Source organism: Elgaria multicarinata, chromosome 3 (assembly GCF_023053635.1).
Source record: "Elgaria multicarinata webbii isolate HBS135686 ecotype San Diego chromosome 3, rElgMul1.1.pri, whole genome shotgun sequence".
Lineage (NCBI taxonomy): Eukaryota > Metazoa > Chordata > Lepidosauria > Squamata > Anguidae > Elgaria > Elgaria multicarinata.
In genome coordinates, this window is record NC_086173.1 from 31791493 (window position 1) to 32079850 (window position 288358).

General features: G+C 40.7%; 3 protein-coding genes across 13 annotated transcripts; all 3 read left to right on the forward strand.

The window, feature by feature from the left end:
• The first annotated feature begins 3711 nt into the window (after positions 1–3711).
• On the forward strand, positions 3712–48129 carry LARP4 (La ribonucleoprotein 4). The gene is made up of 17 exons (XM_063119867.1): positions 3712–3901; positions 12989–13094; positions 14796–14943; positions 22825–22980; positions 26798–26873; positions 27803–27939; positions 28966–29069; positions 30009–30119; positions 30879–30932; positions 31685–31894; positions 34526–34629; positions 37827–38060; positions 38505–38553; positions 39215–39373; positions 42642–42760; positions 44000–44168; positions 44452–48129. The coding sequence occupies exons 2-17, from the start codon at positions 13014–13016 to the stop codon at positions 44791–44793; spliced, it is 2253 nt and encodes a 750-aa protein (XP_062975937.1). The 5' UTR covers positions 3712–3901; positions 12989–13013; the 3' UTR covers positions 44794–48129.
• Positions 48130–54855: 6726 nt separating this feature from the next.
• DIP2B (disco interacting protein 2 homolog B) lies at positions 54856–241844 on the forward strand. 3 transcript variants are annotated; one of them, XM_063119863.1, is made up of 38 exons: positions 54856–55176; positions 133223–133294; positions 166102–166230; positions 169493–169618; positions 184720–184932; positions 188377–188526; positions 191341–191460; positions 193627–193824; positions 197867–197958; positions 198237–198329; positions 201463–201586; positions 202704–202813; positions 204294–204396; positions 205686–205750; positions 207271–207364; positions 207893–208012; positions 209812–209926; positions 211178–211317; positions 213203–213339; positions 215166–215246; positions 216180–216307; positions 217924–218038; positions 219232–219433; positions 220350–220459; positions 220731–220811; positions 222863–222986; positions 224002–224123; positions 225878–225989; positions 226677–226786; positions 227584–227714; positions 228917–229085; positions 231636–231806; positions 232847–232908; positions 235059–235116; positions 235667–235741; positions 236076–236253; positions 236654–236777; positions 237881–241844. In XM_063119863.1, the coding sequence occupies exons 1-38, from the start codon at positions 55074–55076 to the stop codon at positions 238131–238133; spliced, it is 4710 nt and encodes a 1569-aa protein (XP_062975933.1). In that variant the 5' UTR covers positions 54856–55073; the 3' UTR covers positions 238134–241844. The 3 variants fall into 3 exon arrangements, with proteins under 3 accessions (XP_062975933.1, XP_062975932.1, XP_062975934.1); XM_063119862.1 differs by having other exon boundaries at positions 54857–55176; positions 198237–198347; XM_063119864.1 differs by lacking the exon at positions 184720–184932 and having other exon boundaries at positions 54857–55176; positions 198237–198347.
• Positions 241845–254702: 12858 nt separating this feature from the next.
• On the forward strand, positions 254703–281778 carry ATF1 (activating transcription factor 1). Of its 9 annotated transcripts, none has more exons than XM_063119874.1 (8): positions 254703–254856; positions 266232–266349; positions 267526–267648; positions 271234–271331; positions 276515–276642; positions 277023–277187; positions 278320–278479; positions 279915–281778. In XM_063119874.1, exons 2-8 carry the CDS (start codon positions 266239–266241, stop codon positions 280057–280059), a joined length of 930 nt encoding a protein of 309 aa, XP_062975944.1. In that variant the 5' UTR covers positions 254703–254856; positions 266232–266238; the 3' UTR covers positions 280060–281778. The 9 variants fall into 9 exon arrangements, with proteins under 9 accessions (XP_062975944.1, XP_062975950.1, XP_062975946.1 ...); XM_063119880.1 differs by lacking the exon at positions 254703–254856 and adding an exon at positions 266577–266627 and having other exon boundaries at positions 266230–266305; XM_063119876.1 differs by lacking the exon at positions 254703–254856 and adding an exon at positions 266577–266621 and having other exon boundaries at positions 266230–266305; positions 267525–267648.
• The last annotated feature ends 6580 nt before the right edge of the window (positions 281779–288358 follow it).

Genomic DNA, 288358 nt, shown 5'->3' on the forward strand with positions numbered 1-288358 from the left:
GTGACCAACTAGCTCCCTCTGAAAATTCCACAAGTAGCGTATGAGTGCAAAAGCACTCTCCTGCTTGTGTTCCCTGATACTGAAAGTGATATAGTTATCACATCTAGTAACCACTGATAGCATTATCCTTCATACATTTGTGTTATCCCCTTTTAAAATTGCCCAAGTTGGTGGCTATCATTTCATTTTGTAGTAGCAAATTACATAGTTCAAGTGAGGAAGTACTTCGAATGGGCCTTAAGAAGCATTGCTAATAACAAGGCAGCAGGAGACGACGGTATCCCAGCTGAACTGTTTAAAATATTGCAAGATGATGCTGTCAAGGTGATGCATGCCATATGCCAGCAAATCTGGAAAACACAAGAATGGCCATCAGACTGGAAAAAAACAACTTATATCCCCATACCAAAAAAGGGAAACACTAAAGAATGTTCCAACTATCGTACAGTGGCACTTATTTCATATGCCAGCAAGGTAATGCTCAAGATCCTGCAAGGTAGACTCCAGCAATTCATGGAGCGAGAATTGCCAGATGTACAAGCTGGGTTTAGAAAAGGCAGAGGAACTAGAGACCAAATTGCCAATATCCGCTGGATAATGGAGAAAGCCAGGGAGTTCCAGAAAAACATCTATTTCTGTTTTATCGACTATTCTAAAGCCTTTGACTGTGTGGATCATAACAAACTGTGGCAAGTTCTTGGTGGTATGGGGATACCAAGTCATCTTGTCTGCCTCCTGAGGAATCTGTATAACGAACAAGTAGCAACGGTAAGAACAGACCACGGAACAACGGACTGGTTTAAGATTGGGAAAGGAGTACGGCAGGGTTGTATACTCTCACCTTATCTATTTAACTTGTATGCAGAACACATCATGCGACGTGCTGGGCTTGACGAATCCAAGGCTGGAGTTAAAATTGCAGGAAGAAACATTAACAACCTCAGATATGCAGATGACACCACTTTGATGTCTGAAAGCGAGGAGGAGCTGAGGACCCTTATGACAAAGGTGAAAGAAGAAAGTGCAAAAGCCGGGTTGCAGTTAAACCTCAAAAAAACCAAGATTATAGCAACTAGCTTGATTGATAACTGGCAAATAGAGGGAGAAAACGTGGAAGCAGTGACAGACTTTGTATTTCTGGGCGCAAAGAGTACTGCAGACGCTGACTGCAGCCAGGAAATCAGAAGACGTTTACTTCTTGGGAGGAGAGCAATGACAAATCTTGATAAAATAGTTAAGAGCAGAGACACCACACTGACAACAAAGGTCCGCATAGTTAAAGCAATGGTATTCCCCGTAGTAACCTATGGCTGCGAGAGCTGGACCATAAGGAAGGCTGAGCGAAGGAAGATAGATACTTTTGAACTGTGGTGTTGGAGGAAAATTCTGAGAGTGCCGTGGACTGCAAGAAGATCAAACCAGTCCATACTCCAGGAAATAAAGCCAGACTGCTCACTTGAGGGAATGGTATTAAAGGCAAAACTGAAGTACTTTGGCCACATAATGAGAAGACAGGATACCCTGGAGAAAAGGCTGATGCTAGGGAAAGTGGAAGGCAAAAGGAAGAGGGGCCGACCAAGGGCAAGATGGATGGATGATATTCTGGAGGTGACAGACTTGACCTTGGGGAAGCTGGCGACAGCCGACAGAAAGCTCTGGCGTGGGCTGGTCCATGAAGTCACGAAGAGTCGGAAACGACTGAACGAATAAACAACAAAAAAACAACACTTCTTTTTTATCTGTCCAGAAACTCCAACCATTCAACTTCATGGTATGATCCTGAGTTCTAGTATCATGAGATGGGGAGATAAATGCCTCCCTATCTACTTTCTCCACACCATGTATAATTTTGTACCTCTCTATCATGTTTCTGTATACTTGCCTTTTTCCTAAGCTAAACAGTCCCAGATGCTGTAACCTTTCCTCATAGGGGAGTTGTTCGAGCATCTTTATAATTCTGGTTGGTCTTTTCTATACATTTTCCAATTCTAATATCCTTTATGAGGTGCAGTGGGCACAACTGTACACATTATTATTATTATTATTATTATTATTACTATTATTAATTTTGTTTCTAGCACACCCCATAGCTGGATCTGTCTGAGTCATAGATTTACATAAAAGCAGTATGATATTAGTAGATTTATTTTCAATTCCTTTTCTAATAATGCTCAAAATGAAATTTGCTTTTTTCACAGCAGCCACACATAGGGCTGACATTTTAATCGAGTTATCCCCACAACCACAACCCTAAAATCTCCTCCTGGATTAGCCACTGTCAGCTTGGATCCCATCAGCGTATGTATGAAGGTGGGGTTTCTTGCCGTAATGGACATTACTTTATCCTTGGGAATTACTCCCAGGCAAGTGTATATCAACCAAGGTATCCTTCAGGGGTGATTGTCTGAGCTGGGAGTGCATTCTATTAACCATTTTGTGGTTAAGCAGCATGGTTTAGCATGTTGTCTGAACAGGGCCAGTATCTGACAGGTGCCTCTCCTGGTATGAACCTACCCATACACTACAGCCAACATATGAGGCCCTCCCAACAATGTTATTTTTCCTCTGAGGGAAGTTCATAGGATGGCAACAAGGGACGGAGCCTTTTTTGTGATGGCCTCCCTACCCAGTGCTTGTTTGCATTCTCTTCCCCTCCTTATTGCTTTACTATGATTTTATTAGATTGTAAGCCTATGCGGCAGGGTCTTGCGATTTACTGTTTTACTCTGTACAGCACCATGTACATTGATGGTGTTATATAAATAAATAAATAATAATAATAATAATAATAACAGTGCCCACATTGTCATCTTTCTTTTTGGCGCCAAGTTTAAGACTTTCCCTTACTCCTAGGCATTTGAGAGTGTATGATGAGGCTTTTTGTTAGTTTTTTGCGGGGCAGATTACCAGATTCTGGTAGCATTATTGTTTATTTTTTAAAAAGTTTGAAACTGTTTAAATATTTTTCTCAGTTAAAAATGTTATATTGTGTTTTATCTTCTGAACCACCCATTCCTTTGGCTTTTGGATAATATGGAAATGTAATCATAAATGAATGGATGGATGCCTCAGCATTGTTTTAATTTAGTTTTTATTATTTTATGTGGGTTTTTTTAATGTTGTATGCTGTGGCTATATATACGTACATATAGGGCTATCCCTTCGGTACGCATTAAAACACAACCCGTGTCCCTTCCAAGGCCACATTGCTGGAAACACAGCGGGTCTTTATGGCCAAATAAACGTACGAAGGCTCCGGCTGGGAAAAACAAAACAAAAACGTACACCAAACCGTGCGAGAAGGTGGCGAAGCCAATGAATAAAACGCGCACGGCCCAGCACTGCGAACGGGCCGCCACTGCCACGACCGATCCCTGTACTGACACACACTCCCCCACCGTACAAGGAATGGGCCTTGCCAAGAGCAGCAAGGAAACCCCCTCTCCTTTAACGGATGGTACGCTCCGCGAGCGGGCGGGCGGGCGCGCGCACGCAACTGCTGCCACAGCCGCCGCCGCCATTACTGCCGGCATCTCTGGGGTTTGCCAGTGTGCTCGCTCGTGGTCCGGAAGCGCTTCTAGGGGTTGCCCCGGAAGGGGAGGAGAAGGGCTGCGTGGTGGCGCTGGGGGCTCGGCCCTGGTGGCGAACGGAGTAATAGCGGCGGCAGGCGAGAGAGGCAGAGAGTGTGAGAGGCCGGAGGAAGAGGAGGAGGTGGTGGTGTGGCGGCGGCGACGACGGGAGGCGGAGCTCGCGTCTTTTCGCGCGGAGTCGGGCTTCCGTTGCCAGCGGTGGGGGGAAAAGAAGAAGTTCCCGGGGGCCCGCCGGGCTTGGGTCGGGGTCGGGAGGGTCAAAGACTGGCGGGTGGGGAGGCTGGAGAAAGAAGATGCTGCTCTTCGTGGAGGTGAGTGGGGGTTGAGCCACGTGACTCAGGCGGCGCGCGCCCGGTGGGGGGATGGGACTGACACAGCAAATCCCCCCCCGGCCTTCCCCCCCCCCGGGCGTGCGCGAAAGAAGTCTTTCATCTGGGTATCCCTCGAGGAGGGGGGGGAGTATTTGGGGGAAGGGGAGAGGAGGCGCCCGCGCTCACACACGCACAGCCTGGCGTCCCATGAGGGCGAGGAAGATCACGCGGCCGTCGAGCGGGTAATGTGGGGAAAGGGATTTCCTTCGGTGGCTTAAGGGGTGGTTCGGGCGGCGTGGTGTGGGTGGGTGGGTGAGCGAGTCTGGGGAAGCGGCGGGTGCGTGGGGGGCAGTCCGTGGAGAACCGTAGAAGGGAGGGCGGGGAGCGGGCGGCTGGCTGGCTGGCTGGGTGGGTGGGTGGGTGTGCCTCCAAGGGCAAGCGTCGCAAGTGGCAGAGAGGAAGGCCTGTAATGCGGCCGGGACTCGTGCCGGTGCGTGTGGGTGACTCTGAGACTTCAGGAGATAGAAGCGTGGCTTGGGTTGTAAAGGCGAAGTAGGCCTGGGCAATGCGATTGAGGGGGCGGGGTGCGTTCAGGAGGGGTTTTCTGTGTGCGTGGAGAATGCCTGTAAGCTGTGCGTGGCCAGTTACTTTACTGGAGGAGGAAAGAGAGCCAGGGTTGAAGGGAGGCCTTGAAAGACACTGCAATGACCTTTTGTAAAAGTTGTTCTGGTGGCTGCTGTGTGGAACATGGCCGGGCACGTGTGAAGGTTACATACTATCTGACGCCCTTGCTGGGGAGGAAGGAAACCACCGGAACCATTTTTTCACTAACTTGCTCCCTCTAGTACGTTTTAAAAATAAAAACTGGGAGATTTCCTCCTTTTCTTTTTCTTTCGATTTTTAACTGCAAATACATGGCATCCATGTAAGAAAGTCAGCTGACTGCCTGGTTTTCTCTTTCCTTTGCATGGCTAATACTTTGAGTAGATTCCAGATTGTATTGTTCTTACTGTAGAAATGTCAAAGCTGCAACTTAGCAACTTGGCAGTGACTTAGCTGTGCCCATAAACAGAGCATGCTGGAGAAGAGGTGTAGCTTCTAGATACTAAGGTGACTTGTGGTACTGCATGACTTTATTCATTTTCCTTATTTGAAGAGCTTAGTGCAGGAAGATAATTGCAATAATAATGTTGTTTATTTTAGCTGAACAACATAGTTGTTGATGTAGTATTGTGTAAACATCTTTTGACTAAGAAGACTGTGGCAGTGAAGTTGTACTGTAACATATGGAAAAGTTTTCATTCTGTGCAAAGTCAAAATGGAGAATGCCTTTTTAATGACATGTGATCTAATTTTTTCTGGTAGTAAGAAGCTGTTAGATACTTAGATTAAGAAAAAAATCATTGCATTTTTGTGTCAACGTACTGTTTTCTTGGAGTTTCTTATTGGTAGATATTTTTTCTGCATTTTTATTTTAAGGTAAGTTCCATTAGGTTCAGTCTGACTTCCAAGTAAGTGTGCACAAGGCTACTGCTACAGGAATCCATTAAAATAGTGTATAGAGAAGGGATAGATGCTTTCTTAAATGTTTACTCAGCAAAACCATTTACTTCTGGCAATAAGTGGTTAAGAACCTACTTGTATGCCATGTGTTGCTAAAAACAACAACATCAGGCCTTTTTTATTAGTAGTAGTACTTAATGGGCAGACTAATATGGCTGAGTAGTATATAGATATGGAGTTTTTAGGTGAAATGCTTTTATCAATCTTACTGTATACACCATAACCAAAATGTCAGAAAGCTAGTGGAATTCATTGCTCAACCCTATATGTCTGTTCAAATACAATTTCCGTTGAATTTAATGGGGCTTATTCCCAGGTAAATGTATATAGGATTGCACCCTTAATTTAGTGATATTCTGGATACTATGTCTACATATATGTAAAAATGATTTGAAGACTAGCATCTAATTTAGAAAGCTATAGTCAGAAATGAATCAGCGGATGTAGTAGTAGCCATTAGCAGTAAAGTAATTTAATTGCATTTGGTGCGATAAGTCTATACTATCATAAAAACTGGAATGAGAGTAGGGGGAGGAATTTGTTCATGCCATTTACATTTCTCCTATTGGAAAAATGGTATTCCTGTTTGCCATGACTCATCGTTTATTACTACTGAAATTATTTTCCAAGACTGTAAGACTTACGTTTTATAAAATAACTGAAAATAAATGTTTGAGACACCCGAAGATCAAAACACATACCTAGGTTGATAACCATTTCTAATCTGCAATTTAGAGTGGAGTTGCTGGAAATGAGTTCAGTTCCAAAGGCATGTTATCAACAGATTATGTGTGATACCTATTTGGTTTGTACCTCGTGAAAGATAGCTTAGTTGAATACAAAAGTGTCCATAAGTCAATTAAAAAACATAGGAGACTGGCAGTGCAATCCTGAACATACTTGTTTGCAAGTAAGCCTTCTTTGCAGCAGACCATCTAAGAATGCAAGCTTAACAAGCTATTTCTGATGCATATTACTCAACTAATCTTGATTTCTCTTTTCATCAATACCTCAGTCTGTAATGACCTCCCAAGTTCAGTGAATGTTCCAGAATGGTATGTGTTGGTGGTCGTTTGCCAGAGTCTAGTAGAAAGTGAATTGGCCCTTTTATGTAGAATCTTGTTATAATGAACTAGAGAGTTGATGGCCATGTTCAGACATAACACTAAGCAAGGATTGTTAAGAATCCTGACATATTGCTCATGAGCAGTGCGTTGTGGATGTTGTTTGATGACCACCATGTTGTTCCTCCCACTAGTGGAAGCAGCTAAACTAGCAAAGCAAAAGCTTGTTGTTAACATCTGAATGTGGACACTGGCTTATTGTTCCCCTAATAATCTGGATTGGGAAATCAAATTCAAACCCTGACTTCCTATTCTGATTTGTTAGGAGAGTAATGAACCAGATGTCTGGGTTCATAATGGGAAGCTTTTGTTTTTTTGTTCATTTCTGGCAAGTTTAGCTCAGCGGTGGGCAATGCAACAGCCACATGTGGCTCTCAGTGTGGTCTGTGCCGTGGTCTCCACAATAGCAGTAGGATTTTTTTAAGCACTATGGAGTACTAAAAGGGTCAAATTTAGATTGCAAACAAACAATGAAACCATCTTAGTATGACGTAGCACATAGAGTGGCTTGCCACTGAATTTCAGTGGCAAATTGACATGTCTTCCTTGGGGCATGCTGCACAGTGCCCCAAGGAGTGCAGGCAGTGGGGCTGGGGTTGTGAGGCAAAAATGGTCCCTGTACCTCCTGCAATTGCCCGCCCAGGTTTAGCTGCTCCAACTGATGGGAGGAACTAAGTGAGGATAATTAGGCAGTATGTATGAGCATGCCACTTGTAAGCAATAGTCCAGAATTCTCTGCGATTTTGACATATTACATCTGAATGTAGCCAGTCTAATGCTGAACAGGCCATCGCATCCTTTTCGCTCCTGCTCTTGGCAACTGCAATTGAAAGGGAGGGAGAAAGGGAATTGTATGTGGTTTTTTGGAAACTATATAAGCACTCTTTAATGCTTCTTCTTAACCTGGAAGCAATGGGTAATGGTTGCCTAGTAATAGCATATGTATTACTCTGTAGTATTCCCAGTATATGGCTTTCTAGCCAAGTTGGCCTGAATCTGTTGCCATCATTCATAGGCTTAAAGCAGGCGTTTGTAACCTCTTTCAGCCTGAGAACTGAATTCCATTTCAGGGAAGCTCTTGGGGGCTGAATACCAGTGGGGGGCAGGGCCAAAGGCGAAAGGAATGGGAGCAAAAAGCCACCATATTGTTGCTTAAACCTCTTATTCCCAGCCTTTGGAGAGACATTTCAACCTTTTAGAGTAGGGAACAAATGGCAAAAAAACCGAGAAACCATCAAATGATCGGTGGTTGGGTGGGAGGGAAGGGGGCTTGCCCATTTGGGGAACTCCAGAGGACCTGAATAGGACGCCAGGCAGGCTGGATTTGACTCCTGGGCCTAATGTTCAGCACCCCTGATTTAAAGTCATAGCAAAGGTTGGAAAGGCATTCTCAGCATCTTCACTGTGCCAGTGGTGCATCCCTTGGTCTGATTCAGTAAAGCTCTTATATTGGTTGCTTCTTAGCTAGATAAATAATAGACGCTGAACAAATGTAAAAACAAACAAATTACTTTTGTCTTACTTTATCGTAACTATAAAGCAAAAAAGCATATGACACACGAGTGATAGCTTTAATTCTTATAGTTGAAACTGGATAACATACACGTACAGGTTGTGACAGGTTATTGTAAGTGAGGCATGATACATTAGACCTAGTAGCTGTAGTGGAAGAAAGGCACAGCATGCAGTCTTGCCTATAATACTTTGGTATTGATTTTAATATGGTGTTCTTTTACATATTAACTGCATTGCAAAGTTAAAAGTCAACCACATGCTGACAGTGATGCAACCATTTTGTTTGTTGGAGAAACTTTCATGCAGTTACCTATCAACTGTTTCATGTCAGCTGTACATTATTAAGGGAGCAATCCTATGGCTCCTAGACAGAGTCTAGGGGACATAGAATAATTCAAATTATTGGATCCAAGATCTGAGATCTAGGAATCCATGCTCTTCTCCCCTTCCCCTTGCAGCCAGGCAGAGAGGACTGTGCTGACTCCCCCTGCAACCTCGGGGTGTGTGTGTGAAGGGGGCATTGCAATGGGAGTGGAGGGGTTTGGGGAAGCCGGGATGCAATAACCCAAGGTCCTTACCTCCTGTTCTTCAGGACCCCAGCTAGTCAGCTAAAATGCAGAGCAGGAGAAGTATGGAGGAGAAAATTGTCTCTGCTGCTCCTCATAGCTCTGTATGGGATACCTGTAAGCCTCTAAGCTCAGAGGCTTATGGGCATTGCCATAGAATTGTGCCCTAAATTTATTAAGGGGAAAAGTCTGAACTTAAGTATTTAGGGCTTTTTATTAGCTGCCCTAGAAGCTCTTTGAAAGGTGGAGTTTACATATTTTAAATAAATGAATAAATAAATAAATATGTATTTAATTTATATCCTAGTGTTCTTCCAAGAAGCTTGAACTTTCAAATGGTTCCTGGGAGCATCATTTAGGACTAGACCAGAAGGGCTGTGGCTCAATGGTAGAGCACATGCTTTGCATGCAGAAGGTCCCATGTACAATCCCCAGCATTACCAGGTAGGGCTGGAAAAAAATCATGCTTGAAACTCTGGAGAGCCATTGCTTCTGGTCAGTGCTGACAACAGTGGACTGGATGGATCAAAGGTTTGACTCTGTATAAAACAACTTCCTAAGCTCAGATACCCGTAGTTTCAACTGCAGAACCTTATGCACTGTAATTAATCCAATACTGAATAGAATTGAACCTGACAAGTGCAAACAGTGTTAAATGTTAGGTTTTAAAATTACTTACCACTTTTTCTTCTCGTTCATCTTCCAAGGAGCCCAGGAAATACGTGGTGTTATTGTTGTAAAAGCCATGACTTTAAAGTTGTTAAACTAGGGAGTATGTTAAATTAAGCTGGGAGACAATGGGTTGGATATGGATGTATTCATACTTAGAGTAGATTCATTGAAGTCTGCAGGGGGTCAAGTTAGTTGTGACTAAAAGTCCCATTGATGTCCGAGCATCTACTCTAAGCATGACCAAGTGGATGCAACTCAGTGACTTTCCCATTGATTTTTCAGAGAACTTCATTACTAAGAGGGGACTTGAAATGTAATTGGTCCAAGCTCAGCACTGTTAATTTTTTAACATCACGTTCATACATGGGATAGCGCACGGCTGGGCAACTTCAGCGGGTTTGGGGGACAATTTCTCACCCCTGGAACACACTGTGGGCCACACACCCTGCTGTCAGAATCACAGCTGACAGCAAAACCTCAGGGTTTTCATTTTAAAAAGCAGAGGTGGAGAGCGCACCTTGTTTTAAAGTGAAAATGTGGGGTTTTTTTTGCTATTGCTGTGCTGCTGAAATTTGGCGGCAGTTGAGGCTGAGGGGGCACAAAAAAGGGTCCATATTTGTTGCCCAGCCCTGTTTAGAGTTTATCCAGGAGGCTACTTTGGAATGCTTGATAGCCACAGGTTTTGGCAAATGCATTCAGATGGCTGCTTGCTCTGTAGCAATAGTATTATTATTATTATTATTTATTTATTTATATAGCACCATCAATGTACATGGTGCTGTACAGAGTAAGTACAGAGTACTGATATGGATGTAACAATAGTGGTGAGATGGTGGTGGATGGTAACTTTTGCAGGGGGCATTAACTAGTGCAGGAGTTTCAGTTTGCCAGTGTTTTAGTGCCATCCGTTTTGATCTTGCTTGTTTAGACCAGTAGTGATCAGCTCAGGGTTGGCTAAAGTCCCCTTGTAGATGTCGGACACACTGATTCAGTGTGGCTGTTACTTAAGCCTCTCCCTGTATTTTTATATGCATTAATGATCCATAATAGTTGCATTGACAAGTAAATGATAATCAGTGGAGCGGGCAAGCAGTTAGTAGGCATATTAAAGCTGCAGTCATATGCCCACTTAATCTGGGAGTGAGAACTCAATGAGAATTACTTCTAAGTAGACTTGGTTAGAATTGCGCTGTGTCAGTATAATCTTTTGCATGTTTAATTTTAACTTTGCATTTTAAATTTGTATTTCTGCACTGCTGCTGATTTTATCCTGGTTGTGCTTTTATATTATTATTATTATTTATTTATTTATTTATATAGCACCATCAATGTACATGGTGCTGTACAGAGTAAAACATCATGTTTTATACTGTCTGTTTTATACTTTGAATGGTTTTCATTTTTGTGAACTGCCCAGGGAGCTTCAGCTATTGGGTGGTGCATAAATGAAATAAATAAATAAACTATTCAACTGTGTCCAGTAGGTCTCACTGTCTAGTAAGTGTGTCTAGGATTGTAGCCTAAATCAGATGTAAATCTTCTTAAGTGTTGCCAGATGCATCTCCTGGAGGTGACCCTGTTTATATATAAAGTATAACTTCTGCAGGCTGCTTCTGCATCGAAGGGGTCTGATTCATGTCCTGTACTTGGTGTGACATTCAAGTCATTCTCATGTGAATGCTTTGCTTTGGCTATCTTCTTGGTAAACTGTCTCAAGGCCAGATTTGATCACTTAACAGAACAAGAATATTGCTATTCATGTTCTGTTGTAATATCAGAATATATGTGAATGAAAGGGCTGGAAAGCATAGCATTTGTATCCAGTAAGGCTTTATTTTTGTAACCGAAAGGAGGAGGAAAATATAGAAATTTGTTACACCCTGTAGAATGAAACTCTCTGTTGCAAAAGGGTTTGTCATTCAGTAAAAAGTTAAAAAAAATCTTGTGTAACAAGTTTTGTTACTTAACAAGAGCCGTTGGACACTGTAGGTCTCTGCTGTTTGCTTTTTCTGTTTGTTGCTCAATCACGCTTGGGCAACAGAGCAGTAAAAGTAAGCAGTAACATACTGGCGTTCAGGCTTGGGCAGAATCCTCATGTATGGAAATTTAGACTTGCCAGTAGAAGAAGGATGTTTGTGCAGAGAGACTTGGTTCCTTCAAACTATGGTTTCGATTTGGTCTCTGAAAATTATTCATACTTAGAAACAGCTTAGGTGGCTTAAAATTGCTTTGATTCAAGCCCTCAAAATATCAGAATTGTTACAATGTTGCCAGTCGTAAGAACTCTGGCAAACAAAACACTTGTTTTGTTGAATGAGAAGGATTGCTCGAAAAACTTTTCAGTTGTGTAAAAAAGATGACTAGCCATAAATATATGTGTAGCCTGTCTGCTTCCTTGCCTCACTTGGAAGCTTGTGCATTGGGTTTGTATATTTTAAAAAGAATGTACTTATCCCAGAATAAAACACCACCACCACCCTGCGTCATGTTTCTCTTCTTGCCAAAAGATAGATTGTGCTACTTGTCATAGGAATTTAAGTTTTGTTATGTTATTTACTCTTAAAAACACAAGATTCAAGGGTTTAACTTTACAAGCTTATCATGTTTTCGCTAGAGTGGGAGCATGTGTGTGATTATCAACCAGAGTCCCTGCAGGAGCTGAATCTTTCCACCTCTGGTGTCTTTATATGTTCCTCTCCCTCCCCCAAATCTCCTGGCTATTCACAGAGAACCTCTTGCACAATATATTCGTAGGAAGTGCTTCAAAGAGTGTATAAAACATATTATGATCTTCATCCTGTTCTCATTCTTCCCTTTGAGCAAAATTGGTTCTTGGGTAAAATGTAATGTTTATTGGAGCTACAAGTATAAGAGTAGGAGAGAGAAAAATGTCATATCCCTGGAAGCTCGGGGCAGGTGAAAAAAAAGTGTTAAGAAAAACAAAATTATAAAATTCTGGTTTTAGGAGGGCATTTTTGTATATTCTATTGTAAACTGCTGAAGCTTGTGCAAGAGTGATTTTTCCTTGCCCTCTTTCGTGTGAAAGTAAACTTTTTCTGGTAATGAAAGCAATGCATGTTTGTGAAGAGGTGGACATCTTAAAATGGATGAGGGGGAGAGTCTGAGGTTGTCATCTCTGATAAGTTATATAAATGAACATACCCCAATTATGAGGCTACTCTTTTGGCTATAAAGTAAACACTGTGGGAACCTCTCATCTGCATAAAGAAGGCAATCTGGTTGTCATTCTGCAATTATAGGACAGCTTTTGGCAGGCTCAATATCCTGTGAAGATTTCTCTCATTGAATCACTTCTACCTATTTCTCAGGGTGGAACTAGATAAACTCTGCAAAAAAGCAACCCTCAGTTCTATTCCTCTTTCTTTCGCCAGATTGAACATTGTCGGTTTGGAATAATCCCCTGTAACCACTATCACTGTTTCCTCTATAACTTAAGTTTTAAGACTTTTGAATATGAACCATGACAAAACCATTTTATATTTTAGGAGAATTTATACAGTTAGCTACTTTAGCATACAAAACTGTATTGTGCTAAGAAGTGGTGTGATATTGGTGTGGGGAAAAAGGTGTCTATGTGGCCAGCCAGACTGCTTCTTATGTCCTATTTTTTTCTGTTCTGTGGACAGGGTATGGTACTAAAGCTACTCCTTGATGCTAGAGAGACTCCAGAAGGCTAGACTCTGGAAATTCAACTTCCTTATTCTCTGGCCTGTGCTTCTCTGTGGCAAGATGGTCAGTGCTTCTTCAGTATCATACTGTCTTAATAAAGAGGCTTCTGTTCCTGAGTTTTGCTGCAGCGTCTAAGTCCTTATTTCAGGTTTTCATTTCCTGCTGCCTGCCCCCATGTCAGAAAAGCAAAAAAATTGGGAGCAGCATTGGGACAAGTTTAATTTCCTAGGAGCCAGAGTTTTATTATGTGCAGCAGCAGAACTTTAGATGTGCAGAAAATTGGTGCCTGTGACCACATCATAATATTTTTAGGCTGCTAACTTGAGTGTTCTTGGACTGTGGAATAATTTAGAGCTTAAATTAACTGACATGTAGTGATGTCCTACTGGAAAACTGCAAGGGAAAGTTTTGGCTTCCCGTATAATGTTCCTCAATCTGGCTGCAGTTTATACTAGGTTGGTTCGCATGATCAAAATAAGCTATTATGGGCTATTGTAGGGTTATTGGAAGGCTGTTTTCCCCTCCAACAAGCCATGCTGCCTTGGTTCAGATAACACAACAAGCTGTGCCCAGGTGGTGATTATGGAAATCATTCCTGGCATACGCTGTGATTTAAATATTTCACGGTGGCTTTTTTTGGTTGTGCGAACCAGATTACTGATGTTGACATGTTAAACATGGTGTCTAAGTACAGCATGCTGAATTGTGTTTCCTTAATATTTTCTGGACATTGGTGCTTGTGATGAGATACTATTAAAGCATTTAACAGTATTTATCCACAACATGAAATGACTTCATTGGGCGAGTCATTGGTTCTTCATATCACAGTTGGCACTGAAGTGATGATTCATGTTCAGTGGGTGTTATTAGACTTTCTATGAGCACTGTTGTGCTCATGGGGAAGGAAGGAGATGACTTTTGCCAAGTGCCCCCTGTAGCCGGCTGTGCCTCACTCCAGAAACCCTTTTAATGTGTATTAAAGTTCAGTTTTGTTTGCTCTTTCATGGGTGATGCCTGTGTAAAATAAACTTCCAGATTGCCCCCAAACACTTCACTTGGCTATTGTACTTTGAGCGAGAGGGTCCCACTTTAAATATTTTTTGTCCCAGAGAATATTTTAAATTGCTTGGAAACTTGTCAGAGGAAGTTTTTAAAAATCATCTTTGCATAAGTATTAGCTTGTTACAAATGCTGATTAGATTGCTGTTTCTGAAATCAAGAATGGTGTTCAAGATGCTGCTGAATTCCACATATGAGAACATTCAATATGTGCTGTGGATCTTGGGCTTACTCTCTGAATTTCCTCCATAGATTCTACTCAATTCAGGTGCTTTGCATGGCAAGCTAACAGAACAAACTGCAGGGTAGACTGCTGTGGAGAGTCATTATGCAGGTAGGGGATACAATTTTTTCTGCCACAATTGCTAAGGAGTTTGGATGAGAGTGGAGAAGAAAAAATGATGGCTTTTGCATTGTGTTTGATACAGATTTATCAAAACTTGTGAGAGTCAATAGTGCTCTCCCCTCATTCACCACAATGTCTTAGTCACTGTGGAAGAAACATGTTTTATCCCTTACGACCCAAAGTAACTACAATGAGCTCCCATACAAGTCTTACTGCAGTTTGTAGTAAGGATATTGGAATGTATGCAACCAGCTTCTGTCTGAAGAAGAAATAGTCTCCATAGCTCAATGGAAGAAATTTTTGGAACTTTTTTCCTTAAGGCTTAGTTATTTGCTAATACACATCTTCTGTTTCCTCAGCAGGTAACATCGAAAGGTGCCAGCTTAAATCCTAATGCAAAAGTATGGCAGGAAAGCATGCAGGGAAATTCAGAAACTGCACCAGCAACTAATGGCAGTGAGCAATCATGGCAAGAGACAGCAGCTGTGCCGGGAACTTGTACAGAGGGTGAGACATCAAGACTATACTTCTAAATACTAACAATGACTTAATCCCTTGCTTAGTTAAGATTGTGGATATAGCGTGTGTGTGTGTATTGAAATCCAGCAGTAAGAAGCAAACAATGCTCTTGTCCTAGAAAGTACAGTTGCAGCTTCTGCATGCTGGTGGTATGCAACTTGAGTTCAAATAACCAGTAAAGAGACTCAGTTATATGCAATTAGTACTTATATTGTACTAGTATAAAATATTGAGCATGCATACAAATTCCGGGAACGTAAATACTATAAGGGCGCATGCCTGTGCATATTTAGACAGAAAAACATCCTACAGGTTGAATGTTGGGAGCTGTAGAACTTGTTTCTGACTAAACATGCGTAGGATTGCACCCTAAACCGTCAAGTGGATCACCACTAAGAAGTATGTTTGAATTATGAGTATTTATCACTTTAATAGAGCTGATTGATGACTTCTAATTCCTCAAGAAAAAGGTTTTTGTTTTGTTGAGATGTCAGCTTGAATCATTAGTGAGCCCCAGTCTGCCCAACATAACCTTTTTCTTGTATTTATTTATTCATTCGTTTATTCATTTAGATAGGCTTATTGCCTGTTCTGGATTGGGTTGCACTCCCTCTGAAAGATCATGTTCGTAGTTTGGGGGTACTCTTAGATCCATCTCTGTCGCTGGAGGCTCAAGTGACCATGGTGGCTTGTTCACCAACTACAGCCTCTCCTGGACAGAGATAGCTTGGCCACGGCGGTACAAACATTGATAACCTCAAGATTGGATTACTGCAATGCGCTCTATGTGGGGCTGCCCTTAAAGCTGCTCCAGAAGCTGGAGCTAGTGCAGCTAATGCTGCAGCTTGGCTGTTGTCTGGAGCTGCCCCTTTCCAGCATGTAACTCCTCTTCTGAGGGAATGGTACTGGCTGCCTATTCGCTACCAGGCCAGATTTAAGGTTCTTGTACTTGTGTACAAAGTCCTAAACAACTTGGGACCAGGATACCTGAGAGAGCGCCTTCTCCCCCACCAACCTGCCCAGTCACTGAGGTCATGCTCCTGGTGGTTCCACATGGACCCATCCTCTGATTGGAGTCCACCAGGCGAAGAGCCTTCAGCATGGTAGCCCCCTCCTATGGAATTCCCTGTTCTGGAGGTCAGGCAGGCACCAACTTTGCATTCCTTTCGGCAGCGCCTAAAAACGTCATTGTTCCAGGAAGTCTTTCCTTAATGACCAGCCATGGTTCACGGTTCACTTTTCATTTTGCTTCTTTTAAAAATCTATTTTAAGATATTTTATTCTGTTTTTATTTTATCTTGTACACTGCTCCAAAATTTTGAATGAGAAGCGTTATATAAATATTGTAAGTAAGTAAATAAATAAATATTTCTATACTGTCCAGAGTGAAAGCTCTCTGGACAGTTTACAGAGATTAAAAGCCTTAAAAATACAATATTGCACAAAATCTAAAAACAGTTTACATACAAATATATAAACAGACAGACATGCAGGCACACGCATATATAATTGGTGGTTTATAGTATTCATTTTATTTATTGCATTTCTATACCACCCAATAGCCGAAGCTCTCTGGGCGGTTTACAAAATTAAGACGATTCAAAGTATAAAACAACGGTATAAAACCATAATATAAAATACAATATAAAAGCACAATCAAGATAAAAACAGCAGCAATGCAAAAATACAAATTTAAAACAGCAAAGTTAAAATTAATTTATAGACTGTTAAAATACTGTTGAGCATATGTATGTTCAGCATCTTAATACAATATAAGTACTAATTACATGAAATTGTGTGTCTTTATTGATCATGTGGACTATTGTGAGACTCCTACGGAATGTATTTCTTTATCTTTGGTGTATTAGATGAGGTATTAAGCAGCTGCATAAGAGGCAGCTGCTTAACTAGAAAGGGGTAGTTGTCATAAACCCACAATCTTTTAGGATGAGTTCAGGTTGTTAAGGATCCTGAATGGGAACTGTTCAAAAGTTACAAAGGCCCAATGATGACCAAGTATCGCGCTAAGAGGGAAGCAAGTTGCTAAATGTACAGAAATGAACCTTTTTTCGCTCTACCTTTTTCCTGTCCTCTTTGTTTTCTTTTCTCACTCTTGTCTTCAGCTTTTTCTCATCATTTCTGAACTTTAGTGGACACTTGACCCTATGAACAAAAAGATTATGAGATCTGAGGGCCACGTACAACCCAATAAGTTGAATTATTCCTAAAATCATGATAATTTTGATAAATTACCCATTGCCAATGTGTCAGTAGTATGCAGGCAAAGGAGAGTTGAAAAATTGTGCTCCTAATGGGGTTCAGGGTTGCAAATCAGTTGAATTGGTTGGGTTTTGGGTAAGCTGTCACTGTATGTGCCTTGTAGGCTGCTGATTATATTAAGCTCAAGACATTAGTGACTTTGGTATAAAACCTTAGACTTGATGTGACATGGACAATAATGATTATTTTCTAGTGCAAGTGACAGTTTCTGGAGCTTTAATTCCTGTCATCCACAGTAACAACAATTAAGGGAGCAATCCTTTGGCCCTTGACATTTCTTAAGGGCCATAGGATAGTGGGTATTCCACACATACCCTCTGAAGTTGGAGACTGGATTCCAACCTCAGAAGGGGGAATCCAGCCCCCCTCCCCCGATCCCTCGCTGGTAGCGCAGAAAGAAATGCACTGGCTGGCCTCTGATGGGCAGGGACAGGAGAAGGCCAGATAGGCCAGGATGTGAACTGTCCTCTGCTTCTTCCAGTCTCCTTTCCTCCCCCTCTGAAGCACCCTCGCTAGATGGGCTAAAAAGTCCATCTAGCAAAAGCCCCACCAAGTGGAGGATGGGGAGGCAATTAGATACCCAGAGGTCTCTGAGTTCAGAGGCTTCTGTCTTGTGAGGACACAACCCATAGGATTGCAACCTAACTGGACTGGAGCTAGACCGTTTCACGAATAGAAGGACTCTTTCTGGCCATGAGAAGTGTTTAAACCAGTGGAGAGGTCTCCCTAATGCAAAATCTGGATCTAACCCTTAGGCAGTGCTGTTAGCTGTGTTTAAGTCCAATCCGGGTTCTTGCTTAACAAAATATGAAACCAGAGTTCCCAGCTGGTTTCCACTCCTGTTTAAGCGGGAGTTAAGTTTAACTTTACCCATGGTTAAGTGTGCATGTGTGTGTCTGTGTATGTATTTATTCATACTCCAGAATGGGTGGAGGTGGGAGTGATTGTGTTCAAATCATATTGCCAGTTTAAAAATGTTGCATAGATAGTTAACTAAACATGAATCAACATATAATTTAAATGACCAGTCTCATTCCCCCAAGTCTGCCAGTTAGCTTGTACAATCAATAGTAATAACATTAGGCCAGGATTAGAAATCATCCTTTCAGAATTATGCAGGGTTTGGAAATGGTTGTTTTTGAAAGCTCTAAAAAGCAAAATTGACTCATTTGGTTTCTGAATTCTTAAGACACCAGCTGGTCTTAGTGTTTTTCTACTAGTGTGCAATAGAAAGTGTTTTGGTTTTTTACACAGTAAGCAGAAGTTCTCAGGATTCTAAGCATGTGCAGGCTGGGTAAAATGCCATAAGGGAGACCTTTAGTCATGGGGAAGAGGGGTGGCGTTGTCCCTTGTGTATATAAAAAGTTTAGGTGAACATACAACTGCTGGAGTAAATCAGGGTGGATTGATTTAAATCAGTGATTTAAATGGAGAAGAAAAAGAAGGCTGATTTGAATCAAATTCCCCATTGGTATTACTACATACATTTCCTAAATAGTGTAAATCTGACCATTAAATCATGTTAATTTACAACTAATTAGAGTATTATTTATAACTACTGTGGTTTCATGTTTACAACCAGACCTTGTATCTTTGGTACACTATACGTGTTTTATACACTTTTTTTTTATCTGTAGAGGGAATGTCTTTAAAATATTCCCTTATAAAGCCTATCTTGTGATCAGCAGCCATGAGATTAAGGGCCTGTCCAGATGACACTTCAGGCTCTGTGGTTAGTGAAACTGGTTCTCTGAGGTTAGCACTAACCACAAGCCGTGCTGTCGCACACAACACTTTAAGCCACGGTTAGAGCCGCTAACCCTGCTGCAGATGGTCCGACTGGTTAGTGAGTGAGCAGAGTTTAGCAACACACATCACAGAAGACACCTTAAACCAGTGGTTCTTAACCTTTTTGGTGTCACACCTCCCTTGTGAAAAATCTTATGACCCATGCCTCCCATGTGTTAACGGCCCAAAATTTAGGCTTAGGCAGGACGAGTTTGCATTTTTTAGTTCTGTCTCTGGACTAAAAAAATGCATATTCAGTGCACACAAACACAAGCAATAAACAGTTTTGAGGAAATAAAACCTGTATTTAAAGAAAATATTTCTAATAGCTACACACATAAAAGGATAATTTCAAAATAACTTCGTGATCGCTGTTGCTGTTTGTGCTCAGTAAGAGTAGTTATTCGAGGGACAATGTTAGGCGCATATCTCTGGCATCCAAACGATTTCTAGCTTTGGTTTTTTTGGTGACAAGTTGAAAAGCATTTAAGAGTTAACAGCATTTAACAACGCTAAGTTTGTTTTCTAACGGCCCCCAGAACTGTTGTTTTTAAATGGATACTGATGTTTTTATACTGTTGTTTTTTATGTCTCTGATGGTTTTTAAATTTTGTATACTTTTTAATGTTTACTGTTTTAACTTTTGTGAACCGCCCAGAGAGCTTCGGCTGTGGGGCAGTATATAAATGCAATAAATAAATAAATATCCAGATTCACACAGATAGGCGGTTGGAAATGGAATTAATGATGAAATAGCTTTCTTTGCCAGAACAGGATATGCAGCCATTTGAGAGCACCAAAATTCATCAAGATTTTGATTGAAGAAATCAAATCAAGTTTAGGGAGAAAAGGCCTATGCTGGGAGTTGTAGGCCTTTTCTCCTGTGCTCCTAGGCCAGCAGTTAGAGACCATGTGACCTCACCCTCTCCAAACAGCATTCAGATAGAACTCTTGGGCTGCTGCATTTTCAAGGGGTGCTTTTAAAAATATTTTAAAAATTGAAAGAAGAAAGGAACAACTGCCTAAACTTCAAAAGGTGGAAACCCTGTCCCTTTCCCCAAGGAGAAATTCTCCAAAAATTTCTCCTTTCCCCAGCCTTTTTCTCCAGAGTTTTCGTTTTCCTCCCACCCCCCACGAAATGCCAAAAAATGGAACAATAGAAACTTTTGGCCTGGCTCTACTTTTTGCAATAAACCGGAAAAAAGTGACTTATAACAAAGCAGTTGTTTACCTTGAAAGATTTATTGTTCTTCACGAACACTAACGCATGTGTAGCAGGTAATGATAAGTACGATAATGCACGTGGTGTACAAATGAGCTACATCGTAGCTCCCAAGATTAGTAGAAAGAAATAAGGTTGGGCCAAGCTGTGCTGCTATGTACTTGTAAAATAAACAATTTATAGTTGAGAGGCTACTCACTCCTCCCCTGGAGTCGGTCCAAACGTCCCCTGGGGAGGCGTACCCCACTGGTTAAGAACCCCTGCCTTAAACCCTGCTGCTTAACCAAAACCCTTAACTAGCAGGGTTTAAAGTGTCTTCTGAACATAAGAACTTGCACACTAGACAATTTTGTCTTTTTTCTAGGGTTGTTTCTGTTTCACTCTGCCTTGGCCCATCCACATCCTCACAAAAACAAGTGTGTTTATGTTCAGATTATTTAATATTAACTATATCAAGAGAAACTCAATGTTGCATGAGGAGACTTTTGCTTGTGAAATGGAGCTTTCCTTTCCTCCTCTCTCCCTTGCAATTCCCCACCTGGTCTGGAGGGTCTCCCAGTCCTGTGGAGCAGATGTGGGGGGTGGGGATGCGTGATTGTTTGGAGGGATGAAGGGAAATAATTATTTTCTTCTAATGGCAATCTTCTGTTGGTAGAGCTAAACTAGTTGGACTTCAGCCTTAGTATTTATATTTAAAAAAAGATTAAGCATTTTTAAAATTCCAATTTAAATTAAAAAAAAGCACACACACCTTGGTTTTATCTATGTCAAAACATAAGCAAGCTACCTATGGAAAGAGATGATTTGCTTCAAGTAGGATCTTTACTTTCAAGCAAGAAGCAAGGTTGGCCTTAACCCTGGTTTACTTGATTCTTTTATTAGTTGTCCATAAAGCATATATCTTAATGAACAACTGTTTTAGATTTCAATTTCCTGTTGTTATAGAATAGTTTTGAGCAGCCAAACTCTGGTACCAATTCTTTTAGAGAAACTGTTCAGACAGCTTAGAGAAGAGAGGAAAAAATGTGGCAGCTTCGTGGAGTTTTTGAACACTAGCTGGTGGCTAGAATTTGCTTTTGTACTGTCAAAACCTTCATTTGCCTGATCTCAAATTTTTTGCATTCTTCAATTGCTGCATTCTTTTTCAAAAATCTTTGTTGCACTATGCTACAGTTGAGAGAGGTACACATGCATACAACCCCAAAAGGTTTTTTTTTAAGATTCACTTGCATACATTTTGCTTCCCCCCCTCCTGCCCCTTGCCCCCTTTCCTGAATCTAGTGTTGCTCTTTGAATTCCTCAGAGTTCATAAACAGCTTGGGCGTTTAGTATGAAAGGCATTTAAAGGAAAGCTGCAGCTGTTGCTTGTGTGATAATTTCCCTTAGGTTCCTTTTTAAATAAGTCCTGTGATAAAGCAGCTTTTTTTACTCTGGCAAATTGAAACAGCATTTGTACACCTGCTAAAAGAATGTATGTATTTGTGGCTTCTGCTTAAGCACCATTCCAGTTTGAGATCTTGGTGTTCCTTACTGTATGTTGTTCATTTGCTATGAGTATTGAACTTTGGTTTCCTCATTTTGCAGCAGACGTTTTTCAGCTGGATTTGTAGGATACCAAATGGCACTTGGCTGTCAGAATAACAAAAAAGGCTTCCAGGGCACACAAGTGGTACCAAGTAAACATGATTGAATCTGAGGTTGTATAATCATTGCACAGTATCCCTTTAGCAGTATCTCTCATTTTGGCAGTGCATCCACATATGAAAACCTGGAAATGTGCTAAGTCTGTGAGTTTAAAAGTAGGATCGAGCTGTTTCTCAAGGACATGCATAGTGAATAATCACACAGCTCACATACATTAAAAGTACCCTTTGTTATATGTGTGGTGCTGGTTTGCTCTAGAATAATAATGGGTTGAATGGCTGCAGGCACAAAAAGCAGCTCTCAACAGACCATGATTTTAAAGTTTAATTTCAAATGAAGGAGTTAGGGTTAGATCATTTTGTTACATGTCAATTCCTCTATATTTCAGTCAGACATGTTGCAAGTACTTAATAGAAATAAAATGAGCTATCTCTGGAAAACAGCCCACTTGTCTTAATTGTTCAAGTAGAAGTGAGAGAATAGAGACTTAGTTTCATACACAATTTTCTCCTTTCCCAGAAACACACCGAGTAATAAAACTGCATTTATTTTTTGTTGGCAGTTGATAATGATTGCTAGGAAGTCAGGGCTCTTACTAGACTGAGGGGGGTTGCCAGTTACTTAGTAACCTCAATAGGAGTGCAAAGCTGTCCCTTATATAAAAGAAACTTGTATTACTTAATGAATAACATACTTTGAATCAACTGTAGGGAAAGCAATCAAAATGTGTGGATGCAACCTTTAGTATAAATTCAAATCAATTTGACTGATGGGGAATGGTGAGCACAAATTATATACAAAGAGCTCTGTCATAGTCAGGTGTGTATTTTTAAAATGCATCATTAGCAATGACACAATATTTATAAGAATAGAAGGAAATGCATTTTCAGTGCTTGCAACCTGATTCTGTTTATTTGCTTTTGTACTTGTGCCAGGTAATGCTGAGGTTGCAGATGATGGTGCTAAGCAGTATGAAGCAATGTATTCATCTTGTGAGCTGTCAAGAAACAGTTCAGGTGTTGAGGAATCAGCTGCTAATGGCATGGTCTTGGCACATGAGGAACTTGGATACCAACTCTATGACGTTTCTGGTAAGCATGCAGTGTACAGTATGAGATTGTAGGTACCTCTCACCTTTGTGCTGGATATTCAAATTGTATGTGTTACCTTTAGATCATGTTGCGTGTGTGTGTTATTGTCCCTGCCCCACATTCCGATCAGGTATACTACATGGGGGTTATTACCAGAATTTCTCAGAGTTAGAATAGTGGCAATATACATCTTTTTATTTTCACGTAGTATAACGTGCTTGTCTTTAAAAATGCAGGGTGTTATTGTCTTTTGAGTCTTTGCAACTCTCAGGATGTGGATGGCTTTAAAAACTAATTTTCAGTTGAATTATAAAAGAGCTGCTTGGAGGACATGTAGAGGTAACACAGAGGGGCACATTTTGATAGTGTGTTGAAAGGACTTCTGACAGTAGGATTTAAGAAGAAACTTCAGAGAACCTGGAAGCAACAGAATATTCAAACAGACATAACACACTGTTAATCTTACTTGCAATATCATGTGTCCTTGCTAGTGACATTGCAGACTTCCTGTATGTCTTCAAAAAGTATTGACCCCTCTTTTTGGAATATTTTGAAATGTGTGTTTTGAGTCATATACATCTGACACATATTTTTTCTGTTACTTTACCATCTTTCGACAAGTAAAATATTCTTGTCAAGACTGCCTGCATTGGAATTCTCTAATGTAGATGAGTGCATTTTGAATGAGGTACATATAAACCAGTTACTGCATTCAGATGTGGTCATGATCTTGGTTTTCTGTACCTGCCAGTGTTTTATAATTAAAATGAGAGTTGGTGGAGATGCTAGGAGATCTTTCTCTAAATGGAAATGGATGGCCACTCTCTGTATGCTCCTCTTCCCTAGGAGCTGTGTGCGCTATTTATTTCTCATAGTGTGGATTAGGCATTTGGTCTGTGTGTTCAGAGTGCTGGTTCATTCCACAGGCTTAGCTGGGGTGAGGGTGGTGCGGAGAGTGTTGCAATTTTAAAACTACACTACACGGGGGAAATGACTTGTCAAATCTTTTGTCTTTGTGATTCTTAGGCTCAGTTCACACAACACTTTCCTCTACACAGTGGGAAACTCCACTCAACAGTGGAATTTGTAGGGGGTACTCACCACACAACGTGTTCCAACATCACAATTGTGTGGGTGTGGCCTCCTGTGGAGTAAATGTCAATGCTGTGTTTGATTGACAGTTCCTCCACCCTCCCTCTTTCCCCAGTCCTCCTAATGGTATCCCATCAGCCGTTGCTGCAAAAAAACAACCCTAGCAGCTCTCCTAGAGCGGCACTCCCTACTTTCGCCGCTCTTGCCAGAGAACTCTATGGCTGTTGGGAAACTCCACTCAACTGGAAACTCCACAGAGCCCTCCAGACAACATGGAACACATTGTTTGTGCAGGAACTCTCCTCTGCACAGCGTGGATATTCAAGGTGGATTGTGTGTGTGTGTTTTTAAAAAACTTCCACCATGAGGTGGAGTTTTTCCTCCAGACAACACTTTTCCCAGTGGTGGTGTAACAACTCCACAGTGGAGTTGTTACACCACCGTTGAGAAAAGTGCTATGTGAACTGAGCCTTAAAGTGTTAAAACCCAAATAAAGTAGTTTTCACACTTTTAGTGAATAGTTTATTCTGAAGTTACTACTTTAGACTAATAACATGCCAGAAATGATTGCATGTTACAGAGTAGCTTCCCTTGCACCACAGAGGCCTTAAATTGTTCCTATTCCATCTCCCTTCTTTTAAATGCCTTCTCAAAGCCTTTGCAAAGCTTTACCAGGACCGTTATAGCCTGTCCCTCTTCTATGTTATCTGTTTACTGGTTAACCCTTACTGATTTTTACTGTTCCTTTGGTTGATAGCATGAACTATGAGCTGGGTGTCCCAGGTTCAGATGTCAGTGCACTGTTGACTGTAGATAACCCATAGTGTATCATTCTTAGCTCCCTACCCCATATGGGAATAAGAATAGTGAGCATTTCTCAGTTATATTTATGTTGATATGAAATGAAAAGAAGTGGTTTAATTTTATGCCATGATTGTAAATGGTGAGTAAGAATAACCTTCCAGGTGACTAAGAAGTGAAGTTTCTGTAAACTGAAAGAGAGTGTCCTGGTTCGCATGTAAAGGCAACCCATAAGTTGTTGGTGCTGAGTATGTGAAAGTGCGCTGTCTCTCACATGTTAACCTTTCCTGCTTTGCATCTAATTTCTGAAACAATCCAGGAACAGTTGTGAGTTGTGAAAGTCATGGTTTGTTGTTGGATTAAAACTTTGGGTTGTTTAATTCTCAACAACCCAGAATATCGGGTTCAGACATCAAAACTAACAACCCAGGAACAGGGCCTTCCTGGGTTGTTTCAAAAAGTGGATGCAAAGCGGAAGTGGCAAGTGGTCGCTGGGCTGCTCACTTACTCCTGTGTGGCCCCAGCACATCATAAATCGTTTAACCCATGAATTGACATTACGTGTGAACCAAGTCAATTATTTTATTCTCCCTTTCCTGCTTTTGATGTCCCACAAACGACTCAGACAGATATTTTAGGGCAGATAGATTTCCATGATTTAGGGGCATGCAAGCATACAGGTGCGAGCACACATGCAAATTCCCAACCACTTGCCTGGCTTTCATCTGTGTTCTCTGTGATGTGTGAACCCAGAATTCTGAGTTGTAGAGGGAGAAATAACTCAGAACCCAAGAACAAATCATGGGGCTGTTCACACCACCTGAAAGCCTACCATGGGTTCTTTAACCCACAACAAGGCTGCAGGGCATGTGTAGTTGCCATTTTGAATATGCAACACTTCCTTGGCAGTTGCCATCTTGTGTGAGCATGGGTTATATGAGGGTTAAACAATGCCCACATAGCCCATAGTCTGTTTTAGGGTTATGTGAGGGTTGTTTAACCCTCCCATAATCCATGCTTGCTGGATTTGCACGACCCGAAAATTCCTGAGTGGGGATTAGATATGCATCTTGGTGCCTTGGAAGCACCACAGCTCATTGTGGATTAAATAACTTACAATGAGCCATGATGTGTCACCAAAACCAAGTCCATGACCTCTAACACTGGACTGTTCCTCTCTCAACAAACCAGAATTCCAGGCTCACATGTCGTGGACCCCTGGGCATAGGAAGTGGGAGAACAGTCAGAAGCCAACACGCTTGCTTGCTCCCCTGTGCTTTCAAACAACTCATGGTTAACGAACCGTCGGTTGTTTAATTGTGCTAGCTGGAACACAGTGCGAAGAGTTCTAAGCTGATAGCAAATCATGACATTAACGCAATCGAGGGGTCCATATTCAGAACAAAATTACTAGGAAAGATTTATCAACATACTCAATAAGCATGTTTATTAAAAGTACCCAAAGTAGTGTACAACGTAATCTTTAAAAATAATCAATAAAAAGTACAAATACAAGGAGCAATTTCTAGAAGCAATAACAAAGAAGAAAATGCAACCAACGGGATGACAGTATGTTAAATCTGGTCTTCTGCCTCCATCCTCTTTGCCATGTCCATTGGGTTGGACCCCAGTTTAGCTTTCTGCCAATGGTTCCTTCTGTCCGCAGAATGTTTTTGATCCAGCAGAGGATCCTGCTGATGGTACGGAGGAGGAGGTAATTTTTCCTCACCCTGCAGCCGCCTTCCTTCCTAGAAGGTCTTGAACCCTCCAGAGCAGATTTTTTGAGGGTGCCAGGGGCTGCAGGTGGAAGAAGGAATCAGCAAAAGTTGCCTGGCTCTTTTTTTCCCTGGTGGTGGGAACGAAGTCTACATCCAAAACTCTGGTTTTTAAAAATGTGTTGGTAATATACTTTTGAATATCTTAGGTGAAGGCAGCCCTGTAATTTCTACAGAAGACCTGAAAGAATGTTTGAAGAAACAACTAGAGTTCTGTTTCTCACGGTATTGTATTTTTTGCTCACATGTTTTGATAAATATTTTATATTAGATGTAGGCTCCTGACATTTATTAAGGGCTCTGTGTAAGGGGTTAATAGAAAACATCCCCTGGCAAGTGGTTCCCACTGATTCCTCATGCTAATAGTTAGCACAATGACATTGGGGCAAAAGCAGATTGGAACTATGCTTCCAAGCCCAGTCAAGACTTTCTGAAAGAAAACGGGAAAAATGTACTATATATTTATTTCTTTTTATTATTACAGTTATAGCCCACCTTTTTTCTCTTGCAAAGGATTCAAGGTGGCTTACATAGTCCTCCTTGTCTCCATCCCTTTGAGGCCGGTTAGGCTAAGAGTTAGTGATTGCTCCAAAGTCATCCATTGAACTTCATGGCTGAGAGGGGACTAGGACCTTTGTAAACTGCCCAGAGAGCTTCGGCTATGGGGTGGTACATAAATGTAATAAATAAATAAATAGATCTCCCCAGTCCAAGCCCAAGGCTTTAATCACTACACCTATAGTAAGTAACTGTTCATGCTTCCTTAGGGAGATTATATATTTAAGAACTCTTACTCTAAAAACTATTGCAAAAGATGCTCCAGCCAAAACAATAAGGCAGGTGGTTCTTTGAGTTAAAAATTTAGGTCATATTGGTAAATGTTTTGTGTTACTGCTATTTCAGATAGTAATATTAGGCAGTTTAGCCATATGTATGATTTTATCCAGTGATTTTGCTGTATCATTGTTAGAATGTTGTTGTATAGGACTGTATACTGTAGAAATAGCTGTGCTAGGTTTTGTTGTTGCTACCTATTTTTATGTATTTATTTGATTTAACTATTTCTATGGTAAGCTGCTTTGATTTCTTAAGAAAAAAAGCAGGTATACTTCTTTTTCAATTGTTTACTATGTTGTTTCTTTATTTACCCCTAGTGAGAATCTATCCAAGGATCTTTACTTAATGTCTCAAATGGACAGTGATCAATTTATTCCAATATGGACAATCGCCAACATGGAAGGAATTAAGAAACTGACAACCAATATGGATCTTATTGTTGAAGTACTGAGATGTATGTCTAATTTTTTTAATAGCCTTGTGTTGGGTGGATTTAAATCAGGATTGGGCAGAATTCAGGCTTACAGGATCTACTTTATTGATGAACCCAAAGATCCATCGACTAGATTCCAGTGCAAAAGAACTACACTTAGAATTAAATAACTGCGCCCGGGAATTTGTTCTGAGTACCAGAACTGAACGGAGTGCAGTGTACTTCCTCATAAAAATCCACTCTAAATTACCCCAAACTTCCTTAATCTCAGCAGTTTAACTTGAAAGTAGGGAACAAGGAGAGTCATTTTGTGGCTGGTAATGTTAAATAATTCAGTCAGAAATCTTTGCTGATCTATAAATCATGTAGTGATCTACCAGTACACTCAGACCTATCTTCTGCTCATCCCTGATTTATATGTGTCACTTCTGTGTGAATCAACTCTTTGTACTGTTTACTTTTGTAAACTCATTGAAACTGGTGTATAGCTCAGTCAAGAAGATGTACTATCGAAAGCACAACTTGATAGATTTATGTACATATCTGAAAAATGTGATAAGAAAAGACAGCCTAGAACTCTTTTAAAAATGTGCCTCTCACTTCCCGAAGTGAAATTGACTTCTCTATCTGATTTGGGACTACTTTGGTGCATTTCTGAGCAAAGATTTAGCAATTTTGACGTGGATCTTCTTGAAGGGAAACCTTTACCCACCACACCAATACCATAAATTTGCTTAAAAGGCAAGATGTACCAGTGGGAACAGTGTGTTGGGAACAGTGTCTGCTTTGGTTTCAGTTGCCAACTATTGAAACAGTTGTACCAAAAAGAGAAAGGTTAACATGGAAATGAGCAGAGCTATGTGCATCGAGTGCTGATTAGGATCAAGTGGCCTAAGCATTTCAGAAGTTAAACTGAAAGTTGGGGAAAAGGAGGTGGCCATAACTCTTAATATGTGTGTCACTCTTTGGGTCATGCAGTGTTACATCTCTTTCTACCATTTAAAAATAATCCTGTTATTTAGATTTTTGTTCTGTTTTTAAATTTAGCTTCTCCTATAGTCCAAGTGGATGAACGAGGAGAAAAGGTTAGGCCAAACCACAAGCGATGTATTATTATTCTTCGTGAGATCCCTGAAACTACACCTGTAGAAGTAAGCAACATATTGTCATGTTTACAATGAATGTGATAAGTTGAAAACAATTGTTATGCTGGAGGGAAATGCACCTAGATATAAATTGGCCGACTACCTGTTTAATAAGGATTTATTAAAATTGGATATACTGTGAAATCAGTTTTGAATCAATTTCTAATGTAAATCTAAGCTTTTGGAAAGCTTTCATTTTTCTACTGAGAAATTATAGCTATGTGCATTGTAGTTTGGTAATGCTCTGAACAATACCCCTATCTGAGGTAAATTTGAGGGAATTTTCTGTTTTTATTATTTATAACACATTTATACTGCTCGACACCCAAGGCTCTCTGGGCAGTTTACAATTAAAGCCATAATATAGAAAGAATGGGAATGTTTGATAGTGGTTGCCACCAGATTCCTTTGCAAAGTGTACTCATATAATGGCCTTTTAAAAAGAATTTTGTCTTATTTGAATTTTGCTAGTTGTAAAGATAGTGATACTCCCTTAGCTGTGGATATTGAGTATGCTTGTAACAAGCTCACTCCATTTTGCAGGAAGATTAATTGACTTAGGATATCACATGATGGCTTTACAAATTTGCTGTTAAGCTTGTTCAAAAGTTTAAGTGAAGTATATGTCTTGACAGGGTTGTCATGCATTTTCACGTAAGGGGTGTTGTTGCACATTTGCTGTTAATGTAGATAATAGAATTTCGCTCAGTTTAAACATAGTTGCAAAAAGCTTAAAATTAAGATTATAAATTGAGCAGCTGGTAACTGAGTATTTGTAAATTCACTCTGGCTTTTGACACAAATGTTTAAATGGAAAATGGTCTCTGCTGATACGTAAAATGTCACAGTAGCCGAGAATATCCTTTAATGTGGATTGAAGTCCTTTTTTTTTATATAACATAGTAATTATATTTCACTGAAATAACCTTCATATTTTTGCTCCAGGAGGTAAAGGCACTATTTAAAAATGAAAGCTGCCCCAAAGTGATAAGTTGTGAGTTTGCTCACAATAACAACTGGTACGTTACATTCCAGTCAGATACTGATGCACAGCAGGTAAGGATGCCAGGTGTTCTTCAGCATCTCTCTCTGTGTGTGTGTGTGTGTGTGTGTGTGTGTGTTTGTTTATATATATTGTCCTATTGCAAAAGTTCAGGACAGCCAACAGCAGTTCTGAATCTCTGGCCCGTAAAAGAATCAGAAAATTAAAAATAGACCACATAAATGGAACCACAAATTGAGAAGGGGGAGGCAACTTAAAGATCTTGTGTGCATGTGCACATGCATGCACACACATTCATTCTCTCTCTCTCTCTCTCACGCACGCACACATACAATGTCTACCTCTCTTTGTCTCTCTTGGAATATTGGTGTATGGCAGGGTGGCATAGCAGAAGGGGCACTCCAGCTGATCTAGTAGCAGGTAGAAGTATCTTTGCTGCTTCCCTCTCCAAGCATACTGTCACAGGGCTGTTGATGTTACGTGGTCACTATGGTATAGGATATCTGCTGATACAGGATTCTATAATTTTTTGTACAACAGTCTAGAGTGGTCAGAATTTAAAGCTGCACATCTGACATTTCTGTGTTGGACTTTTAAGAAAATATGGGAAAGCAGAAGTGTTTTAGGCATGCTTTTATTTAACACTTTTAAGTGACAAAGCTCGGTAATTATTCCTAAAATAATAGAAGGGCTGAGATTCTTCTTTATAATTTTTTGTGTAGCTTGAATTTAGGAAAATAGTTCTGGAACCTCTTTAATAAGTATAGTTCTGTCAAATGAATTTCTCAGTGAATGTTTTTATACCTATACAGGCTTTTAAATACTTACGGGAAGAAGTTAAAACCTTTCAGGGCAAGCCAATAATGGTAAGTCTGAAGTATTCCCAAACCATAAGTCATATTTTCAAGTTGGATGCAGAGTTAGTTTTACCTAGAGTAGATTCACTGAAATCAATGGGACTTGAGTTATGCATGCTTTCCAATGCTCTATAACCAATGCAGGACCAAACTTTGGCATTTGACTAATAGTCTCAGTGCTGTAATGATAATACTGGGTTACTGTATATGTTATATTCACGACCTTCTTATTGGTTATTTTAAAACCTGGTTTAAAGCATAATTAACAGCATTGGACTATCTGTGGTTAAGATTCACAAGGACTGCCTCAAAGACATGGTTTTGAAGCAACGTAGTGTCATTCCAGACATTAAATCATAATCGAAGCAAACCATTGGAGAGGGGCAAGACAGGGGAATCTCCAATTGATGGCTAAAAACTATATTCTGTGCCAGACCACAGGTGTTTCCAGTAAGGTTGGGATTTAGAACTTTACTTCTCTAGGTTGCTACCACAGATATAATTGCATAATTCTGTCAAATGAGTCAGTGCAGAATCTAGCCTTGGTTGTAAAAAAAAAATGGTCAAGAAAAGTATTAGATTGAATTGTCCTTTTTAATTGTTGATCTTAACTAACCTGGTGGGCAAAGGATGCAATACAAATTGATGTGGCTTCCCATTTTCTTTTATTCTACTTCAAACTTTTTTTTTTATGATCCCACTACCATGTATGATGAATGTAGCATAGTTTGATCTTGCATAGTGTGATCTTTCTTTTACAGGCCAGGATAAAAGCCATCAACACATTTTTTGCAAAGAATGGTTACCGGGTAGTGGATTCAAGTGTGTATGTTCAGCCTGTTCAAACACAAGCACAGTTTGCCTCACCACTGTTTATGCAGCCTGTATATAGTCCTCAGCAGTACTCCATCTACAGTATTGTGCCTCAGACATGGTCTCCAAACCCTGCACCTTATTTTGAAACACCACTGGTAAGCAGTTATTGCTTGTGTCTCCAGTGTGAATAATTTGAGATTGTTTTGTTTCAAAGTCTGAAGAATGTGTGTCATTAAATATTACTGAGTGGCTTTTAAGGGGATACTTGAAAAAATCTTGAGACAATCTCCTGACCTATAATGGAATAACAATGTTAATATCAAATTTGAGCCGCATCCAGCTATGTACTACAAGTAATGGATGTACTGATTTGAGTATTTGATGACGACTGGCTTGGGAAATAGGACACCAACATTTCTAGGAGTTTACACACAGTCCTTCTAATTCCAAACAGAGTTATCTCTACAGAAATTCATACCTACAGAGGCTTGGATAGGGGTTTGGAAAAGTATGTGGGAGCCCTGCTAGACAGGGGTACTCTCAACAGAGCAAAGCTTCAGATAATGAACTCAGGGCATGGGAAGGAATATATGGGAGGAGATGGTCCTTCAACTACTGTGCCCCAAGCTGTGAAGGGCTTTGAAGGTTAATACCGCCGTTTTGAATTGTGCCCAAAAACTAACTGGTAGCCAGTAAAGTTAATATAATACTGGCATAATATGGTAATACCCTGTTCCAGTCAGTATCCCAGTCACATTATTTTGTACTATCTGAAGTTTCTGGATTTTCTTCATACAATGCATTAATCTAATGGGAGAGTTCTGTCAGATCTTCCCCTGGGACAGAACTCAAAAGCCCTGAGCCACTCTGAAAAGCTCTGCTATACAGCATTGAGAGGACCCAATCATGAAGGAGAAAAAAAATCTTCTTTACCTTGGTTGTCACAGAGTAAACTTGATAATGGGGCTGTTCACAAATCACGCTAATTCACACTCAGTAGTTGAATGTGGGTTGCTTTGAACCATGGGTTATCGTGTTGTCTGAATGCACAAAGGGTGGCTTATTAACCATGCAATGTAACTTATTTTCATCAATCAAGCTTGTCGATTTTGAGAACCTATCGTTCATTGTTGGGTTGTTCAGGATGGTTAACAAACCACACTGGTTGTGTTCAGACAACACAATAAACCAACCTGTGGAAAATTGCATTTAGACAAGACGCTAAATCATGGTTCAAAACAAAACAAACTCAAATGCTGAGTGTGGGTTAGTGTGTGGTGCGCATAGCCCCAATGAGTTCTTGCTTGTGTTCAGTTGTACTCAAGGGGTGATCATGGGAAGTAAGCAATCATCATGGCTGCTCCCCCTGCCTGTGTTGTGTGTGACCATAATTTGCATTATTCCCCATGCTGGCATATTGTCTGACCTGGGTATTAGTTTTACTCTACCCTGTGCCTGTTTGGTGCATTCTCTTCCCCTTCTTATTGTTTTATTATGATTTTATTAGAATGTAAGCCTATGCGGCAGGGTCTTGTTATTTTATTGTTTTACTCTGTACAGCACCATGTACATTGATGGCGCTATATAAATAAATCATCATCATCATCATCATCATCATCATCATCCACCCTACAACCTCTACTGCATATCATAGGTTGTAGAGTGGGTACAACCCCCCTCCCCCACACCGCATGCCAGGTTTGGACGACACACCAACCCATGTGCAATGTGGGGAATAAGGCAAATGGCAGTTATGGGGGTGAGGGAAGCAGCCACAATGATGCTTCCCTCGCTGCAATTGTCTGAATCCACTCATTATGAGTTTTCTTCCAACCATGTTCCAGTTGCTTCCCAGCTTGCTTCACTGCCTTCAGTGCAGATGGATGCTGAATAGATTCTGCAAAGCAGGAGAGAGTACTCAGGAGCAATCATATCAACTTGGGTTATCTTCATATTCCTCAGAATGACCAGGGCTTTGACAGGGGTGCCTACCCTACTAGCCAGGAAATCACCCAGAGCCCTTTAAAATCCATTTGCCTCTAGGGATGGAGCATTCTAATAGTTCTTCCATCATTGCAGAGAGACGGTCAGACTATGATAAGGAAAAGATGTAAGAGTCCTCACCTTCAGGTAGCCATCATCCTGTTGAGTTGGAAAAAACAAATCCCGATTGTAACCAGCTTTATGCGTTGGGGTAACCCCATATCGCCCGCTCCGAAAAATTAACTTATGATCGTGGAGTTCTGTCGGGCCAACTCGGCAACAACCCCTTTGTAAATATATGGTCTCCTTTTATCAATTTTACTAATGGTACAGCAGGATTACTTAACTCTCGTTTATTCAGTCTCCCTCTGACTGTAGATACTTGATAGAAATTTGTTCCAGTTTTGCATTTTTGTGAAATCGGATAGACAAATATTCTCTTTCTTTGTAATGCAAAATGGTATTTTTGTAGTTTGTCAAATTTAATAAAATTATTTTTTAAAAAAACCTTCTCCCAGTCACACTACCTTAAAAGTCTGTGAATAATACAGAGAAAAACAGCAGGTGCTAACGCTTACCATGGCAGCAGTAGAGAAGTATAAGGTGAGACTTGCTCGCCTTCTTGCTGATAAATAGGAAAAAATATGCAATTGGTGGAAGTAGAGGCAGGAAACCACATTTCCTTGGTTTTGAGTATGAAAATGTGTTACTATTGCAGTCTCCCGTGTACATGTTCAAGAAACTTGTTTTCAGCGGCGTGGATTGTCTATACAACCTCCTGATATACTTTGTGTCTCTTGCAGGCTCCATTTCCCAATGGTGGATTTGTGAATGGCTTCAGTTCGCCAGGATCATACAAGACAAATACTGCTGCATTAAGTATAGGTCGTCCATTCCATAGAAACCGGTAAGAAAATTGGCAATACACTTTTGACAAGGCACTTTTGGGGACGGTGCCAAAAAAAAGTACTATAACTGCATTTATCTTGTTAGTCATTAATTTGACGAATGTAACTTTCCCCCTTTTGTCAATTAGCCGAGAGAGAGAGAGAGAGAGAGTCAGGACTAGGGGACCCTGAACTCCAAGCAATAATTCATTTCTACATTTCTACAGTTCATTTCTTCATTTCTACAGTTACTAGGGTCCTCTAGGAAGTACCTTTATAATTTTGTGTTATAGTGTAGCACTCTTTTCAAGCATAATTTCACTTGGGCTGGGATGCAGTTCCTCCGAATTCTCACTACTGGATCTTAGGCTAGCTGTGCAATGGCAGGGGTGGGCTGGATTTTCTGCTACACTTCTGACATTATGGCTGTGGGTTACATTGCATCCATGCTCCTAAGCTACAAGCAAATCCTTTCCCAACACAGAGGACAGCAGTGACCATTCTATAGTACTGTTGTGCCATGGTTGAATAAAAGCCACTAGATCACAGGTGGGCAACGTGGGGCCTGCATGCAGCCCCCACTGTGCCCCAATTTCAAACATTTTTCTTAACTACACAGTGCTGTTCTGTATTGGCTACAGAGTACTTAAAGGGACAAATTTAGTTTGCAAGCAAGCTAAATACACCCGGAGTGGTGATTTTTAGATTTTTTAAATTATTATTTATTTATATACCCAGTGCAGACTGGCAGGGGTGAAGGTCCAGATGGCCAAACTAGCCTCCAGACCTCCTGCAGTTGCCCAGCCCTACACTAGGTGATGCTGCAGTTCCATGCAAGGCACTTCTGGAAATGGCTCTCATGGTCAGTGCCTTCTTCTAACAATTTCCCAATAAAGGGGACTAGAAGTTGTGATGATTAGAGAGAGATGGCACTGCTCCTCTTGACATGTGCATTATGCTATACTAGAGGGTGGCACCACAAACATTTCTGGCAGTTGTGGTTCCATAATGTAGGTGAAGGTTTGAATATTTTGTGAAGAAAGGATGTGAATGATTGCATCTTAGGATATTTGTTGTATTGCAGTAATGTTGAAATCCACGTGAAATGGATTGATTTACCTGTTGCTGAAATCTCTCAGTAACTCCTACTTTTAAACTAGTGCGTTTCAAACTAGTACTACTGATGGACATGGACATCCACCTCTGTAATTCATTAACCAATTTTCTCTGTTCTGATACAACTGTAAAGATTTGAGGGTAGATATACTCATTCATGAAAGAAAACATCCAGTAAGTGGGAGTAACTCATAATTACTGAAAATTATAACTTCCTAAGTTAGCACAGTTATTGCTTTCTGTGAGATTTCATTTGCCAACTGCTTCTGTACACATCTGGTGAGGCTAAAGTCCATGGCCACCAGCCACGTAACTAACAGAAGATAGACTATGGAACTGTAGCCTTAGCAATAAATAGGCACCTGTAGGTCAGTCATTAATTTATTTCAGCAGAATCTGAATGGTAAGACTTGCCTCGTGATGGCATTTTGCTTACCAGAATCTCTAAGAAAGCTGGACCAAACATGCAGAGGTGGACTGTTTTTTAATTGCTTGTACTGATTCTGAAAAGCTGGTGCATGTGTATTTGAGCACACATACAGGTGATAATTTCCACTTTGTAATTTTCTTGGGCAGAAACAGCGTAATGAGAACTTCCCACAAACTGTTGTTCCATTTCGTCACACATTTTATTGGTTTTGAATTGTGAAATTTCAGAGACAAGTATGCTGCTTGTAGTGTGTGTTTACCAAAGCATGAATTAAAAGGGGGGACTTTTCTGTAGTAGTGTTTAAATAATGGTGACATTACAGCTTTACACCAAATGGTTAGCCCAGCCAAATCACATATTATAGTAAGTGTCTCTAGGGAGCTACAGTGGGCAGATGATAGATTTTTGGGATTTACTTTTTTTAAAAAACTAGAATCTCAGGATTCAGCAATATGAGTCATGTGCAAAAGACTTAAGATTTAAAAACAAAGTCAGATTTTGCTTCATCAAATAGTTGCTTATTATGTCCGAACCTGTTCATGGTTTCTTTTTCAGCATCAAACATTTAAAAGCCATGATTTCTTAATTGGCTTATGAACTTCAGCTTGTTTTAACCATGGCTTCGTGTTACATCTGAATTCAGAATTCTGGCTTGTCCCTAGTTTGTTTCCATGCCCTGCCCAAGCTACCGACCAGGAAACAGACGCAACAGGCAAGAACAGCTAGAAAATGGATCTCTGAAGCCTTACTAGGTCATGCTTGTGCTTTTCCTGAACTAGCCTTCCCAGTGCAATCTGCCTGGCAACAGGAGTCTGTCCTGCACACCTCCTCCCCGAACAGATCTCCCTTCTCTGACAAGATAGTGGCTAGTTTTGCAGCAGCTGCTGCTGGATCCAAGAAAGAATTAAAGGGTCAACAGCTGATCTAAGTTCCTCTCAGCAGGTATTCCAAGCACCAGTTTACTCTCTGCAGGGATACCCTGGCTATTACAACCCCAGAGATGCAGGTGAATGCTTTGCAACATGAGGAAATGTTGCCTTCTGTTTACCTTCCTGTTCAGGCTGGAATGTCTTCCAGGAGACGTTTCTGGGGAAACTCCAAGTCATGACTGCAACACACCTCATGCCTCATTGACCATATGCTGAACCTGGAGTTAGATCTCCCTGTTGCTATGTACTCGTTAGAGTGATTATTGGGGATGCGTATTTGTACAGTTAGCCTTTTCTGTTGATGAATGTGTGCTTCATATAAGCAATAACTGTTCTTAACATCCACATCTGAGCACCTGCACCTAAATGCTACCTTGTTCTAGTTATTGAAGAGTTGCGTGCAACTTGAAAAAGTGTGCAGTCTGACACCCAACAGACATTGAATGAAAAATAACCTTATTTTGAACCAATTGATTTGGAAATTTACATTCTGTCAATTTTTGTAAACCGCCCAAAGAGCTTCGGCTATGGGGCGGTATATAAATTTAATAAAGAAATAAATGTAATGCTGCTGGCCCACATAGATCGATATGGTCATAATCAGCAGAGAATACTAATAAGCTTCCTTGGTCTTCAATGTATTGACTACTTCAGTGGATCGGACTGATTTAGTTTGCAGACAGGAGCATGTGTTTGTGCTGTGGAGGAATTTATATGTCTACACATTTTATATATCCTCCAGTGTGAAGCCTCATTTCCGGTTGTCAAGTAGCTCTGAACACTCAACAGACGTAACATCCACAGTTAGTGCTGTGTCAGTAGGAGATGGACAATTGCACAGAGCCAGCTCAAGAAACTTCCAAACAGAACGGCAAGCGAATACGTTATCAGGACATCAAGATCAAAGTTATTCACCGAAGGATTCTCCCATCACTCAGATAGAACAAAATGGTGATTACGGCATGGGCAGGGGCAGGTAAGAAACAGAGCCTTCAAAGATGTATTTTACTATTTCTATCAGTCACATGAAACTTCCTTATACACAGCCAGATTATTGCTCTATCTAGCCTAGTGTCTACGCTGGCTTCCAGTCTTTTCAGACACAGGTCTCTCTCAAACCCTCTGAGTGCTTTTGAACTGGAATTTAAATCTGACATACTCTGCATGCAACACCTGATCTGTGACCGAGGTAGGGCCTTCTGTTAAACTGGGCAAATCTGAGTAAAACTTTTGGAAGAAAAGATGAGTAGGAATTATTTATTTATTTATTTAGAATATTTTTATCCCGCACCTCAGCCAAAAGGCTCTCGGAGCGGCTTACAATGTATCAATAAAGAAGACAGTCTTTTAATCACATCAATGACTATTTAGAATATAGTAAGTAGAATTTTAATGGAAGCTACTCTTGGATAATTTGCAGGAGGAACATTTTCAGAGGTCGGAGGAGACGAGAAGATGACAGACTTTCAGTGAGTATTTTTCGGTTTTACTGCCAGTTAGATTGTTAAACAGCCCTTACCATGGCACTTAATGTGACAAAAGGGGTTCTGTTTTTCCCCAAGATGGATGGAGGCTAGGACATTGCCCCCTTTATGGCTGGCCATTGGCTTTTTCATAACTATCTGTATTACATGTAATATTTAGATACATGTTTCTCTCAGTTTTTCAGTGAATATATCAATCATAGTTCTCCAGAATTTTATTGTATGTATGTGTATCTCTGAGAATTTCACTTCGTTATTTTCTCATTGTATTGCATGGATGTGGCTTCCCAGGGTAGATGGAGGGAGAAAAGAAGTATGAGTTACAGATTCTTCTCTAGTTTACGGATTTATAGGAGAATAATAGGAGAGCCAGTGTGGTGTAGTGGCTAAGGTGATGGACTGGGAGTCGAGAGATCCAGGTTCTAGGCCCCACTTGGCCATGGAAACGCATTGGGTGACTTTGGGCCAGTCACAAACTCTCAGCCCAACCTACCTGACAGGGTTATTGTTGTGAGGATAACTTGGAGAGGAGGAAGATTACGTACGCTGCCTTGGGTTCCTTGGAGGGAAAAAGGAGGGATATAAATGCAATAATAATAATATGCTATTTTTGTAAAATATATTAACATGTTAACTACTCTTGTAGCGACCTCAGCCTTCAGTTGAAACCAAGACTTTGACACCAAAGTTTGACTTGCTAGCCTCGAATTTCCCGCCCTTGCCTGGTAGCATGATAAAAACACCAGGAGACCCTGTCCTGGAGAGTAAGATGTCAGACATTGTTAAAGGCATAAGCAAAGAAAAGGTACTTCATGTCAATATTTTGTTAAGTTTTATTCTTTTCTTTACTAGAGTAACCTGTCATTTTAAAAAAACAGTACTGTGTAGGATTAAAATTATTTGTATGTTGCTTGAAGATTTTTGCACATACTTAAACCTTATTCCATTCAAAATGGTTGGACCAATTGACTGGCTCCTGTCTTTTATTACTATTCTTGGGCATACTGATTATGAGGATATGACGGCTGAAAGCACCACTGTGAACTAGCCAGAGCAGAAGGGAGGTTGGTGAGATGCCTTTTGAGAAAGTTTGAAGTGAGTTTTGCTGTACTTTATCTACAATTATGTGCCATAAAAATACCAGTACAGCCTGTGATGACAAAGGTGCATCTGAGACAGAGGCTGCATTCCTGTAAAAATAATAAAGAATCACTGTGACTTTGACTTATTGTTCACGGCTAGCATGCTGATACATGCTGTCTGATCACTCTCACTTGGCTTCTCCCACCAGCAGCAACATTCCTAGAAACAAAAGCTGAGCCTCAGATTTGAATTGGGGTCCCAACAAGTCAAAATTGTAAGCCACAGTTGTTCATGGTTTATGATTCCTGGCTTGTTTAGCAATAAGCCAGGATTCTCAGTTTAAGTAATGTTCATCTTTTGCTGCCAGTAAATTCATAGTTAGGTTAGCTGCTTCTGCTGGCAGGAAGAAGCAATCGGGAAGCATGGTTCACCATGCTATTTATGAATGATAAACCAGAATTCTCAGCAATACTGTTTTATTATTTTGTGCAAACACAGAGTTGTTGTTTGTTTTGCCCTAACCAGGAGTTTTGGATTTTCCAGTCTATGCAAGGTGTTGCTGCATGCCCTTGTTCATACAACCATCATGGGTCCAAGTGGGTTTTAACCAGAGGTGTGGTGCACACACAGCAGATTTATATGCTGTGCCCTTTGGATTAGCTACTTCCAAAATGGGGAAATTAACTAAAACATTTGTTCAAAGCCAAAAGCCATAAACAATTTTTACACACCTTTGTTGTCAAAAACACATACATGCAGAAAAGAAAAAATGGCTGGGTTAATGTACCCATCCACTAGCATGTGGGCCAATATATTAATTCTAGTAGGTCTAACTTGAAAAGATAAAGACAGAGATTGGGGAAATTAGGATTTCCCAAATAAGGAGAGGAAGGTGGTGCTATAGAAATGGTAGAGCAGGGTATTGGGAGGCTATATGACCAAGGAAGTTCAGGTGCTCGTGTCAATGGTGGGCCGTGCAGGTGGAAATGGATATATTTAGGGGAAAAGGAATAGAGAAGGAGTGGCTATAAGTACCTGAATTCAGAGGAAGGGGAACCTGAAGGACTTCACTTCCTGATTGGTTGCTAACATTTAGAAAAATGTTGTGGACACAAGGCTACCTTTTAGTTTCTGTGCTTTAATTCCATTTATATATATATGGAGCAATAGACTCAAGTCACCGTGGGCTTCATGACAATGGGTTGCAGCTGATTTTCCACACGTTTAAAAAAATGCATTTGATTGAGTGATGATGGGGAGCAGCAGTAGAGGCAAAGCATTATTCGGGAACCTTGGAACCACCACAATACTTTGGTTCTAGCTAGAGATGTGAAGGCCTTGGGTGGGGGGGGAATGGAAAAATCAAGGGGAAACATTTTTTTCGAAGGACTGTTTTCCTTTTTCCTTTTTTTCTTTTTTGGAAAAATTGGAAAATATAAACCGCTTTGGATTACAAAATATTTGCTTTAAGAATTTAAGATAAAGTATTTATATATTGTTACCCAGCCTTTATTCCCCCCAAAAATTTTCTAAAAACTATATAAAGAATACTTTTATAAAAAGACTAGAGCTGTAAAATGTCTAGAAGTAATGAAGCCATGGGGGAAATGGTTTTTTAATCCTCTGTAAGGTTCCCAGCATAGTTAGTTCTTTTATTCCTTATTAAAATTTGTGATATAAAGTATGTTTACTGATAGACACTTAAGTTCAGCTTCCCAGCTTGTGATTAGAGCCACATTGTGCATTCTTGGGTTTGTTCTACAGAGCCCTGTGTTTCTGATGCTGTCACATTCATTTAATATAATTCTTATCTATTCAGATACTTAATTACGAATTTACTAAGTTTATGAACAGAAAGTCTGCTTTATGTTTCTAAAGCAGCGCTCCCCAATTTGGTGCCCTCCAGATGTTTTGGACTGCAGTGCCCAGCCTTTCCTCACTTTTGGCCATGATGCCTGAGGCTGATGGGAGCTGATGTCCAAAATATCTGGAGTGGCCCAGGTTGAGGAAGGCAGTTTTAAAGCAACAAAGTGATTTTAGATCTGTAAAAGCTGCTAAAAAAATAAGTATTGCTTATTTTTCAATTTCCCCAAAGTTTCCATTTTTTCCAAGGGAGAGGGGGGGGGGATACAGAAAAAAACGTGTTTTTTTCCATGGCCTCAAAGTTCTGGAAATTTTACGTCTCTAGTTCTGGCAACTGGATAGAAAACTCAGGGAGGTTTCCTGCCCCTTAATTTTTCACCTAGTTGGTTATATTGAGTGGCATAGCACAAGATTCAAACCAAAGGTGCCATCATGTAATGTTTGACCTGGCACAGATACTTCTGGATTGGACCACTTTTCCTACCAGGGCTTTTGATTGGCCAATTCAAAATTACCCTTGTGGGTTAGTTGGTAGCATGGCAGTCAAGCAGGCACTTGCATGTTTTCCCTGGTGGCAGGAAACACCTTTTTTAATGAGGAGATAACAAGTATATTCTATGGCTCCTCTGAAGAGCCTAAACAGCATTCCTGGAAGCTTTTCCTTTAAGAACCAAAATGGATCTTTATGCAAAAGATGCCAGTTAAATGCCAGTTAAATAAATAATGCACGATGCACATGTCAGAGAGCCTGAAGCTCCTCTGTAGCAAAGGGTTGGAAGGGAGCCAGTAGGTGGCTGGCTACCCTAAATCCAGCTGTCATTAATGAGACAAATAGACACCTGCTTCAGGATGCTTGCCATAGCCTTGGTTGGACCACAGAAGTGGTCCAAACAGAAACACTATGTGGAAAGGCTAAGACATCTGTTTGTCTAGGTGAGGAATCTGGGCCAGGGTTGTTTCATCCCTGTTATGTTTGTTAATGTAGTCAATTGACACAATTCATTCATTAGCACTTATGCTTTAAAATGTCTGGCTGCTTCTTGAGTCTGTGGTAGTGACACTCACAAGCTCTTGTTTGAGTTTGTATTATTGCGAACATACCCCCCCCTTTTTTTTGCTCCTTCTAGGAAAACAAAGAGTTGACTGTCAGTTCTCCAGCATCTGCTCAGGAAGAGCAGGGCCAAAGCACTGTTCAGCCTGTCATGAGTGCTAGTTCTCCCTGTGGGATTGATGCTCCTGGATTAAGGTATGGAGAGAGGTTTTAAGTTCATGTTGATTTGGGAATTATCTAGCTGCATTGCAAGGGAAGAATAAGTATATTGCCTTTTATTTTAGTTATGCCACTTAACTTGGACCATAACATCTTGGCTATCAGCTGGCCTAACCATCACCTTCAGATTTCTACTCAGACAGGATAGATTTGAAAGCGTGGATTGGACTGCCTGACAGCCATCCTGATCCAGGCATTCAAAGGTGAACATGTTGGCTTTCAGGTGGCCTTATCTGCATCTTCAAACGTCTCCCAGCCTCCTGGCCAAGGAGAACTTGCAGAAAACTACTTTCAAAGGTGTCTCTCATGCTAAGCCACCCTGCCCATGAAAATGATTGAAAATTGATTCCCCCCAAGCTGAAAATGCTCCCCACTTTTGCAGAGTATGAGTGGGCCTACATAAGTGGGGTGAGGGGCACTTTCAGCATAGCTCTAACTTGCCACTGGTTGGATGAAATTCTAGACAAGCAGGATTTGACCTGTGGGCTGTACATTTTCTCACTCTTGTGTTCAATGATGAAAGCCAGCAGAACATCAGCCAGTATCAATAATAGGTTGGGAAGAAAGTTCCAGCGAGTGGAACTACCCAGAAAATCCTGCCCTTTGCTCCTTGATTGAAGGAAATGTGTTGCGTACTCATTTTTGTTATTGTTAAATAGTAGTTCCATGGTGCTGTTTGTCTGCTCAGCTGTCTGATAACAACTTGGTTTATATTGTTTGAGTGAAAACTACTGTGGTACAGTTACCTGGGTTCCCAAATCTGATTGTACTGAGAAACCTGAAGGGTAGATCACACGACTTCCTGCTTAGTAGTGTTCACTTCTGAGTCTTAGAGCAAGAAGTTCAAGGGAAGGAGCAGGGATGCATGCAAACCGCCCAGAGAGCTTCGGCTATGGGGCGGTATATAAATGTAATAAATAAATAAATAAACAAACATTGTTTTAAGGTTTCTTAGACCTATGCATATCAACATTCAAAAGAAGTTGCTAATTTAATCACTACTGCTTAATAATGCAAGGGTCATGATATTACACTTAATTGTGTGCAGCATTCAACATGCACACAGGGAGAGGGTTCTGGGACAGCTGACAGTGGCTCATTTAAAAATGTCCCCATATTTTGAAAATGATGAGTTTTGATGCAAGAAACTCCTTTTAAGAAGTCCCAGCTAATTTCTGTGTAAGATGTAACATCAGATTCTTATTGTATTATCAGTGCCACTCAGCCAGATAAAAAGCTAGAAGAGGTCCATGTGCAGAAAGAAGTTGCAAGCCAGACTTCCCCACCTTCATCTGTATGCCTCCTCAGTACTGTAAAATCACCCAGGACAAACAACACGTCATCCACAACCAGTGGAAACACAATGCCTGCTGTGACGGTACAGGTAAGGGTGTCTGCTTTCAGTGGGCATTTTTTGTGGGGTGGGGCTTTTAATAAGTTGTCTTCCAGACTGTGTGATAAGAGGCCTTGGAGAATACGAGAGCTTCTCTCAAGTGCTTGTTGCAACATTTTTGGTCTGTTTTGTTTTGTTTGGAGAGGTAGAGGGGCAAAGAAAAAAAGTGAAAATATGTGTAGTTACTAAAGACAAGCTATCTGGTGCTCTCCAACATGCTGTCCTTGATCTTGTTTTCTGATGCACTAAAATCTTTGTCTTTTGGCCCCCACAGGAACCTCGGAAACTCAGTTATGCTGAAGTCTGCCAGAAACCTCCAAAAGAAATCACTCCTGTTCCTGTCCAGCCACTTAGGGAGCTGCGTACCAATGTAACTTCCCCTGCCAAAACGGAAGAAAACGGCACCCATGAGAAAGCTGGAGAGAAGGTACATGAAAAACCTGAAGGACGGGTGAAGGATTTTGCTGTCTTCAGAGGCAATGGGCCTCCTAAGGGAGCTGCTGGAAAAATCAGGGAACAGAGGCGCCAATGTGGACGTAGGTCTTCTCCTCAGGGAGCGCCTCGGCGTGTCGGCAAGGAACAGTACGTGCCACCGCGATCACCAAAGGAAAACTGATCAAACTTTTTATTTAATCATAACTATGGACTGAAGAGCAGTAGAAGAGAAACTGGCCAGCTGTGAGAAATAAAAATATGGGAAAAGTGGACACTGAATTCAAGAGCACAGGGTTTGCAACGTGAGAGAGAGCTTGAAAGGGTCCCAAAATTCATCTCAAAGTGATATAAAATGCTGGAGGAATTGAATCAATATAAATATGATAAAGATTATAATTTTTGTAACTTTTTTGTTTTTAATTTGCAGCGGGTTTCCTGCCTAAACTAGATTCTCGTGTTATAAATTAGCTTATTGAAGATGAGGAACAAATACACACACATTAGCATGTTCCTCACGTGTAAGAGGGGGCAAAAGAATATTTTTTTTGGAAAAAACATTTCTGTAAAAGTTATAAATTACTTTTTAAAATCTATTTAATGTATGGCTTGTAAGATGATGTGTATGCCATTAATGGCCTTGCATTACAAATCAGCCCCAAAACTGACATGCTTGGTCAGTATGAATGAGTGTAGCCACATACTTGTTATGTCATGATTTAGTCACTGATGATAACTGAATGTACTACTGTAGTTTTTGTGTTTTGGAAATGTAGACTTTGACCTTACTAATTTTGGTCAACTTTTAAAACTATATGATTTTACTTTGGTGTATACAAACAGCAAGGTTAGTAAACAAGAAATAGTGGGCAAGGTTTTAATTTGTTCTAGCTTTTCCTCTAATTAGGGATTGCATTGTTTTATTTTTCTTCCTGCTTTAGTATTTTCGCTAATCTTTATTACAGAATTATGCACATCCAGCTGGAAAGAGTGATCCAGTACTGATGAAGGGCTAATACAGGAAAAGTGAAATCTGAACAGTAATCATTATCTTGATACCACATTTAATCAACCTGGACTTTCAGCTCTCAATATGCTAAATTTCTGTTTGAGGTCTGAGGTTGCTCTAATACATAGCCTGGCCTTTATAGAGTGACTTGCATTGTACTGAAAAATCTTTTTCTACTCAAAGGCATGTAATACTATACGGGAAATCAAGTTCTGTTTAGTGGGAAGGCTCTTTTTTAAAAACGAGTCTGGTAACTAGGTTTCCTCAATTATTAGAACTGATGGCCATGGAAATAATTAAGTTAATTGAATATTGGAGAGACTTTAGCATATTTTTATGTTAATTAGATTAACAGCATTGTGCAGCAATCAGTCTGGTTTACAAGCTGGAACTGTAGTAAGTAAGAAAAGAAATAGGAAAATTGCAACATGTTAATCTGCCAAAATCTGCAAGCTCTAGGGTTCAAGGTTCTGTATTAAAGTGTTAGGGGGAAGTATATTGCAGCAAGAAAGTGTACCTGTTTCTTTAGTTTAATAGCAAGTATACAAATCTAAAGTCATTAGTTGTGAACACTGGAAAACTCAGTTGCGAGATACCACCATACATCTTAGTTTGTGTATGCTAGTGATAACTTTAAAATGTCAGTGGCAGATAAATAATTAACTGTGAAAATGTTCATCTTCTGATTTTCTTAGCCAGATAACCCTTGGCAATTTTTTACTCAGTAGGCATTCTCTATCAATGGCTTTGAAAACACTCATATCTATTTTTATAAATATATAATGTGTGTGTATATGTGTGTATACATACACACACACACATACACACATGTATGTCAGATTTGTCATTTCTCTAACTTATTATTCAGCTTGGCAATCACTTTTTGATTTGATTGAAAAGTATATATATATGTACTTAAGCAGTTGATATTCTTTTTCTACGCATGTTATTAATCATTACTAATTTTAAACTACTTGTGCTGGGTTTGGCGGTCTTTAAATTTACACAAATCATTTATCACGTCTGTTACCATACACAAACCCACTTTGATTTGTTCATAATGCTATTTTTTGATGGACATAACCCACAAAAGGTAAAAAAAAAATATTTAAAGTGTTAAGAAACTGCAAACATATGGAAGACTACTTCAAAAATGTTATTTTAAAAGATCATAAATCTAATTACTGCACTTAGAATGGTGAAATGTTGAACTGCTACAGTTATACTTAGGGTAGACATGCACTGTCTCATTGCAAACTAAATATGTATTTGAATTCATAATAGCTGTTGGGAGTTCTAAAAATGTGATTGTTATTCAGAAAGAATGTAGTTCTTTGAGAAGAGGCTAGTGAAACTAAGTTACTTGGCAATCTGAGTGTGAAATCTTACCCTGTGTATATGTCCATGTTTGGGTGGAAACTTGTATTCAAAAGCAGATCAACTTAAAATATAACTCTTTGCTTTAATTGATGTTGAAACAAATATAGCTCACAATCCTTTTCTTGTGAGGCAAAACAATTGACCATTGAAAGGGGTATGTAGTACATCCTGGGTGTGGGTGGGTGTGCGTGCGCGCTGTTCCCACAGTGGGTTATGGCTCTTGTGCAATGTATGTGTAAGTGTGTAAAAACAGCTTTTTCCAATGTAAAATTACTAGCCTAGGAGGGCTCACTATAACTGAAGTATTTGATAACTATCTAACATAGCATTCTCCTTATGCTTCTCCCCCCCCCCCCCGCCCCATCCTGTTACTATAGATCTCTAAGGGTGAACTCCAATGTTGTGCAAGTAGAAGTCAGTTTGCGTGATGAAATTTCCTCCCCCTTGCAGCCTCCTGTACCCCCTCCCAAACCTGTGTAGCAGATTTTGAGGGCATGTGGGGAGCCGCAGTGAGGATGGGGAATCATCCCCCTCCCTGTTCTGCTGGCAGAAGCTGTTCCATCAGTGGGATGCATTAATCGAATTCTCCCCTAAACTTCTAGGTTTAGAGGGAATAAAGAAATAAATCCAACTGCTAAAAAAGAGAACAATTTATGCAGTTAACTTTTCCTGCAGTTATTGTATGGCTAGAAACATCTGGGCTATCTATTTCTCTTGTTCATTCTCAGGCAGTGTCTTCAGTCTCCCATCAGTCATTCTTCCCATTTTACTCTGGAAACAAGAGTGAATAACATCTTGGGAACTAGATTCACTGTCAGGGCAATTCTACTGTCTTACTGTAAGAATGTGTAATGTGGTATTGCTTGTTTTCTGCATAGCTTTGCATTATAATGTTAACAGGCAAATCATCATTCTTAGGTGCTGATGGAAAGTTGAGGCATTAAACAACTTGTAATTCATTGTCATCTGTATACTAGAAACAGCACTGGATGAATGTAAAAAATATACACCAGTATATCTTGTACTGGGAAATGTAACCAAAACAAGCATTTTCATTGTAAATATTGGATCAGTAGAGGTGAAGCTGATGTGTTTCATGCATAAAACATCAGTGTCAAAAATGTTGACAAAGAGATCATTACCTTTCTTCTTAACAGGTCATCATTGGACGCACACGCCCCTTATCCTTGCAAGTTTTAGTGTGTAAAAAAAAAAGTACCCAAGATGATGTAGACCTCAATTAGCTTTCCATTCCTTGAACTCTCATTCATTGATTGGGGTCTTTATGAGAGTGTTCCTTTTAGCTGGAAATCTGAGTTTTCTTCCCCCTTCTATGTTCTTCATATTGGTGAATAACTGAGCCACATTATTGTACTTCTGCTCTAGAAGGGAAAAAGGGGGAGATTCTTTGTTTGCATGGAACTTGCATTCCTGCTTGCTTTCTCTCTTTCTTTAAAAGTTAGCTTGGCAGAGTGTTATACAGTTTTAGCAGGAGGTTAAAATAAACACATCTTATTGACCAGAAGAAAACTTAAGATGAAACTGGGGCAGATCAGTAGCAATTAAGTGACTTAAGCAATGCTTTACTGTAGTTTAAATAGCTATGGCCTTACTACGTCATCAATATCAGCTAAATGTTTGAATATATCCACTCTTTTTACTGTTACCCAAGTGAATACTCACATGGGGGAAAATACCTGCTACATGTGTACAGATTATTTTAAATTTGTAAAATGCAGCATTGTATACAGACAAAATGCAACAGAAATGCACTTCGGGGTGGGGGGTGCTTAAACTTTTGTAAATTGTTGATTACAACAAATATGCAATAGGTTTTTTCTTTTAACTTTTGATATTTCCTTCTGAAACATAAGATCGTTACCATCAATCTTTAATGGTCTATCATGCTCTTATTTCTGTGTGTGTGTGAGAGAGAGAATAGATATTACATAGTATGGGCTTCCTTTAGGATGCATCTGATTTTTTTTTCTTTTTGTTTTTTTGGGTGAAGGTTAGGTGGGTCTTCAGTCCTGGGCTCTGGAAGAGATCAGATTGAGTGTATTAATGTAAATTTAGGATTTGAATGGGAGCTAATAAGTTTTCAAACTAACCTGTAACAACTTCATCAATTTAATAGCTAGAGATTTTTTTAAAAGATTGTCATGGATCAAATTTTCCTCAAAGAAAATTTCAAATGTAAGTGGTTAGTGCACAAATGGCTTCTGTTTTAATAAGTCAAGCTACTCAGCTATGTCTCCTCCCAGAAAAGTTTGACTTCTCCGATATTCATAGTCTCACTTTTCAAAGTGTCAGGGCTCCAGTCAAAGAATATATATATAGCAACTATCTGACTTCTCTACTTTGTCAGTTTGGTTTATTCCTGTTGTCAAAGCTGTCTAAAACAACAAAAATGTGTAAAGTAGGTTCATGCTTAATTGTTAAAATTATACATGTATTTGTATTTGTTTTTGACATTGCCAAGGTGCTATGGGAAATTGAAATAACAGTTAGAAGGAAATAATAAAAGCCACCTTAAAAGACACAAAATCTTTGTCTAGATGCTAAATGACTTGGTGTGTACCAAATACATGGCAGAAGAAGAACTGTTTAACCACGAGTTGATCAAAAGAGGGGAACATGGGTAGGGAGTATATACTTCAGATTCATTGTTGAGACTCCTAAATTCCATTGAGGCCAGTTCCTTTGTCTGGATTTGGATTCCCTTCTTGGCCAGAAAACAAAGCAATTAGCTACATGTGGAGTCTAGCTGTAAATGATGTATCAGACAAGTGCCTCAACTAATCTCTCTGCTGTTTTTCTTTAATTTTCACCCTGTAACATAAAATGAATATCTGTGTGTTTAATATGGAAAGCTCCAGACCAAGTAATATTGAAACCAAGATGTGTCTTTATGTACAGTGTTTCTTTCATTCCACCGGTTGACCTTGCCTTTGAGCAGGTGCTGTCATCAAGGGCAGCTCCTAGAGGTCAGCATTCCTGGGAATCAGCATATTGGTACTGAGGTTTATTATTAAGAACAAGAAAAAAATCAGGTGAGGAAGAGCTGGACTAAGAAGCAGGCAAGGTTGGCCAGCAGCAAAAAAGGGCAAAAAATGCAGTGGTTCTGGGTCATGAGGTAGTGTGGACAGATGAGCAACAGTTTGTCAGGTTTGGAGGAAGGAATTCTTAAAGTTCTGGGGGATGGTGTGGTTCTGCCTGATCTCCAGAAACAATATGTGGTGGGACAAGAACCCCATTTGGAGTCCCAACAACCCATTAGCCTGGATAAACTAAGAGAGGTGATCTACGAGACTCAAGATTGGAGCAATTGTAATATTTCCACTTTACAGCATCAAAGTGATTTTAATGCAGGCTTTCATACTACAGGCTAAGCCACTCCCATCCCACCTCTTAAGAGCAGAGGTTGGTATATATTTTGGTATAACTGGTATTGTCTCATAAATCTAGTTGTAAAGCTCAAAAGATCTTTCCTGGCCTACTGACTTCATATTTCTCATGCTTTGTGGAAATCATTTGAATCTGGAGAGACTCAGGCTAATAGAATCTAGAAAACTAGCTTCAGGATTGTTGACACTCATTTTAGGGATACAAATCAGTCAAAGTGAGTGGGTATGCATTAAATGTTAACAGTTGCTATGGAAATCTTGTATTTTGAAGAGCAGAGGACCCAGATAAAATATATTCAGAGTTGGCAGTTTCTCTTTTATGTCAAATGAATTCACTAAACGGAGTTTTGTGATTTTGTGTCATGTTTTATACAATGCAGCCACTGAATTCTCAGTTTGAAGTGGAAGACTTCAAGGGAGAATGGGGATTCCTAATCTTTCTTTGTGCCATTTTTCTGGTGAAAAGCGCTTTTGTCTTCCCCATCAGTGGCAAAAAGAACTTGGGTGGGAGGCATGACTTTCTGTATAAAAAGCATCCAGGGAAGAGACTTAAGATTTGCCCTCCAAGTACACCTAGTGATCACCTGCTTCAAATTTCTACTTCAGTGGAGTGTGATTGTAAAAATTCAAACAGAATTACAGACCTACATGTGACATGTAGTATTGATCTCCGTGAATATTCCTCACACCTGCATGTGATCATGTGGATGTGGAGTTCTGCAAATTATTCCCTGCTAGTTTGTTGAAGAACAAACTCCATTACTTGGTAACTATCTACATAGAGCTGCTGTTGAAAGGTGTAAAAATACTGCCAAAGATGGTAGGCATAACAATTAAGAGATGAGTACTTCTGGGTGGGATGATGGTAATAATAATCCCTTGTTAAAAGCAGTTTTGTTGTGTGCTGCATATGATAGTATAGCACAGATAACATTGTTTTCTATTTCCAGCATGGAACAAGACACCGGTTTGCTAGCTTTCTTTGCTTATTGTGGTAAGAAACCTTTTCCAGAAGGGTAACTGTTATTCTTTTGCAGCAAAAACAGTCAGCCTTGTGGAACATGTGATTCACACCTGAACAAATGGATTGGAATGATCTATGGATAGAAATTACTATATATTGAACATAAGTTGTGAGGCTTCTTCCATAACAGTATAATATATAAAGTGAGCTTTAAAAAAAGTTTTCAAAATCTAGTTTCCTAAGGAAATGTCTTAATGCAATATTCCTGTACAGGTTTCCATCGTGTTTTGTATGACAAAGTATGAAAAGAGGGTTTGGGGCAAGTCGTCTTCCACATGGTCAGACTATTTTGTAGTTTAAGCTACATTTCCTCAAAAAGTAGCATTTGGTTCAGGCTAATGCTAACACTTATTTTAGGGGTACATGAAGGTATTTGGAGTGGGCACTTAGTGTAAGTCTATCTTATAATTTATCTTATGTACCAGGATATTTGTGCACAAAATGGCATAAGATTCAACCCTGTTTATTGAAGTTAAAAGTGTGTTGCTTCATATGACTCCATTGTACATGTGTACAAATCTTGTCAGTTTGAATTCCTCAAACCTTTTTGAGGTAAGCAAACAATTAGACTCTGCCCTACACTGTACACCCTATAGCATTACCTGCTGCTAGAAGGGATGTATTCTATTTTTCCAGCAATATTTCATATACGTGTGAAACTCCTATGGGTAGCATTTAGGGTAGATGAAATGCTGTCTGTGGTACCATAAAGTTAAAGAACTTCTTGCCAGCATGGAGTATCTGTATACCCCCTATTAATAAGACTTTCTCCAAAGTAAGGGATAAGCCTACATTCTGCATCAAGTCAAGGTATCACTTTACTAGGTTCTGAGAGTCTTTTTTGTTGACAGGGAAACTCTACTTATCTGTGAGTTTTGATTTTTCGCTGTTCTATACTTCATACAATATCATTTTTTTAAATAATAGAAGTTGGAATTATAATATTTTAATTTAAGCAGGATTCTGGGTGTACATACATTCACATATGTGGCCTTCCTGTGCTCAACATCGTGTTTAAACCCTCTTGCCTTGTAATGAATCCAGCATTTACACAGCCCTGCCACCTTCATATTCTGTGTGTCTGTTAGATATGCAGACTTTTCTTTTTGTCACATTTTTATACTGCCCAATAGCTGAGACTCTGAGCACTTATCTGCAGTTATGCGTATATACTGGCTTTGTTATCTCTGTATTGGCTCTAAGCTTACATCTATTTTCCAACATGTTTATTCTTTGCTGCTTCTCTTTTCATTACTGAAATTTAGATGGTATGAGACCTATCATTGCCCTTTTCTATTTATGCTATAGTACAGTAGTTCCCAATTGGTGGTCCGTGGACCCCCCACCCAGGGGGTCCGTGGCACCATTCACATATTAGCTCTGCAAGGTCCACATTTTAATAAAAGAAAATACGCTGTCTCCTGCGCTGTTTTCTTCGATGGTGACGTCATGCGCAAAAGCACCTGTGTGATTTAGCGACTAGCTTCAGAGATTACTTCCCTGCACCTAATCCTGAAAACTCATGGATAAGGAATCCTTTTGAATGTGGTGATGTACAACTAACAATTCTATCTGCAGAAGAGCAAGATGCACTTGTGATGGTTCATTGAAATCATTTTTCAAAGAATATAGACTGGACCAATTCTGGGTGAAGGTTTTTCCTGATTACAAGTTAGGTGAAAAAGCTTTGAAACATCTAGTTCCCTTTTGTTCCACATATCTTTGTGAATAAACACTTTAGACATTTTGTTATATGAAGAACCATCATAGAAATCGGCTCGATGTTGATCCAGATTTGAGATTAAAAGTAGGAAATATTGAACCGGATGTGGAAGGGATTGTTTGGGGACAAAAAGAGTCATGATTTCTCCCATCACATTTAGGTTTAGTAGCTGCTAGACATGTTATAATTTGTTCAATTGTAAACTAGACGTTAGTAAAATTAAATTCTTTATATTCCTAACTAAATCATTGCGATTTTTGCGAGGTAATATCACAAATATTCCAAATTTTATGCTTTGTTTTTTAGTATACCTAAAATTCTTTGCTTATTAGGGACTACTCCTTATTTTCTAAAAAAAAAAAAAAAAATTGCTTTGCACAGGTAACTACCATAGAGATAACAAAAATTTCAAAAGTAGGGGGTCCATAGCTTGGCATTTGAAAAACAAAGGGTCTGCATTACTTAGTTAATTGGGAACCACTGACAGTGGTTGCAAGGCTAAAGCAGCTGACCTACCCTTCAGAAAATCCCCACTTAATCTTACATTCACCACGGCTTACAAGATGGTCTTTGTAAAGCCACACTTGGGCCCTGTCCTCCCAGCTACAATATAGAGGTTGACAATATAGTTCATGATTCCCCAATCTTTTTGGGTGGAATTTTAAGAGTGTCATGGATGCTCTTATAGAATAGCTGTTCTGGGGGTTGGGTTTGTCCATTCATAAAATAGCTGCCATGGTACCTTTGGTCAATCCCAAAACACCTATTTTGCAAAAGGCAAACTGCTGAGACAAAAAGAGAAGTAACTTGCCCAAGAATCTACCTACAAAGCAATGATCAGAGCTTCAAAATGCATTACCATGGTTAAATCCATAGTTTTCTGCTCCAGCAACCATTTCACAGAAGGCAAGATGATGAGGCTCAGAGACAAGCATCTTGGCCAAGAAACTGAATATAATGTAGAGGTGGGGGGTCTGAGTGCCCAATGTCAATTTAAGTATTTGCTACCGTAGAGCACCACAAAATACCCATTTCAAAGAAGGCAAAGTAGTGATGCTCAGTGAGTCTCAAAGCAAAACACGCTAGGGGCGGGTTTGGGCAACACGCTAATCAACGGTTGACTTCCATTTTGTTCCTATAATTATACCCACCCGCACCCCTGGTAGATTAGCGTGTTGCCCGAACCTGACCAAAGTCTTACTCCCTGCCACCCCCACAATACTCGTCAGACAGCTTTCTTTTTTCTGGTTGGCTGGGCACATTTCAAAGCAAGGTGCTGAGCGACAGTCGCCCACCATTTTAATTTCCTAAGTATGTCTCTCGGGCTAATTTTGCGCCAGTTTTTGGTGGAAAGTCTGGATATAAATCTAATAATAAATAAGAGTGTGTGTGTGCGCGCGCGCAAGTGCAAGGGCTATAATGATATAGCGCACGTGAGGTGCCGTGGCCACCTGAAGGCATTTGCAAACGGGAGGCATTACTAAGCTTCGGCAGCGCGGCGAGGGACCACCGGCTTCCCTTGGCCACTGCCTAGGCTTGCCTAACTGGGAGTATAACGGGCGCGATGTGCTTGTGGGAGACGGCCAGTGGAGGGCACCCGCCGCCCAGCCCTGGCGTCTCTGAGCGTTGGGCCCTGCCCTACCCGAGGCGGCGCTTGTTTGGTTCGCACGGTAGTACAGCTGCTGGAGCTCGGGTTGGGCCTGCCCGCCTCTCTCATGTGACCTAGTCGGGCTCGCTCAACTCGGCGGCGAGGAGGCGGAGGGCGACAACGACAAGGAAACTCAAGGAGAGGGAAGGATTATGGCTATGGCGGCAGCCGCCGTTGCTGCTGCATTGCGCGGCAGGATCCGAATTCCCCGGCGCTGAGGAGGAGGAGGAGCAGCCGCCGCCGCCGCCAAAGTCGGCCACTTTCTTTCCCATCATGGCTGAGCCGCCGGGCGGTAACGGCGCCGTCTCTCCTCCGGCCGGTTTGCCCCGAGAGGTCCGCGAGCAGCTTGCAGAGCTGGAGCTGGAGCTCTCGGAAGGTGAGCCCCCTTGAGCAGGGTGGGATCCTAGAGCACGGGGGTGCTCCTGAACGCCCTCTTCTCTATACAGTGGAATCCAGACTCTTGGCAGCCTTCCATTTCTTCGAATGTGGAAGCCGGAGAGGGTATTTCTCCTTCGGCCTGCGCTGTTGAATGGATTTCATTTGAGGAGGGGGTACAGGAGAGAAGAGGCCCATTCCTCTTCTTTCCCGATCACGCGCCGTGTAACCTCTAGTTTTCCTATAATCTAGATACAGCGTTTACCTCTTTCTTCAGGGTTAACGTACATGTTTGTGTTAAGCTTGGATAAAGGATTAGGTCATTTCGTGTTTAAACAACAACAACAACAACAATCGGGGGGGTGGTGGTTTAGCTAGGCCTATCCTTTTAATTTGGTGTTACTTTTCTGTCCTCCCCCCCCCCTTCTTCCCTGTGGTGGATCCTTAATTTTCTCTGTTCTCTGTCCACTTGAGGCTACATAAATGAAATTTGCTTTTCTGCATTTCTCCCTTGGTAGTGAGTTTCAGCCTATACTGTATCACTACATTGCAAATATTATTCTTTTTTCTGTTTTGAAATCCTTTCCCTGCCATCTTAAGTACAATAGTTTATAGAAATGGGTAGGCCATAACGACATTGTCACCTTGCTCTTATTGTTATGGTTTTGGCGGTATTTGGCATAGCTTTTCTAAATCTTCCCAGTTTTGCAGGACACAGTACTGTAGGATGAGACCTGCAAATTCACTATATAAGCTTATATCTTGTCTTGAATGTTGGGCTTCCTTTTGTAGGCCAGTAGGCAGGCCAATTGTCTGTCTGTTGCTGCACTTTTTATACTCTTGTTTTGCTTATGTTTTGCTTATGTTATGTAAAGTGCCATGTATGCTGTACAATAGATGCATTGATGTTATCACAACCCACTTTACTGGTAGAATGGGCATCCTCTCAGACACCTCAATAGTGTTGCCTGTCAATGAGCATCATGGCTAGTGATTGAGCTTGTGCAGCTGGATGGTACCCTGTATTTGGGAGATCACTGTTTGATGGGCTAGCTATAGAACTTTTTATTATCCCAATTTCCCCACTCAGTTATACATCCCATCTGTCTTCCAGCCCTCTTCTGGGATGATTTGCCACTTTCTACCAAGCTTGACAGTTTGGTAGGTAAGAGAACATTATAGCCAGTTGACTTGGCATTTTCTTTCATGGTCTCCTCATTTGAAAGGTACTCCAGAAGCTGTCTTCAAGGTGGTGGTAAATCTTGCTTTGTTCATTTGCCCTTAGGTAATTTGCCTAAGGGAGCAGTAATCCCCTCTTATGCATTCTAAGGGAAGAGAGTGTCTTGCCCTTTGTATTGTAATTGTACCAATTTTGATGTGTTTCATATATTATTTCCTCTTTTTTAATTGTCATCTTGTGTATTTCAGTATGTCTTTAGACAGAAAACCACTGGCTTTTGGAGGGTAGTGGAAGATATATGTGGGTGAAAAGTCTTGGATAACAATAATGGGGGGGGATCATAATGTGTTTTCCATGTGACCCGTGCAAGCTGCTTTATTTAGCTGTAATCAGTTAACACAAAGTTCCTGTTTATGCTGAAAACAAAACCTTAAATTGTGTTGGAGCCATAAATGGCACATTTCCTCTTCTCGTTTCTGTGGGTTGTGTTTTATTTTTTAAAATCTCCATGTTCAGTTTACTGCCTGCTGGCTGTTAGGCTGTTGTCCTCAGTCCTCTTGAAAAGGACACCCATGGATGGTTTTTGTAGAACAGAAGGAACTGTGTTGAAATTAAGGTAATGAATTTCCATAGGGAAGAAAACAAAACATGTAGAACTCATTTTTACTGGGTCTCTTTGTCTGGTTTGCATCTGGGGGAATGAATATGGGGCATTCTTAAAAACTTGAATACCAATCCCATTTGTGTTTGTGTAAACCTGTAGCTTTTTCTCGTGAATACAAAGTTTTCAGAAGGGAAATGCTGTGTGAATTCTCTTACCAGGGATAAGTTGCTTGAATACACAGGCCAAATTCTTTATTAATTTATTTATTTATTACATTTCTATACCGCCCAATAGCCGGAGCTCTGAATTCTGAAAAACTACATTAAGCTAGTTCACTCACCAAGTGGAATTTGTTGACTTTGAACAGTAGACCTCAAAGATGCATCATAAATTGCTTTTGCTGCTCTTCTTAATTCTTGTTTGTCTTTTGCCATACAGTCTGTGGTAGTAGTGGTGGGACTGCTGTTCAAGAAAACATAGGCCCAAAGTGTATTTGGGTACGCAGATCAAGTTGAATGGCTATTTGGATCCTGACCACAGAAACATAAGAGATGACTGCCTGAAATATCATGGTGTATGGTAACCTTTCTTAACCTGGTGTCCTCCATATGTTTGGACTACAACTCCCAGCATTCTTGACCATTGGTTATGCTTGCTGAAGCTGATGGGAGTTGAAGTCCAAAACTTCTGGAAGGTTAGCTCCGGGAAGGCTGGTGTAATATGGTATGGCCTAGATGTTGCTCTACCATAAAATCTCTATACTACTTACCTACATAACTGAAAACTGAGCAGATAATTGCTTATACTTCCTGAGTGGTATGTAAAGAATATTCTATAAGAGCAATTTGAATTATTTTAATAGTATTAACCATCAGAAAACCGTTGTAGCTAAGTATCCAGTTTTGTTCCAGTAATATTAGCATGCAAGTTAGGTTGCAGACACCCCAGAAAATCTATATGGATTATTCAGGAATTATGCCCCATTTCTGTATAATTTATTGTTTATTAGCAGAATCTCATTCTCCACACTGAAGATAATGATCAGTGCAACCATGTCTCACAATTCTGTTCTGCCCAGCTTTGCATAGAGGGAGCAGGATTCTTTCTGATATGTAGACACACCCTTGGAAGAAATTTCTCTAGTAAAAGTTATATGAACAGACAGTTCAGACAGAGAGGCAACATATGTGTCTTTAAAAGAGGAGCTGTACTTGTTTTGTTGCTTCCTTTAATTTTTTTTCTCCATAAGAACTTAATAGGAAAGTAGTATGTTTAAAAGTCTGAATTTAGGACCTTGTTCATCAAGGTGCCTATTGCACTTGACTTTCTTAATGGTGCTCACCCTCTTGGAAGTTTCAGGCCCTTAAAGGTCACTCTGTTGATATGTCACCTTGCTTAGGGTGACCATATGGAAAGGAGGACAGGATTCCTGTAACTTTACAGTTGCGTAGAAGCGGGCATTTCAGCAGGTGACATTTGTTTGCTTGGAATTTCACTTGGTGAAATTCCCTCTTCATTGCAACAGTTAAAGCTGCAGAAGCTCTGCCCTCTTTAGCTAGAGTGACCAGATAGAACGGAGGGCAAGGTTCCAGCAGCTTTAACTGTTGCGATGAAGCGGGAATTTCACCAGGTGCTGCATACATACAAATAAGGAAAGGAAAGGAACCGCTCGTGCAATTACTGAGTCATTACTGACTCTTGGAGGGACGCCAGCTTTCGCTGACATTTTCTTGGCAGGCCTTATAGCGGGGTGGTTTGCCGTTGCCTTCCCCGGCCATTATTACCTTTCCCCCAGCTAACTGAGTACTCATTTTACCGACCTCGGGAGGATGGAAGGCTGAGTCGACCTGAGCCAGCTGCCTGAGAACCAGCTTCCGCTGGGATCGAACTCAGGCCGTGGGGAAGAGTTTCAGCTGCAGAAACTGCTGCTTTACCGCTCTGCGCCACAAATAACACCTGCTTAAATTCCCTTTTCTATGCAACTGTTAAAGATACAGGAGCCCTGTCCTCCTTTTCATATGGTCACCCTAACTTTGCTGCACACATAATTAGTTGGAAGCCTTTCAGTACCAACTTTTATTTGGTCCAGCTCTATTCATAGGGACTTCATCTAAGTATTTCACTTAGATCAGATAATCCTGTCTTGTCTTAACATTTGGTGAATGTTGACAAAATGAAGTAATGAAATAGATTGTTCTTTTATGCTCTCTTGGATGAACTGTAAATTGCTGATTTTACTGGCACATTTAACTGCTGGGAAAATATTTTTAGATATTTTTACAGCATGTGTCATCTTATTTAGCTCTTAAAAGAATATCTTTGCACATTTAACCTTCTAATATTCTGTGTTCTTAGGAAATCCCATTTGTATGTGCAGCTTCTGATCTTGAAGCTGCAACTCAAAGCACTGCAGTGCTTTTTCAGCATAGCCCAGTGAGAATACTAATTTATTATGAAAGCGTGTTTGCATAGTGATGTGTGTGTGCAAATATGGCAGCCTGCATACCTTGCATATTGGTACTTCTCTGCTGCATTGTCAGTCACATGCTGCTTGTGATTGTCACTGACCTCAATTTGTAGTAGATCCAAAATCTACCTTTCCTATTTGAGGGCACACATGGTACTCTCCTCGAGTTACATTAGAATATTTGTATTACAGATTTAAACCAATCTAGGAGAGCTAGAAATTTCTGCTAGAGAATTTCAGCACTCTTGATCAAACTACAATTCCCAGGATTCTTTTTGGGGAAGCCGTGATGGTTAAAGTAATGCAACATCACTATAGATTTGTAGTTGATACGTCCATCAAGAAAGGCCTTTGACCACACTGAGTAGTTGTGCTGGCTTTTGATGCTTGTTTGCAACTCCTTGAATGTGTCTGCACTTCACACCAGGAAATCAATTGTAGGCTTGATGTGAGTAAAATAGAACTGATTTGAAGAGGGATAATTAACCTGCTTAAATCTGTCGTGCTATAGAAATGGGTGCAGATTAAAAATCATAAATATGACATAGACTATGTCCAGTGGTAGAGGCAACTATATTCTTGTGGGCTCTCTTTATTTTGTTTTAGCATAACTGTGTTACATCTTCATTTTGGTATTCCTCCCTTGTGCAATAATTATGGAAAGGAAATGAGTGTCATGATGGCTGGGTTCTAAGGTCACACGGTCCACCTCCTCTGCTTCTTCCAGCTGTGCTGCTAGAACTAGAAGGAGCAGTTTTAAAAATCCACACGCCAGAGAAAAATGGGAAGGTGCTGGTGGTAGGTCCATGTGGCAGCCATCTCCATCTCCCAGGACTGCCTTGGGTTTGGCTTCCTCTACTGGAGTTGGGGGAGGGGGGGGAAAGGTGTGCCCTGTGCAGTATATAGGAGAAAAGTTGTGCATAGCATTCCAACTTTCCTCTGTTTGTACAGATTAAAAGGGATCTGGTTCTCTTCATCATCTTGTTTCATCAACAAATATCTCACTTTTTTCACGGTGAGGTTATTGTTTACTTTGTGGGTGTTTCCAGCAAAGACTTTGAATAGGCTGTGATAGCAGCCATGTGTTTCCATTTCATTTCTGAAGGGAGAAGAGGAGCTGGCCCAGCATGGGTGGAAATATTGCTGGGCCTCCAGAGGAGTATTGTGGGTGCTTCCAGATGAGACTTTGATCGTCCTGCCTCATTCACGGAATTTTATGGGAGGTCCAGATGATGACGTCTTCCACTTGTAACCCTCTCAGGTTTTCCCACTGCTTCTCCCATCTTTTTTCTTATCACAGAAAATCCATTACGTAGGGAAAGATAGGATATCTGCACAATATTGTTTGGTAGTGCTAAGAACTATTCATTCAGAAGCACCTTATATGGACACCATGTGGCTGGTAGTGGATCTAGTCTGAGCAAACGTCAAGATGGTGATGGCATGTTCACAGGATCTCATGATGGTTAGCATTCTGATAATCTCAGCTTCCATTGTTCACATTTGAACTAAACTTCTGGCTCTCTAGTCATAACTGTATGGATATGCTTGGCAATGTGCAGATATTGTTTGCTTAAAAAATAGGTGAGTCTTCTTGTAGGTCACGGTGTGGGGCCTACAGGTTGGAACATTTCATCCCACTATCTCTTTTCCTCAGGACTTCATTCATTCATTCCCTGCTTCTTTTCCTTCTAGCATTGTATGTCTGCCAAAATATTCTAATTCCTCATAATGTTTGCATGTAGTTATTTAAACCGTACTTTATGCTAATATCCACAATTAACTTACATTATTCATACATAATTTGGGTTTGCTTGTGCCAGAATTTGGTGGAGGGGTGTGCTTTTGTATAATTCAGGACACCTGACTTTAGGGCCTTGCTCACAATGAGTAAGTATGCTGTGGAGTCAATAGAATTGTTTTGGCTTATTGTATTTTGACTTGGCTTATTATAGCTATTAACCCTCGGAGGTTTGAAGCACCAAGTAGTGAGATATCTTGATACTTAACAGATTGAAAGCGTAAAACTTTTTTCTTACTCTTTTAGATTTCTGCCTTGTTCTTTTCCTATAGACTGTGTATTGTTGCTGTTTGGTGAATTGCTAGTGGTACTTAGCTTTAGGTCACTCCTGCTACTTGGAAGTTTTTTAACACTCATAATTCAGCCAAGAAAAATGCAGTGGAAAAAATTTATCAGCCATGGTCTGTGCTAGAGAGGTGCTGCATCAGCATGTGGGCTGCAGTAAAATCGAGAAGGATTATCTTAAATAATGGCCCAAAATAGAAAAATCATAGCTTGCAGTAATAAGGCTCTCTTTGAGAATGATCTGTGAGTTTAAAGGTGCAGTGCAAAGTATGCTTTGGTAGATGGTTTACATGTTCTTCAGCACAGAATAAAAACTGCAGAAGTCCTGTTCTTGGGTAAATCCTAGAAAGGAGAGAGGACCACTTATTCATCTTTCTTCTGAGAAAAGGTAATCCTGCAGTAATCTTCATTGCAGCAGCAAACTAGACTCCTAAAAGCTCTGCAAGGGCCCTCTTTCCCCCAATATATAGTTTCAAATGACTAGAGGAAGTAGTGTTTCTCAACCAGCTGGTTGACAATGGTGCCATAGGTCTGCTTCAGCAGACTGTACTCCCATTCCTAAAGCGAGCAAGGCTGAGCCCAACAATAAAGAGTAGAAGGAAGTCCTGAAAAAGAGGAAAGTGCTAGGCGGGAGGAGAAGATGGCTTCATTTGATTAACAAGTCAGCTACTGTTTATGTTTGTCAAGGTGAAAAGGTGAGGACTAAATTCCATTTCAGAGAAGCTTTTGGGGGCCAGTGATGGGTGGGGTCAAAGGCAAAAGGGGGCTGGGCTAGAAGTAAAATGGGTGAGGCCAGTTTGGCTTAACACTCTTACTGCCAATAACTGAGCCTTAGGAGAGACATTTCAACTTCTTAGGATTGAGGGGAGGGGGGAATTGCACAAAAGCTGGGAAACTACCAAATGATCACTGACTGGGCCATCTAGGGAATCCACGTGGGCCGGATTAGGGCCCCTGGTCTTAATTCCGGGCAGCTGGAGGGAAAGCGCTACTCTGCTTCCCAAACTCTTTCTTGCCTATTTGGGAGGAGAGAGGAAGAGAGAGAAAGAGAGAAAGAAAGAAGACCCTGGGATTATTGTCTAAGCCAGCCCTTCCAGAGTCTTCTGCCAATTGAGCTTACTCACCTGGAGAACAGCAAGAAAGTTAGGAGTGAGGAAGATCCAGAAGCCCCTCTTTTTACTATGGGTTTGTTTGTTTTTTATCATATGGAGGACTAGGCAGTGTCTGCTTGTCGCTCTGCTAGAAATAATGACGCAAAAATAACAATTGAGGCCCTTACCTATCTCCCTGCAGGTATGGAGGAAGAGCTGGTAGCAACCAATAATTCCATTTCATCTCTCCTACCTCAGTCACCCTCTTTCTCAGCCAATCTGTATATGTCCTGCATTTGTTAGGATTTCTCTTAATACATGGTATGATAGCTGCAACCTGTGGCTTTTGTAGGAAAAAATGCTGGGTCACATGGCCATAAAATCTGAAGCCTTTCAGCCTATCTAGGCATGATGCCAGTCAGCAGATGTGTCTCGCTAACCTTTTAGAATTCTTTGAGAGTATCAGCAAGCATGTGGATCAGGATGATCTGGTAGGCCAGCCTTCCCTGACCTGTTGCCTTCCAGTTGTGCTGGACTACCACTCTCAGAATCCCTCAGCCAGCGCTCTCAGGGTTCTGGGAGTTAAAGTCCAACTCATCTGGAGGGCATAGTGAAGAGCTCCAAATGATCTTTACAAACTGATGGAATGGATATTAGAATGATGAATATGAATTAAAGTAAGCAAATATAAAGTGATCCTAACTTCATCTATATGTTGGCTTGAACATGAGTAGAAGCTTCTGGCTGGGTTCACCCAATCGTGGTGGTAGAAGAAGCCATTGTGGATTTTCTGCTTGCCCCTGAACATGCTGCGAGAGTGCTTGTTGTTTACATGATTGGCGTGTCATCTGAATGCGGTGCAGCGGGGGGTGGCTTTGTACCCACCCTACAGTTCATACTGCACGTCATGGGTTGTAGGGTGGGTTTGGACAACACACCAATCTGCACTTCAGTGTCGGTAATTATGTAATCAACTGGCCTGTGTGCAGCATTCAGAGGAGCAGAAGGAGAAGCCAGGATGGCTTCTTTTACTTCTGCGATCATGTGAAACCAACCATACCTTTCCAAAACTGGTATGTTAGCCTTTCCCAATCTGGTGCCCTCCATTTATTTGCACTACAACTCCCACCATTTCTGACCAATGGCTGAGCTGACTGGGACTGATGGGAGTTGTAATCCAAAACATCTGGAGGACATCAGGTTAGGGTAGGCTGCGCTATGTGATCGGGATCTCTGCTTTATCAGAGTTCTTGATCACAAAGCCGCTTCTGCTTGCATTGAAGTGAATGTGTGTAGACTGTCAGGGACTGAGAGAGAGCAAGCCCAGCACATGAGAGAGGCCTGTGTGTGTGTGTGTGTGTAGACTCCCAAGGTGTGTTACAGTACGCTGTTCACACATAAAGCTTGAACTGGGCTCATGTTGCCCTGGAAAGAGGTGATAAGGTATGTTCTGTTAATCTAATCATGGGGGCGGGGAAGAATTGGGGTTCATGTACTGCTTTGAAGCAAGATATACACTTCCGGTGCACCTGTTGTTTCTCTGACTTTATTTGAGGGTACTTAAAGGTGTGTCAATGGTTTGTAAGAAGACGACCATAAATATTTGTATGTAAAACTGGCTGTACAGATTTTTTTATATATATTGGCTTGTATTTTATTTCTTTTCCCCTTCTGATTTGTTTGTATTTTCTCTTTATAGCTACTTTTTTCTGTCTATAACTCCAGAACTCTACAATACTAACAATGAGAAATGATACTTTGTATTTTCTGCTTCTGTTTTTAACCTGTGTGAACAGTATTGATTTTTCCTCCTTTGTTTTCCTTTCCAGTTCAGTTAAGAACAAGACAAGTTTCATGTTTCTGTTACTAATTGGAAATCTTGCTTTCATCTCAGCCATCTGAATTGGTGGCTACTCTGAGATCCCTTTCCCTAAAATGAATTTAAAAATAAATAAATGAGTACGTTCCTCCTCAAGTTTGTTATTCTTGGGTTCATTCAGAATCAAATAAGAAATAATGCTGCATGTATTGTACGCTAGTCAAATTAAAATTCTGTGTTCTGGAAGTTCACATACAATGATTGGAAAAATCTGAATTTTGCAACTTGGTGTTTAAATAAATGAGACTGGAAGGCAGTTGTGTGGGGAAAGTAATATGATCTCCCTGGAGATCATATCGTGCAATCCTGTTCATGTTACATAGAAATAAGTCCCATTGTCATCATTGGGATTTAGTCCATACAAGTGTGTCCAGGATTGAAGCCTTTGATTTAAATCCAGTGTTGTGTAGGATGACCGTATGGAAAGGAGGACAGGGCTCCTGTATTTTTAACAGTTGTATAGGAAAGGGAATTTCAGCAGATGTCATATGTATGCATGCAGCACCTGGTGAAATTCCCTCTTCATCACAACAGTTAAAGCTGCAGGATCCCTTCCTTCTTTTGTATCTGGCTATTCTAGTATAGTTCCTGCAGCTTTAACTGTTGAGATGCAGAGGGAATTTCAACAGGTGCTGCATGCATACATATGACACCTGTTGAAATTCTCTTTCCTGTACAACTGTTAAAGATACAGGAGCCCTGTCCTCCTTTCCATACTGTCCTCCTGATGTGCGAGTGGATATCCCTTCGATTTCCTCTGCATGCCCTCCACCCCCAAACTGCACTGGAAGGTCCGTCAGTCCTCTAGAAGAAATTGGAAGGCGGGGCACAGAAAAACATTTTGCTAGCAGTTTTTGTTTTGCTGGTGGATGACCAGGATTAGATGCAGCCTTTTGTTAGGCAACTCTGTCTCCTCAGATTTCAGCAGGTATTGTCCACACATTTTTCAAGGATATCTATTTGTCCAAAAGAGCTAGAATTTTTCTTATATAAATACATAAATAAATAAATGAGAGCTACGATTCTTCTGCACCCAATCCCATGATGGCTTTGTGTACTCAGAATGATGACCCAAACACAGATTAGAATATGTCCAGTTTAATTTTCTCCTGTAAGTATATTGGTCAGTGGTGTAGTAGCTAATCTAAGGAGTGGGGTGGGGATTTATAAACTTCAGTGTTGTTGACCTGTTCTGATTCTATTTGGAATCAAAAAACTTACCTTCTTACAGTGTGAAAATATTTGGTGCAGATCTGAGTAAAAATCAGCCTGTGCCCAGACCAAACCCTGTAGATTTTTTGTAACTTGCTAATGGCAAAACAAGTGAATCAGTAATACGTTCTTACAGTTTGAGTCCAAGAGCAAATGTTTCCCATCGTTGCCATGTATGAATGTAACAATAAGCCAGAATTGCTTCCCAGTTGTCCCTGCTTGGCTCCTTCTGGGAGCAGCAAATCTAACAAAAAAAAAATCATGTAGATTAGGAATGATGGGGATTGTAGTCCAAAACATCTGGAAGGCACCCAGTTGAAGAAAGTTGCTGGAAGACATGTGGTTAAGGAAACATGTGAAGTGATGTTATATCATATGTTTCCTTGGTCCTGCATCATATTATTGACTGCCACTGGTGTTGGAATATGGAAACAATGTGGTGATGTTGCTTCGTATGTTTCCTTAGCTTTACTTTATTATGGGTGGGATGAGGGTGAACTCCCATTGGATAGCTGTTTTCAGCAGCAATCCCTTGATCACCGTGACATCTTATTCCAATCTTAGTTGAGGTATGGTGATGTCATTATAAAAGGTGTGCCTGGGAACTTTGCCAAGGTAATTTGGCTAGGTCTGAAATGATTTCAAAGTCCATGCCCTTTTATAATACCTGTAGAATTCCCCATAAAGAGTGATGACTTGTTGCCACAGAGACTTTCGTAATGTGCTCTAGTTTCCCTTATAATGTTTACATAGGATTTGTGTTCTGGAGTGTCAGTTTGATTGCTTTAATTTAGGAACTAGCAGCTCTGATGTCTCCTAAATGGGACAATTCTCTAAGGTTAAAAAAAGGAAATGGGGAAAAAATCACCAGATGAATAAGATGCTTTAAATGAAGGAGAAAAGAAAGAAACAGCATCCTCTGTGTAAAACTCTATGGGTGGCTAAGCAGGGCCAGAGAGAACGCCAAAGTGATGCTGTCTCTGAAATTATACTGCATGTATGTACAATATAGTCTAAAAGGTAGTTGCCTCTATCAAAGGGGAGACCAGATTATGATTATCCCAGTACTGTGACATGATCCAGTATGTTCCTTTCCCGGATGTTTCTTTTTATACATTTAGGTCTGGAATCCTTAAATACTGATGTGTAGAAATTGGACACCTGATGCTCTGGATTTTAAACAGCACCTAATTTAGGAAAACCTTATTTCTATAAATTGGGGGTACATATTCAGCAATCTACTTGTCTGTGTAATAATAAAAGGAAGGGCAATGTGCGTACTCTGCAGTCTGAATTCTGTGCCCAGAAAAATTAATGCAAATTAAGTAAATATGCATTCACTTGGCATAATCATTCTGTCTCCAAGGTTCAAATAAATTGGATTTTTCTTGGCAAGGATTGCAGAAGAAGAGGGGGTAAAATGTGAAATAGACATGTGCAGAAGTGAGAAAGTAATCATTATAAAAGGCAATTAATAGCCTGAGGAAGGAGAAAAAAGTCATGTAGGCACTGTGCAAGCCTTTTGACAAAACCCTGAGCAATGTTCCACATGGTTTGGGACAGGACTTCACAAATTTACTTGCCATGTTGTCAGTGGAGAAATCACCCCTTCCCCAACACTATGTGAATATAGATAACTTGGAGAAAGGCAGAAGTTGGTCTCTTCCCTTTTGTTTGTTTTCCAGAAGTAATGTGAGTCGCTTTGGCTGCTTCTGCAAAAGCACAACACAAAGCAAGGTACACTACAGAGAAGTTAGTGGGAGAAGAAAGGATTTGTTTGTTTGGGCCAGTGGTGATATTTAAAAGATGCAAGTCAACGTATCTCAAATACTTTCTGTATCACAGTGAAGACCAGAAACTTGCCTCCCCCCCCCAAAAAAAAAACAAAGCTGAGATTTGCAAGGTGCCAGATTCTGAGTCTGCTGCCTGAATCCATGGACAAGTGTGGATCCTTGATTCTCAGTGCATTTTCAGATATGGGTTGTACTTCTGTTCTAGGCTGGCTTGCATTGGAGTCCTAGCCATACTTATTTGAGTTACAACAGTCTTGAGATTCCGCTGCTTGTTGGCAAAGTTTATGCGACCCAAGTTGCCTGTTAGCCTTCATAGGTGTGCCCTCGAAGCAATGGCAGGAAGACTTGTATGTACAGGCTCCTAGCATTATAACCATAATTTAGTCTGTTCAGTGTTGGGTAGGTAGTTTCTACTTGTCATGAACCTAATTGTGGATGTTGCAGCTGACAACACAGTGAGAACTAGTAAAGCACAAGTATCTAAGAGACTGTCCTGTGAAAAAGGAATACTCTGGTTCTAATCTTGCCTCTCACGTAAACTTGCTAAGTAACCTTAAAGGTAAACTAAATGTGACATTAACCATGTCTTTGAATTCTGTGCTTGGGATCCTACTTCTTTAAAAAAACTGGCAGCAGCTTCAAACTACACCCCTCTCCCCAGCAATGGATTGAAACCCTATTGCACAGTCAGTGTATTAGTGTGTTTAACCCTTTTCTCCATGTTTTTTTCTGTTGAAATCACCCCTGAAGCTGCTATTTGTATCAGCTTTCATTTTAAGCCTCCCCTGCCACTGCACGCTGTTATCTTGACTCTGTGGCTGTTTTTTTTAAAAAAGTGGCTAATGTGTACTTTAACCTTTAAGCAAACTACTATTATTCACAGCCTCAGCCCTATCTGCAATATGTTGAAAATTATATTGACCTACCTACAAGGTTGTAAGAATACTAAAGTAATTATGTGAAGTCTAAAAAGCACCATATAACTGCTAAGTATGAAAGGATTTTGCTGCTAAAGCAAGTAATCTCCCTTATGCAAACCAATGCCACTTAACTCTTTCTTGGTTGCTGTCCATCCTTAACGTTTTCTAGTTGCTACACAATCTACCAACTGCTACTCAGGTGTTTTTCTCCCCACTATTGTATAAGCAGTATTCCCCACTATAGTATATATAGCTGGAGGTAGGCAACCTCCCTAGGTAACTGGTTCCATTGTCATACTGCTCTAACAGTCAGGAAGTTTTTCCTGATGTCCAGCCGGAATCTGACTTCCTGTAACTTCAGCCCATTATTCCATGCCCTGCACTCTGGGATGATCAAGAAGAGAATAATGAGCTGAAGTTACAGGAAGTCAGATTCTGGCTGGACATCAGGAAAAACTTCCTGACTGTTAGAGCAGTACGACAATGGAACCAGTTACCTAGGGAGGTTGTCGGTTCTCCTACACTAGAGGCATTCAAGAGGCAGCTGGACAACCATCTGTCAGGGATGCTTTAGGGTGGATTCTTGCATTGAGCAGGGGGTTGGACTCGATAGCCTTATAGGCCCCTTCCAACTCTACTATTCTATGATTCTCCAGATGTGTTGGACTACAACCCCCATCAGCCCTAGCCAGCATGACCAGTGATCAGGGATTATGGGTGTTGTGGTCCAAAATATTTGTAGAGCACTGAGTTGCCTACCCTAGATAAATAGTATTCCCCACTATATTATAGAACATCTTGCTTTATCATTGCTTTCTTGTAATAATAATAATGACATTTCTAGCATAGTCTCTGGTGAAGACTGTTTTCTGCGCACTCTTATTGGAGCATTTCCTGATTCTTTTTCAAAAGATAACAGGATGTGGCTTTCTGTTTAGCAATTTTAGCAGACAAGTTTAGCAATTCATCAAGTAGTGTAAGATCCCTTCATAACCGTTCTCATGTGGGTGTGATCTTGTCTGTATATGTATATCTGTGGTCAGGTCAAGATGCAAAAGAACCATCCTTTAATGTACATGCTCCTTGAGATGAGTGCAACTAAAAAGAGGAACTTAAAAAAAAGGAGTGCAGATTATGATAGGGTATTTCCCCTTCAAATGTGTTTAATTCAAATAATCAGAAGTCCTTGGAGGAATATTGAGAAGAGAAGCAACACTTTATGCTTTTGGATGGTGTAAACCCTGCCTTGAGCAGGAATAATTTGCAATAATGTAAAGTGGAGAAAGGAGTTTTTGTGATGTTGATATAATTTAGACAAAAGAAGGGAGAAACAGGTCCTCAGGATGCAAAAGGATTTATTTATACAAAGCCCAACGCTTTTCGGCCTGTGTCCTTTCAAAGGCCTTCTTCAGGGGGCTTACTTGTTAGAAGTTGTCTGCAGATTTCCCTCTAGCAATGAACTGTCTTAAATTAATAAACACTGGCGGGATGGAAATCCTCTAGCAATGAACTGTCCCACACTAATAATCACTGGCAGGAGGGAAATCTGATACAGTTTAAAAAGATAATTTGGTCTTGCCCAGAGAAGATGATCCTTATGTTTGGAATGTTTTTTTAGAATATGCAGCAGGACTTTGATTAGGGCTGGGTCTGTTCCATTCATGGGAGGAATAGGAAAACATTGAAGTGCTTAGGTGGAAAAGGATTTCATATCACCTTGGCAGCTAGGTTTTCTGAACAATCAAGTTCTTCCTTAGCAGAAACTGCCATGTTCCTTTAGTAATACAACAGTTGTCCTAGTACTAAAACAAAAAAGTTTAATCTGCAGAGCAGGCTAATGAATTTTCTTCCACCTGCTGGCTTTACCATTTCTCCATTCCTCCATTGTGTGATTGGTGGTCTGTACGTTGTGATTCTGTTCATGGGACTAGGAAGACGTCAGGGAGTGTGTAAGATCAAAGAACAAATACCATTGCATTTCTTAAGCAGGATATACATTTATGGAGCAAACTAGGTAGCATCAATTAATTTTAACCATATTGCCATTACTTGAGGGATGTAGGGTAGGTTGCTATGACATTGAATCATTGTGTCGATAATGTTAGGAAATGAGAGTGATAACCTGATTTATGGGTCAGAGGAATGATTCAATATTTTTAGACTAGTTCACAGACTTCCTTCATACTCCACCCTTCCTTGTGAATTATTCAGTCCACAGCAGAACTCCTACTGATGTTGGGCGTGGCTTTCTATGAGAAGCAGCTACTTTGTGAGCAGTACTCATTTATTCTCTGATTGCCACGCTGATCGTCAGTCTCATGAAACATATGCTCTTCTTCTAAAGCTCTGCTGTGAAGTTCTGCTCATGCAGGGTTGGGAATCCCAAATGTTTCAAGGTAAGCTGCTTCCCTTCCCTTCTGGTGCTCCTGGCTCTTAACCCTTTAGATACTTCACTAGTTGATATATCAAGCTTGTTTCTACAGCCTTGTGATGATGACTTTATATGATAAGTGACTTTATAAAAATGAATGAAATGTAAGCTGAGAGTGGGGGAAAATCTCGATGTATGATAAAATTGTCTATCCATAGCTCTGTTTCTGGAATCATGTGCCAACTAGAAGGAGAAGACGTGGCAGTTTGATCCTTCCTTTGCTTAGCAGTATGTTCAGGGTCTTTCACTATATTTCTATATTTATCACAATGACTGTCCCTGCTTAGTTCCACTGAGCTCAGAACAGCTTTTTCACCATAAAGTTTCTGAGTTATGTTAGACTGAAGGTAGTGAACTGCCCAAGGTCACTCTGTGAGTTTCATAGCTGTGTGAGACTTGAACCAGGGCTTCAAATATCCAGACACAACTAGTTTACTACCCTAGTGCATGCTCTCACTGCTCAGAGACCTTCTCCAAGCTTAATGCTCCAGGTCATATTTCTTTGTGCTTGTTTCATCATACTGTTGTAGGTTCCTGTTTAATTTTCAGACTAAACATGAGCTAGCCTGTTTCGTTAAATGAATGTGTTTCAGTAAATGACTTCATGCCTCTTGTTCTTCCTGTGTGTCACACTAAAGAGGCTGGGTTATTGTTGCTTCCTTGCTGATTTACTTGTGTTGGGGGACCGCAGAGAAATAAGGAGCGATGGTGGAAGACAAGGTGCTGGCATGACTGTGTGAGAAACCTGATGTGGGAAGAGTGGTTCACTCTCTTAAGCAGGAGTGTAAAAACTGAGGCCCACATGAAGTATACAAATCAGGAATGTATAACACAATACTGCTCTTGGTGGGGCCTGCAAAGCTGGTGGGACCCCCACTCTTTCAACTGATTAGCTGGCATGCAGAGAAAAAATGCTCTTCCAGCGCTGCATTCTCACTGAGGATCACTGGAGGATGGGAGAGGGAAAACTCTCTCCCAATCCCTAGCAATTCCCCTTCCGAGATCACTGGTACTAGATTTCAGCAGGTTGGGAGGAGAGGGAAATCTCCATCCCTGGGTGCTGATCTCTCTCTCCCTCTCCCTCTCTCCCTGTGTGTGTGTGTGTGTGTGTGTGTCTCAAGTATGTATACATACATGCAATTTCCACATGTGTCCCTCCCTCAACTGACATCAGATTCAGCCATCTTGGCTGAAAAGGTTGTGCACCCCACTGTAAATAAAGGCAAGGAGCACTGGAAGCTCTTGTGTTAATTCCCCTCACTGGAAAATTTCACCTGCAGCCCAGGACTGTCAGAATTGTGTGCAAGCTAAATCCACATTTATTGTTGTTGTTGTTATTTGTATACTGCCGTATAGCGGAAGTTCTCTGGGTGGTTTACATTATATTAAGACATTTAAAAACAATATACAAAAATTAAAAACCACAAACATACAATATTCACATATATTTAAAACCACTCTAACAACTTTAAAAACCATGAGCCTAAAAAACAGACCCAGGCTAATTTCATATTGCTAAATGCCTGGGAGAAGAGAAAAGTCGCGCCAGGCGGCGGGCCTCATCAGGGAGATTGTTCCACAGTTGGGGGGCCACCACGGAAAAAGCCCTCTCTCTTGTTGCTGTCCTCCAAGCTTCCCTCAGAGTACGCACCCAGCGGAGAACCTTAAATGTTGAACTCAGTGTTCGGGTAGGTTCATGTTGGGAAAGGCATTCCATCAGGTATTGTGGTCCCAAGCCGTTATTTCTGCTAGATATTTAGCTTGTTTCAATAATATGAATATTTTATTGTGCTTGTGCTACAAGTGGGTAAAAAATGTTCTTAATGGGAAGCATTACTGTATTGGAATGCCTTTATAGTTTTGTCAAAGCCCCTTGTGGAAGCCCCATAGATAGTGTAATATGGCTAGGAGTGTGAACTTTGATCCTGGAAGCCCCCATTTGAAATCTCTCTTCAGCCACAAATTTGTGATTTTTGGTAAGCTACTGTTCTCTCAGACTCAACCTGTCATTTCTAGTATGTAAATAATAATACTGGCCTATGTAGAGGATTGTGCCAGGGGTTCCGAGAAATTAAGTGCTTTGAATCCTTTTGAAATTATGGTAAAATAATAATAGTAGTTTATAATAATAAAATAACATTTATAATAACATTTTTATACAGCACTTTAGAGTGTTCAAAGCACTTTACATATATTATCTCAACATGTACAGCTGCCCTGTAAGATATGTCAAGGTACCCCAGTTTTACCATGGGTTAAATAACCCATGATGGGCTGTCATCCTATGAACAGCTCCATTAGGGAGGTGGAATGATTCAGGGAGATGCCCCCCACTTCAATAGAAAGGAAGTAGCAGAAATGTGGGGAGGGGGCATGTGAAAGCCTGAGGCTTTTACTGGCTCATGACTTCAACCTAGTAACTGATGTTCTACATATTAAGGAAATTAAAATAGATGTTCTTCAGGGCCTTAATCCCTGTAACATAGATGTTATTTAATAGATGTGCTTTAATCCCAGACCCACCTGACCAACTGGTGAGTGAGTAGCTGTAGCAACCACCACGTATGGTATAAATAAATAAATAAGTAATTAAGAAGTGGGCCCCAACATGCATGTTCAGGCTTAAGTTGGGTTCTAGGCTTGAAAAGGCTAAAGACTATGACTATAACAGATTGCTGTGGGACTAGCAGATTTATAATTATTTAATGAAGGGTTATGGTTAATAATAATAATAATAATAATAATAATTTATTTCTTACCCGCTTCTCCGATTGGATCGAGGGGGGAAATAACAGCAAGCATAAAATACATAAAATACTGATTAAAAACATAGTATACACTGTTAAAAACATTCTAAAAGCATACTAAAAGTATCCTAAAATTCTACTGGGTATCTCTTAGAAGAGCACAATGCACTATTTAGTGGGGCACAAGGCAGAGGGGCAAGGGTGAAGATCAGCAGCTGTCTTTCTGGTCCTGACACTTGTACACTTCCTCTCTTGTTCCCTCCTAAAGAGAGTTTATTCTCTCACGTCAGGGGAGGATTTCCCATTCAAATAACTGTGGGATCACTTATGTAGTTGTTCACTTATTGCTGCTGAGAGGAGCAAGGGAAATTGTATGTGTAAGCCCAAGGACACCTAAGATCCTCTCCTGACCTTTGCCAGGGAACAATCCTAGGGTGGGGGTCAAAATATGTTCTGACAGGCCCACAGAATGATGGAGGAGTCTGAACTTTTCACTCGACAAGTTCTTATGCCCTAAGCCTACCACCTTTCACAGTAGGAGGTATGATGGAGGAGGTTGTTATCTACTGGTATCTAACATCCTATGACAAACTGAGTTTCCATAGTGAATGTTCACCCACAACTACTTTACGTAATATTCAATTGTTGTTGCAACATACGTTTGGGGGGCTGTTGATCTCTTCTATGGAAAAGAGGGAGCCTGAGTCAGAGACTGTGTCTTTTCAAAGGCTGTCCTGTGAGTCAGAGGTAGAATCAGGAGCAGAAGCTGCGAGTCCTCACTTCTCATGACTCTGTTTCCTAATCATTGATGCTCCAAGAGGCAATGGTAATAACACTGAGTCATGCAGACTCATCTGTCCTTTTTATTTGCTTATTTCTTGCTGCAAAGTTGGGGAGTTTAAACAACACACATCTAATGCTAATGACGTTTGCTAACAAGACAACCCCAAGGCCTGAAACTACCTTGCAATATGAGATCCAACGGGAGGAGCCTTAACTGCTCTCCTATGCATAAATGCACAAGCCAGCATTTCCTACTTTCGACTGTGCCTAGTTATTCTACTATTTGCTGACCAATGACAAGGAGGAATTGTGCCCTGAGGCCAGAAGGTATCATAGAGATAAAATAAGGCTAGAGTTGCATGTAACCTGAACCTCTGGAATTATGTTGAGACTGCCATGGTGCTCTCTGGATGTAGATAAGGAGCACTGATTTGCCCCTGCATCTCTATAGTGAAAGTTGCATATGCCTAGCTCTGACAATTACAGTGGCAAGCACTTCAACTTAATACCAATAAGTGCCAATAAGAATTGTATTGGGACTGTACTGCCTGTTATCACTGTTTCCCTTAGAGTCGTCAGAATTGTTGCTTGCTTTATAAAAAGCCTTGCAAGTTTCTTGCCCTCATGGTTACTGAGGAAGGGGACTTTTAATTATCACATTGATTGTTCCTGCTCATTTTCTGTTCCTTGAATTTTTATGCCTCTTTTCTAATTTATTCCCTCTTCCCTGCTGAGAGAAGCACACAATTCCAAATAACCCTAACAATTAACAGTTTATGAGAAAAGCAGCTGGATGTAAGGGCTAATGTAAGCTAACCAGGGCTATTAAAACTTCTAACAAAACCACTTCTTAAAGAGCCAGGGTTTTACAAACAGCTTAGAATTGTATAATAGTGCCTGTCTAATCTCTGTTGGCAGAGCATTCCATAAGGTAGCTGTAAAACAGAAGGTTCTAGATTTTGTGGCTAGCTGTCTTCAGGGAACCAGGAGAACTGAAGTAGTGCCTCAGATGGACCACAGCATGTGCAGAGGAGCAAATGGAAGAAGGCAGTCCATAAAGTATCCAGATCACAAGCCATTTAGGGCCTTAGAGGTTAACGCAAACACCTTGAATTGAGCCCAGAAACAGGTAGCCAGCCGGTGCAGCTAAATTAAAATAATTGTAACATGGTCAAAACGCCTAGCTCCCATGATCAAGCTAGTGGATGCATTTTGCACCAATTATAATTTTTAGAGGGTTTTCAAGGGCAGCCACAAGCAGAGAACATTACAGTAAACTAATCTGGAAGTAATTTGGGCATAAATGACTGGTCATAACTAGTGAGCCAGGCAGAACTGGAAAAAGGCACTCCTTGCAATTGATGCCATCTGCTGGATCAAGGAGCACTCCCAGACTATGAACCTGATCTTTCAGAGGGAGTGCAATCCCATCCAAGACAAAAGGACATGAGTGCGACAAACACCCTCTCACCCATGTTCCCCTGGAACTGGTGTTCATGGGCATACTGCCCCTGTTACTGGAGGTAGCATATAACCATCAGGACTAGTAGCCATTGATAGCCATCTCCAGGAATTTGTTCAGTCCCCTTTAAAGCGATCCAAATTGGTGGCCATCACTACATCTTGTGCTGATGAATTCCTTAGTTTAACAATGTGCTGTGTGAAGAAGTATTTTCTTTTCTGTCCTGAATCCCCTGCAAATCAACCTCATGGGATGACCCCGGTTTCTAGTATTATGAAAGAGGGAGAAAAATGTTTGCTTATCCATGTTCTCCACACCTTGCATAATTTTATTCATGTTCTCCACACCTTGCATAATTTTTACACCTTTATCATGTCTCCCCTTACTCACCCAGCCCCTCGTGGTTCAGTACTTGTACTGCCTCCTTAGGATCAGATGAAAAAGAGAGATAGCACTGGGTATCATCCACATATTGATGACTCAACAGCCCAATCGCTAGATTGACTCACTGTGTGTTTCATGTAGCTCCTGAACAGCATGGGGGACCAGGATCAATCCTGCAGAACCTCATAGGGCAGGGGGCAAGGGGAAAAGCAGTGGTCCTGGAGCACCACTTTCTGGATCCTGTCTGTCAGGAATGAATGGAACCAACTCAGTATAGCACTGCCAATCCAATCCTTTCGAGAGGGCCAAGAAGAATACCATGGTTAATGGTATCAAATGCCCTTAAGAGGTCTAGGAGAATCAATAGGGTTATACTCCCCCTCTATATCTCCTGGTACTTGTCATCCTCTAGAACAACCAAGGCAGTTTCTGTCCTAAAATAAGGCCAGAAGCCAAACTGGAAGGGATCTAGATAATTAGTTTCAACTAGAAAACCCTGAAGCTGTGTTGCCACCACTAGCAGTTCACACACTTTCTCAGAAAAGGTATATTTGAAACTGGTTATTCAAGTCTGAAGAATCCAATATGTTTTTTCAACAGATGCCCTACAACTGCCTCTTTCAATATGTCCTCCTTTAAAGGAAGCATTCATCACTTTACAGACCCAAGCATGCAAGTCTGACCATATTAGTTTCATAAGCCAAGATGGACAAGGATTAAACACACACAAGTCTGACTTCTGTCTGAGGGCCAAGCTATAATAGGTTCTTCTCTGCATGGAACAACTCTCCTCAGTGGTATTTTGCAGATGCTATTGTGGTGGAAAAGTAAGACTTCTTTTCGCCACCATGATTGCCATGGAATAGGCTCAATAAGGAGCTCTGAGCTGTGTATGGTTAGATTTGCTACATGTTTTTCTCCACCATTGCTCTAGCCATTTTAATGCATGCTTCATTGCTCCCAACTCCCTAATAAACCAGGGAGCCTTATGAGTTTTGAAAGGGAGGGGAAGGCACTTAGGAGCTATTGTATCAATCAACCGTATTCTAGAAATTTACTGGGGCATTGAATTGGCAAAATTGCCAGCCATACTGGCTAGAAAATCCCACAGAACCCTCAGGAATTCATCTGGATCCATACAGTCTGGATGCATACAGTTGCTAGAAGCTGGCCTACCTAACCAGGCAGTGGTCTGTCTATGACAAAGGGGACATTTCTACTGCCTCTGCCCCCAGATCGCTTTCTCCTTAGCCAGAACAAAATGTCAGATTGAGCATATCCCCTGCATCGTGAGTGGTTCCAGTTATTAATTGGGACAGGCCCATGATTGTAATGCTGTCTGTGTAATCTTGAGACACACCTGACAAGACGATCTCTGCATGGACATTGAAGTCAGCCGGGACAATAAACCCTGGGGACTCCAGTGCCACCCCAGAGGTTGCCTTTGCCAGCTCTGGCAGGGAGACGATTGGACAACAGGGTGGATGGTCCACCAACAGAATCACAGCCCTGTCATGGGTTCGCATGCTTAGATGCAAGCACTCAAAGTAAAGTAATGAACAGAACAGAAATGGTGGTGGTATCACAATCAACAATGGCAATTCCCTTTTCTGTCTCGTTGAGTCTGTGGTACTGTACCACTGAGTAACCTGGCAGACAAATTTGTGTCAAATAAACTCTATCATCTTCATCCATCCATGTCTCAGTAACACATGCCAGGTCATTATGTTCCAGAATTAAATCATGAATTGCAGCAGATTTCCCTTTCATTGATCTGGCATTTTTGTTTCCAAAATTGTATGCCAAAGGATACAAGTGAGGTGGATTGATAATAATGCTTTCATTTCTTCAACAGAGTTCTTCTCATCTTTACTCCTTTTCTCTTTATTCTGCGGGTGATATTAAGCTTTGCTTAATTTGGAAATGCTTCTACTTTAGATGTGTGTGACTGCATCTCAGAACTGTACTGCAGTTGAAGCATGTTAAACCTTGCAAAAGGGAAATGTTGGGTATCTGCTAGCATTTACCATATCTGATTTATATGCTCCTTGCTGTAATGCATGTAGAATGATCTGGAGTATCAAAGCACTGAGCCCTAAATATGTGGGATTGGTGGGTTGGCTAACCTTTGATTCACCTGCGCAACTGGGGCCTATTGCAAGGTTTGCTCTTTTGTGTTGACCTATATAAAACTGAGCCCGAGGACTTGAAAATACCGTGGTGGTAAAATCTGGCTTACTGAAACTTGGGAATTCCAGTGTGATGCTAGCGTTGACTCATAATGCCCTCTAACGCATTATTCACCTATATTACAGTCTTGTAGGATTGCCTCCTACACATAAGCTTACATTTCTATCATTGGCATCAGGGCCCCATTGCTAACCAGTTTTTAAAGCTGGGACACCTGACATCTAGACTCTTACATTGTGACTATCTTTTTATGGAGCTACCAATGCACTGGACACCCTGTTAACCCTGGATAACTACACGGACTGGCATGTTCAGTTTCAAAATGTGTCCAGCCTTTGTACTTTTTCAACATTCACCATGTTTTTTTTAGTAGCTTTTAGACCCATCGCCAGAATTGTTGTGGTGAGCAACCTTTGGATGCTTTTGTGGGGAGGGCATCATAAGTCAATACAGTCAAGTAAACCCCCTGATATAAATAGTATATTAAAATCAGCTTATTAAATAATAACAAAATAAGAAAACAGGTGCTTGTAAACCATTCTAATGCCTTTCTGCCTCTTAATGAGCAACTGGACAGAGTTTCTTTGTATAGCTGTAAGTACAAAGGCTAAAATACTGTTTCTAAAATTTGATACCCAGAGCAACATTGGAGTTGTACTTTAGTTTTACCATTAAAAGGATGTATAACATTTTTGGTCAATTCCCTGAACCAGTCAGATAGCCTCCTTAGAACAATTCAGCAGCTCAGATAATGTTGCCACCTGGGGTCCTGGCTTCCTATTTTTGCAGCACAGTCAGGGTTCAGGGATTGGGCTATGAATTGTGGACAGTGGTGATGTTCCAGGGATTTCCTCCATCATGGCCATGTCAGCCATCCCTGGTCTGTCCTAACTCCCTCCCTTTAGGTGATGTCACTTTTCATTTATGGAGGGAGATGGGGAGGAATCAATGATGCATGGAGTCTTCCTGCTCTGAGGAATATAGGCCTGGTTCACATGACACAACAACTCATGGGTGAAACAACCCCATGGCCTGTTGTACACTTTTGCTTTTACTCAGCAGCCTATGAGCGGCTCTGTTGTAGGTTGCTGAGCATGTCATCTGAATTTGGCCCACTGGGTTGTTTAGCCCCTGTTTTGGGACTTTTCTATTTTCGTTTTTGTTTTGGCAATTTGCTGTAATCCCACATCAATCAAGCTTTGTTGATCTATTAGAAGGGAAATATGCAAGAGATGAGTAGAAACTTGCAGGCAGCATGTATGTATGATCCAAAGAAATCCACTTCGGTTTCTGGTTCTGCTGTGTTTTGTATAATATGCAGAAGCTTGATAAGATTGATGCAGGATGAGTCATTGAGTCATTCAAATCTCCACATGTTTTGTGGGATGCTGCTTGTGCTGTCTTCTTTATTGGCACTGTAAAGGATGCTGTTTACATTAAAAGCAATAGTTTTGGAATATTGTGCTTGTAAGGAGGTTTTTTTTGTTTTTTGTTTTTTGTTTTAAAAAGGCTTCTAACTTTGGGACCATAGTAACAGATATATTGAGTAGGTTATGAACTTTTACAAGGCCACTATAAAAGTAGTCTGGCATGATAAAAATACCAGGAAATTTCCTTCTTCAGTGATCAGCATGTGGCTTTTTCTGCAGCAGTCAAACCGCCTGCTTTCCCCAGTTTATGTCCCCAGGGCATAGAAACAAAGCAAGAAATTGTATTGCATCTTGACATGAGTAGTCTCTCTGTAATCATGCTGTCGAAACAGCTGGATGGTTAAGCTGCCTTGAAAAAAACTTGTTTTAATGCAGGAATAATGTCTTCTGCTTAGGGCAGCCATAGCTGTGGGAATTGAATGATATTATGAATTATTTATTTATTTATTTTTATTTTATTACATTTATATACCGCCCCCCCAGCCGAAGCTCTCTCAGGGAATAAAAGCTCTTCTTTATTGTATGTTGGTGTGTGTGTGTGTATTAAGCGCTGAGACGGATGTAGGGGACAAAAAGCATTTTTGTTTGTGAGGTTGCATATGTGAATAGGTGCTGTTGCTTTGTCCAAACTAAAACAATTTGTTGTAGGTCTGGCTGGAAGTTATCTATTTAGCAGAGTTGAACAGAATAAGGATATGAGCACTAGCTTGGCACATATACCTACTTGCTACACACTTTATGGAGTGCATTCCCTATTCATTCTTACATCCCAACCCTCTCATCTGCCTCTGTGGAGCCATCACTTGTCTTGCACATCTATTACTCTGCATAGCTGGGAGAACCCCACACAGCTGTGCTTGGTTTCATTTATGACGTGGTTTCTGTGCAGTGTCTGCCATAAGAGGCATAGAATCAGGGTGTAGTCAGAAGAGTAGCAGCAGAAAGCTTTGGGAGAGGCAATTATACAGATACAGTAATGTGAATTAATAACTAAAGATGGTAGGCTTTTATAGGGCAACATATATGTTATAAGTATGTTCCAGCCCAGCTATCATTGGTAAGAGGGATAGAACTTAATTTAATCCATCAGAAGAGTCTCTTCTATTTATGAAAAGGATGTAAGGTTAGAAACATAGGGACCTTTGTAGTGCCAGGTTAATCTACTTATCTCTCTAGGGCAGTACGGTGTAGCTCTCCAGGAAGTAGGCTTCTGATCCTTCTCTTGGAGATGTCAGGGAGTGAATTTGAGACCTTGCACTACTACTGAACTATAGTTCCTTCAAGGAAAGCAACTTCTAACCAGTGAAATTAACTGTATACAGAGATTGTATAATGGTATCCAGTCTTGAGTACTTCTAAACATTCTAAAATGTGTGTGTGACTCTTATTTTTCTATATCCTGCCCCCCCCCACACCCAATGGCATCTTAGGGTTTTATATTAAAGCAGATGAAAACTCATTGGGCTGTGTAAATTGTACTGCAACGTTAACAATTCAGGCACATACAAACATCCCCTCTCCCATGGGCTGCTGAAATTTCTAGCATAAGTAAACATAGATGAGGTGCTCGCTTCGGCAGCACATATACTTCTTTCACCTAATCTATGCTATTCTTCTCACCTCATCTATGCTGCTGACTTTGCTGCCATCTTGAGTTGCCATTTTAAATTCAATTTCATTAAGCACTGATCCAAGACAGTCTGGCATCTCAGGAGAGAAATTCAAGTAGCATTCATTTCCCTGGAAAAAAACCCAGCAATAAATAACCAGCACATTACCCAACCTTTAACATTTCATTGGTTTGGATTCAAAGATTCTGCAGTAGAGTGGAGGTCCTTCCACTTGGGGGTAAGACTCATCGATTCTAACTCTGATGACCCCCCCTCCCCTCAAGCTGTTTTGGAGAGTTGGAGAATCCTCCAAAGTGACTCTTGAGGGAATGCAAAGGCTTCTAAGAGTGTGGGAATCAGCTACTTCCCACCCCCGAAGTGAGTGAAAATGCTTTCTGCTTGCACAGCAAGATTTATGGATCTAAGTTATTGATTAGATGTGAAATATAGGAAGCATGCCAGAAATCTTTCATTTCCTCTGCAATTTGTGGTATTTTTAGACTTCATGGCAACAATATCTTTAGGTTGTGTAGGAGGGCAGCAATATTGAGTAGGTCTCCTATTTTTGATTCTGTTTATGTAAAAATAGGTTTTTTTAAAAAAATAAAAGTGTGACTTACTAATTGGAAATGGTGGCTAGCATTGGCGATGGTTGCATTTAATACCAATCCATGGTTGATGGGGGTGGAGGGAATTTGTGCACAGGAGAGATTATACATTCTTGTAGCTGAGACCCTAAGCCATGCTTTGGCAGAACGTCTGCACATCCTTTATGAATTTCGTGGTCAGGCAAGTTCCAACAGTCATGTAAAAATACATGGAAAATTGGAAATACCATTGTTCTCTCCTATGCTTATTAGGTGCTAGAAACCTAGTTGCTTTGCAAGAAGCATATATACATTTTAGAGCCCTCACGCCAAGTAATCCAGGCTTCTCTCCTGCCTCTGAAGAGCTTTCTAATTTGGAACAGTTCCCTAATAATCATTCTGTCACTTATGGCAAGTCTACCTGGGGGTTGGGGGTACTGCATTCCAGTGGTTCCACTTCTATTTGGATGACTGATTCCAGAAGATGGCACTGGAGATTATTGCTCTGTCCCTTGGCTGTCGTGCCATGAGGTGCCACAGGTCTCTCTATCTTATGCTGTTCAGCATCACTTACCACTTTGATGCTTTAGGACAGCATTCTCCCAACTTGTTACCCTCCAGATATTTTGGACTTCAGCTTCCATCAGCTTCCGGCAGCATGGCCAATGATCAAGAATTCTGGGCATTGTAGAGCACCATTATGTTCCTAAATTATATTATGTATAACTTGGCTTGCTCATCAAACTATCATATGTAAAAACGTTTAAAAGTAAACTTAGTGAATTTGTGATTATTTTCTGAATAAACTATACCTTTAAATTTAATATACCAAACATGATAATTCTATGAGCAAACCAAGTTATATATAACATATTTTAGGTTCCTATTTTATATCTGACCAAAGGGAACTTCAGCAAGTAGTCCCTGAAACATCTGAATCAAGCCAGGAAGAACTGGAGGCAAAGTAAGACTGATGAACAGCATCTGTTCCTGTTTGTAAGGAAGTTTAGGGAAATTCCTAAACGTGTTCCTATTTGTGGGGTGGAGCTTAGGGAAATCTGATCTGAAGGAAAAGCTATTGAGATTTTATTAGTTTGGAAAGTCTCAGCTTAGGAATGGTAAACAACCATATTTTATTTAAGAACCTTTTATGCAATCTCAACCTATTGTTTGAAGAGTGAAATTTTATTCACTTTTGTAAATATTTTTTGTTAATGAACATCTTATATTCCATTCATTTTGAAAGCTTGTCTCTAGTGGTGGTGTCAGTTCCCTGCCTCCACCATAGGAACAAGGCTACTGGTTTCTTTTAAGAAGAGAGGGTTTATTCTAGTGGCAGCAGTGAAGAGGTTATATAGCTGAGGCTGCATACTCTAGTTGTGAAGTTTCCAGTTATATAAGTATGTGTGTTAGCCGAAATGCACAATGACATAATCCATCACAGTCGATGGATGAGCTGTAATCAATTGCTGCATATAAACCACCGTAAGCCTAAAGTACTTCCGCAGTCAGACTGAGTGTTTTAATAGCTCTTTATCAAAGAACAGTTGGATAACTGCAGAAGATAACTTTTGTAAAAGGTGTAAGCATTGGTGTTTTTTTTAAAAAAGTGTTTTGTGTGGAATAATAATAATTATATTCTTATGGGAATGCGAGTAGAGGATTCTTGTGGCTAATGGAGAGGTCTAATATTTAGATTTGTTTGACATGTGGGTAAATAAAATTCATTAAAGTTGTGATATTAACCAATAGAGACTGTTATGCATGGAAAGACAACATATTTTACATTTAAGGAAAAAAACTCAATTTTGTTCTTATTGTTCTTATTTTTGTTCCCTCAAGTGAACCATTACATTTCTGTTATATGCGAACTTGCAAATAGGAAAAATAAATCTATAGAATTTATGAGTGTTTGTCTCTATGTGTGTTTATCCAATTTTCAAAAAGAATTGGTGTATTTATTCTGGTTTATCTTGTTTTATTGTTAAGACTATTGAACCTGATGAAGGAGGAAATTGCACTCCAAAATGCACTGAGCATTTATATCAAAAGGTTTCTGCCTCAGATTTTAACCAGAGACACATATTCTATTTTTCTTCTTTTTGCCATTTGTGCTACTTCCCTCTCTCCAATATATAACAAATATCTAAAGTCATTGTTTTCCATTTTAGAAGAGGTTTCATAATCCAAAATTCAATTTTCCCATTTGTTTTTGGAAAAAAAACTGCTCTTGGAAAAAGGGGGGGATGGATTTCCCCCCAATTTTTCTGGGTTTTTCCTGGGCCTTCAGATCTCTAATCCAGCTAAAATGGAAGTACTGGCCACATCTGGATGATCAGCGAGGGAAACAATGCAGTATAGGCTCCTCTGTTGTTGTTGTTGTTATTATTATTATTATTATTTATTTATTTATTTATTTATATAGCACCATCAATGTACATGGTGCTGTACAGAGTAAAACAGTAAACAGCGAGACCCTGCCGCATAGGCTTACATTCTAATAAAACCATAATAAAACAATAAGGAGGGGAAGAGAAAGCAAACAGGCACAGGGTAGGGTAAACAGGCACTGGGTAGGGTAAAACTAACGTGCTGGTTTTGTGACTCACATTTTCTTAATTACCTGCACTGTGTCGTAGATTACCTGGTGTGATGGGGTGCCTTCTTACCCACCCCAGAACCACTACTGCAAGCCATAAGTTGTAGAATGGATAAGAAGCTACCGTTGCCGTGTTGCACACCAGGATCAGATGACATGTCAACTTGTGACGCAGTGTGGTTAAACAAGGGAAAAACCAGTTGTGCGACTGGCATGCATGGGAAACTCGGTCACTGTTAGTGGATGATTCTTCTGCCCAGATGAGTCATATTCAACCTATTCTGGGTTTGCAGTCCCCCTAAAATATCAGGTTTGTCGTTTGGGGATACTCTTGAAGTCTGCATTGTCATTGGAGCCATAGGTGGCATCTTTTATCATGGCAACATGGAGCCCACAGGTACCTATGCAACCATGGACACTTTTCTTGTTGCCCACTGAAGTGCCCTACCCCTCCCACTATAACGACTTCTTCTTTAATTAACAAGTTTTCTTATTGAGAGCTGGAAACATTTCAAAGCAAAGTGAGGGAGGGCCTCTAGCTGCTGCCATTGTCATTTCTCATGCATGCTTCTGTGCCACACATGGGGTCACATTTAAGCTGGAATTCTTATTTTGCTCTCAAGAGGCGAGATCAAATAACCTTGTCCATATTCAGCCAAATACAGTGGCCGTCTTATTTGCCTAGTAATTCGTGCAATCTCTCTATCGTCCTCTTTTTAAAGTTTTGGTCTCTATACTGCTTGCTTTGGGCACATTGGATATGTTGACAAAAATGTCTTTTAGCTGACCATAGCCAGCTTAAAACCACAAACCTCTTCATAGAAGGACAAGAAATGCTGAGTTTGCTATTTTCTGTCTACATGATCCATTGCAACAGCCCTGATTTCACTTCCTCATTTAAGAAAGTGAAAGTTCCTGTCAGCATGCGATTGTGCTTGAAAATCCAGTTTACAATATGCTTTGTCACCACCGTGAGTTGATCATGTAGGCGAAGTTGGGAAATTCATTGGTTGCTTGGCCGTATAGATTCTTATACTAAGTGCATGTATGTTGGAGGTCGGCAGCATGAAAGGAACTTCTCCTCCCCTCCCCCACGTTAATACAGGGAAAGGGGCTAAGGATCTGCACAGTAATGTGATCTAGTGACTTCTGCATAGGTAAATGTCTTGCTTGAATTGAATAGAACAATGGAGTTGCATTATTGAAGCAAACCAAGACTTGCTGTTTATGTTAGCTAACAGTGAAACACCTTGGTGAAATGTGCTGCTAATCTTAAGCTTCACTCAAAAACAAATAGGTTAACCTAAAAACATCTATCTATTGTTTTGCTAGATCAGACCAAACATCTATCTCTTCAGCTACTCTGTTTCGCAGAGTGATCAGCCAGAAGTCCCCAGGAAACTTACAATTTAGGCGTACATGGTGGAGGTAGTTATCCCTGTCATTTTTCTCTAGTACCTGGTAATCAAAAATATACTGAGAAGGAGTTGAGTTATTATTTAATATTGTTTTCTCTAGAGAAAGCCTTTAGCATTTTACTTATTGTTTTGTGTCTGGTTTTGAGATCACTTGAAAGTACACACTACTTATTAGGTTGCCCATAGATTATGGTTGAGGTCTCACTCATTTACATAATGGCCCTATGATACTTGGTGTTTTATTTTGTTGTATTCCTATAGATTCTTAAAACTGACTTATTCTCCACCCCCCAGCACCCCCCATAACACACTAAGCTGACATTTACAAAACGTTTTCTTCTATATCTATAAGATCTTTCTTGGGGACTAAACAGCCAATTTAGAATCATTAGATGTGTGAAATTAGTAGAGGTTTGTTTATATGTAGCTTTTCACTTCTATTGAAACTCATTATACATTCTGCTGCCTATTCAATTAGTTTGGAAATATTGTTTTGAAGTTCTTGAGATTTTGCCACCTTGAGTAATTTAGCACCATCTGAAAACATGGCTATCTACTAGTCACCGTTGCCACCTTGACTCAAGGTAACTGGCTATCGGGTGGTATAAAAATGCAATAAATAAATAAATAAATGCTTTTGAATAAATGTTAATGCTATAGATACTGATGCAGATCTTTGAAGAATCCACTATCTCCCTCCTTTATGACTTTTAGCCACCCCCACCCCCCGCCTCCACTGTGGAATCTGGGTTTCCTGGGGGAAAACAACATCATAGGTTTCCATGATAGGAGAACCTCAAGGTAAGTAGTACAAGAAAGGGTATTTAGTTTCAACGAAACTGTAGTTTTATTTCATGATAGCGCAGTCTGGGTTTCAGTCCATACTGTTCTCATGCCTCTGAACACAATTGTCTCTTATGCCTCTGGATTGCATATTCTTCCAGGTCCCTTTACAATATACATTGCTGGATTTGTTGCCACTCAGTACTCCTTTATTTATTTTATTTTATTATTTATTTATTATTGCATTTATATCCCACCTTTCTTCATCCAAGGAACCCAAGGTGGCATACGTAATCTTCCTTCTCTCCATTTTTTATCCTCACTACAGCAACCCTGTGAGGTAGGTTGGGCTGAGAGTCTGTGACTGGCCCGAAGTCACCCAGTGGGTTTCCATGGCTGAGTGGGGACTAGAACCCGGATCTCCCAACTCCCAGTACAACACTTTAGCCACTACACCACACTGGCTCCTTTGTTTCATATTGATTTCCCGGCCAGGTAGTGTTGTAACAATGGTTGTTCCCGCAACCTCTGGCTTCTTCCTTGAGCCCACCCAGCAATGGCCTCAGCATGTTGACCCAGTTGCGTCACTTTCTAGCATGCTGCCCTGTATATGTTCTTCCTCCCATTCCTCGACCTCTTGCTCTTGTTTGGCTTTGTCCTGCTCTACTCTTTCCTTCACCCCTATCTTCTCTACTTTCTTCCTTATATGCGGCACCCTCTGTTAGAATAGGTGAGTGGTTGTCAGCATATCATGCACATTTTAGGGGGTTGCCAAATTGAATGAGTGTGCCAACAGTTTTCCGTATTGCTTTTTTCTTACATTTAAAAAATGTAAGGGGAGCACATTGTATTGTCTTGACATTTTTAAAAGTATTCCAGTATATATATTTTGTTACATAATATAACATTTAAATCACATTAAATGTCTTTTAATTTCCCCCCTCAAATATTTCAGGCCAAGTACTTGTGGTGTATTGGGACAAAAAATAATAACATAGGGTACTTTTTTTAAAAAAGCTTTGCTTACTAAATACAAATACAATTCAAAATCTACCCTGTAGCAAGTATTCCTTTTTGGATGCTGACTCTGTCATGTGATTTCTCAACACAGGGAGCAATTTTCAGTTAATTTAACTTTTCAGAGAGCATCTAAGCATTTGCTCTAGGCTCACGTGTGATAAAACAATAACTGTTACTTAATCTAACTTGAAGCAGGCTTGGACAGGCTTTCTTATGGTGGTGCTCTTTAAAACATTGTACTCCGTCCTCTCTCTTCCCCCAAAGCTGGTTCTGGAGGAGACATTTTCAAGCTGGGTCCTCCTGGATTGAAACAATAAATTGTCATTGCAATGGAAACAGGCAACTGATCGCATCTAGGATTTGTCAGCATTATATTTGTTAAAAACTCAGGAACAAGAACATTATTAGCTTGCTTCTATAGAAGGTGGAATGCAAGGGCAGAGATAAATTTAAGAATCTTTTCCGTCTTGGATCTCAATGACTAAGCTGGGAATATGAAATTTAAGTAATTCTGACTCTCTTGTATCACACTCCTTGACATACATACTTGTAGTGCTGGCGCAGGATCATTTTATACTGTTATGTGCCAGCATAGGAAGTGTAAGGAACGAGCTGTTCTGCTGCATCCTGTACCCTTGATTACTAGCTAGAAACTAGGGATTGATATCTTTTTAGAAGCTTGCTAGGCCACAGAAGGTGGTATTGGGAAACAGTGTTCTAAGGAAGAAGAAAACTAGATTTATGGGGTATGGTGATACTGGTGAGATCCCAGGAAAGAATTGTTTATACATTTGATGCTACAATAAAGAGTTTGTAGTGCACAGCTTATTCTACTGTCTTAGGCAAACTTTTTGGGCCCTTGGCCACATTTGGCAATTTGAGTAACTGGTTTGGGCACCACCACAAAATGGCTGCCACATTGGAGCCATGGCTAGTTTCAAAGGACAAGTGACCTACACAGAACACTGAGTATAAGGCAGAGGTAGGGTCTGAGCCCTAACACACTAAACAACAAAACAACAGTTTTCAGTGTCAACAGGAATCTATTTCACAGATGAACTCTTTTTCTCTGCCACCCGAACCCCCTGTGAGCCAACTTATCCCCCCATCTGTGCCTTTCTCACTCTTGGCCACCACACATGGGTTCTCTCTCATCCCAGCTCATCTCCTATAGATGCTCTCTCTTTCTGTTTCTCACTTACTCACTCACTCCTCACAGCAAGCACATGAAAACCAACATTAACTATTTTTCAGTTCCAAAATCCCCCCAAACCCTTTCTCCCTCTTTCTCATACACATGTACCCCCCCATCCAGGTGGATATGTAAACACACTGCTACTCTCCTTCGCAGTGGCTTCCCTCAGTCTCTGGTTAGCTTACCACTGCCATTCCTAAACCCACCCACCCCACTGCTGCCTTCCACCTCTCCAGCTTACTTGACAGCAGCAACAAGGGGGCGTTTTTCACCTTCTTTTTCTTGGTGGCTGGGCGTGCTGCAGAGGAACACATCAGCCTGCAGTGCCTGCCATCTTCATTTCCTAAGAATGTCTCTGAGGTTCACATGTTGCTCAGAGATGTTCATGAAAAATTAAGATGGATGTAGCTTGGGGCCTTCACTTTGCTTTGAAGTGATCTCAGCTTAAAAAAAAAATTCTCTTGTTAGACCAGTTCCAAGAAAGACATCAGTTACAAGTTCTCTCCATTTCAGACTTCGTATCTGATGATAAACTGTAGTGTTATTGAAGGTGGCTCATCCAGTATGAGAAAGACATATGAATGAGTTTGTTGCACAGTGAAAAAATTGCAGATGTGGTTGTTATCAAGAATATATTTGGTGGATAACAGAAGGGATGGCTGCTTAAAATCACAAATGTTGCTCCTAGAACTAACGCAACAGAAATGAGCAGCATTTGGAAAACCAGGGATGAGTACAAGGCGTATGAGTCAGATGGAAATGATTCCATTATGTATCTTGGCTACACACCTAGAAACCTTGAACTAAAGCAGTAGGGAAATTTTTGACAGACCTCTTGAGTTTAAAAATCCTGTTTTTAAAGTCAGAATACATCATTGAAGTGCCTGGTATGCAGAATGGAATATTGCCAAACAGCTATCAGATGCAGGAGTTTCTGTAGTGCACAGCCAAGTGGCTCTATATTGAATCAGGTTAGTCATATGATTTCTGGCTTAAATATTTACCTGGGGCAGAAAAGAGAGAGAGAGAACACTCGATAGTAGAGTTAACTTCCTATTTCTTGTACAAAATAAAGTAAAAGTAACAAAATTGTTCTGGCTTAACCTTTCTTTTTGTTGCTTGCCCCGTGGAGAAAGTAATAACAGATGAAATCTGGGCTATTTTTTTAGTCTGTATCATTTCGTATTGGAAATTATTTAGTTTTCATGCCAGCAATGTACATTTCCTGATGCCGCTAACTCTGGCATGGACACGGTTACCAATTTATGCAATCTGTGATTAAATGTTGGTTAAGCAACAGTATCACACTAATAGAATAATGCCAGGCTTTTGAATCAATCTGCTAAACTTGGACACAATCATCAGAACAGGTCTTAACGTTGATTTGGCACATCTCTGCAACCCTAATGATCTTATATGTTGGTTGTGGTCACTTCCCTTCCCTTCCCCATCTTATTTCCACTAATTTTTCTTTCTATTTTTTCATTAATTTTTCACTTTCCCGTGAAGTGCTACATGCTTGTTTCCTGCCACTCAACATTTTCAGTCCCTAGTAAGAAAACCCAGGTTTACTCTAAAGAAATAATAACAGAAAAGGGGATTTTTGTTTACATTGTGCATATGAGTGACACTTGGCATTCCAATGTTTGTTTGTTTGTTTTCTACAAACGGTTATTAGTCCAGCACTTCAGTCTGCCCTGCAGTGTGCATCTTGCTGGCAGTGGTATGCTGGGCTTTGAAGATGACCTGTGATGGTGCAGTCTGCTGGCATGAAGGGAGCTGCAGAGGTTTTAGCTGCACGTGCAGCAGTCCCTTTGTACTTTGCTATTCTGATGGGGCTGATAGCTATGCAGCAGCCTACTTTGGTTAAATTCTAGGCAGAGTAGCCAATTTTATATACATGCTCCTGGGAAGCTTCCATGTTTAATCTTCTTTTGGCCTGTGCTCAGCCTGTGGCAAAAGCAGTCCTTTTGAGTGTTAACTTAGAGATGGATTCATAGGGGGGGAAAACACTATATACCATATTGCAAATATATGTAACACAGACTAAAATACACAGATACATATATTCTAAGCCTATTGTAAACATAAGTATGAAATAATAGAAAATAAAAGTTTATCACCAATTTGACACCTAAGTCTAATAATTATATTAAGCAGCACCTTCCTTTAAATTATTGAAACAGTAGCAGTTTTTAAAAGTTTAAACAGCATTAATATCACAACAGGATAAATGTTCTATCACACGTCTCCATGTTATACAGAAGTCTTTATATGTATCCTCTTATTTGGGAAGTAGTCAGTTTAACTAGTGATCACAAATCACAAATACCCAGGTTGTTTTTGGGATCTCATTTCACTTACCAAAATCATGCAAATATAATTCTAGTTTTTGTATTATTTAACTTTAAAGATTTGATTTATTATATTTATAACCATTTCCCAAAATCTTCTTGCTTATATTTGAATAAAATCCCATTTGTTTTTAGAGCAGTACTAGCTTTTATCTTCTATATGTTTTTATATATACAAATGTCTCTCTTAAATTTAAGGAAATTGCAAACAACTTTCCTTTGGAAAATACAAATAGCCATACCACTTCCTCTGTCCAATTTGAACAGATATGCCTTTTTATATATAATTTCCAATGAAACATTTCATATTTTGAGACAATCCACATGATTTGTCCATATGAATTTTGCCAGTTAGAAAAGTCCTCTCATCTTTAGTAAAAGAAGCTATTAGGAAAATTGATGGAGCTAATTTTTGAAATAAATATATACCAAACATCTAACAATGTATGTTTAGCAAAGCTGTCATTCATACAAACAGATTTTGACTGTTGCATAATCCACATTTAATCACAAAAGTATTGTGCAGAACAGTTGATCTCCAGAATATATTTTCAGGGCTTTAAGAGACTTTATACGTCATCAAGATCCAGTTTAGATTGTTGACATAATGAATTTCCCCCCAATATTTCATGCCCCAAACCTCATTTTCTTGTCAGATGACATGCAGTTAAAATATTCTAGGGCTATTTACTATTCCAAATGGATTCTGATTCCCCCCCCCCATTAATTTTAAAGATTTTTTTAAACACAGCAACATCCAGACACATCTCAAACTCTGTGGGTAGGAAAGCAGCTTGGGAAACATTTTAAACAAAACAAAACAAAACAAGGTTGGCAGTTTATGTGGTTCTCTCTTCTGAGGCTGCTGTTCACTTATAAAAAAGAAGAAGAAAGTCTGGGTTTCATTGCTTACTTAGTAGTGTACAGAAATGGGACAGAATATCCTAAGAAGTAAAGCATGGTGTAGTACTGGGACAGGCAGTTTACTTTCCACAAAGTTTATTATAGAGCAGCCTTCCACAACCCTAGTACCTTCCAGATGTTTTGGGCTACAATTCTCAACATTCCTGACCATTGGCCATCCTGACCATTCCCGTAGTTGTTCCAAAATATTTGGAGAACATCTAGTTGGGAAAGGCTGGTATAGAGCTACAAGATGTTATACTCAAGACCAATCATCCTCTGGTTCTCTGTCAGGAACATTGACATTAGCATCATGTGTATTTTTTATAATGTGCCTTTGGAATATTATACTGTGCATTAGAATACAGAAAAATGCAGAGTTAGCACTCGTTAACTGCCTTGTTTTCTGTGTGGGTGAAGAACTGTTCTTTAGGAAATATGGTTCTTTTTCCACACAAGGAATCCTGTTCCTTTCCACACAAGGAATACATTTCTGGGGGTGTCTTCACATGGGCAAATATAACATGTGAAACAAGGGGTCAGGGCTGGCTTAAATGATAGTAATTCATATCTGTTAGATGAAAGATGTTATAGTAGTGAACCTGTTTGTTTTAATAAACTTAAAGGGGGAGAAGTTTGTGTGGAAAATGAGTGGCGACTCCCATGGAAAAGTGGGAAAAGGCACTGGTGTGGTAATTAAAACTAAACTTGACTTTTCCTTGCAACTGTGATGCTAAAAAAAGAGGATCAGCTTGTGATCACTTCAAATATTTTGGCTAATAATAATAATAATAATAATAATAATAATAATAATAAGTATTTCTCCATCCTGATCAAGGCGGGGAACAACAACAAGTATAAAATACATAAAATATTATTCAAAACACAATATACATTGTTAAAACTTCCTAAAAACATACTAAAGGCATCCTAAAAGCATTTATATAATAATATAGTAGTATAACACTTATTATTAGAAATCTACTGAACTGATTTTGTTCATTTTTAAAAAACTGAACCTCGAGCAGTGTAGATATGCAGAACATTTTGAAATTTTGAAGAAGTTCAAAGCTTGAGGTTTAATAGCCAAGCAGTATGATTCCGCGCCCTGGCCAGAAGCCTGAGGCAGTTGCGGAACTACAGCTTCCGTGTAGCTCTACATCACAGAGGTAGAAAAACACAAAGGTGGGGACGGAGTAAGGGCCTTGGGCTTTGTGAGTCGAGTCTACTGTCAGAGCAACCGTATCAGCAGCAGGGATGGTGGTGTATGCGACAGCGAACGCTCTGAGGTGGTGACGCAGAGGAGGAAAAGAAGTGGCTCTCGGAAAAGCCGGGTTTTAAAACGTGGGGGAAGAGAGAAGGTGGTTGGCTTGAAGGGAAGAAACAAATGTGGTTCATTAGTCACGGATGTGAGGAAGGAAAGTAGCCTCCATACAGTTTCTGGAGGACTGACATAGTGGGAGTCAAGAAACAGTATGTTTTGCCCTCAGATTACTAGTGCTCATGGCGACATGGGCTTTACAGTAGTTACATTCAGAGATCATTTTAAACCAGGTTACTTTTTTAACACAGATTTGACATTAATTATTTTTAAAACACATCAGGGTGGAACTGCATGTACACTCAACCTGGGGCTGCTGCTGAAAATGGCAGCCCTGTGTCTAGTCCCCACCAGCAGGCACCGGTGACGTGAAATGGGAGTAGAGAGATCTCACAACACATGGGGATGTCACAGTGCAGGTAAGGGTGTGTATTGTTCTTCATAAGTTCTTTTTGGTGGCACTTGGGTAATATTAGAGAGCTCATCTGATCAAATAACCAAAAGAGGTTTTGTCTACAGCCATAGATTAACATTTGCATTTAGCCTTTCTTCATTTGGCTTTTTCCACCACCCCACGCCCCCAAATAGTACCTCTCTCCTCCTAACTCTTAATAAAACAGTTGGCATTTGAAATGCAGTTTGGAAGCCTTCACCTCTGATTAAGTGTTTGTCCTTGTTAAATAAGCAAATGAAAAGGGCTTGCTATCACTGGTGACTGTCTTCACAGGTCCCTGATAAAAATCCTGTTGGGGGAAGAGAGCACAGACTCCCAGAGCCCTGCTTAGAACGAAAGAAGCAATCCCCAGGCAACTTTTTGCAAGTGAGATAAGAAAGGTTCCTAATGAGGCACTGGCATAAACTAAAAAATATTTTTCCTAGCTTTTCATGAAAAAAGAAAAGAAACAAAGCAAAAAAAATAAACGCAATCACATGGAAACCATTGCACACTTTTTGCATGTCAGCAAAGATTAGATCCATCAGGGTTTTGCTGCTGAGTTTAAATATACAAAGGAACATGCCATATTTAGCATATTCCTCCTTTAGGGCATTTAGTTTGGCCCTTAAGCCAGCACTGAGTGCTAAAGAAGCAGCCAACTCAAAGGAAAAGTTAATTTTGCAAAATGTGCAAATTTTGGCTTGAATCCAAAGATCCTGCTGTATGAGTGGGGAGTTCTTTTTCTTGCACCTGGGGAGGGATGACACTGGTTTATTTCCTATCTATATTTATTCTCCCTGCTCAAAAACAAACAGCTCCAGAAGTTCTGGGAACTCTTCAGAGCGTAGTGAGGAATGCCACATCCCCCCACCCTCGAAAGGTCTTCTCAGCTGAACCTTTTAATTTTCATTAGCATCTTGTTGGGTAGGGTCCCTTGCAGGATATATTGTACATTTGGTAGAGGCTGAGATGCTATTAGAAAAAAGGCTTGCTAATTGACACATTGAAACTTAATTCAGCCCACAGTTCTGTTTTAACACAAACTAATGTGTACTGCAGTTGACTGCCCAGGGCATCTTGCATAATTTTGCTAACCATCATATTAAGAAACATACAGAAAAATTTGGCTAACGCAAACAAACTGCTTTTTGGATGTGCCTGTGATCCCTGCTTGGGGCATGTTAGGACTTGCGGATTATTATGCTGAAGCCTCAGCAAAGGAAATTTTTAAAAGCAAAGCAGAAGCACTCCCAACCCAGCTGTCAACTTAACCCAAACATTTTCCCTCCAGATGTGAGGAATAATTGATTTTTGAGAGATCATATTTGATTTAGTCTGAAGAATTCTGTAGGACGAGAATGAGGCATGTGGGCTAAAGTGCAATATTTCTAGTTGTTAATGCGGACAGCAGTTTAAATGTAAAGGCTTACGTTTAAAGGATGCTATTCTTTCCGTATCTAGAGGGAGCCTATTCTGTTTAGGGTCATGGCTTTGCTGTGAATGTCTTCTTGTTTGCTTTGGAAGCTTTCATTCATTCAGGCCTTGATATGACAACCTGCTTGAAGTGTAAAATAGTTGCCACGTTGGAAATTACGTGTCTGTGCTTGTGTTTGCTACCTTGAGCTTGTGTTCATTTTTTGTGGAGCCGGTTGACATTTTGATCTCCAAAAGGGAGCTCAGTGCTACTGGCTTTGGGACAAGGTTAAAAGTGGCAGTGGAACTGCTCTCATTTGTAATTTACAGTGCATCTGGCTTCAGAGAGTACCTTAAGGGTTGTTTTTCCCTGAAAGGTGGATAATAGTGCTTTAAAGAAAAATACTTTGGAAACAGAAAAGAAGGAATAATTTAAATTATTTTCATAGGAGAAATATGTAGGGCTACTTCTAATAGGATTAAAGTGTGTTTTCAGATTGAATTGAAAGCCGTTCCCATATTGTACAATGCCTGTTGTAGTAGCCATAGTTTTGCAATGTTAACACCTCATTTCAAACAAGAAGGGAAACACTAACTGGCTTGCCAACTCACCTGAGATGGGTTGTGAGAGCATTGGTGGCACCATTCCCCCCTTTAAAAATGTGTGCATGTGGGGTGCATTGGTGTGCTTTTTCTTTTCTTTTAAGTCTTCAGCAGTTGTTCATGTTGCTGGCCTTGGTGTCTAGAACAGCCATGTTAGCAGAAGCCCTGTGTTAGAGTTTGAGGGGTCAATCCTGGTCCATTAAAGTCAGGTGCAGCTTTGTCATTTACCCTGAAGTATATGCTCTGCTATTTGGTGTGTTCTGTAGCTGAGTCTTTTCCTCATTCCCTCCAGATGTCTGAGGGATTTGTCTGTGGCCTATATTTAACATATGTTAGCCAGCAAAACGAAACAAATGTGATAGAAGTGTATCAGACGCAGCCTCAATCACTCACTAGGATTGAATTTTCCCAGATTTTCAGTTTTTCCAGGTCTGATTTCTTTCTTGACAAAACTCTTTCACCTTGATTGCTGATAACACAGCACTTTTAAGGCCTCCTTAAATTTCCTAAAGTGGTCCCTAGTATTTCAAGTTGCCATAAAAAAAGGAGCCATTAGAATACGGGTGGGCAACCATTGGCTAATGGCCTAATCCAGCCTGCAATGGTTTCTCATTCAGCTTGGGTGCCCTCCATGAGCCTCACACCCTTCCCAAGCCCTGCTCTCTGGCATGAAGGCTATTGGGGGCTTTGGGAAGAAGTGGTAAGAGAGGAATCCCCTTGTTATTGCTGATCTGTGATCAGAAATTAGGTATTTCCATGAGGGAGTAGCGACTGCGCACTCGGATTGCAGTTGCAGGAGTTCTTGCAAGTGCCAGGTGAGTGGACTTCATTCATCTCTCACCACCTCTTCACAGGGAAGGTGAAGGACAAGCCAAGCCAGATTGAATGGCTTCACCTCCCATGTGTCCTTACCACAGTGGAAGACGGTATGGGGCAGGCAAAGTGGCTTTGCTGCACATGGGCCTTCTCCGATGGGAGATGCTCAGCACATAGCAAAGTCGATTTCCAGCAAACGTACTGTGAGGATCATCGTCCTGGTGTGCTGGGTGGGGACTAAATGACACCAGGGGACATCATTTCGTTCCTTTGATGCCATCCAGCCTGCGGAGAGCCGAGTGGGGAGTCATCCAGCCTGCCACCCAATTTCAGTTACCCACCCCTGCATGCGCGAAAGGTGTAGATGAAAGTAAAGATGGTAGTTATATATTTTTCTAATGGCAACATCCTTATTGATGCATTCTGGTGCCATGAAAGTGACTTTAGAAAGGAATGGTTGTCAGCACAAGTGGCTCATTGAGATAATGTTACGTTATTAATGGATAATTCCATGCAACTTTTATTGTGGGTAATACCTCATATTCCTGCAAGTGGGATTGCGTTCTGTTCAGTATTTCAGGATTAAACAAAAATAAAGAAGATGGCAAGTTCTTAGTTGAACTCTGAAATGGTGGTGTAATTCAGGAGATATTTGGGAGTCTTAAGCCACAGAACGATCAATTGTTGCACTGGCATCTCTAAAGGAGGACATGTTCCTATCTCAACTAAAATATGAGACAACGCACACTTATTTGAAGAAAATGTGAGGAATGATCACCTAGTTGAAGTCAAAGAATTTGAAAAAATGGATGAAATTGCTTCAGATATCATTAAGAAGTAGCAGAACCCTGACTGAAAGCATGGTGTTCTTGTGATGCTCATTTTTCTGGCTGTAATGCAGCACTGTGTATTCAAGAGGGGGATGTCTAGTTGTTGGCTTTGGCTGATGGAAGTGGGGATGAATTATCCATAGCTGCCAGCAGCAACATGTGTACATGGAACTCTGGATCATAGCTTTTGCTTGGAAGAGATGGGCAGCAATGGGATTTAGATGTCAGCTGTCGTGTTTGATGCTGTTCTTCCCAATATAATGCATTTTCTTAGAGTTAATGGGAGAAAATCAGGAATCACATTAACTTTTTCCCCTAAATACTTTTTTCTGCAAACCTCGGAGTTTTCCCCAGCCACCTGTTACCACCCTCTTCTGTCTGGAATAATAATAATAATAATAATAATAATAATAATAATAATAATAATAATAGTAATTCTTACCCTCCTCTCTGTTTGGATTGAGGCGGGGAACAACAATAAAACTGAATTAAAAACATAGTATACATTATTAAAACATCCTAAAAACATCCTAAGCAATGGAACTCATAGCCTGAACATTTTGAATGATAAACAATAATGAATAACAAGATAGAATTGAGGCAGTAATGCCATAGGTAGTCAACTATCTCATTGCAGTCACCTTATTTCACTGTACCTCAGTTTAAATTAATCCTCTGGATTTCAAACTTCCTTACTTTGACATCTCCTTGATTGATACTTTTTCTTCACCTTCAGTGAAGAAAACGAAGATTTCACTTACATGGAGAGCTAAGACCTTGTTTTGAGTTGAGTGACTTTTGATGACTCACTGAATAGGTTTGTGTTGGTGTAGAGTTATCTAAAGTGAAGATAACCTTAAACATTTGGAAATCCACTTGCATGCATACAATAGCCTGTTTTTCTGTTCTCCTTATCTATTCTGCTTTCTTATTAGGAGTGTGTTGGTCTTTCACAAAGCCTTTTGTTCCAGCTGCCTTCAGTTCTTTTATTAATGGTTGTTTTAAACTATACTTGTTTTCATGAGGACACAGTGGTCTAGTTAATGGGGGGAGCAGGGAAGGAATATTAGCAAAACACTTGTGACTAAGGCTTCAATCCTATATATACTTACCTGAGTAAGTCCCACTGAACTCCTTGGGATTTGACTTCTGAGTAGACATGTATATGAGCGTGCTGTAAGAGTTTCAGCTAGTGTAGGTGTTGGAACTTGCCAATAATAATACATAGATCCTCAAGATTGGTGTTAATAGATTTTACTGTTCCATTTGGATTTGGGTACACTCATTAGTATCTTGGACTTAATGACTTCTTCAATTTAGTTTTTATACTCTCTGTTACTGGTGCCCATCTTTCAGTAATGCTTTAACTTGACTGTAAACACCAAAGGTTTTAAAGTAATTCAGATCCCAGTGTTTGCTCCAATACATTGTGTTTTTGTGATAAAGTTCTCTTGAGCTGACCTAAAGTAATAAAAGAGAACAAGATGATCAGTGTTCTCAAACTTAAATGATGATAATGGTTAGTACGTTTATTAGTCCTTTATTTTTCAAATATTACTTGACTTGGGTTATAGATAAGAACTGAAGAACTTATAAGTAGAATTCTGGAAACTTTTGAATCTGAACTTTTCCTGATGCCCTTAATTATTTGAGATCTGCTTTAGCATGTTTATTTGGCTTTTTATTTAGTAAACAAAACTTGAAAAGTGCAGCTGTTAGTTTTATGTATTGTATAAACTTCTCAAGAATTCTTTCCAATACCTAGGATAAATGAACTGAAATATTAGGTTAGGAAAGAAAATATCAATAAAGAGTATTTATTTATATTCAAAAATCAGCCAAAGCTTTACTTGTTCAGTATTTTAATTAGAATACTTGTAAATATTTGAAGACATTAAGAACTCATAGAATACATTTCGCTAACCTTGTTGAAACTGTAAGGGTGCCAGGGCTGGGCAAATGCACTGAGAACTGTTAACATACTAATTTTAGCTTGTCCAAAGAGCTGTGCATTATATGCCACTGTTGCTAACCAATTAACAGTTTAACTTTCATTGAGGTGCATCTTCAGTTTCACTCTCCGTTGAAGTGCCTGCACTGCTTGCGAGTTCTAATCCAGACAGAGGCGAATCTGATTCAGAACTGTTTGAGCCACATTCTGTTTCACTGAACAACGATTCTTCTTGTGACGGGTCTAGGAGCAATCGATCATGCTTCATCCTTTTCACTAACTGGGCTTGTGAATGATTCTCCTCCAGTAATGAGAGATTTTGAGAAACAGAAACTAGCTTAGCAGTACGTTCGGTTGTTAGTCTGTTCCTCTTCTTTGCCTTGATGGTGAAAGCCTTCCAGTTCTGTTCCCAAGGTGTGGCTGTGGGTGGAATGCTTAGGATCCTTATGGCAATCCTGGACAGTTGTCGGGTGTTGCAATATCCCTTCCACCATGTTAGAGGTGAGACATTCTTTGATGCCCGCCAAATGATGTCTTGGCTCCAAAGCTTTTCTTTTGCACGATATTCGGCAATGTCTGTCATCACAGTTATTTCATCAATGTTAGGGATGTTCTTCGCTAGTTCCATAATTGTATCAAGAGCAGTGGATAATTCATATTCTGATAAGTGCTGTCCACAGTGTCTAGGATCCAGTAGATTTGCTGCCAGATGAACTGGATGAAAACAAAACTCAGATCTCTTATTAAATGCTTGCTTTACTACTGCAACTTCTTCTCTGGATAGAGGTGAAGAAGGCAAAAGCTCAGTTAGATTTTCATCCAGTTTTCTGAACACCTCTGGAATATTTGAAAGGGCTGTTGTAGTATCTCCTTCAAGTTTCTGGATAGCCTCTGAAATTGGTAGTAGCAAATTGAATGCTCCTTGAACTTGAACCCAAAACACATTGTTGTCAATTTGATTACGAATGTTCACAGGAATAATCTGGGAGATTTCGTCTCCTATTGAAGTACACCGTAAACTGTTCTTCGTATGCAGCAAACTCTCTAAACACTTTATAGCTGAGTTCCATCTAGTTTCAGATGGCAGTACAAGTGCAGTTTCCCTCCCCTGTTTCTCTTTCTGTAACCTTTTCAATGTCTGATTAGCAGCATGGTGATTTTTGAATACCTTTACAATTGCTTTGCAGTTTGCCAGTATTGTTTTCATTGTACTAACTCTTACTATGTCCTTTGCCAGAAAATTCAAGCCACAAGCGAGACAGCCAAATACTATTAAATGGGGGTATCTTGCCTTTAATATTTGCCAGGCAGTTTTCATGTTATTTGCATTGTCAGTCACCAGGGCTTGTACCCTTGATGGACCTGCACTTTCAATCTCTTCAGTCAATAAGTTTGCTATATATTCACCAGTATGATCAAAAGATTTGGTAGGAATTGCTTTGAGGAATATTGGTTCAGGTGTTGCAAACATAATGCTTAGTAAAGAATTTCCTTGTATATTAGTCCACCCGTTTGACATCAGTGTCAGTGATTCTGCTTGGCTGATTCTTTGAACAACCATTGTTTGAACTCTGTCATGCTCTCTGTCTAAAAGAGAATGTGATAAGCGATAACGTGAGGGTAACTTATAAGACGGGCGAATTAGTTTGTAATGCTCCTTCCAGTATTGATTTTCAGTTATGGAAAGAGGCATACCGCTTGCAAATATAGCTCGAGCTAATGTCTCGTCAGCCCTTTCTTGATCTTCTTTTGACATTTTGTCCACAAATTTTGCTAAAAAACTTGATTGTCTTGAACAGCTACTCATGGACTGCATATCTTGCTGCAGTGATCTTGAAAAGGAGGGCCCTGCTTTTCCTTTCCCCAAAGCTGGCAGTTCAACATTTCCAATGTTTGGCAAATTCGCTGCTTCACTTGAGTTCCCAAATTCCTGCAACAAAAGGGGAAAAAACATTTTTGCCTACACTAATCCAGAATTAGATAATGAACTTTTAAACTACAAATTGCTTTATAGTTATAGAACTATCATGTGTTAGAGATACTAGTCTGTAGAGTTAAGAATATTAGTTGATTTACTTACGATTAATTCCTGAAGTAGACTTTTCCCAGATGTTGTTCCAGCACTTAATTGCAGTAGCTTCTTATATGAAGACTGAACTCTTTCTGGACACTTTTTGCATATTGTCAAATGCCTTTTCATTCGTGTCGCATTATTTGCATATGTCTGGCCACAGTATTTACACTGGCCGATTATCTTCCTTCCTTCGGTGGTTTCGTTATAGTGATGCCACACACCTGTTTTCTGGTTAGGCATGATGACTATTTCAAAATAAACTCCAAATAGAAAGTATTTTTTCACAAACTGAGCAGGTTTTGATACAAAGACGTCCAGCCTCTGTAGCTTCTCGAAAGAAATGAGGCAGAGAGTGCTGTGTGTTTTGCAGTGATGTGGAGTGGAAAATTTTCTGTAATGGAAAATTTTCTAGTTCTATTTTTTTTTCCATAGGAAATTTTCCATTCCCAGGCCTCAGTGAAAATCACTCTGGAATAGATTAAAAGACAACAGTGGCATATCATGCACAACTCTTTTGCTAAAATTAGTATATTAACAGTTTTCAGCGCTTGGATACTTTTCTTTAAATGTAAACAATGTAGGGGAAGTGAGTGTTACTGAGTTGTCCTGCCTTAAAATATACCCGATGTTTCTAATGAAAACAATGTCCACATAAGGCTTTGGATTTTTAAAAACTTTAACTGCACTGAGAGTGCTCTCTTTCTCCCCCCCCCTCTTTTTTTCTCTTCCTCTCCTCCTCTCCCATCCTTCAAACATTTTCAGGTCAATTACTGCAGGCTCATAGAAAAACATTTGAAGTATATATGCATAGCACATACAATTGATGAACCATTTTAGTTTTATTTACTAAATATAAAATAAAAATGTTAAATCAGATACCAAACAATTTAGGTCACTGGGACATTTTCAGATTCAGTGTCTAGAAAACTCACATCACTGGGTCAGAGTCACGTTTGGTAGCAACCTGAGAGAGGTCCTGTTCAGTGGCCACTCCCAGAATGTGGACTGCTGCAGCCTCCTCTAAGTCTTTCTTTTACAGTATATCGACATTGCACATGAGTACTATGTTGGGGAGCCATTGTTTAGCCCATTCACACCTGGGCAGTTCAGTGAATGGGCTAAACAGCGGCTCCCCGACATGGTGCTCATGTGCAATGTCGATATACTGTAAAAGAAAGACATGGGGAGGCTGCAGTTGAATGTCCCATCCTTCAACCCTGCAAGGATTTCTATGTGCCACCCTCTTTTGATGTACCTGGGATTTTCCCTCCGCTGGGTGTAATTCCATGGGGTTTGGAAGGTGGATCGGGTGCCTCCCTATAGAGGGAGGCTCTCTGTGAAAGCTGTTCCCAATCCTGCAAATCCCCAAGGATCCCCTTTTGGTGCACCTTGAATTTTCTCTCCCATGGGTGTAATAGCGCAGAGTTTTGAAGAGTTTTGCTCCTTGCAGCTCCTGCTGCAATAAAATGAATGGGTGAAACAGAGCCATTGCTCGGGCGGGAGGATTGCAGCAGGACAGGGGATGGGTGGTGGTGGATCAGATTAGGCACAATAGTTTATTAGCCTGGTAGTGTGGCGAGACATCATGGATTATTTCTAAAATAAGCTACCGTGCATAGTTTATTAAGCCATCATGGACTAGGAGGAGGGCTTTCTCCACTGTAGCACCCCGGCTGTGGAATGAGCTCCCCAGAGAGGTCCGCCTGGCGCCTACACTGTACTCTTTCGTCACCAGTTGAAGACCTTTTTATTCTCTCAGTATTTTAACAATTTTAACTTAAATTTAAATTTTACTGTTCTACCTCTGTATTTTAATCTTATATCAATTTTGCTGCATGGTTTTATCCTGGTTGTGCTTTTGATACTGTATTTTGTATTTGTGTTTTTAACCTGTTGGTAGTTTTATTATGGTTTTAATTTTTGTGAACTGCCCAGAGAGCTTCGACTATTGGGCAGTATAAAAATGTAATAAATAAATAAATAAATAAATAAAGTGATGTCTGAACACAGCCTCTGTGTCCTGTTTCCTCAACCCCAATTCAGTTCAGGGTTCAAGAGAATCCAACCAGTACTTAAGTTATAGGGGTGACAGAGGTAACCTGGCTTCCTTTCCCTCTTGTTGTTACCTTCTTAGCAATTGTTTTTAAAAGCCTACAGGACAGACATGGTTTTTGGTTAAAATTGGAGAGAAATCAGAATGGGAGTGGTGGATTTCATCAAGGACCTTCCTACCTTTCCCTTTCCCTTTCCCCCCATAAAACAAATACTGAACCCAGCCTTTCCACTTGGGCTGTACTAGATCCTGGCTAATTTTTTGTTTTTGTTTTTTAGGTTTTTTTTTTGGCAAATTACTGAAATTATGATAACGATCTGTTGATCCTAATCTGTATCAGCCAAAGTTCAACATGGATTTGTGGTAGATTCCTATCAAAGTGTTTGATTTATTTAGGATGACATAAGCTTTTTATTGGGTATGGGGTTTGCACTCTATTAGGCGTGCTTGTTTTTTGTAAAACTATTCAATCATGTTTGATAGGCTTTGGTTTGCAGTAAGTGAATAACCGCTGCTAACGGCTATTTAGGGTTAGAAAACCAAGAAAACCTCCCAGCTGCTTGTAAGTGATTTTATTGGCAATGGGTGTTAGAGTTGAAATAGGGTTAAAATTGCATCCTAAACAGGCACATAAAGTTGCATTCCAGTATCTCAGAGGAGATTATTAGCTTGTAATTTTTGCTTTTTAAAAAGAGGAATGGTGGTTGCCTTGGTATTTAAACTTGAAACATACAATTCTGTCCTGAATATAGATATCAAATTTCATGCTGCTGTGTCAGTGTTCAGGAATGCCAAACACATGAGTTAAATCAAAGGCCTTCATTTGGCTGGTAATTGAGTTTTAAAGGATTAGGAAGCCATTGGGCACAATTCTTTGTTGCCATAGAGGACCATCTATATATCTGCCAATGCATATTGATTCAGTTTGCATGATCACTGTGTGCTGGTAGCCATTTTGAATATTCAACCTCTGGTGGTGGTTTTTTATTTATGGTTTGTTATGTCTGCCAAACCTGGGCAGCAGGGGGGTGTTCAGCCCCTTGAGGGTTGCTTAACCCTTAAACAACTCTCAACCCTACAACAGTTGTTTAGGATCTTGGCCTTATCTTTTGGAATCTCAGGCCATAGCTATACCTAAGGTTTATCCCTGGATTGTCCAGGGGTCAAACCTGTTCATCTAGGTGACACACAGGGGATCCAGTGCTCAGGCAGGGTTGAACCCTGGATGATTCCAGGATAAAGCTTAGGTCTAGCTGTGGCCTCAGTTTCTTATTTGTAGGTGCTCTCAGTGCTTTGATTCCAGCAAGTGGGAGATGTGTCCAAATGTGATGGCGATGCATTAGGGAAAGTGGAACAAATAGTTATTTTTGTCTGTTTGTTGATTTATTTACTTCATTTTCATCCCATCCTTCCTCCAACATATCAGCATATGGTACATCTCTGTTTTTTCCTCACAACAACCCTGTGAGATAGGTTAGATTAGGAGATGATGACTACTTTATCCAGTAGGGATTTGAACTTGGGCTTCCCAAACCCTAGTCTGACTCTAACTGCTAATAGAGACAGCGAAGAGACATACTGAAAGTGTGCTTCTGTAATACACATATGCCTATTTTTTCCATTTCAAAATGTCAAATGGCAACATATTGTGTGCGTTCTATTTCGTGGCTGCCACTCTGCCTGATTTGGTATTCACTAGCTGATGCTAACACAATTAGCCATTGTTAACTGCTTGCCAGGAATAAATGTTGCTGTTGCTTTCCAGTAGGCCTCAGCAAAATGATGGCTTCCCTTCTTCTTTCATAGTAATAGTGTCTGCTGTGTGACTGCATGTATCTGAAAATACCTCATTTTGCGGTCCCCCCACCCCCCATGGTTGAGAAGCATATACAGTTCAACATAAATAGGATTCCATTGTTCATTTAGAGTGTGATATAATAGAGTGTTATACAAGGTTCAGACAGACCTGTGTTCAAATCCTAGCTCAACCATTAAGTTCACTGGGCAGCCTTGGGCAAGTTAGTATCTCACAACATGGTTGTAAAATGGAAATAAAAATGGATAATTCCTTTGTCTATATAACTTTTACTTCATGCAGCTGCTGACAAATCAGACCCCCAATGGGATACAGCCCTCAACAGAAAAAAGTTCCCCCACCCCTGATTCTATCAATGCTGTATAGACCTCAGTGCCTCATATGGAGCACAGGAACTAAACATGTACACGTACCTAGATGTACAAGAGCAGAATCTGATCTAGAAAGCACAAGTGAGCTACATACCACAGGGTACATGAAAATGGCATTTGCTTTTATTATTTATTTTATTTATTATTACATTTGTATCCTAACCCTATTCCCTCTTGTAAGGTACCCAAGGTGGCTTCCATAGTCCTCCTTTCCATTTAATCCTCACAAGGTAGGTTAGGCAGTGTGGTAGTTCAGACTGAAAGTCATTGACTGGCCCAAAGTCATCTAGTCAGCTTCCTGGGTGGAGTCTTGAACCCAGGTCTCTACAGTCCCAGTCCAGAACTCTAACCACTATGCCACACTAGCTCACACTTCTTTATTATTAAGAAATGAAGTTTTCATATTTCCAAGAAATATGAAATAATAGAGGGAAGATGTGTGTGTGTGTGTGTGTGTGTGTGTGTGTGTCCCCTTTTTGAGTCCTGGAGGGAGAATTTGTAAAAGATAGTAAAGAAAACTATGATTCCAATAATGCCTTCAGTGTTTACAGAGGTGAACATACATAAGATGTTAGTTTGAGTCTAAAATGTGTTTGTTTATCTTTGACATGGCACGTTTCATTACTTTCCTAAAGCGCTAAAAATGTTAGGATTATATAATTGAGCTGAGGATTGCATTTATTGGAACTGCTAAGGCCAGCCCTGAGCCATTTCTGTTAGTTAACTTTTAGAAAACGGTTTAGAGGAGAGATTAACATTTCCTTGAAAGCCCAAGGATAAGAGATTCATCTGAGCAGACCCAGTAATTCAGTTTGTAATAGTGGTTTTGCAGGTTATAGTTCCAGATCATTTGATCCATATCATTTGATCCTTAAGCAAGGAATGCTTAAAACTTGCATTTTCAGTTTTGTGTTTGCCTAGTTTGACTTGATACTTCTGAATAATAATAATAATAATAATAATAATAATAATAATAATAAATGAATTGTCTTGTAAAAATGGGGATAAGGTGCTGTTTCCTTGCCCCAATTCAAGGTGGAAACAAAAGAGAAGTACAATGATTTAGACTGGATAGGAATTTGGATCTGCATTTCAGAATTGTTTAACAGTTCAGTAATACCACCAGCAGGTATGGCATACTGAAACCAAGGATTTTAAAAAAAGAAAGACTCAGGAATGCTTGTCTTGCTTAGGGCCTGCAATATCTCATGGTTTTAGATCAGGGGTGGGCAACTTGTGGCCTTCCAGATGTTTTGGCCTACAACTCCCATCAGCCCTAACCAGCATAGCCAATGATGAGAGATAATGGGAGGGCCTAAGTTGACCACCCCTGTTTTAAACATTTATAGTTGTCTCACCATGGGATCTTCCTTGGTGGTGATTGATTAAACTTCCTTCAAAAAGGTGAGAAGACTGAAGGTGGAATCTCTTACTACTGAAGTGTGTGTTGTTTGCAGAGATTACAGAAATTGTTCATCTATACAAAATTCACTAATAAGCAAATTCAAGAAACACTTTGATAATCTTTGTCCTCATTTTGTTATGGATCCTCCACATGGACACACTCCTGCCAGGAAACTGCTGAATGTACGTCCATAAATAGGATCCCCCTAGACTCTTTCCTTCTCTGGTAAATAGACACACTTAAGAAATCAGGGTGTTTAAATGAACAAAAGGTGCTACTTTTAGGAGAGACTTAATTTTCAGAGCATAACAAAAACTTTCTATATGCCACAAGAGGGAAATAATTCAAGTAGGATGTAATCCCCCTTAACTGAAGCTTGGATAGTTCAGGTCCTAGTGATGATGGTGCAGAAAATGTCTTCTGTTGCTGTTTCAGCTTTTTGACAGTGTAGATGTGTTAATGGGGAAGAGAGTGAAAACACATCCTGTTTTTAGAGATGCAGTGGGGCAAGGGACAGCTGTTTTGATGAAGAATACTGCCACGTTCAGCTTATAGCTTGCAGTGAAACCAGATGGCCCTCTTTTCAGCATATTAAAAGGGCATGTTGATTCTGTTTGTGAAGCAACAATTTATTTAGAGCAATCTATTAAAGTCTCTTTCAAGCAGCAGTTAAAACTTGTTATTGCAGCAGATACAGGATTGCCCTGTTTATGATTACTGGTACATCTTGCCTTATAGAATGGTGGATAATTTGATCTCTGCCAATGGACACGTCACGAAAAAAAGGGGGAAAAAACCTCCCACAAATGGATGGCGAGGGTTGACTTGATTTTAATTGCTTCCAACTGGCATAATTTTGCATGTTGTTTTAATGAACCGCCACATGCCAAACTGCAGTTGATAGACGGTGGTTGGTTTTATTATAAAGTTTATTTATTTATATCTCAACTTTTAAGGCTACAATTCCTTTCAAGCGAGCTTACAAGTAAAATAAAAATACAGTAATAAAATTACATTAACACAATGTCAAAACATAACAACTCAGGACAATCTTTACCATGGGTTAATTTGTGACCCTTTGCTCTGGGTGGCAGGAGGTGGGGGAACATTCTAGGTGGAGCAGGCGTTGATGTTGTCTTCACTTGCCTCCTCTGCTTTCCTCTTACTTCTTACAGGGTAGGTTGGCCTAAGGTGGAGTGTGTGGCAGACTTTCAACTCATTTTGTATAATAATCTTACTCCCCTGTCCTCAAGTGTGACAAACGTCAGTTGACCTGTGAAATACCTTTAAGTTTACAACCATGACAATGGGGAAACAATCATGTGGGTTTGCCTGTGACGTAGGCCCTATACAATAGGGACTTCGCTGTTACACTCACACAAAGCCGCAATAGATTCTGCTGCATGTGGGCAGAATCCACATAGTTTGACTGCTTAACTCAACATATGCAAATATAGGTATCAATCTACTGGGGATCAGCCCTAGTTTCATTAATTTCCAGTTACATGTACCCAAGTACAAAATACATGCACTCCCTGTTGTGTTAGTCTTTTTTCTTTTCTTGTTTAATGTGGATGTGTTTGTCATATTGTCATAAAAAGATTAGCTACCTGAAAAGGCAAAGGCAGAAAGCTCCTGCGTATAATGAATTACCCAAGGTTAGAATATGGCATGCCCATGGAATGTGTTCCTTTCCTCTCCTCTCAGCAGAGGATGATGGAAAGGAGGAAGAGATGCTCATTTACAATGGGTATGTAGGAAAGGAAATGCAGTTAAGCCAAATGCATGGAGCGCATTGCATTGTTTTTGGATTCTTTCTAACTACTGTGCAGTGTAGTAGAGGGCAATCTCCCTAGATGAAGAACTTGTGGCAAGAAAGCTGTAGCACATGCCAACCACCGTTTTGAATATGCTACTTGCGGGTGGAGGTTGCTGTGCTTTGTTGTGTTATGCGAACCTGGGCGGGGGGGGGGGGGGGAAAGTGTGAATGTTAAATAATTCTTGTATAACCCACGGTCTGTTTCATGGTTTTGTGAGGGTTGCTTAAACCTTGCACAACCCTCACTGCCCAAGTTTGCATGACACAACAAGTCATGGCAATTACCAGCAGGGCTAGGATATTCAAAATATCCTAGCCCTGAACTACAGCACCCCAGAGTTAATTAACCCATAGTGGCTTGTTTTCAGAGTTTGAGCATTTAATTTTTTTTTTAACTGGACTGCATGTACTTGTATAATACCTCCCACCCACTGTTTTGATCTTAGCCACTGTTTAAAAAGTTTCTCAAAAAATGTAATGCCTGCCACATCCTGACTTGTACCATTTAAACAGAGTGCTCCTGAAACTTCAAGAAGCTGGCTTTGGAGGGAAAAAAGGAAATGAGCAAAAAAAAGAAAGAAAAACCCTTCCTGCCATGATCCTATTTGTAATGAACATTGTAGCTGACAGTATAATGGCTTTGGCTTATTAGCCATGTTGGTTATGTGCCAGTATGGTTTCCTTAGCAATGAAATTCCTCAAGCAGCGGTTGCTGATGTAAACATAACTGAAAGCTTAGTGTTGTGTGCCTTGCATACAGGCTGTGAGTCCATATTTTTAAAAAAATGTGTGCTTGCATTTGGTGTTTATTTCAAGGCAGGCTAGTACATGTATGCTGCATTTTTCTCACTTGTGGAGGAAGGGCATAAGCTAGAAACATTAATATCATTGGGAGACTTCTTGTTAGCATCATTGTGAAGTGTATTAGCCTTCCTATCTACAATGTGACATCACAAGATTTGTACTGTAGTTGTTCACCGAGAATATTTGCATGCACTCCTGGTGTTTTCTTCGCTCTGAAAAAATGGAAGTTAACTTTTTTTCATAGACATATTTAAATACTTGAAAATGGATATATTTGTGCTTCATTAAAGATTTATTGGCATTTATGCATTTGATATTTTCTCATCCCTTTGGTCTCTTTTACTTAAGGAGTTGTTGTTGTTGTTGTTGTTATTATTATTATTATTATTATTATTATTATTATTATTATTATCTCTATACCTCCACATAGCTGAAGCTCTCTGGGTGGTTTACAAAATGAGTAGATACTTTAATTCTGGGCAGCCCCTGGGGTACAGTTCATCACTTTTGCATCATAATTGTTCTTGGAAGCTGGAAACATTGGACAGATACTGATCTCTGCAGGAGATGTGATTATCAGCACCAAAAGAAAAGAAAACTACCACCCTAAACCAGAAGGGCAAAGGAAGAGGCAAGTCTGGTGCTTGAAAGCATTAATTTATTTATTGAAGAATGTCCAACACATTTCAGCCAAACAGCATGCTTTTAGTGCTTCTGAGGAAGACATCTATGAATATCTGACTTATACATACAAGAATAAATAAATGGTATAATGCATAAACAACAGGAACGATTTATACTACTCACAAAGTTTGTCTTGTGCGCCATTGACTGGCTTTGCCAGCGAAGCCAAAAGTTGTGGTTTCCAGGCCCCCTCTCTGGACAAACCTCCCTCCCCAAGTGTCTCCTGCCACCAAAACCCTGCTGGCTTCAGCTAGCAAGAGAATGGCCAGTTGTGCAATGCTCTTTGGAGGTATTCTGAGCTCCACCAGCTAGCATTGCACAACACCTTCGTCCCCCATCCAGCTGTCTTATTTGGAAAAACCAGCAGGGCGGCAGTTAGGCCATGGCTAGACCAGGCCTATATCCCGGGATCATCTCTGTGCATCCAAATGACACTTGGAGGAAGCTTGGAGGATGGCAACAAGGGAGAGGGCCTTTTCAGTGGTGGCCCCCAATTATGGAATGATTTCCCCGATGATGCTCGCCTGGTGCCAACATTGTTATCTTTTCGGCACCCGGTCAAGACCTTTCTCTTCTCCCAGGCATTTAACAGCATTTAACAACATATGCTAAGGTTTTTTTAATGGACCCCAGAACAGTTGTCGTTATTTAAATGGATACTGTTTTATACTGTTGTTTTTATATTTTTGGTGGTTTTAAATTTTGTATACTTTTTAATGTTCACTGTTTTTAACTTTTGTAAACCGCCCAGAGAGCTTTTGCTATGGGGCGGTATATAAATTCAATAAATAAATAAATAAAATAATCACAGGGGACCCCGGGAGCAGGCAGGGACAACCCCTCCATTTGCCTGGGGTAATCCTGAGGTCTAGCTAAGACCTCAGTTGTTGCATGCTGCCTAGAGGTGTTTTGAACACCTTCAGGCAGCACTGTCTGTCCTTCCATGTGCTCTTCCTATTCTGGAGCAGAAAAGGCTGGTGTTGGATGGATTTTCCTGGTTTGGCCCTATGTGGCTGGCTGCTCACCACATTCATTAAAGGGTGGTGCCACACTCACCATGGTGAGCATGGCAAGTGGATTTATTCCTGTTTCTTATTTAAAAGAAACCAATGCATCAAGATTGCATAAAGAGAAGCTTGGGTTCCTGGCTTGTTTCCAGGCTGTTCTGTGTTGTGTCTTGAAATGTTGGCAACTGCCCAAGATGCAATCTTAATGTGTCTAACGTGTCTAATGCTGCATTGGCACAGTGATGTTTGCGACCTTAACCCGTTTAAGTAATACCTGCCTTATACTTCCAACTATATCAGTGCTACTTTAAAATGCAGTGTTGCTGTATCTCAGTTCAAAGCCCGTCTTGGAAAGCATTTAGTTTAATACTTGCACGTCGTTTCATTTAATGGGCATTGCCAACAGTTAAATATAATGGGTAGGGAATTCTTGGGTGAAAAAGAAAGGGAAATCAAAATGTTGCCCTGCCAAATTTGTGTCATTTGAGGCAGTTTTAGAAGGTTTAATTTTGGGACTAATGCATGGCTTTTTTCTGCATGATTCATATGCCATTTCCAGCATAAATTATTGTAGTCTCGGTGATCAGTTGCACTTTTGCTTTTGGCAGCTCTACCAAATGCTGGCAATTGTAGCTGCTCTCTCTCCCACCCCCACCCCACCCCACAACACTCTATAGGAGCTTGGGATGTCACTGGCTGTTCTGTTGTTAGGGTTTGATCTCATACTTTGGCACTATTTGAATACTGTTTTACTTCAGAAGGCCATTGTTAAACTCAATAATTCTTTGTTCTCAGTTAAAAGGTAAAAGACCTATAATTTATCTGATAATTAGATGGACCAAGATAATTGTAGGCTGAGTCTCCAAAATACTAATTGTACATTTCCCCACTATTTCATGTTTTTCATAGACTTGAGGAATGTGTACTTTTTAAAGTCTAACAGTTTCTAATGTTCTATCTATTTGTCACTCTCTGAGCAGTCAAGCTCAAAGAGAGGCCAGGGAAATTCCCTCTGGGGAAATGGGAGGCGGCAGGGGACAGAAAAGCCAACAAACTGAGGAAGGAATGGCGCTAGCTGCCAGGCTGCACTTCAACAGCAGCCCTGATGTAATGGGAAATCTGCTGGGGCTAGAGTGGCTCCACAATTGAAAGTCCTACATAAAGTGCCCACTGCCATTGATAACTATCATGTGGCATGTTGTTGAACTCTTTACAGATTAACCAGAGTCCCTTTGCTCCTTTCTTTTCACTTTTCGTTTGTATACTAATTGTGATAGTAACAGATGCAAGTCATCATTCACAAAGGCGAACAAAGGTAGAAATAAGGGTATAGATTAGATACATCCGTCTACCCCTTATCTGTTACAGGCAGTGCAGTTGATGGAATGCACAAAGCTTATGAGTCGTGTGTGTGTGTGCGTGTGTGTGTGTGTGTGTGTGTGTATTTTGGGAAAAATTAAGCAGAACTATACAATGTGATGTATTTTTTTTCATGGGTGAAGTCTAGTGTCTCAGCATGCAATATGTTCTCTGCTTTAACAATTGCCCAAAAGAGATATGTACAAAAGACATTTATTATCCAACATGTTTTATTAATACAAAACCACCCCAAACTAGAGACAAGACGGAATCTAGGAATTGAGTGCTATACCTGACTATGCTTATGAAGCAGTTACGTATCCTTTGTTGTATAAACATGCCTGGTTTGGGATTTGAGGAACTTTCTTGGTGCTTGACTTCTGTTAGAGACATTAAAACAACTTAATACCTGTTGTTAATATTGCAGGCCCTGAACCGGTGAGTGATAGAAATGAACAAAGGAATGACACACAGTCATGTCTTTGTTAATGTTTCTGTAGTCTGATTACAGTGCTATTAGTAAAGGGTTGGTATTTGCAGGTGGTCATGTGTAGATGAGCAGCAGTAGAGAAGGATTCAGGAACTTGATCAAATTTCTTCTTTGAAACAGGGCCAAAATAACCTCTGCCTACAATGGAGAATTTGCTTTCAATCTGAAAGTAAGCATGACAGGATGGGTGTGCACAGCACTTGCTGACAACTATGTACAGGTAGTTGTGTCAAACCTTGTTAACTGAGAGTTGAAGCAGTTTCTACCTATACTTCTGCATCGGCATTCAAGTTGACATTAGCAGTACGGCAATTTGGGGGTACGCCTAGAGGTATAAAGGCCATTGTTGTTCAGCAGGATCAGAATCCTGGAGGGCAGTCTCACTGCTGAAATACATGTTGTATTCAAAATGCATTATCTTTCAACATGTAATCACCTGTCTTTGCCACAAAAGACAAGGTATAAAAGTTACCATATGCTGGCTGAGAACTATTTCAGGAAACTTGGGGGTCTGAAAGGTTGTTGTTCACTTAGTACTATTCATTATGTACTGAGCAACCTTATATTGTGTTAGACTGCAGGACCATGTTGGCCTGTATTATTTATAAACTAGCAGTGGTCCTCTAGGATCTTAGGCATGGATCTTTTTCCACCTACAGTCAGGAGGTGCCAGGACATGAGTGGATAGTCTGAAGCTCTGTGTATGGCTGCCCTGTGTGGTGAGCCAGCTGAGTTACCTGACATGGCTTCTGTGCGTTTCTCAACCAGGAACAGATGGATGCCATACCAGGTAGCTTTGTTGGCTCACCATGCAAAACAGCTATAAAGAGATCCAAAGACTTGAGTTCTTTCAGCTCTTGACACCCAGTTACCTGAGATCCTCCTTTTACCTGGCAATGCCAAGGTATGAATGTAGGCCTTCTGCATGCAAAGCATTATTATATCACTGTGCTATGGGTTTTATCCAAGATACAGCCTCTGTTGGTACTCAGTGTGTTGCAGGGTAGGGCTGGGCACTAAAACATTTGAATTGTGGAAACAATAATTTGAATGCTAATATTGTTTCCTTCAGTTCAGAGACAAACAACTTCTTGCAGCAGATTTATTTGTCAATTAGCATACATATTCTTGCAGTAGTTATTTTTTGCTTAAGCCTAGGATGAAGTGGTTATGTATGCATTTGCTTGTAGGGTAGCATTTCAGATTTATGTGGCTAGAGCTTTGGCACATCATAACACAGTAGGCTGCCTGGAACAGATTTTAGTGAACTTGTACTGTAGACATTAGTTAGGCAGTAAGAAAATCAAGAATTTAACAGAGTTATCATAGGTGACTATGAATTCAGTGGTAGTTCTGAAAGCTTTAGTGAGCTGTGACCAAACCTTCTCAGAAGAGTTAATTGGGCAGTATCCAATACTACCGCTAGTGCGACCCACCATGGGCGCAATAGGAACTAGTGCTTAAGAACATAAGAATATAAGAAGTGCCATGCTGGATCAGACCAAGGGTCCATCTAGTCCAGCACTCCGTTCATCCAATGGCCAACCAAAGCAGGACATGGTGCAACAGCACCCTCCCACCCATTTTTCCCAGCAACTGGTGCAAACAAGCTTCCTGCCTTGAATACTGGAGATAGCATACAACCATCAGGGCTAGTAGCCATTGATAGCCTTCGCCTCCAGGAATGTATCCAACCCCCTTTTAAAGCAATCCAAATTGGTGGCCATTACTACATGTTGTGGTAGTGAGTTCCAAAATTTAACTATGTGCTGTGTGAAGAAGTACTTCCTCTTATTTGTCCTGGATCTCCCACCAATTGGATTCATGGGATGACCCCAGGTTCTAGTATTTTGAGAGAGGGAGAAAAATGTCTCCCTATGCACATTCTCCATACCACGCATAATTTTGTACACTTCTATCATGTCTCCCCTTAGCCTCTTTTTTTCCAAGCTAAACAATCCCAGTTGATGTAACCTTCCCTCATAGGGGAGATGCTCCAGCCCCTTAATCATTTGAGTTGCCTTTTTCTGCACTTTTCCCAACTCTATAATGTCCTTTTTAGATGTGGTGACCAGAACTGTACACAGATCCTGGATAGATAGCAAAAATCCTTATTATTTCCTCCATTCATAGCACAATAGGCTGTTCTAATTTTTGTCACTAGTTAATGTTCACAAATTATTGATATCCACAACATTTTCGTCCTGGCTCACTTCTGCTTGCATTGGCTAATCTGGAGCAAATCTTACTCATTAATGAGCATGTTTCCTTGGAGACAAGAGTTGAAAACCTGGCAGAGAAATACCTCCACCAACAAAGTGAGTAGTGAAATCAGGCTTTTCATTTCCTACTAAAGCAGACTGTACAATAGCCATTGTTTATCTGGTCCTAAAATGTAGACGTTAGCAAAGCTCTGAATTGTGGATGAAAGCTTTTAAAAATCTTATTTTTTGTTTTAACTATTTTGCACCTTCATGCAGTTGTTCCATGAAGTCAGGGAGGAGATGAGGGGGGAAGCAAAAAAGTGTGTCTTGATTTTGCTTTCTTTAGGCAAGGTTTTTATATCCATAACAAAGCAATAGTGCAACTGTGAGAATCTAATTATGCAGACCTGAAATACATTTTTTTGGGTGAGTTGCAATCCAATGTTTCAAGTTGGTATAGCTTATCAGTGACCATTCCTTACCTAACTGTAGCTTTGCTCAAGCTGAGAAGGTGGAACGCTATCAAGTAGGTGGGGTTAACTGGCTATTTTTCCATTGGCATAGCACTGCCCCTTTTGGGAAGCAGGTCTTGCTTGCCTCTGTACTCTGGCTAGGGTTGTATGAGCTCAGTCGGGATCTGCCCTGTGAGTGCTTGTGTGGTCTGCCCCAATGAGTCAGGCCATGCCAGCCTCTGCTGAGCAGTTGCAAGGCTCGTGAGCCCATGCCAGCCTCAGATGACCTGCCCTTTTTCTCCATCTGAGGCCAAGAGGATGAAATGTGTGATTTCTGAAGAGTCCAGAAATGGCAAATTTACCCCCTGCGAGCATTTCCCTCCCAATGGGGGTCTTAAAGACCCTATTAACGAAGAGTCGGAAGCAACTGAACGAATAAACAACAAAAAACCCTTGTGTTAATAGGGCCAATAAGGCTTCCATTGGCTTGGGGGTGGGGCAAACATGCTTTCCTGAGCCTCCCCAAAATGTGTACTTTTCAGAGCCTTTGGAAAGCGTACTTTCCTGCCCCCACTGCTCCATTTTGTGAACCGCCCAGAGAGCTCCGGCTATTGGGCGGTATAGAAATGTAATAAATAAATAAATAAATAAATAAATAAATAAATAAATAAATAATCCGGTGCCTTAAAGGCCCTCTTAAAGCAAGGCTACCCTGCATTAAGAGGGCTTTTAAAGCTCTGACTGGAAGAGGGGGTGGTAAGCATACTTTTCAGAGGCTCCAGAAAGTATGCTTACCCCTCTACTGATCCAATCAGGGCCTTTAAGGCCTTGATAGGAGCAGTGGAGAGGAAGGCAGGAAAGTGCACTTTTTGGAGCCTCTGGAAAGTGCACAATTCGCCCGTGCACACGAATGGTGCTGCCATTACTGTGCGCAGGGGAATTGCTCCTTTTCTGGAGGCTGTGGAAAGCATGCTTTCCCAGGATGAACCCATGCCCGAGTGTTTGTGAGCCCCTGTGAGTGCTCAGATGCAGGTGCGCCCTCACACCAGTTGCGTCCGGTTTGATCCATGTGGGCTGGATGAGGGAGACAGCGGTGTCCGCTGCTCTCATGGACCCAACTAGACACTCGCACCATCCCGAAGTCCAGCTGCAGTGCATTGGATACTCGGCATTCTCTGACTTTAGAGGCTGCCAATTATCAAGATAGGATTGCACCCTCCGAGGCTGTTCCAGTGGTTGAGTGTGGTTGGTTTGAACTGTAGGTTTTTGTTGAAAAGTGGGTTATCATGTTGTCTGAATGTGACGAGGGGGGCTTGTTAACCATTCAGTATGATTTACTGTTGTTGGATTGTTCAGGATGTTTAACAAGCCACACTGCATAGTTAACAAGACACCCTGGCTGCGTTCAGACAACACAATAACCCACTCGGGGGCAAATGTGCTGTTGTCAGAAAACACGCTAACCCACAGTTCAACAAACCACTCATGGTTCAAAATATTCCACACTCAACCACTGAGTGTAGCTTAAATTGTTGTGTAAACACCTCCTATGAGTTCTACATTTCACTTGTTGTAACTGACTCATTTCTATTTGTTGCCATTATTTCTAGCTTAGCAGGTTTTATTTAATTTAATACTGCTAAACATGAGCATTTCTGTTGTAATCTTTTAACTCTTGTTAGTGAAACAAGTCTGAGAATGTTTAAAATGACATTTTCTCCTTTATTTTTCTTATAGTTTTGTCCACTCTGTGCATCACAGTATCTCATCTGCACCAAAACTCACATAAGGCATTCTGAGGTGAAATTGGAACATTGTCCTTATATAACCCAGTTAAGTGATGCAGCTCCCTATAGCCTCCAAGATTACTATTCTCTAACGCCAGAACCCAGTCGGGTGAATTAAGGACAGGCTATTTGCTGAAACTTTGGAATAGTTTTCTGGTTTAAGATAGTGTTACTCTTCATCATAGTTTTAACTGTTAAAGTAGGTATAAAGTTGGCATAACTTATTAAGAAGACGCCTGCTTAAACCATCTTAATTGTGTACCATCAGGTCATTTATGTTTACATAATTGAATTTGTTGCCTAATCTCATTTTGATGTCAGCAGCCAACAATTTTTGTTAACGCTATGACTTGAAATGCTTAAACTTGTTTTGTATTACATTTTGTGATTTATTTACTTTTGCCCTATCATTAATGAGGCTCTGTCATTAAATAGGCAGTTAAGCAAGAGCTTTCATAAGGTTCGCCTAAAGGTAAATAGCTGTTGCTGTGATTTTTTTTAAAAAAAATGCATTTGTTTCTTTTCATATTGTATGGATGATGAAACTTATTGATCTACTAGATGAACATGAAACCAGGTGCAGGCTTGGTACCAAGTTGACCAATTTTTAGAACCATAGCAAAAGGAGCCCCCAAAATAGCACTAACACCTACTTCCCCAATTATATTTATAGTCTGGTGTAGGTGTCTGCCAGAACTAGCTTCCAGTTAACATACGGCTTGTGCCTGCCAGCCCAAATGAGAGGAGCTGATTATTTTAAGAATTAAGAAAAAGCTTGACAAGATACTTTCCGAATTCTAGAGGAAGAAAGCAAAACAGAGTTCTTTCTACAATTTCCTTTTGCGAGCTTCATCGTCCTCACCCAGCATACAATGGGAATATGTATTGACTATTTTCTCTTCCCTTTTTGATGAGAAATCAATCAAAGCTGTATCACTGAGACTGACCATGGATCCTTCTAGTCTAGTATAGTCGACACTGATTGGCAGCAACTCTCTCAGGCAGGAATATTTCCAGCCCTACCTGGAGATGCCGGAGATTGAACCTAGAGACTGCAAAGTGTGAACTCTACTACTGAGCCACAGCCCTAAAATGAATTGGACTTCCTCTCTCATTTTAATGCATTTTTGGGATGCTGGGGGACAGATTGCTTTGAGAGAAGAGTATATTGGTCCTTTACCAAAGTTAATTATTTTCCATTTCAGTAGTGCCACCTTCCTGCTGGTCAGGAAGTCCCATGTTGTAGCAAACCTTCTGTGGCCTAGTATTTCTGAAACATGCCTTACCATTTGACTTTGCAACTGATTTTGCAGGTAAAGTTATTCCAGACACCTTAACATCTTGTGATTATTAACTTATAGGTTGTTGAATTCTGGGTTGTTGTGATGAGCAAGCTCAGCCATGCTAATAAATCATGATTTGTTAATCACTAACAGTTGAGAAAGGGAACCCATGCTTTGCTTTTGGATTGTGAACTACAGGTTGTTTGAACCATGGTTTATCATTACATGTGAATCCATAACAATGGTTTGTTCATGGGCTGTTTTGACAGGCTACAGAGGTGGCAGGCAGGAGTAATTAAAAAAACAACAATTCCCTATATGCTGGTACTACAGTGCTGCAAAAGCATTTGGGATAAAGGGAGGGGGTGAGAGGAGAAAGCAAAAAGCAAACAACCCAGGCTTTGAGAAAACAAACCATGGCTTGTTCAATTGTTTGCCATACAAATCCTGGGTAGGGCAAGAAACTAGAATAACCATGGGTTAGCATTATGCTTGAACTTGTTCATAGAGTAACTGGATGAGAGGACCTCTTCATGGTGTGTGTGCCTATCTTGCTCCTCCTACTGGCTGTTTAAATGTTCTTGGCTAGAAATATGATGGATGCTCCCATATTGCATTGTGGAGGAAGTGGAGTCATGAGAGATGATGACAATGCTGATGAATTTGAGTCATTGGGAAACTTAGAAAAAAATATGCTGTCCGTAATTTTTCAAAAGAAGGTTAGAGTTAAGCCATTAGTCTAAAGTGCTAAAAAAAATCATGAATGAGGATTGCAGACTGTGTGATATGTTCAGATGAGATCATGAGATTTCAAGGGAGGAGTTTCTTTTTCAAACTGAGTCTGTTGTCATAGTGTTTGTCAGAACTAGGAAAGTTAGAAACCCTTTTTATAGCATATGAACTGATACTTTTTTATTTTAGTGTCTCATGCACTTAGGCTTCAAGAAACTTCTGATTTTTTTTTATAATGACAGTATCAGAAATTGCCATTTTGAATGTGTATATCATGGCATTAATGTTTTTCTAGAGCAGTTCATTTTCTAGTTCTCAAAATACTGAAACAGATGCAACTTTTCACCAAGGGAACTAACAGGATCTCCCAAAAATAAATAAATAAATAAATAAATTTCCATGTTGAAGTAAACTGAAAACTTGCTTGCGTTGCATAAACTTAATGTGTACTGAACCTGCTTCTCGAGTTCTTAAAAAATTGGGCAAGTAGCTATGTGTAGATTGCAATCCTTTTCATCCTCCCCCATACCCCTTTTAAAGGCGTTTGTAACAGCTAAAAAAGTAAGCCTTTGAAAAACTTTAGATCTGTGCTAGATACTGTGTTCTGTGAGATTTTTGCATTCCTGGAAGATTATTAGCTCTGCTTAGTATTTAATTTTAGTTTGGGTAAACCACCCTTTGTAGCCAACAGATGTTTTATTATACATGCAGCAGCAGCACCTCTCTAAAATAAGAATTCCTGAAACGCAGCTGATTCTGTTATTAGCACAGGTATTTTGTCCGCAACACTGATGTGTTTGGAGCCCTTTGTCTTCAGGACTGCTTCAGCATGTACGTGATACTTTTCTGTAATTCCTCTATTGTTGCAATTATGCCTTTGTTAGACAGTAAATGATTCAGTGTTCTAAATCCATTTGGAGCAAGGGGGAGGGGGGAAGTTGAAAGGGTCTCATTGTGCAAGCACAGCAGGATTAGCTGGTGTTACCACCTTACACGGATTGAACACCACTGCTCAGAAGGGATTTTTGGCTCCAGTTGTGGAAAAGCAACTTTAAGTTGCAGGGCATTTGTGTGCTCACATGCAGGCACATGTTAGGCCTGGACATGTAGGCTCCTCTCACTGCAGGATATTGGCTCTAGTATAATGTTCAGGTTAGTATTGTGACTCATTAGTTGCTATCCAGAATTTACCCTGTGGCAAAATGGCAAGGCTGGATATTTAAACAATGTCCACCCCATGGTAATCTGCTTGTTTCCCAGTTAAGTAGCGGTGTGTTGTGGTGTGACTGCTATTCCAGTTCTATAGCATTTTAAATGAGCAAAGTGCACTATTATCTGCTTTCACCCACACAGTGTCTCACAAGTGGATTGTTGTTCCCATTCTATGGACAGGGAACTGAGTCTGAGAGATGAGTAGGTTACCATCTCTTGAGTAAAAGGCCACACAATGAGTCTGTTACAAAAATGGCACTTGAAGCTCCCAGATGCAAGGCCAGTATGCTATCCACTGGAGCACAATGGCTATTGGTGAAGTTTACGTTTCAGAGTTAATGCTTCCTAGATTGTATGAAACCAGTTGAACTTTGGGTAATTTATTTATTTATTTTTTGCATTTCTATATTGCCCAATAGCTGAAGCTCTCAGGACAGTCCACAAAAATTAAAACTATAAAGTACAACCTAAAGTATAAAACATAAACCACAATATAAAAGTACAACCAGAATAAAACTAAGCAACAATGCAGAGATTTAAAATACAAATTTAAAATACAGATTTAAAACAGCAAAGCTAAAAGACTAAGATGAAAAAATGTTAAAATACTGGGGAAATAAAAAGGCCTTCACCTGTTTAGTGCTTAAAATGAAGCCAGTTGTTTAGGGGGAGTCTATGTGCTGTATCATTGTTATAGACAAGACATTACTTTGTCAGGGTTGAGATTTTCACCCTTTTGATCTTAAGGATGGGTGACCAGTTAAAATGGCCTTGCCTTCAAGACAAGACTTGGACTATTGGCTCGTTGTCAGCTTTACTGCTAATAACCTGGTAGAATACTGTTATGAACAACTATCTCAGGCTCTTGAAATTATTACACTTAAATAATCTCTCCCCGAACAACCAGCTTGGATGCCCCTTTGGTTTACACCAGAGTTTTGGGATCGAAAGTTGCAAGGGTAATGGGCTGAGTGCAAATGAAGAATCTGGATGAATCTGAACAAGCACAGCTAAAAGCTCATTTTAACATCAGTGTTGTGGCAGTGTCGGAGCCATTTTTCGTCACCATTGTTGCACTTGTGCAACGTGAGCCAATTGAGTGTTTGTATGTACATAGTAAAAGGGCTGCTAGATATATCTTTTCCGGAAGGGAGGGCTCCAGTGTGACAGAACTTCTGGATAGAATTCCTTGATTTTCACGGTTTAAATCTGTGGTGGGATGCCTCTTCCTACTAGGGCATTCCTACTGCTATAGCTATCAATCTTTGAGGATCACTCCTAAGTACTGTGCAATTCTACCATTCACTTCTGCTGCCACCTAAATCTACTATCATAAATCTAATATCCCCCTTTTTCCTAAGGAAGCTGGTCATTAGGTGTGAGACAAACAGATCAGAAGTAAGATTTCTGTTACTTTAAAAACAAGGTTTCTGTGTTATTACTTTAAAAACAGGACTTCTGTATTGTTACTGTTGCTATTAATGAGGAGTTAGAAACCCCAGTTCCTAACCCTAAACAAACTTAAGACAAATTCCTCTACCAAGCTCCACTCCAATTAACCCACAGACATAGCCATGAGAGTTTGAAAAGCAATCTTCTCTCTGGTGGGGTTTGACTACTGTCAGACACATTTAAGGCTGTTCACCAGGCATCCCCTGAAGTCTTCAGTTTGTTCCAGCAGCTGCTCTCTCTTCAGACCACCACCACCACCACTTTTCAGACTTTAGCTCTTTTCTCTGAAGACTGCTTCAGGAGTTTTCCTCTCCTGTCTTGCAGGCATTCTTAAGCTTCTGCCTCGTGTGCCCTCAGCTTGGCTTCCCAGTCTTGTGGTGGCTCTTCTTTCTGCTAATGTCTTCCTCCCAATGAATTCTCCCTGACAAACTTTCTCTCAGATGCCTCCTAAGAGCTCCTTATATTTATTTGCTTCTGACAGAACCCTCCAGCCAATCAGCTTTGGTGTGCTAACATTCCTTCATACCACCTTTATTCAAATTCAGGTCCAACAGGCATTTCCCATATATAAAGACAGAAAACTGGCCTCCTATTCACCTCTCAATGGTAACAGTAACTGCCACTCCACCAGCACACAATATTTACAATGTATCTCTCCTCTGGCTCAAGCCCCAAGTAAAATACATATATTTTCCCCTTCTACTTTTAACCCCTTCACTTCTTTAGTCATTGAAACAAAACATAACAGTAAACTTTTATCTCAGTTTCTTCACAAGGTCCTAGTAAGCGGTCTGAAGGATCTACTTGTCCAGTTTTGATGGATAGGTTTTCAACTGCTATTGCCAAAGGAAGTGGATGAGATTTTAGGGGATTTGGAGCATGGTGGATTGATTTAAATCATTGTTTTAAATTACCAAGAGAAACCCCTGCTTTAAATCCTTGATTAAAATCAGGTTTTCCACTGGGTTCCTTGTGCTTTTTAACGTATCTATACAGCTGTAGGAAGAATTACTTCTCAGTATGGAATGCAAGTGTCATCAATCTGCTGATGACACACAGCTCATTTTCACCAAATCCACGAGCTGCAGTTCCATCCTTGCATAAATGCCTGATCATGATGATAGGCTAATTCACTGCTAACAAGATGAAACTTCACCTAGGCTAAACAGAGGTTATGATGGCAGGCCAACCTAGGTTTGGGGTGTTGTAAGTTTTACCTGTTCTGTATGAAGCTTACCCTCCACTTAAATGATTAGGTGATTAATTTGGGAGTTCTTCTAAACCTTGTCATCTTGCTGGATTCTCAAGTGGCAGCAGTGGTCATGGTTGCCTTTCACCCCCTTAGGCTGGTGAGCCATCTGTGTCCACCTCTCCCTGACAAGGACCCATCATTTTTTGCTTAACGTATGTATTGATTACTGCAGTATTCTCTATGTCAGGCCTGCCTTTGATGGCTGCTGAGAAGCTACAGTTAGTACAGAATGCTATGGCTTGCATCATGCCATGGATGGATCTATTCTGGCCCAATTGCACTGACTGCTTCTACAGTAAGATCAGAGTGCTGCCTTCATGACTGTGAGCCTTCAGGAGCATCCCTTTCCATATATTACTTCCCAGATCTGCAGGGAAAATGCCACTCTATATCCCAGCTTTCACCGAAGTGAGCAGATGGAGATATGTCTTTTCTATGGTGTTCTCCCATGCTTGGAGTATGCTTTCATTGATAGCACATTTAGCCACTTTTTAATAATTTAATGGCTGATTAAAACCTAGCTTTTCAAGAAGGCATCCTGTGCTGACTGAAGAAGATGTATTTTATTTATTTGGCTGATGTTTGAGGATGCCCAATAGGGCTGTGTCCTAGATGTATCTCTGAGGGCTTTAGTGATTATTAGAAGCTAATTTTCAAATGTGGCATTTCAATTTATATTGTTTTATCATCCCTTCAAGTTCCACTTAAGTATCAAAGAATGTGGCATAGAATGCCTGATACGAAATAATGTTGTTCTCATTTTAATGAAGCCTAAGGGGATGGCTTCTGCAGTTTGTCCATGGCTGTTCAAGGATTTGAAGCAAGGTGTGTCTGCTGTGACTCCCCTGCTGAACCACATCAGTTGAATTTACTGCCTAAAAGAATGTGAAGAATAAAATAAATAAGGGACTTAGGATTTTTTAAATAATCTTTTAAAACCTGTTTTGTAAACAAAAGGAATTAATGTGTCTCAAATACTACGCTGCTGAAATGGAGTGCGTTCTAATATCTAGGAAATTGATTAATTTGGCATTAGTAGTTTTATAGGGTATTAAATTCCCCCCTCCATTGTTCCCCATTGATTCTGAGAATATTGTACATTCAACACATATCCCCTGTTTTTGTTCTTTTTCCCCTTTCATTTGTCGAATATTTAAAATTTGTCTTCTTTTGTCTTGGTTTCAGTATTCTCTTGGCTCCAATCCAGATTCCCAGTTGTGTTCCAGAAGTATAGCATGGCTCAGTTCCTTCCTTTCTTCCCATCCCAAGATACAACTTAATGTCTTTAATTCCTCTTGGAGCCATAAGCGGCATTATTTATATACCATAAGCTTCAGTGATGTGAGCAGAATGCTAGTAATACTAGAATCTAGTTGGCCAACACAAGCAAGAAATCTAATTTAGAAAGTGTTTTATCTTTAATATAGAGTGCTTATAGAATACATTTTGTTGGAGTCCTTCATTTTAAAGTTCATTTTGCTGATCAAAGCTATGGTCCTCTTCAAATCTGTACTGTATTTAAATGCAGAGATGCAGTCTTATTTTCTTGCCTTACTTTCCCCAAGAAAAAGCACCCTTGACTTAGAAAGCTTGGATACCTTTGGCAAATATTAGTAGTCACTACCTTGGATCTGAACTTTATGTTCAGAACAGGGCTTTCTAGTCATCCCCTTTCCTCTGCAGACTACTGTACCCTCTGAAAATCTGCTTCTGGTGGATGGCGGACCCTTGGGCATTTGGTGTAAGGGGCTGCAGATGGAAGGGTGTGTGTGTGGCAGAAATCATCCCCTCTCATATATAAATGGAGGAGCAACTTAGGATCCAAGTCACTCTGCGGTTAAGATTCTCAATGGGGTAGTGGTGTTGTGGCAAAAATAATCAAGGGTCTTGTGGCACCATTAGGACTTAACAAATTTATTATGGCATAAGATGAAATTCTTGATAATATTTCATGCCTTTGATGAAGTAGAATATAGTCCATGAAAGCTTACTCAGTATGGTTAAGGTTAGCACAATATTTTTTTTAATGAATAACTTACTTTATGCTGTATTGTATCCTATCCTCCTTCCAAAGGAGTTCATGGTGGCATACATAGAATTATTAAATTTTATCCTTGCAATAAGCTGAGTGATGGTGATGGGCCTCCGGGTTTAATTTATTCTGCTACTGATAAAACTGATATTTTAATTTATTTTTGTAAGAAATAGCCAGAATGATGTACAAGTTCACTTGAGTCAGGTTTGAAGATAAAAGATGTCTGAATTTCTCTCTTTTATTTGTAGTCCTAAAATTAGAGGTTTTAAGGGTTGTGCAAAATTAATGATGGATGTCACCAAGGACTGGGAACGAGCCAGGAAGAATTTTCAGCTTGCCTTTTAATGGTGGTTTTTTCCCTCCTGTGAAGACCGTTTTGAGATTAATCATATGTCTCTATCCTAAGTTAGTTTTTGTCCACTCAAGGCATTTTAGGGGGAACTAAAAGCACCTTTCATATAAAATAGGTTGTAGAAACTGTGCTTCATCACCCGTGGTGATCTTTTCCTGCAATAGCTCTTCAGTTTTGGAAAGCAAAGCCTCTGCTTTGAAATGCCTTGGCATTAGCTGAACACCAGCTGGCAAAATTACTTTCTTCAGGGAAAAAGTAAGTGCAGGCAAAGGGAGGCATTTGTCCATCTGGATTTCTGGCTAGCTTTTTGCTGGTGGAGATGGAATGTGATGTAACTGTACCTAATTTTGCTGCTGCTGTTTTTCTTGCAGATTTGATCTGGGGATATATTTAATTGTTCACTTTTACAACATGAGCAGCATTTTATATGATTGGAATTTTACCCTGTCTTACGTTTAAAAGCATATGGTGTGTAACAGCATTTAAAACCAGACATCTGTAAAGAGGATTGGTGGGGGTGGGCCTTGTTCATCATTGGTCTAAATTAAGAGAGATCTTTTGCTGCAACTCAAGCTTGGGCTTTGGCAGATCTCTAAAAGGGTATTTGAATAAAGCCAGTATGGTGTGGTGGTTAGAGTGTTGGACTGGAATTGGGAGATCCAGGTTCTAGTCCCCACTCTGCATTGAAGCCTATTAGGTGACTTTGAGACAGTCAGCCTAACTTACCTCACAGGGTTGTTGTGAGGATGAAATGGAGAGGAGGAGGACCATGTAAGCTGCCTTGTGTTACTTACCAGAGGAAAATGGTGGGATATAAGTGTAATAATAAATTCAATGAAAACGTTGGATCTCTTATCGCAGGGTTCAGTTTTGTTTCATGGAGGGTACAACCAAGAAACTGCTTTTCATTAACCTTAGAGATCATAATGGGACAGATGTGTGTATGCTCGTGTGTGTATGAATGTGTGTTGTGGGATATGTGTACATACATTTGAGACGTTCAGGGTGAGGAGAGCATCATTTCTACTAGTAGGTACTGTACCCGTCATTAAAGCTACTACCTGATTTTTGGAAACTATGCGTTTAAGCATAATGTTAATCAAGTCAACATCCCCAATGCATGCTGAAATAAAATCTAGCTACTGTTTTCTTTAATTTTTTTTGGATTTTCCACGAAATGACTTAAGTTAGCCATTTGTAAAGGCAAATTTAAATGTTTGCTGTAGCAGATTTATTGCAGATGGCTCTCATATTTTCAGGGACAGAAGGATTTTCTCATGTGAGACAGCACACGGGGGAGTCCAGCCTGTGATTAATAAGAAATAAAAATACAGTGTGTGCAAATAAACAGTAACATTTGCTGCTGGCCAGTCATGCACATATTCCTCAACATTAAAAGGTAGTATTAGAATATTCTCTAAGATTAAGAGTTGTAGTACTAGCCAGAGGTCTGAAATTGAGGAGAAATAAGTGTCTTGCATTTTTACCTAGACAGGTGATTTTGTTTGTTTGGTTAGGGAGCTTTGGAGCAGGAGGGGGGAAGGCTGTGCGGCACACAGGAAGCTGCCTTAAACAACTTCCCTGGTCTCCTCCCTTCCTTTTTACTGTCTCCACACTCCATTTCCAAGCACAGTGACATGGCTAGCATGGAGAGAACCATGCTGGCTATGAGGGGGAGGATGCAGAGAATGCGGTTTCTGGGCTCCGAGGTCAGAGTCCTGGTTTTGACCTTGGATCCCAGTAACTGAAAAACCTTAAGTCCCCCAGACAGTGCTTAGGGGACATAAAATTTCACCTGAACAAATCAGGAATGGTTTGTTTAGTGCATTGTCTGATCTGGGGATTCTGGAATGTCATTCCATTTAAAGTCAGGAGTCATATACAATGAACAAATCCTGGCTTACAATTTTGGTTTTTAAAGGAAGCAACATGATCCTGAGTTCAGATGTCATATTCATGATAAGAATCTCCAGAATTCTGGCTTATTCTGTTCAAACGTAACCCCTATTTTTAGCATTCCCAAAGAGCTACCTGTTAGATATTTCCTAGTCATCAGGAAAAAATTAGTTACAACACTGAAACTACCCAAACTAACTGACACTATATCCATTCATTGTTACTAATTAATTTTATGAAACATATGTCTCCAAATCTACTTTGTCCACACCATGTATACTTTTGTACATTTCTAACATGTCTGCCCTTACTCACCTTTTTCCACCTAAGCTTAACAGTCCCTGAAATTGTAACCTTTCCTTATAGGGGAGTTGCTCCAGCTCCTTGATCATTTTAGTTGCCCTTTTCTGCACTTGTTCCAACTTTACAAGCCTTCCTGAATCATGAGCTGCATAACCATTGCTAATTTGAATATTAGTTTCATGTAATTACCATAATTTTGTAATTTAAGTGAATCTGGGATATACTGCAGAACAGATGGTAGTCCCTAGTGCACTTATTTCAAGTGGTTTTATCTTGCTTCTGTTTTACCTACTGTGAAAATTCAATGAGCCCATGAAAAATCCTGAAATAAAAAATCACATTAGTTGGGAAAACAGTGGATTTGGGCATGTGTTGCTTGTTTCCAGTGTAATATAAACTTTGGTCATGGCATTTTCAAATATATCCACAAACAAGTTAATATGCATTGAAAAATGAGGGCTAAGATTCTCAGTTTTTAAAGAGCAGTCTGCTCATGTTGCCCAGACCTATTTTAAAATTATGAATTAGCAACAAAGCTTTTATTGATGAAATTGGTAATGAAGTGGGTTATTTTAGACATTTTGGTTTTTTTTAAGAAGGCCTATATTATAAATACTGTTGTATTGTTTCTGATGGTCCCTACAACAGGAATGGACTTTTAATGCAGCTCTACTATTTTCGAGAGAGTCCATTTCTGTTGTTACAATAGGAAACTAAGATGCAGTTTTCAAACAAAATGAGGCCAATATGCTGCTAGAACCTTTTCTGTGCCACTTTTGAAAGCGGCAGATCAAAACCGCCCAGAGAGCTTCGGCTATTGGGCGGTATAGAAATGCAATAAATAAATAAATCTGACATCTTCCAGTTTATGTCTGTGTGTAATCCCCCCCAAGAGTGATAGTTAGTGTGTATGTGTATCCATCTGATCCTGCACAATTGACTGTGGCTCTGGGTTTTAAAAGACAGATCCATAACAAGCCCATCCAGCCCTAGTTCACTCAGTCCTAGCCTACCTGCTTCTGATAATCCGATAAGCCTTTACTCTTTGACTGGGTTCAGACAACATACTAACCCTTAATGGGACCACAGTTTATTTAACCCATCATGGATTAAAGAGAATGCACTCTCTTATGTATCCTGGTCCCACTTTTGTTTAATAGAATAATTGTTACCCAAGCATAAATGCTAGAAACGTGCAATACCAGGAGGGTTAGACTAGGTTTATAGTCATTTTAAAAACTTTTTATGTGAGCAAAAGAAAGATTTCCCCAGTAACAGTAAATAGCTATGAGTTATCCCTGTTGCAATGCAAACTATGTTGAGGTGGTCTGCTCTTAGACAGGCCATGAAGCTTTACAAAAGCCTAGGGAGGTTGTGGGCTCTCCCACACTAGAGGCATTCAAGAGGCAGCTGGACAACCATCTGTCAGGGATGCTTTAGGGTGGATTCCTGCATTGAGCAGGGGGTTGGACTCGATGGCCTCATAGGCCCCTTCCAACTCTGCATTTCTATGATTCTATGAAAAGACTTGCTCCTGGTGGAGATGATAATTTCTAGAGCCAGTTTGTTGATATGGACCCACACAGCAGCCTGAATTTTTGGACTGTCCTTGGGTCATGGCTAGGGGGATTGTCACAGTGAACACTTGCACTTCAAAACTGACCACTTTACCACTGCCCTGTAGTTCCGATCATGCTGTCCCTTGGGTCTAGGGTCCTGACTGGGAACACATCTCACCAGTGTTAAAAGAGCTTTGCTGGCTGCCAGTCCATTTCCAAGCCTGGTTCAACAAACTGCTTTTTGCCTAATGAAGTTCTACACTGCTTGAGACTCTGATACTTAAAGGAGCACCTTCTCCCATATTGACTAGCCATGCACTGCTAGCACTCTCTTCCAGGTGTCCCCACCATTGGATGTGACCAGAGAGACGGTGTTTTCAGCTGTGGCTCCATGTCCCTGGAAATCTCTCTTCCAGGAAGCTTGCCTGGTCCCTGCATGCTTATCCTTTAGGTGCTACAGAAGGCTTTTTTTTAAAAAAAAAAATCCTCCCAGGCTTTTAAAGTATTTTTTAATACTTACATAAATTTGTTTTTAATCGTTTGCTGACTCTTTGTTTTGTATTTTATCGTTTTAAATTGTTGTAAACTGTCCTGGATTCAATGACAAAGGGTGAACAGAAATAAGTAGAATAGATAAATAATTTGCTGTCCTTGCACTTGTTTCAGCTTGCCAAGGTACGACTGAGGAGAGAGGTGTGGCCATCTGTGTTTGATTACATAGTTAGTGCCTGAGGCATCCTAAAGCTCACCTCAACTCAAAGCAGACTCTGAAAATGTATGTGGCAGTTGTGCTGTGTAGTGCTTTATCTCAGTGTTGCCTCTGTTAAATATGCCAGATTTAACATTTCGGGACATAGGGCCCAAAGCATTGACTGTGGGAAACACTGGTGTAATGCTGGTATAGCAACAGTGAACATTATTTCCATGTAAAATACCAGGCACCTCTAAACAGTAAACGGGGTTACTAAATCCTGGCAAGACGGAAGCCCTGTGGGTGAGTGGTTCCCGAGTCCGGGAGACAGACTCATTGCCTGTTCTGGATGGGGAAAGAACAGGTTCGTAGTTTGGGGGTACTCTTAGACCCATTTCTGTCGTTGGAGGCTCAAGTAGCCGCCACGGCTCAGAGTGCCTTTTACCATCTTCGGTTGGTTCGCCAACTACGGCCTCTCCTGGACAGGGATAGCTTGACCACGGTGGTACAGGCATTGGTAACCTCAAGATTGGATTACTGCAATGCGCTCTATGTAGGGCTGCCCTTGAAGCTGCTCCGGAAGCTGGAGCTAGTGCAGAATGCTGCAGCTCGGCTGTTGTCTGGAGCTGCCCCTTTCCAGCATGTAACTCCTGCTGAGGGAACTGCACTGGCTGCCTATTCGCTACCGGGCCAGGTTTAAGGTTCTTGTACTTGTGTACAAAGCCCTAAACAACTTGGGACCAGGATACCTGAGAGAGCGCCTTCTCCCTTACCAACCTGCCCGGTCACTGAGGTCATCCGAGGGCCTGCTCCTGGTGGTTCCACCTAGATCCATCCTCCAATTGGAATCCACCAGGGGAAGAGCCTTCAGCGTGGTGGCACCCCTCCTGTGGAATTCCCTGCCTCTGGAGGTCAGACAGGCTCCAACCTTGTACTCCTTTCGGCGCCTCCTGAAAACATCTTTATTCCAAGAAGCCTTTCTTTAACATGCAGCCTTGGATTTCTGTGTTGTTGTTGTTTTGCTTCTTTTTAAATTTTGTTTTAACTGTTTTATTCTGTTTTTATTTTCATTTCACCTTGTACACCGCTCCGAAATTTTTTCAATGAGGAGCGATATATAAATATTCTAAATAAATAAATAAATAAAAGGCAGATGAAAGTGAGACAGAGAGAAATGTGAAGCAAAGGAGATGACATGTAAAGTATATTGGTTGCTTAGAGAGATTCTAACATTTTGGCTTTTATGTAGTAGCAGTTTAACAATTCTAATCCCTTTAGAAAAGTTAAACAACTTATTATCAAGTCCACCCCTGTTCCCAGAAGCATGAATGTGTGGGGCTAAAGAGACATGAGAACCTTTCTCTGCTCCTATTTCCACATTTAAAGATAAGTATGTTAGTTGTATAAAGCTCAAGGAATAACTTCTAGTCTCCACACAAATCCCGAAGGCATGATGGTTGAGTATCAAATAATGACTAGGCTGATTGTGCATTCTGGTGTTGCTGGTTACATTGGCTGTGACCATTCCTGTTGTCCATCTGGTAAAAGAGGGATAATGCTGCTACAATATTGCAGATGCACTGAGGTCCAAGGATAAAAAATAGATAACTGTTAGTTGGGACAGAGGCATTGTGGTAGAAAACTTTTGAAGCTTGGCTTTCTGTACCAAAATTGATAAAGAATGCATAGGCTTAGTGCTGAAAGGACCATGGAAGAAAAATCTTTCTAAGCAATGCAAGTAACAAGCTTCAATTCCATTTAAAATGGTGCCTATGACTGGTTTTCTTTCTATTGGATAACTCCCAGATTCCTCTTCCTTCAACCCTGCGGAGCAGTGAAATCGTGAGTGAAGGCAGAGCTGCCGAGACAGCAAAACTATTTCTGGGCTTCCTGCTTTTCTCTCCTACCTTAATCCTTTCGTGTTTTTAGTCCTTCCTGCCATTCAGATAAAATGTGAGAATTTAGAGTGAAAGACAAAAAGCCAGATGGCTGTTCCTGCACACCAGAGAGGTCAATGTCAGGGAGAATAGTTTCTTCATCTACATCTTCATCATCTATCCTATTTTGTATTGCACTTAGGCTTTCAGTACTTACATTGCACAGCATTCCCAGAAGGGAGCTGGTGATATCTGACCTGCTTTGAATAAAACGGTTAATAGTAACCTTGGACATATAATGTCAACAGGAATGAAAAAATCTCTAAAGCAATTTAAATTTCTTGTACAGCACTGAAGGTCTTTGAGGATAATTTTCAATCATTCCACTTTTTCCCTAATGGCTTGTATAATACTATTGTTTCTAGACACAGAAAACTGATTCAAACAGCCCACACTCTGTGTGTGTGTGTGTGTGTGTGTGTGTGTGTGTACGCACGCATGCACGCACACACATTTTAGGTCTTTGTTTTTCAACCCATAGTAACTTTCATCTGATATCTGCTTCCTTGGTTTCTTTTAGGGGACATTACCCAGAAGGGATATGAGAAGAAAAGGGCAAAGCTGTTGGCTCCATATTTCCCACAGACCCAAGGTAGGTCTTCTGTTTTTGTATAGAATAAAAGGTGCTCTTGCCACAGAGAAAAGGGTCGAGACCAATTCCCTCAAAACTGCTTGTAGAGAGGTTCATTGGTTGCTTTTCCTAAGATGAAGGACTAATAACTGGATATATAACAAAATCCACTTTCCAGTACGGCTGCAGTATTTTGATTTTAAATTGATCTAGTTCTGTTTGAAGTCTACTGGAATATATGTATAGAATGATATATTCCCTCTTTGAAATGTATTAAGGGTTAAACAAAACACCAAAAGGCAATTTGTCTTTTACATATTAAGAATATTCAGAAGAAACATTCATGTATTGAATCAGTGGGGCCTGCAGCTGAATGTCTGACGCAGAAAGAAAGCGTTCATGCATACAGCTGCACACAGGAAAGTATCCTCTCTGCGGATGTATATGTGAAATCGGGGCAGCACAAGCCAGCATGCATGACATTAAGGTGGGGCTAGTCACTGAGACTCCGCTCATGTGTTGGTTCGGTGCATGGGTGTTTCTTCTGAATAGGGCTCTTGTCAGAGCCAAATGGGTGGTGGTTCTCTGTATTAAGTTACATTTTCTCTGGGTGTTACTAGTTTGCATGCTATGTTCTCTCCATGCTTGATATGGAAAGAATTGTTCAGTTCAGACAACACGTTTCTCTATGCAGAGGGAAAATTCCACTCAGTGGTTGAGTATTTGAAGAGTGCTAACATGTCAGAGAAGACCCTCAGTCTTCTCTTCTCAAGGCTAAATATGCCCAGTTCTTTCAGTCTCTCTTTATAGGGCTTTGTTTCCGGACCCCTGATCATCCTCATTGTCCTCCTTTGAACCTCCATGTTTCCATGCACATTCTGCTCATACTCTCATATGGTGGACATTTTGAAAGTTAATAATCATGTGCTTACTTTGTACTTTCATTCAGAATGCTTCATGAGTCTTGTCAATTTTCACTCTGGCCATGGCTAGACGAGGGGTTATCCCAGATGATGCACAGGGGATCCCTGGGGCAGGGAGGGATGATCCCTCCATTTCCCCGGGATTTTGCCCTACCCTTCTAACCCATTTTTTCCGTGGTCCTGGGCTGATCCCAAAACCGCAGAATGTGTGGCTGGGCGTTGCGGTTTGTCCCAGCTCCTTGGGAGTAACCGCGAGGACCCTGGCAGGAGCTCCATGCCCATCGGGGTGGGGGGAGCAGGAGCAGTTTTTTTTAAAAAAGCCACTCACGGTTTACACAGGAGCGCTCCTGCATTCCTCTCCGATAGAAAAAAACAAAACAAAATGGCAGGCGTGACGTCCTCCTGGGACGTCGCGCACCGCATGTAGACGAGGGCGGCGATCTCGCGATCATAAAATTGCAAGATCATTGCCCTTAACCCCCCCTCATCTAACCATGGCCTCAGAATGTTCTAGCTGCAGGGATGGTTAATCAGGGAACAATAAATGTAATATCCATTCCAGGGTAGGAAGAATGAGCAGAAGCAAAATAATTGCAATATTGACAATTAATTTTTTGAAAAAGTCAAACAGTGCTTCGAGGCCATTTTGCATTGGAGTGAATTGGTAGTATATTCAGAGTGTCCCATGATGCAATGGTTACTGCAATTAGCTGTTGATTAGCTGAATTTATGCCAGAGAAGAATAAGGGTAAAAGGACATTGAATGTCAGTGCTTCAGAAATATTTCTGCTTTGTCAGTGTGCATTTGGGCTGCTGGTGATTATCATTACCTTCAAGGTGATTTCATCAACAGTAGAAAAGAGAAGAACTTTGCACTTTTCATATTATATTAAATATGCCGTAGGGCTGCATTTTTCAAAAGAGCTTAGAATTTGTAATTCAGGCTGCGTTAAAGGGGGAGGGGGGAACACCTCAGCTTCTTCTTAACCAGGTGTGCTGAGTTGTGTGGAAAATCTGGAGTGTAGTGCTGCAGCTGGGTTTTTTAGGTATATGAATAAACCATTTCATTGAACCTAAAGAGGAGCCGAGTCCTTTAAAAAAATCTGGTCTTATATTATCCTTTCTTTGCTGTGTGGACTTCATTTGCTTGTGAAACCCACAAAAGGCAGATAGGTTTTATATCTGACGATGTATTAGGAGATGTTCACTAGAATAACTTGGAAATATGGGAGTAAAGTCTGAAATCCACGGTACATAAAGGACACATTTAAGCATTTTTTCTGTTGCTTTCAATGGGATTTAGGTGTGCCTGGATTTCTCTGCATTGTGCCTGAAGGCACTGGGAATGTGTTTCATTAGCTGTAGCCAAACTGAAAAGCTGTAGGGCAAATGAATGCGCTGGTATGTGAAGACTAAATTACAATGGTCTGATGGAAATGCCTTTAAAACTTTCACCTGTGTCTGTGGCCCACTTCTCACATAAGGGCAACCCACTTGGATTGCACCAGCTTGGCTCCTTCTGCCAGTTGGTGAGGCTAAGCAACAATGAGACTCTCCATCCCTGGCTTGGTTAGTCTTTTGTCTGAACCTGAAACTCTGGCTTGTCTCTCTCCCGACAACCTAGGGTCGTAACCCAGCATTTGTTCTTCGGTCATAACACTGTCTTGTAGGGGTAGAGACAAGCCAAGGTTCCTAGTTTGGACATAATGCTAGGAAGTTGCCTTATACTGAGTCGGATCATTGGTGCATCTAGCCTAGTATCGTTGGCACTGGCTGGCAGCAACTCTTCAGGGTTTAAGGCAGATCTTCTTTTCTGCTCTACCTGGAGATGCTGAGGACTGAACCTGGGATCTTCTGCATGCAAAGCATGTGCTTTACCACTGAGCTACAGCCCCTTCCCTCGGAAGTCCCAGAGCCACTCCAACTGGCAGGAGGAGCTAAGTGAGAGTAATCAAATTGTGTGCACCAGCACACTGACTCGCTCAAGGTAACCCGGAGTGTAAAAAAATCTGTTTTCTTGCCATTATGTGCAAACCCTCCCTCTATATTTGCAACATAGCAAGTTCTAGATAGGGGCATAAACCAGTGAACTGCAGTTGGTTTGCGGTGAGCTGGATGGATAAATATCTTGCAGCTTTCAGGACTTTCACTTAAAGACTCTCAGCATATGTTCTGTCATCTTGAAGTTTGAATCTCTGCGTCTTTGTCTACATTCTTGAATGTGGGTATTTGCTCCCTTCTGTATCTGTCACTTTGCAGATACGTTTGATTTTGTTTGTGTAAAATGCTGTTTAATTAGTGGGATAAAAATGTATGTGAACCATGCACAAACAATCTTACTGCTTCAATTGCCAGAAGACTCAGCCTGAGCACTGGCAGAAGACAGACAGCTGGAAATTATATGGCTAATTAAGGTGGAGCTTGCTGCTGCCATTCTGAATCAGATGTTCCCGGAGTAACAATGCCTGATGGAAGATTTTCCATTCATTCAGTGGGAGCAGAGCATACATGAAGAATGTGGAATGAGGACCTTCATTTTGGAATCTGATAGATTTCTGCTCTTGTAGTGAACAAGAAAGAGATGATTTGCAAATGCTTACCTCTCTAGCGATAAGAGAAAATAATAATCAAAGCATTTTCGAGTATGAATGAATGCTTCTGTTCACTTTCTTACACAGGAAGTGTTTGTTTCCATTTTGCAGATAAGGCTCAGGAAATGTGTATCACAATGATGGTTTCTTTCCCTATTCTGATAAGGAAATTCCTTGAAGGTGGTCCAGTACAAGATAGCATTATATCTATTTTGAATACTTATTTAAGTGAAATTGCTAGTCTTTTGCAGCCAGAGTCAAATTGAGTGAACCTGTTTCTTTGAAAGTTATGCTACTATGGGCTGGTATATGAATCACGTTTTCCTTGATTAATCTCAATGCAGGAAACAATGTGCTTATTTTAATGAGATGTTATGTGGTTTTGGATTGATAATTTATTTCTAAATCACCCAAAACCTGCTCAGATGCTGCAGAAGACTAAAACAGGAGACAATCCCTGCCCACAGGCATACAAGCTAAATTACAGGCACAGCATGGTTACAGGGAGCAGGAAGGGATTTGAATATGCTGGGGGCTCAGATTTAATTGAAGTGTGAGGCAGGTCTCTTGGAACTGAAATTTCCCCCTCATATTATCCTTATTAATTGCAGATCCCTTTTCAAATGTGTAAAAAAAATAAAAATTCAAGAGATGAATCTCTGGGTATTATGTGTCTATGAATATGTTCATAAGGAACTTCGTGTGTCATTTAGTTTTCTCCTAACAGATATTTGCTTACTTGTTCAAATTCATGACATTATTATGTATCCACCCCCACCCCCACCCCTCGCAAAGCATCTTTTGCTTTCTGGGCAACAGAATGTAAATGTAGGATAATACTTGTTGCCAAGTTCAACAGCCTTTTCTCTGGCTTGGCTAAATGGGTTTCCTTACTCTTCAAAATGTTGGGTTATGTATCATAACCGGAAAGATCAATGGAAACCTCTTCCCAGTGCATAATAATTAGATTCACCAAAGTCCTAATAGCCTGTCCTCCAAACCTCTCTGCAGTGTGCAAAATGGTTTGCCAACCGTTTCCTTCCCACTGCAACAATTAACCAACTTCTTTGAATGTGTTTGACATAGATTTGCATTCTGTTCCCTTGCGGTAAATAATAATTTGTATACCTGTACACACATGAATATGTTTGTCCATTGAAATTGGACAATTTAATTTTTGTGAACCGCCCAGAGAGCTCCGGCTATTGGGCAGTATAGAAATGTAATAAATAAATAAATAAATTGGTGAGGTTTAAGCACATACAGCTACACACACACAGGATTAAACCTATTGTTAGTGATAATCATAAATACACAGATGACATTTCTCCTCATTTATGTTTTTTGTCCTTGCATTTATGGTTCTCTAACTCTTAGCTTCTATGTCCCCTTCTATTCTTCTTGCTCCCTTCCCATTTTGTAAACTTATCTGTGCTTTCAGCCACATTTCCGCTTCCTTCTTGTTGCTTGGAATATCCTCCCTCTATCAGTCAATTAACTTCCTCTTCTCCATTTTAACTGCATTTATTGTATGTTAGAGTGTAGCTTCCCTTATGCCTCAAAGGCCTTAAATCATTGCTATTTCATTTCCTTTCTTTTAAATTCCTTCTCAAAGCCCACTACCTTGACAAATCTTTCTCAGGACCCTTCCAATCGGTCCCTTTTCTGTGCGATCTGTTCATCGGATAACTGTGATCTATGAGCCAGGGGGTGGGGAGGGCATGTTCAGACGTTAGCACACTGTTGAATTTAGACAATCCATAATCTCTCTTCCCTACCACCACCCCCATCCCATCTTTAAACATGGATAGAAGAATAGTAGATATTTCTCAGTTAATATTTATGTTGATATGAAATAAAAAGAAGCTGTTTAATTTTATGCTATGATCGCAAACAATGAGTATGAATTCCTTCTAACAGTGAAGTTTCTGTAAACTCAAATATTTCCGTCCTCCCATCCCCCCAGACTTCTGACGTTCCACAAATGACTTACTCTGATATATTTATTTATTTTATTTATTTAAAACATTTGTATCCCGCCCTATATCATTAAGATCTCAGGGCGGTGTATAGAAAAAACAATAAATATGCACTGTTAAAAACAAATTAAACAAATATATGAGGGCAAATGGGCGAGCAGAGCTGTTTCATGGGTGAGTAGCTGTTCTGGACTTAATTTGCAAAGCAGTTAAGCTATTTTCATGTTTAATTAAAATGTTAATTATTAATTGTTAATTAAAATGAAAAATAAAATCATAAAAAATGTGGGAAGTCTAGACAATTGACTAGCATTCCTACCCTGTCCTAGTGAGAATTCTCATCCTCTAAGGCCTTCCTCACTCCATGCAGGAACCACCTTTTCTCACATACACTTGGTTTCTCTGCCACCAGGACCTTTAAGGCTCAGGCCCAACCCTCGCGAGGACACACAAGCTTTACTTGTAATGCTCCTTTTATTACCTCCATCTTACATAGTCAAGAGCAGAAGGTGTAGAATTTTATCAACAAAGAAAGTGTTATTAATTACAGTAAATTAGTTGTTGAATAAAAACAAGTTACTCTTAATGGCTCTATCAGGATATGTTATTCCATATACAATACTAAATAATCGCTCTCTCAGTCACTGCCCAATCACCACAGACTTTCTCTCTTTCAGTTCTCAGTCCTGAAATCCTAACATTGTACGTTAATTCCCTGTCTCACAGTAACCCCCTCACAGCACAGCACACAGTTTATATAGTGCACACATACATCACTCCCTCCTTTTCACTCTCTCAGCCAGTCAACTCACACATGCAGATCCACCATTCTCTTCCTAGAGAAACTTACCAAACCATAGATCTCTAACAAGAATCCACAGTGAGAAACATAAACTCTGTATGTTCAGACGTGTAGTATCACAACTACTTGTGCTGGAGTGAGTGAGTTCTCCATTCAACATTTTATGGGGGATTCAAATAAATATTTGAAGTACTTCTGCTCCATTCTTCAGCCCAAAAAAATGCACCCAAAGCAGCTTACAAAGATCAGTAATACAATAGGCTTACAATCTCGACGACCCAATGCGAAAGGAAATGAGATTGGGAGGGAGGAAGAAAAAAGCTAACTCGTACATTAGACAGACTTGACCTTGGGGAAGCTGTGGGTGGCGACAGCTGACAGAAAGCTCTGGTCCATGAAGTCACGAAGAGTCGGAAACGACTGAACGAATAAACAACAACAACAACATTAGATCTTAGTTATGAAGTTCTTACAATGGTCACAAGCTGGCCTAGAAAGCATTCGAGGAGAGGAGGAGCCAAATGCATAATTAAATTATGGAACTCACTACCACAACATGTAGTGATGGCCACCAATCTGGATGGCTTTAAAAGGGGGTTGGATAAATTCTTGGAGGCAAAGGCTATCCATGGCTACTAGCCCTGATGGTCGAGTGCTACCTCCAGTATTCGAGGCAATAAGCCTGTGTGCACCAGTTGCTGGGGAACATGGGCGGGAGGGTGCTGTTGCATCATGTCCTGCTTGTTCATCCCTGGCTGATGGCTAGTTGGCCACTGTGTGAACAGAGTGCTGGACTAGATGGACCCTTGGTCTGATCCAGCAGGGCTCTTCTTATGTTCTTATGTTTCTGGTCTCTCACCCTATATCCTTTTGCTCCCTCTTCTGCAGCCTGATGGAGTGGCTGCTGGCAGGTGACAGTTGGTGGAGGGAGGAACTTGGTGGAAAGGGCTTCTGAGCAGAGCAGATGGAGTGACCCTGCTTCTCTCTCTTCCTTGCTGCGGCCTGGAAACTACATATCAGGCTCAAACCATGTGCTCTTGTCTAGGGGTTGCTCATGTAAGAGTTGGATTTAGTGCAGGCAGATCCTCTTATTCATATTCATGGATTATATTGCTCAGATGTGTCTGCTTTTAGTGTTTTTTTGAAAATGGATTGTTCCAAAATAGCAAAGGGAGTGTTAAAATGCAGAGCTCTTTTCTGCAGGGATGGGGGTGTGGGGAGGAAGCACATGGTTGTGCACACTTTTAGCAAATAAAACAAATGGGTATTCACTGAGCCTTACAGCTGGTTTAATGAATGTTTGACTGTTCTAAACAAAGGATTAGCACTGACATCCTCCACAGGCTGCATAAAAGCACAATCATGTAAATCTCTTTACTAGTACTGTTGCTATATATTTTTTGTACGCCTGCAATCAGACTATAGCAAATGTGACTGCACCCTTTGAATTGTGAGTTATCATCCCATGACCCTCAATTTTCTTTGGCTGCCAGGTTGGCAAGTCAGTGCTTCAGTGACTTCACTGCAGTAGAGTGGCTGCTATGCTGATTCGGTGGGAGGGACTGCAATCAGATTAGCACTATGACTGCCTTTCCTCAGAACAACTTCCTAAGTATATTGTTTCTCTTATTCACAAGATGGTGGGGCAACACTTGCTGTGACTTCTGGTTCTCAGACTTAGTCACCTATGTTCCTTACCTCCCTTTCCATATCTCGGATCCATCTTTGCCTTCCCTTGTTCTATGACAGCTTTCAGGAAGTCACTTCTTGATTGCAACATGGAGAGCATTGGTCCTAGAATCTTGGTAATTTGGGTTTACTGGTGCGGGTTGTATCTTTGCAACAGCACCCCTTAGTGGTTAAATTTGAAAATACAGTTATAGGCATGCAACATTATCATGTTTGCAGAACTTCTCATCAGAAAGCAGAAGAAAATTTCTCCTTTCATCATGTTGCCTAAAGCTAGACAGATTTCCCCAATATTTTCGACTGTAAACATCTTAATTTAACTGAGTCTGGTTTAGAAATAGAGCTAAACTCAGTAAAGAAATTATTATTTATATATAGCTATATTTTCATTGACTAGCAGTGGGTTTAAAATACTAAGGGAGCTTCCAAACAGTGTTCCAGGAAATTTACATTTGTGAGTGAGTGACTGTAGATCTGTATATTTTTCATGAATTTACAGATAATAATTCAATACTCCCTATATTATTTAGCATTTAGTACTAATGGGAAGTAAAGCTTCTTACCAGGGGAGTGTAAAACGTCTAACAATGGGATATTAGTGCTGTTGGATCAATTCTGGGTTTAATCATTAAGAGCATCAATCATTCCATAGGCTTGTTATTTTTTCTTGTCCATTGCTCCCCTATTTATTTACAAGACTTCTAAATAATGTGCGAAGTTGTTAGTCTGCTGTTTAAAAATCCCAACTTTAAATAAAAGTTTCTCATTCTCATGACGGTGCAGAACATATGATAACATATGGTCACTTTTCTGGTAAAGTCTCAGGAACAAAAGAATCTGCTAGGATAAAATACTTCTCTATGTGCATCTTTCTGTCCCAACCCAACAGCCCTCCAGACCTTTCCTTTCTGCGTCTTTTTGTGTTGTGTTTCATAACATAGTCTTTATAATATCACATTCTTATCTATTGGGGCAAGGATATGGAGTGGGTGAAATGATGCACCCAAATTTAAAAGAGGCTATTGCTAGACCAAGCTGGTCACCTTGAGGCCCAGTATTGGGCAAAAGGCGGGATACTACTACTACTAATAAATATAATTTTACCTCATATGCACAATTGATTTTGTTCATATAATTTGATTATATGTGCTATCTGTAACTATCACTCTCCTTGATGCACATTATTTTCTTTTGTTCAAAGCATGGTCCTCTTTAGGGAAGGAATTAGCTTTTTATAAATGTGCCTTGTATAACAGGTTTTTTATTTTGAATAATTATGAACAACATCTGTATAGTGTGAGCAGGCTCCTTTTAAGCTTCGGTGTGGCTTGTATTAGGGAACTTTTAAAAATAACCAAGCACTCATTTACCTTTTCTTTCCTTCTGCCCTGCTCTGCCCTCTTGCCCTTTCTCAGAAGGATAGCCTGTACTATGGCCAGTCTCCTCATTTCCTTTCTGAAATGAAGGAGGATCAATAAGCAGGTCAATGTCATTGATTTCTTTTTATACACCGTAGTTTCAGCAGCTGCAAAAGAAGCCAGTGAACACCACTAAGCAATCATTTTAACCTCTGCATGTCTATATTCCAAAATGAATTTATTCCACACACATTAGACATGGTTTATGGTAATTCCTAACTTACTTACTAATATGTTTTCGGCACTACTCCATCCCTTGCCCAAATGGAGAAGAGCCTCATTCAAGCAAGAACAGCAGAAAAAAGATGATTACCCTGGCCCAAAGTGCATTTAAATGCCCACCTTGTTCTGGCATTGAAAAACAGATCTCCCTCTTCTTCCTTTTTCCTCCACTCCCTTGTGTGTATTGTCTCTTTAGTTTGGCAGGGCCTGTCTCTGTTTTCTTATTGATGCAAGCCACTTTGGCAGACAATAATTGTTTGGAATGTGGGATAAAAATACAGTATATAAATAAAGAAATAAAGAAGGCTGGCTGCTTTAGTGCAGCCAATTCCCTTCACCTATATTGTACATGTTTACAAAAGGCAGTTGGTTTGCACCGGGGAGGGGGGGGAACACATTATTTGTCATAGATGAAGAAGAACACTACTTACACTTACACGGGCCCCATTTTATACTGCATATAATAATACTGCATATTATACTTTTCTTTTTTTACCAAGGAGTTTGGAATAAGAAATGTTTGGTGTAACCTGTTTTGGATTACTGGAACTCACATATGTTCAACTCCGCACCCTCCACACTTCAGTGTAATGATCACTGTACAGCCCTGATGATACCATATGCCTGCTCTCTCTGCTCCTGTGACTATGTAACCTGTTGGGCTTGCGTGCAGAGGCTTGGGAGCCTACCAGTGTTGTGTTAGCTTCTAGGAATTTGAAATAAGTATTCATGGCCTATAAAGGTATCTTTATGTACATGATTTTCCTTATTTGCTATTGAACAAAAAGGCGCCAACAAGCATGGGACATATTTATTGCATCCATATTCATTTTCTTGGGATGTCTTATTTCAGATCTGCCCCTCTGGTTTTATCTGAGCACATGCTTTGGCCATATGTCATTGATGTGTATAAAGAGATAATTCTGTAATGTGTTTTTCCCCATTAACATCCATTTTATTTATGAGGTGCTCTTCTACCTACTAAGAGGAGAGCAGCAGATTCAGCTAAAACCGAATGGCAGTAAAAAGTTCAGCAGCTGATAAAATCCTATGCAAATATCCTGTCACTGCCTTGCCCATGTATATCTGTTGGATCCTGCCAGTAAAAACTGCATATCCAGCAGGATTATTCTAAAGGGAATACTAAATAGAGTCACCTAACATCTGCTGGGTTTAACTGACTCCTGCCTGTTTTGTCAGAGAGCAGTGCAGCACAGTGCGGTTTAATGTAAATATCATGCAGCCCTCCTACCCACCCCATCTCAGAATCTTGCTTGGCTGCTTTGTGTTATAGAAGACAGAAACAATATTTAAACAAAGAGCCAGCCTTTGAGTCACAACCCCTTCCAGGTGGGTTAGCTGGCAGTAAAAATAAATAGCCTTTCTTCTAGTCTGTGGAGTAAGAGAACCAACATTATTTCTTGGAAGCAAGGTGCTTAATTGTGCTTAGAACTTTGAATAATCTGTTGAGAGCGCATAAAACATTTGAAGGTCATGTTTACAACCATTGTGTTTTGGGGAGGGAGCTACTGACACTTGTATGCAGGATGAGGCAAAATGTCTTCCCCACCTTAGATATGAAGCTTATTTATTTATTTATTTATTTATTACATTTTTATACCGCCCAATAGCCGAAGCTCTCTGGGCGGTTCACAAAAATTAAAATCATCATAAAACAACCAACAAGTTAAAAATACAAATACAAAATACAATATAAAAAGCACAACCAGGATAAAACCACGCAGCAAAATTGATATAAGGTTAAAATACAGAGTTAAAACAGTATAATTTAAATTTAAGTTAAAATTAAGTGTTAAAATACTGAGTGAATAAAAAGGTCTTCAGCTGGCGACGAAAGGAGTACAGTGTAGGCGCCAGGCGGACCTCTCTGGGGAGCTCATTCCACAACCGGGGTGCCACAGCGGAGAAAGCTCTCCTCCTAGTAGCCACCTGCCTCACTTCCTTTGGCAGGGGCTCACGGAGAAGGGCCCCTGTAGATGATCTTAAGGTCCGGGTAGGTACATATGGGAGGAGGCGTTCCTTCAAATAACCTGGCCCCAAACCGTTTAGGGCTTTAAATGTCAATACCAGCACTTTGAATCGGGCCCAGACCTGGACTGGCAGCCAATGAAGTTGTAAAAGGACTGGCGTAATGTGATCTCGCCAGCCAGTCCCTGTTAGTAAACGGGCTGCCCTGTTTTGTACCAGCTGAAGCTTCCGGACCGTTTTCAAAGGCAGCCCCATGTATAACGCATTGCAGTAATCCAAACGAGAGGTTATCAGAGCATGGATAACTGTAGCTAGGCTATCACTGTCCAGATAAGGGCGCAGTTGGTATATCAGCCTAAGCTGATAAAAGGTGCTATTTGCCACTGAGTTCACCTGTGCCTCAAGTGACAGTTCTGGATCGAAGAGCACCCCCAAACTACGGACCCGATCCTTTAGAGAGAGTGCAACCCCGTCCAGGACAGGGCAAACATCACCTCGCCGGACAAATGAACCACCTGCTAACAGTACCTCCGTCTTGTCTGGATTGAGTCTCAGTTTATTAGCCCTCATCCAGTACATTACCGTGCCCAGGCACTGGTTCAGAACAGTCACTGCCTCACCTGGGTTTGATGAAAAGGAAAGGTAGAGCTGGGTGTCATCCGCATATTGATGACACCTCAGTCCACATCTCCGGATAACCTCCCCCAGCGGCTTCATGTATATGTTAAACAGCATAGGGGATAAAATAGAGCCCTGCGGAACCCCATGGCTTAGGAGCCATGGCACAGAGCAATAATCCCCCAGCACCACCTTCTGGAATCGGCCATCCAAGTAGGAGCGGAACCACTGCAACGCAGTACCTCCAACTCCCAGTTCAGACAACCTATCCAGAAGGATACCATGGTCGATGGTATCGAAGGCCGCTGAGAGGTCCAGGAGAACCAACAGGGTCGCACTCCCCCTGTCTCTCTCCCGACAGAGGTCATCCCACAGGGCGACCAAGGCAGTTTCTGTTCCAAAACCAGGCCTGAAACCTGATTGAAATGGATCTAGATAATCCGTTTCATTCAAGAGTGCCTGGAGTTGTCCTGCAACCACCCGCTCAAGCACCTTGCCCAGGAAAGGGATATTAGCCACCGGCCTGTAGTTGTTAACATCTTCCGGGTCCAGATTAGGCTTCTTCAGGAGTGGTCTAATTACCGCCTCTTTTAAAGAGGCCGGCACCACTCCCTCTCTCAAGGAGGCATTTACAACCTCCTGGACCCAGCCGGCGATCCCCTCCTTATTTGATGTAATGAGCCACGAGGGGCAAGGGTCAAGCACACAGGTGGTCGACCGGACTTGGCCAAGCACCTTGTCCACATCCTCGGGCCTCAATAACTGAAACTCATCCAATAAAACTGAGCCAGACGGCGCTCTGAACGCCTCTACTAGTGGTGCTGCATTAAGTGTGGTGTCCAATTCATGACTGTCATTTTCCTTGCTATTAATGCTTATCAGATCTCAATAAGGTCAGTTTTGCAGTTATTATAGGTTCGTCATTCCCCTCTCCTTAAATGGAGAGAACTTTGTGTTAGGGGGAACCTTCCCTCTCAGCATCTTTCGGATATACTTAAACAAGGTATAATAGATATCTGCATGATTTTCACACATAAAAATGTACAAATGTACAGATTCTTTCCCCTCTACTCAATGGAGCTTATTCCTGTGGAAGAAACGCATCGTATGAGACGTGTCCTCTAGAATCCTCAGGTTGAAAGAGATGAGAAGGCCAAGCACAACATTTTCCATCATCACCAAGCAGAATCCTCTGCATGTCAGCTCTCTGCATGATAAATCTGATTTTGTAATGCTACTAACGTTAGTCATGGGTCACTGATTCATGATAGATTGGCACCTCCTGCTACCCTCAAGCAAGTGGCTTAAAATTGGAGCCAACAGTGAGATGTTTCGTGCCAAATGTGTTGATTAATTGAACTAGCTTGAATCTATGAACTTTCTTTGAAGACTTGGCTTATTTATTTTCAGAGTGGCATGTGATTAAAAAACATTTGCATATAATTTTCATGAGCATTTCAGGTACCTTTGCTACTGCAGGTGAACACATTACCTTTGTTTTTATGGGAATGCTGTAGTACAATGAAAGTAGAGGGGTGTGTGTATTAACTATAATTTGGAAGGTTACTCTGAGCCTCAAAAACTGTGTTTGGAAATGGGAAAATGATTGAAATGTGTACTGGTTATCTAAAAAAACCCCACCCATTTCTTTTATTTTCTTTTGTTTTTGTGTTAATCTTTATTTTTTAATACAATAATAACATAAATGACAAGAAAAGCACACACACAAAAGGATTTTAATCCAAACACCACCCTGAGATCCCAATGTTATACAGTGGAATACAAACGTTTTAATAAATAAATTAATAAATACACAGTAATCATTAACATCTCCCTTGATATAGTGGGAAAAAGTGTTTGGGTGGGAAACAGGAAACAATGATTTAACACTTCCATTTCAAGAATACATTCCACATTAATATAAGTAGTCCAATAAGAATCAATACAGCTTTGACAGTTAAAAGAGATATGCTCAAATGAAGCAAGAGCAGTGATCTTCTGTCCATTGAGTGGTTGGTGTTTTTCCTTCCATGCTTGAAGTATAAATCTCTTTGCAACTGTAAGGGCTCTCAGTATCCACTTTTATTGTCCATCTCTTAAACCACCACACTGTTATTACAGATTTTGTCATGCTCCATCAGGAAATCCATGTGAGAAGGTCTGATGTAGTCAAGATGGCTGGAATTTCTTCTTCTTCCTGTTGTTGTTGTTGTTGTTGTTGTTGTTATTATTATTATTATATTTATATCCCACCTTTTGCCCAATACTGGGCCTCAAGGCAGCCTTACAAAATTTTAAACATATACATTTTAAAACCTATGAAAAGAAATATACAACAGTTAAAAATATATTAAATATATTACAATATTAAACATTTAAAATACATGACATTTAAAAGTCCTTAGCATAGACAGAGGCCCAGATTATTCGCCAAAGGCCTGCCGGAACAAAGAAGTTTGTGCCTGCTTCCGAAAGCACATCAAGGAGGGAGCCAGTCTAGCTTCCCTGGGAAGAGAGTTCCAGAGCACTGGAGCAGCCACTGAGAAGGCCGTCTCCCATGTTCACACCAGGTGTGCCTATGATGATGGTAGGACTGAAAGAAGGGCTTCACCAGAAGAGCTCAAAGCACGGGCAGGCTCATAAGGGAGAATACAGTCTTTCATATAACCTGGACCCAATCCATAACTAAGGTTAAGTTTCAGGACCTTGGTCAGCAATCCTGGAGCTAGAGGACAAGAAGTTACTCCAGCAGAGTCTAGGGGCCTTGCTAGACCTACCTTAAAATCTGGGCGTGTGGAGGGGCCAGCCCATGCTAGAAGGGGTCAACGTGGCGGGGTAAAGGAAAGCTCCATTGCGTTGGCCATTTTGTTTTAGATCTTAAAGGGGCCATGTGCGCAGGAGCGCACCAACGATAGAAGTAGGGTGGTTTTTTTTTTAAAGGGTTCCCCGCTCCCCCCCTGCCCCTGATTCCCCCTCCCACCCGCGATCCCCCTCCCGCCCGCAATCTCCGATCTCCCCATCCCCCCTGGCTCCGTTTCCCCCCCATCTTCCCCCCCTGCCCTGATGGCCGCAGCGCTCCTTTTACCTTGCGAGTAAATGCAGTAGCCGGGAAAAGCGGCAGAACTGGCTACACGCCCATGGTCTCAGGCTGAGACTGGGACTATGGGAAATACTGGGCCACAACCAGTGCCGGTTATCCCAGGCCAAGGGAAGGTTGATCCCTGCCTGACCCCGGGATCCCCTGTGCGTCATCTGGACGCACAGGGGCCGGGCCGGGGCTTGCACCGGGCTAAACCCTGGTCTAGCAATGGCCTAGGAGCAACTGGCAGGCTTTTATAGTCAGGCCAGGATAGTCTCTCTGGAAACTCCAGCCTTCAGATGCTGCATCTGGTTGTTAAAGGGCCAGCAGCCTTTTCCTGCAGGTGATGGCTTCTCCCAGGGAATGAAGGTTGGAGGAGGGGGAACTGCTCCCCAGGGTCTCCCTGCTCACTAGAGGAGTCTGAAGTCCACTTAGAGTCAGAGGTTAGTGCCTCCTCCTGGGCATTGCGTGGACAAGACATCGGGTCCAAGGCAGTGGGTCCTACTTCTGAAGGACCTTGATCTGGTTCTGATACCCCCTCAGAGCCCACTGTCATTACAGGCGTCAGTCTCTGAAGTATGCCAGTCCTGGGCTATGATTTTTCAGGAACAAAATTTATATGAGCAATACCTTCCCAACTAAAAATAAGCCACTACAGGACATGCTCACATTGTATGCCTCAATGAGGCATTGGTCTCATTACTTCACTAGTATCTAGCTGAGCTAGTTAACTTCATCTTAACAAACTCTGTGGTGCCCAACATACATGAAACATATTTTTTTTGTTGAATCAGTCTGTCTTAAATCTAAAGAAGTAAGACATATGGAAGCTAAGGCAACCTTCTATTGATTAGACTATTATAGAGCATTCCAGTTCGTCATTCAGTCATCTCTGACCTTCTGAACATCTACTGTACTACATTTGAAAAGACTTTTATAACCATCTATTGTAGGCTTAGCTTTCTGTAAGGAACCAATTAATTCCCCTAACACTTTCATCACTGGCAGCCTATATATATACTCCCAGGAAATGCTGAAGCTGAATGTACTGCCAACTAGCAACAAACGGCAAGTAATACCTAGGCCTTAGCTAGACCTACCTGAAAGTCCAGGGGAGAGGAGGGGAGACCTCGCGTTGGGATTAACGCGAGATCTCACAACCATTTACATGTTAGGCACGATGACCTCAGGAAGAGAGGTTGCTCCCACCATTTATTTTTATTTTTAAAGGAGACGGAGTGCACGAAAGCTCGTGCGCAAAGTTTTTTTTTTTAAATGACTACTTTCCCCACTCCCCCCACCCTACCCCCGATGGGCGCAGTGCAGCTCCCGGCTCTGCGTGATTAATCACGTGGAGCTGGGTAAACCCACGGAAATGGGAAACACGCTCCGCAGTCTCAGGGTCAGCCTGAGACCGCGGAAAAAGCAGGCCCAAAGTGTAGGGCTGTATCCCCCCCCCCCCCGCCCACCAAGACATTTTAGCTTCTTTTCTTTGGCATAGATGGCAATATTCCCTTGCTTTTGGGCCATCTGGATTAGTTTTTATCAAATCTTAAATCCTGCAGGCATCTCTGGCATAATGCTTTTTTGTTTTGTTTGTTTGCTTCTATCATTGTTCACTTATTTGAATGACAGGAAGGAAAGGATAAATAGTTAATTAGTGGTGGTACTTGCTTGAATTCTAGGATAGAAAATCTATAACAAAGGACAGGACACATAGCAGATGGGCCCATTAAATGTTTTAAGGTCTAGAAGGAAGTAACCTAAATGAAGCCAAAAGGCTTAGGATATTAGGATGATGCTCCATTGACTCCTAATACTGTCAGTCAAATTAAGATGTAGGCATCGCAGAACTTGGAGTGGGTAAGGAGGTACTTAGCCTCCTCTGGTGATAGGTTGTGCATTCAAGAAGATATTATATATAAACAACCATGGTTTTTAAAGTATTTAGGATATTATGGCATCTTCTTGAGTCAGGTAAATTTTTCAGCATGTTAGGCAGCAAAACCTTTTTTTGTTATGGAAAAGATGAAGAAAAGTAGAATACTATACTACTTTGCCTCATTGATTAAACTAGGCAACCAAATGTTTGCAAAGATTCTTTCCAATTACCTGCCACCAATCTTTTTGGCATTCAGTTCACACTGGCATCACATTGAGGAGAGGAGCAAAATTACACAGCATCAGGAGAATGTCGAGAATGCAGCTTTTAAAAATGGTGCTGGCTTCATGATCTCCATCTAATTTTAGAGATGAACAGCTAATTTTAATTCTGTACTTTTTGATTAGTAATCTGATAGATTTTAGGGATTGTTTGTTTGCTGTTTGTCTTGCCATATAGGCAAATGGTTCTACCCCAAACATCCAGGTGATTGAATGGGTAGTTTATCTCTGGCATTATGCATAAATATGGGCTCAAAAGAACAATTTTGCATGTTGCCTAGATCTCACATGCTAAAGCTCTGCTGTTGTGGCTCGTTCACACAGCTATACCCCCTGGCTCATGAGCTGTTATAATAGAGGCCTTAACCAGAGGTAACTTCAGCATGGGAACTGTACCCTGGGGTACAGCTATTTCCTGTGCGAATGCTACTAAAACATGACACATGCACTTAGAAATGTAGTAACATGCTGCTTCTCATTAATATGATTAAATCAAAAGAGGTGCCTAAAAATAAGTATTAACCTCAAATAGAAATTTTCTCTCTTCATAATACTTGTTTAATGTCTTGCTACTTCCCCCTGTTTTGTGGCACAGTCTCTTGGGATTTGTACACATTTTGTGACATCTGCCAAAAGGCAAATTGAGTTCTGCCATAGCTATTTATTTATTTAATATTTATTTTAAAACATTTTTATAGCGCCACCTCGCCATTTCTGGCATCGTAGCGCTTTATAATAACACATAAAACAATTTCCATTAAAAATCCTCAACCCACATTAAAATTTAAACCAATTTAAATTGGTTAAACTCTTGTGAAAGTAAAAATGCCTCACAGAGGCGTTTAAAACAGCTGACTGTAGGAGCCTGCCTAATCTCCAGTGGCAAGTTGTTCCACAACCAACCACTGTAAAAGCACTGGCCCCCGCACATTCCAAATTGTAGCAGGGGACCATCGGGGCACCCTGCTCCTGAGAGTGAGTCTGACAATGGTGGGACACAGGAGTGAGGTGAGCACTCAAGTAACCAGGGCCCAGGCAGTGCAGGGCTTTATACATAATTAACAAAATCTTGTAGCCACCTATTTCCTTATGCTAGAAGTAGGATACAGTGTGTCTGTCTGCATCTCTTATTTTCACTTTACTATCAGTGAAACACTCTTCGCTCTTGCTTTGACAGATAGGTATGTTTCTTTCCAGAGGTAAGTGTAGCTCTTGGTAGAGCAATGAAGGGGTTGGTACTGTTAATCTTATCTCCATCATTGTAATTTGTCAATAACCAACTCTAATATACAGAGGTAAAATATAATATGTTCACAAGACTTTATTCCTTCATGTCCTTTTAAGTAACAGGGGAGTCACTGAACTGGTTGCTATGCTGCACTAATGGCAAGCTTGCCCACACACCTTGCTTGACGTGTTTGCTGCACAATTATCATGCACAGATTGGGTATGACAAATGGCATAGAAAATTCTTTTTTAAAAAGTGAACTGACTCATTTTTAGCAAGCCCAGACATAGTCGTGATCCTGGGGTTCAGGGTGGGGTGGAGGGGAGGCGGCAGACAAGTAAATAGCTAACCTGTTAACACTGCCAAAATACAGACTAGGTGTTGGCTGCTTTGATTTTAGTCAGCATAAATGTCGTATCGTAGATTTCTTGCATGGAGTTCAACTTCCCCTTCTTCCCACTTCATTACTTGCCACCCAGCATAATTTGACCGTTGCTTTAGTTGTGTTTTTTTAATTGTAGAGACACATATAGTGTGCCATTTGTTGCAAGGGAGCTAATTTGTTACGTCCTTATTTCTGGATTTACCCCAACATTTTAAGCAGTTTATAGATTAGGACTGTGTTTGCCTCTAAGAAGCACGTGTTAGGGACCTCTGTTGTATTTTTTTTTAGTCTGGATCTTTGATTCAATGGAAAACATCAGTTAGGAAAACAGTTGCCTCCAGGTCTTGCTTTACAGCTCCATAAATGTACAGCTCTCATTCAGTTGTGAAGGCTCAGATGTCTTTTGCCCAAGATAGAGGCACTTCATTTCCCGAATACTCAAGCTGCAGTATTTTGCCACTGAAAAAAATGTGATCCCTTCTCTCAAGTTAGTGCATCTGTTGCACTTTGGAGTGCTGTATGGAATGTGGTTGTGCAAGTTTGACATGTACATATTGGCTAGTACTTGTGAGATAATTCATGGTAAGGTCTCCCGATCCCTCTTGTCCCCACCATCTTCAGAAACGTTTCCAAAAGATTTTTTCTACTACTTTAGAGGTTGTCTGCTTTGCAGTCTCTGCCCCCCCATCAAACACTACTCATGTATGTCTTTTGAAATAGAGTTAACAACAAAGTTACCCTGCTTCCTTCAACACTGCACCACCGTTTTGCAAACAATTTTAAAAACTTTATTATGTTAAGCGTATGTATTTGCTCTCTCCAAACCTAGAGCACAGATCTCCCCTATTTACACTTTTTACAAAGCTGCAAACAGGCTGACCTCCTGCAATAACACTGGCCCCTCTCCTCATGCATTGTACAGGAACAAAGTATTGTGTTCCTAGTGCTGGATCAGATCTGGTGCTTATAAAGCTGCCTTATTATTTCCCCTGGAAAGGCCTTCGGTAGCTCTGCCTGACCACAGGTACTTGCTTGATGGTTTATGCACCATATTCCCTCCCAGCCTACTGATGCCAGTCTTGGGAGGCATTGGAACTAGAAGGCATTAAGCAAGTTCTCTATATCCGAAGTTTGGGGCCAATTTTGAAAACCAAATGACTTTGTTGATTTTATTGTTCAAAGGCAACGTGAAAGCTTTTTGGCATTCAAATGGTCCAGAGTATTGCTAAAGGTACGGAAAATTTATATTGATTAAAAACAATTAGTGGGGACTCTGTATTTAATACTTATGTATTAAATTAAAACAATTAGTGGGGACTCTGTATTTAATACTTATGAAGTTGAATAGGTTGGCATTCTAACCAATGTCATGCAATCAGGAGAAAGAAGTTACCAGTGGGTGATTCACAGCGTGTTAGAGGAATCTTAATTTGCTTCCACAAATTGGGTGGCGCATTGTGGGTTATTTAATCCAGGATGGCCAGGTTTGCACGACATGGTGCAATCCCCTATCAACCTGATTGGGGGTTGAATATTCAAAATGGTGACTGACTACGCCTGGCACACACTACAGCTCATCATGGCTGCATGCTGGACATGTGTGGCCACCATTTGAATATGTAGCCCCTGTTTGGGGCAATAGGGGGTTGTACCATACCGTGCGAAACCAGTCATTGTGGGTTAACAACTCTCACATAATGCTGCTACTAATAAAGGGTTATGCGAGGGTTGTTTAACCCTTCAATAACCCACAATGGCCAGGTTTCCATAATGCAGTGCTATCTCCAATCACCCTGATCAATGATTTCATATTGCAAATGGTGATGGCATATGTTGTCATGTACCATTGCTATTCATGAGTTAAATAACCTACGATAACCTGGCTGAATCATTGAAATCAGGTCTTTATGTTTAGAATCAAGGTATAACAATGACAGTGGTGTGCTTTGTATGTTGCTGAATATGATTATTCCCCATGCCCTACCATTAGGCAGAGTAAGCAACTGGTTTTGGTCACTCTTTTTGCACAGTTTTTACCATGGGAAACATTTTAATTGTTCTCCTTTAGCTCCAAACTATTTTAGGCAGGCTCTGCTAGGGTCTTTATCTACAGTGAAATAATAATAATAATAATAATAATTAAGTAAGTACAGACTTTGTGGCTTTTTAGCTTTGACTCGTATTAGCCCAAAGATCAATGAAGCTTCCTTTCAGTTAACTCTAGTCAATGCCAGGGTTCCTTGCCTTTAACAAAACCATGCAGATTCTTCTAGTAATAACTTATCATTGTATGGGTTGGAGAAGCTGCTAATGATTATTTAGTTTGACAATAGCAATCAAATCATCCCTGTGGTTTTGCAGGGGATATATATATAGGCTTTTGAGCTGACCACAGTTAATTTCTAAAACTTTTCGGTGTTTTATTTCGGCCATGACATTGTTGACCCTACTGTTCTAAAAGTTTAGTATATAAATATTTACTAGCATGAGTTGGTTGATCAGTAGTGCCTAACAGAATATTAAAAAGACAGTAGGCGTAGAAGTCCTGTTTAAGAGGAAATGGTCTAAAGTTGTAAGAGATTTCTGCCAAGAAAAGCAAAAATATTTTGAGCTGGCTAATCAATTTTCTTTTCATTTCAAAGAGAGCCAGTATATATAAATAGTCTCAAACATCAGCTATGTTACATTTTTTTAAAAAGGACACTAGATATATTTATTGTAATGTAAGGCAAGCAATGTTGATTTTGTTCTCATTTATGCTGGAAGGAAGGTGTGTGTGTGCATGCGCACATGTACACAAAAGGGGAACAGAAAGACAGAGAAATTGGTGACCACGTTCATTTTTCTCTATTTTTCAGTGGCTTTTGATACCATTGACCATGGTATCCTACGGGATAGAGAACTCACAGCAGTATACTTCAGTGGTTCCATTCTTACTGGATGGCAGATTCCAGAAAGTGGTGCTGGGAGACTAGTGTATTATACTGTCTACAGCATTCTGTATGCCATATAGAGATATACAGTTTCCAGAAATTTTGAAGCCTTAGTGAAAAAACCATTCCCCCCCCCTCAGTTTTTTCTCTCCAGAAAACACCCCTGAAATTTTGGGAATTTTTTTTAACTCACTTTACAGATCTAAAGTCTTTTTGTTGTATATACCTTTGTTTGCTCATTATTGTTGTTTAAAGTGAAAACATTTAAACTCAGTACATTCGTAATTATTGTCAGAATAAACTATATTTTTAAATTTACTATACCAAACATGATAACATTTGTTACTGTTTGTGAGGAATTGGTTAGGCTTGAGGGAAAATTGGTCTGAAGGAAAAGCTGTTGAGAGCTTATTTAGCTCTTACCTATTGGAAATGGTGACCAAGCATATTTAATTTAAGAACCTTTAAGCAACCTATTATTTGATGAGTGACATTTTATTCCTTTTTGTAAGTAATTACCCTTAATAAACATCTTAGTTTTGTTCATTTTGAAAGGTTGTTTCTAGTGGTGGTATCAATCTCTTGCCTACGCCACAGGAACCAGTCTGTTGAGTTTCTTTTAGGTATAACGGGTTTATTTTTGGTGGCACCAGTTAACAATTTTACAGCTGAGGCAGCATTCTGTAATAGTAAGACATAATTGGGTACTTTATTAAAAACTGGGGTGGTGAGATTCATAGATTCAAGCCTCAATGTGGTTTTTGTTTAAAAAAATATAGGCGGGATAAGCCACATGTTCTGTCACGTATAGTGGCATTGGCAGGATAGTGTGTGTACAGTGTTTTTCTTACAGGTGGGTTTTAGAACTGTATTAATTGACTGCTTCATCTAACCAGATCAAGCCAAGAAACACAGGACTTTATAGAACCAAGCCCAAACTGTCAAGGATTCACATTTTCTTCACAATAATGACCCTTTGAATATAATTGTGACGTCCTGTGGCAATTTGTGTGTGAATTAACCCATGAATTGCGAGAACATCCACCATGCCCAAGCTGCTTCCTGTGATGTCCAAACAACCTATGGGTTAACTTGAGGTTGTTTAACCCATAAAGAGTGCCATATTCCTGGATTTGGACATCACGGTAACAAGCCTCAAATTTGAAGGCTGTTACTGGAAACAAGGAGTGAGTGGAGTCCTGTGTTTCTTGGCTTGATCTGGTTAGATGCTGTAGCAGTCAGTGAATGCAATTAATTAACTAACCTCTACAGTTTCCTTCCCTCCCCCTCCCGAACGCTCCGGTTAGATGGCCAAAAAAGCCTCTCTAGTGAAAACGCAGAGAGGCATTGAAATATGCTACACGTATTTCTCCACAGGCATAGTTTTCTAGTTGAAGCATGGTCAACATTTTAGCGGTAGTTCTTTGATGGGGAACTTCTAAAATATATGTTGCCTACATATAACACACACTTACATTGTTATCTAAGGTAGATATATGTCTTTTTGTTGAAGTAGATAAGGTGGTTTGTAAGTCTTCTCTTTATTGCTGCCAATTGAAATCCATTGGTCACATTTTCTCTAGAATCCACTAAAAGAATGGTTGAATAGGGTTTCTCCAGAGATAAGTTCAGGACTGGGATAAGGAGTGATTGTCAAAATCTTTGTGTCTACATGTTAAAAGGTCTTCATAGCCTTTGTATATGAGACATGCATTATAAGTGTGTGAGGCAAGAAAGGTAGTATTTTTTCCTCCCCAGATTCCCCCCTCCCCCACAATACTGCATTTGGTTTAACTGAGAGCCATTTTTATGCTGCAGGGTGTTCCCAGACGTGGGACAAAATATCTGCCATTGAACAGGAAGCCAAGAGTACAAGGGAAGCTTTATAGTAGTGTTAAGTGTGTTTCTGACTATTCTAGAGGCCTCTGCAAAGCAAAATCCGTATGGAAGTGGCATTCTTTATTTTTTGTGAAAAATCTGCTGTGCTGTGGTAAAACTGACCCTTGGGTGACAAATTATTTGAGTTCTTTGGAAGCCGCTCTGGGACCAATATATCAAGCATATATTCCTGACTATTTTTGGTAAGGGGGAAAATCTGTGAAAATTGGTAAGAAAAAACGTTAAGAACAATGGAAGAAATGACAGTGGATAATATACATAAAGCTATCAAAATATGTGTTTGTAATTGTCTGTATTATTTTGGCACCCATTTGATGGGAAGCTGAAGACAGTTTTTTTCCTTTAGAGGGGTAGGGGGTAGGCTTCTAGTATCTTCATGAAAAATCAATGTATTTACACATTTATGACTTGGACAGGAAACAGCAGTTAGCACACACAGTGCCTTTTTCAAAGCAGAATTGCTGCGGGTTCTCAGAGTAGGAGAACTCTTGGAGCAAAGCAAAACTTGCTTTTGTCAAGCCCCTAGGCCAATTGAAGTAAGACATCCATACCTATAGCCCTGCATTGATTTTTCTAGCAAAACTTGGACATCTGATTTGGTTGGCTAATAGAGAAAGATGCATCTTTCTCTATTAGTCTGTTGAGTGTACTACCATAGCATTGCACAAAACCCCTCTATCCCCCAATCACATTACATTCGTCCTGCTGTAATGAATATAACACTTAAAAAGGAATAGGAAAATCTCAAGCTTACAACATTTGCCTGCTCTCCCAGAGCCTCTATAATTTCCCCACTCTTGCTCAGTGGTGAGCATTTTCAGCCCCAGCAATACTATTGGCATGCTACAAATAAATGTCAAATATTCTTTGGGGATTTCCAGCTAAATTTAGAACCATATTATTTACCTACAAAAAGCAGTTTGATCTCTTATAATTCCTCTTCTTTTCGTGCCACACTGAACTGATACCCAGTGTGACTACTAATTAGCAACTAAAACAGATACTAGAAGAAAACTATAATTAAAAGTGCTAGGTTCATGGATTGATGGGTCTTCAATAATTATGTGGGTTCATTAGAGAGAAAAGTGTATGGTTAACATGAAGATTTCATACCTAAGATAATTACCCTCGTGAAGAGTGGATGTGTAGGTAGGGCTGTATATGTACTGCAGTTCTATGTAAACAAAGGCAAAGCACATAATCTGTTAATGTGCCTAAAGTTCAGCTTACTGAAAATGTTACGATTTCCCTTAGAAAGCAAAGCAAGTTTCCAGCCTTCATGGTTGTGAAGAAAAGCTTGAAACTCTTGGGGCAGTGAATGCTGAAATAGCACCTTTGTTCAGGAGTGCTTTCCAGGCGCCAGAAGCTAGGCCCCACATAGCTTGCTGTCCCTCCCAATGACTAGCAGAAGCAAAATACATTATACAAGATAGAAAAAACCTCCAGTGCAATTAATTATGCAAAATGATAAAAAAAATGTCACTGGGATGGTTTGAAGGCAAATGATGCAACAACTTTGGCTAAACTTAAGCAGATCCAGGGTAGATTGATTTAAATCAGGGCGGTTTAAATCATGATTTAAAATCAGCAAGAGAAAACCCTGGTTATTTAAATCATTGATAGAAATCTGATTACTAAAACACATTAATTTACAACTCAATGTAGCATTTTACAACATCAAGGAGGGATTATTCCCATATAGGGTCTCTCTTCTTCCAGAAGTCATAACAGTTTTTGTGCAATAAAAGTATGAGAGAACATAGGAATTGTCCTATCTTTTTCTTTCCAGTTCACTCTACTGTTCTTTTCCATTCTACCTCTGACTGTTGTCACCTATATTGTCTCTAACTGATAACTGCCTCCTCTCGCTTGCTTGGCCCAGCTCCACCACCACATAAGCAAGATATATTTTTGCTTAGAGATTTTTTTTTAAATATAGTAAGTGGTATATACATCTATTAAACAGCAACGATGATGATGATTGAAACCCAATTATGTCGTGAAGACCCATGGACTCGCCTGGTGTGCTGTCTCCCTGGAGCACAGATTAGGGACATGACTGAAGGGTTACCGAAGCTCATAAAGCCCACGGACACATACCCCTTTCTTCTCATCCATGTGGGAACAAATGATGTCACCAAGCGGAGCTGCGAAGAAATCATTTCAGACTTTGAAGCTCTGGGAAGGAAACTGAAGAACATTGGGGCCCAAGTAGTTTTCTCATCCATCCTCCCAGTTCTTGGAAGAGTATTTGAAAGGGAAAGAGAAATACTCCAGATGAACGACTGGCTACGAAGGTGGTGCTGATGTGAGCGTTTGGGATTCTGGGACCACGGGCTACGCTACTTGGAAGATGGACTGCTGGCAAGGGATGGGTTGCAACTCACAAAGCTGGAAAGAATGTGTTCGGCCACAGCATGAAGAACTTGATCAGGAGGGCTTTAAACTGAATCTTACGGGGGCGGGAGACGTAAACTTCGAGGCAACAATGGATGAAGGCCCATGCATCACAGTACAGAGAACAGCTCCAATAGTGCCCCAAAATAGTTTCTGCAACAATGTAGGAACAAAGCCAGACTATAAAACACATGGTCTTCGCTGTCTATATACTAATGCCCAGAGTATGGGAAACAAACAGAATGAACTTGAACTTTTATTACATGAAGGCAAATACAACCTGATAGGTATAACTGAAACTTGGTGGGATGACTCCCTTGACTGGAATATAGCAATTGAAGGATATAACTTGTTCAAAAAGAACAGAAGAAATAGAAAGGGAGGCAGAGTTGCACTATATTTTAAAAATACCTATCCCTGCACAGAAATGCAGGCGGATCAGACTGGGAGCCCCATCAAGAGTATCTGGATTAAAATAAATGGGGCAAGGAATAAAAAGAACATGATAATTGGAGTCTACTACCGACCACCCATTCAAGGAGAAGACGAGGACAAAACTTTTGAGAAACAAAATGCCAGTGTTTCAAGGAAGTGTGATGTAGTAGTGATGGGGGACTTCAATTACCCTGATATCTGTTGGGAGACCAATACTGCCAAAAGCGGCCCTTCCAAGAAATTCCTGACATGTGTGGGTGATAACTTTCTCCTACAGAAAGTGGAGGAAGGAACTAGAGGATCAGCAATCCTTGACTTGATATTGACCAATAGGGATGACTTAGTGGATAAAGTGGCAGTTACGGGAACTCTGGGGGAAAGTGACCACGTCATACTTGAATTCTTGATTATGAAGGAGACAAAAGTCGAGCGTAGCCATACACGTACTCTGGATTTTAGGAAAGCTGATTTTAATAAACTCAGAACTGTAATAAGTAAGGTCCTGTGGCAAGGGAGCCTAATGAGAAAAGGAGTGCAGGATGGGTGGGAGTAGTTAAAAAAGGAAATTTTAAGGACACAGTTACAAACAATTCCAACAAGGAGAAAAGATAGAAGACAACAGAGGAAACCAATGTGGCTCCACAAAAAGCTTGGAGACGACCTGAAAACAAAAAAGGATACATATAGGAAGTGGAAGGTAGGCCAGGCTACAAAAGAAGAGTACAGACAGGTGGCACAGAAGTGCCGAAATGGCGTTAGGAAGGTTAAAGTTGAGAATGAGCTGAGATTAGTGAGGGTTGCTAAAAGCAATAAAAAGGCTTTCTTTAGATACGTGAGTAGTAAAAGACAGAGGAAAGAAATGGTGGTTCACCTGCTTAATGAAGATGGCAAATTGGTAACAGATTACAAAGAAAAGGCTGAAGTGCTCAATTCCTACTTTGCCTCAGTCTTCTCCCAAAAGCGGATCTATGATCCCCCTGGAAAAAGTAAAGCAGAAGTTGAGGGGGCAGGATTGCAGTTTGAGATTGATAAAGAAATGGTCAAAGAACACCTAATTTCCTTGAATGAGTTCAAATCTCAAGGGCCCGATGAACTGCATCCTAGAGTAATGAAGGAGCTTGTGGAAGAACTCTCAGAACTTTTTGTCTATTATCTTTGCAAAATTATGGAAGACGGGTGAGGTGCCGGACGACTGGAGGAGGGCTAACGTTGTCCCTATCTTCAAAAAGGGCAAAAAGGAGGAACCTGGGAACTACAGACCATTCAGTCTGACATCCATCCCTGGGAAAATTCTGGAGCAGATTATAAAGAAGTCAATCTGTAAACACCTTGAAATCAATGCAGTGATTACTAGAAGCCAACATGGATTTGTCAGGAACAAATCCTGTCAGACTAATTTGATCTCATTTTTTGATAGGATAACCTCCCTTGTGGACTGTGGGAATGCTGTGGACGTCATATATCTTGACTTCAGCAAAGCTTTTGACAAAGTATCACATGACATTCTGATTAACAAACTAGCTAAAAGTGGGTTAGATGGAACAACTATTAGGTGGATTCACAGTTGGCTACAGAATCGGACTCAAAGAGTACTTATCAATGGAACCTTCTCAAACTGAGGGGAGGCAACGAGTGGGGTGCCGCAGGGCTCAGCCCTGGGCCCAGTGCTCTTCAACATTTTTATTAATGATTTGGACGAGGAGGTGCAGGGAACGCTTATCAAATTTGCAGATGACACAAAATTGGGTGGGATAGCTAATACCCTGGAAGACAGAAACAAACTTCAAAGTGATCTTGATAGGCTGGAGTGCTGGGCTGAAAACAACAGAATGGAATTTAATAGGGATAAATGCCAAGTTCTACACCTAGGAAATAGAAACCAAAGGCACAGTTACAAGATGGGGGATACTTGGCTCAGCAATACTACAAACGAGAAGGATCTTGGAATTGTTGTAGATCACAAGCTGAATATGAGCCAATAGTGCGATATGGCTGCAAGAAAGGCAAATGCTATTTTGGGCTGCATTAATAGAAGTATAGCTTCCAAATCACGTGAGGTACTGGTTCCTTTCTATTCGGCCCCGGTTAAGCCTCAACTAGAGTATTGTGTCCAGTTTTGGGCTCCACAATTCAAGAAGGACGCAGACAAGCTAGAGCGTGTTCAGAGGAGGGCAACCAGGATGATCAGGGGTCTGGAAACAAAGCCCTATGAAGAGAGACTGAAAGAACTGGGCATGTTTAGCCTGGAGAAGAGAAGATTGAGGGGAGACATGATAGCACTCTTCAAATACTTAAAAGGTTGTCACAAAGAGGAGGGCCAGGATCTCTTCTTGATCCTCCCAGAGTGCAGAACACGGAATAATGGGCTCAAGTTAAAGGAAGCCAGATTCCAGCTGGACATCAGGAAAAACTTCCTGACTGTTAGAGCAGTACGGCAATGGAATCAGTTACCTAGGGTGGTTGTGGGCTCTCCCACACTAGAGGCCTTCAAGAGGCATCTGGACAACCATCTGAGCAGGGGGTTGGACCCGATGGCCTTATAGGCCCCTTCCAACTCTGCTATTCTATGATTCTATGATAAGCACAGAAAAATCCTAGGAAGCTGCCTTATAAATGAGGCAGACCTTGGGTCCATCTAGTCCAGTACTGTCAACACTGACTGGCAGGGCTCGCCAGGGTTTCAGCAGGATTCTTCCCTAGCCCTCCTTCCCCCCAGCAATAGGGAATATAGCCAAACTTGGGAATATTAAGTTGCCTCATATATTGACCTTGTTTGCACAATCAAACAATCCGTAGTTAACAAATAAACCATGTTTTGTTTGTGTGTGAGAGTGAATGAGCATGTTGATTCTCCCTCTTTCCTAAACAACCCAGGAATGGGACATGTGATGTCCGAACCTGGAAATCTGGGTGGTTTATTAGTTAAATTAGCAATTTAAACAATTACCCATGGTTTGTTTTTGGTTAACTATGGATTATTCAACCTATAAACAACCAAGAGTTCCTGAGTTCAGACATAATGGTAACAACCCGGTAACAGCCCAGGAACTGGGTTGTTTAGGAAAGCAAAAGCACTGAGTGTACAGGAGGCAGTGCGTACGCTCGCGGGCACAACTAACTATGAGTTAAACAATCCAGTTAGCCATTACATACTAGTTTTCAAACTGTATTCCTTGAAAGCTTATGTGGAGTTGTTTAATATGGGGATCAGTAGCACTTGAAAAGTTCATTGAAAGACATTTGCCCATAACTACCAATCTTTCTCTGTAATGTTTGTAGCTCTGGGAGATTGTTGGTTATGTCAATGAGGTATTACTTCTATTCAGTTAGGCAACATTGAAGCCTGGCTAGTACTTTATGAGAACAGGATATGCGCCCTAGAACATGCCTCAGAAACCGTAATGTGTAATTCCTTGGCAGGCGGATTAATTTTGAAAGCATTCCTTAAAAAGCACAGATCTAAGCTATTATGTTATCATTTAAACTGGCAATATAATCACTCAAGCTAACCATCCCCACCTTAGAGTCTTGGTCCTCCCAAATTGTAAACATCTATAAACATATATGATTTCCAAATCAGCCAGCTTTGTGTTTAATAACCCATTCTTTGTTGTTTTGTTTTACGTATGGCCTGTTTCTTAAAAATAGCAGATTCTAATTGTTCACTCAGAAAGGTCAGTGACTTTTAAAAGAACTCGTTTCCCTTCCCACATCCAAAGAAGGTTATTCCACTGTGGGTTTTTTAATTTATTTATTTATTTATTTATTTATTTTGGTGTTTGAATGCTTTGTTTTCCTTGTAATACTTGCAGGACTTAGTCAAAAACTATCATGAATTAGATTTTATGTACTCTGGTCAGTTTCTTATTCAATTCAAGTTTATTTCTTTTCTTTTCTTTTTTAATTTAAGGATGAATGTTATAAGTAACTGGCAGAGAAGATGTTCCCTGGGTATATTTTTCTTACCAAATTAGTTTTTCCACTACACCCTCTTTCTCAGAACATGAATAGCCTGTGCTTACCCAATTTATGGTCCTTTAAACCTTTAAAACCGTAAATAGTTTGGGACTAGTTTATCTGGAGGACCACCTGCACTCATATCAATCTGCCTGAGCCCTGTGATGGTCATCTGAGGCCCTGATCTCTGGTCCTTTAATGAGAGCTGTTAGTTTGGTTAGTCCTGGAAACAGGGCCTTTCCGTAGTGACTCTGTCACTTTGGAATTCTCTTCCCAGGAAGATACGCATGGGCCCTTCTTTGTTGGACTTTAGGAGAACCCTAAAAACTTTTTTATTCCAGTCAGCTTTTAAATGATTTTAGATTTTGTTCTATAACCAGTTTATTTGCTGGAGTTTTATATTTTATATTTGATTGTTTGGTGTTTTAATTGGCATTGGTTACTGTAAGCTGCCCTGTGAGGACTGTCACCCTAAAGGGCGGGGTATTAAATCTATTAAATAAATTTGTATTCAGGAATAAATTGAACATTGCGGCAAATGTTTTTGAAGAGACTGTTCATTCTCTCCCAACACCAACTGCTTCTCTTTGGTTGTTTCTCTGTCCACCAGCCTCTACTGCTTGTTCAGGTTTTTTTTTTTAACCTTGGCACTCTTTTTCCTATAAAGAACCAGGAAGGAAAACATACATGCAACCACTATAGCACTGCTATAGTGGTTGTGGGCTCTCCCACACTAGAGTCATTCAAGAGGCAGCTGGACAACCATCTGTCAGGGATGCTTTAGGGTGGATTCCTGCATTGAGCAGGGGGTTGAACTCGATGGCCTTGTAGGCCCCTTCCAACTCTGCTATTCTATGATTCTATGCTATGGTGGAAAAAGCATTGCAGGGTTATTCAATCTGTCCCTCACAAATTGTTAGGCTGGGAAATGCAGCTGAGGTAGTTCTGCTGTTCTAGTGGAGGCGTCAATTGCTACCTGTCTGCTCGGCGAGAAGCTATGTACCGTATTTCTTCGATTGTAAGACGCACACTAATTTCAGTACCACCAACAGAAAAAAAGCTTTGATTCTAAGAATAATAATCGCATCCGCGTTTTTAGAGATGTTTATATGGGGGGAAAAGTGTGTCTTAGAATCGAAGAAATACTGTATATATTCTCCCATGGTATTGATGCAAATGTTGTGACTCAGTGATCAATTACTTCATGTGTAGTGAGTTCGGGTGAAAGATACTAATCTCCAAATCTTGTTTAATTGTGCATACCTTTAGTGATCACATGCAGTGTGTGCTTTAGCGTAAAAAAAGTGGGAAAGTTTTCATTCGTTTTGGTCTGAACAGTTGGCTGTATGAATGCATATAAATCCAGCAGTGTTGTGAAAATTGTTTTTGAGCTGGGCTATTGTCCAAATAAGTGTTTTAAGGTCAGATGTGCCCTCAATTTCCTCTTTGCCTTTGGTTCATTCCACTCTCTACTCTGAATCTTATAGCTCCTACATGTAGTGTGTGTCAAGCGACACATAGGCCCTTTCTACACCTAAGGATTATCCCAGGAAAATGAAGGGATCGTCCCTGCCTGCTCCCAGGATCCCCTGTGTGTCATTTGGATGCACAGGGATGATCCCAGGACGATCCCAGGGAAAAACACAGGTGTAGAAACGGCCATAGATTCCACAGGTATTGATACAGAATCCAGCTAAAATCATGTTCTGGGCTAGATGCTACTCATCGCCTGCCAGTTGGCTAACCTTGTTCTAGACCATGGCTGAAAACTTTTGCTTATTCCTTCGTGCTGGTAACTAGTTTTTAAACATCAGACTGACATTGGGTTATTAGGCAGCACTGTATAACATATATAGGGACACAGGCATCCAGGCTCTGGGGATTTTTTCTCTCTCTCTTATCCCTAATTTTCAAGGCTCCTTTTGTGGACATTCATGCAGTCTGTTCTTAAAAACCTCAGTACAGGAAATCCCACAACTTGATATACTTGTGAAAGTTTTTGCTTGAAGAATTTAGCAGCCCCATCTTGTTACTGTGCAACTAGATGATGGTTAATACTAATAGGGATTGTTAACACTGGCCATTTCCCTTGACTTTTGTCTTTGAAAAATATTCTTACAGGGGCTGATCTAGGTGTTCAAAAGGAACCCCGAAACCAGACATCTGCTCCATCTGCAGCTCCAGCACCATCTTCATCTAAGTATCACCGGGCACGCTCTGGGGGAGCCAGAGATGAACGCTATCGGTCTGGTAAGGATGCTACAAATTCACTTGAGAAACGAAGTTAATTCCCCCCCCCCCCCCGATTTGGAAAAGGCTACGGTCCGTATCCTACTTCATAGTTTATTACTGGTATCTAGGACAGACACACTCTAAAAGGGTTTATGCCAAATACACCTTACATTTGTGGTCCTACCAGACTAATGTTAGGGACTTTTCATTGTTGGAAGATATGTAATAAAGTTCAGATTAAAAGAGAGCCAAGATCATCCTATCCAAAGTCCATTGTCATTTTTCTTCAGCTTAGTACATCATGGTGAGGAAACACCTACTAGTTCTCCTTTGCAGTTTTTGCTTCATGGCTATCACTGCATCCTCTGTTTGGCATATTTTGAAATATTTTCAGTACAATATAGCAGAGTGCTATATGCATGCTTTGCTGCAGTACCTCTAGTATTACTTAAAATATTTTTTGTTAGTAGCCACCATGAGCTAGGCATCTCTGTCCTCTCTTTGTTCTGGGGCTGGTACAACAAGGAACATGATGTCAGATGATGTAGAGAAGTGCCCAGATTTTGCTTGGGAAGACTTGGGTAGGTTTCTGTTCATGTTCAGAATCTGACTGATGAACATATTTGGAATTGGGGAGAAAGGGTTCTTAACTATAGTATTGTGTGATTGCTTTGTGCTTGCAGGTAGCTTTCACTGGTGTACTTGCTCCATCCTATTGGCACATAGCCAACACTGGTCACTATTGTATAAAGTGTAACTCTTTTTTGTTGTTGTTGACTTTGTTCAATTTGGAATTTATTTTATTTATTTATTTAGAGTATTTTTATCCCGCACCTCAGCCAAAAGGCTCTCGGAGCGGCTTACAATGTATCAATAAAGAAGACAGTCCCTACCCTCAGGCTTACATTCTAAAAAAAAGACGTGACACACAAGGAAAAGTGGATGGGGAGGGAAGAGGGAGAATGGAATGGGAGATACCAAATCACCAACCAGTCTGAGAAAATTAGTGTTCAAACTCAAATGTACTCCGACCTTCAGCACATAAGTGTTTTTCCATTTTTCTCAGTGAGATGGTCTTCTGCCACCGTATGTTCCCTCTTATTGTGCTTCAGGGAAACAAAGTGATTGTTGAAATGTATGAATCATGTCGACTCTGTTTTATTTGTAGCATTGAACTATTGTCCTTGTCCAGATGAGTCATGTTCAGTAGGTGGCACAGCATGGACTGCGTTATTTTTGCCTGACCCTCCTGCAGGCTAATCCCCTGGTCCTTGTCAACTTGCTGAAATGCCCCTTCCAGAGTGCAATGTTCAAACATATGCAGGCTGCTGCTGAACTCACAAAGCTGTTCTAGGCCTTTGAGACCCAAGGGATAAGTTATGTTCAAATGGTGATAGTCAAATTTGCCCTCAGTAGAATTTTTCTAACAGTTCCTGGGAGGAAATCTGCCAGACATTGATAGATTTTTTATTCCAAAAAAAGAGAGAGAGATGTGTACAGCCTGGTGATCAGTACAAGAGATGACATGAGGTTTATGGGTTATATGACTCAACAGCCGTGCTTGTTGTTTTAGCTTTGTGCAATTACTGAACTTCTTTCTCCTGCTCTTTGAGCAGCAGAATTGCCATGCCTTTGGGTGGAGTTCTAAGGCTTTAAATTGTTATTTATTTGATATTTTGAGACTGGTAACAAAAGTGGAATTCACATCTGTACTGACATATCTCCTGTTTGAGTGTGGGATTTAAGTTCGAGATAGCTACTGCATGAAAGGGCACAGACCTGGTGTTGAACCATATTGTGGGGCCTGTTCCATCTCTGAATGCAGATATAGTAGGATGTGTAGACCTGGATTGGGCAGAAAGTAGATCTCTGGATGCTTTGAACATCAACTCCCAGCACTCCTGACTATTGGACAAGCTGGCAGGGTCTTCTAGGAGTTGAAGTGTAACATATCTGGAGATCTACCTTCTGTCCACCTCTTGCATAGACTGAGTTGATTAAAAAAAGGGGGGCATACAGAGACACTTTTTTTGTTTTCTAGATAATATCCCTGCTGTAATTACATTTCCCCAAAAATTTCAATATGGGTATTGAATCCCGTCATGTGATACTAGATTTTCAGAAATTTTGAAGACATGGGGTCCAAATCCTGATTTTTTCCATGAGTTTTCTGGGGGAAATTGACATTTTGGGGAAAATTGAAAAATATGCAATACTTTGGGTGTATGCAATGTTAGTCCTACTTAGAAATGAATGGAACTTAGATTAAACTAACATGGGATACAACCCACCCCTGTTTTAGTGCTCTTAACAGATCTGAAATAACTTTACGTTTGGAACGTAAAATGGATTGTGCATAACCTTTGTTCATAAAATTATCATCAAAATTTAAAACATTTGAAGAAAACTTAGTAAATTTCTAATTATTATCTGAATAAACTATACTTCAAAATTGAATAACTCTTCCCTGTTTACGTACGTGTGTGTGTGTGTGTGTGTGTGTGAGAGAGAGAGAGAGAGAGAGAGAGATGGACTGACATCTTCAGGATACTTATCTGAAAAAAGTTAATTATAACTTTGAAAATGCTCTAGTTGGTATTTTTCTATTCATTATATTATTAAAGGGTTGTATCCAGAGTGCCTCTTCTGTGAACAGAAGAGTTTCTTCCATTTATGGAAGACACTGAGATCTAACAGAGGCTCAGTACCACCCTGTGTTGTCCCAGAGGCTCCCCCAAGTATCTGGAACAGCTTTTCTGGGGGTACAAGAGGCTGAAGAAGCAACAAAAAAAATCTTCCACCAGCTCCCCATGTTCAAAAAAGGAGGAACTCTGGATTCAACCCAATAAATTTATGGAACAATGCTTATAGAAAGTTTCTGTGAGAAAAGATAACTGGAAAAAAAATCTGTTCTAGAAATGTTTCACCTCAACTTCATTGGTTGAGGATCCTTCCATGTTACATGAAATCAGCCTTATTTCCCGAGCTGCTGCCTTAAAGCTAGGAAGGCTAAGTGCTTCATACTTATGAAGGACATGATTGAAAATAGCAGATCAGAGCAAGCTGAGGTGTGTGTGGGGTACAGTTTGGGTCAGTTTTGTGTCATTTGCAAGTATGCCCGGCCTTGCTAAATGGCTCCATGGCAGCATTTGTTACACAGCTACAGAAAGATAACTCAGTTCAGAATATGTATGTATGTATGTATGTATGTATGTTAGGGCCTCTTCTCCTACCATGCAGAATTCTGATGTACTTACTGATTTCCCCTCCCATTTGCCAGATATCCATACCGAGGCAGTGCAAGCAGCACTGGCAAAACACAAGGAACAGAAGATGGCCCTGCCCATGCCAACAAAAAGACGGTCTACATTTGTACAGTCTCCAGCTGATGCCTGCACGCCTCCAGGTTAGAGATCAACCAGCATCTGATGCTTGACTTTGAATTTTCAACATTTTAACTGGCTGCTTTTTCACACCTGAGCCACAGTTAGGGAATTCTTGTTTTTGTTTTAATAATTCTACGGAAAATTTTATTTCCCCAAATTTATTGCTAGCCTTTGCTTTAAAAAATGGTGAAAACTGTTGAGCTTTCTTGAATTTCTGAAATGAAAAATGGTTTGTGTATGCTTTGCTATATCATCTTGGTCCATGATTTTCCTCCAGAGGAGTTCAAGTTTGCACACTGGTGCTGAGAATTAAAACATTTGTGACTTGCATTGATCAATTCAAGTGCTGGACTTGTTTTGTATGGCGGGGCTGAGCCCTACTACTTTGGAAGGAGTAGTAAAACAAGGAGTCGCTCTGAGTGTGTGCAGGATTGATTTTTCTTATTGCTGTTCCTCCTCAGAATATATTGGATTCATTTGCAGGGCTTTCACATTGCAGGATTGGGATTCCAGGCACACTTGTACATGGACATCCATCTTTTAAAAACTTAACCATAGCTACTGATACAGTGGCTGGCATGACACAATTATATGGAGAGTCCCGTTTATAGAGAGAATGGCCTGCGGTATTCCCTATATGCTGAGATCAACAGTAAACAAAGCCAATCAGACAGTTCTGCTGCAGATCCTGGTGGTTTTGCTATCAAATATTAATGAGCCCATGTTTCTCTTTCTAAGGCTGCAGCATGGGTGAAGTGAAGGGCTGCGTAGAACCAGTTCAACCAACCTGGTGTGCTTGTGCATTTAATGCTAACAATACCGTAACTCATGGGCAATTAGGCTCTTCCCATTCAAGTAAAGAAAAAGCAACGATGTTTCATTTCCTACCACTGTAATGACAAATTTGGAGTGACATCAGGGAGAAGCTGTCTTGCTTCTTTAGCAGGCCTATTGCTTTATAGGATACTAAATTACTGTATGTGAAAACTGCCGCTTAGCTAAGTAATGAAATGACAACGTCATGTCAAAACTGGCTCCTATGCAGTTGAGGTTAGAATGAGGCAAATACGGATGGGGAACAATGTGAAGGCAGTCTGTAGTCAAAGAAAGTACTTGTATCTCCTAGCTGCTCAGACCAGCAAGCACTCTGATGTGAAAACCATTATAGTGGTCACGGAGTATTGCCTGATCTTTTCTAAACTGTTGGTGCAAAGTGGCTTCCTTGGCTGGTGTGTTGGGTTTGTGTGCAGTGCCTTCTTTTGGCCCAGAGCTGGGTGGTGGCACAGAGGCCGCACCCTCCACTGCCAGATACTTCTCAGGCACCAGTTCTAGAGCTGCTGTAGGTTTGTCAAATGTTTTTGAACACACCGTTATGACCAATGAGCAACTAGATTTGTAACGGCAAAGATGGCATTCAGGTGCCTCTTTCTCCAGTGGAAATCAGAGAAAGCTGCACACTTTCATGGGTCCCCTTAATAAATTTGAAAACATGCCATATACTGTATAGTCAATGGAGGGTCTTCACAGTAGTAATTAGTATTTCTCCTCTTGTGGGCTTATGCTACAAGAATGAATAGTGTATTCAGCATAATTCTCATTAAAGTGCAGTGTTTTTGAGGACACACATTTCTGTCAGTCTTCTGGGCATCTGATTGCCAGGAATTTGGGGTTCATTGTGCTGATCAGGTGTTAACTGTGTAAGTGGTGATAGCCAACAGCCCCATAAGAGGAGAGTCTTTGATTAACCTTGACAGTGCTAGTCAACTAGCCAGAGCAGAATATCTGATTAATGGTGATCAAAGTGGTGGAGACGTAATTGCTTATCACATGAGGTTTTGTTTTTGTAAATAAAGAATTATTCGGGCAATGGAGCTTCTGCTGCATAAAAAATAAGCCATGTACAGGTTACTTATACTTTTATTATTTATACTTTAAATAATACATTATTTTGAATAGATTTTGATTGTTGGTAATCTTTGGGGAAATCCATGTCTTGCATCCACCTTTCTGAGAACTGACCATTGATCCATTAATTCCTGCTTTCTCTTCTTTAATCAGTTACCTATCCATAAGACAACCTCTCCACTTGCATGTGCTAAGTTTGTTCAGGAGTCTTTGGTGGGGAGCTTTGCCAAAAGTATTTTGAAAGTCCAAGTAAAAATGTCTATTGGATCACCTCTAGATCTAAATGCTTGTCAACACTCTCAAAGAATTCTAAAAGTTTAGTGAGACAGGAATTACCTTTGCAAAAGCTCTCTTGTTGATTCTTCTTCAGCACAACCTGCCCTATATGCTTGATAATTTTTATCTTTAATAATCCTTTCCATCAATTTACCTGGAACAGATGTTAAGATCTAGATCTAGAACTTAAATCTGTTGTCATCACTCTTTGATTCACTTCCTCAAATCCCTTCCTGAAATATCATCTCAAACATGGGTATCTGCTTTACATCTTTTTTTAGAGAAGACAGATGCTGAGAATTCATTCAGCTTCTCAGAAATCTCTTTACCCTCCTTTAATGCCCTTGTCATCCAACAATCCAACCAGCTTCTCTTGCTGTTTTTGTTTTTGATGTTTTAAAAGTTTTTTAATTGTTAGTCTTAATATTAGTGATACACAGCTCAAAAACCGTTTTTGCATCGCTTATTGTCTGCATGCAGGTTTGTATTACTTTTTGTTCTCATTTTGGCAAGACTTTCATTTTCTGAAGGAAGACTTTCTCTAATAGCTTCCTTGTCACTGTTCATTAACCATGCTGGTGACTTCTTGGACTTGGTGGTACCTTTCCTGACTTGTGATATACATTCTAGCAGAGCTTCTATTATTGTGGTTTTGAGTAAAACAACAACAACACCCAAGTATTCTGGAGAGATTTGACCCTCTTGACTTTCCTTTTCTACTTCTTTTTTATGAATGCCTTCTTATTTGAGAAGATGACTCTTCAAAGTCAAAAGTAACTGTGTTGGACTTTCTTGGCAATTTTCCAGTTACGTATAAATTAAATTTTGTACCACTCCCATCCCTGTTTCTAGTCGGTTCAACAACATTTACTTGTTTCACTTGGTCCTGAGCACTACTTAGAATTAAGTCCAGAGTTGCCTCCTTTCTAGTTGGTTCCATGACCAACTGTTTGAGGGCACGGTCATTAAGGATAACTAGAAATGTTATCTCTTTAGTGATTGAAACATTCAGTTATCCAGCCTGTGTGTGGGTAATTAAAATCACCCATTACTGCAACCCTTTCTCTTTTGGATGCCTCCCTGATTTCATTCTCCATCACAAGAGCAACCTGATTGGGAATGATAGGATGTTCCCAGTACTAAATTACTTTTGGGGCTTGGTGTTGTCACCCTAAGTGATTCTTTTAAGGTGCCCCTTTTGAATGTTCTAGTTTGTTTGACATTATGCCCTCTTTCACATACAGAGCAACAACAACACCAGTACACCCTTCCCTGTCCTTCCTATAGAGTTTGTGGCTAGAGATAACCATATCCCACTGGCTCCCTTCATTCCAGGTTTTAGTTTTGTCCAGTCTGTCTATATTCTTCTTTAAAAGGAAGCACTCCAATTCCCTCATCTTCACTTGGAGGTTTCTAGCATTACCATAGGAACACCTGTACTCAAAGTCTTAAATGTTTCTGAAATCCGCATTTTCCATTGTGGCCTTTGTGCCTCTGTGACTTGATATTATGTTTTATTTTATGCTCATGGTCTATTTCTACCCAACCCACATTTGGGCAAATACATTGAAATACTGGTGTTTCAAGATGTGTGTACATTTGTGTATTCACCCATGTTTTATATATTTATTATTATTATTATTATTATTTATTTATATAGCACCATCAATGTACATGGTGCTGTACAGATTACACAGTAAATAGCAAGACCCTGCCGCATAGGCTTACAATCTAATAAAGTTGTAGTAAACAATAAGGAGGGAAAGAGAATGCAAACAGGCACAGGGTAGGGTAAACAGGCACCGGGTAGGGTGAAGCTAACAGTATAGAGTCAGAACAAACTCAATATTTAAAAGATATAGGGAAAAGAAATTTTTTAGCTGAGTTTTAAAAGCTGTAATTGAGTTTGTAGTTCTCAAGTGTTCTGGAAGAGCGTTCCAGGCGTAAGGGGCAGCAGAAGAAAAAGGACGAAGCCGAGTAAGGGAAGTGGAGGTCCTTGGGCAGGCGAGAAGCATGGCATCAGAGGAGCGGAGAGCACGAGCGGGGCAATAGTGTTAGATGAGAGAGGAGAGATAGGCAGGAGCTAGACCGTGAAAAGCTTTGAAGGTCAACAGGAGAAGTTTATATTGGATTCTGGAGTGAATTGGAAGCCAATGAAGAGATTTCAGAAGTGGAGTGACATGGTCAGAGCGGCGGGCCAAGAAGATGATCTTAGAGGCAGAGTGGTGGACAGAGACCAGCGGACTGATGTGAGACGAAGGAAGGCCAGAGAGAAGAAGGTTGCAGTAGTCCAACCGAGAAATAACCAGTGCGTGAACGAGAGTCTTGGCAGAAGAGACAGACAAAAATGGTCGAATCCTGGCAATATTATTATTTGATGCAAGATACTTTATGGTATACTCAGGCATAAGAACACAAGAAGAGCCATGCTGGATCCGTCTAGTCCAGCATTCTGTTCACACAGTGGCCAACCAGCTGTCGATGGGAAATCCACAAGCAGGACAAGAGTGAAACAGCACCCTCCCACCAGCAACCTCCCACCTATGTTCCCCAGCAACTGGTGTATATAGGCATACTGCCTCTGATACTGGAGGTAGCATATAACCATGCTGACTAGGCAGATAAATGTGCATAAAGTGTGGAGCTGCCATACTTGCTTTTCCTAAGAAAAGTTGGTCTCTTTGCTGGCACTCAGTGTTCCTGGAACTCTTGCTTATAATGTTATATGTTCCTCTTCTCTGTGAATTCAGACTGAGCAACTCTCCTGTTTTGGTCCTGGGGAAGCAATATCTTCCATTAAGCCTATAATGTAGTCTGGATTATGGTTATGCTTGTATACATTCAATATAAAAACCACTGTAAGCCCTACTGGGAGTGGTTAACGAACCTTAATGTTGTCTCTTTCTTCAGATCAGATGCAGAAGACTGTGCACATGGGGGGTGCTTATAGCATTTAGCGCGGTTTGAGGGCTCCCAAGATCCTCGTGTGTGACCTAATTGTGTAGAGATTCAGATTCTTTCAGAGGGCTTGAATTACTGCCATTTCATTTCTCTGTGTGTGCCTGAATTCATTCCCTAATGTCAAGAGGTTATATTACTTCAGCGTCTCTGTTTGTAGGGGTCCTTTGTGTGCTTATATATTACTCAGTCATGTGGACCAGCGCATCAGTGAACAGCCATATGCACAACATGGATTCAAATCCAGAGGATATTTCCCCTTCTTTCTCTCTTTCTCTCTCCCCCTCCTGTATGTATATATTAGCAAAGCCTTCATTGTGCTTCAGAATAAAGTAGGTTGCTGTACATGCATTAGTAAGTGAGGATTGTGGTGACCCATGGTCCAACTTGCTAAAGCTAGTTCTGGCAACAAAGACGAGCTCATGTCTTGTCCAAGTAGGTTAAAATGATTACCTGAAAATGTACTGCAGCTCATAGCAGAATGCTAGCTATGGATTTTAGACATTGGCTCAGTTCAGATGTAAACAGAAAACCATGGCTTCCCGTTTGTGTGAGAATGGAATGCAGCAAATGTCAAGCTTGCACATGCTTTCTTCTTTCCTGCCCATGGGGAAGAGGAGAAGCTTTTCATATTTAACTAACTGCTGTTAAATATGTTATCATGTTTAAGCTTGCAGAACTCAGGTTTGTTTACGGTGTGGTTAATAAGAATAAGCCAGGATCAAAACATGTCTTCAGATTCTCATTAATCATTCTTTAAACAAGCCACAAAGCCCCAGTTCTATGTGAAAAAAGAAGAAAGAGTAGCATGGAGCATGCAAGTCTGAGGCTCCCTTAAGAGGAAAACCTGGTTTCCCAAATGTCTGATCCAAATCACTGAGAATATTTTTTCTTGTAGCCCTAACTGGGTGGCAAAGGCTGAACATGTTCATAGGATAGTTCAGGGGTAGAGATTAGCTGCTTCAGTTTTTAAAGATTCTCCAGCAGGGAAAACCTCTAAGATTGTACCTCCATCACTAGCTTGGTGCTCACAGGCATTACTTTTGATCTTCTTTACCAGGCCAAACTGCTTTTAATGGAGTTTGCTTTCCTCAGACAGCTGATTTAGAAAATGTTGCATAATTTGTTTGACTCCCTCACCCTCATGACCAGTCTCCTAGAGTAGGCCAGTGTGGTGCAGAATTGAACTGGGCGCCAGCACAGCAGGTGGGTGTTCCATCACCACAAACTGGACTGAAACTATAACATGAGCTAGAGGGCTGCAGCTAATTTCATATTCTAGTTTCATCTTCACATAAACGATTCATCCGTTCATTGCAAATGGAGAGGGTACAAATTGGTGAACATTATATTTCACAATATTCTTCAGAAACTCACCTAAGAGTTTCACATTCTCACAAAACCTGAGTCAGCCTTTGAAAATATTTGAGATAATGGCTGTGTTCAGACGACATGCTAAGCCATGCTGGTTAAGCATTCTGAGCTTTCTGTTGGTCTGAACAGTGTTTTTCCTAACCATGGTGGCTACATAACCACAGTTTAACCTCACTAACCACATGCTTAGCATGTTGTTTAAACAGATCCCTGTGGTTAACTATGGTTAACCAAGTGCTACCATACAGCTCCTTTGCAAGAGCGGCCAAAAACGGCCCTGCTGCTCCTGCCAGTTCTCTGTGGTCTAAATGGATGATCTCACCCTTGTCCATTAGCAGCACTGTCCCTGTCAACAGATTTGGATTATCTTGGTTCAGGGGAAATGTAAAAAAAAAAGGGCCAGAAATGTGCATTAGTGGAAATGTGCATTTTTGGCTTGTTGTTGTTGTTGTTGTTGCATTTCTACCCAAAATTAAAACTGCTGCTGCAGCACTGACCCAATAATGGCTGCCCATGGCTATAAGTAGCATTGGCCTATAATGGTCGCTGTTGGCAGTCTGGGCTGCTGAGGTCATTGAGATGCATGTCAGAGTGGCCACAGGACTTCAGGGTCCTGCCTGGTAGTAAGTGGTTAGGTAGTAGTTAGGTTAACCATGCTGCAGAGGGTGGTAAAGTGGTTGTCTGATAGCTGCGCACGTAGTGGTTGGTGTTAACCACTATGCAGTGTGGTTAGCCTAACCACCTTTCCCCAAGTGTCGTCTGAACAGTGTGGCCTCCAGGCAGGTCCTCAAGCCCATTCTGGTGGCCTCCATATTCCCAGAATCTATTGCCATGGAAAAAGGGGTAGGGTAGGAAAAACTGCTCTAGGAAAAGGCTCAATGGTTCTTGCCATAGAGCAGGAACCGTATTTCCAGGAAGTAGTAGTGGAACCTTCCTGACTACCTTCTGGGATGCTCTAGGTTCCTGCTTTATGGCAGGCATCATAGAGCCTGTCCTGAGAACAGTTTTCCTTATTATTTTGGTGACTGCATTGGCGTGGCTAGGGAGGGAAAGGGCTTCAGTATCTTGATGTTTTTGCTGCAAGACCAAGATCTCTTGCTGTAGAAATGAATGTGACTCTGGGAATTCCAGGAATCTAAAGGCATTTCAGTGGACTTATTTTGGAAGGATTAGAAGCTTCCATGAAAGTGTCCTATAGCTTTAGCCTGCATTTCTAAAGCTTACAGAGAGTATTGTGGGACAAAGTGCAGCCAACGTGGAGTGTGAGTGTATCTAGAGAGGTAGATCATCTGCCTTTGTCAAGGATACCTCTTATGTTCCTTGTGTGCCCATGTGGCAATATGACCAGCTGCCCACGCAAAGATAAGTTTATCCATGGGCTGTCAGCTAGTCAACCTATGTTTAAAAACACCAAGCTGATTAAACAAGTTACACTTTTAAACAACAACTATAAGTTTTAGTAAAGTGATATTCATAACAGAGAGTTTGAAAGCTCTGGTACTGTATCACACATTCCATAGGAAAGTCTAGGACTTGGACATTTATAAAATATTTTAGTAATCAGTTCAGTGGGTGTGGATTTATTTATTTATTTATTTATTTATTACATTTGTATACCGCCCAATAGCCGAAGCTCTCTGGGCGGTTCACAAAAATTAAAATCATCATAAAACAACCAACAAGTTAAAAATACAAATACAAAATACAATATAAAAAGCACAACCAGGATAAAACCACGCAGCAAAATTGATATAAGGTTAAAATACAGAGTTAAAACAGTATAATTTAAATTTAAGTTAAAATTAAGTGTTAAAATACTGAGTGAATAAAAAGGTCTTCAGCTGGCGACGAAAGGAGTACAGTGTAGGCGCCAGGCGGACCTCTCTGGGGAGCTCATTCCACAACCGGGGTGCCACAGCGGAGAAAGCCCTCCTCCTAGTAGCCACCTGCCTCACTTCCTTTGGCAGGGGCTCACGGAGAAGGGCCCCTGTAGATGATCTTAAGGTCCGGGTAGGTACATATGGGAGGAGGCGTTCCTTCAAATAACCTGGCCCCAAACCGTTTAGGGCTTTAAATGTCAATACCAGCACTTTGAATTGGGCCCGGACCTGGATGCTTTCCTTATTTAGTTGTCATATAGCAACAGCCCTCTAATAATGTGGAAAACTTCATGTTTTCCATATAGCTCTAGGAGTGTTGAGCAGATATGAAATGATTCCCATTTAGTGATTTGAATGCTTTGGAGCTTATTTAAAACCAGATTTAAAACAGGATGCTTTTAGCGAGTCGAGTGTTTTTCTAATAGTTTATCAATCTGGTTTTTCCTAGCTTTGTATAATTTTTCTTTTCTTTTAGGGAGCTGTACTTTTATGTCCAGTGATACATTATCTTAGCCAGCCCTGTGTTCCTTCTACAGCACTGCCTTTTTCGCGTTTTAATTATTTATACAGCCTCTTTTTTTAGTAGCTGGGTTATATAATCCTGCAAAAGATGCATATGGAATTAACTTTGCAAAGGTTTTTTACCAGCCTTGAAGCTTAAAATCTATCACCGCTTTTGAACAGTGAATATGTTGAGCATTTGCTTTTTATTTCTGTATTAATTGTGGTGTTGCATTTAAGCAGAAGTCTTTACACACAAACACACACACACACACACCTCCCCAGCTTTTATTAAACTGTGAGTGCTGGCTTGGACAAATCTATTGACTCGCATGACTGGAAAATATCTATTAGTTGCCTGTCAAGATATCAAATGAGAGCACAAAGCTTTTTTATATGTGCACCAGTAGCCACTTGAATTCATGTGCAGAGGGTGTTTGTGAGCATGCTAGAAGATCAGGACATTCCCAGGATCAGGTTAAATTAGAATAAATCTTCTACATGCACTTTTTATATGCTAGAGAAGAGGGGTTGGGGCTACCAATTTTCCTGCCACATTGACTTGGAGTCTAGCTACCAGACATTGTCTGATTTGAGGTAGGGTCACTAAGACTCAATCTTAACATCTGTTTTTAATGTCAGAGCTCAGATCCAAAACATTTTGTATGTTCTGATTTATTATCTCAAGGAGTGTGTCATCCCAGTGAGATGTAGTTATTTAGGCCTTAGAGACCTGGATTCAGATGCTGATTCAGCCATGATGCCAAGGTAGGGTCCCGGACTGCTTGAAGGAAGCAGTGGTAAGACCCACACTGAAAAAGCCCTCCTTGGCCCCCACTGTATTGGATAACTACCGTCCAGTCTCCAACATCCCATTTTTGGGAAAGGTATTGGAGCGTGTGGTAGCCTCCCAACTCCAGGGATTCCTGGATGAGATGGATTATCTAGATCCATTTCAATCTGGCTTCAGGCCTGGTTATGGGACAGAAACAGCCTTGGTCGCCTTGGTGGATGATCTTTGCTGGGAACTGGACAGGGGGAGTGTGTCCCTGCTGGTTCTGCTGGACCTCTCAGTGGCGTTCGATACCATCAACCATGGTATCCTTCTGGGTCGCCTTGCTGGGATGGGTCTTGGAGGCACTGTTTTACAGTGGCTCCATTCCTTCCTGGATGGACGGATCCAGAAGGTGGTACTGGGGGACTCCTGTTCGACTCCTTGGCTGTTGGCCTGTGGAGTCCCTCAGGGCTCTGTTTTGTGCCCCATGCTATTTAACATATACATGAAACCGTGGGGAGAGGTTATCCGGAGTTGTGGGGTGCGGTTCCACCAGTACTCTGATGACACCCAACTCTACTACTCCTTTCCACCCAATTCCAAGGAAGCGGTTTCTGTGCTAAACTGGTGTTTGTTGGCAGTAATGGATTGGATGAGGGCAAACAAATTGAAGCTTAATCCAGATAAGACAGAGGTGCTCCTGGTCAGTTGAAAGGCAGATCAGGGAATAGGGATTCAGCTTGTGTTGGATGGGGTTACACTCCCCCTGAAGACACAGGTCCGCAGCATGGGTGTACTTCTGGATTCAGCCCTGAGCCTGGATGCCCAGGTTTCGGCGGTGGCCAGGAGTGCATTTGCACAGTTAAAGCTGGTGCGCCAGCTGCGCCCGTTCCTAGAGATGTCGAACCTGGCCACGGTGACACATGCCTTAGTTACATCCCGATTGGATTACTGTAACGCGCTCTACGTGGGACTACCTTTGAAGAGTTTTCGGAAACTCCAACTGGTTCAAAGAGCTGCAGACAGATTGTTGACCGGCCTGGTTACAGGGAGCACATAACTCCCCTGTTAAAACAGCTCCGCTGGCTTCCAGTCTGTTTCCGGGCACAATTCAAAGTGCTGGTTATGACCTATAAATCCCTATATGGCTCAGGTCCAGGTTATTTGAAAGACCGTATTCTCCCTTATGAGCCTCCCCGTGCTTTGAGATCTTCTGGAGAAGCCCTTCTTTCAGTCCCACCATCTTCACAGGCACGCTTGGTGGGAACATGGTAGAGGGCCTTCTCGGTGGCTGTTCCAGTGCTCTGGAACTCTCTTCCTGGGGAAGCTAGACTGGCTCCCTCCTTGATGGGCTTTCAGAAGCAGGCTAAAACTTTTTTGTTCCAACAGGCCTTTGGAGAATAATCTGGCCCTCCATCTATGTTAATGTCTTATAATTTTGTTGTGTATTTTAAACGTTTATGGTTTTGTCCCCCCTCCCCCCCAATGTATGTTTTAAACTTTGTAAGGCCACCTTGAGGCCTAGCATTGGGCAAAAGGCAGGATATATTTTATATTGTATTTTATATTATGGTTTTATACTGTTGTTTTATACTTTGAATGTTTTTAATTTTTGTGAACCGCCCAGAGAGCTCCGGCTATTGGGCGGTATAGAAATGTAATTAATAAAATAAAATAAATAAATACAAATAAATATAATAATAATAATGATGATGATGCTCACTGAATGACCATAGGCCAGTCATTATGTCTCAGTGGTTTTCTAAGGCTAAAATGGGCTAGCCCTCATATGTACTGCCTGGCCACTGTAGGAGAAGGGCCAGGCTGTGCTCTGATGATATTTAAGTCTGTAACTTCTAACCTTAAAAACAACAGAAGCAGCTCTACTTCTGATGATTTTACCATCCAAGATAAAATGATGGATGTTGATGAAGAATAGGGCCTGCTTTATGGTGGCACCCTCCTTGTAGAACTCACTGTCAAATAAGTGAACCGCCCAGAGAGCTTCGGCTATTGGGTGGTATAAAAATGTAAAAAATAAATAAATAAAGGAGGTGGAGGACAGCAAAATCCAGTTTAGGAAGACATTTGTGTCATCAGGCTGGTTAGCTGAAATTGAAACCAGGGGGTGTCAAATGCACTCTCATAACACACAATTCTGATGCTGTGTTTCTCTGCACTTAAAGCTGTCTAGAAAGAAGACTGCCTCTGTGCATGTACACTTTGCTCTTCCCCCTGACTCTACAGAGTAACTACAGCAAGACTTTCTGCATGTAGGGCTAGGAATAATGGTCCCAGATGCAGAAGCATCCGAGCCTGAGAATGTGACTTCTTATCATACTGTAGTCCCTGCGTCACTGATCATCTGTCTACTTCCAAACACCTAGCTGATTTGTGGGAGTGGTGATATGTGGAAGTAAACCCCACAAGATCCCCCAATCAGAAAACCCCTGGCATCACAGAGCAGCCTGCAGATGCAACCCAGTTCAAAATTTCGGTCACTGAAGGGAATCATGGCTTTTCCTATAATGGATTGGATCCTAGAGTATGTTGGACTTGGAATGAATACAGTTTGCAGCACTCATCTCACAGCCATAGGGACAAAGGGGAGGGAGAACAAACTCATTCCTACCCTTACTCCCAACTCATTGCAGGGGCTAGAGAAGGGAACTGTGAGGAGGCCAGGCCTGTGTTCCTACAGCCCTTGTGACACAGTGCTGACTTCCCCAAGGTCCTTGCCTCCTTGGATGAGAAAATAAAATATTGTTTCCCCCCCTCTCTCACCACTTCCTTCCTTCTCACCCATCCCATGAGATTTACATATAGTCTAAGAAGGGTTGCTATCAGGAATTCTTCCTTTCTCTGTGATGCTAACAGCCTAATCTGAAGAGCTTGAAGAGCTTCTCCCACTTCACAGAAGATAACATGGAAAATTTGTAAGTTACATTATACCTCTAACCTCTCCAGCATGCACACTGTTCTCAGTGAAGTGTTGGAGGCTCTTCTAGATTTGGGCACATTCCCCCTCCAAGTGTTAAAGCTGCAGAACAAGCCTCCTTTCCATGCACCTTCTGGCTAACTGCAAATAGGAAAAGACATTTTCATGCAGGGGAATTGGTCTATGTCAGGAGCTGCTCCTGGTTGGCAGACTGATGAAAGTACAATATCGTTTCCTACACCAGCAATATCTGTGAATTAGACTGTTAGAATTGCAAGGAAAGGCAGACTTGATTCTTGATAGCAAACCTTCTAAACTTACATAATTGGAAACAATTTGCTTAATTGAAGTATGCAAGAAAGCTGATACTATTGGCACTGGGTGACAGGTAGTAAAGTTCACTCTGTTGCATTTTAATAATTTCAGAGTTTTAAAAAACATGTATTGGTATTAAATTTCAGCACACTCCAGTATCCATTCAGAGCTACGTCAAATGCATAACCATAAACTCTGCTTTGACACAATCTGTCACTTTTACAGGTGCAAAATCCTGTATTGCTCAGTGAATTGCTTTGTTAGTTGTACTCAGGTTATTTGTTCCCTTTGACAGGTGACTTTAAGTTCACTGTGTTTGCTGCAGAGGGTAACTTTGCAGCTGCTGCATGGCAGTATGAATGTGTTAGTGCTTTCTTAATAAAATTTCAGGTTATCAGTGCTGAGCTCTTGGCTTCAGGTGCAGTTTTTCACTTTACTTGGGTCCTTTCTTGGGTATCTTGACAAAGCAACTGCTTACACTACAAATGAATGTTCAAAATTTGTCGAATGTGGACATTCACACATTCACATTTAGGTGATTGTAGTAAACAGTCACTGGTGTGTGTCTTGAATTTTCAGACATGTTCAAATTCTCTGGGACTGTTAATATACACTTGGGTATGCTGATATTTCTGTAAACGTTGGACATCCCCGTACAGGGGCTGTAGCTCAGTGGTAGAGTATATTATTTTCCACGTAGAAGATTCCACATTCAGTCTCTGGCAGCATCTCCTGTCAAAGGATCAAGTGGCAGGTGATGGGAAAGACCTCCCTGTCTTTGCCTGAGACCTTGGAGAGTGGCTGCCATTCAGAGAAGACAGTACTGGGTTAGATGGATCCGTCTTCTGACTTCAGTATAAAGCAGTTCCATATGTTCATTCATTGCCATTCTTATTTGATGTGACTTTTGCTTCTCTGATTTTTACATTTTTAGAGTGGGTAAGTTCATAGTTAAAGATCCGTAATTGCACATTCCCTTGATTCTTGGTGTGGGCACATGGATTCAGTATTGCTTCTTCTGTGCTTAGAACCATGTGCAGATAGATTTGTGATCTTACATATGACAGAGATCATAAAGCCTGTTCAAAAACTTCCTTCAGCATCACTGAGACTGACTGGGCTATTGCATCCCATCTGTGTCAGGGGGGCATCAGGATTAAATTGATAGAGCCTGCCACTTTAAAGCTTTCTTTGACTCCACATGGGGCTGTACAAAGACGCCTAGTTTCCCTTCCTATGGGTTAAATGACTGCCACCTTACAGCTCTACGTCTATTTGGGTGCAAGGTCTCAGGTCTGTGATCTCCATGGTATGCTAAGACCAATACATTATTTGCAAACAAATGTTTTGTGTACCTTAGAGTACCTCTTCTCTTGTGTACTTCTTCTCTTGGTGTTATCCAGATTTGACAAATAGATGAATTGGTATTCCCTTGTCAATTGTTAGAGATTATTGCAAAACTATAATGAAGGGCTGTCTATCATTTTCAGGACACTGAAATATTGAAAGACAAGTCATGTGACATTTACATGCAGACATATATACACACATGGGCATGAGTGTACACATGAAAATAGACTCACAAACAGAAAATCCCTTCCATCAGTGGCACGGTATGTTCAGCTGAAGATCTAGTACAGGCATTCTTACTTTGTAACATTTAGAGTCCCCTAATATAGCCAAGATTCTGTTCTACTCATGGCTGATTTTCTCTGTATAGAAATAACAGTGACAAAGGAATTCTTACACACATACAGCCGTGAACATTGTAAAGAAGTTTTCTTTCATCTGTGTCTTCCTGAAAATCAGTAATTGCAGAACACTGTCAATTTCCCAGAACACCTATTCACAAAACTCTTCGGAGATGGGTTGATTCTGATGTTTTCCATTTCAGAATTGCTGGTGGTTGGGGAAAACTGCAGCGAGGTTCCATAGCATGCAAAGTGCAGGGCTGTGACCTGCAAGGGGTGGCTGGGTGGGTAATTGTCTGACTGGGCTTTGAATGTCCTTACCAGCTTGTCTTTTACACAAAGGAGCAAGCTGGTCCAAGTTGGAGGGCTTGCTACCAGCTTTTCCTCCATATTGGCCCATGTTTGAATGCATTCTGCATTGGATGATATGGAGCCTTTGCCAGTGTTTCCTTGGTTGCAAAGAGAGCATGCTAAGTGCGGTGTGCTTCCCTTTTCTGATCCCACACAGACACGTCTTCTGCGTCCGAAGATGAAGGGTCGCTCAGGCGCCAGGCTGCTCTATCTGCTGCATTGCATCAGAGCTTACAGAATGCTGAGTCATGGATCAACCGATCTATTCAGGGGTCATCCACATCTTCATCAGCATCTTCTACACTATCCCATGGAGAAGGCAAAGGGACCAGTGGGTCACTAGCTGATGTATTTGCCAATACTCGAATAGGTAGGAGTTGTGGGTGTGGACACAAGTCTTTTTCTGTAAAAGTTTAGAAATCTCCCAATTTCAAATGCCAAATTATTTTCAAACTTTGCTCACCATAAGTAGCGGTCTACCGGTGGCGAGCATGACCCAGAAACCTGGAGGCTTCCATAGAGGAAAGAGCCTGTTAGCATAGATAGAGAGAAACCCAGGGATATAGTTCCCGTGAAAGATGTGCACAGCAGCCTGGCACTTTACTTTATGTCCATTGGCGTTGCTTATGCTTGTAGTTGCTATTTACTTACAGCGTTCTCGCTGCTGAGTGAGCAGAAGAGGAAGCCATAGCCTACATGTCCTGTGTTGTGTTGCAGATGTCTGTCCCTTAACTAATCAGAAAGATTGCCCTGTTTCTAAGTAGCCTATCCAGCAAAGGCTGTAATGAGCTCTTGCAGTCTTCCAAATAGTAGCCTAACTGGTGGGGGATGGGGAGAAAGAGCCCGTTTTTGAAAGGCTTCACTGCCTTTTACCTGGAAGAGGTTTTACTAATAAGTGACTATATGAGTGACTACATGCATCCTTTGACACACACCCCGACTAGTGGACCAGGAGTTGTCAGCCCTCCCAACCCAGAGTAAGATCTTATATAGTTTTTTGAAGGCCTGAACCATTTTCTCTGTTCTGTGGGTACACATTTGTTGGGGAATTTAAAGATATGGATACCCCAGGCTCAGTTTTTTGGTGCTCTGAGGTGCACCCTGCTACTGGTGCTGCTGTATGAAATTCTGTAGGGTTTGTTTGGCTCCATTGTATGTGTTTTTCTTGTTTAATGTGTTCCAAAGGATACTGCTGCATCCCAGGGGGATAGCTGTGTCTCTGTGTGCTCTCTGCTTTGGCTTAATTGGTTTCAGGCAAGCAATATGTAGATGTTTGGTGTCTCTTAATTGCTTCTTTTTATTTCTTTTAACCTGTGTGTTGCTGGTGTCTTTGTCTCTTACTGGGATGCAACTCATTTTCTAAAATGGAAAACTTGGGAGATTTACCTTTTTAAAATTCCATCAGCATAAATAATGCTTTCTTCAAACAAAGAGATTCTCGTTAAAGTAGTGGTGAAATATGTTCTCAAATTGGAACTGCCAGCTATTCAGTTGCTGAATGGCTAATGTCAAATTGGTGCTATAAATGCAGCTCTCTCTTGTAAGTAAAACCTTGGGAATATTAAGCACAGTTAATTTAAGAGCAGTGTTTCCACTAGTACCATTGCATTTTCAACACAGAGACAGATACACTGGTCACCATATACAAACATAAGGCCACCTCTAAAATTTTAGGGCATTCCCACATTTTAAAAACATAGATTCAACACAGAAGATCTTGGTTTTATTTATCTAAACTTGGTTGGCACAGAGCAAGGAGGCAGTTGAGTGGATTGGAGGGCAAAAGTCAACCCCACAGTCATTATTTTGTGAACATTTAATACCAAGATTCTCAGATGAGGTGTGATATGGTCCGGTTCTAAAATCTGTGGACTTTGCATGAGCCTTTAGAGGGGCCTGTTCTTGCGCCAGTTTAACACATGGTGGCCGTGTGAAAAAGCTCTGCTCATGCCAAGTTTTAGCTACATCAAAGTGGCCCTGTACTTGCTGCCACTATGTGCCAAATTCAGCCTGGATCGACCCAGACTTCATTAATTGGGTGACAGCAGCATGTGTACGATGACAGCATTAGAATTTGACATTTGCAGAGGTTTTTCCTGTGCCGCTGCACTTTGAGTAAGAACAGGCACTCAGACAAAATTGAAGTATGTGCTTTCACTGGTCAGATGAGCTGGGCTGGAGACATTAAGTCTAGCATATCTTTGAAGATGTACGATAGTGGAAATCCTATCCTAGTGTTCTGAAGGGGGTCTTTTGATTTTGTATGTCTTAGTGTCTGTATTGGAAAGGACCTCACTGCCCTTCAATTCCTTACCCAAATTTAAATATACCTTTATGTTCAGAGGCCATAAAACACTTCAGCATTAAAAAGGTAGGGGACAGCTCAATCAGATACTTTTAATAAAATATTCTATTCTTCTGAATGGCTCCATGTTTAGCCAATAATATTGGTGTGCATAAAACTCACTGAACACATTTGATACACATGTGAACTTCCAATTTGTGTGTCTTAATGATATGTATGTGCATGTAAGTGAACTTGTATGCTGAGTTTTTTCCACATCAGTCCTCTTAATGTGCTGCCTGAAGAAATTGAATATTTGACTGCTAACTCTTATATAATGTGTTGTGATACTATATGCTCCCTTAGTCCTCTGCCCCTGAAATGCTTTCCCAGTAGCTTTAATTCTGTTAACTTTGTTTAGGAATATAACTATTCAATTATTTATTTTTCACATCAGAAAAAGGTAACTTGTAGGATTAAAGACTACCCAACAGCTTATTCGAAAAGACACAATTACATTGCAGTTCAGCAGAGGAAGAGAATGTTGTACACACAGTAACTGATTAAAACCTCAGAGAGGCTTTTCAGTTGACTAGAATGGAATTATTTCAGCCAACAGTATCAGTGCCACTGTCTGTATTGCGATAGAGACATATATCCGAAATCTACAAGTTTGCAAAAGGGAAGAGGAAACAGCTCATCTTGTATTATAGGTTGTCCCTGCAGTACAGTGTCAGCTAGCTGGATTACTATTTTGCTGCCAAACAACAAAATTTTATTTATTTATTTATTTATTTATTTATTGCATTTCTATACCGCCCAATAGCCGAAGCGCTCTGGGCAGTTTACAAATTTAAGACAATTCAAAACAAAACAATAGTATAAAACCATAATATAAAATACAAGATAAAAACACAACCAAGATAAAAACAGCAGCAATGCAAAAATACAAATTTTAAATACAAATATTTATTTATTTATGTCCAGAAAGCCTCTTTATGAATGTCCAGAAAACCTCTTTTGAGATGGTAGAAAGTTCTCTCAGCACACTTCTGGGCAAACTATTTAACCAATAGCCAAACCCCAAGAATGCTGCAGTTCAGAGTAGTGGTTCTTTTCTCCAATACTGTCACGCTTGCATGGGCAAAAGTTACCTTCTTACTCTTTAGATTCACTTCTTAGGAGGAGATATGCACTTTGTTTGCGTCCTTGGGTCAAGGGTGTGGAGTATCGCTGCATTGGTCTTTGTAGTGAGCATCCCAGATGACCTTTGGAGATGGGTAGGGTAACCTGTTGATTCAAAAAATAGGAGTGGGAATTGCCACATGGCTCTGTAATGAAAATGGACAGTCAGAACCAATCCCACTGTGCAGAAACTACCTTCTTCTGTAAGAGCGGTTTCTATGCCAAGAAAAAGCAGGTGTATTCATATTAGAGCAGGGAAAGGCGCACAGTTATGATATTGCCTCTTAGGCCTTTTGGTAGCAAGAAATAACCTGAATGTCATTTTTTTCTTCATCCTCTTTCCAGAAAATTTCTCAATTCCCCCGGATGTTACTGCAACTACCTCAACACCTGCTTCTTCTGCACGCCCATCTGCTATTGACCTTCCTCCATCGGGAATAGTGAAGGGCATGCATAAAGCATCCAACCGGTCCAGCCTTATGGACACAGCTGATGGTATATCTGTAGATCCGCACTAGGGGAAAGGGCCCAATAGGGCAACATTGACATGTGGTTTATTTATAAAGTACATCAGTGCTGCATTGCAAAATGCTTGTCGTCCATTTTAAATGTCTGCTATGTCAGCATTTAGAAGGCAGACATCTCTCACAGAAATACTTTTTTGCTGTTTGCTTTCTTGTGCAATTGTAACCAATGTAGGTCTGAGACTCAGTTTGGACAATGGTATTTTGGGAAGTAGCAACTAATTGTGTTTCACCTGGTGGCATGATGCCCTTATTTGTCTGGTACCCAACTGATAGGTGCTCTACAAAGATATTCAGGTATATTTGATAAAAGAAGCCTTTGTTAGCTTTTTACCCTGTGCTTTCATATTTCATCCAGAAGAGGGAAAGAGCCACATTTTGGAAGAGAAAAAATATATTTGTCCCTTCCAGATCAGGAAATATTAATCCCCTCAAAGTTTTGGAGCAAAAGCAATAGCAATAGCCAGGCTTGCTCAACAGCAATTTCTCAAACCTTCAGCTGTGGATTGGCTAGCCTATATTCTTTTTTACATTGCTGGAATAGGCAAAAACTATTGAGACTCTCTTGGGATATATCCCAAGGCTGTTTCATATGACATTTTTTCCATGTAGAGGGAAGGAACATATACTGCTAAGTACACGGTTGTATGAAAATGGATGGTTTGTTATTGGGTTAACTCTGGGTTGTTGAACCCATAATAAACCCAGAGTTTCTAGGTTCACATGTCACAAAACAACCCAGGAAAGTTTCCATTTTGAATTAAAACCCCAGGAATGGGGTGTTCCTGAGTTGTTAATGAAAAGTGGAAATGCCTTGCAAGCAGTGTGCACTCTCCTTTCTCCACCCCCCGCCAGAATTCCTTGATGAAACAATCCAGGAATTGCCACCATAACATGTGAACCATGTCCACAAGATGCAGGAGCAAAGAACATATACCCTTGCTCGCAGTAAAATAAGTTGAGCCTAGTTCTGGCTCACTACATTGATCCTCTTTCTCTAGCAATTGCAGAATCTCTCCTCTGCCACATCGTGGGTAATTCTCTTGATAAAGGAATATGAGGAAGACAATTGCTCCTTGCAGTTTCATTGTGTCTCCAGCCCTTGTTGTAAACCCTGACAATTCTGTGGATTATCAGAAATGTTGCCCACTTCCAGAGGTTTCTCCTTGTACTCTTTGTGCTGCTTCTGTATTTTAACTCTGTGAAAAGGGGTAACTTATAGAGATGGATCCAGTCTAATGAGCCAAGAGTAGACTCTCTTAAGTGAGCGTGTGGTCCTAGTAAATGGAGTTTCCATTCCTGTTTTAAGCAGATACCAGTGAGGATTAAATAGAATGCATTTTCTCAGCATTGCTGGGTACCAGTGGTTGTGGGTGTCACATGAGGTGCTTCACTTCTTTTGCTTAGACTTCTAATCTGGAGAATAGTGGTAACTCAAGAAAAGAGCAGTATCAAGAAACTGTTGTGTTGTTAATGACCAAACATTGACTTCAGGAGGAGTGAATCTGAGGGCAATCTAGATTAAGGAATGAAAGTCTGAATTTCTAGTGAGGGAATTGTTTTCTAAATAAAAATAGTAAATATTGTGTTTTACAAAAGAAATTGAGTCCTACTTTTTGAACATCAGAGCCTCCATCTGTTTCCTTATTTTATAGTCAGAGAACCTGTCGTTTCAAAATAATTTAATTCCAGAATTTTAAGGTTCCATAACATGTCTGTAAAAGAAGCTTGTTGGTTATGCAATGTCAGGTCCTGGAACTGGAAGCAAAATTAGCCTTTTTAAATCCTTTTCCCAGCACCCAAACTCCCACAAAGCTCTTGTTTTGCTCCATGAGATTTATGCTTATCACAGCAGTAATCCATTCATCTTCCCTTTATTCCGATTTTTAGAAAGTGTGAATTCTGCAACTAAGTAATTGATCCCTTGCAGCAAAATATGCATGCTAGTTGATTTTGCATTGAATTGTGTTGGTTGGAGAATTTTGGTTTTTTAAAAAAACAATATTCAGAATTTACAGGACCACTTCAATTGTGTTACCTTGAAATTTCACTCCTAGAGCCAGCATTTTATAATGTAAAAAGAAAAAAGGTTTTTGACATTGCTCATTTATTGAGCTTCTATCACTAGAGAAGAGGTGTCTGTCTTATTTGCTGATAGCCCTATTTTCAGTGTAAAAAATCCCATGTACTAAGCTTGCCACTTCTAAAATGCCTGCTGTGCTGAAGTTTGCCTATATACAGGAAGGAAAGCACCCAACTGTGGTGACTACAAGACTTTGCTACTAGAATAACCTTGAGGATGAACTTAACTAGTGTGAGTCTGTGAGAAAATGCTGTCAAGTATCGAAATTCGTATAACACCCTCTGGTGGTCAAGTCCTAAGATATTTTAGCAAGATAGTCTTCTTAAGCAGGCCTACACAAGTGGTGGACTACCAAACTATTTCCTGAAAGGTGTTTAAGAAACACCCTGCAGAAACAAGTCTTGGTGGGCTGTCATATATTTGGTCTCAGGAGACAATAAACTTATATTGCCAGTGCTGTGCAGATGTTGATAACAGCTTTGAAAAGCTACGAAATTGTCACTCACTAAGGATGACACCTTCTGGTACATCTAGATTACTATTCTTTATACAAACATGGACCTGATCCCTAGAATTTCTTTCTGTTTACATAGTAATATGGTGCATGAGAGAGGCCCTGGTTCTAATGGCCCTTCATATAGAATAGGAATTGCTCACATTTGACATGTCTCTTGTAAACTGAACTAATTTCCCACCTTTCAGGTGTCCCTGTAAGTAGCAGAGTCTCCACGAAAATTCAACAGCTGCTCAATACTCTGAAGCGACCCAAGCGGCCACCCCTGAAGGAGTTCTTTGTCGATGATTTTGAAGAAATCGTGGAAGGTATCTGGGTTGGGTGTTTTGCTACTGAGTTTATTGTGATTAGCATAAAATCCAGTGTGTCTTCTGGTGTTGTTGCTTGGTTTTTCATTTCTGCTTTCTATGAATGTTAAGCTGTGATAGTTAATGAAGAAGCCTTTCCCTTGCATATAGGCCTTCCTTTTATGGGATTGTCAAATCAACTTGAATTCAAAAGCAAATGTGATCTTGTAGCTCAGCCTTTTGTATAGAAAAGTTCAAGAGTTCCACTCAACCATTCCCAGTTACCTGCTTTTTCTGTAACCATGTGCATATGGAGTAGATACTTGTAGATACCATGCCAAGTTCACAAGGGTTTTCCCCCTAAACAGGCAACTATTATTATTATTATTATTATTATTATTATTATTTATTTATTTATTTATTTATTTATTTATTTATTTATATAGCACCATCAATGTACATGGTGCTGTACAGAGTAAAACAGTAAATAGCAAGACTCTGCCGCATAGGCTTACAATCTAATCAAATCCACCCACTCTTATCTCCACAAAGACAAAGGCGCATCTTTGTCTTTGGGAGGCGCATCTCAACAGTACAAAAGGAAGACCCACCATTTAGTGCAAGTGCTCAAGTCCAAGCCGGTCTGCACTTTGGTGCAACGAATAGCCGTACGGATCAGAACCATGGGGCTTGCAGCCGCGTCAGGACCGTCCAGTGAAGGGGACCACTCCCCTCCAATCAGCACCGCTTCATCAGCCTTCTTTCCTAGCAAGAACTTAATTTGCTTCGTTGCTCTTCTTGCTTTAGTACCAGTTACACCATGTTTTTATTAGTTATATTGTTGCTTTATCATATGATGTTGGTATTCCTGAGAGAGGAATACCTGAGTTTAATTGCTGCTTTATGTATATATTTCGACCTTCCCCTCTCAAACTGTGTGTGGGGTGCTCAGTTCCCACTGAGACAGAAGCAGCACATTTGAATTATTCCACTCAGTGCTGCCTATAACACCTAGGCCCTTTCTACACCTTAGAATTATCCCAGGAAAATGGAGGGATCGTCCCTGCCTGCTCCCGGGATCCCCTGTGTGTCATTTGGATGCACAGGGATGATCCTGGGGTAAATGCCTGGTGTAGACATGCCCCTAGTTGCTCAAGCAGCTGCCTTGGATGATCCAAGAATTGTGCCACAATTTTGTGAGCAATATTGCAGAGGAAGGCACTCCTTGGATTGCATACTGTTTTACTGGTGCCCCAAATAATTGTTTCCCCAAGTGACTGCTTGTACAGTTTGCTTATACAGTGGGCTTGCCCTAACTGCAGGATTAAAATAGCTCTCTCTATAAGACTGTAGTATATGGCAGGCATATAGTAATATATACAAATACTAACTAGGGAGATTCCAAGTGACTTAAAGCTAGCTGTTCTTGAGTTCTGATCATCTGGATCTTGTCTCCTCCTGGATTTGAATAAAGTCTTTTTATCACCAATTGATTTTCTGGGCTTATAAGTGGCTCTGTTCTCTGACGTCTTTGTTCCCATCATCCACTTCCACTTTAGAGCTTTCTGCTCAGCTGCTCTTTATGTCTAGAATAGCTTCTCCTTCTTTATCTATCAAATTACCACTCCAATTTCTCAAAACTCTATCTACACATTCTTTCCTGGACCACTTTCCTTCTCTTTCTGCTCCCTTATGCTCTCTGTCTCCTTGCCTATCTTTGGTGTCAGTGTTAAGTCAAGCTTCATCTTAATCCTTCATATCTGTCTCAACTCAGGTCGGCTGGCTGATATTTTCAGCTCTTTGGTCAGGGACTGTCATTTCTCTGTGCTGTATTGTACCTAGTTGATGCTACATAATTGTATAGTAGCAGCAGAAGTAATAGTAGACTCCTGGTGAATGCAATTGAGTTAACTTCTTCAGTTTCTGTGTTTGAAACCACACAGTTTTCTTACTGTCTCCTACTGGGAAGCATCTCTCCTTAGCAACAAATACGTTCAAATTACTTTGACCTTTTAAAAATGGATTGGAAACCCTGATTTCTAAAATAATTTCCCAGGGGGAAGAAAGGGGGAATCCCTTGCATTAGCAATTCACAGAGACATAGAGCTTGTTTAGCCCCATTTAGTACAGCACGCCTTCCTTTTGTGAGTGGTTTTGACATCCGATCTGGTGATGCTTTCTTTGCAGTTCCACAGCCAGACCCGAATCAGCCCAGGCCAGAGGGACGTCAAATGACGCCTGTGAAGGGAGAGCCCCTGGGAGTTGTTTGTAATTGGCCTCCTGCTTTGGAAGCAGCTCTGCAACGCTGGGGGACGACGCAGGCCAAATGCCCTTGTTTGACAGCCCTGGATGTTACTGGGAAGCCTGTGTACACCCTGACATATGGTGAGTCACATAGTCTTGTTGGTGTAACTACTTCATCATAGTGGGGCTTTGAGGCACATGCATCTTTGTGTTTGCCTGCTTTTACTCTGTGCATTAGCAACTTGTTTAGAAAAGTAGCACTCTGCCAATCCTGTGTTGATTCTGCTCTGCATTGACATCAGCTTTCTGTCCTTGCTGTGCTCTGAATTGGCCACTGGTGCTGGCATATTAGGAGTTGTACAGGAGGCCAGGCAGTGGAGATTAGGTGCACAAAAAGCAAGCAAATGAAGATAGCAGTCTAAAAGGAAATGTTGGAACTGGATTCTGCATTGTCACTTGTATTCCTGTTCAGTGGTAGACGCTCAGATTGCAATGATTTGCACAGCTTTAGTATTTTACTTTTGATAGAGGAAAAACATGATAGTCCCTGGCCCATTGCTTGGAAGTCCTTGTGCCTCACTAGATAGTGTGATGGATTTGGTTCTAAGGGGAGCCTGGCTTCAAATTGCACACCTCACCCTATATACTTGTTGGATAGCCTTGGGAAGTTTCTGTATATGATTGGGTCTGTTCATACAACACGCTAAGCCATGGTTAGGGCGCTAATCCTTTTACAGCAAATGTAAGTGTGTTTAAATTGTGGTTATGTAGCCACCATTGTTAGGAATGGTTCACATGACATGCTAAACCATAACATTTAGCTCAAAATGCTTAACCACCATGTCTTAACATGTCACCTGAACAGGGTCATTGTCTCATGTGCAAAATTAGAATATTAACAATCTGTGTCACTGGTAATTTGCAGAGATAAGAAAGCTTTGGCTATTGGGTGATATAGAAATGTTTAGAGAAAGAAAATTTAAATGTGCTAAAAAAAGAGATTTTAGCAAAATTGGAAAAGTATAAAAGGTTAAATTTATCTTGGTTTGGAAGAATAGCATTAATAAAAATGAAGATTTTAGCAAAGATTAATTTTGTGTTTAGGATGTTACCAATAAAAATCAGAATTAGAGTTAAAAAGTTGGCAAAGGATTATAAATAATTATTGTAATGGTGATAAGAAAGCGAGGGTAAACAAAAGTAAATGGTATTTGAGCCAAAAAAAGGGAGGATTGGGTCTCCCGAATCTTAAATTATATTATGTAGCTAATAGATTAAGATATATAGTGGAGGCAATTATAGGATTAGGGGAATTAGATTGGATGGAAGAAGAAAATATGAGTAATATAGAGACTAAATTAGAAAATGTCTTCTTTATGGAAGGGAAAAAAAAATGGGTGGAAAGTATAAATAATCCGCTTTTGAGGTCTCACTGGGAAATTTGGAGTAAATATAAAGGGGTGCTGCTGCCAAGCAGCTCTCCTTTGTCACCGGTAATATTGTTGAAGAATTTCCCGGAGGAACTAAAGAGTAGATTAAGTAAAGTTTTAATAGAAAAAAATAAAATGAAATTAAGGGATTGGTTAAGGGGAATGAGTACAAGAGAGGATATGGAAGAGGTTCTGAAGGATAAAAAGTTAACTTGGTTAAATTATAGGCAATTAGAACAATGGACTAAAAAGTGGGTCAGAGATAATGGAGAGTGTAGAGAATTAACAAAGTTTGAAGAATTAATAGTTAAAAAAGATAAGGAAAGGGAGAAAAGAACAGTGTTAAAAGGGTTGATGAGTGAAATATATAGAATATTGGTGGAGGAAGGGACGGTGGATAATTCGGGTAAAATGGTTTGGGAGACAGATTTGAAGGTACAAATAGGACAACAGGGTTGGGAGGGATTATGGAAACAAAGAGCGTTGAGAAATATGTCAGTAAGAATAAAAGAGAATTATTATAAAATTGTATGGAGGTGGTACCTAACTCCGGTTAGATTGAATAAGATAAACAATCAGCAATCAGAAAATTGTTGGAGAGGTTGTGGAGTTAAAGGAACGTATTTGCATATGTGGTGGGAATGTAATTATGTTCAGAAATTGTGGAAGATGGTGTTTTTGGAGATTGAAGAAATTGTGGAAATGAAGATAGAAAGAACACCAAAAGTTGCATTGCTATCACTATTTGAAGAAGATTTTAAATGTAAAAAGGAAATTAAGGAACTGATAACGAATTTGTTGATTGCAGCAAGATTAATTGTAGCTAGGAACTGGAAGATTCAAGGGGAATATTCTATTGAAGAATGGTATAAAGAAGTATGGGATATAGCTATTAATGATAAATTAACAAGTAATATTAAATGGAGAAGAGGTATAGCTAAATCAAATGATTTTGAAGGAATTTGGAAACAGTTCCTAGTGTTTGTGTTTTCTAAGGGAAGTGGGAAACCACCAGCAGAAGAAAGTATGAGATTCTGGAATCAGAAATGAGATCCCGGGTGGGGGGTACACTTGTAGGTTTTATTTGATTATGTTATTAAGATAAGATATTTTGTATTCAAAATTGAACATTATGTAGTATGTTGTTGTTGCTTTTTTTTTATGTGAATGTAATGTGTATGTTTAAGTATTGTAGAAAATAAAAAATTATTAAAAAAAAAAATAGAAATGTAATGAATGAATGAAATATTATTTTATCCACCCTGAACTTATAGGGACAGAACAAACTACAAATCAAAGGGAAGAAATTTAGGAGGAGCCTGTACCTGAATTTTTAGCCATTAAGGACATTGGGTTCTCCTGTGAGTGAACCCTTCCCATGAAAATATAGTATGCGGACCACTTCCTTGCCAACTTCCAAGCCTGCAAAACTTTTAAAACAAGCTTGCCTTGATCTATAAATCCACTCATAAGAATAGCTTCCCTTTTATATTTCTCCAGGGACCCATAAAAAGGAGATTATTCATATTTGGAGGTTCTATTCTGAGGGCTGTTTTATACTCTGTACTTAAAACAAATCAAATTGCCGTCCAAGGCAAGTAGAAGTCTGTTCTGAATTTGCATATATTTTGTTTAATTTATTTTTGTTTCAGTTAAAGTTATAGGAGACAAGTAGTTATTGAAAACTTTCTTTCCAGTCACTGGAAAACTTATTCACCCTGCCTCCCGATTTGGAAATTTCATCATGCATTACTTACACATGTTAAATGTTATTTTCGGAACTTCAAATGTGAGAAAAATACTTTAAAAGAATAAAGTTAATATCATCTGAATTCTCAGACCTTTACAAAATTCTCTGCTTTCATGGAATCAAGGAATGACCTGCTTTGCATGTTATGGTAACAAATAGTGGGTTAATGAACCCAAGATTTGCCATAGCATGGATTGTTTTAGAAAGGAGAAGTGGTGAGTGGGTAGGAGGCAGCATGTCCGTACTCCTGCTTGGCCATGCCAATTCCTGGCATTATGTGTGAACCAAGTCACTATTTATTCATTCCTTCATTCATTCATTAAATTCATGTATCTAAAAAATATCTCTGAGCAGTTTACAAAATCAAAAATTAAAATACAGCATAATTACTACATGAAGTCATCAGTTAAAATATTTAAAACCAAAACTAAAAACCCAATAGGTTCTAAACAAACTACCTGGGGGGCAGATTCATTCATTGAAGATGAGTCCTTAAGAAGTTCCTAAATATATATCCCTATTTGCATAGTAAGACTGCCTAGAAAGTCTCAACTTGTAGAGCTCATTGGGATGAATAGATTACACTGATAACATCTGCCCCAATAACTAAGATCTTCATCTAAGGTCCTACTCAGAGCGCCTCCACCTTTTGAGGCATGGTGACTGGTGACTAATGAGAGGGCCATTTTGGCTGGGGTGTTTCATCTGTGTAAGGCCCTCCCTGTTCATCCTGCTGGCGTTCGGAGGTGATCTATTGTTCTCCCTGGAATATAATGGACTTTTGGATTGGTTGCTGATTTAAATTGGTTTTGCTGCTGCTGTTTTAATTAATTAGTTAATTTCATGGGTTTTTTTTACCATGGTTTTTTAAATTCATGTTGCCATCACCATGAAAATCAAGGCTGAGATACAGGACTTCTATCGATCGATCTATTGATCTATCAATGCTCTGAATGTGTATATGCTGATGTGAAGGCCTGATTGCCTTTTCTATGCATTCCAGGTAAGCTGTGGAGCAGAAGCCTGAAGCTGGCCTACACGCTGCTGAATAAACTGGGCACCAGAAATGAGCCTGTATTGAAACCTGGAGATAGAGTAAGAAGATTTAGCAATCTGTTATTGGCTCCTACTCTGATAAATGAGAGTGGTGATTTGGTAGTAAGGCGTGTGTGTGTGTACACACCCATCCCCTCTAAAAGCTAAACATGTTTTTTTTTTTAAATTGCAGCACATGAGTTATCTTGCAGTCATCTGATGAACTGATAATGTTCTTTGCTGAGTCAAACAACCTGGTCTCTGCTTTGCAGTGTAATGGTCCAAACTTGAACCTGTTCCTTCTGCCTTCTCTAACTTAATATTTCTGTAAATCACAGGTAGCCCTTGTTTATCCCAACAATGATCCTGTCATGTTCATGGTGGCGTTCTTTGGCTGTTTGCTGGCAGAAGTCATCCCAGTGCCGATAGAGGTACCTCTAACCCGAAAGGTAACGTTGATGGAGCATAGAGAGTGTTAGACTGAGGATGTGGGGTGAGATCCAAGTCAGGCTTTCAGCCATGGATACAGTTAGACCTTGCAGCTTCCAATTGCTGCTTTGCTAGATTTCCTACACTCATAAAGAGAAGTTCTAGAGGTCGACAGACCAATATTGCAAAGTGATGGTATCACACTATATCTGTCTCTTATAACGAGGTAGAACAGTTGATAATAAGAAACAGGCAGAAGTACCTTACCATTCCTCTGTTCTGTACCTGGGCCTCATTCTCATCAGGACTAAGCACCTGCATCTTCTTAGGATGTATAGATATATTAAAATCAATGGGCATCTTAGTGTTTACTTACTTCATGGTCCCACTAATTTCCATGGGACTGCACTAATGAAGAGGGACTATGGATCACTCCCTCATTGAAAATCCCAAGTAATTCCTTTGTTTGGAATATTTGTAAATTTAGGTTTCAGAAAATTACAACTTCATTAGTTGAAAAGTAGGCTGTTCCACAGCTCTTAGTAACTAGAGATGTCAGTACTAAAATGTTATAATTCAGAAATTGAATATAAAGCAAGACTATGGTAGCAGTCAGATCTCACACCTTTTTCCAAAATAGATGTGCATTATAGTTTTGCTAAGTTTTCAAGGGTTTTTGAACACAATTGTTAGTCTTGAGAATATATCAGTGCCTGCCAAAGGTAATTTGAGAATCAGCCCTGCTTAAAATATGTTTCAATGTGGATTTTGTAACCAGCTTGTGTGCTGAGCATTGCTGAGAATAGGCCCTTGTATTCACATTGGACTGGTTAACATGGCTTAGTTGTACATGGATGAACTTGTGAATAATCCAAAGCAAAGCTTGAGCAAAGCATCAAACTTACACATCCATCTGTCCCCTCCTCCTACACATCTGGGGAAAGGACTTCAGAAGAGTTTAGTTTCATTTTCTATAAAAATTGGCTTGTCATTACATATAGACCAGAAATCATGGTTTAAACAAACTCTGGTTAGTTAAATAAGTCAACTTTTGTGAACCGCCCAGAGAGCTTCGGCTATTGGGCGGTATAGAAATGTAATAAATAAATAAATAAATAAACTTCAAACCATGGGTTGTATAGAAACTGGCCATTTGAACCATAATATTTGGTTTATGCATAAGCCATTTTTGTGCAAAGTGAAACTAAAGTCAGTCTTGTGAGAGGAGGAGGAAAGGGAAAAGGGGAATGCACAAGCTTTAAGCTTTGCTTGGGCTCATTTCAGCTCATGTACATAGCTTAAACGATAGTTTAGCGTGATGTGCTAACCAACCTATTGAGTCCTTGCATCACAAGTCACCTCTACTCTTACCATATTTGGAATAACACTGCCATGTTAAAGCATGGGGGTGTCTTTCAAGAGACAATTTGGCAAATAACATGGTGTGAGGTATGATAATGAGGTGGTAAGCTAGTCTGGTAATACTATGGGTCTCCTAGGAGCAATCTCTGATTTGAGGCCTCAACATGACAACTGCCATGACAACTCGTATATGAAAATTGAAAAGTTTTACCAACCCTTGGCCTGTTTGCTTAATTAATCAGCTTGTCCACTCCAACGCTTTCTTCCCTAGCAAATTCCCTCCTGTGGCAGGGATTCTAACCATTTATTCATTCCAGCACTTTCCACCCTAGTAAATTCCCTTGTAATTCAAGGATTATGAAATTGGAAAAGGAGGGGCAGCTTCTTATCGATATGCTGTTTAATAATAATAATAATAATAATAATAATAATAATAATAATAATAATAATATGTAATAATAGTGCATATATGTGTGCTTTGTGTTGGACATTTTGATTTGTGAAAAGTCCATGTGTTCAGTCCATTGGCTAATCTTTTGGCATGTGTGCCATAAACCAAGTCTAATATATGAGTGTGTGCCACTTGACTGCAGATGACATTTATATGCAAACTGCCATCCCCTTAGTGTGGTTTGCTTCTAAACTACTGAATTTGGGGCAAGTCAAAAGAAATGCAGGCCTGGCACTGTTCCACTGTTCAGATAAGTCATGAACTCACTTCCTCTGCTGTTTAGACCTCCATCCCACAAGCTGGCCACACTTGGTTGAAATTGTGAATATGAACAGACTTATGAATATTCCTGTTTTTCATTTCTCACATGGTGGTCCTGGCAATTGCATATTTTTTGTTGTTGTTGTTGTTGCTTGTGAGAAAAGCAGCTTAATTTTTAGTTAGTTTTGTCAGTGGAATGGAGATGCAGGTACAGTACAAAGAGAGACGGCATGAGCCTTTACTACAGATAGGGGAAACTGAGGCAAAGGCTAGGTACGGGACATGGCAGTTTTGTGGCAGGCATCAGGGTCCAAACAGGACTCTGTCATTTTGTTCAACTACAGAATTGTGCATCCTGAGAAACTCAACTTTCCATTTTTATTTTAAAAGCAACTTTCTATTCCCTGTGCCTGCCAAGACAGGATTAATGTTGTGTGAGCCATGCTTGACTAAATTTCAGAAGCCAGAGGTGAGGGTATTGAGAAATTGAGTAGTTAAGTATCCTGTAGATAAAATAAACTATGCAAAATGAGCAAACTTGCTTAATTTGTGCAACCTCTACCTGTTGTGGAGTTCATGTTCACTTGCAGCATAATTTATTCTTCTTAGCACAGAGTTGAGCACAGCTCTGGCTATGATGTAGGTTCACCAGTATGTCATACCCCACATTTTAAGCAACTTTCTTCCATGAATTTCCCAGCATGGATGTAGCACCTTCTGCTTTCTTTGTTTTCTTCCATCATCATCATCATCATCATCATCATCATCATCATCATTATTTTTTTAAGATGATCACCATTCGCCATCCCATTTCTTCTCCACCATGCCTTCCCATTGTGTGAAATGTAGGCTGTGCTCTGCCCCTCCTCACTGCGGTGGTTGTCATTTGAGTTTCAAACCATTGATGGATGAATCTGAATGCCTGTATTTCCCTAAGTGTTGTCCATAATGTTACCATCCAGTTACCAAAGCATTATCAACACATAGGAGTTTTGGTAAGGGTAAAGCTGGCATTGGTTACCCATATGCAAATCACAGTGAATCCTTTTTCCCCCCCACAGGATGCTGGTGGCCAGCAGATTGGTTTTCTGCTGGGCAGCTGTGGCGTTGCTTTGGCCCTCACCACTGAGGTTTGCCTGAAGGGTCTCCCCAAAACACAGAATGGAGAAATTGTGCAGTTCAAAGGTTAGTTGTTGGTTTATATAGCGCCATCACTTTACATAACATTTTAGACAAGTAATATTTTATAAAAATCCCTGCCCCGAGGAGATTTCTCAAATGGGGAAAAACAGTGGGTGGGTGGGTGGGTGTGCAAGAGTGGTGAGGGATGATTGCAGTTGAACACCACGTTCCTATTTTAAATTGTTCATAAATTAATGTTGCCTGGCCGTGAGTGATCCTCTAGGTGTTGTCATGGATGTGATGCAACAAGCCCTTGATTTCCCTTCTAGTGGAGTGGTCAGTTCAGATTGGCAGAAAACAGGCCTTTCAAAAACCTCAAGTGCACATCTTTCCTGGCCTCCCTACCTGAGAGCCCTTGTTTGGAATTGCTGGGGATTAAAATTCGGGCTGTTTACATGCAAAGGATGGTAGTGCCACCGAGTTCCCCCAGCCTCCTGTTGCTTTTTGCGGTGGAAATGCATTGCTGGGAGCACAGTTCAACACTACTTCATGGTCCTCACTGGCTTACAGCACAATTCAAGATCCTGCTATTGAACAGCGAAGTCCTAAATGGCCTTACATATCTTAAGTCAGGAGGTCTGGGGACTATTTTTGTCCCCCAGGTCCTACCACATGAAAATAAAATAAATAAATAAATAAATGCATGTGTTGACTGTAGCAGCTATGGAGCACCCAGAGTCAAAATTAGCTTTTGGGGGTGGAGCCACATATTGCCTACTTCGCACACAAACACATAATCTTTATATGGCTATCTATGGAAATCTCACATTTTGCTTTTCCACAATTAAACGTATTTGGAAGCCATCAGTGTGGAGCAACTTCAACATGTCTAATTGTGACAAAATCGACACTCATTAGTTTCAGTGTTTTTAAAATGGCAGTCATGTCTGGATATATCCTGCATAAAGCAGCCATAACTTTCTGTCTCTTATGTCTCTTGGCATACCAGTCTGAAGCCAGACCATTTACAGGTTTAGGCTGTTTCCTTTTAAATCAACTTTTCATGAGGATTAGAAACCCAGCAATTTTTAAAATGAAAGCTACATTTGGGTTTGCAAGGCAGATGTGAATGCATCTATTAAGAATTAACCTAAAGTTTCCTTTTGCATTTTGGTTCTAGGTTGGCCTAGGCTAAAGTGGGTTGTAACAGATTCCAAGTATCTCTCCAAGTCGCCAAAGGACTGGCAGCCCAACATTTCAAATGCAGGGACTGAGCCAGCTTACATTGAGGTATGTAGGGAATAAGAGTTAACAAAACAAAATGTGCTGCCTCTGGCTGTTGTATTATCTTTAAGCTGTTACCAACCTTCTGGACTCCTTGTTGAAAAACCTTCATGTCTTCATAATGTATCTCTTATCTTTCAAATTTGTGCTTTAAACATATTTTATGTATTGTTCATAATCCCAGTTCATGCCTCATGGTGTGGTGAACTGGCACAATTAAAAACTGAGGACACCGTGTTCCTTGAATGATGAGACAGAATTATCTAAGAACTTTGTTGCTATTTGAATGCACCTTGTTTGTTAGGAGGCTTAAAAACAATGGGAGGGTCTGCACATCACGATAAGCAGCGTACTTGAAAATTGCAAGTGGGAATGGCCTTTGGTTTGTAATTTGTTTAGTGTGATGTGCCAGCCTGGGCCTCTGGATTGTCTTCCCTTCAACAAGCCAGAGAAATAACCCATGGTTTGTTGTTGGGTTATTTCTTTGGCTTGTTCATGGAGAAATAAGCTGGGGGTCCAGGTTCACAGTTTATGTGAAACAAACCCTGGTTTATCCTGACATACGAAAACCTGGTTTAACCTGATGTGTGAACTGGATCAATAACTATGGAATGTTCCAGCACACCAGCTTCTTGTCTTAGTTTGTACCATAACAATGCTGGGGGAATTTGAGAGGAGGAAATCCCTGCGCTAGTAGATAGGGCTAGCCTTAAGTTAAAGTTCTTTTTTATTCTAGGTCTCCTTTGTATGCTGTTTTAAGCAGAGCTTTCTTACATTCAAATATGCAGAATCTATAGTTTATGACAGGGATGGGGAACACATTCCTCCCCGCCCCGCTTTTTTGTGGGCCCCACTTTCCACTACCCCCACATTCACTATGCTGGAAGCAACGTCCATGATGATTTTGCTTGAAGAAAAGGTGTGCACCACGTTTAGTCCTGGGAGCACAATTTTGTTTCCAAGCAAGGTGTGCACTTCCCATGGGTCTGGTTTTCAAGAAAAAAATATGGTTTTTTTTGTTTTTTTTGCTGCCGTGCCACTGAAATCTGATGGCAAATTCAGTGGAGGGGGAGGGTTAGGGTTCCAGGTGGGGGTTCAGGGAAGAACAGTGTGTGTCCCTCACTCCTGGAAGTTTTTTGACTCTTGGGTTATAGGCATACTGTTAGAATTTTAAACTTCATTTCAAATGAACTTTTGCCAAGTGATGGGTCTGTGGGAAAAACCCATTTCCCACCCTGTTTTGAGAGAACAGGGATGGCATGGGACAATAAATTCAAGTGTGTATTTTCCATATACTAACCAGTACTGCTTACTTATGCACATGCACTTTCTGTGTCTTGCATGAGTATACATGTACATACAAACATGGGAATAGGGAAAGGACGCACTGCCTTCATCCTTATGAATGGTTAATGCAAATTTGACTGCATTGATTCCTGGTGCAGACAGGATGCAGAATTGCTGACATTGATGTGCTTTTTTTTAGTATAAGACCAGCAAGGAGGGCAGTGTGATGGGTGTAACTGTGTCCCGAATCGCTATGCTGTCTCATTGCCAGGCTTTGTCTCAGGCCTGCAACTACTCTGAAGGTGAGTGCTGTGCTGCTTTGGATGTGTTATGTGCAGAGATGGAGTTGTGTCCTAGTAAACAGCTTTCCTCAGCAAACCGTGAACCCAGCCCTGATACAAAGTGCTAGGATATAGGAGTTACATGGTTCATCTATTAGATCAATGTGATTATTTGCAAAATGTGGATCAGTTCATACTGCCAGATTCTTCCGTGGGATTGTAAATTTAGGTATACAGCCACATGGGGAGAGACTAGTGTGATCCAGGCGTATATATGTCAAAAGACAGTAGCCACATCCCTATTAAGATGTCTGCAATCTTCTGTATGTACAGCATGGTTCACTTTAGCCTTTCTCTATATAATCCTGCATAAATTATCCCAGGGAGCAATTTGACAGTGTGAACAGATCCCTAGTAGCTTTTACAGGCAAAGGAGAAACATGTTGTGATTTAGTTGTATTGGCATTTTTGGATACCCAAACACCTGGCTCTTTTCACCAGACATATTCTTAAGGTCAGCTATACTTGATCAGCGGCCCCCTGTCGCTCCTTTCCAACATGCTAAACCAGCCTGATAACATAACACTGGATACAACACAGTGAAACCAAAGCAGTGCATTCGTAGTATATATTTATATATTTGGGGTTGGATCCAATGGAATCTTTGCGCGGGCACCCCAGGTCTGCCGGTGCTGCACCCAGCCCTTACTGGGGGAAAGTGTCCAATCAAGAAGAAATGCTCATTGCTGGAAGGGGCGACCTGCCTCTCCCAGCCTTGAGCATTTCCGCTGGTTTCGCGGCTTCCCCCTGGAAGCGATACATTGCCAGCACCGGCAGTAGGGGCTGCATGCATGGTAACGCAAACAAGCCTAGGGTGCCTGCGCAACGAACCTGGTTAACAAGCCCTGTTGAGCCCTGAAAGCAGTTACAACCACTTTCACTACAGTAAAACAATTCTAAAGCTTTTCCTCGCCCCTTTGTCTATTCAAATCTGCTATAAAGTGCATGTAGAAAATTTTGTTGGTACATAACTTGTTAGATGATTGGCATTATAACTGAAGGAGATTGTTTGCTTTCAAATTAAAAAGTGTATTGCAAGTATACTAATGGAGAGATTTTAATTTTTCATGTCAAGTATGAGAAGTGGTTAATACAAGATGATTATCCAAGCTTGCTTATACACCTTGAATTCTGATGCAGCTACAGGCCTCCCACCCCACCCCCCCACACCCCAGCAGAGAAATCATACTTCAGGAAGTGGAATTGTATGTTTCAAACCTCTAACTTAAGCATTAATATTTCTGCTCTAGGTGAAACCATAGTGAATGTCCTGGATTTCAAGAAGGATGCAGGCTTGTGGCACAGCATGCTAACAGTGAGTCAGCGTTTTGAGGGGATGAACTATGGAACCTTTACCATGACATATTTTCATAGGTTTACCTAAATCTAGGTTAGGGTTTATATGGCAGGGCCTCTGAAGAATTACATGACCACAGTCTCATTGTGTAATGAAAAACCTGGCATCTTGGGTAGAATCTGTTACAGATGTTAAAATCCTGAGAATTAGTGTTTTTACTCAGAAGAACAGGATTCTTATTCCTTGTGGTTGTGCCTGTTTCTTTATTTGCTACATTGATATCCTGCTTTTCCACCAACTTGTGCTCAAGGCAGCTAAGAACAACAATACAAATGCAATAAAATAAATAAAATAGCAATAAAATACAACATAAAAATAAACAAGGCAATTAAAACTCAATAAAAATAACCAGTTAAAACCAATTCCAGCGTATTTACAAGTCAGCATATGGGCCAAAGGCCCAGCTAAATAAAAATGGCTTTGCCTGCCATGGAAGGTCATTAGAAATGGGGCTAGTCCGGCCTCTCTTGGCAAAGCATTCTGGAGCCTGGGAGCAGCCACCGAGAAGGCCCTCTCTCACATTCCTAGGAAGTGTGCTTTAGTTGTTGGTGGGGCTGCCAAAAGGGTTTCTCCCATAGATCTTAGAGCTTGGGCAGGCTCACATGGGAGATTATGGTCTTTCAGATAAACTGGTGCTAAGTTGTTTATATATATTTATTGTATTTCTTAGTAGTTAATTTTCTGTGCATTCACTGTGTATTTTTATGTGTGTTTTACACACTTCATTGCTTCTACATTTCTGAGAATTTGTTACTTGCCCTGATCTTCAAGGAAAAGGTGGAGTTGAAATCAGAACTCATCTTTTCCCTTGGGGGTCGGGGGGTGGGAGAACAGTTTGTATATGCTCAAGTTCATTGTGGGTTTCTGTTAAGAAAGAAGTTGCTCTGGAAGACCTCTGTTGCCAGTAGGGATGCTGGGAAAATTTGAGACAGTCTAAAATGAATTTGGATTTCTAAGAATCTGACCTGTGGAATCCACTGTGAACCAGCTTCCCCAGGTTGCATGGAGTCTGTGGACTTCCAGATATATGGTTGTTGTTTTTATTTCCTTGAAATTCATGCAAATTTATTTGCAGGAAAATACACAAGTTTTTCCTGAGACATATGCCATGTTGGGAAATATGTGCAGGGAAAAGTTGAATGGAATGGGAGCCAGTATACTAAATGTTACATATTAACATCAATTATGTAAATTGCTGCAAACTTTCTTACGGAATTATTTACGTATTTTTCTGCATAATGGGAAAAATAAATTGAATCCATCTCGGAATGGATGCCGGAATGAATGACGCTGCACAATCCATGAAACACATGTGGGTCAGATTTCACAAAATCTGGACTTCCCTAATTGTTGTGCTGGCTGAGCGTGTTTTTTCAGTTGGTTGTGGTGGGGAAAGGATTTCTTCTAATGTGGGAAATCACACATTCTTGCCAATGTTTTTGTTTGCTTCTCATTTTGGCTCTCTTTCTGCCTTTCAGAGTGTAATGAACAAGCTACACACCATCAGCGTGCCCTACTCAGTGATGAAAACCTGCCCTCTTTCTTGGGTACAGAGGGTTCACACTCACAAAGGTACTGTGGGCATTGAATGGCTGTTGCACAGTTGGCGTCTTTCTAGCCTATCTAAGCCCTACACAAACAAGGAGGACAAGTGACAGCTAAGACCTTCCAAGAGTGCATAGGTTTTCTGGTCCTGCTCCAGTCCCCGTGGAGCTGGATATGGTGCAAAAAAGCAGATAAATGGACCTGTAGCTCTTTGCTCTGATGCTGTGAGCATACCATCAGACTATGTGATCCTCCTCATACCCCTTCATCGGGGACCTTAGAGGGCTCCTATTTCCCCACTCTACAATCTGAGATCCCTTGGCAAATAAACATCCTCTCCCAAGTCTGTCTTGAAATTTGAGTTAACAAGATTACCCTTCACGGTCCCATATAGTACCTTATACCTTTCACTTCTCCTACAGAACTTTGAGAATGTCCCTGTGGCTCCTCTGATTCTCACTAGTTCCATTCATGCCACTGTAGTAGAAGGAACAACAAGCGTGCCTAGCATTTCTGTTTGTTGACTCTTCCTTTCTCGATTCCTCTGGATTGCAGCCAAGGTAGCTTTGGTAAAGTGTCGAGATTTGCACTGGGCCATGATGGCTCACCGGGACCAAAGAGATGTCAGCTTAAGTTCCCTGCGTATGCTGATTGTAACTGATGGTGCTAACCCCTGTGAGTATCCACATAGGTCTTGATTTTCTTGAAAACTGTAAGTTATGCTAGGTGTCTGAGGCTGCCTACATTATGTTTGGCTACATAATCCAAGGTTTTCTGTTTCATGACTTCTGTCATTGCTAGTCTGATGCAATCCATATGGAAGTGACTGTTCCTTAAAGGATAAGGCATCAGGCAATATCTTTACAGCATGAGGAAACATAACTCTGAAATACAGGGAGCAATCTGGTTTGGTTTCCTTTTCATGGTGTTCAGACTAGGAATTGATCTTCATTCTTTGTTCCCCTATCCTGTTAAACAACAAAACAGATGGAGAGTAAGTGCGTATATGTTTTAGGTATAGCCTTTTCCTGTAATGTTTGGAATTGTTGCACTTCACTTTGCAAAATAAAAGTGAATAAAATGATTGACTGCTTTAATATATTTTTCGCAGTTGTAATGTGCAGGTGGAAATCTGCCATATTTTTTATTCAAGCAGTTTAAACAATTTATTTCTTTTAGAAAGGTGAGGTGCCAAATCTAATCTGAGACTCTTTAGCTCTACTTATAAGATAAATTGTAGGTTTGGTTTCATGCAGTATTTCTAGCCTGCCCCTTCCTGAATGGTCATCCTAAAACATTAACATTAATAGATTTTAGGTAACCTCAGAATAATAAGTGGGTATTGCTGCTCTGTATACACAGAATACCTTTGCTAAATCCCTTTACATATGGTAATCTGGAATGGCAGTAGTTAGTGCCTTCCAGATGACACAGTAGGTTTTACTTTGCTGTGTTCTAGTATAGATAACGTAAATGGTATTGACAGAGTTGTAAAAAAGGAGATGGAATGATAGAACTTGGAGATTTTCTGGCACGGACAGCAAACATGGTGCAAGTTTTACATCCCCATTGAAATGATCAAAGTGTATGCAGACATCCTGTGACAACTGTCTTTAAAGGAGGAGGATGGCTTTTTTCCTTTTCTTTTTTTGCATGTAAGGGAATACCCATCTCCCCCTACCCGGTAACATAGGGGAGGAGACCTGAAGGCGTGTGCATGTTTAAATTGCTCACAGGGGATGAGGCAAAGGGTCTTTGAAAGAAATGAGCAACAGATTTGCGTGGGGTGCTGCTGCTTGGGGAGCTTAATTGTGTGTCTGGCCAGATGGTGTTGGCAAGGACTAAGATTTGAATGCAATTAAGGCTTTCTGGATCAGACAGAGGGAGGGAGGCTGCACCAGGAAGAAGTGCGTTAATCTTCTGGGTGGGGAAACCACTGAAACCTTGTAATCTTCTTCTTCCACAAATGTTTTCAGTTTCACAAAGAGCCTGGAAAAGGTTCTAACATTGCAAGGCATTATTCTGAAATGTGTACACTTAGAATTAAAATCAGTTCTGGTAATTCCTGTTTCAGGGTTAGACGCTTGAAGAAAACCTCTAAAGGCTTTTGAAGGGGCAGGAGAGGTTGTTGTAGTCGTACGTCGCGTGAGCTGGTATTGCAGTTTTGTTCTTAACGGTTTTATTAGCCTTTCTTGTATAGTTGATCCACAGACAGGCCTACTGCAAATGATGATGTAAGATCCCTGAGGTTTCAGCACTACATTACAGCTTTGTAATTAAATGAAGCAGCTGATTTTAGAGAGAGGCACTCTATTATAGCACTTATACACGTCTGCAATGCACTACATCTTTTTGAAATCTTATTACATTTAGATATCGTATAAATTGCAGATATCATGGCTTTCTAAGTAGCCTTTGTGTTTCTGTTAGCAGGCCCTACTTCACGGTTTAAAATGTGAATAATTGCCTTCCAGGGTCTGTGTCTTCCTGTGATGCTTTCCTGAGTTTATTCCAGAGCCATGGGCTTAAACCGGAGGCGATATGTCCCTGTGCTACATCTCCTGAAGCGATGACTGTGGCAATTCGGAGGTAGATGATGTTTATTTTTTCCAGCTAGCTTCCTTTGTGTGTTAGAGACTGCAAAAACCTAATAATTAATTTAAAAATATTCTGTTTTTGAAATCAATCTACTACAAATTTCCAAAAACATTTTTTTGGATTTTTTTTTCATTTTTCTTTACTATTTTTGTTCGTTTTATGGTGCAACAAATAATACACATTGGCTTCTATTCAGAATGTTTTAGTATTAAAAATAATAATTAAATAGATGATATTCTGCTGTAATCTGCATAATGTGTTTTAGTTCAAAGGTGAAAATAGACACCTTCCAGTTTAAATTTTGTTGATAGCGTAGGATTTCATACTCTCACAGTCTCAGCTGCATACTCTTTCCCTTGAGGATTTTTTCTGAAGTGTTAGAATCCCAACATAATCATAATAGCTTCTAGCTTTTTTATCCATTAATGGCAAACACAAATTACAAATGTTGTTTTATTTTATTTTAGAAGTTTATAACCTGCCCTTCATTTACCGGGAATTCCATGATGGTGTACATAAAATTATTAAAACTCTCTCAGGCCTTAGCTAGACCTAAGGTTTATCCCGGGATCATCCCTGCCGGCTCCCGGGATATCCTGTGTGTCATTTATATGAACAGAGATGACCCCCGCGACAATCCCGGGATAAACCTTAGGTCTAGCTAAGGCCTCAATGTACCTCTCATTGGGTTTATACAGCAATTCTTACCTTGTAGCTCACCTGTGCCCTAAATGATGGGTAAAAACCTGGCAGTGTCCTATATATAGTGCCATAGTACAGGTGTAAGCAAAGTTAGACTTGCAGGATCTACTTTGTTTTATTTTCAATAAAATCCTAAGGTCCACCAATAGGAGGTAGGTGCAAAATAGCAGCTCAGGGGAGGTAGAACCAGATTTTTGCATTTAGCAATATGTGATGAGTTTTAATCTAGCCCAAATTTGTTTTTATGGTTTGGCTGATTGCTCAAAATTGTTTTTCGATGACTGCTGCATGTTTTTAAACTTTGCGTATTGTTTTTAATGTTTTAATCTTTATAAACCACCCAGAGAGCTTCAGCTATGGGGCAGTATAGAGATGATGATGATGATGATGATGATGATGATGATGATGATGATGATCTTTTTAAACAATTGTTAAGCAATTCTCAATCGTACTGTAAAACATCCTGTGATCTACTAGTAGATTCCCGTGTACTGTCTACCCACTGTGGCTGTAATATACGAATCTGCCTTTTATTTCTAGGCCTGGTGTTCCTGGGGCACCTTTGCCTGGAAGAGCTATCTTATCAATGAATGGGTTGAGTTATAGCGTCATCCGTGTGAACACAGAAGATAAGAATTCTGCTCTTACTGTACAGGATGTTGGTCATGTGATGCCAGGTGGTAAGTGTCACAGTGGTGGGAGCAGGGCATATGCTATCTTGCTCTAAGATTTCTCAAATTCTCTCTGTTAAGGTCCTGCTAAGGAATGAGTTCTATTTGGCATCTCTACTTCCTAAACTGTTACCATTCCAGCTGGTCATTATAGGAACTACTGTCTATCTTTAAGTATTAGTACTTGAGTTTGCTTCTTTCCTTTTCCCTTCCCGTCTCGTTTTCCTTTTGTATTGTTCCTGTTAGATTGTAAGCTTGTGGGCAGGGACTGCCTTGATTTTCTTAATCTTATGTAAGCTTGCCCTGGCATCCTTTTCAGCTGACGAGATGAATAAACATGCTTCAAATGAATAAATACTGGGGGAAAGTGGCCATGAAGTTTTGCCTCTGCAATAGCCCCAGGTGCTGTGTAATCCTTTGCTGTCGCATCCTAAGTCCTCTGGGTACCACTAACAGACCTCTTCATCTGTTGGTTATTCAAGTCATTTGGGCTTATTCAACTCACTCAAAAGGAAAATATAGCATCGTGTTCCCCTAATCATTTTGCTGCTTAGGGCTCACATTACCTCTGGCCAACACAATGCTTATAGCATTTGCTTGGAATGGGTGAATAGTTCTTTTTAATGTTGTTGTAGCATTTACCTTGGGGTCATGAATTCTGTCTTAGGAAAGTTGCTGTCTGTGCCTCTGTTGCCCTTTGGCATATCCTTCTGTCTAATTCTCTTTAGTCCCCCACCCTTATCTGCATTTAGACATAAACTGGCAGCTGGCTAGAAACCAACAAAATGGCAATGTAAATGAGGTGGTAGCTATTACTTAAACAACTCATGATCAGGAAACATAAGTTCTTTGCGGTCTCTCTGCATCACACATTTGGAAAACTTCCATAGCTGAAGAATTTGGCTGGGAACTCTCCCCACCATCCCAGTGAACATGTCCCTGGTAGGTTCCCACCTATGCCCTCAGTTCTCTTTCAACCACCATTGTGGTAGCTTCGTTGGGAACTTCTCTTTGTTCGGTAAGCATATTTCTTCAAACTGCTGGGAGTTTTCTTTTCTGCTATCGTTTCCCCCCCCCCTATCTTTTATTTTTTATTTTGGTTTTCCTTTATTTTTCTGTGATCTTTACAATCATCTTATCGCCTCAGGGCTCCAGGCCCACCCACTTCCACAAGTAAACCACCACTCACAGACAGCTGCTCCCTCTGCCTCTTTTGTTTTTGAGCAGGACACAAGGTGCCCCCGTTTGTACATTGCTAGGCTTTTACGAAGAAGGCAAGGTGCAGTCAGTCTGACAGACTTCATACGGTGAGGTGGAGGAAGGCACTTGAACCCATGGAAGTACCAATGAAGCCTATGCCCTAGGCATCAACTGACTCATCAGAGGGAGGGTCTGTCGGAAGCAGCTTCATAGAATCATAGAATAGCAGAGTTGGAAGGGGCCTATAACGCCCTCGAGTCCAGCCCCTTCCTCAATGTAGGAATCCACATTAAAGCATACCTGACAGATGGCTGTCCAGCTGCCTCTTGAATGCCTCTAATGTGGGAGAGCCCACTGCCTCCCTAGGTCATTGGTTCCATTGTTGTACTGCTATAACAGGAAGTTTTTCCTGATGTCCAGCTGGAATCTGGCTTGCTGTACCTTGAGCCCATTATTCTGTGTCCTGCACTCTGGGATGATAGAGAAGAGATCCTGGAATGTCGAGGTTTGGCTTACACACACACACACACACACACACCCAGTCAGACTCTGGCTATGGGCTGAGTTGACTTACCTTCAACTGGGCAGTCACTGAGCCAAACTGACCCACCCACTTCTGTTGTGTTCTGCGTTTTTAACCAAAGAATCCCATGTCTTGTTGGGAGGTTCCATAATGGTGTGTGATTTGTTCTAGGAATGATGTGCATAGTGAAGCCAGATGGCCCTCCTCAGCTCTGCAAGACAGATGAGATTGGTGAAATCTGTGTCAGCTCCAGAACAGGGGGGATGATGTATTATGGGCTCACTGGAGTAACTAAAAACACATTTGAGGTATGTAATTGTTGTTTTTAGTTTTCACATGGGCTATGTCCTGTTTTATCCAGTTAGCAGAGGGTTCAGCTTTGGGTTTTTCACTTCATTTTTGGATGGTGGGAAGGGAAGGGAACATTTCTGTGCTAAGTTCTATAATCATCATCATTCATATTGCACTTTAAAGTGTTCAAAGCACTTTTCCACATACATTATTAGCAATCCTTGCAGCAACCCTGTTAAGTAGGTCAGTAGTATTATCCCAACATTGCAGAGTTGCAGAAGGTGATGATGGTGGTGCTTAGGCTGCTTTCCCAAAACCACTTGTGAGGTCATGGCTGAGGCCTTAGCTAGACCTACCTGTTAGCCTGCGATGGAGGAGAGATGATCCCTCCTCTGTTTACACGCGACGTGCAACGACCCCAGAAGGAGAGGTGTTGCGCCTGCCATATTTTTTTTGGATTAAAGGGCCAGCAGCGCACGAATGCAAGAGTTAAGTACTCTGTAAAATTTAAATTACTTTCCCTGCTCCCCCCACCCCCACCCTACCCCCGATGGGCGCACTGGCTCCAGGCCCTTCTCGAGGAATCACGTGGAGCCGGGTCAACCCACGGCACCCGGCCACACGTTCCGCGGTCTCGGGCTCAGCCCGGGACCGCGGGAAAACCAGGGCCAAAGGGCAGGGCGAGATCCCGGGGCAAGGGAGGAATCATCCCTACCTGATCCTGGGATCCCCTGTGCGTCATGTGGGATAAAGCCCCTTCTTGCTATGGCCTGAGATATCAACTGAAAACATCCTGCTCTTAACAACTAGCCTACACTAGCTTGATGAAAGCACTATGTGAAAAATGATTTGAGGAGGTAAGGGGCTTGCAAATCTCCCACTTAGCAGTACAGGGGAGCATGTTCAAACTATGTGCAGTGAACTCAAATGCTAAAAAATCTATTTTTGTGGCATTAGGATAGAACTAGATATTCTTGATGCCCCAACTTAAGTGAGCAGAATAAATTATTCCTCTTAGAGCGATGAGTAGGAAACCAGTTCCGATCCTTGATTTGCACATGCCTTTTACCTGAGACTTGCCCTATACACAAAGGGATATGCAAGTCTTGCGTTTGCAGTTGCTGTGTGTCATCCCAACTTATTGCATAGTACAGCATCATGAGAATCTGAGCAGTCATTTCTTAAGCACAGCAAGTTTCTAGTCCCCATAGTGCCTAAGAAATGTAGGAGGACATTGATAATAGAGACATAGGAACCAGAGTGGAGTGTTGGAGAATTTCTGTTGACCAGGGCTTTCTATTTTACTTTCCAGCACAGCTCCCACCCTGTGGTCAGTTCCCCTTAACTGCCTCCCTCCCGCCATTCCCTTCTACCAAGCCAGTCCTTGGCCATCTGTCTTTGAAAACTTAGATCTTGCAAATGCAAGTTTATTTTTGTGCTCAGACGAAACCGAGGTAACTAAAGGGGGGACATACTTCATCTTCATAATAGGGATTTCTGCACTGCAGAGAAGCAACCAGCTTCTTCTGAGAATCACAGCAGCAGATCATGCCCTGGTTTCCAATCTTATTAAGTCTACTAGTAAAACTGTCTTGCTCCTGTCAGTGGAAGTCAGTGGGTTTTTGTGTGTTTGTTTTGTTTTCTGGGCTTGCACTCAGTTCCAGTTAATGTCAGTGCTAGGGTTATGTAAGCAAAGTATGCTCCAGTGAAAGGGATTGGTTTTTTTCTAGGGCTGCTTGCATCTGAAAACGGCTTTTGCTATATTGCGGTTAACTGCATATCTTTCTGTACTGAAATGCATTGCCCCTTCTATCACCAATGGCCTTTCTTTTCTCTTTTTCAGGTCATCCCTTTAAATTCAGTTGGCTCTCCTGTGGGCGATGTGCCGTTTGTGCGCTCTGGCTTGCTGGGTTTTGTTGGACCAGTACGTTCCGCTGTTTTCATCATATGTTATGACACTGGGACTATACAAGTGCCTAACCAGCCTGTGTACAAAAATGTATTTTAAAAAAACCCGACCCTCTAAATTCCTCTGTGATCCAATTGAATTTTTTTCACACTTATATAGCAACATACTTTGAAAAAGACAAGCATTAATCGTACAGATAAAATGCTTAGACCTGAGTTTTCCAGTGTTTGGTACCTGGGATACAGAGTTCCCCCGCTTTGTCAGTTTTAAAATTGGAGACACTCTTAAATTAACCATCACACAACCTCATGTATTTTCAGTTAGCTCCCAGAATAAACAAAAGTCAGGCATCCTCCTTGCAACTGTGAGATGAACCAGTTAATATTGTTTCCTCCCATCCTGCCCCGCCCCCTTTGCCCAGTACTCAGGGATTGAACTGCACTTTCTAGAGGCAGTGGTGATGCAGCCTTATTCCTCCATTGCCAGTATATTAGCAGAGAGGGAGAAAGGTGTTGCACAAGGCCTCCTGGTTCCAGTGTGCATAGGATGGTGCATGACTTTACACTCTTTTATGATACTCTAGTAGTGCCTTTGCACACACTTTAGGAGCCCCTCCTGATTCACACTTCAGTCTTTATGGATAATTTAGAATCTTCCGTCCCAATTTGCTTACTTGAAGTATCGATTATAAAAAGAACTGGGTTTTAAAACATTTTACAGGGTTTTTTATTCCATTGTCTATTTATCATGTAAAAGGTCCAACTTTAACGGTTATAATTTTCTTATGTGGCCTCTTAAAAGTTATGCACTATTGCAGCATGCATGTACGCTGCCTAGTTGTAGGGTAGTTTAAGGAAAGAAAGAAAGGGATTAACTAAGGCAAAGGGGAAGCAACTGGTTTATATGGGGAAGAATATTCGTTTGCTGATGTCCTTTTTTGCCTTACAGGGTAGCCTGGTATTTGTTGTTGGAAAAATAGATGGGATGCTAATTATTAGTGGACGCAGACATAATGCTGATGACATAGTGGCCACTGGACTGGCAGTTGAATCTATAAAAACGGTTTATAGAGGAAGGTTAGTCTGTGTCTACATAAAAGATAATGAGTTGGTTGCATTATCCTGATGACTGCTTCTTTTCGCCGATCATGGCTGCTCAGTTATTGTGACTAGTGTTCTTTTGAATATGGGGTTTCCTTGTCCTGAATTTGGCTCAAAAATGACTGGAAAACATCAGATCTTTTTACTGAATTGAAAGGAATCTTAGGGGACTCTTTAAATGGTGGCAGAGGTAACTAGTTTAAAGGTAGGGGAGATGGCATCTGTTAACTGATTAATTAACTGATGGTGCTCAAAATCACACATTGTGCAGAGACCTCTGTAAATAGACAAGTTCCTATGAAATCTATATCATAATATTCCTGCCACGAGGGACAGCTATCATTTAGCAAGCAGAACTTACAAATAAAAATCAGTAGTGTATATTTGGAGAGCCTGGGAAATACTGAACCTTCTTGCTTTGAAATTTCCCTTTCCCTTTTAAAGCAATATGGATTTTTATTTTGTAAGGACAGAATTTTCATAACAGAAAATGTGATGAAGTCCTGGAGATGTTTGCTGTTAGTTCCTTTTGTTTCCCCTCCCGTCCCTCACCTTGTGCCATTATGCTGCCTAGTTCAGGCTCCTTTTCCTACTCTAAGGATGACTGAGCACATTTCATGGAAGCAAAGCCAGCCATGTCATAAGCCTTAGCTAGACCGGGCTTTATCATGGGGCGAACCCCGGGATCGTCCCTGCGCGTCCACATGACGCACAGGGGATCCCAGGATCAGGGATCATCCCTCCCTTGCCCCGGGATAGAGCCCTCCCCCTTGGGCCCACTTTTTTCGCTGTCCTGGGCTGAACCCGAGACCGCGGAACATGTGGCCCTTTGCTGCAGTTTGACCCGGCTCCGCGCGATTACTTGCACGGAGCCGGGAGCTGCGCCCATCAGGGTTAGGGTGGGGGGGGAGCGGGGAAAGTAGTTATTTTTTTTAAAAAAAACAAAACACTTATCTTTAGTACATGAGCGTTCGTGCGCTCCGTCTTCTTTTTTAAAAAAATGGCGGGCGCAACGCCTCTCTTCCTGAGGTCGTCGCGCCTCATGTGTAAACGGAGGAGGGATCTTGCGTTAATCACAATGTGAGATCTTCCCTCCTCCGTCACGGACTATAAGGTAAGTCTAGCTAAGGCCACAGACTGGGAGCTGCAGTGCATCCTGGCTCTCTGATGAGATTACCTGTATTGTGGATGTGTTTCCAAACTCCTGCTTGGCTCAGTCACACTTAGCTATACATCTAAAATGTATGAAATGAATGCGTGTAATGTATGAAGCAGCCCTCCTTTCTTCCTTAATGGTTACCTGAACAAAGCCTATAACGGTCAGGTGCCAGGCTCTTTCATCCTCTTTGGACTCTTACAGCCTGTGATACTGCTGCTTCAGTTTATGGCAGTGATGGAGAACCTGTGGCCCTCCAGATGCGGTTGGACTACAATTCCTGTTGGTCCTGGCCAGCATGGCCAATGGTTAGGGATGATGGAAGTTATGGTTCAACAACATCTGGAGGGCTGCAGGATCCCCACCACTGATTTATGGACACGGTTGCACTGGGGAAGGATGTGTGCCATACAGCTCATTTCCTGTTCCTTTTTAGGATTGCAGTGTTCTCTGTGACTGTGTTCTATGATGAGAGGATTGTGGTGGTGGCTGAGCAGCGGCCAGATGCTTCTGAAGAGGACAGTTTCCAGTGGATGAGCCGTGTGCTACAGGTTGGAACAAACTAAGTAACTCACATCCTCTCTTGATGGGTCAGCAGCCCTTTGGAAATGGAAGCAGTCAGTGTCAAACACAGTGGGGGCCTTGTCTATGATGTGATTGGAGTTTTTAGATCAGTGTGAAGCAACACACCTCTCAAAGTGGGATGCAATTGGCAGATAGTCAACATCTGCATTCCCAAGGGCTGCTCGTATCATCCAGATAGTGGTGCAGAAGATATATATATATATGCACAAACCAGACCCTTCTCAGGGGGGTCAGGCCCTATAAATTCAGCATCACCTAGGAAGAATGATGTCACATGCACTTGAATACACACAAACAAATTACATGCAATTACTTAGGACTCGCCTGTTACATACAGAATCAGAAAACTGAAATATAACATTAAAATGAATATCTGTGTGTCTTACAATGTGGAGCATGTTTCTCTGAGAGTAACTGTTGGGCAAACATTTTCCTATGTGTATATACTCAGAGATAAGTCCCACTGTTCGAAAGAGCTCATTCCCAAGTAAATGTGCATGGGTTTGCCATCTTAATCTTTTTGTGGTTGCAAAGACATTTTTTTTTAAATGTTAAGACAAAAATGTGTTCAATTCTAAAACAAGGAGCAGTGCAAAAGAAACTTACATGCATCTTGTTTCTCTCAGTGTTACTTTTTGAACATCTTTTCATCAAGTTTCTCCCAGGGTCAATTTTAAAATATGTTACATTTGATGGCAACAGCTTAAGAATAAGAGTATTGCAACATGAGGGTGTGAAAGGGGTAACCTTCTTCAGTGCCTCAACGATCTGCAAATCATGTGGTGCCCTTGAACAGGCTGTTCCCCTTCCCCACCTCCTCCCATCTGCAAAGGGAAAGAATTCGCCACACCACCGCTATATCACTTCTCCTCAGAGTTGCTGCTTCCTAGGTTTTCACTTGTTCACTGTGCCTTAAGTTGGAAGTATGGGAAACTTCTTGTGTGGACACAGCCATGTTGATTCCTGTCCATTACATTATATGCAAGGTATCATTGATTACCCAGCTTCTGATACCTTTATAGCTTGGCTTTCCATGCTCTTATGATTTGCCCCACCTCTCTTCTAGAGCTGTCTAGGTTATGAAATATGAACACTTAGTGATATTATGAACAAATTAGACTCTGTGCTGATATGTCACTCTCTGTTTTCTTATTCTTAGGCTATCGACAGCATTCATCAAGTGGGAGTATATTGCCTTGCTCTTGTTCCAGCCAATACTTTGCCAAAAACTCCTCTGGGAGGGATCCATATATCTCAGACCAAACAGCACTTCCTAGAGGGATCCCTGCACCCATGTAACATCCTCATGTGCCCGCACACATGTGTAACCAATCTGCCAAAACCCAGGCAAAAACAACCAGGTAATTGACACACTGACAACAACAACAACAACAACAACAGATGATGATGCCTACTAAGGTCACAATCCTATGCATGTTTAGGCAGAAAAAAGTCCTTCAACTTTACAACATGCTGGCTGGGAAATGCTGAGAGTTGTACGACTTTTATCTGTCTAAATTTCCATAGGATTACTCCCTAAGTAGTTTAAAAGCTTGTTCCTAAAGTTGTTGGAAAATCTTTCACTGAAATTGTTCATCAGGCATGGCCTTATCATTTCTTTCCAAACTATTTTCCTCATAGGACTTTATTTAGGGTAGAAAGTGTAACCAGCAAAAAAAAATCAACATAATCAATGTATTTTGGAATGCATAACAGTTTTTCCATATATTTTAAAAAAAGGCTTAATACTTGGCTGCTGCTATTTGTCAGTCCTTTGTTTATCAATAAGCACTGCAAAGTCTTCTGAATTTGATAGTTTTGCAAAACCGCAGGCTTCTCTTTCCCTTGGCTTGGTACACAGAGTCACCTGCTCAGTGCTGCCTCTTAGCTCTCACCCTTCCAAAATGGTATTTTGACATGTTTCCCTCATGCCCTTATCCCTGATAACTCTTGCTATATTTCCTAACGCCTGCTCAGAAAATATTCCTGAAAGGTCTTTATTTAGCCACTCAATCTTCACTCTCAGAAGATCTGCACATTCTCAAGTTGGGCTCTCAGCCACCTGCCCTCTATCCCTTCAGTTTCTTTCCATTTACTTGCTTCTTGGCATTGGCCTCTGAAATGCTTCCTGTAAGACTTGGCCGCATGCCTTACTGTTTTAATCGCCACACACCCTTTTCAGAATTGTGGTGCTCGATTCAATTTCCTTCCTTCCAAACCACTGCTTGTACACAACCCACCTTGACCAAGTGCTACCATTTTGGTATCTGCCAACAGGTGTCGGCCCTGCCTCTGTGATGGTGGGAAACCTGGTTGCAGGGAAGCGCATTGCACAGGCCTCTGGGAGGGATCTTGGGCAGATAGAGGAGAACGACTTGGTGAGAAAGGTGAGTGCCTGCCGCACAGAATCGAGACTTGTAACCTGCACTGGAACCCCAGTGAGCCTATATGCAACTGCTCTCCTGCCACAATAGAGCAGGGTGGGGGAACCCTTTTCCTGTCGGGCTGCATTCTCTCAAGGGAAAATGTTGAGAGCTGCATGCAGGTGGTGGGTGGGGATGAAGCTAGTGGTGGGTGGAGCCAGAGTCCTCCCTCCCATCCCTACCCAGCATAGGGACCATGTTGGGGTTGCCTCTGAAATGTAGTTTCTCTTTACAGCATCAGTTCCTGTCTGAGGTGCTCCAATGGAGAGCACAAGCAACTCCCGAACACATGCTTTTCCTCCTGCTCAATGCCAAGGTAAAGATGTGGTATCATAACTTGTGCTCCCTAAAGAATGGGGATGCAGTTGGTACTTGTTCCATCCACTTTTGGAGGCATCCAGGCTTAAGGGTTGTGTGGGAAATGTGTCCCCTCGGCTCATTACTTTAGCCCGTCATGGAAGGCTGTTAACATTGTAGAAGATGCAGAGGGAGAAAATACAAAATCGGGGACACCTTTCAGCAAGTAAGAAATGCTGGGAGTACCATATAACTTCATAAAGGATGTGATTAAGCCTCTTCTTAACATTTGTGGTAAGGAAGCTTTGGCTACTGATGGGATATGTGAGCTAGCAGATGGAGCAATAAGAACATAGAAATGTTGTAGTTTTATTTATTTATTTATTACATTACATTACATTACTGTACCGCCCAATAGCCAGAGCTCTCTGGGCAGTTCACAAAAATTAAAACCATTCAAAGTATAAAACAACAGTATAAAACCATAATATAAAATGCAATATAAAAGCTCAACCAGATGAAAACAGCAGCAATGCAAAATTACAAATTTAAAACATCAAGTTAAATTTATTTATAGACTGTTAAAATGCTGGGAGAATAAAAAGGTCTTCACCTGGCGTCTAAAAGCATATAATATAGGTGCCAAACGAACCTCCTTAAGGAGCTCATTCCACAGCCGGGGTGCCACAGCAGAGAAGGCCCTCCTCCTGGTAGCCACCTGCCTCACTTTTTTTGGCAGGGGCTCACAGAGAAGGACCCCTGAGGATGACCTTAGTTGGACCATGCCAGGAGTCAAACTAACAGAATCTTTTCTGACAGCTCAAGTTCTGAATGGTTGTGAGGATATGTATTACACATGTTCTATGCCAGGGATGAGCAATGTGTGGCCCTTCAGATGTTGATGGATTGCAACTCCCATCATCCCTCATTATTGGCTAGGGTTTATGAGGCCACATATTCCCCACCCCTGCTCTGTGCATAAAACATAAGCCCCCCAGCAGCTTAATGTTCAGGGGGCTCCTAAGCAAAATGAAGGACTATAGTCACTGTTAACTATCTAATGAGTCTTCTCATGGTAAAAAGAGCTCCATTGTATTAGGAGGGGAAAAAAGACATTTCTGTAGCAATTTGGGGAGTTATTAAGTTATAGCCAAGGCTACTATGGTAGGGGATGTCTTTAGAAACTATTTTCCAAAACAAGATAAGGGTCTAAACTAGTGCCGAAGTTTAATTTCTATTTGTAATTTTTAAAGCATTCTTTAAACACATAGGGGCTTTTACAGTCCTTATTTAAACTCACAGCAAGCATGCATGATAAGTCAGTATAATTTCCACTTTAAAGATGAGGAGGCAAACCTGAGACTGCGATTAGCCCACGCTTAGCTACTTCATTGACTGAGCAGGATTCTAAGTCTTACACAACGGATCTCTAGCTGTTTTGGCACCTTTGGAATGTTGAGTATCATGGACCCTCTCACAAAATGGCTGCCATGTGGGGGCTTGCTCATTCATAATATGGCTGCCAGGGTGGGCATGGCTGGTCACACACACAGAGAGAGAAGGCAAACTGGTGAGACTAAAAGAAAAGTAACTTGCCCAAGAACCTATGTACAAGGCAGAGGTGGTGTCTGAGATCCAAAACACTAAGTCACTCTTTTGAACTCAAATGAAGATGCTTTGCAGCATGGTAACCCCCTGTTTTTAATTTAAAAACCCTTAAGAAATAAAATTTAAATCAGGACAGGCAGGGAGCCTTTCCTAGAGATGTGTCCATGGCAACCACATTGGGGACCCCAGTTGTACACTGTCCATTTCAGTATATTGAATTACTTTCATTTTAATTTGTATTAAACTGCCCCAACATAATCCTGCCAAGTCATGGAACTGTGAGAACAAAAGCATCATTCCCCAAAGACACCCTTCGCACATTATAATTTAAGTGGATTGGAAGAGTGAGCAAGTAGTGTTCCAGAGTGCAACCAGTGTTTGCTCGGATGTTTCCAAAGAACTCCCTTCAAGCTCCACGTATTCATTTAGACTTTAGAGGATGTTTCTTTCTGTCTCTGCAAGGGGGCCCCTGTTTGTACAGCCACCTGCCTGCAGTTGCACAAGCGAGCTGAGCGAATCGCATCGATTCTGTATGAAAAGGGACACCTCAATGCTGGTGATAATGTGGTGCTGCTCTATCCTCCTGGTAAGAAATATCTGGGGTTGATGGGGGAAGTTTTCAAGGGATTTGGTGCATCCAGCAATCTCTAAAGGTGTAAACCTGGCTTACTCATTGGATTGTGGGAAATGCATCGTGGTGTTCGGAATGGAGGTGGCGAATTCAAATTCAGGGGAGGTCATATAATGAATTGTAACAGCATGTCATGTTTTAGAGATGACAGAGTGGCTGAAGGCGTCTATTGATCTGCATTTCCACTCAGGCCAAATGGATGCTTCCTCACCACAGGACAAACCTCTTCCTTCCTGTACCTTACTTTGTAAATGAAACCTTATAACTCAGATCTTCTTAAAATTAAATGTGTAGTCACGATACACACAGTATTAATCTTGTAGAATTGTCCTCTACCTTCAGTTCTCTGCGGTTTAGACCCAGGAAGCTTTATTTCTCTACACTTGGGAAGTTCAGTTTGCACAATGAGCATTTAATGATGCCGAATCCTCTGTTCCTGAATCCTTTGTTCCTTCTGGGATCTCCTTAATGTCTGCTTCCTCTGAAGAGCAAAATTTTCCGAGGGATCTGCCAAACTTATCCAGGAATCCAGGAAGTGCCATATCCCTGGTGTGGCTCAAAATTGCATTTCACTGAGACAGACGGTGATATTAATGATGACAGTTTTGGTCTGCTGCATTTGGTTTGCCCTCCCCGCTCCAGATTGTTCATTGTTTTGTGATTGTTTCAAACAATTTGCACCAGAGTTTCCTTGTAGTCTCTGCTTTGAATCTTCCCCACTTTGACCTTTTCCACATCCCCAGTCTTCATTATGGCTCCTTTTCCTTCCTTAAAATTTCCCTCTTGCTTTCTCTTGCCTGCTTCCACCAAAGTCCTCCTGCTTTGTTTGCATTTCCAGACTGGGTTGGGGGTGAGTTCTTCGCCCTCAAGGGCTGCTATTCTTTAATGTGCTTGCAGCAAAACAAAATGGTGGATGCCAGGAAGTGGATGTTGAGTGATTTGTGTGCTATATCTTCCTGTTTCCCTGCAGGCATCGAGCTCATTGCTGCATTTTATGGCTGCCTATATGCTGGCTGCATCCCTGTGACCGTCCGGCCTCCACATGCTCAGAACCTCACTGCTACTTTGCCCACCGTGCGGATGATTGTAGATGTGAGTAGCAGAGAATAATTCACCACATTCTTACGTTCTTAAATTGATGGTTTGCATTTGCCTTACCCTGTTGTCTCAGAGTAATGAAGTAGCTATTTCTTGAGCATCAGCTGGTACAGACAGCATGCTAATCCCTTGGAAAAAATCCCTATTTTCTATGAAGATCAGTGATACAGTGTAGAAATATCCTGTTGTCATCTCATAATTCACAGAACATTAAATGATTGAAAGCAGCTGGTATCTTGCCAGTCAATCACCCTTTTGCCTTCCAAGGGTTGACCTGCCTTTCTACAATCATGTCATAGCTGCTTTTGAAATCTTTGCACCGTCTTTCAGCCATAAACTGAACAGGACAATTATTACATTCTAGCATAGGCAAGTCCTAATGCTTCTGTGGCTGAAGGTGATGTATTGCCTTCCTTGTAATACCAAGCAACAAAAGGACCAAATGCTTCTCCGGGTTAAGGTCAAAGCTAGTCAATTAGATGTTCATGTGAATTGGAAATATTTACAGAAATGGGTATGTAAGAAAAGCAAAGGATGTTCATGAAACTGTTGGGGAGATTGTCTGGAGTTTTGGGGTTCATGCCACCAGTATACTGATGACACTCAGTTCTACCTCTCCTTCCCGTCTAAATCCAAGGAAGCTATTCTGGTCCTAAATTGGTGCCTGATGTTGGTAATGGACTGGATGAGGACAAACAAATTGAAGCTTTATCCAGACAGGACAGTGGTGCTCCTGGTCAGTCAAAAGGCAGATCAGGGAATTTGACCTATGCTGAATAATGGGTTACATTCCCCCTGAAGACTCAGGCTCGCCTTTTCGGTGTACTCTTGGACTCAGCCCTGAACCTCGATGGCCAGCTCTCAGCAGAGGCCAGAGCTCGATGAGGCTCGCCTGGTGCCAACATTGTTATCTTTTTGGCGCCAGGTCAAGACTTTTCTCTTCTCCCAGGCATTTTAACAGCATTTAACAACGTTAAGTTTGTTTTTAATGGATCCCAGAATTGTTGTTTTTAAATGGATACTGTTGTTTTTATACTTTTTTTTATGTTTTGATGGTTTTTAAATTTTGTATACTTTTAATGTTTACCATTTTTAATTGTTGTAAACCGCCCAGAGACCTTCGGCTGTGGGGCGGTATATAAATGTAATAAATAAATAAATTATGTTTGCATAGCTGAGCTAATTCGCCAACTGCGCTCATTCCTAGAGATGTCTGATCTGGCCATGGTCACACATTCCTTAGTTACATCCCATTTGGACTACTATAAAGCGCTATATGTAGGGCCGCCTTCAAAAACTTTTCAGAAGCTTCAGCTGGTCCAGAATGCTGCAGCCAGACTGTTGAATGGGGCTGGTTGCAGGGAGCATGCAACTCCCTTGTTCCAGCTGCTTCACTGGCTACTGATCAGTTTCCGGGCAGAATTCAAAGTGCTGGTTATGACTGATAAAGCCCTATATAGCTTTATATACTGAGCTAATGTGCATGTTGTGTTAAGGAATACTGAAAGAATGTATGTAAAGTACTTTGAACTGTCAAAAAGCACTGTGGATTGTAACCAGTTTTAGCTCTACTTAGAGTAGACCCACTGATATGAATGGGACTTAAGTTAGACTAAGACTGGATACAGTTCTGTGTAAATGCTTGGTGTGCTGCTGTCTGGAGTGAATCCAGGTTCCTTAGTTCTTGAGCTCTAAATCTTGTATTGACTGATGTTCTATGATTTTCATTCTTGTTGGATGTATTTTAGGTCAGCAAAGCTGCCTGTATTCTCACAAGTCAGATCTTGATGAGGCTACTGAGATCAAGAGAGGCGGCAACTGCTGTTGATGTGAAAACCTGGCCAACCATCATTGACACAGGTAATAGAGCCTCCTGGTCCATCTCATTCACTCCAAGGAACTTCCAAGCAATTATGAAACATCTGTTCAGGATTATTTGCAAGCTGTGTTCATGTAGGAGAGGAATTTCTCACCAATGCTGCAATTAAATTTTGGGTATCCACAGAGAACAAAACCTTTTGAAATTCCAAATTTCTTACTATGCCTTCAAAATAAACCCTAAATCTGATTAACATGCTAGCAAGGTTCTGAGATGATGGAAAAGGAGAAACTTAGTTGCACCAATGCTCTAAATCTTGTATTGGCTGATGTTGTTTTATGATTGTGAAGTGTTGCATGACCTTCTGCTTACTTAAGTTGAGTAGACCAAGTAATGAAATCAGATTAACTTCAGAGTCCTCACATTGCTTCTGTGTCACAGCTGCAATGTGTGAGACCTTCATGGGCCAATCCAGGGTTACCTTAAAGTTGAGCAGACTGGGTCTCTGTATGGATGTGGGCTTTCTCTTCCCCTCCTTAGGCAGACTGATTTAGGAAAAGATGTAGCTGTGAGCCAGTTGTATTTGATATGGAAAGAAGTAGAGCACCTTAGTACTGTGTTGTAGAAGGTAGTTCTATTACACACCAGTACATCCTGCTTCCTTTTATTCCCCCGGTAAGTTCATTTTAAGGACTGCACACAACTGTAATCACTTTGCTCTGTTTCAGATGACTTGCCCAGGAAGCGGCTACCTCAGGTCTACAAACCACCAACTCCAGAAATGTTAGCATACCTGGATTTTAGTGTGTCCACAACAGGGATGCTTACAGGAGTAAAGGTACAGTAGCACTTCACTATATGTTGAAGTACCTCGTTTATAGGCTGAGCCCCAAATTAATGCTAGTTTTAGTTTTTTAATGTAAACAGGTCAGAACGTTTCTAGTCTGGGTAAATAATCACTGGATGGGTAAAACCACATGTTGGCAGCAGTGATGACTGCTGAGAGGACAAAGTGACTTCATTGGGTGCACGGAGCTACAGGTTCAGAAGGCGCCTTAGGAAGATCCCACAGGTTTGGCTGCCAAAGAACAAATACAATGAATTGGCACGTGATGTAACATCATTCCTCAGGGCTGGAGATGCTGGTAAACAGTGGCAGTGTTTGGACAAAGTGTTTGAGATCCTGTGGTTTTGGGGGAGCAACAGTAATTAAGCAGTCTGAGAACTGGGCTAGGATATGGCTTTGTTTCTTGCCTTGCCGCAGACTGCCTGTTGGAGGATGGACAAAATTCTTTGATCACTCTTAGCTTTGTTTTTTCCTGTGTATCTGTTGGTACAGTGAGGACAGTCACCCTTTCCTGCCTTTTTACCAAGAGATTGTAAGATATGGTAACAGCATGGCGCCCTTAGCACCACTGTGAAGAAAGCAGATATATATCTACTAAGAATTGATTCTGGGCTCTTTGTCCTGATCTGGTGAAGCAGCTACACTAGTGCTTTGAGTGTCAACATCACTTACTCCCATGGGTTGTAATGTGGCTTCTCATGCGTTTACATGTAAGGTTGTGTTTATCACATTCTTGTTATTGTGCCACTGGGATTCAACACCCTCTCTCTCTCTCTCTCTCCCCCTAGATGTCCCATGCATCAGTCAGCGCCCTCTGTAGAGCCATAAAACTCCAGTGCGAACTATACTCCTCAAGGCAGATCGCCATCTGTCTAGATCCCTATTGTGGACTCGGCTTTGCACTTTGGTGCCTTTGCAGGTAGGAGCCAAGATGTAATTAGGATTGCTGGTAGGCTTGCAAAGGATAGATCCCTTGCTGATGTAAAGTAGAGCAGTGGTTGCCGTCTATTGGAGGGCTTGACTGTAACATCTAGGATTAGGACCTTTCTCTCCATGTGAAGCGAATCCAGTTCACAAGGGCCAAAAATCCTAATTTGTTGTCTCCAAAAGAGCATGCCAGTTTCATTAGCAAGATGTCTAGCATTAGAGGCTTTTGCTTACAGTGAATCTCTATACCAGGGGTGGGCAATGTGCAGTCTAGAGGCCACATGCGTCCCCTGAATTTGACAGACGCAGATTTCTTTTTTCAAAGGAACAAAATGGCGTCCATGGGGTTAAAAGGTCAAATGTAGCTTGCAGACAAACTACATTTACATTTTGTAGAGTTGTGGAGCGGTTTGCTGCTGAACAAACTTCAGGTTTGTCTTAATTTTTTCAGGGGTCTGGGGTCCAGGGAGGGTGTGAAAACAGCCCCTGACCCTCCTGAAGTTCCCCATCTATGCTCTGTACAGTCAAAGCATTCTAGCCTTTTCCCTTATGGACTCTATATCCATAGGGAGATGGTACTTGTGCTGCTGCTGCTGTTGTCATAAGCAGTGAGTTTATCTGGTACAAAGAACTGAATTTAAATTTAGTCCTCCATTTGCATAAAAAAATAATTTTAAATGTAGTTCTCTAGTTGTTCATAAACTATTTGAAGCCCAGGACCTAAATTTGATAACGCATGTGCCCCAAATGGGCACCGTCCACAAATTTGCAGTACCGTATGCCCTGCAGCAGTGCAAGTCGCTGAGCCTCCACAAATTCTAAGCAATAACTGAGGTCATGTAGGGCAAGCTCCAAGGGCTCTTTGGAGTCATGTAGTGAAGTACATTAAAAATACCTTATAAACAAATGTCATAACAGCAGTCAACAGCAGCTCCAGCTAAGAATGGGACACTGTCAGCAGCTGCTGAACAGCCCCGTGGTTACGTATAGCCTCGGATTTACTGGCGTGGAGATGCCAGCACTAATTGGTGGGGGGCGGTCGGGGGCATGTCTGTGCACAGAAAAGAGTGGCAAGTGTGTGCCACCATCAGGAGAGCAAGTTTGTGGATCACATTCTAAAGCTGTATGAAATTAATAAAACCCATCTACTTCCAGGAACTGATATATCATCTTATCTGTGGTCTTTCTTGGCAGTGTGTATTCTGGTCACCAGTCTATCTTAATTCCTCCTATGGAGTTGGAATCCAACCTTTTCCTGTGGCTCTCCACTGTAAGCCAGTACAAAATACGAGACACTTTCTGTTCCTACTCAGTCATGGACATGTGTACAAAGGGGCTTGGGAATCAGGTGGATGTACTAAAGGTAAGAAGTTCAGGCTTAAATCATGTGTATTGAGGGTGGGAATGATAGTTTAAAAATATTCCTTTCTTTTTAAAATGGACATTTCCCTTTTCAGACTATTAGAACACAATTTTGAGTCTTTTTTGTTTTGTTGTTGCTGTTGTTATTATTATTATTATTATTATTAATTTATATAGTGCCATCAATGTACATGGTGCTGTACAGAGTAAAACAATAAAATAGCAAGACCCTGCCGCATAGGCTTACATTCTAATAAAATCATAATAAAACAATAAGGAGGGGAAGAGAATGCACCTAACAGGCACAGGGTAGAGTAAAACTAATAGTATAAAAGTCAGAACAAAATCAAGTTTTAAAAGCTTTAGGAAAAAGAAAAGTTTTTAGCTGAGCTTTAAAAGCTGCGATTGAACTTGTAGTTCTCAAATGTTCTGGAAGAGTGTTCCAGGCGTAAGGGGCAGCAGAAGAAAATGGATGAAGCCGAGCAAGGGAAGTAGAGACCCTTGGGCAGGTGAGAAACATGGCATCAAAGGAGCGAAGAGCACGAGCGGGGCAATAGTGTGAGATGAGAGAGGAGAGATAGGAAGGAGCTAGACAGTGAAAAGCTTTGTAGGTCAACAGGAGAAGTTTATATTGGATTCTGAAGTGAATTGGAAGCCAATGAAGAGATTTCAGAAGTGGAGTAACATGGTCAGAGTGGCGAGCCAAGAAGATGATCTTAGCAGCAGAGTGGTGAACAGAAACCAACGAACTGATGTGAGAAGAAGGAAGGCCAGTGAGAAGAAGGTTGCAGTAGTCCAACCGAGAAATAACCAATGCATGAACAAGAGTCTTGGCAGAAGAGACAGACAAAAATAATCGAATCCTGGCAATATTATACAGGAAACAACGACAGGATTTAGCTACTGTCTCAATATGAGGAATAAAAGAGAGCGAGGAATCAAATATAAAGCCAAGACTACGAGCTTCCTTGACTGGAGTAAGTGTAACATTATTGACAGTAAGAGAGAATGAGAGATGAGGAGAAGGTTTAGGAGGAAAAACAAGCAATTCAGTCTTTGCCATATTAAGTTTCAAATGACGGTGAAGCAACCAAGCTGAGATATCTGAAAGACATGCTGAGATACGATCGTGAACATCAGGAGAAAGATCCGGAGATGAAAGATATAATTGTGTATCATCGGCATACAGGTGATATTGGAGGCCATGAGATTGAATAAGATTACCCAAGGGCAACATGTATAAAGAAAACAACAACAGGCCAAGCACCGAGCCTTGCGGAACCCCTACTGAAAGGGGAAAAGAAGAAGACGAGCTGCCATTAGCCAACACGTTGAAAGAGCGACCCGCTAGATAGGAGGCAAACCAGTTATAGACAGAGCCACAAAATCCGAGGTCATGAAGGGAATCCAAAAGAAGATCGTGATCATCTGTGTCAAAGGCTGCAGTTAGATCAAGGAGAATAAGAATGGAATAAAGGCCTTTAGACTTGGCAATAAGAAGAAGTTTTGTAAGTTAATAATTTTCTTTTGAAAAAGTTTGTCTGGCTACCTTAAATAGCACAGCTTCAAAATTCAGTTTAGAAACATCTACTGAGAAATTATCCTGTCTAAACCTCATTGAAATTAATAGAGGAGCTGTACGAGTAGAGCTACTCATGCGTACTCGCATTGTTGCTTGAGTTTAATTTAAATCTCTGGAAAAGGCAATTATTTCTTAACTATGACGTTCCTCGCTGTATTTTATATTATTTTTCTTATACTCTTCTAGTCATTTTAACCAAAGTTGATATTAGAGTGATGTATCTTGAACATATTTATTAAGGATGAAATATGACAATGTCATGGGTTTTCCTAATTGAAAAATGTTAGCTTCATTGGTGCAAGATTGATACCTGTTATGACTATTGGTTTGATTAAATAAAACTGATATTGTTCCTCTTGAGGTTGAATCAGAAAATCATAGTCATTTATTTGCTTCTTAGCATTACTTGGTGTGTGTTATAAAAATGAGGCACAGATTGAGCCTTGACTTGTACTCTTTGATGTCAACTAGAGTTTAGTCAGAGGTAGATTGGGAAGGGTGAGTCATTGGGCCCCATTGTTAAAACTCCCCCCCCCCTTCTGTGTTAGTGCGACCAGATCGGTATCTTGCCATTTACACACACATGCATATTGTTTTAATGATTACCCAATGGTACATAGTGATCTGACGTTTTGAATGCAGTTTGTCTTTTGATCCTTAACTTTCCCCCCTCTGTCATAAAGGCCTGAGAGAGCTTTGGGCACCTATATAGATCTAAATACTACAGATGATATGGGAAGAGTACAGTTAGAACATTTTGTTTGTTTGCCCCAGCATAGGGAGTAGATTAGGAATATTAAACAGTAAGCTCATGCCAGTGATTCCCTAGTAATTGGGGGGCATAACAAAGAACATAGTTTTGTTTTGTGGGACAAATGGTCTCCCTGGGTGTTAGGATTGACTAAAGTTGTGCTTGAACTGTTTGAAGGTTACAAATTTCAGCCCTTTTCACCTCTTATCTATTGGCAGGCAAGAGGCATTCACCTTTCAGGTGTTCGGACCTGTGTAGTGGTGGCAGAGGAGCGCCCACGAGTCGCCCTTACTCAGTCCTTCTCCAAGCTCTTCAAGGATATTGGGCTGTCATCTCGTGCAGTCAGCACCACCTTTGGGTCAAGAGTCAATGTAGCTATCTGTTTACAGGTAATAGTGGAGACTTGTCAGTTCCTTATTGGGATTTGGAGGAACTGCACAACAGATCTGTTCCCAACCTATTCTGAACCCGGAAGTGTGGCTAATATATATGAGGCTGAAGGATTTAGTGTTTATTTACCAGGTGCTCAGTAGAGAACCTTTTTTATGGCCCTTCTTTTCACTGATGCCTTAATACATTGTAAATACACTGTTTGCATGTCATGCCAATTCCTCTGTTGCTTTTGCACGAATTGGTGGGGCCGCACAGCAAAGAGCGAACACATTGCCACCTGCACGCTTATGCCTGTAATGAACAACCCAGGAATGCCCCCATTCCTGGATTGTTATTGTGATGTCTGAACCCAGAACTCTGGATTATTTGGGATTTAAACAACCCAGAGTTAACTCAACAATTGCTTATGGGGCATTCCTGGATTGTTGATTACAGCTGATTGAAAGCGGAAGTGACAGTGTGTGGGAGGCAGCATGTTTGCTCACTGCCAGGAAGCCACGACTAACTATGGGTTAAACAACTCATACTTAGCTGTTCCATGCAAACTGAGTCATTGTCTTATTATCTAACAGCATTTTTTGTGTGAGGTTTTCCAAGAGGCCACCTTTGCTCAAAGGAGCTGTCAAACAGAAGCAAGTCAGCTTGACTATTAATCGAAAGACAACTCAGTGTTTTTAAATGCCACATTCAGCTTCAGTTTTTAAATGCCACGCAAAAGTATGAGGAAGAGGGAAGAAGGGCCACTGTCTGCCTCTTGTTCATCGGGGCCAATGGATTGAGAAAAAGGGGGAATTGTGGTGTTAGCCAGAAGTGGTAGAACTTCTCCCAGGAGAGCATATCTGCAAGCCTTGTTGCAGCTGCAGCAGAAAGCATTCCCTTAATACATTCCCTTGCTCACTAACATCACTTTATATCATTGGGCATTTCATCATCTAGTTTTCACTCCATTCAAATTACTGAATTGGCTATAATTATTATTTCTCTCATTAGAAACTGGAAATAAACACATTTTAAAATAATTCTTTTAATGTTTTAGGGAACCTCAGGGCCTGATCCCACGACAGTGTATGTTGATTTGAAATCCTTAAGACATGACAGGTACTACTACTATTTGTTGTTGTTGTTGTTGTTATTGGTCTTTGTTATTTGAATGCTTTGAACAAAATTGATCATGTAGTTTAAGTCATTCACACAAATTTCCTTACCTTGTCACGATATGGCTGGATTTGAACAAGCAGATGGGCCAGTTTGCATGACCCAATAGCCCATTATTGGTTAATTAACCTTCAAGGATTACAGTGTGTGTCAGCTCCCATTTTGAATATGCAAGCCCCGATCAGGAGGTTGTTGTGTTGTCTGAACCTGGGCATTAGGGGTCATGCGAGAATTAAACAACCCTTGTATAAGCTTACACCAAGCCATCGGTTATGTTGTTTAACCCTTGCATTACCTCTGATGGTCAGGTTCAGACGACATGACAACCCCCCAATTGGAGACTTCATATTCAAAGCTGATTGGGAATTGCACATACTAAAGGCTGCCTGCAGAAACCATGGCTTATCATGGATTAAATAACGCGTGGTGAGCTGCAGTATGTTGCATGAACCAGGTGAATATTTACCTTCTTATCATATCAGGGCCTAGAATGGTGCCAAGCAGTTTTGGGGAGTGCAAGACCCTTTGGAAAGGAGGCAAGAAGCTAAGTACATAGACCCAAAAAAATTAATTAGCTGTTGAAGCATTCTTCTCCTTGAGACAGTTATTCACTGGATCCCTTATTCTCTTAACAGCTACATGGGCCCAGTATTTAGCAACCTAGATCTGAGGAACTTCAACCTGCTCTCCCCTTCTCCCATAATACAGTACTACAGAAACTAAAACACTGAGCCCGTTTGCAGAATGCATGGCTTTCCAGCTGTTGCTTAGCAGTGAGCCAATTATACTATTTCACCTGTGTGTGTTTTTCTCTTCTGATACGTCATGTGCATGCCTGTTTCCTCTGGCATTCATATATGCTGGCAAACTGACATGAGACACTCACATCAGTGAGACTTCTTTTTATTGAGGAAATCCCACAGTAAAAGGCTTAACAGTTACACACTCCAAAAACACTTAAAGCCGAATGATGGTCAGAAAGCTGTAGGCTCCATTCCTGATACGATCCTTCAGGCAATCACCCAGAGGGCAGGGGGTGGGGGGAGTTCTTGAAAGGCTTAGCAAGCCATTCAAGGGAGCTTCTCCAAACACTGCATATGCTGTTAACTCAGCGGACATGGCTCATGCCCACAAGATCACAGGAAGGGTAACACCTCGGGCACAGGAGTCCCATACTTTCTGCTTAGCACCAGCAACTCCCTGCCACCTGAGTTTGGCAGAGAAAGATCACACTCAATCAAACCCTGCCTGCTGAATGCTGAGCTGACTTGGTAAACATGATCACAGGGAAGGTAAAACCTCAGGCACCAAGCTGCCAAATGCTGAGCTGGCCACAAACACACAATCCACAATAAATGCAAGTTCAAGTCTATGAAAAGACTCACAGTACTTTTCATGGCACAGTCGTTAGAAATTCAAAGTCCAAATAGAAGAGAGTCCATGTGCAGAGTGCCTTCAAAGTCCCAAACAGAGATGTATCCAAATAGGGAGGGATTTTAGGCCTTGTGTCGAAAGATGAACCTAGCAAAAGCTTTTCAGCTTTTGCTCCAGCTTATAAAGGCTTGTTCAAAGCCACTTGACAGACCGGTTCTCTGACCTGTAAACCATGCCTATGGTGGCACTATTCAGCCCACCAAGATGATGCTACCATCTGAGTGACTCCTTCAACAAGTGGGCCCCCACCTTTGTAAAACACTGTATCAGTTCCCAAAGAACTAGCAGCTTCAAGGCTGAGCAAGGGAGTGAGCAAGATACTCCCATGGGAACTTCTGACAGAGACCCACTTCCAAAACTATTCCTAATAAATCTACCTACAATCAACAAGGCCTCCGGTCTTGTTGAAGACTTATGCCTGACATGGTCAGTTGTTTACTCTACATACAGCAAGAACAATTGTTCAGAAGTGACTGTTGGTTAATGTCTTGTTTATTAATAAGAAATGTATAATGCTATGATATGAATTTAAACAGAATACATTTTACAGTTGTCCAGAATATTTGGAAAGGTTATTTTTCATTTCTTCTAATAATTGCTCCAAAAACACAAGCACTTGCTTTTTGTTACTTTTTTTTAATATGCATCTCTTTCTCCAGAGTACGGTTAGTTGAAAGAGGTGCTCCCCAGAGCCTGCTGCTCTCTGAATCAGGCAAGGTAATGTCATGTCTGTTTGTGGGTTACCTTGGCACTCAAACAGATACCTTTGGATCCTTGAGAATGTGCAGCAGAACTAATTGAGCATGGGATAGAAAACTGCTGAACTCCTCTGTGTGACAGCTAAAAGGTTGTTCCACAAGTTTGCCCTATTTAGAATGGAGGTTATTCAGTCATTTGACACATTGTTTTGGGGGTGTATTCTGAAGATATTTAAAATTAATTTTTAAGAAGTATACAAATTGGACAAAAATTGGAGGATATAACTCAGGATATTAGTGGGTGGATTATTGCACCAACATGAACATTGATGGATTGTGAGGATTTATTAAGCTGAACTGAATCCCATCAACCCAGATTTCAAATCTGGAAATGCTTCCTTGCTATGAAATACCTCATTGCTTGCATTGCATTTGCTAGCATAAGAACTGTATTATACCTCTCAGAAATTGAAAAGACAGACTTGTAAACCTTAAGGGTCATTTACATCTGCTCACGATAATCCACAAGCAAACTTTCAACACCTCCCTGCCTTTTTCATCTCTGTTAGATATTGCCTGGGGTCAAAGTGATCATTGTCAATCCTGAGACCAAAGGACCTGTTGGAGATTCTCACCTTGGGGAGGTATGTGTTGCTGTTGTTCTTGTCTTATGTATGTGCATCTGGTCTGGGCCAGTCTTGGACAGCTTTCATTTGTGTCAAAAGGGAATGTCTCTGGTATGCATGGCACTGTTGATGGCACATGTCTTGTTCAGCTTCTTGAGCTTGCACATGAAGTAAATACATTTTATAAAAATCCAACATTCTGAATGAATCTGCATTCCAGTATTTTATTTTTTCCCCTTTCACTCCACGCTGTTTCATTGCAAGATGTCTTTTTTTATTTTTTTATTATTAGCCTTTGTTTGATCTCCTTTAAAAGTTGCTTTGCAAGTCTTGTGGTTTATCAACTTCACAGATCTGGGTGAACAGCCCCCACACTGCCAGTGGTTACTACACTATCTATGATAATGAAACCCTCCAAGCGGATCATTTCAACACCCGCCTGAGCTTTGGTGATGCTGCCCAAACTCTCTGGGCACGAACGGGGTACCTTGGCTTTGTACGCCGGACTGAGCTCACAGCAGCCAGTGGAGGTAGGGCAAAACAGTCTTTTTCCTTTCTGTGAACAGAGTTCATAACTTCTGATGGTGACAGTGTGTAGTTAACTTCAGGAGGAAACCTTCTTGCATCTAGCTTCTCCCTGAACTAATTGCATGCATATTTCCTTGTACACTTCTCTATTTTTAGATTCAGGAGTGACTTGCAATAGTACTTCCAATGTCATAATACTGTGATAAAAGACCTTTAGTGGCTTCTATGCCTGCTAGAATATAGGGGGAACTTGCTATAGCAAAGGGGGTTAATCTCGTAGAATTCTGTTAAAAAATGAGGAGCCTCATTTTTTAAAAAATTGAACTTCCAGAGTATTTCACCACACCTTACCAACTCCATTTTGAAGAATCTATACATTTATTCTTTAACATTCTTTCTTAGAACGCCATGATGCACTATATGTCGTAGGAGCACTGGATGAGACTCTAGAACTACGAGGGTTGCGTTATCATCCAATTGACATAGAGACCTCAGTTTCTCGGACGCACAGGAGCATTGCTGAATGGTATGAAACTATGAAACATGTTTATTCCTCCTTAAAACAGAAATGCAGCATTGCTAAGGTGTAGCAGTACAAAATAGGGTCATTTATCATGGCTGCATGATCATAGCAATATGGATCCTTGCTTTTCTGACCGCATGATGGGAAATTATTGAGCTGAGGCTAGTATTTAATGAGAGACTTGGATAACAGTTCCAGGCATTTTCTTCGGTGTTGATATGTGAATAACTGAAAAGTATTTAGGGCCATTCTACATGTTACACTGCAACAGATCTTGCTACTGAGTGTTCACTAAACGGAGTGGCTATCAGTCTTAACTCTCTGACCAATGTACTAATACATGTGGTTTTAGATTCCTATTTGTTGCATTCATACTTGATATTTTCAGGTGTACGTCTTTAAAAAAAGTCATGCATGAAGTGATCCTTAAATTTTAAATTGGGCCCACTAAATGAGAATAGATAGCATCTATTCCAAACTGTAATCTTAGATGATGCATAATAAATGACCCAAACCTGGATTTAAGAACATAAGAGCCATGCTGGATGAGTCCATCTACTTCAGCACTCTGTTCACACAGTGGCCAACCAGCTGTCAATCAGGGACCCACAAGCAGGGCACGGTGCAACAGCACTCCCCCAGCCATGTTCCCCAGCAACTAGTGTATATAATCTTACTGCCTCTGTTACTGGAGGCAGCACATTTAAGGACTTGGAAACAAAACTAAATTCTAATTTCATCAGTTGTTAAAAGTAGGATTAAGAAATTACCATATATGATATGTAAATATCAATCAATGAAAAAGTATTGAGGGCTTTAAGTGGGTTTCAATGAGAGAAAAGCATCCCAAGTTCCAGTTGCTAGAAATTAAAATGTGATGTGTTCCCTTGTAGACTGCTCTGAAATTTTGATTGGGGAGTGGTATATGAATATTATTGTTAAAAAAATAATCGTTAGCACAATTTAGGGCTGGGGAATCTTACATACATTGGCAAAGTCTGATGAACAACTGGAAGGCATGCATGCTATATGTCTGCAGACTTAGATGTAAATGTCCACCTGTAAATATGTGTAATAAACAATGGACCTTTTTAACTTTTTCCTAGTGCTGTATTCACATGGACCAACTTACTTGTGGTGGTTGTGGAGCTATGTGGCTGTGAACAGGAGGCCCTCGATCTAGTCCCTCTGGTTACCAATGTGGTTCTGGAAGAACATTATCTGATTGTGGGCGTTGTGGTGGTGGTCGATCCTGGGGTGATTCCAATCAATTCCAGAGGAGAGAAGCAGCGCATGCATCTCCGTGACAGCTTCTTGGCTGACCAGCTGGATCCTATCTATGTAGCATACAATATGTAATTTTGGGAGGGGCAGGTTGCAGCACAGTTTACAAACTTTGCAAGGACCAGTGATAAAAGCGGAAACAAAAAGAAGCTGGTTGACAATTAGTAGTGATTGTTGTGAAGCTGGACCATGCTCTCTTACTCCTCCCCTGCAATCTCTCTTTCTCACTGGTAGACAGCAAGACGGACTGATCAAAAAGCAAAAGACGGCAGTGAAGAACATTTGCATTGCAGGATGTTAGCTTTACAGACAATGGAAAGTTGGCCTGCATGAGAAAACAAATTACTAAGGCCTTTATTGTAGTGTTAACTTTTTCATCTATTGTATATATTTGTATTTTTTTCTAATACTGTTTTAGGATTCTATGAGGGGAGGGTTTATTTAGTTAAGATATCAGTGTATAAGAACAAGGTCATGTGAGTCCTGCTCATTCCCCTTGTAAACAGTGTGCTTTGCAACTGTAAGTTAGCTTAATTCTGTAGTATTCTGTTAATATGGGATCACACTGCTTACTTAAAATTGTGCCATGACCAAATCCAATAATCCACTGAACTGAAGAATTACTTATTCATATAGATATTTCTTGAATTAAAAAAAGGTTTTTGCCTATATTTTAAATATGTAAATATTAATATGCATAATTCATTTATTTAGAAAATTGGCTCAAACAACGATGACCTATGAGGTAGACATCATCTACAGATTTTAACAAAGTCCTTAAAATAAATCGTGTGTGTTAGGCAATTAATGCAAGAGATGCTGGTAAGGTTGTCTGTTCAGTTTTTACTTTTTTTTTTGCTGGCCAGAGTATGTCATAGCATGTAGAAACAAAAGTTTTTAAGGCACATGTTTATAAAAGAGGCTGAAGTCCATAAGCTTTAAAAGCATTTTAGAAACAAGAAAAACATTCTGCAACTCTGGAATGTTTAATATAATCTGTACAGCCTCTGCTTACTCTTGTCATGAAATGGTGTTTAGACAGGTCACCAGTTAACCAGAACCACTCAATTCATGGTCTAAGTCATGATTCCTTCCTTCCTTCACTTGATCATTTGTGCACAGTATCCAATGCAAATGCCAGAGCCGCTTTCACTTAAACTGGAAAAAAAAAAAACCCTGCCGTTACCATGATGCACTCGCTGCTTTCTGGGTGGGACTCATTACTGCAAAGTAAAAGCTTTGGCGGAATGTGTTCAGAGCAAGGACAGTGCAATTCTGTTGAAAGTGTGGGGAAATACCTCTCCAAATATTCTGATTAGCCCATTCAAAGTGGCCATTCAGTTCCCAGTCTTCAAAGAATTGCTGACAATAGATGCCTTAAAATGTGCTGGAACCACCATTGTCTGAGAATGGTTTGCAGCCCCATCTCTAATGGGAGAAGCAAGATTCCAACCTTTTTTATTTATAGCATCACTTTTTGGATTGCACCCTTAATATTCTTCTTCCCTCACTTCTCCTTATGTTTGTTGAAAGACACTGAAAGCGGATGCCTGAAATGGCGACAACTCTTCTTGGGCCATTTGTGATCTATTGTGTAAATAGTTAGAATATTTTAATAATATCTGTTTACCTACCCTGTAACAAAGTTAATGTTTTTAGACATTTTTAAGAGATATAAATATAAACTTGGATTAAATCCTCAACTACAGCAGCTATATTAAGTGCAGCTCTGACAACTATCCCTTAAAACAAATTCCAAATGTATACTTGAAAACCTTTCTGTACAAACTTTCAAACAGTTGGTTTTTTTAATGGCCTGACACATTAATATTTAGACACATTTAAATATATCAAAAAATATTTACAGTTATCATCTGTGGTCATACATATGATGATGGGATGTATCCCGAAACAAAGAATTGTGGTAAAATTAGAACGGGATAGAGGAAGTCCACTGCTTCAAGCCATTGAAACATTAACTACTGGTTCTTAGTGGAGACGGTTTGAATATTATGCATTATCAGTATTTCCACAGTGTGGTGCTGCTACATAAATTAAAATCCCTCTGTGCTTGAAGTAGTTTTAACTCATTTGCAATTATTTGGAAAACACCCATCTGCCAAGCAGTTGCTGGTATTCAGCATGTGAAAGCATAGTACAGATGGGCTTCAGCATATAAATGCCCTGTGCACTCCAGCCCTTATTTATTAACTGCAATGTTGGCTATTATGAGGTCTCAATTTTTTATAAAAAACCACTTTCTCCGTGTCCTTCCACTGAATGGAACCATAACATGTTCCTCTGCTAACAAGTGTGGAGTTTTCTATACCTATGTGATATCTTTCCTACCCCACACTTCTTTAAACTATAAATTCTTCCCTGATATAGCTTGATAGAAATTTTATGTGCAGATCAGAGAACTTCCTAAAGTGGCATTTTAGAATTTCCAGTCTGGAAAATCTCAGTTGTATTCTGAATATCGGGGAAAGAAACCCTACCAGTCTCCAGATAAAGTTTTTAAACTTGATTTGTTTGTTAAGCATTTAATTTCTTTCCAGTTTAATGTGTAATTTTAATGCAGAGTGTTATCCTCCATAAAGTCTTATAATTAATATTCCAGGGATTTCAATTCTACTTGTTTAGGTTTAGGATCTCTTCAGTGCTGCACAATTGTTTGCCTTCAGGTAACATATACAAAATGGCTGAGATTCCAAAGGAGTGACTGTGGAATCAGTGTCATCTTTACCTGGGCTCTGACACTGATTTGCTCTGTGTGGCTTTGGGTATGTTATTCCATGTTCTCCATCAGTATATGAGATATTGCAGCTTATAAATGGAATTCAGTAAGGATGCAGTTCTCTGTAGGTTTTGCTAAGTGATTTGTCTGGCACTAGCTTGCCCTTCCTTTTCCTGTATAGCCACCTATGTAGTGGTGGTGATGGTTTGTAGTAAATCCAAAGAGGTAAAACCAATGTTGCCAGTCCAGTTTTTTTGGATTTCCTTATTAGCTCAGGTGAGGTTGAACCTAAATATAAGGGAATGGATCCAGAGTGTACTTGCTGTTCATGGAATGGACCAACATGTCTTCCGAGGCACTTGAAGGGGGGGAATTTTGCCAATTCCTTTCCCCTGCAGCCCCTATGCCACCTCCCTGGATGGTCCCACAACTTTCTGGAGAAGCTTTTCAGGGGGCTGCAGGGGAAAGGAGGAATTGGCAAAAATCGCTTCCCTCTAACAGGGACATCGTGTTAGTGGAGTTCAGTTCATGGGAACTCTGGATTCAAGCCAATAGGTTTTCAACATTATCCATTCCCATGAAGCCGTTTGGAACAGCTGTTAGCCTGAGAACTACTATGAACACATAACAATGAAACTATCTTTCACGTCTTACTTTAAAAGAATTTCTGCTCTTGTTAAGTATATTCATGTAACTGTTACACCAAGCCTGTTCATTTACACTGGTTTTCTGATTTTAGTTGGCTGTGCAGTCACGAATTATGGACCATGCTTAACTGTGCTGGAGATATGGTTGTAACCCCACCACCACCACAAAATTCATTGTCTTTAGCCCTGAAGGTGTTCTTTTTCCTTTCTTTGATGTCAATACGTTTACCATTGTCAGATTCAAATTACAACAGTGTAATTATGTATAAAGTTTTTTTTTATTTATTTGAAATTAGGTTTTAGATATACTTTTTTTTAAAATTTAACATCTGGCTGGACAGTGTTCCATTAACGCATTGATTGTGTCTCCTTTGTCTTGTGTTAATAAATAATGATGCCTGACTTGTTTTTTAAAATATTATTTCATTAACATTTTATCCCACACTTCTTTCAATACACGATTTTATTTTTGCAACTTTTAAGCTGCTTTTCAGCAAAGCAGCTTAAAAGTAGCATGCAGTAAAAAAATCAAATAACACAATAAAAACAAACAACGTAAGAACAGCAGTTGAACAATATTTAGACAATTTAAAAGCAAATAATAATCCCTAAATCATTAGCAGATACAGATTACTCACACTGAGGGCTCGTCTAAATAAAGGTTTTCACTAGCCCATAGGAAACTGGAGGAAGGGAATTCCACAGTCAGGACATGACAACCCTGAAAGCCCTCTTCTGTGTAGCCACCAACTGTGCATTTTGGATGGCTGAATGCTCAACAAGACCCCCCTTGGCATATCTTCATAGGAGGATCGGATCGCACAGGAGCAGGCAGTCCTTTATGTATCCTGGCCCAAACCATTTAGGGATTTAAAGGTAATAAGAGGCACTTTGGGAGCTGATACAAAGTGAAAAACAATGGAGTTTCATGTTCTGAATAACCTGGCTCCCCTCAGCACATTGTGTACTAGTGGCTGTTTCCAAACACTTTCCAAAGGTAGCTCCATGTGGACATATTGCATTAGTCTTCATGGTGTCCCGTCACCACCAGCCCTACCCCTAAATCACGATGTTCATGACAGTAGTGCAAGCCACTAAGCAGGATTGACCTTTGGGTGCAAATGGATCATCATAGCAAGCATAAAGGACTCCTGGCAAGAAATGCCTGATCTAGATTCCATAGAACTTTTAGAACTTCATTCTACTTTTCAGCTTATGGTTGTTTGGATATTGCTACATATTTAGCATATGGAATACCTATTAAAGATCCACAGAAGAGTCGAAAAGATGCCTGGCATGTGCCGAGAGCTTGCAAGTGAGGCATGGATTTCTCTCATTTGGGGAATGCAAGAATTGATAGGATGGCATCTTTCCTTTCTCAAATCCCCCTTCAAGTGAAATCTTGGAGGGGGTGGGCTAATTTTAGAAACCCAAAGAACTGCATGATATGCTGACAACTATTCATCTATTTCAACAGAATTAACTCTTCCATTAAGGTTGTTGGGGCACCTTCAGTTTCGCTTTCAGTATTTATTAGTTCCATCTCACTCTGAAATATATATGTAGTTCAATGACTTATACGTGTTAGGGATAATCACCTGGAAAACATTAATTACAACTTTGAACCTGACAAGCTTGCTTAATATTATATTTGCAATAGGCAACACATGAATTTTTACTAGCGAACTTACGAAATAGAAAATTTCCACAGAAAAATAAAGCACTAGAAAAATTTCCACCCCACATCACTGAGTGAGACATACCTAATAACATAAATTAACATTTTGTTATAACAAGAGATACAATATACAAGATTCAACCTACAGCTCAAAGCATTCATTCAAAATATTCATTGCCACCTATGGCAGGTGGACTTTCACAAGTGCGCTGAGATTTCTCCTTTGCCACAGTTAACAATGGAAGAACAAGTATACCGCACTGGCATGTGGGGAGTAGCATACTGTTTGCGGCCGTAAGTAGGGGAAGAGAATTGGACTTCCTCAATATTCCATCACCATATTAGAAATGTGGGGGAGGATATAATGCAGGCAGGGCCACATTAAGACAGGCTGAGGCCCTAAGTCATATCAAGCTTCAGAGGTCACATACCATAAAAATAAAGAGAAAACATGTATTACATTATAATAGGAAGGATAATGAAAGGGCACCACCCAGTATTGTGGTTAAATGGTGCTAGATAGCCTGCTCTGAAGATGTGTATAAAAGGACTAATAAAGTCAGTTGATTTCAACTCCTTTTAAAATCACTCTAATATATCCTTATTGCCTTCAATACAAAATGCTGTGTTGCCACTCTCTCTATAAGGCAACTCTGCTGTAAGTCACACCAGACTTTCTAACATATTTAAGCCAAAGCACTTTCATTTTAGTTACCTTACATTTTAGTTATCTCTAACATATTTAGAGGCCCTTCATAATATGAGACCTTGGCTTGTTTCTAAATCCGGCACTGAATACAGGTATGTGTGAGCTTGAGATGCCCTCTTGCTCCACATTAAAGAAATTGTATGTGATCAGGTCCATACTTTTCTCTGGGCTCAAATTAGGCAATAAAAGTCTATTGTTAGGAAAGTATGCAAATCTTTGCCTACAGAATTAGCCAAATGAAATAATCATCCTACCTATTTCATGTAACAAAATTCCTTAGAGGGAAGGGCCGTATCTCAGTGGTAGGACATAGGCAAAGGGTCAAAGGTTCAGTCTCTGGAACAAGCAGAGCAGGGGTGGGCAACCTTATTTCTGTTGAGGGCCGTATTCCCTCATGTGGGGGCGGGGGAGATCTCGCCTTCTGGATGTCTGAACAGATTGCCTGCAGAGAAGGCTTTTGAAATTAGGCTGGAGACTACCTGAAATACAGCTGCTGCCAGTCAGTGACAATACTGAGGTAGGTGAAACAATGGTCTGATTCCATACAAGGCATCTTCCTATGGCACAAATTTCATTTTAGAGTACTAAATTGCACAGATATCCACCATAACAATGACACAACCCACCATGGCAACAACTGTTAATTGCTTTTAATTTATTCCAATTTGTTTACTTTTTAAGCCAGCAGTAATTTAAACATCAAAGATACATATCAGTTATTTAAGTAACGGGATATATTTGACTGAGCTTTTACAGCAGAATGCAAATATACTTTGTACTTCGCCGCTTAATTCAACGGTCATAGAATCTTAATCCAAGCTGTTAAGGGATAATAGGATAATGCACCAGCTAAGCAAAGAACAAACTCCGGGAAATTAATATAGACAGCACTATTTGTGCTTTTTGGGGGGAAATGTGCATGTGAAATGGTCAAACAGAAGCTCATGATTTAGAACAGAAGGGGACGGTGTAAAAGCCGGAACGGAACGGAACAGGCCGGAACAGCCCCATTATATTAAAAAACCATACCAAAAACAGTGGCATGTGTTAGCAACACTTGAGAACAATATTTAAGGACTAAAACCATTGCAATATTATATCACTATTAACCCCAAAACTCCCAAAACGACGCCCGGAACAGAATGGGATGGCCGGAACGGCCACTAGGGAACGAGCGATATCAACCAAACTCACCAGTCATGCATACCTCCATGGCAGGGATGCAATAAGCCACAAAAGTTGCCCCGAAACCACGTTCAGATACCCGTTCCGGGCAAAAACGCGTATTGCGCAAAAAGGGCCGTAACGGCAGCTTCCCAATGAGGAAAGTCAACCAAACTCACCAGATGCACATGACTAGGTGGGACAAATATAGAAAGCTCCAAAAGTTGCCCCGAAACCACGTTCAGATACCCGTTCCGGGCAAAAACGCGTATTGCGCAAAAAGGGCCGTAACGGCAGCTTCCCAATGAGGAAAGTCAACCAAACTCACCAGATGCACATGACAACGTGGGACAAATATAGAAAGCTCCAAAAGTTGCCCCGAAACCACGTTCAGATACCCGTTCCGGGCAAAAACGTGTATTGCGCAAAAAGGGCCGTAACGGCAGCTTCCCAATGAGGAAAGTCAACCAAACTCACCAGATGCACATAACTAGGTGGGACAAATATAGAAAGCTCCAAAAGTTGCCCCGAAACCACGTTCAGATACCCGTTCCGGGCAAAAACGCGTATTGCGCAAAACGGGCCGTAACGGCAGCTTCCCAATGAGGAAAGTCAACCAAACTCACCAGATGCACATGACAACGTGGGACAAATATAGAAAGCTCCAAAAGTTGACCCCAAACCACGTTCAGATACCCGTTCCGGGCAAAAAAGTGTATTGCGCAAAACGGGCCGTAACGGCAGCTTCCCAATGAGGTAAGTGAACCAAACTCACCAGATGCACTTGACAAGGTGGGACAAATATAGAAAGCTCCAAAAGTTGCCCCGAAACCACGTTCAGATACCCGTTCCGGGCAAAAACGCGTATTGCGCAAAACGGGCCGTAACGGCAGCTTCCCAATGAGGAAAGTCAACCAAACTCACCAGATGCACATGACAACGTGGGACAAATATAGAAAGCTCCAAAAGTTGACCCCAAACCACGTTCAGATACCCGTTCCGGGCAAAAAAGTGTATTGCGCAAAACGGGCCGTAACGGCAGCTTCCCAATGAGGTAAGTGAACCAAACTCACCAGATGCACTTGACAAGGTGGGACAAATATAGAAAGCTCCAAAAGTTGCCCCGAAACCACGTTCAGATACCCGTTCCGGGCAAAAACGCGTATTGCGCAAAACGGGCCGTAACGGCAGCTTCCCAATGAGGTAAGTCAACCAAACTCACCAGATGCACTTGACAAGGTGGGACAAATATAGAAAGCTCCAAAAGTTGACCCCAAACCACGTTCAGATACCCGTTCCGGGCAAAAAAGTGTATTGCGCAAAACGGGCCGTAACGGCAGCTTCCCAATGAGGTAAGTGAACCAAACTCACCAGATGCACATGACTAGGTGGGACAAATATAGAAAGCTCCAAAAGTAGCCCCGAAACCACGTTCAGATACCCGTTCCGGGCAAAAACGTGTATTGCGCAAAAAGGGCCGTAACGGCAGCTTCCCAATGAGGTAAGTCAACCAAACTCACCAGATGCACTTGACAAGGTGGGACAAATATAGAAAGCTCCAAAAGTTGACCCCAAACCACGTTCAGATACCCGTTCCGGGCAAAAAAGTGTATTGCGCAAAACGGGCCGTAACGGCAGCTTCCCAATGAGGTAAGTGAACCAAACTCACCAGATGCACATGACTAGGTGGGACAAATATAGAAAGCTCCAAAAGTAGCCCCGAAACCACGTTCAGATACCCGTTCCGGGCAAAAACGTGTATTGCGCAAAAAGGGCCGTAACGGCAGCTTCCCAATGAGGAAAGTCAACCAAACTCACCAGATGCACATGACTAGGTGGGACAAATATAGAAAGCTCCAAAAGTTGCCCCGAAACCACGTTCAGATACCCGTTCCGGGCAAAAACGCGTATTGCGCAAAAAGGGCCGTAACGGCAGCTTCCCAATGAGGAAAGTCAACCAAACTCACCAGATGCACATGACAACGTGGGACAAATATAGAAAGCTCCAAAAGTTGCCCCGAAACCACGTTCAGATACCCGTTCCGGGCAAAAACGCGTATTGCGCAAAACGGGCCGTAACGGCAGCTTCCCAATGGGGAAAGTCAACCAAACTCACCAGATGCACATGACAACGTGGGACAAATATAGAAAGCTCCAAAAGTTGCCCTGAAACCACGTTCAGATACCCGTTCCGGGCAAAAACGCGTATTGCGCAAAACGGGCCGTAACGGCAGCTTCCCAATGAGGAAAGTCAACCAAACTCACCAGATGCACATAACTAGGTGGGACAAATATAGAAAGCTCCAAAAGTTGCCCCGAAACCACGTTCAGATACCCGTTCCGGGCAAAAACGCGTATTGCGCAAAACGGGCCGTAACGGCAGCTTCCCAATGGGGAAAGTCAACCAAACTCACCAGATGCACATGACAACGTGGGACAAATATAGAAAGCTCCAAAAGTTGACCCCAAACCACGTTCAGATACCCGTTCCGGGCAAAAAAGTGTATTGCGCAAAACGGGCCGTAACGGCAGCTTCCCAATGAGGTAAGTGAACCAAACTCACCAGATGCACTTGACAAGGTGGGACAAATATAGAAAGCTCCAAAAGTTGCCCCGAAACCACGTTCAGATACCCGTTCCGGGCAAAAACGCGTATTGCGCAAAACGGGCCGTAACGGCAGCTTCCCAATGAGGTAAGTCAACCAAACTCACCAGATGCACTTGACAAGGTGGGACAAATATAGAAAGCTCCAAAAGTTGACCCCAAACCACGTTCAGATACCCGTTCCGGGCAAAAAAGTGTATTGCGCAAAACGGGCCGTAACGGCAGCTTCCCAATGAGGTAAGTGAACCAAACTCACCAGATGCACATGACTAGGTGGGACAAATATAGAAAGCTCCAAAAGTAGCCCCGAAACCACGTTCAGATACCCGTTCCGGGCAAAAACGTGTATTGCGCAAAAAGGGCCGTAACGGCAGCTTCCCAATGAGGAAAGTCAACCAAACTCACCAGATGCACATGACTAGGTGGGACAAATATAGAAAGCTCCAAAAGTTGCCCCGAAACCACGTTCAGATACCCGTTCCGGGCAAAAACGCGTATTGCGCAAAAAGGGCCGTAACGGCAGCTTCCCAATGAGGAAAGTCAACCAAACTCACCAGATGCACATGACAACGTGGGACAAATATAGAAAGCTCCAAAAGTTGCCCCGAAACCACGTTCAGATACCCGTTCCGGGCAAAAACGCGTATTGCGCAAAACGGGCCGTAACGGCAGCTTCCCAATGGGGAAAGTCAACCAAACTCACCAGATGCACATGACAACGTGGGACAAATATAGAAAGCTCCAAAAGTTGCCCTGAAACCACGTTCAGATACCCGTTCCGGGCAAAAACGCGTATTGCGCAAAACGGGCCGTAACGGCAGCTTCCCAATGAGGAAAGTCAACCAAACTCACCAGATGCACATAACTAGGTGGGACAAATATAGAAAGCTCCAAAAGTTGCCCCGAAACCACGTTCAGATACCCGTTCCGGGCAAAAACGCGTATTGCGCAAAACGGGCCGTAACGGCAGCTTCCCAATGAGGAAAGTCAACCAAACTCACCAGATGCACATGACAACGTGGGACAAATATAGAAAGCTCCAAAAGTTGACCCCAAACCACGTTCAGATACCCGTTCCGGGCAAAAAAGTGTATTGCGCAAAACGGGCCGTAACGGCAGCTTCCCAATGAGGTAAGTGAACCAAACTCACCAGATGCACTTGACAAGGTGGGACAAATATAGAAAGCTCCAAAAGTTGCCCCGAAACCACGTTCAGATACCCGTTCCGGGCAAAAACGCGTATTGCGCAAAACGGGCCGTAACGGCAGCTTCCCAATGAGGTAAGTCAACCAAACTCACCAGATGCACATGACTAGGTGGGACAAATATAGAAAGCTCCAAAAGTAGCCCCGAAACCACGTTCAGATACCCGTTCCGGGCAAAAACGCGTATTGCGCAAAAACGGCCGTAACGGCAGATTCCCAATGAGGTAAGTCAACCAAACTCACCATACGCACATTAATAGGTGGGACAGCAATTCAATAGTCCTGTTTCTAGAAAATCACCGAAAGGAGCATTCTCTACAATCCAGTTCTTGTCTTCAGCAATACAACAGTATTACACTTCATCTTGGTCTTTGTGCTTAATGGGTGATCAGTGCAAGAAACCCAAGAAGGACACCATGGTTCTGTGCGAGGGAGCATGTCAGGACTGGTACCATCTCTCTTGCCTTGAGATAAATCAAGCTTCTCGTGGTATATTCAAATGTCCAAAGTGTTGTGAGAAATGAATAATCTACACTGTAGGCAAAAATTTATGTTAACAGGTGCTATATGTTAGCATTTACATTTACACACACATACACACACACACAAACAGAGAGAGAGAGAGAGAGAGAGAGAGAGAGTATATATAGATAGATATTATGTACATTGTTTTTGTTCTTACTGTTTGTGGTTATTTTTCTTGTATTCATGTTGTCATAAAGAATATGACTAAAGAAGTGTATATGTTAATAAAGCTTCAGAACATCACAGCCAATGACAATGGGTTATACTGAATCAAACAAATGGTCAACCTAGCTCCCTCTTATTCACATGGGGCTAACCTATTCAAAACACCTAACATACAATTAAAAATTGTGTGATTGGCTTTTAAAAATAAATTCCATGTTTGGGGAGGGGAGGGGTACCTGTCAAGATTGTGGAATGTGGGCATTAACGCTTTGTCTCCTGGTGTGATAAGGGTGACCAGATGACCCGGAAAACCCGGGGGACCTCTGGAAAAATGGAGATCTCCAGGGCAACCGGGACTGGCACCCAATTTCCTGGGGGAAAGGGCTGAGGGGGAAGGCCTCCATCAGCCCTGGAAGGGGTTGGGGGCCACGTTTTTGGACTTCCTGGAATGCAGCCTCCAGTACTCCCATGGCAATCCTCAAAAGACCTGGGCTTTTTTGACAGAACATTTATATCCCACCCGCCACCCAGAAACGCATGGTGAACTACAATGGCCTTTCCCAATTTTGTAATAACCCTGTGGGATAAGTTAGGTTGAAAGATGTGAATAGCCACAGGTCATTGTAAGCTTCATGATGGAATGAGACAGGCCAACTCCAACAATGCCATCATGGACTGATATTTTAAGCACACTATCAAACCACATGACAACTATGGGCTTCTGTAGGAAACCATCTTTGCAGAACTTCACTCTGGATTCTGAGAAAGTTTATTAAATGTTCCAGTTAGTACAATGAAAGTAGTTTATTTGATTGCATTCACACATATAGAAGTTGCCTTTCGAGGCAATTTCCCAACAATAGATAGTGCCTCATTTTCCTCACCCATAATTTTCTTTTCCAGCTAATTTTGGATATATGAACGATGGCCCGCAATGGGTAACAGAACCTGACTTTCATGGAAATTTCAGAGGTTATTATATCTGTCCCACCTAGTAATGCGCATCAGGTGAGTTTGGTTGACTTACCTCATTGGAAAGCTGCCATTACGGCCCGTTTTGAGCAATATGGGTTTTTGCCTGGAACGGGTATCTGAATGTGGTTTCGGGGCAACTTTTGGAGCTTTCTATATTTGCCCCACCTAGTTATGTGAATCTGGTGAGTTTGGTTCACTTACTTCATTGGGAAGCTGCCGTTACGGCCGTTTTTGCGCAATACGCGGTTTTGCCCGCAACGGGTATCTGAATGTGGTTTCGGGGCAACTTTTGGAGCTTTCTATATTTGTCCCACCTTGTCATGTGCATCTGGTGAGTTTGGTTCACTTACCACATTGGGAAGCTGCCGTTACGGCCCTTTTTGCGCAATACACTTTTTTGCCCGGAACGGGTATCTGAACGTGGTTTTGAGGCAACTTTTGGAGCTTTCTATATTTGTCCCACCTTGTCATGTGCATCTGGTGAGTTTGGTTCACTTACCTCATTGGGAAGCTGCCATTACGGCCCGTTTTGCGCAATATGCGTTTTTTCCCGTAACAGGTATCTGAACGTGGTTTCGGGGCAATTTTTGGAGCTTTCTATATTTGCCCCACCTAGTTATGTGAATCTGGTGAGTTTGGTTCACTTACTTCATTGGGAAGCTGCCGTTACGGCCCATTTTACGCAATACGCGTTTTTGCCCAGAACGGGTATCTGAACGTGGTTTCGGGGCAACTTTTGGAGTTTTCTATATTTGTCTCACCTTGTCATGTGCATCTGGTGAGTTTGGGTCACTTACCTCATTGGGAAGCTGCCGTTACAGCCCGTTTTGCGCAATACACGTTTTTGCCCGGAACGGATATCTGAACGTGGTTTCGGGGCAACTTTTGGAGCTTTCTATATTTGCCCCACCTAGTTATGTGAATCTGGTGAGTTTGGATCACTTACTTCATTGGGAAGCTGCCGTTACGGCCCGTTTTGCGCAATACGCGTTTTTGCCCGGAACGGGTATCTGAACGTGGTTTCGGGGCAACTTTTGGAGCTTTCTATATTTGTCCCACCTTGTCATGTGCATCTGGTGAGTTTGGTTGACTTTCCTCATTGGGAAGCTGCCGTTACGGCCCGTTTTGCGCAATATGCGTTTTTGCCCGGAACGGGTATCTGAACGTGGTTTCGGGGCAACCTTTGGAGCTTTCTATATTTGCCCCACCTTGTCATGTGCATCTGGTGAGTTTGGCTCACTTATCTCATTGGGAAGCTGCCGTTACGGCCGTTTTGCGCAATACGCGTTTTTGCCCGGAATGGGTATCTGAACGTGGTTTCGGGGCAACTTTTGGAGCTTTCTATATTTGTCCCACCTTGTCATGTGCATCTGGTGAGTTTGGTAGACTTACCTCATTGGGAAGCTGCCGTTACGGCCCTTTTTGCGCAATACACTTTTTTGCCCGGAATGGGTATCTGAACATGGTTTTGAGGCAACTTTTGGAGCTTTCTATATTTGTCCCACCTTGTCATGTGCATCTGGTGAGTTTGGTTGACTTACCTCATTGGGAAGCTGCCGTTACGGCCCTTTTTGCGCAATACACTTTTTTGCCTGGAACGGGTATCTGAACGTGGTTTCGGGGCAACTTTTGGAGCTTTCTATATTTGTCCCACCTTGTCATGTGCGTCTGGTGAGTTTGGTTCACTTACCTCATTGGGAAGCTGCCGTTACGGCCCTTTTTGCGCAATACGCGTTTTTGCCCGGAACGGGTATCTGAACGTGGTTTCGGGGCAACTTTTGGAGCTTTTTATATTTGTCCCACCTAGTTATGTGAATCTGGTGAGTTTGGTTCACTTACTTCATTGGGAAGCTGCCGTTACGGCCCGTTTTGCGCAATACGCGTTTTTGCCCGGAACGGGTATCTGAACGTGGTTTCGGGGCAACTTTTGGAGTTTTCTATATTTGTCTCACCTTGTCATGTGCATCTGGTGAGTTTGGGTCACTTACCTCATTGGGAAGCTGCCGTTACAGCCCGTTTTGCGCAATACGCGTTTTTGCCCGGAACGGGTATCTGAACGTGGTTTCGGGGCAACTTTTGGAGCTTTCTATATTTGTCCCACCTTGTCATGTGCGTCTGGTGAGTTTGGTTCACTTACCTCATTGGGAAGCTGCCGTTACGGCCCTTTTTGCGCAATATGCGTTTTTGCCCGGAACGGGTATCTGAACGTGGTTTCGGGGCAACTTTTGGAGCTTTCTATATTTGTCCCACCTTGTCATGTGCGTCTGGTGAGTTTGGTTCACTTACCTCATTGGGAAGCTGCCGTTACGGCCCGTTTTGCGCAATATGCGTTTTTGCCCGGAACGGGTATCTGAACGTGGTTTCGGGGCAACTTTTGGAGCTTTCTATATTTGTCCCACCTTGTCATGTGCTTCTGGTGAGTTTGGTTGACTTACCTTATTGGGAAGCTGCCGTTACGGCCGTTTTTGTGCAATACGCGTTTTTGCCTGGAACGGGTATCTGAACGTGGTTTTGGGGCAACTTTTGGAGCTTTCTATGTTTGCCCCACCTTGTCAAGTGCATCTGGTGAGTTTGGTTCACTTATCTCATTGGGAAGCTGCCGTTACGGCCGTTTTTGCGCAATACGCGTTTTTGCCCAGAACGGGTATCTGAACGTGGTTTCGGGGCAACTTTTGGAGCTTTCTATATTTGCCCCACCTTGTCAAGTGCATCTGGTGAGTTTGGTTCACTTATCTCATTGGGAAGCTGCCGTTATGGCCCATTTTGCGCAATACACGTTTTTGCCCGGAACGGGTATCTGAACGTGGTTTCGGGGCAACTTTTGGAGCTTTCTATATTTGTCCCACCTAGTTATGTGCATCTGGTGAGTTTGGTTGACTTTCCTCATTGGGAAGCTGCCGTTACGGCCTGTTTTGCGCAATATGCGTTTTTGCCCGGAACGGGTATCTGAACGTGGTTTCGGGGCAACTTTTGTGCCTTATTGCATCCCTGCCATTTAGTTATGCATGACTGGTGAGTTTGGTTGGTATCGCTCGTTCCCTAGTGGCCGTTCCGGCCATCCCATTCTGTTCCGGGCGTCGTTTTGGGAGTTTTGGGGTTAATAGTGATATAATATTGGTATGGTTTTAGTCCTAAAATATTGTTCTCAAGTGTTGCTAACACATGCCACTGTTTTTGGTATGGTTTTTTAATATAATGGGGCTGTTCCGGCCTGTTCCGTTCCGTTCCGGCTTTTACACCGTCCCGAACAGAAGCTCCATTGTATGAGGCAAATAACTTGATCGGTAATTAATTCTAAGGGAAGATATAGGATTGTTTAGTTCAAGTTTAAAGCCAAATCCTGAAAATAGATTATAGGAAGAGATTTTTCACCACTTTTCTCAATGCAGAGAGGTCCAAGCCCTCTCTGTCCACCCTGGCTCCCCGTTGCTCACCTACTGCACCGTTTTCTACCCCGCCCTCTCTCTCTCCCACAAGTGGGGTTGCCGTTGGCCTCTTCCTTTCTTCTCAGGATTCGTTCTGCTTTTTTTCTAATTTCTGTCCCGCCCAGGTTGTGAAACCCCCTCCCGAGAGGTTCAGTCAGGCGCCAACATTTTTGAGGCTCAAGCGAACGTAAGACCTTTTCATGGCTGAGCTTTTCGTCCCATGTTAATCTGATTTAAGTCCCATTCATTTCAATGGATCTACTCTAGGTAGGACTAACGTGGGATACAGCCCATAGTTTTGTCTTCCTGCTTTTGTGCTTGAGCTGTTTTATCTTTATCTTGGCTGCTTTGAGTTTAGTTTATAAAGAAAAGGTGTGTGTGTACATTTTTAAATAAATAAAAAATAAGCTTTTTTGGGTTGCTAACGAACACTGCACTCATTAGACGTATCCCACGGCTGCAATCCTTGAATTTCCTTCTGCGTATACAGGGATAGAACCGGGATGCTATCCTGTGCACTTCCTCCCCCGCGGGACTTCCTTCCAATTAAACAGGCATAGGATAAGGCTGCAGAGGTCACAACACCTAAGAGCATCAGCCCCCTTGACTTGGGACTCCTATGTTTTCCTTGGGTGCTCGCATTGCCAAATCGTTGGTCTGCCGCTCTAGAAACTGAAGGTGTGCAACTCTACGGTTCCATGTGTATGTGCAGCTACTCTAGACTCGGAATGGGAGAACTCTATTGTCATAGGCGGTGGCTCACTCTAGCCCTGGCCTCCGGCACACTCTATAGTCACAACCCGCCCACCCCGAGCGAGTGAGTGTTTCCCTGGCGGGGCCTAGTCTGACAATGCTGGCGGTGGTGGCAGCTCCGGTTTCCTGAGGCGTTAGGGCGGCGCCACCTTTTCTCGATTCCCCTCGGGCGCAACGCAAGGCCGAGGCGAAGCCGGCGGTGCCTCTGAGGTAAAAGCGGGCGCGACCGCCAGCGACTCAATCAGGGCGCGAGGCGAAGCGGACGCGACCGAATCAACGAGCGCGAGTGGGGAGAGGAAGGGAGGGGGGAACCTCCAGAAGGGAGACGCGACTAATGGAAGTCAGGCGGCGGCCAGACGTTACCGAAGCGTTCCAGGGCTCGCGCCGTTTGAAAGAGCGCGAGAGACTGGTGCCTTTCGAGGCGGTTATAATTTGGCGGGAGGGACAGAAGCGAAGCGCCGACTCGACTCCCAAGTAGCCCTCAGACCTTCGTCCCCAGCTGTTGCACAAGCACCAGGGCTCGCCCACTGACATCCTCCCTCTCTCCTCTTATTCCTTGTCAGCCCATAAAACGCGGCGCGACTAACTTCAGTCCTCGCTCCTCAGCATACTGTGCTGTCTTCCGCTTGCATTCCTCTCCTCTGACAGTTGGTGTGAGGGGCCTCAAAACCTTAAAAAAAAAAAAAAAAAGTGTACAAAAGCCACGGACGGTAATACCTTTATTGGGGACAAGCAAAATGTCACGCAAGTCGTGAGCAAGCTTTTGAGTTTTCCACGACTTCGTTTCAGTTTGTTTGGTGCTAATAAAGATGTCACCATTCTGTGGCTTTGGGTGTTGTGTTTCCCCTCCCAGCGGACCAACACGTCTGTCTACAATTTTTGCGTACCTAATTACATGGGTTCACATCGTGGACCTAGTCTTAATGGAAAGGCCGTCTACACACTGCAGGTTGTTTTAGATTTATATATGTAAGAACATAATGTCCTTTTGACTCTAGGTGAAGACCTCATGATTTTCCCACACTTTTAATTTTTGATGTGTGGTGGAATAATTTATTTTAAATATTTTTATCCCATCTTTCCAATAAAATGTTCAAGGTGGCTCACAACAATCTTTAAAACTACAGTGACTGCTGCTTTTTTCTGCGGTTTATTGGGTTGGATCTAATGCTGGTGGTTTGCTAGTGGAACAGAAATCACAGGAATGGATTTCTCCACCACACCCACAGCCTGTCATGCACCCCATAGCCTCACATTGGAGTACCCTCCAGAGCAGATTTGGGGCAGGTGCAGATGCCTTCAGGGGAGATGAGAGCAAGGTGAAGTACTGTTGCTAGAGAAGTATGTGTTTTTGTGAGCATTCCTGGAAATATTTTTATGTTGAAGAGCAGGGTGCAAAATCACAAAATAAATACACCTAAACCAAAATAAATAAATAAGTGAATGTAATGAACAGATGTTTTACAGTGTATAAGTATCCTCATCAGAAAGACAGAATTGACTGTGGTTTATACTTGATAGCAAACCCAGGTGATGTGTAATGTGTGAAATGCATCTGAGCTTTTTTCTGTTCATAGGCTAGATGCCCATGTTTAGACAGAAGGTAGACTGGGATCAGCTGGTAGATCCCTGTGTGATTTGCAATAGATCGGCATGAGTTTCTTGTAATAGTGACAAGAAAATGACTTTTTCCTCCTACATTGGGCTGCTGAATCAAGAAAACTTGGGTGAAAATAGGAGTACATTTGTGCAGGAAAGGATTTTTGTAAAAACTCCAGTAATGGAGCAAAGCATGTACCCAGAGACAACTTGATCTGCAGTTCTGTGTCTACCTACTTGGGTCTCTTATTTTGCCCCTAGTTCCGGTTGGTGGTTTTCAGGCTTTAGTGAAAAATAAAGTAGATGTTGTAAGGCTAGTCTGCTGATCTTTGTTTTAAACCATCCTGTACTCAAATTACAGGGTGAGTGGGGAGAGGTAAATGCACCTTTCTCCCCTCCCCACAAATTTAGGGTCACTTCTTATGTCTACCAAGTATATGCTAGATAGGGCGGTAGGATATAATTTTTAAAAGAGAGATTGTAAAGCTGTAGTCTTCTGAAATGAAAAGGGTATTTACTATTGTCTCTATACTACGTCTTTCAGAAGATTCGTCAAAATTAGTCACTCCAACTTTAAAAAGAATCTTATGTTAAATTTGTTATTTTTAAACATATGATTATCATAAACCATCTTGGAGCCTGCTGTCTCATGGAAAGTTGGGTTATAAATATTTTAAATAAAGAAAAATTTCATGCTTGTTTTAATATGAACATAGTTGGTAGTATATATAATCTCAGCTCATTTCATTTTACCAGTATTATTATGCCATCTCTCTCTTCCTCCAAACCTTTCCACAAAACCCACTGTAAGAATCTAGTTTTCATTGCCATTTGAAATGAAGCTTAACTACGTGAAACTGCATTTACTCACATTTATCTCTTGCTAGTCTTGTTTTTTCTTATTCCTCATTCAACCACCCACCCCCACCCTGTGGAAATTGCAATTGTAAAATTCTTGGAGCAGTGACAGCTCTTCTAATTAAATTGCTATATAAAGTGCTATGAGCATTGATTGTGCACTATAAATGATGGTATATATACAGTACCTATGTGCTTACTAGATACTTTTACAAACAAGAAAATAAATAAATTCCTGCCCAAAGTGGTTTACTATCTAGAAAACACCCACACCCACGCACACACACAAACACACACCAAAAGGAATAGGAAAAGTGAGGGGGAATGTAAGTTCAAGCATTCCAGACAGAGAGTACAAGTGCAAAAGGATGAGATGTTGAACTGGAACAAGAAGTCTTGTGCTGCAGAAGGAGAATTTATCTGAAGAACAAAGAGTAAGACTTTGAATACATATAACTGTTTACCAAACACTAGTTTACTGTGGTGGAACGCAAGGTAACTGGTTATTACATCCTCCCAGATAGTGAGGAGACTTTTAGTACTCCCTGGTTTCCCTGGATTTCTGATTCGGACCAGGTCTGTAGCAAAGTTTTCCTTGACAGTTGGTGAGATTTGCAGCCAATCAGTCTACCAACTGGTTCCATGTATTCCATAAGAAGTTGACTCATGGCTTTGCTGGCCCTTCATGACTTGATAAGGATGGAAGGTTATAACTGGGCTTAGAGCTGTGTTACTTAGGCCTTAGCTAGACCTAAGGATTATCCCAGGCAAATGGAGGAATCGTCCCTACCTGCTCCCTGGATCCCCTGTGTGTCATTTGGATGCACAGGGATGATCCTGGGATGATCCTGGGATATAGGTCTGGTCTAGCCATGGCCTCTGTCTCTCTTGAAGTGTGGGAGAAAGCAAGAGGGCATAGTATGGAGCAGCAACAATTTACCACTTGGGTGGGTACTCATCTAGGTGTCGTTGCAGTTCATTGCAGACAATGGGAAATTAGAAGCCTGGAACAAAGTTTTAAAAAGGGAAAGGGTAAGACCAGATAGTAAAATATTACAACAATCAAGATGATAAATATCAAAGATTGATTGCTAACTAATACCTTCTGTAGAATATGTACATACCAAATCCATTGTGAAAAATGTATGTATGTATGTATGTATGTATATATAAATGTCCACTTTCCTAGGGTGACCATATGAAAAAGAGGACAGAGCTCCTGTATCTTTAACAGTTTTACCCTACCCTGTGCCTGCTTACCCTACCCTGTGCCTGTTTGCATTCTCTTCCCCTCCTTATTGTTTTACTATGATTTTATTAGATTGTAAGCCTATGCGGCAGAGTCTTGCTATTTACTGTTTTACTCTGTACAGCACCATGTACATTGATGGTGCTATATAAATAAATAATAATAATAATAATAATAAATAATATAGAAAAGTGAATTTGTACAGGTGTCATTGTTATGCACGCAGCACCTGGTGAAATTCCCTCTTCATCACAACAGTTAAAGCTGCAGGAGCCCTGCCCTCTGTTGTAACTGGTCAATCTAGGATAGTTCCTGCAGCTTTAAATGTTGTGATGAAGAGAGCATTTTGCCAGGTGCTGCATGCGTACAAGTGACACCTGCTGAAATTCTCTTTTCGCTACAGCTGTTAAAGATACAGGAGTCCTGTCCTCCTTTTCATATGGTCACCCTAACTTTCCTCTTTTAAAGGCTATGGGCAGTATGCTTTTCTTGGGTGGCCCAGGCCTGCTGGTGGCTGCAATATAGCACTTCTGGGGGTGAGTAGTGAAACAAGTGGAAATGCTCGTTTTGGAAGGGACAGGTTCTGCCCCTTCCAGAATTGAGCATTTTTGCTCGTTTCGGCACTTGCCTCCAGAAGCGCTACATTGCAGCTCAAGTGGTAGAGGCTGGGTGAGCACCGCTGGCATAGGGATGGGCTACTGGCAGAAGGTCACAGTTGGATCCAATCCAATGACCCAAGCCTTTCCTGGGGTATGCTAAAATGGGCTGTTTCCACTAAAGGCCTTTATTCAAGTGATTTTTGGTAAATTGCCAGCTATCTTTATGTTGTAAAAATATAGAGGGGAAATCCAGATTTCTGGGCACCAGCAGGTGCTTGAGATTTTTGAAAGCTGACTATGTTGAGTTGACTGTAGATAACAGTCTGTAGAAATTTAATTATTTTGCAGAACACATCTATCCAAAGTGCTATAGAAACAGCAAACTACATTTCTGACAACTTAGAAACCCCAGCTTTTTTGGCTAGTGGGAGCTATGAAGCTGCTCTGGATGATTATGTTTCAAGCTTTGTCTATGCCCTGAACATTTTGGCTTGAGCTAAATGTTTGTTTTACAGTGTTGGGCAAAAGCTGAAGTGTACATATGTTTTTCCAATTGACTACAGAATTCCCTCAATATCTAAAGTGGTTAACTGGAATAGTTTCCTCCCACAGTATAGTGCTTTCAAAACACTAAAGAACTGGAAACCGTATACAGTGTTAATATGAATGCGTTCTGCTTATATAAGGGTAAAAACGTTTCAGTTTATCTCATTCTTTAACAATTATCTTATTAGCATTTTTTCATTGTCACCTTGCTAGAGTGTTGGGGTGCCTGAGCTGCAAATCAGGAAATCCACTATTCAAAACCCTCCTCTGGTATGAACTCACTGTATGGCCTTATCCAAGCCACAGTCTCACAGCCTCACACCCCTCACCCTTCTGTACAATAGGGATAATAATATTGGAATACAAAATAACACACTATATGAAGAGATCATGCTACTACTTTTGTATTATATCTTAAAATAATATAAAGAAAGACGTTTGTGTCTCAATAGTACAATCAATAACCTAGTATTGTTTGGATACATTTTGTGTAGCAGATGAGTTGTATCCAATGTTTGTCCTACTTAAAGTAGACCTGTTAGTTAGTTTACATTATAAATATTAATATTATAAAATATTTAATTTCAAACAAATTAAGGTAACACATCTTGATTTGTTACCATTTTATCACTTGAAAAGAAAAGTAAGCACATTTTATTTGTTCAGCTATAAGGTATAAGAGAGAAGAAAATATGATTAGGTAAAATTGTCTTGTGTTAGGAATGTCTGTGTTATTTTGTGTTGTTCAACTCTGGTGGTAGTAGTGATGTGTGTTTTCTGGAAAAGCTTGAAAATGAGAAAAAACTGGAAAAATCACTGCTCTAAATAGATTGTGATCTGATTTAGCATGTTCGTTTTATTGATATTTAGTAACCAAAACAAAAAGTCAAACATGTTAGTTTTGTGTGGTCTACAAATATCTCCTACATTTCCTAATAATCAAAAGTAGTGGAACTGATTATGAGGAATAGCTGATTACGAGGGGGGAAATCAGTAAAGCACACGTACAAATTCTTTGGATTTATATTCAGAATAAACCCACTGTGTCCAATGGTATTTACTTCCTCGTAAGCATGTTTAGGATTGTACAATTAGAGCACAATCCTAAGGGATATCGCTCAATAGACAGAGGAGCTCCCAGAGAGGCAGGATAAGAGATGACAAGTGAAAATGTGTCCCGTTCTTCCTTTTCTTTACATTTTCATCTAGACCAGCTGCTCAGTTAATCTAGCAGACCTACCTTGTTGTGGGTGGGGTGGACAACAGCGAAGCTTTAGGATCCTGTGGACACTGGCCTGTCTTCTTTCTAGCATCTTACCCTCTTTTTCCTTTCCCTGAGCTCTTACAACATAGCTTTTATGACCTCGGAATAGCAGCCATGGCAGTGCTTTCCGAAGTGGCTGCAGGAAATAAGCCAAGTCTCAGATTCCCCCTCCTGTCTATGGCTTCAGGGGATATGCCATTTCCAATGGTCCCTGGGACACTCTCCCAGAGGATTTAGGATTGTGCTGTTAATGTAGTTTAGATGTATTCAAACAAATTCAAAGTTTTATTTGGAAATTATTTTTGTTTGAGCTGTTGTAAGAGTTTTAAGACTTGACAACTCAATAGGATATACTTTCTGTACGCTATTTAGATTTTAAGAAAAAAGGGAAGGCACTGAGATTGGATTCGGATCACATGATAACCAACAGTGGGTTAAATAGTCAATGGTGGGTTAAATAGTCAGTGGCTGGTTATTGTGTTGTCTCGTCTTTGTTCATTCGGCCAAAATAACCAATGCAAATAACCAACAATGTGCAGAATTGATTATTTGAACAACCATTGGTTATTGTGTGTGTCGGGCATCGTTGAATATTTCATCCCACACAGTTGGTTATTTTCAGGGACTACAGTGTCCCCTGGCAAGAGTGACCAAAGTGAAATTGCAATGACTGATGGGATACCAACGGGGGAACTGAGGTGGGGAGAGAAGGAGTTAAGTTATTTTATGTATTACTTGATTTGCTCATAAAATCATATTTTAAAACTTTTAAAAGTAAATTCAGTCACTAAATTAGTTAGAACGTCATTAAATTATTGCTACAGCATCAGCAACACAGGATTCTATAGAACAAAACCCAAACAGTTGAGAATGCATATTTAGTGTCAGGAATGCACAATGGTGACTGCTCACTTGTTGGGAAACTGGGCATAAATGTCTATCAGTAAAATATAATTTAGGTCAATAATTTTTAATAAGGAATGAAAGAAATATCTTTGCTGGGAATCCTACAAAGAGGATTAAAAAAAATCATTTCCCATATGGCTTCATTATTTCCAGACATTTTACATCTCTAGTCATTTTATAAAAGTGTTCTTATCACATACTTTTTATTCATCATTGTGTGGGGAGGGGAGTAAAAGCTGGGTAACAGTATGTAAATGCTTTGTCTTAAATTCTAAAAGAAAATATTTCATCATCCAAAGCTATTCAATTTTTCAGAAAAAAACAAAAAAGTTACTCGGAAAAAAATCAGAAATAAAACAATTTCTTTCCAATCTTTTCTGTGTTTTCTCTGGGCCTTCACATCTCTAGTTTCAATAAGTAATTAGATTTGCAGATTAGTTTGGATATACTGGCTTCTGGTTCTAACTCCTTTCTTATTCAGTAAAAGAAATGCTAGTATGTATCAAAGAAAAAAGGGTAAATTACTGTTAAATAGGTTGGGGCTAGAAGCAGAATAGGTAAAATGGATAGATACCATTTGATGATAGAGAAGTGTTACATTTTCTAGTTACATAAAACTGTTAATTGGGCACATTTTTAATACCAATACCTGTACCTGTGTATAAATGCAGCAACAGCTGTTTGATGTCAGGTCCAATTGAGCATAAGAACAGGGTGTGCTAGAGACTTTCCTTTGCATTTTACTAGTTAAGGAAGGACATTTGCTTCTTGTACAATAGTATTATTTGACTTCAATCACATAATACTAAGCTCATCTCAATTTTTTCAGAAGGAAGGGCTTATGTGAAAGTCTTTAGAATTGCAGTTCTGTTTTATTTATTTTTTGTCTAGGTCGAACTAGAGCTCAGTGTGTGAAATAGACAATTAGTGATGTTTATCATGGTATTATTTCTCTTGTTCCCTTTCTCTTGGCACCTTCTTAAGTTTCATTTCCTCTGCAAAAAATAAGTGTCGAGGAGAAAGAATAAGTTATGGTCACATTTTGCCAGCTTTTTGATCTTGCATTTATAAGCGCCTCAGAAATGTGAAAGTAGCATGTTGAGGCTGTTTTGTGTTTTGTTTTGTTTATAGTAAAACAAAACTGCAGTAAACAATGTGATCATCTAGTTTTCACATATTCAGCCTTCTAAAATACAAATTGTGGGTTGAGTCCAATGTTAGTCCTACTTAAAGTTGACCCATGCATTGAAATGATTGGGACTTAACTTAGATAGACTAATGCTGGATACAACCCCTATGTTCTTCTTTGCAGTTAGCTATGATGATGTCATTTTGTCGCACTTTTTAGAATCAAACTTCTTCGCCTCATTCTTGCAGAAAGTTCTTAGGGTGATTCCCTAAGATTAAATTGGTCTTACTAAACTATGATCCATATTAGCTTTTCAAAACCGTGTGTGTGTGTGCGCGCACACACACACTGTTTTTTCTTTGAAAAAACAAGTGCATAGTTTTATTCTTTACTTTTAGGGAACTCCTTCCATATTGACTTGTCTTGCAGAAAGTTCTGGGGCATATTCTAGGATGTTTGGTCCGTTCTTGTACAGCACTGGCCAGGTCTACTCTGCGTGGACAAAGTTCACCGTATAGAACACTCACAATACTCCTTGCAGCTGCACATTGCAGGGGATGATTGGGAGTGGTGGACCAGCTGACTTCCAAGAAAGCTTGTCCACCTTTACTATACTCCTTATTGGGTTACACTAGGGTTCTCTGGAACAGTTTGAAAGCCACAATAGTACAAGTGGCACCGCAACAAAATGTTGTAGTATGGAGTGTTCCTGTTCCGTGTGTCAGCCAGCTATGTTGTGCCTTCTTCAGGATACTGAATTCTATTTCCCATCCCCAACATCACATAGCATTCCCTGGCCACTGAGTATACTGAAGCCTCATTGGGTTGTTTGGGAGTATTGCCTCCTTAGGTATTTTCCCCTAAAGATTTTTTTCTACTTCTGTAAACTTTGTGGTTCCCCTGAGCATGCTGTTACCTCCCATTTGTTTCTCAATATCCCAGTTAGTTAGTTTAATAGAGACTGTTAGTTCTTAACACAATGTTTCAATGTATCCCAGATTTACGTGGGTTACCTGAGCCTGTGGCAGAGGTGGTTGAAAAAACAGAAGTTAATATCAAAGGCAGGTGTCTTACTTCATACACAAAATTTATTTATGTGTTTATTTAGTTTTTGAACATTTAAAATGGAACTAATCTGCATGCAAATCAATGGAGTGTGAGGCTTCTGAATGTTGTATGCTGTAAGCTCCACCCCAACTTGGAATATGGGTTTAATATTACTAGACAATATTATAGGGATGTCATAAGCCCCTCTCTCCCAGTCGTAGCCCCTTCCAACAAGTAGCATAGAGAATGAAGTACATATGCTTTAGAATTAGCATTAGCAGGATTTTAAAAAAACATTTCACTCTAAATAGAAATTGAGTTGGAAAGAGCAGAAACTGTTTCCTTTGCTACTGCCTTTTGGGTTTTGGGGGCTGGGGTGAGATGAATAAACTGTTGCCTAGATACACTAAATTTTGATTTCTCCATTGATTTCTATGGGCATCTCTTACTACTGTCCCTGGGGACATTTTAAAATAGTTTCTTGGTGTGAAACAGGAAATGACCTATCCAGATAATGGGATGGCTTTTTCCATATGCTTTTTATGTCTATGTATCTCTTCCTCCTTTTCCAACCACTCTATTTCCCCTCCCACCTGGTTGTCAGTTTAAAACAATCTAAATCTTTCAATATGCTCTCCCATGAGTCTTTATGATTGTTTAAGAGGTGTTTCACCCCCTCCCCGAGTTTATTTTTTTTAAAAAAAAATTTACTTCTGCAAACTTTGAAATTTCTCTACTGATATCTTCCTCTTACATGTGGATGCTGTTGTTTTGGCTACATAATGGTGGACACTCCTCCCTGAAATTTAGAAATAGAATATAGAATATGGTTTGACTATGAGGGGAAGAAGATAGCTCTGAAAATGAGAATACTCAGGAGTAGTATATAGTTAGTTTGCACTGTGTGTTAGAGCTATCTGTTTTGCATCAGTTGCATTTGGTTAAGAAAGGAAATGTTGAAGTTCTTGAGTCTTTTTCAATAGGGTGACTTTATACACAGAGCATGCTTCAGGCTTCAGAACCAAGCTACTGTGGTTGATCTCAGCAGGGAAAAATCAATGACTCATATTTTCATTGAGAGAAATATAATTTCCAGTTACTCAGCAACGGCTCTTGCAAGTATTTCAAATGTTGCGTAAGAACATGTTCAGAACAAGCTAATCATCTCTTAATGCCTTTGCGTTATTTTTTATTGGAACTCTTTGTGGAGATAGTGGTGCTGTTGAATGGGAAATATCTAATTGTGCTGCAGGTGTAATATAATGCATGACAGTTACATTTAGTAGATGGAGAAAATTCTGAGACAAACTGGAATACAAAGAGCTCAACTTCCTGCCACCATTCTTTCTGCCTCTTGCAGGAAAAAAACAAAACCTGGGAGGCAGGAGAGTAAGCGAAACCTGTCCTGTTGTTACCCCAAGACAAGGATGGACATTTCTTGTACATGACACCCTACATGCCAGTTCTCTAATTTGGAAAGAATTAAAAAATATAGAGAGAAAATTGTTTCCTGTTTTGTACATCTATGAATATTTCCTCCCTTCGACCACAAGTCATCATGGACCTACAAAACAGACAGGCACCTTCATTGCGGTACTGTCCACCAATATAGCTGCCCCTCTTGCCTTTGTTCTTCTTCACACACGTATGCCTCTTCCTGGCTTACAGGTCCTAACTATTAATAGAACTGTGAAGTGCCTAAGTGTGAGGCAGGACACCCACCAACACATTTTAGAAAAGAGTTCTTGATATTTTTATAATATAAATACGTTATTCTTTCATTTCATTAATAATTAGAAGTGAGTAGAATTGATGAGGGTGGAAAGATAGTTCTGAAAATATGAATAATTAGGAGTATGTGGTTAATTGTCACAGTACTTTGCAAAATAACTGCTACTCACATAAGGATAAAAAGAACTACTTTATGGTCCATTTATTTATTACATTTTTATACTGACCAATAGCCGAAGCTCTCTGGGCGGTTCACATTTAGCTCAGCGGAAGCCCATTATATTTCTTGAAGGTCCAGAAAGTCATAGCAGCAGGAATGATAGTGTCCAGAACACTTGTCAGTGGTCATAATCCAGTAAAGGTTGCATGTGCCTAAATTTTATTGACATCAATGAGACTTAAAATGCTTCTATATGCATAAGTTCCCTTGGTTTCAGCAAGGCTCACACATTTCTAAATATCTCTGGATTGCACATATTTACAGCTCCAGACATAATATCCTCTTGACAATTGGCAAACATACCTGTGGTTAGTGCCAAGGCAGTACTTGTCAGTAAATCAGTGGTTTGTTTAAAGGATCTCTGATGCTCCTTTAAAAACATCAGACTCTGTGTAATATTAAATTGTGTGTTTTGCTGTATTTTTGGTTTCTTGTAGGCTGATTATGGAAGAGGCCCATAAAAGGAACAGTAACAATTCAGCACCACCCCCACAAGCAACATCTTTACAAGGTACCACTCTACAGACAGCTCAGCTTTCTCGTGTTTCTCAACAGGTAAAGAAAGCTACATAAGGTCAGGTACTCTGAGGAATTTTAAAGTAGGTTAATTATACTTTCCATGTGTAATACTGGTTTTTATCAGTTCATTAAATGCCTGTATATAATTTCAAGGGATTTTAGTTAATTGTGGTGCTTCCTAAGCAAAATAAAAAATGCATCCACCTACATTAGATATTGGCATGTCCCATAAAGTCCAAACATTCCTTCTCTGTTGGTTTTAGATCCTCTTCAGTGATCACCTAGGTTGACCAGCTCAGCAGTGAAATGGGAAGGTTTGATTATTATTTTTTAAAATATTGCTGAGCACCTCCATGTTTTTTTTCACTTTAAGAGTTGCAAATTCAGAATACTTCTGAAAAGTTGTCTTCTAACCACAGAATCATAATTCTTTAAAAATCATGATTAATCTGCTATTAAGTTATGTGTTTAGACATTTTTGCATCCAAGAGCTTGACTGGCCGTAGCAAAGAACACAAGAGCAAAACAAAGGGTGCAGTCCACCAAGCACTGATGTAGTGTAGTCTCCATTCTTTTTAATGGGGCTTATGCATGTACCCTGCTTAAGCTGTGTTGAAAAGAACAGAGGCTGTGCAATAGTTGTGCTTGCTAGATGGCACTCCAAAATTAGATCCTGTTTTTAGATCCTGTTGTAGATTCTTTGAATTTGAAAGCTTAACTTGTGCAACAAAATCAGTAAATGCGTGACTTCTTACAGTAGTTCTGAAGATTAAATTATCAGGTTTTTTTTTTAAAAAAAATAGTTCCATCTTGGTTTTACCTAAGAAAGTGCTTTACTTAAGAAAGTTCTGTGTGACTGAGCATAAATTTTTGTTTTCCTTTCCAAAAATGGAACTTAACTACTCTATTAGATGGAGCTTACTAGTGCTGAAAGTCAGGGATGCGTTGACTGGCACAGAGGGCCACTGAGGACATCTAGTGTGACCTCATATAAAATGCACACAGTAACTGACACCCTTCAAGTCTCAAAATGATACTTGGCTAAACAGAACCACTTTTTAAAAGTGACCTTAACCTGGTCAATCTGCCCCAATAGAAATTCAGTTCTACTGCCCCCATGCTTAGTGTCAATGTAATGTATATGTAGGTGTATATGTATTGCCTATATTGTGTATTTAATGATTTGGCTAATAAATTCTTGATTTATTTTAGATGTCCCTTAGAGGTCCAACTCCACTGACAGTGGTACAGCTTTCTGGAGATCAGGTCCAGGGAGTCATTCATACAGCTCAGACCTCCTCTGTAATTCACTCACCTCAAGGGCAATCAGTGCAGGTAAATTACTAACTTTCTTTGGACACTTACTGTCAGGTTCAACTGAATTTTGCTTAAGTGGACTTTAGCCTATCTAGCCAGTAAAACAGTGATCTCTACCCCAAAGGTAGGCAAGAAAAATAAAAAACCAATGTAGCAAAACCAAGCCTCCACATGTATTGGGGATTATTATTGTTGTTATTTATTCCGTAGCTTACAGCTTTTAACAAAACAAGATACAAAAGGGATAGTATATGGGAAGGGATCTGAAAAATATAAAATAAAATAATATCAGGATGAATTCACATGTTCCGTGTCAAGTTAAATAATTTGCATTTGTAAGACATCAAGCATTTCATGGAGGATAAGGCTATCAATGGCTACCTGTCATGATGGCTGTATATTACTTCCAGTATCAGAGACAATATGCCTCTGTATGCCACAGTTTCTGAGGAACATTAGTAGGAGGGTGCTTTTGCTCTCATGTCCTGCATGTGGGCTTCTTATGGGCATGTGTTTGGCCTCAGTGGGAACAGAATGCTGGACTAGACAAGCCTTTGGTTTGATCCAGCATGGCTCTTATCTTCTTGGCATCAGTCAAACAATTCAAAATGAGGGCATGACCTCCATGTTTAGCCATTATTTATGGACATCAGCAGTAGGCAACTTGTTGCCCTCCAGATGTTTTGGCCTACAACTCCCATGATACCTAACCATTGTCTATTGATGGGTAGGGCTCATGGAAGTCGTAGGGCAAAACATCTGGTGGACCACAAGTTGCCCACCTCTAATGTATGTACTAGGAGGAAGAAGAATTTGTCCTGATGCGTCTGCACAGGCAGAGCAAGATGTTCCTACCTGTCACAGGGTTGTCCATTGGGTAATTGCAAGTAACTCCCAATGCCACTTGTCTCCGGTAACAGCAATGGGCACATGAGCCTCATTAGGAACATATGAAATTTCCTTGTACCACGTCAGAACATGAGTCCATCTAGCACACTATTGGCTGTCACTGGCTGATAGTTGCTCCTCAGGGTTTCAGACAAGTGTCTTTCCAAGCCCTATCTGGAGATTCCAGGGATTGAACCTCATACCCTCTACATGCAAAACATCACTTTATCACTGGGTAGGACTGGAGAATCTATCAATTTCAGTTTCGCTCAGTTTCTAATTTTCTCAACCTTAAGTTAATTTTTGTTTCCATGTCGGTTTACGATGGATTTGTATAACTTGGTTTGCTCATAAAATTAACAATGTTTGGTATATTACATTTTAAAGGTTTAGTTTATAAAGACAATAATTACAAACTTACTGAGTTCACTTTTTAAAGTTTTGAAATATAATGATCATTTTATGAATAAACTATGCTATACATAGTATAATTTTAGAAACATAAAGGCTGATTTTTGTTTTTAAAGCAGCCTTCCTCAACCTGGTGCCCTACATATATTTTGGACTCCAATGACCAGCGCTCTTGATCATTGGCCATCCTCCCTGAGGCTTATAGGTGCTGAAGTTCAAAATATCTGGAGGGTACCAGGTTGGGAAAGGCTGTCCTAAAGCAACAAAATGACTCTAGATTAGTAAAAATAAGCGTTTTTCATTCCCCCTCTACCAGAATTTCTGCTCCTTCCCCCAAAAAACATAAAAATAATAAAAAAAAATTACACTTCTAGCCATGAGGTTAAAAAACTTCTCCTTATGTTGTTAGGGAATGTTGCAGGAGAGGAGAAAGGACAGCATTTCCTTTCTCATTGACCAGAAACTTTCCCCACCTTCTGCTATATAGCAGTAACATGTTGTCCAGCTTGCACTGGGCCTGAGTCTTTAGCACTTCATAGTAAGCAAACATTTCAGGAAGGTAGGGCAGGGGAGAACGAAGCCTTTTCCTTTTTCTCGTCCTGGAACTATCTATCCCATGAGCTGCACATTGTACTACAGGGTTCCTGATTCAGACTGGCTGCAGATTTAGACAGGAAGACACCTGTTAGAGGCTGGGAATGCAGAACCACTTTCTGTCATGGCTGAATGAAGCGGCATCCATGACAAGAGCCTGGATGGAACAAATAGGAGAAGCTTTGGGTGGGAACATATGCTAGGATGGGTGGGATTTGTAGCACCTCCACCTTTTGTAGTCACTAGTTGTTACTGATGATTACACATATAAGACCTCAGATATGTTAAATGCAGTATCTCAAGTCTTCAGGATGATGTGTACCAAATGGTGTACCAAATTGATATATAAAATGAAAAACAAAAAGAAATCCCAAAGCAGAAAAAATTAAGGTTAGTGTGGTAGGAAGAAAGAATAGCAAATGCAGCAGCATGTTCTGATTGTAGATATTCTGGGGTCTTTGTGTTCAGAAAGCTTGTAAGTCTTCTGGTAAGCTGCATCCCCTTCTACTTAAAAATAAAATCCCTAAGTGGTGTGTATGATACATTGCTCAAAGATCCAAAAGCAGTCATTTTGTTCCTAATATAGAGGAATCATCCTTATGAATTCTATATGATACTAATGCCTCAGCTTCTGGACAAGGGGAAGGCTAGCTCCATTTACTAACAGCAGCCTTCCTTGTGTTTGACTTGACCAACATACTTTTCCAAGAACTATGTGCCTCCCTATGGGTCTTATGTTGCTACATCACCCGCTAATTGTAAATAAAAGCACTTTGTTAAGTTTTGTGTTTTTTTCGAAACACCAAAAAAGCTATCAGTGATTGCCAAATTGGCAAAGCTTACACATGGAATAAAAAACTGGAGTCCGTGAGAAGCCTGTACATTCTTATTTTGTTTCTTTACCTTCCCCCGCAAAATTCTAGCTTATCTACATGCCTAAGCTTTTTCAGTTTGGAGCCTTGAATATATACTGTTACATTGCTGCAGACCTCATTGCAGAATTAGAGATTTTTTAAAAGTGCTGTTCTGATTTTCACCCTCAGCAGACCTATATAAGCACTGACCAATTTTCATTCCTTTGCACATCATACATGCTGGTTTTTGAATGCTAAAGAGATAATTGACCTCTTAAAGTTGACACTATTTGTACTGGAGGTAAAAGGGTCATCTCTTTAACATACCTGGTCCAATTTTTTTTCTCATTAGTCTGCTTTGTGGTTCATCTGTGTTTTCTTAGATTTTATTTTCACTCCATAGTCCTAGGAATTATTTCTGAACTCTGATATCATTATAGGATCATGTCTAAAATTTTGTTTAAAAAGTAAATATGAATATACTTAGCTTTATTTATTTATTTATTTATTGAAGCTATTAGTTGCCCTACAGCTAAATGCTCTCAGGGCGACATACAGCAAAAAGAAAATGACATCCAGAGTCCAAAGAGGAACAGTAAAATAAACAATTAAAATACAAACTGGCACCAGAAGAGGAACTTAAAGTATAAAGATACAACTACTTAAAGCAAAGCACAACTTACTCTTTTGGTGATATTTCTTAACTCTAAGCCTAGTAATAAATCTCTTTGCAAATTGTTGACCATCTGCTTTTGCAGGTTATTGACAATCTCACTGTTCTACTTGGTATACCTGAAAGCTGAATCCTGTGGTCTCTTGTGCTACTCGAGAAAATAACGTAGTGTATTTCTTTCAGGTATCTTTGTCAGAGAGTGAGGATTCACAAGATTCCTCAGATAGCATAGACTCTTCACAGAAAGCTAGAGGTATCCTCGCACGCCGTCCATCTTACAGGTCAGCACCTTATACAAAAATATAATTTTCTTTCAAATCATTACTTTAGCTCTATAGCCTGTATGGGAAATAATCCCATATAATTTTTGAGTTTAAAGCCAAACACTTGATTTGAAAGTGCATCTGCAACAATCTATGTATGTATTTATTATTTCTTTATTAGATTTGTGTACCACCCAACTAGCAAATGCTCTTGGTGTGGTTTGCTATCATAAAACCAAATGACAGTAACACAACAGCAAAAAAATAAAAATACAACTGTAGAAGTATAAAAAATAATACAATAATAAAGCTGTGAGTAGGCAGCAGTAAAAAGCAGAGCAACAAATTAAAGATTTAAATGCCTGCTTAAATGTCTTAACCTGACATTTAAATGTATACAAGGTGCCAGGTGGATCTCCCTACGAAGAGCATTTGACAGATGTGTGTGTGTGTGTGCACGCGCATGAGTGTGAGTCAACAGGGGGCATCTCTTCTCACCACAGAGAAGGCTCTTTCTCTCGTAGCCACCTATCACACCATTGAGGGTAACAGCAGCCAGAGAAGCTGCTTTGGATGTTAAAAGTCAGAACCAACACTTTGAATCAGGACTGGAAACTGACAAGCAACTGACAAATCTCTCAAGAAACAAGGAAACCTTTGAAATAGGCTTGGAGTTAGATAGTTTTGCTTTAAATCAACTTGTTTTTATGAACGGGGTGTGTGTTTTGCTCCCATGGTTGTTCTCTTTATCTTTCTTGCACCTTTTTCTCTTAGCACTGCCATTTTTGGGCACATTGCACTTTTATTAGCTTTGGCTTATTGCTGCCGTTGATGGCACTTATATACTTTCTATTATTGTATTGCTGCTTGAGAAAATTGAGTTTTTTAAAAATCCTGCCTGATTTTTCTTTAATTTTCTGTGGTATTCTTCATGTATTTGGGGAATCAGTTGGATGGTTATAGAATATGTGGGATGCCAAGTATTGGACAAAACTTTGGGCAAGGGAAGTATAGCAGTGGAGATTGGAAAGGCCTGATAAGGGAAAGAAAACTTCATGCTGTCTCCTCTTTTGGTCTTCCTTTCAATCCCCAAGAAATGTATTGGCCCCAACAGCTTATATCTGTCCTGACACATATAGCAGGTCATACCATCAATTTGATTTTCTATTCTGGGCAAGAAAAAGATGTGAGTGAGGGAACTTGAAATGGTCAGTATCCCGACATGTGAGTAGAGTCACCATTGTGTATTCTTGACAGAAAATGTGCATTTTTGACAGTTTGGGTTTTGTTTTATAGAGTCCTGTGTTTCTGATGCTGTAGCAGTCATTTAAAGTAGTTCTAATCTATTCAGATAATTGCAAATTTACTGTGTTTATTTTTAAAGTTTTAAAATAAATAATGATAATTTTATGCCCAAACTAAATTATACATAAAATAACTTTAGGACCAGAAAGGCCACTTATGTTTCTAAAGCAGCCCTCCCCAAACTGGTGGTCTTCAGATGTTTTGAACTACAGTAGTCAGTATTCCTGACCTTTGGCCATGCTGCCTGAGGCTGTTGGGAGCTAAAGTCCAAAATATCTGGAGTGGGCCAAGTTGGGGAAGGCTGTCTTAAAGCAGCAAAGTGACTTTAGATCTGTAAACAGTGCTAAAAAAATTAGGTATTGCTTATTTTTCCAGTTTCCCCAAAATTGTGTGTGGGGCCAGGGGTTCAGGGGGGAAAACGGGGGGCAAGGTTTTTTTCCATGGCCTCAAAATTTCCAGAAATTTTACATCTCTGGTTGTCTGAGGGTTAGGCAACCCTCAAATAACCCAAGGCTTGTTATTTGAGGATTAACCCATTGTGACCAATTTGTGCAACCCTTTGCATTGAAAATCGCTCACATCCTTGTCAACCAGGATCCTACGGTTGAATGTGACTTTGGGCTCTACTTGTCCATTTATAATGGATACTTTTCCATTTGTATAGCCTGAGGATGCATATAGGATCATAGGAGAGGTGAGACAACATATGTACAGGACCCTTGCCCTTCCTGGCTTCTAAAAGCAGCTGGTGTGGGGACTGGCTGAGTGGGCAAAGGTAGTAGTGAATGCCTCTTTATGACTAGGTGTGATTCCATCTTGCTTAAAAGAGGATTGTGAGACCTTTGCTAAATTAAAAACAACCCTGAATTCTATCGTATTAGACAATTTCTGGCCAGTCTCCAATGTTCCATTCTTGGATAAGGTGTTGGTAGCATCTCAGCTCCAGGGGTTTCTGGATGAGACAGATTATCTAGATCCATTTCAGTCTGGCTTCAGGCCTGGTTATGCAACAAAGACTGTTTTAATTGCCTTGTGGACAATATTTTATTTATTAATTAATTTCATTTTTATACTGCCCAATAGCTGAAGATCTCTGGACAGTTTAGAAAATAAATCTATGTTGGGAACTGGATGGGGGTGGGGTGGAGAGTGTCCTTTTTGGTTCTGTAGGACTTCCACCATGGTATCCTTCTGAGAGGTACTGTTTGATGGTGGCTCTGTTCCTTCTTGGAGGGGTACTTTCAGAAGGTGCTGCTGCTGATACTGTGGCTGTTGGTTTATGTGTCCCTAAGAGTCCCCTCATGCCTTGCATGCTATTTAATGTATTCGTGAAACTGCTGGGAGAGGTTGTCTGGAAGTTTGGTGCCACCAACTGTATCTCTCCTTTTCATCTAAATCCAAGGAAGCTGTTCTTGTTCTAAATCAGTTCCTGATGTTGTTAATGGACTGGATGAGGATAAACAAACTGAAGGTTAATCCAGACAAGACAAAGCTCTTCCTTGTTAGTTGAAAGGCAGATCAAGGAATAGGGATTCAACCTGCACTAGAATGGGTTACATTTCCCTTGAGGACTCAAGTTTGTAGCTTAGGTGTTCTCTTGGATTCAGACATGAATCTGGATGCCCAGTTTTTGTAGTGCCCAGGAATGCTGAGGCCAGTGTGCCAACTGTACCCATTCCTTGAGATATTTGATCTGGTCATGGTGACACATGTCTTAATTACATTCCATTTGTACTACTGTAACATACTTTACATGGGGCTGCCTTTGAAGAGTGTTTGGAAACTTCAGCTGGTCAGAATGCCATGACCAGGGCCAGTTACAGGATGTGTATGACTCCCTTGTTACAACCACTTTATTGGCTACCAGTTTGTTTCTGGGCACAATTTAAAGTGCTAGTCATGATCTGTAAGGAATATGATTTGGGACCGTACTATTTGAAAGACTGCATTCTCCCACGTGAGCCTGCCCAGGTTTTAAGATCTTTTGAAGAGGCCCTTCTCTAGGTCTCACTGCCATCAGAGGCAAATTTAGTGGAGATGCAAAGAGGGCCTTCTCAGTGGCCTCTCCCAACTTCTGGAACTCCCTGCCAAGAGAGACAAGGTTGCCTCCCTGTTTGTTGTCTTTGCCTGCCTGTGGAAGGACATTTTTATTCAGGCAGGCATTTTGCATGTAAGCTGGTCTATTGAACAGGTTTAACTGGTTGGGTGCTGGTGATAGCTTTTATTATTGTATTTAATTTCATTTTAAATTGAAATGAAATTAAATACAATTTAGTTTGTTTTTATGTTATGCTTTTATTAAGAATTTGTTTTAATCTGCATTTTATTATTGTTAGTGACATTCAGCACCATTTTTGCAGAAAGGCAGGACATAAATCGAGTTCGTAGTTTGGGGGGGGGGGCTCTTGGATCCAGAGCTGTCACTTGAGGCACAAGTGGCAAAGAGTACCTTTTATCAGCTTAGGCTGATATACCAACTGCACCCTTATTTGGACGGAGATAAGCTAGCTACAGTTATCCATGCTCTCATAACTTTTTGTTTGGATTACTGAAATGCGTTATACATGGGGCTGCCTTTGAAAACAGTCTGGAAACTTCAACTAGTACAAAACAGGGCAGCATGGTTACTAACAGGGACTGGCCGACGAGACCTCATCACGCCAGTCCTTTTCCAGCTTCACTGGCTGCCAGTCCAGGTCCAGGCCCATTTCAAAGTGCTGGTATTAACATTTAAAGCCCTAAACGGCTTGGGGCCAGGCTGTCTGAAGGAACGCCTCCTCCCATATGTACCTGCCCAGACCCAAAGGTCATCCTCAGGGCTCCTTCTCTGCAAGCCCCTGCCAAAGGAAGTGAGGCAGGTGGCTGGCACCCCAGCTGTGGAATGAGCTCCCCAAGGAGGTTCATGTGGCACCTACATTATATTCTTTTAGATGCCAGGTGAAGACCTTTTTATTCTCCCAGTATTTTAACAGTCTATAAATTAATTTTAACTTTGCTTTTTTAAATTTGTATTTTAAATTTGTATTTTTGCATTGCTGCTGTTTTTATCTTGGTTGTGCTTTTATATTGTATTTTATATTATGGTTTTATACTATTGTTTTGTTTTGAATTGTCTTAAATTTGTAAACCGCCCAGAGAGCTTCGGCTCTTGGGCAGTATAGAAATGCAATAAATAAATAAATAAAATAAACATAAGGCACCAGAATATCTCAGGAATTACGTGTCTCCAGGTAAGCTTCACAAGAATTTTGTTCTGTTGCTGATATTCTGCTTTGAGTCCCCCCACCATCAGAAATATGGTGATGAATCACTGTCAGGGCTTTTTCAGCTATGGCACAGAAGATTTGGAACAGGAGTCTACCCTAATCACTGTGGGTTTTTTTAGATGGACAGTGAATACAGTTTTATTCCAGATTTTGCAGTCCCATGTCCCTTAGATGTCTCATGCTGCTACTCCCTTTTTAGGATGCAATCCTATGCATGTTTAGGCAGAAAATAGCCCTACAACTCCTAGCATTCTCCAGCCAGCCATTGGGAGTTGTGGGACTTTTTTCTGTCTAAACATTCACAGGATTGTGCCCTTAGCCTGTTTTGGTTGGCATAATCATAATTATTATTTTGTTTATTGTTGTGTTTTGTAATCTTTTATTGTAGGCCACCTTGAATATTTGGAAGGCAGAATATGCATTTTTATAATTTAAAATGAATCAATCATTTTCATTTTTTCCAAGGGCACAAAGCAGTATAGTCTATTTTTCTCCTTGGATTCTGGTTCTGTCCAATTTGAAAATAAAAACGTCATGCTTAGAGTTATGTATAGAAGTAATTATTGTATTTTGTTTTTGAGATGATCCCATCTCTGAGCAATATGTGTTTAAAATCTTTTGTTTTCATAGAAAAATCTTCAACGATCTTTCTTCTGAAGATACACGGGATAGGAAAGATGAAGCGGATCCTGGTGTATCTACGATCACATCAATGTCTGTGCCTACACCTGTTTACCAAACCAGCACTGGGCAATATAGTATGTATTATTAATCATCATCTGCACTAGACATGCTATTAACTGGAAAAACATTTAAAGTTACATTTTGTTTTAGTCTCAAAATGATATTTAGAGTTTCCTTTTGCAATTATCATTTCATTTCTCTGAGAATTATTTCTCTTTTCATCTATAATTAAATAATTATTAAATCAGAATTTGCAGTTCAGTAAGCCAGAACTGTCAAACGGAAGAGAATGTTGTTATCAGTCTTGTTTGTCAAGTGAAGATACTGGATGCAAAATTGTGAATTGTTCATAAAATTGTTCATAAGCACATGGGAAAGGAAATATTACGTGTGGTGTACATACTGCTGTGCGATGATCACCATCTTCCTGGTCTCATTTTTTCTTATTTTAAAGTTGCCATTGCCCCAAATGGACCTTTGCAGCTGAGCAACCCAGGTGCAGAAAGTGTACAAGGTTTGCAAACATTTACAAATGCTGGTGGGACTCCACTATTACAATATGTACAGACATCTGATGGTCAACAGATACTTGTGCCAAGCAACCAGGTAGTAGTGCAGAGTAAGTATCAAAAAATTCAGAATTGCTGATCTCTTCTCCCCACCTAACACAGTTGTAATTTTCTAAGGATTGACTCTTATTTTATACTCTGGTGCCAATTCTATACATACTTCCGTTACACAGCAGCTGTCCAATCAAATCTTAATCCTGAAATTTCCCTGTCATGTGGATCCCAGCTTTTGAATTATTTGCAAGCAAATACGGCTGTAGCCAGCAACCTTCAAATACTGAAGCCTATGTTTAAGTTAAATTAAAACATGTTTATCCCATCAGCGTTGAATCAGAGATTGTTAAGAAGAGTAATTAATTTGCAATATTGTCATGAATTATCCTCATTTACTCTATTATTTTAATCTCAGGGTTGGCAACCTGGTGCCCTCCATATGTTTTAGACTACAGCTCCCATATGCTGGCTGGGGTTCATGCTAATTATAATCCTAAACATCTGGAGGAAGCCAGGTTGCCTACTCCTGTTTATATTTCTTAATACCTATGTATAAGGTCTGATTTAAACATGATACTAGACTTAGAAGAAAAATATACCTGTGCGGTGTTCCATGTACCATAGCCCTATTTAAACCAGGTTTCCTCATTTGTGTGTGCAGCATTAACATGCCAAGGATCTGCGGTGCTGGGCTGGTGAACTAATATTTTACATATTCCAGCTGAGGGCCCCGTTTTAACATGAAGTTGATAATGGATAATTCTGGATAAATCCTTTTTGCTTGGCCAGTATCACATTTAAATCGGGCTTCAGTTACTGCTTGACAAGGCAGTCAGAAGAATTATGTAATGAATCAATATTTTACGATCAAAATATTGTCTCATTGCTGTTACTACATCAAATTATTTATTAAAGTATATTCTGAAGGAATAAATGCAAAATTGTTATTAAAAAATGTAAAAGGTACATGCATCTTTCTCCAAAATGACAACCAATCTTTTTCCAGCTACTGTTTCTGAGCCTTTTAAAGGGGACACATACCGAATTCTGTACACATGCACCCTTTACAGCTAATGGAATACGTATGGATTTGAAACTTGTGTCTGCCCGCGTACACGCAAGAGTAATGTGAGAATCTGCCATAAGATTCCTTCCTTTACAGTGTTTTTTATTCTTGTTCTTCAACAGCTGCATCAGGTGATATGCAGACATACCAGATACGCAGTACACCAACCGCCACTTCCCTCCCACAGACTGTTGTGATGACGACTCCTGTCTCCTTGACATCTCAGTCAACCAAGACAGATGATCCACAGTTGAAACGAGAAATACGGCTGATGAAAAACAGGTATTAAATTTCCCAGTTGCTGTTAGTCATTAGGCAGGTTATTTTGTCCATTATATAATTCTTGGATGCAGATATATGACAAACAGATTAACATCACATGTCTGAATTTTGTTTCTTCCCCCAAGAAATATTTCATTTTCCCCTACACTGTATATATATATATATATATGTGTGTGTATATATATATATATATATATATATATATATATATATATATATTCCTTTATTTGGGCTGTTTGCCAGCATTTTGTTTAAGAAATTCTTCAAGGAACAACACACAAGAGAGAAATGGTTAATTTTTTAAACAAGAACTGTATATTTGTTAAACATGGGGGAAATGATGCAGTTTCTGAAAGCAATAGCTAATTTAAAGGCACACAGAGAGCTCCCATACAATGACACCCAACATGCATCCCGACCTATATCACCTTCTCCTTGATAAAGGTGCTTGCCAGATGTGACACCATACTTCCCAGGGTGGGCGTATTTGTGAAAGCTTAAGACTCCTTTACTCTCTGTAGTAACTCTTAAAACCCATGTTGGCAATCTGTTCATCTTTTGTCCAAACTGCCCCTTTCTAGCCATCCTTTGTGGCACCTTCTTCTCCATATTCCACTCAGAAGGTCGCTGCTAAACACACCTACACCCCAAATGTATTTGCAGTGCAGTAGTACTACCGTGTAGACTGGCTGGCTTTTTTGAGACTGCCTCTGTAGCTTGGTGAAACAACCCATGGTTCTAGGTTCACACATAATGTCAACCCATGGTTTACACAAACCCAGTGTTCATAACCCAACAACAAACCATTGGTTCTCTTTCTGGGTTGTTTGTGGGTAACAAATTATGGTTTGTTAGCGCAGCTGTATTTGCATATCACAACAAGCCAGAATTCAACAACCTATGGGTTAAATAAACCATGCTGAACTCAATCAAATTTTCTGCAATGTGCTGAGAACTTTGACTTACCACTACAATTCTAGTTTCAGTTTATGGAAGTTATGACATTATTGGGACACTGGATATTAAAGTTGTAGATCAGTTACATAGCCTTAAGAAATGGGGTAACGATACTGTGGCCTTCATACACATACAGTCTTACTATAGTATATATGTTCATTTCAGTGAACATTGAATCATTTTATTCATCAAAGAAGAAAATACTGATTCTAATTGGATTAAGAATTATGAAACCTTTACAAGCTTGCTATTTTGGCCCAAATTACTAATCCATTTAGTTTTTTAAAGATTTTATGCCAAACAAATACATCAATATTTTTCTAAGAAAAGGGCTTAGTTTTAAGTTTAAGAAAAAAACGACAAAGACAACCATAGCCTCTAGTCATACATAGCTATGAAGCAAAAGTTGACTGTTAGTGATTCCAAATTAGTTTGACTTCTGTAAGATAATTAACAAACTTTTGCTTTTGGATTTCAGAGAAGCAGCTCGAGAGTGTCGTAGAAAGAAGAAAGAATACGTTAAATGTCTTGAAAATCGAGTCGCTGTCCTTGAAAATCAGAACAAAACTCTAATTGAAGAACTAAAAACTTTGAAAGACCTTTACTGCCATAAGAATGTGTAAGAAAAAGGCCTTTTTTGTGAACATCAGAACATCAGAAGGAATTTTTTATATTAATTTTTAAAAATTAAAATGAAAGGTCAAAAATAAATCTCTTCTATTCAAATTCTACAACTTTAAGACTTAAGATTTTATTTAGAACTTGTTTGATGGCAGAGTACACAAAGGAAGCATGAAACTTCATGAAGAGTTCTGCTGGCACAACTGGAAACTTCATTAAATCAGGATAAATGGACATGCAGATTCTGTCAATCCAGAGATTGGATTTCTTGAGCTACAGTTGAATTTTTAAATGCTTGTAACATTTGATTGCAGTTAAATTGCAGAAGACCTTAGTCTTCTGCCTTCAGCTGTAAATGTCTATCTACGTATTTAACCAGCATAAGTTGAAATTTATTAAATCTCTTATTCCATTTTCTTTAGCCCCCTTCACATTGAGGCTCTTCTCTGCAGACAAACATGCAGTTAGCAGCAGGCTCTGCCCTCCTGCCATTCACATCTGCAATGTGCATTCACATGTGCCAGCATGTGCCGTACTCTGTGTGTTTGGAAACCCTGCTTCTTCAGGGGTCCCAGTCACGTAGAGCCCTGCCACCACTAGCATTTCAATACCTAAGGGCAGAGCCTACTGCTGCCCACCATCTGTGCGTTCATTGTGTATGTGGAAAAGAGTCTTTTTAACATATGAAGAGAGCTTTTCAGTTATTGGTTTGTATATGTTTTTGCTTCAAACTGTAAATTCTAATCTGTGTTGAGAAAACAGAGGCCACTACTTTGCTAGAAATATATATTTGATTCTAACAGGCAGGCAATTTAATTTAAAAAAATGTGTGCTGTATTTTTCAGTGTTGGCAGAGGCAACGAGCTCTTTATAGCCAGAGGCACATCATTATAGTTATAAAGACTTCTTAAAGAGCAGATAACATATCATTACTGATAGTAATGTTTTGATATATTTTATACAACAGATCAAATGTTGGAGAATATTTGCAAAGAGATTTTTGTGTTTGGTCATTGGGTAGAAAAATATCTCTGAGATGAATTAAAATTATTCATACAAGTTAAACAGGCATAGCATATTCTGTCTGAAGAACCTCTTTTGCTTGCATAGAAATATTAAACAAACTCTATATTCCCTAACTCTGCCCCCTTTTAAAACACAATAAAGCTAAAATTACATACCAAAGGAAAAAATTAATACAGTTATATATATTAAAGTACTCAATTACAAGATTCAGTTTGTAAACTCAGCAGTAATTTGTTGAAGTAATTCCAATTTTTATAAGTAAGTAATCCAGTTGTAATAAATGTGTGATATATCTTTTATAGTTGAAGTATTACTTTCACAAATTCTATAACTGAGTTTATATGGATATTTTAAATGTTTATACAGTTTCAGTAAACAGAGATATTTTTCCCCACGCAGATTATCAACTTTATATTTTTATGAGATGCTCAAAAAAAAAGAAAGAAAAAGACTCTATTTCTATATATTTCATTTGGCATAATTTTATTGAACAAAAGTTCAAGAATATTTTTGAGAGGTTTTTTTGGTATTGTTCATAGAAAAATGCATGAGTATTTGCATTTACTATAAAGTTGCTGTCAGGGATAATAATGTCATTTTGGTTTCTTGTTTTGAGGAATGTTAAAGGATCTTTGATATCAACTGGATTTTTGAAGTGCACAATGAACATTAAAACAAATATAGTTTTAGCCTAATTAATACTGAATCATTCCAACGGCGCCCTTTCAAATAGTGCCATTAAATGTATTAGAATAAGATGGTGAAGCCAAGAGTATATATGTTTGTTGTGCAAGTGCAAACTTTGTTAGAAATATTGGGCAATTTTGAGATTTTTATGGCGCAGCAGTTGCACTCGAAAAAATGAACATGGTGGTTGCTCTCTAAGAACCACAGAATACTGAACCTGTCTGTGAGGTGCTGGCAGTATTGGTCTGAATGAGCCTGTAATAAACAAGGGCTCAGTCCCCAAGAAAGGAAGCATGCATCCCCCAAACCATAATTTTTAATCCCTGAACCCAATATGCCCTAAACTTTTATGCAATCTGTTGACATTGAATCTAAAAGTTGCAGGGGCTGCGTGGGTGAGGGTTAATTTGGACATTTTACGGTTTAAAGTATCCTGGGAGCAGTGAAATTAGGGTCTAAGGGATGTACATCCCCAGTTGCTCATCTCGTCCCGATACACTATGGGGAGGCATGTCTCCCACACTCCCCAGTCACACTGTACAGCTCAGGCTCAGGAATAGACAAGCCACTTCCTATTCATCCAGCACTAAATGCTACAGGGCACTTCTACAATAGCACTTGACTACCAAAGCTCAAGGCTGATGTGGAGGCTACTCATTTAGTGCCAGGGTTCAGTAGTCTTGCACCATGGATTATGTGTGTGTGTGCGTGAGAGAGAGAGAGAGAGAGAGAGAGAGAGAAACATTCCAAATATTTATCTTACCACCACCACCAGTTCTTTGTGCCTTTGCCCCAATGTTGGACTATAATAAATACTAATTATATACAAAACATTTTACAAGTAACTAGTCCTAGTTTCTTCTTTAAAAAAGAAAATAGAACTTGTGAATTGTGACATTAAACCCAAGAATTGACAGATGGGTAGAACATGTGCCATTTATGCACAAACCTGCTGCAGCTTGTGCACATGAAACTGTGCGTCCACCTTTTCTTATCAACAGTAGCCCCATTCTACATGATAAAAGGATCTTGACAATCCCATTTCAACAATGGTCTATGATATGGGCATGTAGAGGCAGGCAATTGATTTTCAGAAAACAAAAACGGAAGCTTTGTTGCATTCGTGGGCCTAGTCTAGCCTTCCTCTGCATTGCAACCAACAAGAATACGGTCTGAAATGAGTATCTTGCAGAGCTGGAATCTTGCAACCATGTGTTTGCACTTGTCAGTTCTGTGTGTGTGACTACAGCTATCTTTTCTTTTGCTAATTCTACCCCACATTTTGTTGTAGAAGTTTGCCCAAATGTTCCAGGAAGACTGTATTTAATAGTAACAAAATAATTAGATGTTCAGAGACTATTAAAAACGGTATTTCATTATTGTATTATTTCCAAGCAAGAACAGAGTAGTGTTTTTTTTAAAAAATGGTTTTAAGAATAAAATGTATTGAATCAGTAAATATCTCATTGATGTGCACTATTGTTTAGAAAAGAGGAACCATATACATGTGTATCATCACAGAAGTATTATATATTTATCTATTTCATTTTCAATAATTTAACAAGAGGAATGTTCTTACTATTTGCCAATCTACCTTGTTGTAACTATAAAACTAGGTTGTGAACATAGGCAATGAAACATTAATTACTGATTCTAACTATCTTCAAATATAGCAGCTTAGCTTAAGAGATTTGTAAATATATAGGTGGTTGAACCCCTTGATTTCAGCAGTAATAATAATAATAATAATAATAATAATAATAATAATAATAATAATAATACAGTTCAAAGCTGCCTGTCATTCACTCTGTGGGGAGCTCTGATGTTATTTCTTCTTAAAATGCTAACACATTACATTTTGTTCATTCTTAAAAATAGGGTTGAATGCATACTCATTCTGTTAGCTCTTGTATAAGGTGAGTCTTTTTTAAAAAACTATGCTTTTGCAGATGGAAAAGATGGTGTATTTATTTTGCTGTAGTGCAGGAGAACCAGCAGAGGGTGCAGTTATTAAGAACTACTTGTAAACTTCCTTTACCAAGTTTACCAAGGCAAGATACTTATCTAAGGAGTTGGAATTAAAATACTATTTACAATTTCCTGCCACTATGTGTATTGATTACCAAGGTCAAATCAAGAAGTTCCGTATTCCTAAAGAAGCAGAATCATTCTTAATTGGGTTTAAATCCCAATTATTCAATCCCAATAATTCAAGCTATGAGGTGACCCTGTGTTGCTTGCCAGCTTGCTTCCACACTTCTTCCTTCTCTGTTCCTCCTGTGTTTAGTCTTTTGCTGATAAGAGCTTCCAGGCATTGTGCCAATTGCCATATTTACAATACCTCTGTTTCAGCGCTTCACTTTATCTTCCCCCCTTTTCATGACCTTTCCGTCTTCTTTCTCCCTCCTAATTTTTCTTTTTAGTACTAGGGTGACCATATGAAAAGGAGGACAGGGCTCCTGTATCTTTAACAGTTGCATAGAAAAGGGAATTTCAGCAGGTGTCATTTGTATGCATGTCGCACCTGGTGAAATTTCCTCTTCATCACAACATGTCCTCCTAAATTACCTACCAGCTTCTTAGAACCATTAACACGCGGTCAGCGCAGATGGAACTTCAGAGCCCTTTTGACAGCCAAAAGACACATACTATCACATTGGAAGTACACGTTCACACCTCCCATAATGCAATGGATTGAGGACCTAATAACATCAACTTTTGAATGGGTGTTGCATAGATGCAACTTGCAAGTGGATAAATACATGGATATTTGGACTGCTTTTCTTGAAACCTTTGCATAACTCTCTCCCCAACTCTTTTTGGGCAACGGTATATATGATGGAAATGACGCTAATCCTATATATGCAATGTATGGTGTGTGTTTTTCCTTTCGTTTTCGCAATGCATTTTCTGTTTTGTTGATATTCACAATATTTTTTTTAAAAAAATTAAGAACTACTTGTGAGCAAATTCATGCAAGACTAAGGCCTGAAAAATTAACTATTATAGGCTCTCATCCTTTAAAATATTTTTTATTTTAAAAATGGTAGAGTGACATTTAGCATTCGTCATGTATACATTTTCCTTATACCACAGTATATACAATCAGTTTGGAGGGGGGAGTAAATAATAGATTATGAAGTATATTAATAGTTAAACGTAATACATTTTGCTAAATATATTTGCTAAAAACAGGAAACAACTTTTAAAAGTAAACATTCCAGTACAATGGAAGGACAATTTGCCATTTTACAGAACATTATGGAAGATTACCCACCCTACAGTCAAAAAGATGAGTACACGTGCAATGCCCATAGTGATAGCTTTGTCATACTGAATTACTTGTGACTCTATCCAGTTTCTGTAATTAACAATACGTACATAGATTCCAGGAAGTTTTGGTCGGCCACAGCCAAAGCCATAGCTGGTGATTCCTATCAGATAGAATTTGGTGGCATTTGGAAAATAGCACATGAGAGGTCCACCACTGTCTCCCTGGAACATGGAACATAAAGAAGAAAATCTGAGTATAGCTCACGGTATTCTGAAGTTTTAGGATGCAGATGGATTGTAATTCAATAAATCTTGAATTACACGAATTATACCTCATGAATTCTCAAAAAGAAAATACTGTCATCTTGGAAATATAAATGAATCTGAAAATCCTAAATTAGGTAATCTTATTTTGGTTGGACTGCAGTGCCTACAATTGGATCATAGACATTCTCCAGGTTCTAGTGACAGATTTGGTAAGTCTACCCTGAAATTTAGCTTACAGACTCAAGGATGAATTGATGATCCATCCAATGTTAGTTGCTGTAACAAGACATTTCCAAATTGCTTGTTTTGGATGAAAGGGAATTCCAAGTGTTCTGAATAATGGGAACACAGTTTGACTTAATATCAAGATGACAGCATGTTGCAACATGTGTTAAAATGGATTTATCTCTATTTTACCTGACAACTATCAACACCTCCACCTTCAGCTCCAGCACAAAACATGTCTTCTTTTACTGCCCCTCCATACCAGTCATTTCTGTTACAAAGCGCTAGCGGAATAATTTCTACTCGTACTTCTTGTAATACATCTCTGAATCTACCTATAATGAAAACACAATGTTCAATGTTCTCTAGTGTAGAGGGAAATATACAAAAATACTGGTACAGACAGTTCATGGGCCATTGCAACTCTACTAATAATACACCAGGCCTGTGTTAGTTGCCAAAGGAAGTTGAAGAGCTCTTCAAACATCTTGAAGCTGTAGAAAATTCTATTTGGTATCAAAGAACCTAGGTGCATATGAAGCTTTGAATGCAATACAATTGCCCTTAATTGTACCACGTTCCCCTTTCATCTTTCCAGTAGTGCAATCTTAAAATGAGTAGTCAATGTAGTGGAGTGTAAAAATCGTGCAATAAAACTAAATGTTTACTTTTTATTGCAGTCAACAGAGATAAAAGCAATCAGCGATATGTTGACAAATCAAACTAGAACAGCATAAATAACTTCAACTCAAACATACAACTGTACAAAAACAGATACCTAAGGCTGTCACCCAGAAACAATCTTACAAATGTCACTTGCTTCCTTGTTCTCATTGCAACTGATAAGAACTTGGCCAATTAACATTAATTGTGGGATTTTATCTGACAGCAGATATTTACGATACAATCAGGCTGATCTACCTGGCAAAGCAGCCAATAAAGCTGCCTAGCTCCACCACAGACATTGCAAAACATGTTCCACAAATTCCACCTGATTGTTACATGGACAAACCTTCAATGGCAGGGGGTCACCATCATATCTTTCTCCCAAACATTTGAGGAGGCAACTCCATGTACATTGATGGTGCTATATAAATAAATAATAATAAATTGCCCAAAGCAAAAGCCCTATGATATTAGCTACATGCAAATTACCCACATAATTTACTGCTCCCAATGGTGCGGCATGGAGAAGAGTCCCCGTCCCCCCAGAACATCTGAATAGTTGGGCAGGTATATACAGGTCGGTGTGTTTCCTCAAATATCAAGCTTTAAGTATAATCACTAGCACCTTGAACTTGGACTGGAAGTATATTGACAGCCAGTACCATTCCATTATAGCCAGTGTTCTGTGATTTCGCTAATGGCAGAAACAGGGTGGCTGTTTCTGCCATCTTCCGAACGAAAACATTTCTTTTAGATGTCTGCAGTGTAGCTACTTGGGTGGCTGACTTTTTTTGTTCAGAACACAGCTGAATTCCTTAGCCTCTTCCACAGCAACCTTCATTTGATGGCTGCTCCCAACAAGTAATCCTCTCTGTGTATCTTTTCACAGCAAAGTACCTCATCTGAGATGTTCTTAATTCCACTCCTGAATAGCTTCCACTACTAAAGGAGAACGGAACAATGGATTTGCTCTTCCTGTTGAGGTCATTCTGTTCCACTCAAGGGAGATCTTGCTGCTGCAGTATAGTTCAGACAATGGCCTGAGAGTCCCAGAGACAATGGTTCAAAACAGACTGAGCCTTAGATATAGCCTTCCATCTTCTGCCAATGTTTTTTTCTGAGGCTAATATACACAATCATGTTAAGAAAAGTTAACAAGTTCTTGGTTCCAAGTTCTGCTTTCATCCAGCTGCTTTGCATCCCAGAACTAAGGGAAGTCTTCATACTGAAGAGGACTAAGCATTTGCATAGCCCTGCCTTATATCCCACTCCAAAATAACTTGCATCCATTACAAAGAATATGCATTCAGATTAAATCCAGTTTTACTTTCTTACTCTTAAAAATATATTCTTCTAAATTAAAGACTTACCTTTCTCCATTGTGTTTCCCCATCCACTTACGTAACATGGTGTCTCATCAGTTATGGAAAGAGGAACATCAGGTAAGCAGACGGGCTGAATATAGTCATTGAATTTTATAGAGTTTATTAGTTTAAACAAAGCAATATCATTACTAAATGTAATCTTGTCAAAATTGGGATGGATAACGATGGCCTTGATCCGACTCGTTACAGTATGGGCCTGGTAGTTAGAAAGATGATGCATTCCAATCACAGCCCTCCAAAACGCAGCATCTCTAAGACAGAATAAAATCCTTTGTAGAATCAAAGATTACAAACTCCAAAACTGCCACTTGAGACTTGAGAGCTTTGTCTTGCTTCATACCCCATGCAAAACCAATGCGCATGGAGCCAGACTCATTGTGGCTGCTCTCCACACCCCCACAATCGCCATTGCATTATTCCCCACACTGTAGTGTGGGTTGGCATATTGTCTGAACCAGGCAAATGGCACAGCAGGGGCAGTGCACCCACCCTACAACCTCTTCTGTACATCATAAGTATGATCTCCCCTGACACGCGCCAGGTTCAGATAGAAATATATTTTGAAAAGAAAAATACATTCAAGGCAATGTATTAAACAGAAACTTGCAAAGACCATAATAACAGATTCTTATTTCTAATTCTCTCACAAAGTATTAATCAGGGCTAGAGAGCTTATGGCCTTAGAGGTGTTGCTGGACTACAACTTCATTCATCCCTGACCATTGGCCATGTTGGCTGGGGTGGGGCTGACGTGAGCTGGATTCTGACATCA

What these genes read in the sequence shown, in the direction of transcription:
- LARP4 (XM_063119867.1), top strand. Translation starts at nt 13,014, where the DNA reads ATGCTAGAGAGACTCCAGAAGGCTAGACTCTGGAAATTCAACTTCCTT. An exon ending in GCCGGGAACTTGTACAGAGG is followed by an intron (nt 14,944 to 22,824) that starts GTGAGACATCAA and finishes TACTTGTGCCAG; the next exon opens with GTAATGCTGAGGTTGCAGAT. An exon ending in CGTCCATTCCATAGAAACCG is followed by an intron (nt 34,630 to 37,826) that starts GTAAGAAAATTG and finishes TATATCCTCCAG; the next exon opens with TGTGAAGCCTCATTTCCGGT.
- DIP2B (XM_063119862.1), top strand. Translation starts at nt 55,074, where the DNA reads ATGGCTGAGCCGCCGGGCGGTAACGGCGCCGTCTCTCCTCCGGCCGGT. An exon ending in CCTTATGGACACAGCTGATG is followed by an intron (nt 188,527 to 191,340) that starts GTATATCTGTAG and finishes CCCACCTTTCAG; the next exon opens with GTGTCCCTGTAAGTAGCAGA. An exon ending in TGTGGCACAGCATGCTAACA is followed by an intron (nt 205,751 to 207,270) that starts GTGAGTCAGCGT and finishes TCTGCCTTTCAG; the next exon opens with AGTGTAATGAACAAGCTACA.
- ATF1 (XM_063119874.1), top strand. Translation starts at nt 266,239, where the DNA reads ATGGAAGAGGCCCATAAAAGGAACAGTAACAATTCAGCACCACCCCCA. An exon ending in TTTCTCGTGTTTCTCAACAG is followed by an intron (nt 266,350 to 267,525) that starts GTAAAGAAAGCT and finishes GATTTATTTTAG; the next exon opens with ATGTCCCTTAGAGGTCCAAC. An exon ending in AACCAGCACTGGGCAATATA is followed by an intron (nt 276,643 to 277,022) that starts GTATGTATTATT and finishes CTTATTTTAAAG; the next exon opens with TTGCCATTGCCCCAAATGGA.